General features: G+C 39.5%; 6 protein-coding genes and 1 pseudogene across 14 annotated transcripts; 4 read left to right on the top strand and 3 right to left on the bottom strand.

Moving 5' to 3' along the window:
- The first annotated feature begins 34,759 nt into the window (after window positions 1-34,759).
- si:dkey-233k19.3 (dynein axonemal heavy chain 11) lies at window positions 34,760-76,437 on the top strand. Its single transcript, XM_063485364.1, is given in 82 exon segments — window positions 34,760-34,975; window positions 35,354-35,497; window positions 35,610-35,803; window positions 35,888-36,077; window positions 36,176-36,275; window positions 36,414-36,625; window positions 36,775-36,996; window positions 37,078-37,245; window positions 37,378-37,494; window positions 37,582-37,719; window positions 37,816-37,931; window positions 38,037-38,232; window positions 40,764-40,868; window positions 41,003-41,398; window positions 41,991-42,323; window positions 42,788-43,042; window positions 43,153-43,322; window positions 43,402-43,624; window positions 43,752-43,868; window positions 43,949-44,035; window positions 44,122-44,280; window positions 44,510-44,593; window positions 44,722-44,880; window positions 44,985-45,107; window positions 45,426-45,548; window positions 46,051-46,275; window positions 46,360-46,451; window positions 46,531-46,657; window positions 47,222-47,374; window positions 47,467-47,700; window positions 48,343-48,474; window positions 48,751-48,911; window positions 49,120-49,276; window positions 49,396-49,541; window positions 49,627-49,743; window positions 49,843-49,981; window positions 50,171-50,263; window positions 50,347-50,541; window positions 50,620-50,697; window positions 50,799-50,931; window positions 51,037-51,164; window positions 51,423-51,571; window positions 51,672-51,822; window positions 51,923-52,054; window positions 52,438-52,611; window positions 53,210-53,414; window positions 53,789-53,954; window positions 54,185-54,287; window positions 54,992-55,231; window positions 55,313-55,474; window positions 55,578-55,771; window positions 55,889-56,051; window positions 56,462-56,656; window positions 56,761-56,934; window positions 60,534-60,695; window positions 62,186-62,419; window positions 62,581-62,727; window positions 62,841-62,954; window positions 63,038-63,181; window positions 63,646-63,828; window positions 63,952-64,053; window positions 64,153-64,287; window positions 65,558-65,731; window positions 65,840-66,075; window positions 66,210-66,332; window positions 69,926-70,130; window positions 70,250-70,414; window positions 70,598-70,738; window positions 70,925-71,095; window positions 71,515-71,637; window positions 71,733-71,926; window positions 72,004-72,152; window positions 72,233-72,360; window positions 72,648-72,875; window positions 72,957-73,148; window positions 74,157-74,276; window positions 74,794-75,036; window positions 75,135-75,317; window positions 75,397-75,512; window positions 75,640-75,752; window positions 75,839-75,979; window positions 76,131-76,437. Coding segments are annotated over 82 exon segments (13,479 nt in total). The 3' UTR covers window positions 76,379-76,437.
- Window positions 76,438-80,002: 3,565 nt separating this feature from the next.
- si:ch211-254p10.2 (rap guanine nucleotide exchange factor 5) lies at window positions 80,003-107,942 on the bottom strand. Of its 3 annotated transcripts, XM_063486304.1 has the most exons (24): window positions 107,639-107,718; window positions 107,363-107,522; window positions 106,908-107,023; window positions 106,587-106,713; window positions 106,171-106,425; window positions 105,444-105,556; window positions 97,925-98,050; window positions 93,152-93,285; window positions 92,371-92,471; window positions 88,498-88,576; window positions 88,113-88,257; window positions 87,925-88,022; window positions 85,953-85,983; window positions 85,682-85,760; window positions 84,795-84,944; window positions 83,937-84,034; window positions 83,566-83,688; window positions 83,280-83,458; window positions 82,963-83,053; window positions 82,797-82,847; window positions 82,491-82,578; window positions 82,279-82,343; window positions 82,132-82,186; window positions 80,003-81,874 (listed from the first exon to the last, which is right to left on the bottom strand). In XM_063486304.1, exons 2-24 carry the CDS (start codon window positions 107,511-107,513, stop codon window positions 81,756-81,758), a joined length of 2,574 nt encoding a protein of 857 aa, XP_063342374.1. In that variant the 5' UTR covers window positions 107,514-107,522; window positions 107,639-107,718; the 3' UTR covers window positions 80,003-81,755. The 3 variants fall into 3 exon arrangements, with proteins under 3 accessions (XP_063342374.1, XP_063342376.1, XP_063342375.1); XM_063486306.1 differs by lacking the exons at window positions 80,003-81,874; window positions 82,132-82,186; window positions 82,279-82,343; ... (13 more) ...; window positions 93,152-93,285; window positions 97,925-98,050 and adding exons at window positions 102,917-104,404; window positions 107,840-107,942 and having other exon boundaries at window positions 104,876-105,556; window positions 107,679-107,746; XM_063486305.1 differs by lacking the exons at window positions 80,003-81,874; window positions 82,132-82,186; window positions 82,279-82,343; ... (13 more) ...; window positions 93,152-93,285; window positions 97,925-98,050 and adding an exon at window positions 102,917-104,404 and having other exon boundaries at window positions 104,876-105,556.
- A 1,591-nt stretch (window positions 107,943-109,533) lies between these two features.
- On the bottom strand, window positions 109,534-113,366 carry LOC134635456 (sodium-dependent neutral amino acid transporter B(0)AT3-like; annotated as a pseudogene).
- Window positions 113,367-119,427: 6,061 nt separating this feature from the next.
- Window positions 119,428-211,525, top strand: fhod3b (formin homology 2 domain containing 3b). Of its 5 annotated transcripts, XM_063485812.1 has the most exons (28): window positions 119,428-119,936; window positions 126,594-126,700; window positions 132,049-132,113; window positions 170,808-170,875; window positions 173,382-173,487; window positions 190,657-190,751; window positions 191,553-191,664; window positions 192,612-192,706; window positions 193,342-193,485; window positions 193,624-193,868; window positions 195,209-195,331; window positions 195,462-195,632; window positions 196,462-196,521; window positions 197,184-197,306; window positions 197,464-197,598; window positions 198,559-198,609; window positions 199,251-199,441; window positions 200,421-200,951; window positions 201,049-201,962; window positions 202,482-202,640; window positions 202,931-203,113; window positions 203,612-203,731; window positions 204,525-204,686; window positions 204,789-204,979; window positions 205,138-205,330; window positions 207,097-207,283; window positions 208,704-208,865; window positions 209,036-211,525. In XM_063485812.1, exons 1-28 carry the CDS (start codon window positions 119,772-119,774, stop codon window positions 209,116-209,118), a joined length of 4,941 nt encoding a protein of 1,646 aa, XP_063341882.1. In that variant the 5' UTR covers window positions 119,428-119,771; the 3' UTR covers window positions 209,119-211,525. The 5 variants fall into 5 exon arrangements, with proteins under 5 accessions (XP_063341882.1, XP_063341884.1, XP_063341883.1 ...); XM_063485814.1 differs by lacking the exon at window positions 195,462-195,632; XM_063485813.1 differs by lacking the exon at window positions 198,559-198,609.
- A 67-nt stretch (window positions 211,526-211,592) lies between these two features.
- On the bottom strand, window positions 211,593-220,378 carry LOC134636071 (retinoic acid receptor RXR-beta-A-like). 3 transcript variants are annotated; one of them, XM_063485851.1, is made up of 12 exons: window positions 220,243-220,378; window positions 218,984-219,177; window positions 217,894-218,047; window positions 217,499-217,678; window positions 217,134-217,187; window positions 214,944-215,104; window positions 214,680-214,809; window positions 213,852-213,978; window positions 213,696-213,737; window positions 213,489-213,580; window positions 213,295-213,400; window positions 211,593-213,184 (listed from the first exon to the last, which is right to left on the bottom strand). In XM_063485851.1, the coding sequence occupies exons 2-12, from the start codon at window positions 219,122-219,124 to the stop codon at window positions 213,037-213,039; spliced, it is 1,335 nt and encodes a 444-aa protein (XP_063341921.1). In that variant the 5' UTR covers window positions 219,125-219,177; window positions 220,243-220,378; the 3' UTR covers window positions 211,593-213,036. The 3 variants fall into 3 exon arrangements, with proteins under 3 accessions (XP_063341921.1, XP_063341922.1, XP_063341923.1); XM_063485852.1 differs by having other exon boundaries at window positions 220,252-220,378; XM_063485853.1 differs by lacking the exon at window positions 217,134-217,187.
- Window positions 220,379-229,953: 9,575 nt separating this feature from the next.
- Window positions 229,954-249,423, top strand: LOC134636444 (complement C4-like). The gene is made up of 41 exons (XM_063486427.2): window positions 229,954-230,031; window positions 230,296-230,473; window positions 230,626-230,797; window positions 230,910-230,980; window positions 231,111-231,199; window positions 231,278-231,360; window positions 231,463-231,550; window positions 232,451-232,568; window positions 232,681-232,822; window positions 233,725-233,837; window positions 233,924-234,076; window positions 234,160-234,327; window positions 234,422-234,613; window positions 235,212-235,355; window positions 235,452-235,575; window positions 235,920-235,991; window positions 236,080-236,292; window positions 236,403-236,514; window positions 236,767-236,837; window positions 236,921-237,060; window positions 237,167-237,382; window positions 237,468-237,522; window positions 237,600-237,689; window positions 237,775-237,981; window positions 238,921-239,005; window positions 239,179-239,374; window positions 239,506-239,601; window positions 239,989-240,151; window positions 242,895-243,076; window positions 243,206-243,364; window positions 243,460-243,519; window positions 243,592-243,682; window positions 243,759-243,927; window positions 244,057-244,141; window positions 245,837-245,911; window positions 245,984-246,086; window positions 246,174-246,263; window positions 248,472-248,570; window positions 248,675-248,758; window positions 248,900-249,032; window positions 249,110-249,423. The coding sequence occupies exons 1-41, from the start codon at window positions 229,967-229,969 to the stop codon at window positions 249,246-249,248; spliced, it is 5,085 nt and encodes a 1,694-aa protein (XP_063342497.1). The 5' UTR covers window positions 229,954-229,966; the 3' UTR covers window positions 249,249-249,423.
- A 1,687-nt stretch (window positions 249,424-251,110) lies between these two features.
- On the top strand, window positions 251,111-268,025 carry LOC134636566 (complement C4-like). Its single transcript, XM_063486600.1, has 41 exons — window positions 251,111-251,214; window positions 251,508-251,697; window positions 251,793-251,964; window positions 252,074-252,144; window positions 252,274-252,362; window positions 252,438-252,520; window positions 252,623-252,710; window positions 253,488-253,605; window positions 253,711-253,852; window positions 254,129-254,241; window positions 254,320-254,472; window positions 254,556-254,723; window positions 254,818-255,009; window positions 255,294-255,437; window positions 255,522-255,645; window positions 256,940-257,011; window positions 257,101-257,313; window positions 257,435-257,546; window positions 260,282-260,352; window positions 260,442-260,581; window positions 260,688-260,903; window positions 260,995-261,046; window positions 261,132-261,221; window positions 261,305-261,511; window positions 261,761-261,836; window positions 261,977-262,154; window positions 262,557-262,652; window positions 263,060-263,222; window positions 263,369-263,550; window positions 263,682-263,840; window positions 263,935-263,994; window positions 264,068-264,158; window positions 264,234-264,401; window positions 264,544-264,635; window positions 265,815-265,889; window positions 265,964-266,066; window positions 266,165-266,254; window positions 267,041-267,139; window positions 267,267-267,350; window positions 267,430-267,562; window positions 267,636-268,025. Exons 1-41 carry the CDS (start codon window positions 251,150-251,152, stop codon window positions 267,772-267,774), a joined length of 5,073 nt encoding a protein of 1,690 aa, XP_063342670.1. The 5' UTR covers window positions 251,111-251,149; the 3' UTR covers window positions 267,775-268,025.
- The last annotated feature ends 11,136 nt before the right edge of the window (window positions 268,026-279,161 follow it).

The following is a 279,161-nucleotide window of genomic DNA, read 5'->3' as shown; positions in this document are numbered from 1 at the left end:
CACACACACACACACACACACACACACATGTCTGGTTTGCTATCCTCGTGGGGACATCCCATTGACATAATGCTTTCCCTAGCCCCTTACCCTAACCCTAACCATTAAAAATGAATGCCTAACCCTAACCCTTACCCTAAACCTAACCATAACCTAATTGTAACCCTGACAGTAAAACTGCATTTTGAGTGTGAAAATTGCTTTCAACCCCGAGGGGACCTGGATTTTGGTCCCCACGGTGCAGAAAGTCCCCACCAGGATAGTAAAAGTCAGATTTTGGTCCCCACCAGGATAGTACGAACCCGTACACACACACACACACACACACACACACACACACACACACACACACACTGTCAGAGCCATAAAAGCATTAGGACACTTGGCTTCGAGTCCCACCTCCTTCCTTAACATCCCACCATAAAGCTTTAACCCAGGTGCAAAAGTAAAAGCAAGTATGATGGCACCTCCTAAAAGTGCTTATTAGTTTAAATAATCAAATGTCTTTTTTTAAAAACGCTGTATACAAATTAAAGATTTTTTTTGGTGTTTTCCCTTCACACTTTGTTTTTTTTTCATATTGATTTTGTGTCATTTCCCCTCCATTTTAAACCTATTTTTTTAATCCTTAATATGAGACACTGTGGTTGAATAGGTTAAATTTTTTAACTGAAGGATACCACCATGAAACTTTCCCAGATGATTACTAGAATGCAGAGTTTACTGAAGTTTTACGCATATATTTATAAAAGACTTATAATGTCATTTTTCCAGAAACCTAGAAGACAATAGAAAAAGTTCAGTAAAATAAATTAAAATATATAATGAAGAAAAGACATGAAAAATTAAAATAGACCAAAATTAGAAAATTAACTACCACATGATAAAACATGCCTTAAAACACAGCAGCTTTATTTTGTCTGTGAAATGCTATTATCTCTGAGTCTTGATCTGAACATATTAGGAACAAAAAAAGTCACTTTGAACACATTTTGAGTACTTTCTTTCTTTCTTTCTTTCTTCCTTTCTTTCTTTCTTTCTTTCTTTCTTTCTTTCTTTCTTTCTTTCTTTCTTTCTTTCTTTTAAACAATATGAAGAAATCGTGCAGGGGTAAGCTCACATGCAATTAAAGGGTGACCTGCCACTAACGTGTCATATAAACACAAGCGCCTCATTTTCGCCAATTTATTCATCACGTAGAATTCACACTTTCTCACGTGAACACATTTAAAAAAACAACAACAAAAAAAAAAACAAGCTGTGCACGTCATCGGCACACAGACTCACACACAAAACAAGCTTGTGTCTTTGTTTGCTCACTGTGTCACTCCACTCAGCCGTGTGTGGCCGTTGAGGGACTCCCCTATCTCCACGGGTTTTTGAGGGAAAGTCATTTGAGTTCGAAATCTTCTTCGGCAAGTGCAACACTTCATCAAGGGTGAAGACTCCCTGGCTATCAGAGATGTATCAGTTGGTCTGATAAAGCCCTTGCCCTGCTCCCCGCACACAGCAACATCCCATCATAAATAAAAGCAGCAGAAAAGAGGCCTTTGTCACTGTTTATCTGGACTGCTTTTCTTCCTCGCCCTTGATTTCCTCTTCAGAAAATTGATGCACCCTTAAATTGAAGCGGAGAGCTTGACAGGTAATGGTTAGTGTGATAACTGCTCAGATTTCATCAGCCAGGGCTTTTTTTTTTCTCTGTGTGCAATTGTTGGAACTTTCAGATAGATTACTAGATTACCTGTCATCCAGTGCATCAGATAAAAATGCAGAGTTGAGGAGATGTAGCCAACACTGGAACAGATAGGAAGAAAAAGATTTGGATAGAGAATGTTAGATGTGAAAGGAACGGTGAGGACACAGATTTACATTTATCTGATAGGGTGGCAAATAGAACATATTATTACCATCACAATAACAGGCGCTTTTCTCCTGGCATGGAGAATTGTGATTTATATTATGCGGTTTAAATGGTGAGCATGCTATATATGCATATAATTAGCGGTTTCCAGAAAAATAAATAAATAAATGTCGGTTCTTTGCCTGAATTAGCCTGGTTCAAAGCCTGATATTTTGTTTTGTGCTGTATTTTAAAGATGTATGTGTGAGGTGTATTAGTGCAATAGTTCTAGAAATGCAGATAGGAGGGAAAAAGTCTTATTCTGTTGTAGGAAAGTTTATTGATTATTTGTCAGAGATGGAGAGAAAAGCTATTACAGAAAAAGAAGAAAAAGAAAGAAAGAATTCAAATCTGCATTTAGTCTTTGCTCCATCAATGTTATGGTAACCAATAGAGCTGAAATCTTTGGCAGATGTGTGGCAGCAATTTTTCTCAGCTATTATAGCATTATAAACACTCGGCTAGAGTTACATAAAACATGCATATTTTTGACTGGGAAATTTTCAGACGAGAGAAACAGCTGTGCTGGCCTTACAATGCATTAAGTATTTCATCCCTTTTAGATGGTTAAATTGTGCATGAAATGTTGCTGGCGCAGGGTTCTCCCGAGCTGGACTGATTAGGCAACATCTGTTACATTGGGAGAAATCCGTGTCGTTTCTAATTAGCTGTCAGGCTGCGGATACGTTGTGCCTGATGGTGCCGAGGATCTGCCACAGGTTCCTCTCCTCGTCCTGTCACCTGCTTGTGTGTTCCCTCCTCCCCACGTCCCCCACTCCAGTTCCCCTCTCCCTTCCTCTCTCCCCCACTCACTCTCCCTCACACACACACACACACACACACACACACACACACACACACACACACACATACACACACACTCATCAGCTGTAATTAGAGAGCAGAGTCCATACAAAGGAGCGAGCCGGGAGCCAGGCTTGAGCCCATCTGTGCAGCCCCATCATCAGTGAGCTCACAAACTCCTCCAACACTGGGGGCCGCTCCTGGGCTCCCAAGCTCCCGAGCCAGACCCCTGCACGCCGATCATCTGAGCTTGCAAACTTTCTTCCTCTGCCTGCCTCACGCCCATCTTTATCTTTCTTCTCTGCTTTGCTCTCTTTCATTCCCCGCTGAAAGGAAATCTATCGGCTCGGAGCTGATTCATCTTGCTTTAATAAGGCCCAGATGCTGGTAAATATTAAATGCACTACAGTGAGGAACAGACAACACTGTGACCAGCTATTGACAAAACACAGCATTAGAGGGATGGAATGAGCTGAAATCCATATGGACAAATTAACAAACACAGGAAGGTGTCAAAGAGACACCCACAACTAATGCTGTTTTCATTCGCACACTTGCACAGTTGTTTTACTCTCACATTTCTTTTTTTTGTGTCCGATTTAATTTCCCTAAATCTGTTATCATTCATTTTTAGCTGAATGTAAAAAAAAAAAGGACATAAAAAATACGCCTGACCTTCTAGATAATATGAGTTTTATTTCATTCATTACTGAACTTGTTCACAGTATGCTATTGCTACAGGTCATCTTCAGCAACAGTCAACACAATATCTGTCTGGCAATTAATTTCAGCTGCTAATCGATGATTGTTTGTGTGTTTCAGTGGAAAAAGACTTCCCTCCCCCTTTTCTTTCAGCATTTTATGCATCGTCACATTTTAAATCTTTAAGACAAAGCACCCCAAAAACAACATTAAAACATTATAAAAATAATAAATAAATATAACGTTAATAGCTTAAGATAACTAGCATCTGCTGTAAAATGATATTGAGAGTATCAGCTGGAGATGTGTAAGGAGTTAACTCAAAAACTCTGTAAAGTCATTAACCGAATTTCAAAGCAAATTGTCTAAGGAGCTGGGAACTTCCACAGACATTTCAAGGCAAATGTAATAAATTGTGTAACTTTGCAAAACATTTATTGCATTAAAAATTGTAACGTTTGTCTATTATAAATCAAAATGTTGAATTTGTTTGATGTTGGAAAAAATAATCTTATGTTAACTTCCACCAATATAAGAGCCAGGAATATATTTCTTGATAACTAATACACACTTCAAATCTGTGACAGCATGGTTTTGGAAAACTTAGACTCATTTAGAGGTTTTTTTTCAGGCAAATACACGAAAAGGAGGAATCTCCATCATTTAGCTACGTCTATAAACGTGTGCGCCCTTCCTTCGTTAAAGCAATAAAACAAGCTAATACTTCCTCTTTCCATCCTTGAACCTCTCAGTCTCCCTCTTGTTCAATCATGACATAGTCAGACAGCATACACATCTGTCCCCTTTGGCTATTCCTGACAAGTTCAACTGGAGAGCCTTTGAGACAAGGGGAGGGGCTGCAGGGAAAAGCCAAAAAGTCCTGCCTGAGTGGTGCCTTAAGGCAGCAGATGAGACACAAAGATAATGCTGGGTGGTTCTCATAGACCACAACTGAGAGATCCCACCTTAAAATCAGGTGGTTAATTTGAAAGTTGACAAGCAGGACTTGTCATGTACAGTGGAGTATTAGTAAGTCATGTTCATTCAGATGTCTGAAACATCAGATGGGCCCTTAAAACAGGCACTCAAACACTCCACTGTCCATCAGTAAGGAGACAATGTGCTGACTGACTAATACAATTTGGATCATCTTGTGTCTGTTGTATTAATTTGTAGGTGCAAAAGATTAAATATGCAATAGATGTGACACTTTCCTTGTATTTTAATATCTACAAAGAATATAAATGTGTTTGTATACATCAAAAGCATCAATAATGCTCTCCTGTGTTTTAATTTATCTCAGATAATTTAAAATATGGGTTAATAAAAAGTCTGCATGCGTCTTTTTTCTGAAAATATCTTGCAAGACATGAATTCTACATAAGCACAACTAAAATTACTGTTTTTATTTATTTATATTTTGCTTTGAAAGAAAGCTTCTTCACTTCTTTAATGTAAATTCGCATCATCTTATGTGAGAAATCAGTCGACCTACGTGGAAAGAAAAACCAAGTCCTGACCCTGAGATATGTAATTGTCTTTCACTGAGTATAAAATGATGATGAAGAAAAAAGTAAAAAGAAAAAAACAACTAGTCTTTGAAGTAGAAGCAAGGCTGTTGCAATTCTGCTGCAAGCAAATCAAAGCAGAGAGGAAAAAACAGTCTGTGACCAAGAATGACAGGCCTGAGAGAATGTCACAGCAATTGTGGGGCCATCACTGGCAAGAGATGATGGGTGATTGCTTTGCGTTCCACGGCAAGTCCATCCTGGAGGACATTGCGCACCCTTGCTCATCTGTGGCCCAACCTTTGGCGCTGACATTTAAAGTGTTGATTTTGGAGCACTTATGCTAATTGTTGTAATTTTCCTGATGAAGCGCCATTCTGATACCTTGATGTGGCCAAGATAGTTTTACATTTTCTATGTGGTCCTCTTTGCCATTTGCACTGTGTAGTGTCAGCGCAGAGTGCTACTGAAAGCAGACAAAATTGCAAGCAAATTGCATCAGATTGCCAACATTGTGAAAAGGTAAATTGCTTGCAAATCTATTTAAACCACTGGCCTATTTTCATCAGCTATGGTACTTGGTATTCATGATTGCTTAATTGGCGACCTTTTCTATTGTGTAGTGCTTTATGGTGCGATGGAAAACGATCTTTACCAAACCAATTACCCTTTTTTTTCCTCTGCACTACTACATTAGAGCTGTGATTGCAACAGCTAGTCCTTTGTAAATGAACTTTCTGGTTTCAGAGAACAGGCTAAAGTGTCATTTGTTTGATATGATGTTGTTGAGCCTTTTTTTTTTTTTTAAATAAAAAGCAGCGCTAAAAAGATGGACTGTTTTAGTTATACCCTGTACACGTGTGACAGTAATAAGCCCATAATAACCTCGTCCATGTGAGAGACTTGTTAAATATAAAAATATTTTGTCACACTATCAATCATGTGCATTTACCTACCGCTTAGGCTTTATGAAGCTTCAGATATGGCCATTTGAACATTTCCTGCAGTTTTAGGCAAGACCTCAGTGGGCTGTTAAGTTGCATTTGCTGGCAGTTGATATTAAATATGCTGGGATTTAAATCTGTCCTCTTTCTTATTTACAGCAATTTTTTTTTAATGTGTGGTGGTTTACAGAACTCTGCAAACCGATTCACTATCACAGAAAGCCAGTGCCGTTCTAGCAACTTTAATATTATCCTAAATGCTGAGAAATTAATTTGAATCCCTCTAGTTTTGGTTAACTGGTCAATACATTTTTCACCAGCCTGGCCGTCCACGACAAAGTTCCATTTTCATTCATTATTGTCTCAAAAGCATGATAATGAGAAAGTCCCCCCCTCTCTTTCCTAGACAGACTTTTTGCAGTATTGAATTTAGTGAAGTGCTGTCAGTCTGCTCACTTCTCCTCTGCCAGACAGGCCAATAGAATTAACCCTGGATTAACCCACCAGGCCCAAGTGCAAGGTAATGGCCTTGGCTAATGGCTGTGGCTGCTCGGTGCCAGGTACTATTGACTCTCGTTGGCACAATTTGTTCCATCTGAGGGGCAGCGTGACAGCATGGTCATCTCTGTACAGCTGGCGTCCATTGCCACTGCCAGGCAGAGATAATGTTCGACCACGCCATCGAGCCAGGATCATAAGGAGCAGTGTTCTCTGGCCTCATCTCCGTCTTGACAAACATGGGAAAGGATCCTTTAGGAGAACATGCTTTAGGAGAGCTTAATTTATGTATTTTTGAATCTTTGTATTTGGTCCAAGAGAAACAGTAATACTCTTCAAATGGTGATGCAGTATAAACCACCGAAACAGCTGGTCATTGATTTAGCAGCTTCCAAGCACTTAAAAGACTTTGAGATGTTATAGTCACTCATATAAAACTGGCAAGCTTGAGGCTACAGCAGGCTTTATTTCAGTCCACTCATTTTCTGGCAGCTTTCTTCATGTAGTCACTCCTGTGTATAAACAGCTCTCATCCTTAGTTTTTTTGTGCTCATGTCTTTGCCTGGGGTGTGGGAGTGTAATGCAGGCGGGGGGATGAGAAAGAGGGCTTAAATCTGTCTGAACAAGGAAGCAGTCTCCTCCTCTTCAGTAGATTAGCTTATTTTAACTTCGGTCAGGCTTTTACAGAGGCAGAGGACGGGGTTCAGTGTGTGTTTATGTGGATGTGAGCGAGGGGTGCTTATAACCCCTCCTGCCATTTTAACAGACCTGAGCTCTGAATGGGAATGTGGAGGTGAGGGAGGGGGCTGTAAATTTTCTCTGAGTCAGGCCAAAGCTGATTGATCTCTGAGTGTAAAATCGATAAGTAGACACTGTCATTTTTGTAAAGGATGACTTGGAAAGAGAAAATAAATTAAGACTCCCCAGATCGGACTGGATGTGCACACACTGATGGTTTGGTCTAATTAATTCAGTGCACTCCGTATTTTGGTAACGTTGCGTTCGCAGCTTCAATCTCACAGGTGCCTAGCCATGGCAGGCAGTGCTGGCAGCAGCAGACCCTTTATTACACTATGTATATTTCATCGCAAACATGCAGAGAAATCAGACACTTGCCCTTGCACTCCCTCCATGTCTTGATTCCTGATTAATCTCTGTTGTTATTTTCAGACGTACATCACGTCAGGGGTTGATTAAATCAGGAATTGAAAGCCATTGTCTTTCTTGCATGTCCCTTATCAGAACTAATGTACCTGCTGTGGTCATTTGTCTTGAGTTGTTATAAGAAATAAAGACTGGTGCACTTTTCTCGTCCACAAGATATTGCACGAAGATTAATTTACTACTTCTCATCTCTTTGCTCCTCAGTTTACTGTCTGCAGTGTCTCCTGTAATATTTTTCATGCTTAGATATGCTGTTTTCACTTATTCATTCCTGTTTCACCTTGATCCTCTCATCTATTATATTACGCTTCTTCCGAGCACCGGGAGAATATAGTCCTCATGCCTTATTGGATTGATGGTTACAGAAACCATTGCATAATATCAACTTTCAGTGGGCCATTTTTCACTGCGTTTCCCCCGATGTTTCATTTGATCAGAACTCGTGATTTGCTCTGTGTTCACATCTCCAGCTAGAGTCTTTGTTTATACCCTTGTGCTCTGTGTCATGTAGGACATCCTTGCCTGAAGTGGCGTATGCAAGAGCAGCGTGTGTGCGTGCGCGTGTGTGTGTCTACTCAGTGGCTTTTATCACTTGGTCTCTAATGTGTCAGATGTTACTGAGGATCCACTCATCATGCTGCTGTCTCCACTGTTCAGCGGGACCATTAAGGACACATCAGGCTATCAGGAGGCAGCTCTCGGGGACTGGCAGGCATTAAATACTCCCTTTGGCCTCACTCTGAATGATCTACAGGTCAGAAGGGTTTTGCACATGGCTTGGGGCTTTAGAACAATCACTGTGGGATAGAAACCTGACAGATTTGCGCATTATACATGTGGGTCAACCTTGCAAGTTTATAGTCTTTTGAGATATTTGAAGGGTCTGCCGTATGGAGCGGCTAATGCTGAAGGCTCATATCTCTCTTGACTACGCTCGAGAGAGAGCCAAGACTAACTAGACCAGATTTATCTTGGTGTGTAAAACAAAGGGGTTCTGAGACATGTGTCTCGCGAAGTAAAAGAGTAATTCTTTAAACCATCGACGTGAAAGAAGATAATTTGTATGTGAAATACTCATTTAATTCACATTCACTAAGCAGGTTATCAAATTAAATCAGGGCTCTGTTAGGCCTGCCACTTGGGCTTTTGGGCCCAGCTTCATGTGTAAAATTGGCCAACAAGAGATTTGGGAGAGCGCTTTGCACACTCCTGTCACGTCATCTCTTGGCTCCCCTCAGGAGGCCGATCCTGGGGTCAGTGCTTGTGGAGAGATGCCTCTATGGACTGCCACAGGGCGACAGGGCCACAACACCATCTCCAGCTGGGCAACTTATTACAGCCCCGGTCTTTCTCAGCCCCTCCTCACCTGCCCCAGCCATTCACAACATCATCAAGCCATCACATATTCATGAAGCTGGGGGCTGGTGGAGTGTGTGTGTGTGTGAGCAATTGGTGTGTGTGTGGGGTGGGGGGGTACCAGTGCGGTGACACTGTGCAGCGGTTGCGGCAATGGTGCAGTGTTTGGGAGAGTGCAGTTGGAGCTGTAGGGGGGTGAATCTGCAGGTGGCTGTCACATCCGTAATTGCCTCATACTTCCCTCTGCAGCGTAAAATTGTTTTCATTATGTGTCATGCACACAGTGCCAGGCAAGGGCCCCTTGAGAGCATTCCCAAGAGCCAGAGGGAGGAGGCACTCCACTTAAACAGCCGCTTAGCTTCAAATAAGAAAGGAGAAAAGGAGCAGAGAGAGGAGGTGGAGGAGGAGGAGGACAGGAGAGAGGGAAGGGGTGTGGAAAAAACAGAGGAAGCTCATCATTAACTGTGTTCGAACAACAGCAGACAAGTGTGAGCTCATGCACAAAAACCAGGCAGAGCTTATCCTAAACATCTCAGTTACCAGGGGGGAGTTGTGTGGCTTCGACCATACTGTGAGCTCCTGGAGGGCTTCCGTGGTCAGAGGGGGGAGAAAAACAAGGAGCGGGAAAAGAAAAGGAGAAAAAGTTTCCACCTGACTGGAGTTCCCATGGTTTACCATGCAGGAGGGTAAGCAGGTTTCAGCAATAAACTCAGGCATTGTCAGGCAATAATGCTCAGTCAGGTCCCTCCATTGGGATTCAAGGGTGTCTTTTTCTCTGCTCCCTGCGCTGCACTAATCACAGGCCTACTTTGTTTAATTGCAGCAAAAGGGAGAAAATGTGTTCAAGAAGTCATCCTAATCCCTCCCCTTTACCCCCTGCTCCCTCACAGCAACCCCCAGCCAGATTTGGCTTCTCCGTGCTCCGTCCCTCTCTTCTGCTCCACAACGCCTCCCCCCCCCCTTTTTTTAATGAATTGTGGGACTTTAAAGAGACAACAAACAGCAGAACTGTGATAAATAAAGGATAGAGCAGAGGGGGATTGTGATAGGTAGGGGCCTGAGGTGTTGGCTGCTTATGTATGAAAAATCACTTCCGCTGGATTTAAATGCTTGCAACAAGTGCCATTACAGTAGGTTTTTCCCCCACTCCCTCTCTCTCTCTCATTTTTTTTTTTTTTTGTTGATGTTGCTGATGCACAGGTGGTGGCGGGGTAGAAGGATCAGATGAAAAAGTCCCGCATGCAGCCAGCTGCTGTTAGCAGCCTCGAAATAATCACTGCTGCAAAAAGCACGTCAAAGCTCCCTCATTTGACACAAATTCACTTCTTCTATTTTTCAATCACAGATTTAGAAACTTAAGGTGCTGTGCATTGTACTTGATGACTCTGGGGTCACAGGCCCCCAGGGGGGCAAAAGAGGGGATTTATCAATCAGGACTCCTCGTCTTTCTAAAGCTGAATAAAAAGCGACCCATGAAGAGACAAACCAGTCCCCTTTTAACTAAAGGCTTTTCTTATTCATTAGATCCGGATTCTGGCTTCTCCCTTTACCTCCTTTTCTAGAGAACGAGGCATCTCAAGCATAGAAAACCACTGAGTGGAAGGAGACAAATATCAAAAAGATCCTTAAACTAAGGTTTTGGATAACATCATAGACACTGTGCCTGCTATGATTGACTAACAGAAAATTGTTATTGTGTTTTGGTTTTTTTTTTTTTTGGTTTTTTTTTTTAAATCACTAACAATAAATTGCAAATGTGCAGCCATCATTTAAAGGTAGCTGATACTCAAGGACTCACAGAAAAGAAAAATTTTGATTAAATTCAATTTTCAAAAATAATCATCAGCTGCTCTGTGTCAATCATTTTTCTTTGTCTGACATAACAAACAGTAATTTCCATTTTTCTAACAAAGAGAAAAAGTAAAAAAACAAACAAAACCCAATATAAATATGGTAACATTTGAAAAAAAAAACCACTACTTATTCCACCAAAATGCCAACAACTGTAATCACGATTCTCCATCATCAAAATCTCTGCCAGAATAAAGATTACTTTAATTTGCTTTAAATAAGCTCACAATCTGTATTTTGTTATCCAAAATGAAATCTTCTAGTGTTTTGTTATTATTTCAACAGTCTGTTACGGGTGTTTATGCCTGTTTTAGGCAAATCAATTCAAAGTTTTCCCAAACTGATGTGAACTGATGCACAAGAAAAAAAAAAACACAAAACACTCGTGATAATTACACAAAAGATCCAGTTTTGTAAACACGTCAAAACATCGCGAGTCTCTAACAGACTCTCCACACTTGTGTCGAGAATGGCGACAATAAGAAGAGGACACAGTTAAAAAGAAATAACTTCATAAAAAAAAGCCCACACTGAGTATGTACTTGTAGAAACCCTTCTGGTCTAAGTGGCTGAGGGTTTAGATGAGAAAATCCACCCTAAGTAAACGACTTCCCATGTGACCTGGGGCAAGTCACTTAACCTTTGTCTTCATGCCCACCGCCCAAGTTTAAACAAGAGGATTGCTCAGTTCCATCCCCATACACTCCTCGAGTCCCCTCTGACCGAATCATTTTGCTCAGGATGAAAAGCCTGGTGAAAAGCAGAGCTGTCAAAACAAACAAATATACATTTTTTTTATTACAATGCCAACCACAGGCAACACTTACAAAGGCTGCTAAACATTAATATTTCCTATTCCAATCAATTTGCTCAAAAACGCAGTAAAACAAATCAATTTCTTATTAATATCCACCCTGTGAGGCCACATGGAAGTGATACTAACAAAAAATACCAGCTCAGAAGTGGCAGTTGCATAATGACTGTTGTTACCATCTAACCGTTTGCACAAAAACTGCCCATTTGAATCACTCGGCCATCTTTGTGGCTAAATTTGGATCTTTTCTAACCTTGTTGTCATTTTATGATATCCACATTGTCTCACAGTTTTATGATTCTTTTCCTGCTTTTTCGCTTAACTTTAGTGAGTCTAACTAGAGACTGTTGCAAGCCAGTGAGAGCTACTGGTGCCTGTGAATGTAGTATTATATGGCCCAATCTCTTTCTCACTCCCTGAAAGACTGTTTAAATGGTTTGGTTTATTATTGCCCAAGGAAGGCTAAAGGCTTCTGTCAGCATTTGGGAGAGGGAATCACTGCCTCTTTACTGGACAGCTGTTCCGGCCTTACCCCACTTTTCATATGGATATGTATGTTAATGACAGGCAATGGACTGGAGATGAAGAGGCCTGAGCGCTAGGCCCTCTCTTCAGCGCACTTCTAAAGCTTCCACAAAAGGAGCAGTAAAAGAGGCTGCAATGGTGAAGCTCCCACTTTTGTGCCCTGAATTAGTTCTGCAAGCAATGAAAGTGATCTTTTCTGGACGACAGGGGAAGTCTGCCGATGGCTGGACCAACTCATTAGCACAAAAGTCTGTTGGGACATATAATTGACTGACGCAGATCCCCCGCCTGTCACAACACAGCACAGACTGTGGGATAGCACACATACTAGAAAAAATACCTATCCTCTTCAAAACTCACCTCACAGTTTACATTAGACCTGCCCTCCCCCTTTCTTTAGGTGCTATTGTGTTTACTTCCTTCTTGAAAATATCACATCCTACAGCCTGCTGACGGCTGTGAAGCGCTGCTTCCTGTTGATGTCTTTAAGAAATATCGCACCATTTTGACATTTGTTGACTTTGACTTCACTGGAAGACAAAAGTAAATGTTGTTTGGGTGTGTTTACTGTTTTAGTTTCAATATCTTACATTTAGGAAACCTTTTGAAGATTGACCGAAAAAGAATTAGAGTAGATGAAAAGACTATTCATCTTCCATTTGTCATTATAACGTTTGTAACAAATTGCCTTAAGCATTTGAGTTTTTGTGGGTGTTTACTTTACACCATTTTAAAAAATAATAAATGAACTAATATGTGCGCTGACTGGAATATCAAAATCGCTTTCGGGATATGCAGCAGGAATCTTTTTCTCTCTCTTTCTCTTTTTTTTATAGACTGGAGTAGCAAACGTGCTCTGCACACCAGAAGCCCCTAATGGCTGCATCATGGTTAAATTGACTGGAAAATGCTGTTTTAATTTCCATGTTAATTGAAATGGACTAATTGTTAATATATTCTGAGAGCAAAGTACTAAAATGGAATAATTTTCCCAAAATTTAATCTCTGCAGAAATGGCTTTGGAAGCGATCGCTGTTTTTGAACGCTTCTCTGACCACGCATTAAAAATGAATCACAGATAACCAAATAATTCAAATCTTATAAAGTTTTTTTTAACTTTTTGCAAACCAGACAGGAATATCATTTTTCCCCTTTCTTCTTAAATCCAGATAGTGTAAAGGAGTTTACTTGAAAACAATTGCGATTGTTTTTCCATTTTTAGGCAGAAGAATTTTGTCAAGCAGCTAAATAGGGTATTCTTCATGGTCTCCCTTCTTCACAGGCAACTATAGAAATTAGCCCTACGTTTCTCGGCTCTCACACATGGATACACACGCTTGCATGGACACAAGAAAAATTTCTTTTCTTCTGTCAGCATTCCTGGCCAACAATGGCTAGATTAGTGGACGTGAGGGCCCCCTCGGGGGCACGTATTGTGGCACAGAATACCCTCGGCAGGAACAGCTGGTAGGGGTTAATGGCTACTGAACCTCTCAGCCGGAGCCCTTTCTCTATTGTGTGTTCCGCTCATGGGAAGGAAGGAGGCCACTGACAGCTTCTGGGGTGTGAGGAACCCTCAGAACAGCACCCGGGTCACACCAAATGGGGAGCAGGGCAGAAGGTGGGGAAAGAAGTAAGGGGGAGGGGGATGTTGATGCTAAGGGTGGTAGGATGGTGGTAAAAGGGAAGTCTCTGTGGACCAGTGACCAAAAGCTGCACAGCTACACAGCCAGCAGTAGAATTAGCATCAGTGTATATTCAGCAGAAAACAAAAAAAAAGGCTGGACAATGGGAGTGGCAAACTGTACACAAGGAGGGATGGGACTGAAGATGACAGCGGGGAGGAGGGGGCAGCTCAGCGGAGGCTGAGTGACATCAGCTTATCATGTGACTTGATGTTTACATGAAATAAAAGCACAACCAGTATTGTAAGATTAATTAGTGGCCAGAGTCTCTGTAGCATCTTAATGATCCCGTTGCCTCGTTTCATTGAGGCAGCAGGATCAGCTTGTTGTGAGCTGAGGGCTGGGGTCGCTCTGCTGGGGCTTCTATCCTCTGCAATAGCCCCACGCATTAGTATTCAAAGCTGAGAATACACAGGAGTAAGCAGTCCTCAGATGCTGCCCCACGGTTGTCTGTGTGCTTGAGCTGTGAGAGAAGCTCTCCCATCCAGTCCTCCTGAAGTGTGCGTGTTTGTGTGTGGCCTGTGTCGCCTTGTCTTGTCAGCATCACAGGGCTCTAGCCCCGCCACCCCGAGGAGCCCCTCTGTCAGAGCCGGAGGGACCGCATCCCCGATTTAATCCCCCAGTTCCTCACCCCCCGCTGGGCAGCGTGGAGAAGCCGTTCTCCCTGATCCACCCAAGCCTCTCACACCAGCGGCCACACTCATTAGAGGGCTGATTATGATAGTGTGCGGGTGTAATGTTTAATCGAGTCTGACACCTGATTTGCCATGTTACAAATCCTGTCATGCAAATTGAGCCATTTGTGTTGTTTGATATGGAGAGATAGGCTATGAAATGAAAGATTAGCCCTGAAATGAGGCACAGGGGATGTGTGCCCTCTGCTCCTGCCGCTGTGATTACATAGATGAGAACAAGCATCTTTTTTTGGCGCCGGTGTATCGCATCGGGACAGGACGCATTAAATTAACATGGTGTTTTTCCTCCCCGCAGGAATCAGAAGAGGAGCCTATCAGTGAGAAAATGTCTCATCTCGTCCCCGACAAACAAGGGCAGGGTAATGGGCCTCTGGGAGCATGCTCTTTGAAATCACACCAGCCTGTGACAACTGATGTAAATAATTCAAATGTCCTGAGCCTCTCAGGTTTGGAGTCTGCATAATAAAGGCAGTGCAGCATCTTATGTGGCTGCGGCCAAATCAATGCATGGACGAAATTGTTCTATAGCAAAGCAAATGTAATTTCAACCTTTTAGTAGTCGGGGAAAAGAATCATTGACATGCTGTCGGAAAGTATTTCAATTTCACTGTAAAGACAAAACAAATCGCTGATATCGGTGCAGCGTTGAACTGAAATTGCTGGGGGGTGTCTTGACACACAGATGGCTTAAATTAAATGGGGGGAGCGCACCACTTGGCATTTTTCACATGCCCTGACACCTGTTTTAAGAACGACCACTCCTCATCTGTAGCAACACACAGGGCAGTCCAAACAAGTGCTCTCGAATGTCTTATGTGGCCTCTCTTATCAGTCCACTTACTGTAAACATTTCATTTCCTCACCCTGTCAGAAATGTCTTTGTTGCTCGGGCTTTAATCTGAAAGACAAAGTCATCCACATGGCTTCCCCCCGCTTGCTATTTGTCTTTTGCTTCCTCCTCTCTCATCTCTTGTGACAACCTTGTCTTTAGAGGGCTTTAAGTTCATGTTCCAGTTTTTCTTGGCCTTTATTGCAAGTGCAGAGGTCCTCTAAAGTATGCTCTTCTGAGTGGCTGACTGTTTGTTTCTTTGTCAGTCTGAGGTTACAGTGCTGATGTTTATCTCCCGATCGGCCGAGGATGACATTACCGCAAACGCTGTCAGATGCCATCAGTCGCTCTGGGACTTTTTTATTTTTTATATTTCACCCCTGTGAGGTTATTTGTGCAAATTAAACACCGCTATGATTTCAGTGTCTCTGGGCAGACGGCCAGGACTCGGTTGTGAGTTATTGCAGCAGCAGAAGCCTTTTATGTGAGTCAATTCACGTCTCAGAGGAAATCTACCTGTTTTTACAAGTCATCTCCTCCGAGAAACACCTGTACTGAGAAACAGACTCATTGTTTTTCTCTAAGCTACATCGTAAAAGATTGAAAGAGCGGACAGACAACACCAGGCAGGTTTGCTGAATCACTCATCCTTTCTGGCGCCACTCGGCTGACTGAAGAGTTCCTGTCAGATGAGTGAGTGATGTCGGATTAGAGATCCTGTAACTTGTTACTACGATTATATTGGCCTGTTTTGCTTTACAGGAAAAATAGGCTCATCTTTGGAAGCCATTACAATATAAGACACATTGATTAATGATCACTAAATGACCCTTTTTTCATATTTGAATTGGATTTCTGGCACAAAAAAAGCCCAAATGATTAACCGATTGATTTGATATTTTTGATTAATGTGAATTTAACAGGTTTTGTGGACATTCGAATGCAAACAGAAATAAAGAATAGATAGTATCTGTCATTAGTTTCAAGGCAGCTTTAATCAGCTGTTGTGAAGGACAGCGATTTCTCTCCAGCTAGCATTGCAAACACAGCCTGACTTATTTTCAGCTCAAGTTACAGTCTTATCCATAGATCGCCCCATATAGAACTAGTGACTTGCTCTTTCCTGTTAAATATAAATGTTACTGTTTTCCCAAACTGCCCAGAATATTGTAAAGTTATTGATTAGTCGTCATGTTTGGCCGCTTTTATTGATGGCACAAGAATGTGAAAGTAGCTAGCAACCCTGATGTAAAGAACAGGATTTATTGCCCAGAATCTCTTGAACAATTTTATCAAAAGCCTATTCCACTGTGACATTTTTTTTTCTCCCATAAATCAGTGAGGGGAAATCTATCAGTGGACAGTAGTGAGAGATAGATGAGCAGAGGGATGAGAGGGTCAGCAGAGATTTTTCACTGGTCCTCCCCATCACAGCCGCAGCCTCACTTTTTCACCTTTATGAATTGGTCTTTTACTGACTGGCCGGGCTTTTAATTTGTTCCACACACTTGGAAAAAAAACTCTCAACATTTCGACTTTGCACATAAGATAATGTATTGATTGTTAAAGCACTGGTGCATTGGGTTCCTCGCTCATATTTATATAGCAGAAACTTTTAGATGAATGGTTCTCAGGAGCTGGATCAACCCCCACAATATTAATATCCTGGATATATTCAGTTTTGGCAGTAAAGATATTAAGAATCGGGGGCCTCGACACATTTCACTTTAAAACCATCTAACTGCAAATTCAGACAGGTTGTATTAAAGAGGAATAAGAAAAGGAGTGAGCATTTTGCAATAATAACAAGCTTGTAAAGCATGCCATTGTTGGTCATGGATGCATCCTGGTCCTCAGGCATGCATTCATTTGCAGCAATTTGTTTAATTAAGGATCACAAGTGTTGAGCTTGTATTGTTTTACTTCACTGTGAGTCTATATTAGGACGTGTTATTCACCAGCCTCACTGCAGAAATGCTCAGGCATATAAAACGGGAACAACTGAGCATAAAAGCATTCTTTCACCCTATTTGTTTCATCGGAATTAGTCAAAAAGAGTATTATTGGTGTGACCCTGATTTTTTTTCGTGTCCTCTTTTTTTCTTTATTTGATGGATTTATGCCTTTGTCATTACTCTCGCTGTAGGGTGTTGGTGTACCTATAGTCCATCCACCCAATCTGAGTTGATTGAAGGCCTTCATTTGCTATGCGGCCATGTAAAGTAGAAGCCTGGAAATATCACACTGACCTTGATGCTTCTTTCTAATTCATTTTCCCTGACACCCTGTCCTCTGATGGGATTTCTCAGGAGTTAGACATCCAGCTGATATTTGTAAAGTGACTCTTCCCTTAATTTCCTTCAACGATGAAATATTGGCATGTTTGTTTGAATAAATATTGGGAAATTTATAATGTGGATGCTAAATGTGGGGTTTCAATCACACTTATTGTATTTATCATGGAAAAATGCAAGTATGTGTATAGAATCATCTTAGTTTGGGAAAAAAATGTTTTAAGCAGGGAGACTTACTTGGAACTTTATCAGCTTAATGTAATTTTACAGGATATAATCAATATTTTACAAAGGACACAAATTCTCTCTTACTGCCCAAATAAAATTCTTTTTCAGTCTTTTGATGCTTGACAGACTTTGGTGAAATTCGTTGATGTGAGAGCTGATAGTAAAATGTTTTTAAGGATGCTTTGTTTGTTTGTTTAAGCGCTCAATTTCTTTTTATTAAAACGACCTTGTACCAGGAAACTAAAAGACAGTCAAAAGAGATCATAACCAACATTTACAGTTAGACATTCATATAATATATAATCATTCTAATAAACTTTAATTATTAAATATATTAAATATTCTTGCTGTTTTGTGACAGAAATCAACTGAACATCTGCAAAAAAAAAAAAGATTTTCAAGATGTGACCTTCCTATTTGCAGTGGCACATATCTTCACAGGCGGCTCTGCGAAATGTTTCTTCTGCAAAGTGGCTCCATAATGTTGTCAGGTGACATTGTTGGCATACTTGTTAGCTTTGCCTCGGAGCGGGGACGAGGAAGCGGTGAAGACAAGTGAGAGGTGTTGTCTACCTGTCTGATTTACTGTCCTGCTGCGTTTGAAGTAGGACAGGCGGAATTTGCCTTCACTCTTCTTCTTTGTGATCAGGTGTCCCAGATTATAGCCCAGGTGAGGCCTCTCGCTGTCGAGCACAGGATATAGGAAGTACCTGTCTCTCATAGCCTCTGGACATTGTCCCACAACTAGTTTTCCACATTGCATGTGCAACCCTACACCAATATTTTAGCCTGCTTCGCCTTCAGCTTTTACATTATGACTTGCGTGCACTGACTAACTTGACTAACAGAGATTACAACACAATAATTTCACAATCGCGAGGTTAAAATATGCATGTAGCATGAGAATACCCTGGAGCTGTGGCACTGAGGTGTTTTAACCGGTTGTGGACCCAGACGGCACAGCTTGAGCTTGGCGTCAGCAGTGTTTTCTTTGCCAGACCTGTTCAGCAAATGGAAATACAAGCCAATACATGCGATGTGTTTGACTCTAGCTCTTTTTGACAACAGGCATTTCAACAACATCAACAGGCACTGCTGCTGGTGCCAAAATCTCCTTTGTTTAAATATTATAGCGTACTGTTTACTTTAAAAAGCTGTCTGCTGGCGAGGGAATGGTTCTTTCGCTAAGGGACTCTTCAGACTATGTGTATGTTTTTATCATCATCAAGGCATGATAAATATTTATGTATTCCTCAAATTTTCAGTCTTCCCACCTAATCAGTCACCAGAATGTGCTTCAAGACAGAGTGATGCTGGCACAGTGTGGCTGATTAGAGTCAATCAGCAGGGGGTGAAACCAGTGTTTCCCTCAAAACAACCACACAGACAGAGGACTGGAATTTCTCCTCTCTAGCACATCAGCTAATGGCGCAGCCAGATTTTCATAGACCGAATGGCAGCTTGATTGTGAGCCGCATGTTCGTGCGGACACTGATTTCGTGCTGTTAGGGCATCCAGAGGGGGAAAAGGCAGAATATAATCAGCACCTTCAAAAGTTAAACAGAGCACAGGCGTCAAGTAAATTGATTGGAGGAGACCTTGTAAGGGAGCTGATCTATCCCAAGAACAAAAGCAGCCTTAAATGGAATATTTCAAAGTGCAGGAGTCCAATCAGACAGTGGAATCAACAGCATCTGCAATCGTCATCGTATAAACGTGAAGCATCGGTGCAAGTTGAGATGCAGAGTGTTACTTAATGCTGTCAGTGCCAAGGATAACTAAAAATATCAGTATAAGGTAATTGTTCAAAAAAGAAAACTGTCAAACTTTGTGTTTTTATTTTTTGTTGTTGTTGGGTTTGTTTGTTTTTAGATAAAACCACATTTTTTAATAGCAACACAAAGTTTTCACTATGACTATTTTGAGAGTGCTGAGGTCAGAGGTTAAAGTTCATAAGGGAAACATTAAAAAGGCTCGTATTTGACAGCAAAGGGGATGACTGCTGTGAAATAAACATTATTATTGTGACTTGCATTACTGTGTGTCAGATAAGAGACTTTCAAGTGTCTTTAGAGAACTAAATTACTGCCACTGATATTTTAGCATTTCAATGGCAGCCTTAACTCTCAAGGCTGTCTTTGTTTTTATTTAAGGCTCAGGCCTTTGCTGTTGGTATCAGTTAAGTTTCCCATTGAGGAGGAAATCACAAGAAACCAACATTCAAATGATGGATAAAAGGCCTCTGTGTGTTTTTGTTTTTCATCATTGTATGGCTATTTCAATGTATTACCTCAAGGGAAAACAAAGTAACAGTGATCGCCTTCACACTGTGTAGCTGATGAATATTACATTTTCATAAAAAGGGATTGAGCCATTTCATTTCAGCACAGCTGCTATCTGTCTCTTGTTGTTTGACAGTAAAATATGAAATTTGCCTCTTTTTTTTACATTTGAGGAATTTTAATACAATAAACATTACCGGACTTTGACTGTGATGCACCTTTGTTTGACCTTTGAAAATAAAATTGTACCTTGTGTGAGCATGTCCCACTTCACTCCATCTTTGTTTTGGAATTTTGATTTTAAAAAAAATAATAAAAATAGAGCGGTTCAGACACTTTGAGAGGAAAGAAAATCATCTACAAGAGGTAAAGCGTTTACTTTTTATCAGTAGTGAGTAAAATAGTCATTTGGTATTTATGCTAACAGGATTGTTTTGTGTCAGTTTTGTTTCATTTGTTTCACGAGCCAGTATTACGAAAATGTTTTTTTGAAAATCAGGACACAACACCATATTTTGTGTATGTACCCATAACGGCCTTCAGTGTGGTCTGTTTTGTCCGCATCGAGCATTTCACCTGCGCGTGTGAACTCCAAGTGGCTTAGAAAATCTCTGTGTGGGGTTCTGGAGGCAGCAGTGGGTCCCAAATTGAATTACATGCACATTTCTCAGCCACAAAGGGGAGCTATCGCTAATTAAAACCATGTGATTGATGACACTGGCGCTCCATGTCAAGGGAGGATAATTCACTCACAGTCACTCTGCTGCATTGGTTCCTGTCTCCACGCCATAAGCTACTGTAAGTCCAACACTTCCTTTGCAGAGAGGAATAAACACCTGAAAGAACCATTTTTTTAATGTTTGAAGACTGTGGCTTGTTTGCCACATATGTGAAATTATTTAAGTGAGTTAAAGTCACTTGTTAAGGGCAGCATCAGCATATGAATCTGTGTAATGTATATACATTTACCCTTGTATGCGCATACAGTACATGCTCCTAATTATCTTAAGCCGAGTGAAACTTTGACCTGCTAAAAGGGAAGCTGTCAACCTATCCATCCAAGAACAGCACTTTGTGAGTAATCACTGTGTAATGGGTTTCATACTTGTTCACTGTATTATACACAAACCCTATATGCAGCTACTCACACACAAACACACATAAAGACTCTGGTACAATCCAGCTTGTTGCTTTATTTACTGGTAAGAGTGTGGTTTCTTGTTAGGAAATAGAAAGCAAGCTTAGCATGGGTTCAGCTGGGAGAACTGAGAGTAGGCACACCATACATGACCACACATACATATTACCACCTAAAGACAACACAGATAAACAGAAAAAACATAAACAGGAAGGTGAAGTGAGGATTCAAATGTACTGATGCTTGATTTTTAAAGTAGAAGATAAAACCATAGCGATAATGTAACTAAGGATTAAGAGGAATGTATTTATTCATGAAACACAGAAACCTGCTGATTGTAGCAGGCACTTTGGCTATTGGCACCGCACACAGTGCACTCAGTCAATAGATAGCGTAGTATTTTGTTTGTGTTCTTTGTTATTTTAAAGGTTTTTGCTCTGACATGCTTTCCTAGGGAGTGACTTTTAAGTTTGACTTGAGTAAAAGGGTCATTTTAAATGTTAGAAAAGAAAAGTAAACCTGAAAGCAGATGAGCAGAAGAGAATGGATGGATCGAGAAATGGATGTATATGAAAGTAAAACCCAATGACAATCAAACTTTCTAGTGTACCTGAAATTTAAAATCACTGTGAGTCAGTGTGTGCAATTTTAACAACACCTTCAAACTAGGAAAAACAAAGTCTCCCCTCCTTTTATATAGCAAATCCTACTAAACATTATAACATGTTGCCACCTAAGCAGAACAAGTCCATGTTAATGCTCTCTCTATAGGCAGACTATTACAGTGGTTCAGAGCTGCTGCTGTCGTCGGCCAGGAACAATTTTGCACTCTTAAGCTTCATACAAGTCAGATCCTGTCAGTGGGTTAGTTTTGTTCAAAGGACCAATTAGTGGGTCCTACCTTAGCCTGCAGCTAAAAGGCCTAATGGGGGCATCCACCTGAGAGGTGCAGAGCTCTCCCCACTGGGCTTTAATTTGAGAGAGGAGTGGGTGGCAGTTTCTGAGGCTTTTACCATTACACAGGACTTCATTGTGGCTGCTGACCGTTTGATCTTAAAATAATTTACTTAATGATCTCACCACGGGAGCAATTGGTGCTGCTCGATTAGTCTGCAAGGTCTAATGGACATGGGAAAGAAAGAGGAGGAGGAAGGGAAGGAGGGTGAGGGAGAAATGGGGGGTGCCACAGTAAGGATTAAATGAATCTGCTATGCAACCTTGGGGAGGTACATTTTTAGGCATAGGTAAATTCAGAGGTGAAATTCTCTCAGTTTTACAGAAATTCAGAGTGTGTAACAGTGTGAGGAGCTGCAGCAGTTAAACAAGCCATTAGGCATTTCTTTAAAATGTTTTATCATATAAAGGCTTACTAAAGACTTTGCCACATGCCGATTATGGGGGATCTTTTTTTCTTAGAGTAATTTGGGATAAACAAGAAAATATTCTTGAACCTATGAAGTGATTTTTATGTTAAATGAGGCGACCTAAAATTGAGGATAACTGATATATCCAGCCTCTAAAACATGGGCAGTCATTACCACAATTTTCATTAACATTTTAAATTGTGTGATATTTAGAGAAACACTTATTCCAGTTGAATTAATAAATCAATTTACAAGCAATTTCAAAGCATCAGCGTCTTGTGAAAAACCATGTAAGGGATCACCAAAACCAGCAGTTTTTCATGAAAAACAACCATGTTTGCAACTTTTTGAGAAAAGTGCATTGTTTCGTTTAAATAATTGTTTCAAAATGAGTTTATTTGCTTAAAAGGGGCTGTGTAACTAACAGAGGAATATCAAATGATTTTTGAAAACTAAAAACAATCAAAAGGTGAAATTCAGTATTTCAGTTTAAGCTGAATCCCTTTTATTACTATTACTTCTTTTAAACCCTTTTATGTAAAAAATTACAAAATGCAATTAAAAATATTTTGGGTTTCTTAAAAGGTTCTGCATGGCTTGAAAACCAAATGCTGTATTAAGGTAACAAGTGGGAAAGTTGCTGTTGAGCCACTGATGCTGCAGCATACTGTGATAACGTCACGAGGCTCGTGCCTGTGTGTGAATGTGAAAGCAAGTGATTGGTTAATGCTTCACCATGTCACTGTAACAATAAAAGACTCTCAGCTGTGTACATTTGTTGTACATCATACCCTTCAGGCAGTGGCAGGCACCGGTTTTTAGCTTGATATTATTAGATAGTCCAAATACTGCAGTGCTAGTTTAGCTTCCTAATCCAGCTTCCCAATGTTAGCCATCGTTGTGTTCCTTGTTTCATTTTCCACTGCTTATTATTCAACATGATGCCAAGTCAGATTTATAGAATGTATTAAAAGAAAGAAAGAAAGAAAGAAAGAAAGAAAGAAAGAAAGAAAGAAAGAAAGAAAGAAAGAAAGAAAGAAAGAGCTAGTTTCTCGTCCTCATGTTAAACTGCTTTCCTATCTTTACACCAAGTGTATTGGCCGGGGTTAGCTGGTTAATATGCCAGTACATGGACGTCTTTGACCTAAGGTCGTAGATGTTAATGCTTTACATGCTCTTGGTAATTGATAAACTGATAAATACTTTATTGTCATTGCATCCAAGAAAAACACATACAATGACATTTACTAAGCCGTCTTTGCAGCAAAGCATGCCATAAAACCCATAAAACAACAATAATAAACACCATCAAAAAACAAAACAAACAAACAAACAAAAAACAATAAATTGTACGCACAGTCCAATCATAAAAGAAAAACAATACAAAAGCAGTATACAAGACCATTCAGTAATTTATTAATGTTAGTAATGTTTCTCTGTTTGTTGGTTTGTTTTGTTAGTAAACTAACAATCTGGCTAATTGTACCATTAAGGAGGATAAAATTGTTAAAAATAAACATTGTTTGCATACATTTAAGTTTGTGAGAGGTACTTAATTCAACTTTATTTATACATAACACCTTTCATGAAAAACATGCACTTCAAATGCTTGAGCTGACTTAAAAAGCAACAATATTTTTTGAAATTGAATAAATTAGTCAATAAAATGAAATAGTAAAAGTATTTGATACGATAAGTACCAGGACTCTCACAGCACATAAAAAGCAACAATAATTTTTGAAATTGGATAAATTAGTCAATAAAATGAAATAGTAAAAGTATTTGATACGATAAATACCAGGACTCTCACAGCACATAAAAAGCAACAATAAAACATCAGTTGTGAAGATAAATAAAACTCAGTAGAATACAATTAATATCAGGGATAGAAGGTATATAAAAACTATGACCGTTGTGTTATATTACAGTGTTAGATGTCATCATCTGTGACTTAAAGAACATAAAAATGTATGAAAACTAGTGACAGTGAAAAACAGTCCCAACCAAAACAGCTTCAGGGATTCACAGGAGAGTTGAAAAGGTCACTGTACTTCTAGGACACACTCCGGTACATGACTGAAAGGCTCTCCTGACCTCTGCGCATTGAAAACGAGCCAAAGAAAGCTGGGGGTTGGGGGTCTGAGGCAGCCATTAGCAGATAAGGCACTTCAGGTAAGTTGGTGCAGTTTATTTTCCCCGCGGCAAAGTATGAAAAGCGGAAAAAGGGAGGTGGGTGATTAACACAGATCACTATTATTAAATCATGCAGGAAGGTTGTTAGTGCACATGAAGTTGTCTGTAACATGTCATGACAAACTCTGGATCACTGGCAGGAAGAACCCAAATAAATCTCTGAATGGAATTTTTGATGGGAAGGTACGCCATAATTAGTATCTTCACTTTTAATGATGAACTGCATCTGTTTCTCTTGTCAGCATTATAACCTTATTCAGAAAAATGCAAATATGTAACAAAAATGCAATAGTAAAAAAAAAAGAGTGCGGGCGGCAACATTAAAATAAGCAATTTAAATTATTTTGTAAGATTGTAATTTAAGCCATAACTGTTCCTATCAGGTAAAGCTACTTTACTTGTTTCTTTAAAGTGATTTTTGGGCTTTCTTTTCTAAGGAAAAAAAAGTCATCCTTATGAAGCTACAGAAATTGCATGTGGTCATGTAAATTGATGAATGTTGATTTTTTACTAGAAATTAAGTGACTTGCTGTGTTTCTCAGGTAATGTTGCAGAATATCATAAAAGCTATGCAAGAAATAGTGAAGCAGTTAACTTTTTACAGGGTTAATGTCAGTAATCTGTTCTTTACAAAAAGTAATGAAAAATGGCTACAACACTGCAAATAGTAGCTCCCTGACCTTATGGAGATTGGCATTGATTCTAAGTTTATTTTCATAACACATGCCAAAACTCTCAAAGACAAATTTGAATGAAATGTAGCATAACTGGGCCACTGCAGTGCAAATTGTCACACATTCATTCATTAATCTGACAGCAACACCGGTAGGGAGTAAACCACTTTTTTTTTTTTGAACTCTTTATTTCCCCAGCAGAGAATTCTAACTTAAAATAAAGTCATGATTTCCCTCTGAATTATGATGTTTGTTAAACTAAGTATAATAGTATGATACCTGCAGAGAGGACAAACACTGAAGCATTCGGTGGTTGCCAGTTCAGTTTGCGCTCTTGATTTTATGCCGACACGTTTACTGTGGCATGTGCAGAGGTCAGCCTCTTCACTTTAAAGTGGGCAGTAACTGCATCATCAACAGTGTAGTAATTAAGAACCAATTTTGTTCATGCCCAATGCTTTTTGTGTTCTGTATGTGGGTTGGTGGGACAAATGAGGATGTAAGGGATAGGGCAAGATGGAAGCAGATGATCCACTGTGGGGACTCCTAAAAGGACCTACCAAAAGAAGAGGAAGAAGATATAAGTATTCTAAAAATGTGCTATTTGTCCCTAATTTGTTATATATGATCATATTTGATATATTTAACTTGTTGTCTTTTAGTCAGACTGACCATACTGAAATAAACCAGGCACTGTGTCCTGATAATGATCTTGTGCGTACATGGTCGTGTGTCTGAAGCGGCCATCAGACTGTAAGGTCTTGGATGAATTTTAAACATTTATTGACCCATCCCCCCCACTGAATGGCAGTAATCCTTGTGCCGGGCCCAGCCAGAGACCACGAGGTGTGCATATTAAAAGTTTTTACTGAGGCTCCACAACACCTGTGAGCCCCTCACCATTGAGCCTTGCACCACAAGAACATAAATCACAGCTTGTGAGTGGAATATCTCATAGAGAGCCAGCATTCCACAGCTCGTGCTGGGATTAGGAAATCAAAAGGGCACACGCTCTGCAAATGCTGCACAAGGCCCCAAGGAAACCAGGGTGTTGAGAAACAGCCAAGGAGGCTCACTCAGCTCTGTCATTTATAATGGTGCCGGACTGACAGAAGCCCCTGGGATATTACTGCTACAAACCCCAAACCACTGACTGTATGTGCCATCCAAGCAAGTACAAATTATGGTCTAAACGAAGCAGAAGAGCTACTGCAAATTGCAGGAAGGGTTCTCCTGTGTCTTCATTATCTTGTTAGTTTTTTCGATAAATATATTTTCCACAGCATGTGGCTGAGATTACCAGAGTAAAATGAGCTTTCTTCATACAGTGACATCCTGAATTGGCCATTTTACTAAATATATGCAAAATAAAATGCGGATGTTTTGCCTGTCAAATGCTATATTCTCACTGCAACAGGTGTATGCATGATTAAAACTACACAGAGGACATCCATGATTTGCCCTTCTTTATAGCCCATTATGCAGTCCCGAGGAAAAGGAAACTGTACTGTGAGAAATGCAAGCATTTGATATGCAAAAATGCTCTTCATGTATCCTTGCCCTGTGTTAGTCAAAACATTGATGAGATTAATTTGCATTTATGGAGTGAATGATTACACAAGTACACTATATGAGGAATAAAGGGCCCAGCTCAGGTTAAGGCTGATTGACAGCAGCATTGTCTGGTGGGGCTTCACTTCATTTTGAGAAGCCCAAAGTGACCCCATGCATTATGGCTATGGGGGCAGTGCCAGTCTCTCAGGATGCTGATTAAGTGGGATAAGCCAGCCCCTCAGACACAAGTGGCCTGACCATGCTGGGGGAGTCCTACCTAACTGCTTACACCCAGCTCCACCCCATACTGCCTTGCACATACAACTGACACAAGCATAGGCATACACACATCAAAAAGTGACATTTATTGCTAAACCATTTTATTAAACAGCTGTACCAGCTAGATCAACTAAACCTGGGGTCTTAGTTCGGATTTATCAACTTTGGATTTTTAGTTTATTTCATCCATGTAAGCTACTTAAACCACTTGGTTTTAAACCCAAGCCTAAGCATATGCTCTAATAGGTATGTGTGTGAACCTAACTGAACAATGGTGATTCTACAACTATTGTAAGGTAATGGCTGCCCTTAAAGCTTTTGTTTCCCAGCTGAGGGACACTTAAAACGAGCCTTTCAAGATAAACGGCTGTTGTAGGCCACCGGCTTCCCCAGTCCCCCCCGGGACAACGTATCCATCACCAGATGCCCTCGGGTGTGAGCTAACAAATTTGTTCATTCCGGGGGCTTACATAACACACGAAGAGTTTATTTTGCAGGATTTAGCGTGAACTGCCAGCAGAGATCCCACTTACAGGTTGCGCGCACAGCAGTCCCGGTTTTTAACATGCATTAGGCGTTAATTCACTAAAGGGCAAAATCCCCCACATGTAGGCTATTATTTGCCACCAACACATCGAAACTGGTTTGTCATGTCTGTAGGTAGACAGGTGGAGCAATAACTTATGACGGGGTGACTGACGAGATATTATTATTTAGTCAATGCGATCAATTACTATGTGGACGGGAGGTCACCACGTGTCTGTGTTTTTAAATATGGGTTGCAAAACGGATTTTTGCCAACCAGCTGGTCCACTTGCTACTCTTTTGTCCTTTAGGTCAAAAATAACAAAATGGGAGAAAAGAAAGAAAAAAGAAAATTCTATCTATCTATCTATCTATCTATCTATCTATCTATCTATCTATCTATCTATCTATCTATCTATCTATCTAAAATAAACGTTTAAGCTGACAAACTGTCTGAAACTGTGTTTTGCTGCACTGTGTGCATGGGTCTCTTGGCTCTGCACGAAGATTCGTCAAAAGAGAAAAGCCAGTGCCCTCTACAGGACGCCACTGACGGTGCCAGAGCGCACACTTACAAACACATCTCTCACTTTGTAAAACTACTGTTTTACAAACATCTTTGTCACACCTATGTTAACAACTACATAATTTCTGACTTATCTCGCACAATCAGTGCAATTCATTTTTATATTTCATAAGCAGGAGTAAAATATGAGAGGAGAAAATATTTCGTGCTTTGTGTGTCAGCTCATGAAAAGGTCAGACCGTCCGTGTGATGTTCATATTATGATGCCCTTTTAAATCTATGATATAATACTTCTTTTTTTTTTTAAAGAGGACTCCAGCTGTAGTACTGCTGTAAGTAGTCATACACTGTGGTGGCATAGCTCACGATTAACCCGGCCCTGTAGAGGGCGATCTTGTTGTGTGGACGATCAAAATTGGGGTCAGCATGTATCTACTATTATATAGAATTCCAGTTTCTTACAGCATAATCGATCTTACAGCATAATTTAAGCACATCAGTATGTTAAATAAAACCGTGAACTCATATAAACATCCACAATTACATGAAAGGAAAGCAGTACTTTGAATCTTAAAAACACTTTATGAATATTTTTATGGCAGTCTAAGCTTTTATTTACCAATTGCATCTCCTTTGAAGAAAAATGCACTTTTGGAAACTAAACTGACTGCACTTTGAACTCAATAAAAAATGTGTACATTTTTTGCTACACATACAAATGTACTTTTCATCCAGATTCTTTTCTTCCTTTCTGTGATTTACTGGCAAATTAATTTGTATAATAACTAATGTAAGGATGAATGAAATTAAAATACGTATGATTAATAAAAACAATAAAGTTTATCCATTGATACAAATTCCTACAAAAATATAGCCATTACTAGTTCTAGAGATATTTTTCAATGTTATAGCAGTGGTATGGAAACCTAATTGATTGCCAGAAAAGACATAACTAGTAATTTCCTTAACAAAGACATAATCTTCTCTCTATCATAATAAGAAGCAACATGTGTGGTTGTAGCGTGAACCTTTGCAAGGATAACTCAGCCTGTAATGCACTGTTATTTACACTTGGAAGAAACTGTGAACCCTGGAATTACCAGGATTGCCAACGTCATTGCTTATAAAACATGGTTTTATCATCATCTAAGAAACAAACACAGTCTGATTAAATTAGTGAAACACAGTTGTATTTTTTGTGTCTTTGTGGGACATATTGGGAAATAACTCACAGTTCAAAGTGGAAATAATAAGTGAATCATTGCTACCTGTATTTTTCTTACTCCCGATGTTCTTTGGATTTAAATATTCAAACTGAAAAAACAAAATTGTAGCTGTACCATCCATCAATTTATGAATAAAGTTCTGTGCAAGAGTCTTGAGCCACCACTCATTTTAAAATATTTTGCTTCCAAGGAGCCAGACTGTAATTTTTCAAGTAGTCTTAATTGAAAAGTTCTCCAGGCTTTCTCAAGGTCTTTCAAAGTTTCTCTTTGGTGCTTTTTCAATCATTTTCAGCCCAGTCCTTGTATCTGACCTATGAATCATTCAAGGGGAAAAAGGACTCTAGCTCTAAGGCTTGTTGTTTCTATACATAGACAATTTGGAGGGAAAAAAACACAAAAAAAACCCCAACAAAAACAATATTAAATTGTATCTTTGAGCATTTTTTACTGTCACTCTGTTCTAAAAACACATCATTTGTTTCCCTTACTTTAAACAAATCTAGGCAAAATGCCAAAGATAACACAGTTTGACTGGTGTAAAATAGTATTTGTGACCAAAAAGGTGATTCTCAAAGTTCCATTATTAAAAAAAACTTGGCATATCTCAGCACTGTGTGTCTTTAAGAAGAAGAAGAAGAAATGATAGGCCTAAAAAGCTATCTGCAACAGTTTCTGAAAGTCATATCCTTAAAAAATAGGAAAAAAGCCAAGACTGGACACAGGACCTGAGAGATGGATGTGGAAAATCATTCAAGTCATTATCAGTACACAGTAAAAGCATCCCAGAGCCCAGACATCAACATTAAAGGAGTGTGAGATCATCTTGAGAGAAAACAGAACAAAAGGCAGCCAACAGCCAAAGAAGAGCTTTGAATGTCCTTCAAGAAGCCTGGAGAACTATTCCTGAAGACTACTTAAAGCAGGGGTGTCCAGATTTTTTCTTTTTACAAGAGTGCCATATTTGTCGATGGAAAATCACCCAGGGGCCAAAAAAGTAATAATACATTTTAAGGTAGGAGTGAGAGGCCATATAAAGCCCCTGGGCTAGACTTTGGACAAGCCTGACTTAAGAAATTACAAGAAAGCTTGCCTAATTCAGTGTTCTGTAGACAAACAAAACAAAAACTGAGCTTTCTGGCAAAAATACACAATGCTATAATTAGAGGAGAAAAGATGCAGCACCTAAACCCAACCTCAGCTATGAAGCATGGCGGTGGAGGAGACATAATATGGTGTAGAAAACCTGAATGCCCTGCAATAACTAAATTAATTCAAAATTGCTCTACTGGGGAATGTCAAGGCACAAGTCCATGATTAGTCCAGCACAGATAAGGAGAGGCAGGGTTACGCAATGAGACGATGACATGTACACAAACAGCAACAAGATAACATTTTTATAGAGATGAATGATGTGTTTTTAGAATCAGGGATAGCGTGGGATAGGCTTTAATTCTGTTGCGACCATGACTCAACAGAAATTAATGGATGGATGGATGTAAAAAAGTTGTATATAATGGAAGTTGTGTTTCAGTACAGAGACAGCTATTAGAACTGATTTTAGACTCAGACATAACATTTGCTTTGTCACTAGTGCTTCCCAGATTGACCAGACTGTTTTGATGAAGGGCCATTTTGTGATTTATCTTAGGAATCAATGCAGCGTCGTCAACAAAACTCTCGACACCGTCAATCATTGATAAGATGCTTCACACTACAAATAGTCCTTGTCCTATTTTAGAGTACAGATGAGAAAATGCACATGAGTATAGAAAATTATAAATACATAGTTTTAACATTCACGATTTAAATAATTCAAAATAGTAGAGTTATTATAGTTTTGAATTTTCTAGTTATTTTTCATCATTTTAATTCATTTTGACATTTTGTTTTGAATTCACTTTAGTTTTTATTGTATGAAAGTATTTAGTTTCAGTGTTAGTTTTTTTTGTCTTTTTAATTATTATTTTAATATTATATTTTATTTTTGCATGGAGAGCATTTGTCAGCATAAAATCAGTGTAGGCATTACAATAAAAAAACAGAACTTCTTGAAAGCAGTTGACTCACACTGTTGCAGACATCCAACGTCTCCATAAACACGTCCATCAATGCCTCATCACGCAAATAATTTTTTTTAACCAAACTTACAAATACTAAAACTAAAAGTTTTTAGTCTCTATTGTTTTTATTTTGTTTTAGCTTTTCAAGTTCACAAAATTGTTTTAGTTTTGTTTGTTTGTTTTTTTAGTCTAGTTTTTATTTAACATTTTAACTAAAAGGTTTCGTCACATTCTTTATTACCTTAGTTAACTATAATAAGGTTGATGAATAGTTGCATAAACAGTCAGTTTGCACCTTTGTGGTGGCAGACTCAACAACTCCATAGAAATTTTTGGAAGGCTAGCCCAGCAGTGCAACAAGCCTTGGCAAGAAAAATATTGAGGTGGCAGGTACGGTGCCAGGTTTGAACATCACTGTTTTTTATAAGAAATCATTTTTGGTTTTTTAGAGGGTAAAAGTGACGCAGTCTGTCCCGAGCATCTCCTGGATCAGAAACCGTTAACAGAATGTAAAATTAAAAAATTTGTTTTTATATTGACAACGAAGCTATGTTGTTGGAGTTGAAGGAATCATTTATACAGCGCTGTAATTGTACTTGGAAAGGGTTCCAAGATATTTATCTTTCTCTCCCTCTATCTGTGATGATTGTGATGAAAGTTTTATGATCCTGCTCCACTTTAGGCTAATAGGGTTTCTGATTCCTTGGCAAAGTGAATGACTCATGTTGTCAACCACGTTAACATCTGTGCTGGATTTCAGAGTAAAATGAGTGTGTGGATTACATCAGAAGCCATCTCCATCTTAACTGCTTGAATGCATTGCTTTCAAACTTGTTATTATCACCATAGCAACAGGCAATCCCCTTCCCGTAGGTGGTCTTGTCATTGTTAGTGATGAGGGCCAAAATGGTAGTGCCACCTGCATATCTGAGGAGTTTGTCTCACTCTTCTCTTCCTTTTCCCAAGGAACCTTCTCTTATAGTGAGAAAAATAAGAAAACAATGTCACTCACAGAAAGAAGGCATATACACATACACACATACATATATATACCACTCAGTTAATTTAATTTCCCAGGCACCCCAGACATTACAATTTGCATGTTATTTATTTAGTTATATCAAAGCAGTCAGACCCCTAGGTTGCTCTGAAATAAGGTGTTGTAAAGTCACTTGTGAGCGTCCGTATCAGTCTGTGGGTGAAACACATGTACTCACTGGTTGCTTTTTTAAGCACACCTTGCTAGTACTGAGTGTGTTGAATCCCTTTTTTGTCTTCAGAACTGCTTCTCTTCATGGCATAGATTCAGCAAGGTACTGGAAACATATTCATAGATTTTGGTCCATATTGATGTAATACATCATCACACATGATAGTTGCTGCAGATTGGTCGCCTGCACCTCCATGATGTGAATCTTCTACATCCCAAAGCTGCTCTGTTGGACTGAGATCTGGTTGTAAAAACAGATTGAGATGATTTAAGCTTTGCAACATGGTGTGTTATCCTTCTGGAAGCAACAATACCCCGGTCAGCTGTGTATTAAACAATGCTTAGTTGGTACTAACAGGCCCAAAGTGAGCCAAGAAAATGTGCTGCAACAGTCTGAATGGTTGATAATAGGCAGGATGGATCCATGCTTCCATGTTGTTTATGTTTATTTTTTGATTGTATCGTCCAAATGTTGCTGCAGTTATTAGAAAAGATTTACCAGAGCAGGCAACATTTTTTTTTCAATCTTCTATTGTGGAATTTTGGTGAGTCCATGCAAATTGTAGCCTCAGTTTCCTGTTCTTAGCTGGCAAAAGTGGTGAAAATACAAGAGAACTGGTCTGGTCTTCTGCTGCCATAGCTCAGCTGCTTCAAGGTTTAACATGCTGTATGTTCTGAGATGCTCTTCTGCATACCTTGGTAATTTGATTTACTGCTCCTTTCAGCCCAAAGCTTTATGGCAACTCTCCTCTGAACTCTGACACCAACAAGGCAGAGAACTGTGACTCACTGGATATTTCTCTTTTTTGGACTGTTCTCTGTATACCCCAGAGATGGTTGCGAGGTAAATTCCCAGTAGAATCACAGTTTCTGAAATACTCAGACCAGGTTAATGAACGATTAGATCAGCTTTCTTCCCCAGTCTGATGCTTGAACTTCAGCAGGTCATGTTGATAATGTCAACATGCATGCACTGAGCTGCTGGCATAGACTGATTAGATATTTGGTTGAGGTAGTGAGCAGTTGAACTGGTGTACCTAAAAAGTGGCCTGTGTGAGCCTACTCTGTAAAGTAACGAGTGCACATTATCTTTCCGGGCCCATCAGATTTGAATGTTTATTTAAGCCAAGAATCTTTGGAATGCTGCACATTGTATAGAGTAATGATGAGTAAAGTGAGTATTAATAGACCATGCCAGACATAAATGCAATAATATTTAGGCAAACTTCTCATTTAAGGCTAAACCCAGAGGGTATAAGTGTGTTGAGCTCAACTAATTGGAACAAAATTCAAAAAGTAGAGCTTAAATAAAGAATTGCCTGGAGTATGTTTACTGGACAAATGGTTGCAATAATAGTCCAGTAGTTATAGCAAAATGGCTCTGACTCTTTGCTGACTACAAATAGTGATAGAAGAGCAAACGAGACAGCTGAAAGTGGTTTCATTTTAACATGAGAGGTATCTTTGATAAAGGGGAAAACCAGGTAATTAACATTCACTCCTGGAAGGATGTCAGGCTCACAGTATAAAAACAATAAAAACACCAAAACCAGATCAGGGTACAAACTGTTCAAGCCACCATGGATTGGTGTGGAATACAAATTACAGTATAGTCTGGAATTATATCGACATTATAGGGGCTTTTCAGTAATCATTACACCTCCAGTCATTTTAAACAAGCTAAAATAGGGTCCTGTCTTTACTGAAGCTAGCCGGCTGACATTTACGTATCCGGCAGTGATTGAAGGTCGTTGCTAAGCAACGGAACGCTGAACCGCCCTACTATGCGGCGCTCTTAGAAAAGCATATAAAGCGAAGTTAACACTAACCCTGAGCGAATTTAATGGACAATGTATAACTGCTGCAAGTAAGTTGATTTTTTTCGAACGTAGTGCGGAGCTAAAGCATGCCATCTTGGCAGAGTAGTCATGGACGAGGGAAAAAATATTCCGTCTTTTCTTGAGGACCACAGAGTTAAGTTTGTCGAGGAAAAAGTTTGCGGGCTAATGCGGGTGCACAGCCAGACATGGCAAAGAAATGCTGTCAGTGAAGAGTTTCAAGCCCCTCTGAAGAATTTCTTTGAAAAGCAGTCGCTTATATTTTTCTCTTCCTCTAAAAAGGGCTGTCTGGTTGCTTCTAATGAGGTATGTCTGTTACAGATGTTGCAGAGTCTGCTGCGTGTGTTCTTACAGCAGACATTTTGACATGTCATAGCAGGAAACTCGCAGGTATAATGATGGCAATTTTCACTTAGGGGAGATTCTTCTTTTTATGTATGTTGGTTCGCTGTTACTGGGGCACTTCATCATTAAAATGATTGATTTCACCTGCAATTTTCCTACTACACAGGTAAAATGTCTGCTTTGAAAATGCAGTGCCAAAGCGCATTCAGTATAATACTGGCTTAGAGTATTTATTATGGACTTATCAACTAGCAAAGATCTTTTAAAATTAAACGAATAAATCGTTTTATCATGACATATTTAAAAGTCTTGCAAAATCTCACATTATTTCAAACGCAGGTTCCACCAGATGCGAAAAATGAACAAATCTATATTCTCAAGAAGAGAGTTGTTCCAGTCACCTCTGAAAACTGCAGGGAACTGCTGCTCTTTGGCCTTTTGACTCCACCAGTTCTCCTGCAGCTGTCATGTGCAGTTAAGCAGGTGACTGTGCCACCCATTTTCATACACATAAGCCATAAAGAAGCTTTTCTTTCCATTTCTAACCTGCCTGTGTGGGTTCTGGGTGAATTGGTTATGGTTTTGTCTTCGCAAGATATGTGTTCCACTGCTGTCCGACAACAAAAACCATCAGACTTGGCCACTTCTGATATCTGAAGACATCCTTCGACATGTGGAAATCATGTGCAGTCAGACCTCAGTTGTGCAGGGATGGGTTATGGGGAAAACTGTCCTCCCTGTTCCAATAGCAGCTGACTGGATGGAAAAGTCACACGGCATCTTTGAAAAGTAAGAAAACAACCATGCATACAGTGTAATCTTTGGCACTATATATTTTAAGTAAAGCACTCACCTTCTACTTTCCTCCTTCAGGCATGAAAACTATGACAGGGCAGTAGCCCATACCATAGAGACCCAGGTCATCAACTGGACAAATCTGATCCAGAAAATTTTAAAGGAGGATTCATCAGACAAACTAATAACAGGCTGTAATCCAGGGCCCAGTGCAGAACTGAAGTTTTGGGCATCCAGGAAGAACAACATAGAGTGCATTTATCATCAGGTATACTTCCTAACCACATTGGTATTCACCAAATCATGTTTTAATATCTTTCCATCTCCTTCTACGTCACTATTTGCTAAAGTTGTAGCTTGCTGTAGCTTCAGAGTCCAGTTATTCAAATGATGGTGAAGATGTTAGAGACGATGGATAGCAGCTATCATCCAGCAATCAAGATGCTAATTGGAAAAGTGTGTGATGGTAAGATTACTGTGTCACTTTTTAAAAGACAATGGGTAGTGTCTGCCTTGTACAGCATAATATCACCTCCATCTCTGTTATACAGTTAGAGGTTAACATATGATTATGATATATATTTTTCGTCCTCAAAAAATAAAGCTCTTCGAGAAGCCGAGGACATTGACCTCCATCTACAGCCACTACATGCACAGCTGTCTCATTTGGAAAACGGAGAGCTTCTACTCATGGAAACATACATGCCGGCACTTTTTCACACGCTTTACCTCATTTGGACCAACTGCCGGTCTTACCAAAGACCAGCACGCATCGTGGTATTACTGCAGGAACTCTGCAATCTGCTCATTGAACAGGTATAAGTTCTCATTTGAAACACCTGTATTTATAGATGTGCATAGGGGGGCCCAGAGAAAGAGCAAGCTACTACTGACAGCTGACGTTACTCTGACTGTTAGCTGCTAGCATGAACAAATTCACAGATATAAAAACTTATTCCCTGTAGGCTTCTACATACCTCTCTGCAGATCTGCTTCTCAGAGAGGATCCAGAGGAAAGTCTACAAATGGTAAAGAGAGTCATAAAAGTTTGTAGGTGTTTCAAAGACAGTTACCAGACCCAGAGGGAAAGACTCGCCAGCCAAGTGAAACATGCACCCTGGGATTTTCCATCTGCTATGATTTTCTCACGTTTCAACCAGTTCTTTAATCGTATGCAACAGCTTGAGGTGAGATAATATTTTTGCTTTATTGGTTGTCATAGTAATGTTGTGTGTGATTTTGTTTCCTGATCATTTTTTTCCTGACAGGAATTCTTTGAAATCATGCTACACTATAAGAGAATGGAAAAGTTGGAATTTGGTGGAACTAAAGGGAAACTCTACAGTGAGCATGCTGCTAAGATGCACAAAGAGTTCAGTGACCTCTGCCAAGCACTGATCCACAGTAAAAACTGCCCGCTTGACTTGAACTCTCAGGTGATACTATTAATAAAGATTTTTTGGCATTTATAATAATAATCATAAGGATTCTTTTAATATTATTATATTACACATGTCTGCACTAGTGTTCATGATTAAATACTGTTGAACTGTTGTTTCTCTCATTAGGGTTTTGAAAGTGAGTATAAGAATTTCAAGATTAAGATTGCGGACATTGAATGCCGCCTTGCTCGCTTTCTGTGTTTGGTTTTCAAGGATTGTTCAGGCCTCGAATCAGCAATGAAAGTAAGTAAGACTGCATGCTAGTGTGGTAATGCATTATTTACCAAGTGAATGGTGAACAACAAAGACTCAAAGTGTTTCGGCCCGTAGATGCTAACTATTGCTGGACCCTTCCTGGAGAAAAGACAGATTAGACAGATATTTGGTCCCAACTTCCTTCTGCTACAGCAACATTTCAGAGAAGAGCTGGAGACGTGTAAACATCTATTGAAATTACAGCTTAATCAGGTACTCCAAGCTAAAACTGGATACTAGCAGTATGCATTCACTGCACAATAGATATTGTTCATTTTATTTTTTTCTATAATCTCACTTTGTTTACAGATGGAAACTAGTCTGATGAAGAACATGGCACACACATCTGGAGCTTTCAAGTGGGCAAAAATGCTCAGAGAACGCATTCAAAGACCGTGGGAAAAATTCAGATTGCTTTTTGGCAAGTCAGTAAAAACAAAAATTAGAATATGTTCTAAGCATAAGTTACACTTCTTGTCTTTATTGATTATATTATTGAACAGAAAGAGATTTATTTTTCATATTTCTAGGCCTGCAGAAGGAGTAGACATGGTTACTGAGTACAGCATGTACACGGAGATCTTGAATCTACTAGACCAGTTTGAGAAGGACATTTACTCAGACTGGTGCTGTGGCTTAAAACAGACGTGCCTGATTAACCTGAACGAGCCACTTATCTCCAGAAATCCCTCTTCTGGCCTGATTTCAGTCAACTTTAATCCAAAGGTAACCAATACCATGGAAATATGAAAGTGTACACCTTTCAATGCTCAACTTACTCTTTGACTGAGAGCATGCAGTGGCCCACTGCTAAGGCACCCTCAAGATCCCTAAAAACTTCTCAAAGAATACAATTCAAATGATCCAAGAATCATTATTCCTTACCTCAAGCTTCTAAAAGTACAAAAATAGTAGCAGCGTTTCAGTGGAAGGAGCACATTTCCATATTTAGTTATTTTATTCTTTAATTTTTTCTGTAAGTTGATACAAAGTTTTCCCTGATAGGTGCCAACACCATCACAACAAACCACACCGTTGCCCTGGCAACCTGGTCTTGATAGTACTATTAATGCTGCACCAGTACCCATTACCTACTCACAGCTCATCAATGTTTATGCTTTCACATACCTGCTTTATCAGTAGCAGAGTATTACTTATGCATCATCAATGACAGGAATATAGATTTTTTATGTTCAAGTTAGACATGACCAGGCTTTTTGTAGATATAGAAGCCTCACTCTTCTATGTTCGAACAAGATCTAGAGTGTGATTAAAGTGGTGAGTGGGTTGTCTAATATATGGCATAGAAACTGAACATTTAAGTAAGCACAAGTGTTTCCTGAAAGCCCTCTCTTGTCTCATCATTTTCTAATAACATGTACATTTACAATAATTGATTACACAGCAGTGAGGAATAGATTTCATCACAGTTGATGTCTTTCTGAAAGTGCTGTAACTAGGTTTAATTATATAATTCACCGACTTTTACTCCTGAACGTTACTCCAACAGAAGTCTTGTTAATAATTTTACTTCTTCAATATGTATGGCTCTGTATACTGTAGCTCCTGTGAAAAAGGAATATAATTCTCAAATGCATTAATGCACCTTGTAAGCTGGAGAGGAAATGGTGTATCACAAATTTAGAAGATCATCATTTAGCCTAAAAAATAGTTTGCTGCTTTGTAAAAAAAAGCCCTCTGTAGAGCTGGAACATCTTACTATTCATCATTGATTGAAGAAAATAAAGAATAACCCTAGATTTCTCCTCAGCACTGTAGTCTGGCTGACAAAAAGTCAGGGCTCTGTTAACATTAACTAGTAATGATTCCTTGAATTTCTTCACAAATAAAATTTTAAAACTTACTCAAAATCATCTCACAGATGTAACATTATCTACATTTATTTAGTATCTTTTACTCCAATTGATCTTTCTGAGTTAACTTCAGTAATTACTTCCTCCAAACCATCAACGTGTCTTTTAGACCTCATTCCTACAAGACTGCTCAAAGAATTCTTACCATGATGTTATGCTTCAATCTTAAATATGATCAACCTATCTATAATAATTGGCTATGTACCACAGGCCTTCAAGCTGGCTGTAGTTAAACCGTTACTTAAAAAGCCATCTCTTGACCCAGCTGTGTTAGTTAATTAGAATCATATCTATCTAATACGCTCCAGTTTGTTCATGTAAATGGAGTGCCCTCTTCACTAAGGTTAATTATGGAGTTCTGCAGGCTTACATGTTGTTCCTGGAGTATTTAAAATTAAAATGGGAGGGAGAGCCTTCAGTTTTCAGGCATCGCTTCTGTGGAATCAGCTTCTAGGTTTGGATTTGGCAGACAGACACTCCCTCTACTTTTAAGATTAGACTTAAAACTCTTCTTTTTGCTAAAGCATATAGTTTGGGCTGGATGAGGTGACCCTGAATCCTCCCTTAGTTATGCTGCAGTAGTTTTAGGCTGCTGGGGAATTCCCATGATGCACTGAGTATTTCTTCTTCAGGCACCTTACTGTGTTTATACACGCATTGAATCATTATTCATTATTAATCTCTGGGTCTCTTCCACAGCAAGTGTTTTGTCCTGTCTTCCTCCCTCACCCCAACCACATGGACGCCCCTCCCTGAGCCTGATTCTGTTGGAGGTTTCTTCCTGTTAAAAGGGAGCTTTTCCTTCCCACTGTCACCAGAGCACTTGCTCATAGGGGGTCATATGACTGTTGGGTTTCTCTCTGTTGTGTTATTGTTGGGTCTACCTTACAATATGAAACTTCTTGAGACGAGTCTTGTTGCTATTTGGCGCTGTGTAAATAAAATTGATTTGAACTGAACTGACAAGGCTTTTAGGGCTGCTGCCCCTCTGCAGTACCTTATTTCTGGATGTTTTCAGCTAAAATGCCACTTACTGATGCCTTTGACTTTTGTGTGTAAAATAAATGAATCCGAATTTTTATTATTATTACAAGCTATTACTAGTTATTACCTGCATTAGTGGCAGTTTCTGCCAGGCCTGGGGTGCATTTTAAATAATATTTTATGTATTTAGTGGTCAAACTAAATTTTGTTGTGAATATCAATTTTGATGACCCTTAAGCTGTATGTGTGATGATGTTCGTGCAAAGTTTTCTTCAGATCGGTCCACTCATTAAGGAGGAGATACATAAAGGCATATATACATAAAAATGCTACAGTCATTATAGTTTTACATTTAAATTAATTAAATTAAATTAATCAGTATTTTCTTTTACTTCTCAGCTGACTGAGGCCTTAAAGGATGTGAAGTATTTTCAGACTGTCAGTGAGATCAACATACCTCCAGATGCACTGGCTGTTTTTGAGAAGCGTGAAATGTTCACAAAGGTTCGAAAAAACATTTAAGAACTGGGCCACACAAGGTCACCCATCTAAGTTAAATAGCAGTTTTGTTTTGTTTTTTAATTTTTTTTAATTTATTTGCCCTAAATGTATCATTTGCTCACATTTGTATTTTTCAGTATGTGAACGGTTTGCAGCTGTTAGTACAGTGGTACAACAAGCTTAAGCAGACAGTGTTAGAGGTGGAACTTCCTCTCATCAGAGCTGAGCTGGAGTCAGTAGACCTGCAGCTGTCGAGAGCAGAGACCAGCTTGACATGGCAGGACGAGGACTGCTGGAGCTTCATCAGCAACACCAAACACCTTGTACAAGACCTTGTCTGTCGAGTTAATAGAGTGAGGGAAAACTGTGATGCCATTCAGTCTGTGATGAAGAGATGGAGCAAACAGGCCATGTTTTGCAGAAAGGACAACAAAAAAGGTTCACTCATACAACTGGATGAGAGAGGAGACTCTTTCAGGAAGAAGTACACCTCCATGAAGAATGATGGAGACTATATACATGTGCTGGTGCAGGTGTGTGTGGCTGGATCGGGGAAGAGTAACTGAGCCATTATAGATTTTCTGTGAATACCTAAGTAAGCACTGAAACATGTATGTTTCTGTTGGTATGGTTAAAAAACAGCATTCACCTTGATTAGATTAAAGCACATTATTGGTTCTGTTCACTGACAGTTTAAAACCTTGTTTAGTTACTTTTTGTTCATTTTATTTAAACCTTGAATTTATGTGCAGCTTAATTAAACATCACATTAGTTTCATTATGAAGATGACTTGCATATGATACCATAGATCCAAATTTAAGTTCTTTGGTGTATGTCCTATATTGTTTAACATTAATTTTTATGCAACATGGAGTTGTTAATGCTCTTAGCTTAAAAAACATTTAATTATAATCACAATCATCTTTTTCCTCTGACATCCTGGAAGTATTTTTCTTGATATATAGTATTAACATATTTAAGCACTTAAGAAGCTATTAAAATAAAATTACTCCAGTTGTTGTGGAATAGATAAATCCCCCCAAGTAGAGCTTCAAAAATCATATGAAATAGAAAATATTACAAGCAGAAGCTAAATATTATTCTAATATTCTACTTCTACTCAGGAGAACATGGTTCTTTTCCATGCTGATCCGGATTCAGAAGAGTGGCAGTGCTACCTGGAATATTTGGATGACATGGTTGTTGAAGGGCTCTTCAGCTACATCAGTCGCTCTCTTCATTTCCTCGTGGAAAACATGGAGACAGGCCTGAACCAGACTCCACTGTTTGAGGCGAAGCTAATCCTCAATGGCTCAAAGATGACTTTCTGTCCCTCAATGGAGAAAGATGCAGGAGACAGCCTCTATGAACTGATAGAGGGGCTGGTTGCAGATGTATTCAAGACTTCAGTGAATATCAGGAGAGTGGCTGCTCATCTTAGCATGGAGACTTATCAGGTACGCTTCTTTTATGTTTGAATTAGCACAGGTTTCTTATACACTGACAAAAACTAGGAGATGTCTTCTCTGCTTTACTGCAAAAGTCACACTTTTAGAATTGCACAATTTGAATGACTTGCTAGTTATTATTTGTCATTGTACTTTTATATGTGCTAAAATGTTCCCAGATTACATCGTAAATATGTTCTTACTAGAGCGAAGAGTACAGCCTCCCTGTCAAAAGGAGAATAGTGGTAGACTGTGTTGCTGTGTTATAAATGAAGTACTGTTACATCCAGGGTGTTATCAGTCGCAGTCTAATTTCACAATGTCATATTTGCACATTGCTAAATTTAAAATATGTGAAAAATGGAAACATGTATTTTCTTGGTGTATTAAACTTGCCAAACTCATTATTGTGTTTTCTTCTACAAATGGTAGCTATTCCTGATGTTTTGTTTGATGTAATATAACTCTTACAGGATGTAATGGATGACATGCTAGACTTGCTGGACCTGAGACAGGAAATAATGGAGCGAGTGGAGAACGTCCAGAAGAAAGCAATAAATTACCAGACAAAGTTTGATTGTTATACTCATCTGTGGCAAGATGACAGGGCAGAGTTTCTCAGGCAGTTTCTCCTTTATGGACGTGCACTCACATCAGAGGAGATGGAAGCCTGTACAGGAGATGCACTCCCTGACAATCCTCCTACAATCAATAACTTCAAAGAACAAGTAAAAAATGTTTAAACTCTGGGCTAAATTCTTGCAATTCACGGGAGTTTGAGTTTTGTTTTTGTTTTTTATTTTTAATTTCAATGCCTGTTGTGGTTTTAATTTTATAGATCGATTATTATGAGGATCTGCATGATGAAATTTCCCACTTTGAAGACTTCAGAGTTTTTGATGGATGGTTTCGGGTGGACATCAAGCACTTTAAAGTCAGCCTTCTTAACACACTAAAAAGGTGGAGCTGGCTCTTCAAAGAGCATCTCTTGACCAATGTCACCCACAGGTAAAATTTATTGGCATAGATTTTAAAATCTGACAAATTTGTAGGATCAGTTGTTCTTACTCTAACTTTTCCCACTCAGTCTTGATGAGCTGCAGAAGTTTATCCAAGCTACTGTTGAAGGGCTAAAACAACCTATAGCTAAAGATGACAACCATGGCTTTGTGGAAGTGATGAGTCACCTGTTAGCTGTAAAGGACAGACAGAATGCCACAGACAAGATGTTTGAGCCTCTTAGAGAAACAGTTATCCTCTTGGAACAATATGGTGTGACCATACCAGACCATATCTACTTGCAAATGGAGGTAGGAAAAGAGTGAGCCAACTACAGCAATGTAATCATAAACAGTAATTTATCCACAAAGAATCAGATTACTGTATTCATTATGTGTACTTTCATGCTCCGAGTGATAACTGTAGTTTTGTCTACAGGAACTTCCAGAGAAATGGAGTGGGGCTAAAAAACTGGCCCTAAGAGTGAGGCATGAGGTGGCACCCATGAAGAATGCAGAAGTGATGGTTTTACGAAGACGGTGCATGGATTTTGAGGTGATCATATGAGAAAACTAAAATTGTACAGTGTAGAAACTATTGTAACATACGTTAAGCAACATGAACATATTTTTCAGGTGAAACAAACCCAGTTCAGAGAGATGTTCAGAGCAATGGCACCCTTCAGTTACAAGGCAGTAAATCCTTACAGTAGTCTGGAGAAAGTAGGTTTTTAATCATTGCTTGACTATCGGATTAAAACAGCATTTTATTTTACCTTTTTGGATGACAACTGCCATTTGTTTTCTAGTCAGAAAAAGCAATCCGGGATATGGAGAGAGAAGTAGCAGAGCTGCAAGAGTCTGCCAGCCTACTTGATGTTTCCATTTCTGACTACAGAGACATCAAGCTCTGCAGACGAGAGATTGCGATTCTCAAAGAACTGTGGGACATTGTTGTATATGTGCAAGTAGGTTGATTTATCGGTGATTTTTGAATGTCATTTTTTCATGGGGAAATTGAAAAAACAAAAACAAAAAAACAACTCTAGGTTTCATCACCCTACCACAATACCCCAATACATAAATGACTTGACCTGGCTGTCCTCTTTGAGACTTTGAATACCCTGTAGCCTCTAAATGTCCCTATTAAATAGCCTTAGCCCACTGACCCTTCTCCATGTGTCTTTATCTATACAGAGCAGTGTGGAAAACTGGACAATGACCAAATGGAGGCAGATAAACGTGGACCAGATGGATGCAGAATTGAGGAGGCTTGCCAAGGTAAGGTCACCAACAGTGCTACATCACACCAGCTCATCTCTCCTGCTGTCTTGCTGTCACGCACCATTGCTGTTTGTAACAGATGCCCCTAATACCTAATTATGTTTACCTACCTTCTGTTTGTGTAGGACATACAAAAGCTTGACAAAGAAGCTCGCTTGTGGGATGTGTATTCTGGATTAGACCTTTATGTAAAGAACTTGTTGACGTCACTGCAGGCTGTGAGTCAACTGCAGAACCCGGCAATACGAGAGCGTCACTGGGTCCAGCTAATTAGATCAACACAGGTGCATAAATTCATAAAGCAGAGGCCTTGTTGTAGGAGATCTCGTTGTATATTTTGCTTTGCTTAATAAACATGTTACACTTTTTTACTATTTTTTTTAAATAGATGGATTGCACTGTGACAGATGGTACCACTTTGGAGGACCTGTTGGCTTTACAGCTCCATTTGTTTGAAGACGAAGTCCGCAACATAGTGGAAAAGGCGGTCAAAGAGATGGCCATAGAGAAGGTTTTTCTTCAGCTATGAACACAAACATGCTGACATCTTTTCAATTCAGTTCAGTTCAGTTCATTTTTATTTCAAACATGTGCCTTCACAATCATTACAAAATATCATTCCATTCTTTTGTTTGAAAAGGAGTATGCAGAAGTATACACTTATTAGTCCCTACCCCCCCTTGGAAGTTATTAGAAACAGAATTTCACATTGAAGAGATGTGCTAAACAAATAAATAAGGCTTGCAGCTGTACTAATAGCACTTTTTGTGAAGTTAGTTCATTGGTAAACTTCTATTTGCTATCACACTATTCACTGTTTATATTTCAGGTTGTTACAGAAATAAGTCAGACGTGGATGTCAATGGAGCTTTCATATGAAGAGCATTACCAGACCTCTGTGCCACTGCTTAAATGTGATGAACAACTCATTGAAACTCTTGAGGATCATCAGGTAGATGTCTTAAGTTATTTTACAAAAGAACAAGAGCTTGTTCTCAAGATCAGCTGTCTGTGAGAATCTCTGATAGTTAAGTGCTGAATAGAGATGAGATCACAGACGTGCCTTCCCCATTTGAGTGTCTAATAGCATGGCTGAGAGCAGAAAGGTCCCTATTGAGTCCCAAGATTTATAGCTTCTGGACAACACAGGGCATTGTTGCACCGTGGCGCTCTTTGAACATGTACACCAGATGCGTTGAGGGGGTTACAGCCAGCAATTAGAATTCCTGACACTTTAGTGCCTCCATCTTTGTTTAAATAGTTTCCCTGCCCCCCCATTTGACTTGGCTTGGCATGAGGTAGAAGATGTTTACAAATGCAGCTGATACGTGTAATGGTGTCCAATTCTGAAAATATGTTTTTTCTTTAGGATAGGTTTGATTCTATCTGCTGCACTTTAATTTTACATTAGAGCACATCCTTTATGCTTATTCTTCTTTTCCCTTATTCTCAAGGTTCAGCTCCAGAGTGTCTTTCAGAATAAGCACATAGATCACTTCCTGCACCAGGTAGTGGAACTACAAAAACAGTTGACGGTGGCTGACTCTGTGTTGATGGTCTGGATGGAGGTCCAAAGGACATGGGCCTACCTTGAAAGCATTTTCAAAGGCTGTGATGACATTTGCCAGCAACTGCCTGCAGATACACACAGATTCAAAACAATAGATGCAGAATTTCAGGTCTGCATGTATACACAGTTTGTGTAGAGCTGCAAATTATGTTGTTGTCACCATTTGTAACAATGGGAATTTTTGATCTTTCAGGAGCTAATGTTGGGCAGTGCCATCATTAAAAATGTAATTGAGGCCACTAACAAACCTCATCTACTGGAGACGTTAGAGGATCTACAAAAAAGGTTCATGCTGTTTTCATCAAACTTGTGTTATACTCTTAAAGGTTTCCTGCCTACTGATCCTATTCAATCTTTCCGACAGGCTGGCATTATGTGAAAAAGCTCTTGCTGAATACCTGGAAACGAAAAGACTCGCATTTCCACGATTCTACTTTATTTCATCCGCAGACTTGTTGGACATCCTCTCTAAAGGAAGTCGCCCCAGAGAAGTAAATTCAGTAAACTTTCCCTTCTTTGGGGCAGCTGTGGCTCAGGATATAGAGCAGGTCATTCAATTATCAGAAGGCAGCGTTGGCGTTATGCACAGGTCCTTTGGGGTGTAGGCCTGTCCAATAGGGACTTGCAAAACGCTTGAGCGCACTGTGCATTTATAGTACTTATGCATGCATATGCATTTGGTCTAAAATAGGTTGTTTATTTTTGAATTTGTTGTGCAGGGATTTTTTTTAAACAAAATTAGTTGGTTGCCCATCAAGTCAGAAGGTCTGTGCTTTGGTCTCCAGATCCTCACATGTTCAGGTTTCTGTGGGGAGGATACTGTACCCCAAATTGCTCCTGATGCATCCATCAGAGTGTGTGCATGACAGAAAAAAACTTGAAGGGTGAATGTGTGTCTTAATGGGCAAATGTAGCTTGTAGTAAAAAGTGCTTGAGCACCCATTTAGAGTTGAAATAGACAAATCCTTTTATTTTATTTTAGTGTCTAGGCTGCGTAGTAATTGCTGTGCTTAATGTGTCTATCATGCGCAAATATGACTGACTATCTTTTGTAGGTGACTGTCCATCTCTCAAAAATATTTGACAACTTGACCGATCTTGAGTTCAGCAAAAATGAGCAGCTGAGTAATCCTAAAGTTGCTGTGGGCATGTATAGCAAAGAGAGGGAATTTGTCCCATTCCAGACTGAATGTTTGTGTCGCGGGCCGGTAAGATCATATTCATCATCAATGAATGTAAATTATCAATCACACATCACAAAGTAGCTGAATCGTTTGTTAAAAAAAATACTTCCCGTTAGGTTGAGGCATGGCTCAGTCGTCTCGAAGAGTCTATGAAGGAATGTGTCATGGGTCACCTATCCGAGGCTGTGTCTGTGTACGAGGACAGACCCAGAGAGCAGTGGATTCTCGATTTCCCTGCCCAAGTTGCTCTCGCTGGATCACAGATCTGGTGGACTAATGATATGGAACTTGTGTTCAAAAGGCTGGAAGAAGGATTTGAGTCAGCGCTAAAAGACTACAATAAAAAACAGGTATGGTAGCTTAACTGACATTTTACACTTTAGTTTTAAATAGTGGCAAAATAGTTTTGCCATTAAAAGCTGTTTGTCATATATTAATGCTTTTTAAGGTTAATGTGATATTTTCAAAGAAAAGAAAGTTTGATTTGATGTCATGCTATCGACATGCTGTGTTCAATGATCTGTATTATACATAGTGTCTGCATATACTGTGCATATGATCTGACCTGACTTGGGCTTCTGGAGCCTCACCGTCGACTCTGATCAGAGTTGTTTTATCACTCTTGTCAGTTTCATCCGTACCATTAAAGGTTAACATGTCCTTGGCTGCTGTTTGAATAATCTCCCACTCCCCCATCAACCCACGGCATTGCATTGATTGGATCTGCTGTCACACAGGAACAGGAACAAATGATTTCCAATTATCTTTTAGTAAAAACAAGAACACTAGACTGCTTTTGATCATATGTAAAGTAGACATTTGTGTAATGCTGGTAAGTGATCTGCAAGGTTTTATGATTTTGAATGATCAGTGATGACAAGTGATAGGAAAAAAGGAAATGTTAATATCAGTTTGAGGGAAATGATCTCCTGCGTGAATTTGTGTTACTCTCTTCTCCTCTTTGCTTTGAAGTTGTTGTTTCCCACCTATAGGTTTCTCAACTCAACATGCTGATTGGCATGCTACTTGGAGAGCTAAGCTCAGGAGACAGGCAAAAGATCATGACTGTATGCACCATTGATGTCCATGCCAGAGACATTGTTGCCAGCCTCATTGCTAAAAAGGTTAAAACAAATGAATAACTTTTTGCATGAGATCTCATTTTAGTCTGATTGAGCTAACTTTGGCATTATGGCAAGCTTTACTCTTACTGTATGTGTACAGAACAAATTACGTTTTTTTATTAATTTAAAACAGCTTGAGTTGGAATTTGAGTAACTGATATCATAACGTGGCACACTCCAAGGTATAATTCTTTTAAAGAAAATAGTCATAGCATCTCAATATTTGTGTGGCATTTTTCACTGATGACGTTTAATATGAGCCATATGTGTTTACAGGTCACCACCTCACAGGCCTTCCCATGGCTTTCACAGCTTCGACATTACTGGAGTGAGCAGCTTCGCCACTGCTACATCAACATCTGCGATGCTCAGTTCATTTACTCTTATGAGTATCTTGGAAATACACCACGTTTGGTCATCACTCCTCTGACAGACCGGTAACTCTTCTTGTCTTTCCTTCGGCTGCTCTCTTAAGTGAGATTATCTGCCTCCATCTCACCCTCTTCTGTCACTTAGACCATCTGCATGTCCTCCCTCTCTGACTCTTTTCTGTGGTCTCTACTTATGCTTATCAGCTTTTACTCTTTGCAGACAATACACAACATTAATTGTGTAAAAAAATTATGTTCACCTTTCACACTGTAGGTGTTACATCACCTTGACTCAGTCACTCCACCTGAACATGAGTGGGGCCCCGTCAGGCCCTGCTGGAACAGGGAAGACTGAGACCACAAAGGATCTTGGCAGAGCCATGGGTGTCATGGTATACGTCTTCAATTGTTCTGAACAGATGGACTACAAGGTGTGAAATTCAGCACATCAGAGTTATTGCCATTGGTCAGTTTATGTTTTCATTTAGAGGTTTCAGTAAAGAAATATATTTTAATGCAACATTTCTGTGATGTTTATGTTTATGTTTAGTCCATTGGAAATATTTACAAGGGTCTGGCACAGACTGGAGCATGGGGCTGCTTTGATGAATTCAATCGTATCCCTGTGGATGTTCTGTCGGTTGTAGCGGTGCAGGTTAAAACCATTCAGGACGCCATTCGATCTAAAAAGGAAAGGTGGGTAATTGAAGAAGAATACATGAAGTTTACATCATGTTAACTTTACTTAAAAAATAAGTTAACAGTGTGTGCCACCTCACAGGTTTCTGTTCCTCGACAAGGACATTGCCTTAAAACACTCGGTTGGGATTTTCGTCACTATGAATCCTGGCTATGCAGGGAGGACGGAGCTACCTGAGAACCTCAAGTCTCTTTTCAGGTGGGAATGATGCGCCCACCTTTTTTTAATATATATAAGATATGTATTTTTCATTTTTCAGCAGAGAGTTCACCGTGTGCTTTGTCTGTCTTCCTGTAGACCCTGTGCCATGGTGGTGCCAGACACTGAACTCATTTGTGAGATCATGCTTGTGGCAGAAGGCTTCCGTGATGCTAAGCTTTTAGCCAAGAAGTTCATCACTCTGTACACTCTCTGCAAGGAACTGCTCTCCAAGCAGGTATGAGTAAGACACTTAGTAGCTCTGTAACATTTCACATTGTTGAATTAGAACAGAGGGCACCAGTAATAAATCTTTCTAGATTTACCTCAGGAGCACAGCAAAGCATTAGGAGTTTGTTTGGATTTATGGTTAGTGTAAACGTGGGAATGCACATTTTCACTTTCTTTTGTCATTTTTGTTTATTAGGACCACTATGATTGGGGTTTGCGTGCTGTCAAGTCTGTTCTGGTTCTGGCAGGGGCATTGAGAAGAAGAGACAAAACAAGAGCAGAGGATCAGGTGAACTGATATGTGCATTTTATCTCATATTTTATCTAATGTCTCACACTGATATTTGATCTCATACTCATTTTAATACCTAGGTGCTGATGCGTGCACTGCGGGACTTCAACATGTCTAAAATTGTGACAGAGGATGTGCCTATCTTCATGGGACTGCTGGGAGACCTGTTCCCAGACATGGAAGTAGAACGAGAAAGAGACCTAGAATTTGAAAAGGCCATTCGAAAGACTACACTTGATCTTCGGCTGCAGCCAGAGGAGACATTTATCCTCAAGGTTTGAGATGAATCTGTTCATACCTACTCTAAAAAAAGGATTAAAGAACCCTCTTTTAAGCACCTTTATTTTTGTTAGGTGGTGCAGCTGGAGGAGCTCATGGCTGTACGTCACTCTGTCTTTGTTGTTGGAAATGCAGGGACTGGAAAAAGTCAGGTTAGATTTTTTTTTTCTGTGTCACATGCTGTGTAAATAAATGTTCAGCTGAATTTGTAACATAAATATGAATTGTAAAGTGCTGGTATTTTTATTAACAGATATTGAGAGTTCTCTATAAAACTTATGTAAACCTGAAAAGGAAGCCTGTATGGAATGATCTCAACCCAAAAGCAATAGACAGAGATGAGCTGTTTGGCTTCATCCATCCTGCAACTCGAGAATGGAAAGATGGTAAAAAAACAAACAAACAAGTGCATTAAAAACAAGATACCAAAACTTAAACAAAAAGACCAAATCTCACTCTTGTTCTATGCACCCCAAATTCCTGTTTGCTAGGTTTGCTTTCATCACTGATGCGAGAGCAGGCAAACATCTCCCACAGTGGGCCTAAGTGGATTGTGTTGGATGGAGACATTGATCCGATGTGGATTGAATCACTCAACACAGTGATGGATGATAACAAGGTACCTCCCTCCTTTTCACTCATACACTATTGTAGACACATAGCAACCAAGGTGGTATAGATAGAAAAAGATGTTTCTCTCCCCTTCCTTCAGCAATCAGCTCCTGAAGTGTGAGTACTTGGAGGTTCTTTTCCACAGCAATGAATCATGTCATACTTGATGAGATATGGGGGTGTTTTCTTGTCGTTTGGGTAGAGTCTTGTCCATCATATTGGCCATTCAGATGTCGTAGTATTAATGTTTCACAATGTCTCTCAGGTACTGACTCTAGCCAGTAATGAACGTGTGGCGCTTACTTCATCTATGAGACTGATTTTTGAAATCAGTCACCTAAGAATGGCGACTCCTGCCACTGTGTCTAGAGCAGGTATCCTCTGTGTTAACCAGCAGGACCTGGGCTGGAACCCGTGAGTTACACAGACTTCAATTTAATCACATAGTATCTAATATCGGATACTTTTTCTGTGGTAATTTTGTGTAATCTTCTGGATTTGGGTTGCTGCTCAGGTACGTTGCCACCTGGATTGACCAAAGAGAACGGCAGACTGAAAAGGCCCATCTCACCATACTGTTTGAGAAATACGTTCCACGTTGTCTAGAACAGATGAAAAACACTTTCAAGACAATCACTTCCATTCCGGAGATCTCTATGGTGCAGGTGCATATGACACAGAAACATGCGCAATGCATTTATTTCTTCCCTTGTATACCTCTACTGGCAGAAAACTGAAATATAATAAGCCTTTCTTTTCATTCAGACACTCTGCACTTTGCTCGACTGCCTTCTGACACCAGAAAATGTTCCTTCTGAATCCCCTCGTGAAATCTATGAGACCTACTTCACCTTTGCCTGCATCTGGGCTTTCGGTGGGGCCTTGTATCAAGATCAGGTATTCAAATAGTTTAATTTAGGTAAATTTTACATCATGCTGTGTACATTATAGCAGCTGTAAAGATAAGCTTTGACATTTCAGTGACATACTCTTTAGAAGTCTCTCATTCTGTGATATTTCAAACAGAAATTAATTTTTTTTCACAGAACTAAACATCAAGCGCAGTTAGACATTGGTTGGTTTACTTAGTTATAGGATTATTTTTTATTAGCTTTTTCTAGCACTATTATTGTAAAATAAAATAATTCATTAAAAATGTCAGGTAAACAAGACAGTTTTTTCAAGAATAAGCTTAACAAATTTTGACTGATTGTAGATGGCTGTCTAAATGATATGATGTGAATTAATCCATAACATTGTATGCTTCATTGCTTCATAAGCTCTGTGATTATCGAGCGGAGTTCAGTCAGTGGTGGACCAAAGAGATGAAGACTGTAAAACTGCCAGCACAGGGAACAGTGTTCGACTTTTACCTTGACCATCAAACCAGGCGGTTTTTGCCCTGGAGTGATACCGTGCCACACTTTGACATGGACACTTGTACACCATTACAGGTAAGAGCATACGTATAAGCTGCTAGAACTCAGAGTAGATCCCTCAAGAGAGAAAGGGAAACTTTTCAAAGTGGTTTCATAAATAATTACCTTTACAATCAAAAGAAGCAACCTCCTTACAGCAAAATAACCAAAAATGAACAATGCAGTCATATTAAAAATGTATGTATGCCTCAGTGAACATAATAAGAGAGGGTAAAGTCACATCCTGAGGTTATGGCAGGGGTGCTAGAATGGATGATAGGCTTGCCACTGTGTCTGATTACCATCCAGTACTCCCTATACCAGACTGTGTGGGGGTGAAGGCATGAGCAACAAGGCTTGAGCTATCACCCACGCTCTTTTGTCTTTCTTTATGCTCCTGTGTACAGCTGTGAATGCTCCAAAGGCTCTTGCTGAGCCATAATTAGTGGGGTTTTGTTCTGAGCAAATGATGCTATTATGACAGAATAGTTGTGGCGTTCAGGGGAAATACAAGAAATTATAAATCACGCACAATTCACTGAACACATGTCTGTCAATAAATCACACTCAAAGAAAGCCATAATAAGCATGTATGTTTCTGTTCTGTGTCTTCCTGCTGTTTCTATGATTGCAGGCTGTTCTTGTACACACAGCAGAGACCGTGTGTCTTCGCTACTTCATGGACTTGTTGCTGGAGAGGAGACAGCCAGTGATGCTTGTGGGGAATGCCGGAGTGGGAAAGACTGCACTCGTCAGGAACAAGTTAGACTGTCTGCCAGAAAGTTACATGACCACAAAAGTACCTTTGAACTACTACACCTCCTCCCTCATGTTGCAGGGTGAGTGGCGTTTTTGATTGTCATGTGGAACAGAGTAGCACATGCAGTGAACTGTAGCACCACCTACTGGCAATGACTGTTAATGTCCGTGCACGACTCACACACTGCTTTATTTATTTATTTTATTTATATCTCTCAAAACTGCACTGTTGTACGTAGGTGTGACTTTATATTTTTCCCTAGAATGTCCTCTATCTTTCTTAACTCTAAATTCTTATTTACACCAAGTTGAGAGAGAAGCAGTATTTCGATTCTCCTGTGTGTCCAATACACGTAGTGAATTGCCAGTAAAAATCTTTGATCTTTAAAAATCTTAGTTGAATTTGGTTCAGTCAATGTTTTTATTGCTGTTGATTTGTTTATTTCTGTTGCAGCGATCTTAGAGCGACCATTAGAGAAAAGAGCAGGCAGAAGCTACTCCCCTGTAGGCAACAGAAGGCTGATCTACTTTATAGATGACATGAACATGCCAGCTATGGACAGTTATGGCACAGTACAGCCTCACACACTTATACGCCAACATCTGGATTATGGGCACTGGTAAGACGACTCTGCACACACCAAGCCAAAACAAGTCAAGTCAGAGATTCTGTATAGTTTCTCTAAGGAGCACAGACAGACATAGCATAACAGCATAGGCAAGAATAAAAAAAAACATGCAAACAATATGAACAAACAGTACCTGTTTTTCAGCTGTAGTTTTGAGTCTCGTGACAGTTTTTTTTTTTGATTAGCTGTTGAAACCTTCTTCGATTTCCTTCTCTCTGCAGTTATGACAGACAGAAACTGACCCTGAAAGAAATACATAATACCCAATATGTTGCCTGTATGAATCCAACTGCTGGGACTTTCATTATCAACCCCAGATTACAGGTATGATAGCAGGTAAAACTGTTGTATATACCAACATAATCTATTTTTCAAAAAATATAGTTTTGCAGAGCAGTGCTGATGGTTTGAGTTGTAGTTTAAATTCATCTAAATTAAAGTGGATGTGCAATAATGCACAAATCCTGCATTATCATGCTTTTCTCATTGCTTTCTAATCTCCAGAAACTGTTTTGAACCTAATCTTAAATATTGATAAATTTAATCTCCTGAGACTCTACATGCTCGTATGGAGACATTACATCTGCACCTTTTACTTTATTCTGACCTACAGTGTTTTATATTTGTTACTTACTTTTATACTTTGTTAAGCAATGGCAATTTTATGTTTTATTCTGTAAAATTAGCCCATTGTCACCACATTACAAACTTTAAAAAAAAGTATGTAACAATGTTCGTTTGTTTACTCAAATAAGAGCTCGATTTCAACAGTGCTTTATACTGTGAAGACATTATGGAGGTTGTATTTTATTGGTGTGGGACTTGATACCACTACTTAATTACTTAATACATATTGCTACTACATAGAAAACACAATAAAAATGTGTCAAGAATGACTGCTACTTCTACATTTATACATTTGTCACAGTGTTTGGTGTTTAACAGAGCCCATTTCTAAGCAAGATATTATCTATACACATATATATTAAACATATTTTGCAATTTTTGTGTGCCTTTGCTCTCTACAGAGGCATTTCTCTGTGTTTGCAGTGAACTTTCCTTCATGTGATGCTCAGAGGTCGATCTTCAGTCAGATCCTGTGTAGTCATCTGAAGCAGCAGCTCTTCAGTCCCCTTGTTCAGAGTAGTGCTGCAGCTGTCATTCAGGCAGCCATAACTCTTCACCACAAGATGGTTCATAACTTTCTGCCCACAGCCATCAAGTTTCACTACACGTTTAATCTTCGAGATCTGTCAAATGTCTTTCAGGTATTGCCCATAGTAAACACTCAAATAACGTGACTTGTATATTAAAAGTAAAATATTAATATGATTCTCTGTGAAATTAAGGGCATCCTCTTCTCTGGACCTGAGAATGTGAAAGACAGCGCTGACCTGGCACAGTTGTGGCTCCACGAGTCCTGCAGAGTATACTCAGACAGACTGGTAGATCTAAAGGACCTGCAGCTTTTTCAGAAGCTCCAGTTGGAGACTATGCAAGAATGTTTTGAGGTGCAAAGCAGCTTTTGATAAACAGAATAAACTGCTGCTTTTCATCATCACATAAAAACTTTACCCATTATTATTTCTATGCCTGTTTCCTGATTTCTTCTAGGGACTGGAGGATATAAAGGTGAAAAAGCAGCCCCTCGTTTATTGCCACTTTGCCCAGATGGGTGAGAAACCCTCCTATGCTCCTGTCACAGACTGGTCTGCACTCAGCACCATCCTCACAGATGCCCTGGAAAGCTACAATGAGATTCATCCAGCCATGAACCTAGTGTTGTTTGAAGATGCCATGCAACATGTGTAAGTGGAGCTGGTTTCCATATAAATATTATAGTTATAATAAAACTATGTCATACTGGAAAAATAATATGATGTAAATATAATTAGAGCTATAACGAAGAGATGTGTTATTGCCAGCTGCCGCATCAGTCGTATCTTGGAAACTCCAAGAGGTCATGGCTTACTGGTCGGAGTTGGGGGCAGTGGGAAGCAAAGCCTGACTCGTCTGGCTGCCTACCTATCCTCTGTGGAAGTCTTCCAAATTATTTTGAGTAAAGGTTACACAGTCCAGGACTTCAAGGTAAATACTGATCTTGGTGACAGAGCCAAGAACATGAACCACTGTTTGACTTTCACAGGTTATGAAAATGTAGAGGAAAAAACGTTATTTAAATGAAGGTGCCTTTAAAGAATCCCCAGATGAGCTTTCCTTCTCGCCGAATGCAGCATATTGATATAATTCAGTTTTGCCCAGATCCTCCAGTGATGCATAAAATAATTGTCAGATACTATTAAAAGACACTGGGCAATATTTTAATACATTATTGATGAGGCAAGCCTATCAATTTATCATTTAAAAGCCTCTTAAAAAAATCAAAGTGTTAATCATGGGATTTTAGATATCCAATTGATGAATTTATTGAACAGTTTGATCTTCATGGCACTCAATATGAATATTGTCCATTCATGGCCTGTGTGGTTTTTGTGTAGATGGATTTGGCCGGTTTGTTCCTGAAGGCTGGAGTGCAGAACAAGCGTGTGGCTTTGCTCCTGAGTGACGCACAAATATCCGATGACCGGTTTCTGGTCATTATTAATGACTTTCTGGCATCAGGTCAGACCCAAACTCCAAATTAATTTACACTGTGTTGTTTCATCTGTTCACCTGACTCATATACCTGTTCGGTATATGTAGCATTTTTGTCTTTATGATTGTGAATTACTAAACATCAAATGCATTCAGCCTCTAAGATTGTTCTGTGTGAATATCCATCATTAGCATTTGCTAGTCTATAATAATGACTGTGTTTTGCTGTACAGGGGAAGTTCCTGAGGTTTTCAGTGAGGAGGAGATTGAAAGTATTGTGTCTGGGGTGAGAGCTGACGTGCGAGGCGTTGGTCTTCTGGACAACAGGGAAAACTGTTGGAAATTTTTCACAGATCGAGTGGGACTACAGCTCAAGGTTTAGTCTTTCAGATTTCGTATGTTTTTTTAAAATCCACCAATGCATTTAAATTTAACATGTTCTGTTAGAGTTTTATTGGTAATCTGTCTTCTACAACAACTACCCCCTGATCCTTTAAAAGGTTCCAGTTATGCACTGAAGGCTGACATTAAAAAGTGAGATTATTAGCTCTGGATGAATTCAGGGCTGAAAATACACTGCATGAATTGAGTGCCCGGATCCCGAAGAACATCTGGAATAACCTCTCTCTTTTCTCATTTCAATCCCCCAAACCGGCTACTCTTAATAAATCTGCAACTTATGTCAAGTCTTTTCTTGAAGATTATAGTCTTACGGATCCCTGGCGGTTTCTGTTTCCTACTGGTAGAGACTATTCTTTCTTCTCACATGTACATCACACCTACACTAGAATAGATTATTTTTTCATTGACAATTTGCTAATTAATAGTATAAGATCCTGCAGCTATGAAAGTATTACTGTCTCGGATCATGCCCCCCTTGTGCTCAAAATAGCTTTTCAAGGTTGCGACTCTGTGAGAAAGCTCTGGAGATTGGATCCATTGCTGCTCACGGATGAACAATTTGTTTCTAACATCTCTTCTAAAGTTAAAATTTTTCTTAACGAGAATAGAACACCTGGTATGCCAAACAGGACGGTGTGGGAGGCTCTGAAGGCATTTCTGAGAGGAGAAATCATCTCAGTGGCAGCATTTAAAAGACAGTGTGCACAGCGGGAACAGAGGCTTATTTCAGCCCAGATTTTAAACATCGACAGGCAGTACGCTCAGTCACCATCACTGGCACTATATAAAAAACGCTTAAGTTTACAAACCAAATTCAATCTGCTTTCCACTCGACAAGTGGAAGGATGTCTGATTAGGAATAAGAGCGATTTTTACGAGCATGGTGGAAAGACCGGTAAGCTTTTGGCCACTCAACTGCGTGGTATTAGGGCTAAACAAATTATAACTGGCGTAAAGGCGGACAATGGAGTGGTGACTAGGGATCAGAAGGCGATTAATGACATTTTTTCTTCATTTTACTCTAAGTTATATACATCAGAGTCTACTGTTAATGTAAAAGATTTACATGGTTTCTTTGACTCCATTGATATGCCTTTGCTCTCCCCAGAGCTTAGACAGACTCTGGAAGCCCCCATCTCAACGGCGGAAATTCAGGCGGCAATAACATCTATGCAATCTGGGAAATCTCCTGGTCCTGATGGATTTTCTGCAGACTTTTATAAAAAATTCTCGGACGATTTGGCTCCTTTCCTTTGCGAAGTTTTTACAGAGTCGCTAGACTCTGGGGCACTTCCTTCATCATGCTACCAGGCCTGTATCACAGTGTTACTTAAGAAGGGCAAGGACCCGACTGACTGTGCTTCTTATAGGCCTATATCTCTGTTAAACACGGATGTTAAAATTCTGTCTAAGCTACTGGCGCACAGACTGGAAAAAATTCTACCTGCTATAATCTCTCCCGACCAAACTGGCTTTATTAAAAATCGGCATGCCTTTTTTAACATACGGCGACTTTTTAATATTATCTATGCCCCTGGCCACGTCGTGCCTGAATGCCTTATTGCTATGGACGCAGAAAAAGCATTTGACAGGGTGGAGTGGGAATATTTGTTTTTTACTTTAGAAAGGTTTGGAATGGGCCCCTTATTTTGCTCATGGATTAAACTTCTTTACGCAAGCCCCACGGCTTCAGTGGTAACTAACTGTCGCTACTCTGACTATTTTAAGCTCCACCGCCGAACGAGACAGGGCTGCCCTTTAAGCCCATTGCTTTTTGCTCTTGCAATTGAGCCATTAGCAATTGCAGTCCGTGGCAGTGGGGATATAAAAGGCATATGGAGGGGGGGGATTGAGCATAGAGTTTCACTGTATGCTGATGACCTTCTCTTATTTCTTTCCAACCCGCTTACCTCTTTACCTGCTGTACTTAATATATTGAACGGTTTTAGTCAGCTCTCTGGATACAAAATCAATATGAATAAGAGTGAACTGTTTTTGATTAATGAGAGGGCTCGAAATTTGGATTTGGTAAATGTTCCCTTTAAAATAGTCACAGATCACTTTGATTACCTTGGAATAAGTGTCACAGAGCAATTTAATTGTTTGTTTAAGAAGAATCTCCTCCCCCTGCTGGAACAGTGCAAGTATATGTTGTCTAGATGGTCCCCATTATCCTTATCTTTAATAGGTAGGATTAATTCAGTGAAAATGATGCTACTTCCAAAATTCTTATATGTCTTTCAATGCCTCCCTATCCTGATTCCAAAATCCTTTTTTAAATCTTTAGATTCACTAATCACTTCATATATTTGGAATGGCAAAGCTCCCAAATTGAAGAAATCTATTCTTCAAAGGCCCAAGTCGGTTGGAGGTTTAGGCCTACCCAATTTCCAGTACTATTATTGGGCCGCCAATATTAGGTGTTTGTTATATTGGAGATACTATCATCTCGAACCGTCACCACCAGTTTGGGTTGCCATGGAGTCATTTTCAAGTGGGAAAATTTCTCTACCTGCAACTTTAGGTTCATCACTCCCTTTGGCATCGCCTCTACCCAGTAACAATAGAGTTGTCCAGCAGTCTCTTAGGATTTGGTCTCAGTTCAGGCAGAGTCTGGGTCTTCGGGCTTTCTCACTTCAAAGCCCAGTTGCAGCAAACCACTTATTTGTTCCCTCAATGGCAGATAATGCTTTTCATATCTGGCATAGAAAGGGCCTAAAATCCTTTGCAGACTTATATGAAGACAGTCAATTTGTAAGTTTCTCTCAAATATCCACCAAATTTGGCATAGCTGCAGCTCAGTTTTTTCGCTTTTTACAGGTCAGACATTACGTGCAGAGTGTGACAACAGAATTCCCCCAAATGCCTCCGCACAACCCAGTAGATGATTTTTTAACGGTTAACCCAACCTCAAGGGGTATAATATCAACTTTATAAGAAGCTCTTAAAAAGTAAGAATTGAAATGTTTCATTTTTGCCCTGTCTTCGTCCCCAAAACACCCGGATCCCAATCTGGATCAGGATTGACTCCAAAAGTTAATCACCTCCAGGCTGGGTCAAATCCTACCTCTGGTAAATTTATCATGCAAATCCATTCATAACTTTTAGAGAAATCCTGCTACCAAACAAACAAACTAAAATAAAGAGAAATTCTTACACATACATTAGATTTGAGCTAGGGAAATTAAAAGCACAGCTGCTGTTTAATATTACTAAATATGTTTAACAAGCTGAATTAACCAAGCCTGACAAAGTGTGGGGGGGGGTTAAAAGGAAGGAAATTCTTTTCTCAGTCACTACACATGTATGCCATCCAGCTAGTGTTTGCGCCAGGGCCTCTGGTAGCGTCACCGTCTGCTCCAGCCAACTGGGAATGTAGCTCCTGTCTGTGTGCCAAGGTGTTGAAAGTGGGGGCCCAGGCTGCTGCCAATTATGACTTTCCCTTTGGAGATGCATCATTTTGATGTCTGTGACCTGTGTTGATTTTCCTATGTGTACTCTTTGATGAGGTGTGTTTCTACCAATCTTTTAGTGCACATGGTAGACTTTCTCTCTTTGCTTTCTTCTTTGCAGGTAGTCCTGTGTTTCTCTCCTGTGGGCAGTGTTCTGCAGGTTAGGGCTCGTCACTTTCCAGCCCTCATCAACTCCACAATCATCGACTGGTTTTATTCTTGGACCCCTGAAGCTCTGCAGTCAGTCAGCTACAGGTTCATCCAAAAAGTTGAAGGCATTGAGGTCAGGCTTTCGAACCCAAGAACAATATCTCATAATCTCTTATAACTTAACAGTCATATTCTGTACAACACAACATGTGCCAAATTACTAAAAAAACAATATCAGCTGTCAGATATGTATGCAGGTGGTACTGTATCTTGCCTAGGTTTGTCATGTACCCTGATATTCGGGACTCAGTTGGACTTTAATGAACACCTTGTAATTATTGCTGTGCAGCTGGATTAAGTTTTCCATGGATCCTTCATCATTAGTTCTCTTCTGAGGTTCTGACAAATTGCCGAACACATGCCTGGGGACTCTCAGTGAGTGCAGCATATCATTGTTTTCCATCATGGCAGTGGAACGATCACAACCCAGACTCATTTATGTTAATGAGAGAAGAGTGATTAAGCACATAACGACCCTCTAAGGTGGCACAGCTGTCACAACCAGGAAGCGTCATCACATATGTGAACATGTGCCAGACCATTACTTTCCACTCTTGAGTGTTGTGCATGTTCATGTGCAGGCGTGTCTTGTTGTAATAGTAGCTGTAGTGCTTAGAAGTTGTGTGATGATGATGACGATGATGATGATGATGATTAGGGGATGTAACATCAGGTGGAGTGTAGTAATGGTTGCAGCTGTAGTAGATTAGTGCACAAGGGTGGAGGTAGGACTAAAGTTCTCCTGTAACCAAAATATATGTATGAGAGCTTAAATAGTATAATCAAATCAAATGAAAAGTATATCTTTATAGGTGCAGAGGAGAAGAAACCAAAAACAATGTGAAACTGTACATGTAAAGTAATTTATTAAACCATTGTTAATGATTGTTTATCTTCTTAAAGAGGCAGGACCGCAAGAAATGAAATGATCATTCATTTAAAGTTAGAAATGCACAACCTGCTAATAGTTGTTACACAAGGCCAATCAGAGAGTTTCTGTCGCATCTCAACAGAGCACAGCACGCTTTGTCAAGTGTATTGTGTCAGATCTTAATTAATAATGATTTTTTTCCCTGTGGCTCTGTGATCATTAACAATGGCTTTTTGTGAGTTATGGTCAGGTTTGATCCTTGTATTCTCTGATCATTTGTTTTTGCTTTAATTGATCACTAACTGTGTGATTAATGCAGGCTGTGTGTCATTGTGCGCCGTATGATGAATACCAAGTCAGGATGTAGTATTACAGTCACAGTAGACGGTGTTTATAAAGTTGGAGGCCACCAGATATAATGTAAGCAGTGTGCATGTTTTACAAGCTTGCACGTCAGTGGTCTAAACACATTATTTTCACAGAGGTTTCAAAGCATAATCATTTCTGCTAGCTGCACCTAAATTTCAGATTGAGTAAGTCAGGGCCGGCCAAGTAAGATGGCAAAACTTGTAGATGAATTCAAAATTTATGAAGATAATATTTCAGTTCCCATCAGGCCTGGGATGTTAAACTCCACTCAATCCAGCTCACCCTGTTCGCCCCTCTCCCCCCTTGTCTGCTTATTTTTACAGCCTGCCGTCCAGGAATCCATCAGTCTTTTCATGGCCTATGTTCACACTAGTGTCAACCAGGCAAGTGAAAAATACCAGCGCAATGAGAAGAGGTACAATTACACCACCCCCAAGAGCTTTCTCCAGCAAATCACCCTGTACAGAAACCTTCTGGAGAAAAGCCGGGCTCAGCTTCAGCACAAGATGAACCGACTCGACAGCGGCCTTCAGAAACTCCAAACCACTGCTGCTCAGGTAAATCTTTAATCTGCACTGTAGGCGACTGATTTCTGGGCAAGAGATGTTAGGCTAAGGTAAACAACAGACATTAGTACTTCATTTTTTATGCTTTTCTATGACATTAAGTATTTCACATATTGAAGTATTGTGAGTATGTTTCTTTCTTATATATACAGGTTGAAGATCTAAAAGCTAAACTTGCATCCCAAGACGCTGAACTGACCCTTAAAAATGAGAACATTGAAGCTCTGATTACTAAGATTGGACAGCAAACTGAGAGGGTGAGCAGCAAGAGAGAGGCTGCAGATGTTGAAGCACAAAAGGTGACTAGTCCTGTCACATATTATATAACACAGATTCTTTGGCATTGCACTCTACATACCACATCGTTAAATAGACGTGTGGAATCCAATTTGTTATGGTTGCTTTTGTGCAGGTTGCTGTGATCCAGGCAGAAATTGCTGTCAAACAGAAGGAGTGTGAAAACGACCTAGCCAAGGCAGAGCCGTTACTGGCAGCCGCCACAGCAGCACTAAATACCCTCAACAAGGTACTAGATTTTATCAGACTAGACAGAATTACGTAAAATTTGCAGTCTTTCTCAATATAAGATGTTATATAATATTCTTTCAGGTGAATCTTACTGAGCTGAAGGCCTTTCCAAACCCCCCGGCAGCAGTAATCAACGTAGCAGCAGCTGTGATGGTCCTGCTGGCCCCCCGTGGTCGAGTGCCTAAGGATCGGAGCTGGAAGGCAGCACGGGCCTTCATGGGCAAGGTTAAGCCATCATCATGTCAATTGCATCTGCCTGATTAATGTCAATCTAATTTGTGAGTGGGCCTTGACCCTGGCCCTGCCCAACTCCAGTGCTCACATTACAGCTGGATGGCTCTATGAATATGCTCACTCACTGGTGGAGCAAGTGTGCAAACCTCCCTCCTCTGCTTCTTGCTTCTGTTAATGCAAGCGTGACTGGAAAACGTTTGGTTTTAATTGCATTTGATTATTTATTTTAGATGCCAGCTTCGGGTATCACTTTTAAAATTTTTCACCACAGGACTTAATCCTATGAATTGTTGATGAGAGGAATCAAATATAACCCTCATTTTGTGGGACTTTCTCTTTTGTAAGCAAAGAATTAAGTTGTTTGAAGTGGTTATGATTCGCAACATGCTCTATATGTGTTCCATTTTCAGCCTTCATCAAATGCTGTCTCATTTGTTTTGGTTTTTGTGTGTCAGGTGGATGATTTCCTGCAGGCCTTGATGTCGTATGATAAGGAGCACATCCCTGAGTCATGCCTGACTGTGGTGAAACAAGAATATCTGAGAAACCCAGACTTTCACCCTGATCTAGTTTGGACCAAATCTACAGCTGCAGCTGGTCTTTGTGCCTGGACCATTAATATTGTGAGATACTACGAGGTCAGCCATTGCATTCAAATAAACTCTAAGGCAGTTTCTTATGTTTCCTATGAGAAATCTTATTCTTCATTTTAAAGTTTTTTTTTCACACATGCTGTATTTATTTTTTATTTATTTTTGCAGATCTATTGTGAGGTGATTCCAAAAAGGCAGGCCTTGTCACAAGCTAATGCAGAGCTAGAAACAGCAACAGCCAAACTGTTGGCACTTCAAAAGAAGTTGGCAGTGAGTACAATGTTATTCTTACCTAAGTCACTCAGTCTAAATGCTGCATTTTCTTTATCATTTTTAATTTGCATGGCTTCCTTCCTTTTGTTTCTATAGGATCTTGATGCCAGCCTCCAGAGCATAACAGCTCAGTATGAAATGGCTACAGCTGAGAAAATCAGTTGTCAGGAGGAGGTGATGCGTACCACCCAGACCATAGAGCTGGCCAACCGACTAGTCAAGGGCTTAATGGTAAACAAGGGGAGATAGAGGAGTTTGGTCGTGTCATTGGGGCTGACCTGGCATACAGTTAACTGTCAATTTGCTGGAGATATGCATGGAGAGGTGCTGGTAATAGAATTGCATCAGTAATCTGGACTGGAAGTTGTTATGTCCTGGCAGGATGGCCTGACAGTTGTGTGAGCAGATCAGGCAAAGGGAGATTTTACAGCCCAGCCCAGCAGCATACCGGGGACTTGTGAGACAGGTAGAGAGGGCTGGACCACTGAAAACGCATGGCTGAACTGGGCAACTGGCTGGCTGAGCAGTTTCCAAATTGAGGAGTGAAGAGAAATGGCAAGAGGTCTACACTAACACTACCCTGTGTCTGTGTGGTAGATGTGTGAGCACTTCTGAGCTCGTCCAAGGAGTAAAAAATTATTTCTTCAGAGGTTTTTTAAAATTATTTGAAAAAGTGCAGATGGGAAATTATGGAATGTGGATATGTGGAGAATATAAATGTCGATAGCTGCATATTTATGTAGCTGGTTTAATATATTCAACTTTGCTGCATTCCTTTGCAAGTCTTTTTTAGTCAGCCAAATCTTTATCTTTATGGATGCTAATATGAAATAAAATATGGTCATTTCAGTGGCCATTTTGCAAGTTCGACTTCCTTATTCCAGAAAATAAATGTGGTTTGCATGGAACAGCTTGGCTTTTAAGCATATCAAGATAAATGTTTTGTCTTTATGGCATTGACCTGGAAGCAATAGTGTACAGACTAATAAATCAGGCCGTCTATATTTAATCATTAACTTACCTCAAAGCCTCAACAGCTGTTGGAAATTAACAATGTCTCACCCCAGACTGAGTGATATTACAGGCAATCCATAATACATTAGAGTAAAATTATAGTGATTTTTAACTGTCTGAGAATTTATTATGTGACATATTCTAGATCCACAGCCCCTTGTAAGAAAATGCCATGCGTGATTTATTGTTGTAGGCTGTCACAGTCACAGTATTGAAGGTTTAAATGAATGCTAAATTGATGCCGAGTGAATCTACAGCCAAACACCCAGAGTTATTGTAAGGGAATTGCAGTTGTATGCTTTACTGCTTACATCTTCTTAGTTTGCATGATAAATGTGAGCAGTGGGAAGCTGCCTAGGGTGCACATAATTCAGAAGCACAGATTGTTTACTTCTTGATGTAAATGGTCATGAGATGGACTGCTCTCTTTGGTATTTTGTGTGTATTTTTTAAAGATAATATTGAAACTTGCTGTTGTGTCTTATAGTCAGAGAAGGAGCGCTGGTCCCTGAAAATTGTCCAGTTTGAAAAGCAAAAGAAAACCCTGTGTGGTGATGTGCTCCTCACGTCAGCATTTGTCTCCTACATGGGTTACTTTACCAGCCAGTATCGTGTGGAGCTTTTTAACAACAAGTGGATTCCTTTCCTTAGATCTCTGAAGGTAAGCAACATACTTTCACTACCATCCTTCTTTCTCTGAGTCTGAACTGGAGTGCACAGCCACCAGTGCTTGAACCAAAATGACATCATTCCTGCGTTTCTGTTCCAGGTCTCTGTACCCCTGACAGACGGCCTGGATCCAGTCCTCATGCTTACAGATGATGCCACCGTGGCCGCTTGGCATAACCAGGGTCTGCCAAATGATAGGATGTCTATTGAGAACGCGGCCATCCTGACCACCAGTGAGCGTTGGCCACTCATCATCGACCCACAGCAGCAGGGTATCAAGTGGATCAGAAATCAGCTAGCGTCAGAGCTGAGGGTGGTGCAGCTTGGACAGAAAGGGTGAGAAGCAGTAAATTATTGTCAGTTTTGCTGTCACAGTGTGATTGTATTACTCGTGCCAGTGAGTGCTTGTGAAACTTATAAATTTGCAGCTCCAGTCATGTTTCTTTTTCTTGTTTTTTCTTTCTATACAGTTGTTTAGATGTCATTGAACAAGCTCTTGTCTTTGGGGAAACTGTCGTGATAGAGAACCTGCCAGAAAAGGTAGACCCGGTTCTGGAGCCTCTACTAAGCAGGAAAACTATTAAACGAGGAAGGTTGGTACTAAAACATGAACAGTACACGTTTAAGCATTTTTTAGCTTGCAAAGATCATTAAAAAAAACCCCACTACTGCTCTGTTACGTAGCATTGGTGTTGTTTCACGCCAAATAATGCTTTAAATCAATATGGGGTTTTTGCGTCACCGTTCCTTCATAAGTCGATATACCCACAACTTGTCCCAATGCATCTGTCGTGTGAGACAATAAGAGCACATTTGCCAGATGGTTGAATCTCACTGAGCTTTGAAGCACCAGTAAGACATGTCTGAATGCATTATTATTGCCTGCTCTTTAGATTATAAATGAATTTTGCGGCACATCGTCTGAATCCCTGAGGCCAACGTATTGATTGGCCCCTCAAGACTGGTGATGGATGTATATTTGTGCGTTCATATTCTTTAGGTGCAATGAATATTGAACAGCTTAGCCTAAGCGTAAAGGCTGAATTCAGGACAGTCATGGTTATGTAAAAAGACTCCTGTCTCCTACAGAAAAATGGCATCTAACACAATAAATTCATAAGTCGTCCATCATCATGAAAGACTCAAGTCAGCTTCAGTAACTTAACTAAACACTGTTACTGTAGGTGGTTTGCTCGTATTTGTCTCCATACTGTACCTTTAGAGCAATTATGGACTAATTTATACATTTACACTACATTTGGATTTCTTTTAACCAGAGTGGGGTCATATTTGTGAATTATATCATTAAGTTTGTCAAATAGTGCTGCTATTTAAATTTATTTACTGAAAATGAAAAATTAATATCATATAAAGAAAATGTATATAATAGTGTCCTAAACAATCCAGTGTCTTTATAGTCATGGTTAGAGTTACTTTCAAGTCTCTCTTGGCAGTCTTGCCTTTCAGTTACTGCAGTATTTTATTGCAATCTCAGCTTATCTACATTTTCTACACTATCGTTGACTAAAGTGAAGTAAGCACCATTTAGTACTATAACAACTCTCACACACAAACAGGACTCACATCCAACAATAAATCCACTAAGTTAGACCCTCGATTCCAGCCCAATTGGTGATGGCAGATGGCTGCCCCTCTGTGAACCTGGTTCTGAATCTGATTCAGAATCAGAATACTTTATTAATCCCTAAGGAAATTATGTGGGTTCTGCAGGAGGTGTCTTCCTGTTAAAGGGGAGTTTTTCTTTTCCACTGTTGCCAAAATCCTTGCTCATAAGGGTTTTTGTGATTGTTGCATTTTTCTCTGTTTTCTTTCTATTCTTGTAGGGTCACTGCCTACATTACAATATAAAGCATCTTGAGGCAACTGATGTTGTGATTTGGTGCTATATAAATAAAACTGAATTGAATATAATAAGTATAATAGGTATTGCTTTATTGTGTGTGAAGCACTGGAGACAAGTGAACTGTTTAGTTCTTCATTTAATTACTGATTTGTTGTCTGGTCTTGCTGCTCCTTAGTCCATCTCTGCATTCTAGCAGTCTTGGCTTAGTCAAGCTTTTCCTTGATGAACAGATGTGCCTTACTGGATGTAGTGTGAATCTGTTTTAAGCATACAAAGCAAGAAATGCATATTTCACTGAAATTTGTTAATTTTTGTGGGTTTTTTTTTGTTTGTTTGTTTGTTTTTTGTTAAACATTTGGATGTTTATATTTTTGGCTTGGTGTTGTTATAGTCCTTAGTTTGAAAGTGATGGATCTAGCTTCCAGGTCTGAAAAGTGAGCTTGTGTTGGAGTTTTTTCTAATGGTCAGCAGCAAGTGAACTTCTGGTTGGAAAATATCCACTTGTATAAAATTACCCTCTGGTTCCTTTGGTCTGTAACCTCAGTAAACACCTTCCTGATGAATTTACGAGCTGAACGTGACACAACATGAAGTAAATTTGGTAAATTATGGTCCCCATTAGAGTCAAAGAGGAGGATAAAGCAGGATATTATAATAGGTCGCTACAATATGTGTGTGCACTATGTTCAGTTTCTCATTTAGTTCCACCTCTCCTCTCCGTCTTGTGTAGTTTCAGAACACCAATATGCAGAGAGCAAAAATGTCAAGTCCAAGGCTTTACAATGGGATTTTACTAACTTGTGTGTCATCAAAGTTGTTACATCCATTTTTAAATATAGAATTTCTTTACTCAGTAATGATATTTTATATAAAACATTATAACTATAACTATATAATTTCTGGCATAAACATAATAATATACACAACCTCATAAAATAAATAAAATCATTATAAAATTAGTACTTATATTAGCAAATATTATTCGTAATCACCAGAGTTAATTAATTAACAATTTAATGTTTGTAAGCAATGGCTTTTCTAAACAGCCACCAATTAAGTTAATAACGATTTGAAGCGGTCAAGTCTTTTTGCAAAATCATCGCCCCTGTGAATTCTTTTGGCGGTGATACTCGTGCATTTGTAGTTCACTAATAATTAAAGCTTTGTTACGACGATATGGTGACTTTTATTATAAGGTGGTTATTATTATTATTATTATTATTATTATTATTATTATTATTATTATCATCATGATTAAAAAAAGACAAATCTCTCTGATTTCAAACTCGGTTTTTCAAACATGACCACTATTCTGGTGAAAATTTCCAAGCCACTGGTGTCACTAAAGTAGCTGCTCTGCAAATACCTCAGTTACCAAAGAAAAATACAGTAAATTCCATAAACTGGACAAGCAACAGCAGAATAAATAGAAAATACGACATATTGACGTCCTGCTTTGATCTCCTACTCAGAAATGTTTACATCTTTCTTGCTCTGATATTTGTAAGACCATGAATATTGAATATTCGGGCGAATGTTCATCGAGCGTCTTTTGAAGCCCTGTCTGTCCAGGCGTAACAATTCATCATAGTAAATCTGATTATAAGTTTATCCCTTGTAGATGACCCACACGCTTGTTTCTGTCGATGATTAATACAACCTGCTGGGGCGGCCATGATGGATCTCGTAGGTCTCCACAGCTGAAGTTCATTAATAATTGGAATGTTGTAGAGTGTGAAGTAATGAATACTAATTATTCCTTTCATGGCTGACGGAAGACTACAAGCCAATCCATCAGCAAGGACTTTAATTTGGTGGAGTAATGGTTCTATCAATAGTACATTAATTCTGGCTTGTGAAGATATAGAGTTGAACCAGACCCAGGCCATGAGGAACCTGTGCCATAAAAATTGGGGCCTTGCCTGACATCCAAGGGGTAATTAGAGATAAATGAAAAGCCACCAGGTTCGTCAAGCCACTGCTAATTTAATTGAAATGCAGGAACAGATAAATATTGGCTGGTGCCATGATAATCTTTCATATTTACTCAAGAATATTTGTCTATAGGGTAAGTGACATTTGGAGCCAAACTAAAGTTGTAGGGCAAAAACAGAAGTGCAGTTCAGACCATCTTCATCATAATCATGGCTTTCTTTTTTTAAGTACACTTCCTGCCAGGTAACAAGTCTAACAAATGGGTATGATACCAGGCTGTCTTCTTTTTATCACTTACTTCTAAAAATCTAAATAACCAACATGCTGTTGAGGCCTCATTGTCCTTCAGACTAAATAAATAAAAATATTTGTGGTCCTATTATCCAGGTACATTCTAATTGGAGGCAAGGAGTGCACGTACAACAGTAATTTTAAACTCATTCTTCACACCAAGTTGGCCAATCCACATTTCTCTCCTGAGCTCCAGGCCCAGACCACCCTGATCAACTTCACCGTGACTCCTAAGGGCCTGGAGGAGCAACTGCTGGGACAGGTAGTGTCTCGGGAGAGACCTGATTTGGAGGAACTAAAGGTAATCCACAGATGAAAGTTACATTCTTTTTGGAGTAAAGCATTTTGTCTACATGATAATCCTTAATACCTGATAGGAAAAATGTGCAGTTTTGAACTGTTCTGAGTACATTTTCCAAGACGAAGCTGACCACGCAGCAGAACCACTTCAAGATTGAGCTGAGAAGGTTTGAAGATGACCTGCTGAGTCGCCTCTCTGCAGCCCATGGTAATTTTTTAGGGGATATTTTTCTGGTGGAGCAACTTGAGAATACCAAGACTACAGCCGCTCACATTCAGTGCAAGGTAAGGTTATTTTTCTTTTTGTTGTTTTTTTGTCACTCGTTTTTTTTGAATGTCATAAACAGCAAGCACCTCATTTTATTGCATTAGCTGCAAATGATGTGTAGTTAGGAATAAGTGTAATGAGAGGGTTTTGGAGCATGACTGAGAGCCTAATAGCTCATTTTGTGCAATTGGAACTCACAGGTGGCGGAGGCCAGAGAGAACGAGAGAAAGATCAACGAGGCTCGAGAACTATACCGCCCAGCAGCTGAGAGAGCATCACTCCTCTTCTTTATCATCGACAACCTCAGCAAGATTAACCTGATGTACCAGTTTTCTCTCAAGGTGAAACCTTTACCCCTGAGGTGCTCTTAGAGGACAGATATCGCTTTGTGGTTTTTGCAATTATTATTTCTCTTCGAGGTACAATCTTTATGTAAAACGAGCTTAAACATGTCCCTCTATACCAGATGTCAGTCCAAAAAAACTTGTTTGCATACACATGGTGTCCTCTTTTTTGTTGCATTCCAGACCTTTAACTCGGTGTTTAATAAAGCAATGGAGCGTGCCGAATGGGATGAGGATGTGAGGACCAGAGTCCGCTCCCTCACTGAGGCCATCACCTATTCTGTATTCCTGTACACCAGCCAGGGCCTGTTTGAGAGAGACAAGTTAACCTTCTTGTCACACACTGCCTTCCAGGTGAGGGACTCAGGACCGCCTCAGAGGTGGGGCCTCCTGTCATCCTCATCAATCAAAGTACTTTTCTTCCCCCACATTAACTTCAATTAAAAGCAGTCAGGAATACCATACGCTGCTATTGATTACCTCTCACACCTTGCACCGTGGCTGCTGCTCACACAGTTGGTTCTGACAAGGGGGCTGGTTCTGATGGCATAATGCAATTATCTGTCATTGCACCAACTGTTTTCATCTTGGAAACTGTGCCACTCTGAAGGCTGTCCTTCATGTGGCTATTTCACATTCAGAGGCACTTTTTCAGCCTGTAAAAGTTTACCCAGCACCATTTCCTGAGTTTTCCCATTTTTATTTCAGTAGCCGTGGAAATTCTATCAATAACAGAGAGCTCATAATAAACTGCTTTTGGTACTTCTCCTCAGATTCAGCTCAAGGAGAAACTGATTGATATGCAGGAATTAGACTTCCTGCTGCGCTATCCTGTGGAGGCAAGCAAAGTTAGTCCAGTGCCATTCCTCTCTATGTCTGCCTGGGGGGCCATTAAGGTACAGTAAATATTAAGATGACACATTCGACAAATGAAAAGTTCATATTTTCACTCTTTTTAAGTGAAGTATCAATGTGTGTTCCTTTGTTGCAGACAATTTCTACAATTGAGGGCTTCAGTGGACTTGACAGAGACATAGAGAGCTCACCGAATCGCTGGAGGAAGATAGTTGAGTCCAGCTGTCCTGAAAATGAAAGGCTTCCTCAAGACTGGAAGAATACGAGTTCCCTCCAGAGGCTGATTATCCTGAGAGCTCTTCGCCCTGATCGGATGACCTACACACTAAGGTGAGTAAACTCACTAAAGCACATTTGTGTTTCTAGTTATTGTACACAGCTGAGCTTTTGATGATGTCTCCTGGCAGGAAATTTGTAGAGGAAAGCATGGGAGCTAAGTATGTGGACAGTGCCAGGCTGGAATTTGAGAGGCTGTTTGAAGACAGCGGTCCCTCAACACCTGTGTTCTTCATCCTCTCACCTGGAGTGGATCCACTCAGAGATGTAGAGAAACTTGGTATGATGTATATTCTTTGTTAGTTACAAATCCTGTATTGTTATTTATGCTCAGATTTTCAAAATTTTCTTTGTGTGCAGGTTTAAAACTGGGATTTTCCATTGACCAGGGAACTTTGCACAATGTGTCCCTGGGACAGGGGCAAGAGATAGTGGCTGAGAGGGTTCTCAGAAATGCCTCTAAACATGGACACTGGGTCATTTTGCAGGTAGGGAATCCTATTATTCAATGATTGCAGCAGTTCCAGCTGGCTTATAAAGCACCTAATGATATTATCTAACCCCCGGAGCAGGGGAAATAAATTTGGTTCAATAAAAACCATAATTGGCTAGATCAGCTCACTAAATGGCTCCTTTAAGGCGAAGTCTGTAGCCAAGTAAATCAGTGGTTTCAGATCAGAACACAGAGACAGGTTTCATGGCATTTACTATGAAATCAAATTTATGCACAAATTCTATCAACCTGTTACATATTCTACCTTATTTTGATGCTCAGAATGTACACCTGGTGGCTCAGTGGCTGCCCTCTTTGGATGCTCTTCTGGAGACAACAGCAGTGGACAGTCACCCCAGCTATCGGGTTTTCATCACCGGAGAACCCGCGCCATATCCTGAGCAGCATGTAATCCCCAGAGGCATATTGGAGAATGCCATCAAAATCACCAACGAGCCACCCACCGGCATGAATGCCAGCTTGCATGCAGCCCTCAGCAACTTCAGCCAGGTAAAATGGAAAATATGCTTTATTTCTAATATGCTTCGACTGTAGTAGTCACTGAAATCTTCACTTGTTTTCTTCTTTCAGGACAATCTGGATATGTGCTCCAGAGAACAAGAGTTCAACTCGATGCTCTTCTCCCTCTGCTTTTTTCATTCCTGTGTAACGGAGCGCCGTAAATTTGGCCCACAAGGGTGGAACAACAACTACCCCTTCAGCACGGGGGACCTAACAATCTCAGCTAATGTCTTGTACAACTACTTAGAGACCAACACAAAAGTATGTTTAGCACTATTTTCTGAAGCTAAACTGACATTTTAAGTTTTATTTATTTTAATTTAGCATTTCGATTACTGTAATACAACTTTTAATTTGTTTTTGCAGCTACCTTCTTTGCCGGGTAAATTTATAATGATAATGGTACTTAGCATTGGCATTTCTAACAGACAGTAATGTTGAATTACTGCAGTGTCTCCAATTACTTATTGAAATCTTTTGTCCCACTGTTATTTGTGAAAAATGTTCATTCCCATCTTTTTTTTATTCCACATTTCTTCTCTTATAACTATGAACGCGCAACCTGTAATTTAGCTTTATTTCACAAAGACAAAAAATCCATTCTTAAGGTGCTGCTCCCCTCACAACTGCTAATGCATTGCTCTTAGGACTCCTATTACTCTGGTCATAACCAATTATGTCTCCCAGGTATTCTGCCCTCCAAAAACGAATGTCCTTCATTATGTTAACCAAACAGTAACCTGTATGTGCGTATACAGAGAATTCATTAGGAGGGCAATGAAGCGTTATCCTAAATGTAATTACATGCAGCCAATGTGACAGTTCACAACGCTACATAAGTGATCACTGCAATTAGAGCTGATGAAGGAAGCAATTTGCAAAACAATACAGGTACAAATGATTGTGAACCTACAGCTTTTGTAATTTGTTATGAATCACAGCTTCTTTTCTTCCTCCTTCACCCTCACGGATCACAATCTCCCGCTGTGGAAAAGACTCTTCTGTCGCACTTCAGATCAGTGTGTATAAGAAACATAATTTTGCTATATTTCCCTACTGTTGTCATTATGAAAAGTAGCCTATCTCGGAGGTTGTTTGCTTGAAGTTTAAAAACAAAAAAACCTTATTTTATCAGGAAAATAGAAACATGTCTCTATAACAGAACAAAAATGAACCCTGGGAATAATTTTAATAAACCTACCACGATGCATTCGTGTCTTATATTTGCAATATGATTTTAGTCAATAACATCTATTGCAGTTCATGCAGGTGCCTTGGGAGGACTTGTGTTATCTGTTTGGAGAGATCATGTATGGAGGACACATTACTGATGTCTGGGATAGAAGACTGTGTAAAACTTACCTGCAGGAATTTATGCATCCTAAAATGGTAAGGCAGAGGTGATGTAGCTTAATTTGTTCACATCTCCTTCTTTATGTTTTTTTAAACAAAAGTGTCACTTTTGAAATGTATTTCACTTCATTTAATAACGTCTGCTCATTATTTAGATACAAACTTTTATCTGGAGTTGTGTTCAATTTTATGATGACAGGCTAATCCATAACTGTGTAGCTGTTTTGAGTTGTTGTCAAGGTAAAGGGTGCCCCCTGGGGGTGAAATACTAAACTGCAGTTTTGCATGTAATACCAGTCTAGGTTTTCTGTTTCTTTAGACATTGTGCTTTTTTGACAGACACTATTAAGGGTTTATTTCATATATTTTTTCTTTTGGAGATTTCTCTTCCAGTACTTTTTCCTGAAACTGCATTTTGAAGAATGTTTTGTTGTGGCTGCAAGAAAACGCTTGCACTTGTATATTGTCCATGATATTAAAATATAAAATACATGCTTAGCTTTTTTTAATTTTAATTTTTTTGGTCTTTGTGTTATGAATTTTCAATTCCTAGTTTGAAATGGATCTCTCTCTGTGTCCGGGGTTCCTGTCTCCTCCGTTCTTGGACTACACTGGTTACCACCGCTATATTGACGAACATCTCCCCTCCGAGAATCCCACTTTGTATGGTCTCCATCCAAATGCTGAGCTTGAGTGCCTCACTGTCACCTCAGACAACCTCTTAAAGGCTCTGTTGGAACTGCAGCCACAGAACTCTTCCAGAGGAGAGGGAGCAGCTCAGAGCACAGAGGAGAAGGTCTGCATGCAGAAAGAATCATTATGGGGGAGGGAAAAAAACTGCTGAGGGTGCAGGGACCTGTCTATATCACTAACCCAATGTATTGTATTTCTTAGGTCACGTCAATTATTGAAGACATCCTTGACAAGCTTCCTGAGGAGTATAACATGGCAGAGATTATGGCAAAGACAACAGAGCGAAACCCATACACCTTAGTTTGCTTTCAGGAGTGTGAGCGCATGAATCTCCTGTTAGCTGAGATAAAGAAGTCCCTTCATGAGCTGGATCTTGGTCTGAAGGTACCATAAACACAGTGACTGCCAGCAAGGTGCTTTACTGTTATTATTGTAGCATTAAAAAGCATTTCTCTGTCCACAGGGCGAACTCACTTTCTCCTCCAGGATGGAGAATCTGCAGTCTGCACTGTTCATGGAGCAGGTCCCAGACTCCTGGGCCAGATTGGCTTATTCCTCCACTAAAACACTGGCACAGTGGTAACTTATGAGTCAACCTATTATATGCTAATTTTTCTTAATTCTTAAATAATCCCTTATAGGCACACTCTAAAAGCTTCTATTAATGATCTTCCTAGTTTTTTATTAACAATTATTTATTCTTTAGGTTGAACGATCTAATGTGTAGCTGCCACGAGCTCGACAGCTGGACTCAAGATTTTGTCCTACCTGCAGTTGTTTGGCTTTCGGGGCTCTTTAACCCTCAGTCCTTTCTTACCGGTGAGGACTAAACGAAGACAACGATTAATATTACCATATGTGCACCGGTAGAACCAGAGATATTAACATAGAGTCATATTTTACAGCTGTGCTGCAGAGTATTGCTCGCAAAAACAAGTGGCCCCTGGACAAGATGACCCTGAGCGTGGATGTAACAAAGAAAATGAAGGACGACTTTGGGCATCCTCCACGGGAAGGAGCCTACATCCACGGACTCTTCATGGAAGGTCAGAATAATTAACCCAGCAGTAGATCCTGCTGTACTCACTTAAATTATATAGATTTTTCACAGTATTTTGCTGCCTGTGTCTTGGTAAAATTATTGTCTTGTAAGTATAATTGGTCAAACCCACAGTGCAACATGTGTCTTTGTGTTAGGAGCACGTTGGGACACTCAGGCTGGAGTCATCTCTGAGGCGGTTTTGAGAGAACTGACGCCAGCCATGCCTGTGCTGTATGTTAGAGCTGTGCCCGCAGAGGAGCGGGACATCAGTAATACTTTTGAGTGTCCAGTGTACCGCACCAAGCAGCGTGGACACACTTATGTGTGGACCCTCCGCCTCCGAACCAAACAGCCAGCTACCAAGTGGATTGTAGCTGGAGTGGCTTTGTTGCTGTCTGTGTGAAATTCAGTATTCAAGTATTACTGCAGTGTAAGAGCAGTATGTTTTTAAACAGTATTGGATTATGTGTCATTATAGTTTTACCATGTTTAGTTATTTTAACACATTTCTAATCTTGTATTTGTGTTGTCAGTATTTGAGTGTGTATATACTGCATGTTGTAGATAAAGTAAAGTAAACAAGTAAAAGCAGATAGCCGGTGTTAAACCTGTTGTGTTCGTGTCCTACACTGTTGAACATCTCCCTTGAGCCTGGGTGTGATTTGTTGGGAGCTTATGTCTCCATTTTAGACCATGTAATTCTGGATGGGGAGCATATTTTATTGGAAGGTCAAGATTAAAAAAGCTCTCTGGCTGCCCTCTACTAACTGAATGATACACAATGCTGTCTGGAGGGGATCCTGGACAGAATTCCCAGGAGATGATGTGCATGGTTGCTATTGACTTTTAAATGAGGTGCATTTGACATTGACCTTTTGTACGGCAGAGGCAGAATACTAACAGACTAGTGTAATTCATTCAGCCAAACTCGTTGGAAAAACCCATTGAAAGACACTAATAGCTTTGTATGAGAAAGCAACACATTAGATTACCCATCCTTTATCTGCCTCCACTCTCTGTTAACATCTGATGAACCTACTATGCGACAAACAAAGCTAAAGAAACAGTCGTTTTAAGTAGAAGGTTATTGTTTTAAATGGATTTAATCAGGATTAATTGAAAACCGAGAGGACGTTCAGACTAAAGTTTGTAGTTATGGATACATGTCTGAGGTGTTACTGTTTATATGCAGTGATTCATATGATTTAAAGTCTAATGTATGTCAGGGATATAATGAGGTGGAGTCAAGGTTAAGGCCATGTACTACACTGAGAAAAAACAGATGTGTTAAAGGAGATTTAAAAAAATAAGACAGGTGCCATATTATCTGCTAAAAATAAAATAACATTATGACGCTTAATTTACTGCAACTAAATCGCGGTTTTGTTTTTTTCTGAAGGGGTGGGGGGGCGTCAAACTCTTATCTACTCAAATAAGATTTTCTTCAACACTAATAACGGCTGTGCTGCTCCTAATTTCTCCCTGCAGCCAAAGTGGCTGTAGACAGACAAATGGAGGCTGGAGGATTGATTCTGTGTATTGTATTGCACGAGGGGGGGAAATGAAGAACCGTTCTTCCTGTAGTTTCTCTTCATCTGCCTTCTCTTCCTCCCATTAGCACAGCACAGCAACTAGCCAGTCATTTGGCGACAGGGAAATGATACAGTGCTCGTAATGTTTGGGAGGAAATGGCAGGGTACGGGGCCGGGCTCAGCAGGGGTCGTGCCTCAGATAAGGCATGTTAAAGGCCAAGCAGGACACCTGGTTAAAGTCAGAAAGGGCATCTGGGTCACCACTCTGCCTTACAGCACCAAAAGAAGACATTGCGTTTGGTATTTTTATTTTTTTTTGTTTTTGTCTTGAAAAAATCTAAAGGAAAATATGAAATCAAGTCTAGTTTCCTTGCAGTATTATGAACAGCTTTAAAAATGTTATAGTTTATGATGTTAAATGATGTCTCTGCTCTGTGGAGCCTTAAAATAAAAAGCTGCCTATGACCAAATATTTACTTTGACAAATTGTCAGTAGGTCACTATCTTTTTGTTATATTCATTTTTACCTAATGGCATGGGGTTGCAAAGCTGAGATAAAAATGTTATAATTTGTACTGTTTAGTCTGCTACAGAGCAGAAAATTACAAAAGCTTAAAGCCACATTTTAAGCTTTGAATGGTTCAACGTTTGCCTCCAGGACTTACACGTCACTTTCTTGTCCCTTATCAAACAATCCCATACTTTGTTGTCACGTTAGGTAATAAACACATAAAAATGAGAAATTTTAAGACCAATCTTTTCCTTTTTGTCCTTTTTCTATTTTACGTGTATGTTTTCACTGACTCTTGACGTATGATTCAGCTCTGATCCTTCATTCTTTGTTAAAAACCATTGGTTATGAGAACTTAGGGAAAAGTTTACTATAAGCACCTTTTCATAATGTGTTAAAGGTTCATTAAAAGCATAATATAGTGACTTATATGTGCTCTATGAAATCTGAAATCCTTAATTTTGTATGTTTGACAAAGTGCTTGAATATACAGAGTTTTCTTTTTATACTTTTACATGAACATGTCAAGTGTAATAACGTTTCACTTCAACCTGATATATTGTGTCTGTAACAGTTCATCCTGCTGTAAGTTTTGTCTTTGGTTAATTACAGCATTGTGGGCCAAAGTATGGCATTAAGGTACTTAAGTAGACTTTTCAGGTATCTGCACCTGACCGGACCGTTTATTTTACTGACAACTTTTTACTTTTACTCCCTGTGATTTAGCACAAGTACCTCTACTTTTTACTCCTGAAAAATTCAAAGACTTGTTACTTTACTTTTAATGCATTTGAGGGAGTTATTGATTATTTCGCATCACAGCGCACCTTTCCAACATTAAACCACTTTCAACCCAAATGGAGCGAACAGTAACACTTAAATGACAATCTTATTGGTCTTATGATCCATCATTGGCAGAGGTGCTTGGGGCTGCTTGGGGCCCTCAGCCAGTGAGGGGGAGACTTTGAGATTTAATGTTAAGGTAACACTTTATAATACAATCCACAACTAGTTAAATGGAACATCTGTGTGCTGTATTTGGATTTACAATGTAAATGTATTCGCCTACAAATATTTAAAGGTAGGTACACTAGAATAAAAGAAAAATTAAGTTAGACCTGGCTCCATTATTATAAGATCACATAGGCAATTCTTATAGTATTTTTTTTTCTTGTAAGTTGATAAGGGAGAACAGTCCTTATCAAAATTATATTGGTAACATAAAAAGGACAGTTGAATAACAGAACATTCAATATGTCATTAACATCATGTATACCAAACGAAGTAATAAAGGCTCCATTATTCCATCCTATAACACAGCGTAATATAAGGTAAGGAAATGGCCCATCACTGTTACACTCTTATTCTAGTGTGCCTGCCTCTAAGTATTTGTAGGTAAAATACAATTACGTTGTAATTTCAAATGAAATACATTTAATTACAGGGAGATTACACCTTTTTTCAAGGACTGTATTATATAAAGTTATTAATTAACTTGGCTAGCAGAACTAGTGTCAGCTCTGACATGACTTGAAGGTCCAGGTTTTAAATTTGCTGGTGTCAGATTATTAATAAGGGTGATGAACACTTGTTGGAGAGACCCAGTTTTGCCCAGGCAAACCCTTGATCTTGATCGGTACTTACTGCATGCGTTTACTGTAGAGAGAAAGAGGCAAAAAACATAAGCAGGAAATCCAAGTGCAAAGCAAACATTTGTGTCAGAGGGAAATGGAGTCAGTGACCCTATGAGAGAAAACAAAGACACTGATCAATTACTGTAGCTTAGTGCAAAAATTTCCTTCAGAGTGCTACTTTTCACTTTCATGTTTCATGTACATTTCAGAGCGTGTACATATTCACTTTTATAATCAGTACTTTAACTTTAAGGGTCTTTGTTAACACTGTACTTCTAACTGAAGTGATGTTTGCTTGCTGGTGTTAGAAAACAGACTTTACCTGTTATGAATTATCACCAAATGTTAGTCTAAAAATAATGAGCTCACGATGATGAAAAGTATTTTAATACATGCACAGTTGGCACTAATGGTCAGTCCATGGTTTGACATATCATGCAGACCCGCCAAAAACAGTGCGTACAATAAAAAAAACAAACAAACAAACCAAAACAATTAACGCAAGCATCCTAAATAGTATCTTGAAAGCAAATAAATAATTATGAGATAAATATCCATATCCAGAATTTCAACATATATACACTGTATAAATTGAATCAGCTGTACACTATTGATGACAAAAATGATATTCAAAATAAAATACTGCTAAAGCATGTTTTAAAATCCAAATATACAAATGTGAAGAATATAAAGCATAATTGTATGTACACACTTCACAACAACTACCTTAGTTTGCCTGACTCAACCTAGCAAAAGAGAGATTTCTCACGCATTTACAGAACAAATACTGCATGTTTAAAATCGTACAGTAGTGCTACGACACAATGCAAACAAGCAAATGGCTTCCAGTTTGTCTTCTTCTTCTCTCTTCTTATTCTTGCCCAGAAGGTGCTATTTTAATATTTGATTTTTGCTATAGCTAAATCTAACCACAAATGAATCAGGCTTCAAAGAAATCAGATTCTTTTCTGGTGCTAAATTCTTGAACTCTGTGTATCAGAAGTGAACAACTGCTGTCAGTCTTCAAATCTCAACAGACTGAAATTGTATGGATGTCTGCGAAATGCACCAATATTAATGAACTTTAAAGCCCAGTACAGAGAAGTACCAGTATGAGTCTGTGGCTTCATTTAACTGATTGTCCACAGCTAAACCACTTAAAGTTCCCCGTGCTAGTGATTTAAAAATGATTAGAAAATGATCATTATTTTAAACACCTATTTTTCATGGGATTTGGCACAAAGATAGACAATTATTACACATGCCAACAGAATACAGTAAACTGTACTACTCTGTAGTTCCCTGCCTTAATACAATCTGTACTGTGCAAAGACTCATCATATACACGTCACTTTGTGGTCAAATAAAACAAATAAAAAAATAAAAAATAAAAATAATATAAAAAACTGTTAAACATGTAGCAACAGTTTCAATCTTGTTGTGCATAACACTGTGCTGATTTGCTTTGGGGAAAGCATGTCTTACATCTGACCTGGCAACAAGAAAATCTGGATTGTGGCGAACTCTGAGAGCACAGAAGTGTGTGTAACAGTGCAGACTTTTATTAGCTGAAAGAATCTTTGGTTAAATCTGATGAGCTGACCACCACTGTTTTTAGTTGATGTAAAAAAACAAAAAACAAAACAAAACAAAAAACAGCAGCTCTCTGAAGAAAGTCAGAAACAGTTACCAACTAGTCTTCCTTCTGTGCTCACTGTTGCTTTGTGGTGTGCTAAAAGCTCAAAGAAAAGACCAGGACAGTGAATCTATGAGTCAGGACTCACACATTTGTTGCATTTGTTGTAAGTTTGTATTAGAAGGAAGCATTTTTCCTGCAAAGCAACAGTTTCTTTTTGTAAATTTTCATTGTTAAATGACGTCTAGACTTGCCTTAAACTGTGTGATTTTGCTTTAGGTGCTTAAAATGTCATGTTTTTATTAATCTGTTTTTGCCGCCTGCTCCTGTCTCTGGTAAATAATCTCCTGATCAAATAGCGCCCTCCTGTGGTTGGTTAGGGTCTTGTAGCCTTTGTCCTGAGAGTTAGATGAGACAGCAGTAAGGTTGTCTCTTGGCACAGTATGAAGGAGGGTCAGAGTTGTTTTCTAAGATCGAGGCTCCAGCCTTTGTGACAGTTCAAACAGAGTCTGCTGATTGTCGATGATGTGAAGATAGTCAATGTAGGCTCGCACCTCTGAGCTGCTCTTCTGTGTTATTCCATTTCCTGGAATGAATAGAAAATGTGTTACTTTGCTGAGTGAAATGGATTTTGTTGACTTTCTTAAAGCCATTGTATGAAATCATGTAAGGCAATGTGCTGGTGCAAGAGGATCATGAATGTAAGTGACTTTGCTCACTGATTTTGTTATTTGTCTTGCAAAAACTGATGATGACAACTTTAAAAAATGAGGTTTCATCATTGCTTTTAGTATGGAAGTTTGTAGAAAAGAAATAACAATAATAAACAATTTAAATACTTACCCATGTGATCTTTCTGGCACTGTCGAATTAGACGCACCATGTCTGCTATCATGTGCTAGAAGCAAAATGTGGAAACAGGCATCTTTAAACATACAATTTTGTATTCGGTGCTGAAGTGTGCGCTGCCATAAAAATGCACAAACCTACCAGCTTTTCAAAATTGACCAGGTTATCATGAAACGTCTTGTTGCCTTCATGAATGAATGTGATATCTGAAGGAAAAGAACATTTTGTTTAATATTCTCCAGCAGGTTTGTTCTTCCATGTCAGAACTGCTTGATAGAAATATCTCCCCAGCACTCAGCTCCTAGAGTTAGATTTTCTGCGGGGGAGCTGAAGTGACAGAATAATGAGCACACCTTTCAGCAGCAGAGGAAGAAAAGGAATCTTTGGAGCCTTCATCTTCTTGAAGGAGTCCCTGTAGGCCTTGTGATTCAGCGAGGGATCCTGTGAAGACATTTTTAAAATGAATGAGTTTTATCCAGCGGGAGTGACTGTGTGTTCCTGGATGCTTTTATTAGAGACTACTAACGATCTAATGCAGCCAGATGTTTCCCCTGATTTTACAAGTTCAAAACATCTGTTTGATTCAGCCAGTACACACCGACACAAGGGTTTATACTCTCTGTTACAGTGTGGATTCATACCATGCTCAGTACACTTACTGTAACTGTTTCCAGCTCTGAAAATAGCCGTTTGAATTTGCCAGGGACTTTCTGCAGAGAAAATAAAAGCTGATTTCAGATACTTCAGCTAGACATATAAAAATGGAAAAAGATGGAAATTATTAATTCCTTTTAGAAAAGGAAAAAAGTAAAGAAAACATCTGACCTCCCATGTCTGACTGAGGCGGCTCACGGCTGCTGTGTTGAGGCCCATTATGATCGCAAAGAAACAGTTGAGGTTCCTCTGTGCTTTACAGCTGCACATACAAGCACACAGTTCATTTACTTTCAGACTTGTAACCACAAATGTAGATGTAGTTCAATGATTTGCCACTGGAGGGTGCAGTATTCCCATATAAAACATCTCACCCTACAGGTTGAATGCTGTAATAAGTTTGAACTAACAGTACGAGAAGCCAATGTGAATACTCGGTAAGTGAATCTCTTATCACACTGCTGTGGCATGGGAGGAACAATACTAACTGGGCAGCAATCTTTATGAATTTCTTGATGAGCTGAACCCGTTTGCAGAGCGTTGGACACAGCAGCACCTCGGTCATCACCCACAGCTGGATGTCATTGCATCGCTGCAGCAGGAATTCTAAAGCTGTCGTGTGGTTGCTGCCGGCGTGGCGGTTGAAGGTGAAATAGACCAGCTCTTGCTGTAAAAAAAAAAAAAAAAAAAAAAGAACATTTACTGAACATTAACATCTTTGAAGGATTCAGTTTGAAGAGAAGAATTTTTGCAAGTTCAAGTTGTGAGACAAACCTCGTGCACTGCATCAAAAATTGCCCAGTCAAAATCAGTGAGTGCAACAGCGACATCCCAGGTGTTCAAACTCAGCATGTGAGCTGTCCTCTGCTGCAGCTCTGAGTTATCTGTTAAAGGGTTCTGCAAAGAAAAACAAGCAAAAAAGGTTCAGATTTTCCTTTAAAACCACAATGCCCTGAACACCGACATAAACATTTAGACATTTTTGCAGACACTGAATAAGAATTAGTTTTGCCTCAATTTAAATACTAAAAATTAACAGTCTCTTTGCGGGTTTTGAGGTATCATATATAAAAATGCATTTTTTTCCTACTCTCAAGAAAATGCATATTTAAAGTTAAAGTTAAACATAAAAATATTACTCCTACCAGGACTTCACCAAGGTCCTTCCTGCATGCATGCAGCCTCCCCACTGACCGTAAAGAATTGGAGAAAACTCGGTCCTGAGGCTGCAGGAGGAGTCTGCCTGCAGGGGAGAAAAGAGCATAAACAGCAGAATACCATTAGAAATCTGTCTGACAGCATCACTGGTTACAGATAAGACTCTGTGTGCCAAGCTCCACTTTGAGGTAGCCTGACACTTTAGTGACTGATAACAGATGCTGACTCCATATTACTTGACTCTCTGGGAGACATCGAAGTCAATTATGTTGATTGCAATCTCGCACATACCTATCTGGGCTCAGTATCAAAATGAATATAGAAAGAAACATCAAATATGACAAAATGTTAGAAAAAAAAACTATAAATGAGAATTTTTTGGTATGATATAAGTTGGATTCACTTGTCTCCTAAGAGGAAATGATCATTAAAATCAATACACAGTTGTTCTGAGAGATCACCATATCCTGATATGAGTGCTGTCTTTGATAGGGAAACAGACAGACTGAATGGTGTTGAAGAATATGAAAATGACTTTAGCTGTCATAGTCCTTAAACTCACATGACAGAATTTGGACCAATGCGTTAAACATAAAACACAAAAGAGAACAGAGACTTGTTCTAGTAGGAAGTGGTGGCCCAGCACCTCACTCAAACACTTGTGTAGCATTTTCCTTTAATTTGTCACACATTTGCATTTAGAGTAAGTAGTCTCATAGCTAGTTCTGGGTTACTCTAATATTCAATAGTAGTGCTACAGTGTTAAGTTGTGAGTTTCAACATTGAAAGTATTGTCATTATTGCTATGCAATGTTCTCCAACCAGTTAGAGAAAATACTATTTACCTCCAGGATAAGTGACACCCACGAGTACCAGCTCCTCCTGGGAGACATCCATCCTTTCTGCCACTGCCTGCACCAGCTCCTGTGCCACTACCCCGGACTGGACCCTCATACTTAGGTATGAGTCCATGGTTATATACACATGACACAGCACTGGCAAAGGGAAAAAAATAATTTCATTAAGTTGTCAGATCTGTTAAAAAGTGCAGCCCACTGCCCATATAGGAGGTTAACATGAAATCCATGCCTCTATTAGGCACAGCAGAAATCCATTGACCTGGGATCTTCTGGTCCCATTAGGTGGGTCTTGGGAATCTGCCCACTGACCAAGTTTGCACATTCTGGACACAGACTAAGAAATTCAAATCATCTGCTTCGGTGTATTTTTGGCCAACTGAATGACCAAATGAAAGACCCACTTTACGACCCACTGAAAGACCCACTGAACTGAATTTGGTGGTGAAAAATGTTTGTTATGCTAATTTAAGAGCTGTTAAAACAGACCGGTCAATTTTGACCAGAAACACTAAAGTAAGGGGGAGTGACGTGACCACAACTGGAGGCTTATTTGAATGAACTAACCCTTTAAAAGAAATATAATTTAAAAACAGGATTTTTTCCCCATACTGTCTGTCTCCTTTTACTACATGTTTTCATTACAAATCACCTTTTAACTTTGCTTTTGAGAGGTGCTATAAACATTTAATCTTATTAGGCTATTATATGTCATAAGTCAGGTATTTGCACTCCCAAATATCTCATTCATTCCCTGGAAAGATTCCCATTGTTGTACAGTTCAGACTAAAAGTCTCCTTTTTTCTTACTTTGGAAACAACGTATGATGGGAGGAATGTGTGAAGAATGAAGCTTTTTTTTTTTTTACGACTTACCATCCTTGGTCTCCCTCTGTGTTGCCCTGGACTGGAGCCCGTTCTCTTTCAGACTCAATTGGTGGAAAAGTGCTTTGCTCTGAAAGAGGGGAAATGCGTGGATTTTGACACACGCTCTTACTGCCTGAGAACATCATGCATTTCAGTGGAACAACGGAACAATGTTCTTAGGAGGAAATGTGACTACAATAACCCCGACACCCGAAATGTCAATCAGGAAAGCCAGCTCATGTTGTATAAAATCTTTCATTTCTTAGCGTTGTTCACTTACCTTTCTTTGAGGGGAATATTCATCCACAGTACTGAAAAAAGGAGAAGAAGAAACAAATCACTAAAGTGCACCACGGTGTAATTAAACATTTACAAAAACAATCGTTGTACTTTGTCTTAAAAACTGATGATGACGATGATCCGTGGACCGCAGGTAATATCCGTAGTACAACAACGTAACCACCCATGCAGTCTATATAATCAAGGTAAAAGGAATCCATGTATACTCCTCTGCTGTGTTGAGTCCATTATTTAAGCTTGGTGTCAAGGACAGATTAGCGTGCTTGGTAGATTTTAGATCTTCCAGTGTGATACCTTCATTTAATCACCCTATTCCCATGGGTTAGTCCTGGTTTGATGGATAGCCCCGTGTCTATTATCATCCCTCAGCTTTTACTGGGCTCTGCATCACAAAAGGCATGTTGGCACAAAGCCTGCCCGCAGGGATCTCCTCTCATAGGCCAGCAACGACTGTGCACTAATGAAAAACCTGACTCCCCCTGCCATGTCAAAGCACCGCTTGTGATCTAACTCGCTCTTTTACTCCTCAAAAAGCAGAATCACCAAAGAAGTCGATTAGCTCGGTGAATTATAATGGCACATGATTGGAGAGTGCAAGAAAACAAACAGTCTTTTTCCCCAGCTTAACCTTCCCTTTGCACAAAGGCCAGATGGAAGTTGATGGGAAGCTTCTTTATATGAAAAGAATGACACTTTTTTCCCTTTGCAGCAGATTTCCACAAGGCAGTCAACCTTGTCCTCCCCTAGGGTGGGACTGATTGTGAAAAGCTCATAAATAGAAGAGTATGTCAGCCAGTAACACCCACGCAAAATCGGCTGCTTTATAAGAGTGGGTGTTGTGGATTTCCCTCCGTGCATATAAACGGGAATGAGACGCGGTCAGATAACTGCAGGATCCTCGGGTTGAATCATCTGCACTGGTTTTAATGGGCATCAGGCAAGAGCAGCCCCAGGGGAAAAGATGTGACTGGAGGCTGACGAAGGGGAAGGGGCGCATGGGTGTGGCAATGTGTCTTGTGACTCAGGGTTGTACCATCAAAAGCAACATGATGTTTATTTTTATCAACGAAAACACTAAAGCTACTCACAGATTCCAGTTTCAGAGCAACAAAACTGTTGAAATTCATCTTTGATTGAATTTATGTATAAATTTAGCAGATCAAGCATGTTTTATTTCATGGAGAATAAATACTGGGTTATTCATAAATAAGGTGTTATGATCAATTCAAACCTGAAACATGCCTTAGTCTGCAATTATAAAAGGTTTTACATGATTTCATATTCTTTTATATATACTTATATTTATTTATTGGTATCTGTGCTTTGTAGCTTCCACAGCACTGTGAATATACACCGGCTTCATTTGATTGGACTGATACTGTGTATTGTGTTCTGAATATTGCATAATGACTTTATGACTCAACAAATCTGAAACCATACTGATGCGTATCACTGTGTTTGCAATTATTCTCATGTGTTTGGCCCCATTCACAGTCAGCTGGCTAGAAATAGAGTCTTGTAAACAAGTGGTGGAACAAAAAGTACGTGCGTGCTCTTCAAGCTTTTTTCTTTTTCTCACGGAAAACATTTGTGGCTTCTTATTTCTCAAACGTCTTATACATCCTCAGTTCTGGACATTTGAGATGAAGACTTCTGCGCCATTCATATGCATACCAACCCAGAACACTGCAATTACTTTTCAGTTTCTGAATGGATTCATTGATAAGAATCTAAAGAAAGACACCAAGGGGAGAAGAAGCCCTTTCTTCGTATTCAAAGAACAGTGTGTGTTCCAGTTTGAATCCTTCAGCAGTCACAGATCTTACTAGAAATTTTCCACACCCAGGCCTGATGAGGTTCGTTTCCATTTAATAGAATTTGAAAGTATGTCTGTATTAAACTATAGTTTTCTTTCTGTTTGCACCAAATGAGGAACAAATATATGAACTCACTGTCTGCGATGCAGGTGGTAGAGTTTCTGCAGCTCCCCCACATCCCTCTCCAGGGCTGGGTGCTCATAAAGATCATCCAGCACACAACGATACAGAGTCTGGAAGGAAATGTCAATTTTCATTTCTCCCATACAAAGTTCACCTCCCACCCAGTTTCCACCCTTTTCCGTTTGCACAGTGTGTCCTACCTTCATGAAGAGCTTGACATGCTCGTCTTCTCTCAGGAAGTCTTTGCAGAGCGACATCCATTGCGACACCAGGTGCAGGAGTTTCTGCTTCCTCTCCAGAGCCTCCTTCCGATCCTCTTTCCCTCTGTGTCGCTTGGTGCAATAGGTGGGACTCGGTTAAGGTTTCAGCGCAAAAAAGGAAGGGAGATTATTTTTCATGTCTGACGTCAAATGCACAGCACAGTGAAGCATGGTGCATGATGTCGATTTAGTAAAGGGGCCAAGAGAGTCAGTTATATGAATAAGATGAGTGAAGTGGAACAGCTTTAAGAAGGTAAAACATACTTTGTTTTTGAATAAAACATCTAATTCAGGATCCTATAAAAGCCTATGTGTTCAAGGATATTGTCCCAGTAGAGCTTGGCATAAATCACTTGTAGACATGAATACTGGGTAGGTTAGCAGGAAGTCATCTAGAAGTGTATCTGTAAAGAGAAATAAAGATCATTTCATGGAATCATTTCAGAAAAAGCAAAAAAGACTTTACACATCCCATTACATCAGTCGTAAGCCATGGACGCGTATTTCAGACATGAGATACACGGCCTTGTCACTGCTAAATCGGTGATATTCTGCCACCCAGACACGGTCCACTTTTGCCTTGTAGGAGTGCCACCTTCACCAAAAAAATGAGCAGAATTCCTCAATTAAGCACGAAGCTGACACACTCAGATACTGTTAGATTAATGGAAAGGAGTGCATGCTTGGAAGGGGCTTTATGGATATAGCCTTATGAGCTTCATTCAGTGCTACAAGATGCTGGAGGGCATGCACTCAAGTGACCTTGACAACTGTATGATTAATGTCTGCTGAGCGCTACGTACAGGAGAGCTTTACTAATTGCGATGGCTTCCGTTTTCCACTTTAATAATGTGAGAAGAAGAGCTCATTCTTTTCCGTAAAATATCAGTTAGCAAGAACTAAGAGCTACATTATAGAGGCAAACAATATGCTAGCGACCTTTCATTGCGCACCATTCTTCATGGTCAGACTGATATAATGACTAAATGAGAAATCTTCTTCCATTTCACTCCAACAAGTTCAAACAAGCTTTTACTTGCATTATCTGCAGCCTCACACATTTGCTACTGCAGGCTGTATCAGTAAAGATAAGCCAATAATGTTAATGTGTCAGGTGACTCTCTCTGACCTGTAATGAAGTCAATATTTTCATTGTTATTTTCTCGCTCACAGGCAGGAAATTTGATGTTTCTGCTGTGTAATCATGCAACTGTGTTTACAAGCAGTACTTTCTGCCACGGTACCCTTCTACAACCTCTTACCAAGGTTTAAAATGAAAAAGTGTTCCTGTAAATAGATGACACGAAATGGACGCACGCTCTGCATTTGCATACCTGCAGTTGCATTTTCAAGAAAGCTGATTTTGCTTAATGGGATTTCTTTAATAATCACAGATGAATCTTTCCCAAATTGTGGCCAGCGATTCGTCTGAATATCCTCAGGAACCACTACCCAGAAACTGTCATAAAAAGATACCCGCAAAAGAAAAAAAATTGTCTAAGGCATAATGTGAAAGAAAAGGACGCTAACTCTTAGACATAATGCCCAGCCACAACCAAAAAGCTTTACAAATCCTATTAGAACCAACCGCCTTCCAACCCCTCTGTAAGTGTGCCTCACACCCAGAATTGTAAATTCTTCTTTTTAATTTCACACTGGCTTCCCAAGGTCTTTGTGTACGTTCTGGTCCACAGGACTCCCTGACATCATTATGTTAATCCATGCAGAGCAGCTGTGGACACATCACTCACTGCTCATGAGCGGTTACATATGCATCTTCTAAAAAAACAAACCTTAACACAAAACCAGAAAACGACAGGAGAGATATCACAACCCACCCACATGTACTGTATCTACTTGCACACACACACACACACACACTGACTGACTGCATACTACTCACTCACACTGCTGCCTACTGCTGTGTTTTTTCAGAGCTAAACTGAAATGCTTTCTCATGAGTAAAAGCTCACATGCCGCTCCACAGACTGTACAGTCTGACGGTTTCTTTTTTGAAGTTGGAAAACAGAATAAATATTTAATTTTATGACCTAGAGGTCTGCAGTTTTCAATTGGAATAGAGGGAAAAAACAAAGCGGCTGACCTGCGGGATCAAGATTTAACCCAAACAAGTTAGCAGAAGATGTATTTGCTTCATAAAGGGAAAGACATTGTGTGTGAATTCTGCCGTTCGAATGAAGTTTAGCAAGCGGTTGGGTCATTTTCTGGCTCCAGTCAGTCATAAAAGTCAGTTAGTTTTTAATATTTCACAGTTATAACTTGTAGTTGACGTGTACTACCATGTATGATGTTGCTTTCAGACACACAAACCAAAACAAATTTTGTCTTCCTTTTAGCAGAATTACATAATTGATTCACTAAACTACCTTGTCAGTGCTGTGAAATCATCAATAGGCTTGTCAATCAATCTGCATGTCTCTTTTGCATTTCAATAAAGCTGATCAATGCAGTCTTTGAAATTTGCATGTTAATGTGTCACTTGCAAGCTTGGTAACCACCAGAAGGCATTAGTTTAGCATTTAGAAAGCTTTTACATGTTCTGTTCTTTCACTTTCAGTACAAATAAACATCTCTCCACATGGTGCATTGGCAAAAGAGATAGGACATCCTCTCATTAAGGGCACAAATGTTCTGTTGCATGATTTTCAATGCTACCAGCAAGCAGTATGATCTGTGCAGAGCAAGAATCAATAGCTGCACTCAGGGATTGGGTACAGGAAAGAAGGTAATGCTGAATACTTGTGAATGCTAACCACAGTGCTAAGGAAACACTTGCACATCAGACATCCACTGATTGCTGCAGTGGTTCACACTTGCTTTCCCTCAAACATGCCTGCGGTGGTTTCAGAAAAGTGCCATCTCTCGCAAAAGAAGACAGAAAGCTTTGCATTCCTAATGTTGTGTAAACATGGAAGTGAGTGCTACCATAATGAAATAAAAATGGCTTTCTAATGCGATGTACTGTATGTAAAATCATCAGCTTTTCTGAGCCATCCAAGAGAGATGAACCAAAACACAGCAGCTCGTTAAATGTTGGAATAAATCTTGTTTGGAGAAAAATTGGAAATCTGATTCTATGAGATGATCCTCAGCAGTAGCACAGAAAGACAAGGAACCAGCAGCAGTCAGACTATTAAACATCACTGAGTGCAGATCAATTGCTGCTCAGGACTCATCCTCCTGAGGTCTCTGGCTCTTTGACCCTGGGATACCACTCAGCATCATGCTCTGCCTCATAGCTCCCTATGGAGCATTAACTTCTATACACTCACTGCAAGTTGTACTAATGGTGAACGATGCATAAACAACACAAAGCCCTTCTGAGCCGATGGATTTATTATACTCTAAATGAACAAAGAATAGAATGGGTAAACTATTTGTCTTAGTGGCTGACTTTATGTTTAACTTCATACCAGAATAAAATATTCTAATAATGCGATAAAAATAAGACACTCAACATAGTCTATAACTCTTTTGCATCCCTGATAAGATATTTGATCTCCAGTTAGTCATGCCTCCATCCCAATGAGAGATCATCTGTTACCACCTCCATATCCCAAGCAAACTGCAGCTCCTCTCCTAATCTCCTTATGCCCACTTTCTTTCCTCTTCCCCGCTCTTTTCATCAATCTTTCGTCTCCTTGCCTCACAGCTCTCAATTGTCATTCCTCATCCAGTTATCTTTTCAGCTTCAGAAACAGAGGGTCTCCTCTGCCTTGGCAACAGAGCCAAATTATCAAGTACCTGCTTGGATGAGAGGAAATGTGTTGATTTTTTATTGCTGTGAGGCTGGACTGCATGTCGTGCAGACCATTTACAGCCTCACTGAAAAGATATGAGAGACATTTATCTCTGTCATGGCTTTTAAATGAATGCGCTTAAACTTAGCACCATTTCGGCAGTCACAGCACATGATTAACCCAGTAATAATGCCCAGAGGGGGAAGCTGTCCCAGCTTTATCGGTAAGAGAAAGGGTGGGGAGGGCAGAAAGTAAAACAGAAAGTGAAGGTAGCTCATTTACTCTTTCTCTTCTCAGTCACATAAAGATACATATGTGACTTCTACATAAAGATAAAAAGACTTTGTGTTTTTGCTTTCTAATATCAAAGAAACGCTTTATGTCAGACACAGGTAAAGCCAAAAGAGGGGGAAATGATATGAAAGCAGTATGCTGACCTGACTCTTTGCCCTGTGTCATCCCTCGGTCCTCGTCCAGCGTTAGGTCATTCAGCAAGTGCTCCAGAATCTTCTCGGGAGTCCCTGACACTACCATGTACCTGTCAGACACAACAGAGTCATTGGAAGAGTCCTCCTCAATAGAAGAGAGAGACCGGCTGCTGCTCCATTCCTCCTCTCCCTCTGTGCCCTCATCATCTATGTAGCGAAAGTAAGGGACATCAAACGTGGGCATTGTCACCGGCTCTGCCCGGCTGGTGCTGTCACTGCTGCTCTTTTCCGAGCCCTCCTCATCCTCCTCGTCCTCCTCCTGCTCCACCAAGGCAGCGTGTAGCAGCCTTACCTCCTCCTGCTGCAGGTTCGGGGGCTGTGGCCGAGATCCCATCCTAGCAGAGTCCCCTTGCCCTTATGCCGGCAATGTTGCCGTGGTTACTGCTGCATGACCCCTTTACCCATCCATCTATCCACCTGCACCTGCTAGAGCCCGTAGTCCACAGAGGTATCCCAGTATGCTCGCGACTACAAAAAAACCCCTCTCCAGTTACTTGAATGGGAAGGCTGACAGCGGAGCTGTGCCTCACAGTCCCATGCTGCCTACTTGTATGTATTTAATGTAGTCATTTATGTGCAGGGAACTGTGATGTAAGCATGCCTGAGTGAGTGAGTGTGTGATCCGCAGAGGGGCAGAAGGAGAGTGATTATAGGGAGAGCGCTGAGGGAGCGAAACATATAGTGAGAGAGGGAGGGAATCTAGGAGGGGAGGGGGAGTGGAGAGGCTTACCTCCTGATTCTCGCCTCCTCTCTCCCTCCTCCCCTCGCTGATGCAGAGAGCTGCTCTGACGACACTCTCTGGAGAACGAGCACATCGTGGCCCCTCTCTCTCAGACACAAGCGGACTGCCTCGTCACTCTGGGGCTGGGGAGAGAAAAGCGGGAGGGAGGGAGTGTGTTATCACCAAGGAGATTCCCCTGTATTTTCTCCCACTCGCACAAATCACCACTGATTTCCATCATAATACTGCACTGTAAGTGAAAGAGAATTTCCATATATCATTATTCAGCCCTTATCGCTGGAGCCCATTCAGGGATTAACATAAAAGACTATTTTAATTATTGATTTATGTGTAGCGCCTATTAAATCATGGTTGGCGACTGAAGGCAGTCTATTTTCAAGCTGTCACATGGTTCAACTTTGCATAGTAACAAAGGTTTTGTGGTTTGGAGTTTAGCATAGACCCCCGATTCCCTTGCCAGGTACTGGTCCTATTACCACCACGACATACAAGCAATGATAAATTCATCTCCTTTTTGTCAACAAACAAAACAAGTATTTTTTTTTTTTTTTATTCATGCTTTCACAGTATAGGGCAAAATCTCTGTTTCTATTGCTGGGCATACTGGACAGCCTAGACATTCTGTTAAAGTATCTAAAATCTAACTTAACTAAAGTCGACATCTTAAACCAAAAAGGATTACTAGAGTGTCTCTGAAGTATAAAGATGGCTGACAGCTGCTTGACAATGGAGTAGCCTGGATCAGTGATATTGGTCTTAATGAGATCTTCACTGTATGTTGCATACGCATGCATCCTGAATTAGGCCCCCTCCCCTCACTTTTCACCCATCCTCCCCTTCTCAGCCATCAGTCACTGCAACACAAGCCTCTGTTCATGCAATTAGCTGGGTAGACATGCTGGAAATGGTTGCAGTTTGTGGCCTTAATTGCCTTTTGCCAGAGAAGCATCCAGGGTCGTTCAGTTAAGCATGGCTTCCTGGCACTATTAACGCTTGTCAAGGGATCTGTGAACATAAAGACACACTATAGATGCACGATACATATGCAAATATATGCATTTAGATACAAAATATAACAAAACAAAGACACACAACCATAGTGTGTCTGTCATCATTATTATTGCATTATCCCACTACAGTAGTTTAGATTGGTGGTACTTTTCCAGTCCTGTGTTGACGTCTGACTCTAAGAAAACTTTAGATATCTGTTAAAACTGCAGTAGCAATTAAGTTTCCACTGTATTCCAATATTACATAGAAAGGTGCTCTCAAGCAGTTCCTACGTTTCTGAAGAAGCATCGAGACTTAATTGTATTACTGCTGGACTAAGGGGCATGGAGGATGACAAAAATGGGATGAAGAAAAAAATCCCATTGAATCCCATTCCTGTCTTCCTGTGGTTCTAGCTTTATCAACATGTGGCATACCGTGTCTGTTAAATTCCTTTAAAGTTAAAAAAGCACACTTTTTTGTCTCACCAAGCCTGGCAGTACAGCACAGTTGATTCTTGACTATGATTAACATAATATCTCAGTGTATGGTAATGGGTCAAACAGCAAATAAGACTCGCTTCACAATGAATTATTGATTGTTTCTTGACTGCTTCAGACTACTGCTTAGTGTGCACTGTGCTTTGTGGTTACCAGTGTTCCTATACAAAAAAAAAAACAGGCGTCTAGAGTGGATCATTGTAATGAGACAGCAGGGCACCGGGCCACTCAGTTTCAAACCTAGCCTTGATCTGACCTTGCTCAAAGTTACTGAAGTCTTCCTAACATGGACGCCATCAGCAGAAAAGCAAAAATGATTTTTCAGGCCTCTGCACAAAGTCCTCTAAAAGCTTCACTGTCCTGTTTTTGGCTCCAGATCCATCCTGGTGGCTAGAAACACTTAAAGTGACCTGGAAGGTCTCAGTCATGACAAAGTGCTGATTTGTCTTAATTCCTCCCAAGCACCAGTGTGGATTACACAGGATGGGAAGAAGAAGACAGGATCCTTATACGAGTGCTGTTTTCAAATAAACATAATCTCTAACAGACGCTTGATATCATTCATATTTCATGTGTGAGGTCTGAAAAATAAACAGTGAGCAAGGGAGGTGCACATTATGTAACATCAAGGTAATAAGAGTACGAGAAAATGTGTTCAACAGAAAAGATGAGAATGCGCTGCTATCTGTTCCCCATAAACTGAAATTAAAGCGGCTATAAAAGATAGAAAACTGTAAAAGATCTGTAACCTCGGGATCCGAAAAGCAAATAAATGCAGAACCTCTTTAAACATTGCATTTGAAACACCTCTGGTTGCAAAGAGAAGTCAAATTGTACAGAACTCCTGTTGACTTGAGGTATGATCTCAGTAAACATCGTCTTGAGTAATCTTTAGTCTCAATCACTATTTTTTTAGCTGTAATAAAGCATGGAGTCCTTTTATTGTCTCATTTAAAGCAAAATATGATGAGTGACTATAAACTATAACGCAATATGCTTTAGGTTAAAACAGAGTGCCTAACATTCACAGTCTTTCTGCATCAGAGACTCTGACATGCAGCACTCTGTATATTAAGCACCCCTTTTCCCACCAGCTGGGATTTAACTGATTCCTAAACACTTTGATGTCTGTGTTTAGATATCTGTATGAGTCACATGTTTTACAGCACTAGCAGCATCATTAGATTACTTATAAGAAGAGGAACACTAAAGAATAATCTCACATAATGTTAATATTTCCAGAAAATGTCAAGTGTTAAATGTACTGTGTCTTCTAGTGTTAAGTGTACTTTACCATACCTGGCTATTATTTCTGGCATTATAAATGACACATAGACATATATACTCAGCCTTTTTTACAGTCATAATTTGACAAACTTTGCATATGTACAATATTGTGCAAATCATTGCCAAGCTGAAAAATGAAGCCATTGCCAATCAGATATTTCCAGATGGTGGATCAAAATCTGACTGTACTCATTTTCATAATTCCATCAGGTTTGCTAAGATCCCCCAATGAGAACCAACAGCTTGTATTGCAGGAGGGCATATATAGATATAGGCCCAGAAGGGAACTGAATTAGGTGTGGTTCTATTCCTGAATTCAGGAATAAATTTTAATTAATTTAAAATTGCTTCTGTGGTAAGTTTTCTGTTGAGACACAAGCACTGATTCATTCTTTGAGTTCTTTATTTATTTATTTATTTATTTATAATATATAGGTCAGTGTTAGGGATTGTTCCTTCTAAAAATGGTCAGGAACAGGGACTGGACTGAAAAATGAAAATGAGTGAGAAAACAACCAATGTCCAAAGAAAGCCTGAAAAAATATTGCTCAAGACCACTTTAAAAATGACTAAAAAGTCTTGATCCTTGGAAACAAATATAAAGAAAAAAATGGTGGCTCGGTACTGTGCTCAGTACGTCACTAAAGCAACAAACGTAAAACACTGTTGTTATGTAGCTCTAACATTTGATCATCCACAGACTGGCAGCAGCTCAGTGCAGGCGACAGGTTGTTACTGAAAGTGCACGGCGATAAGGAGAGCTTGCTTCATGGTGGAGAAAAGGTCATGACGCTCGGGAATCCACCCTGAAAACATACAATGTCTTGGCATGGTGGTTCGGCCACTTGCGTCATTTCTTCCTGCAATTGTTCAGCAGGTCAACGCACAGACACAGCTGGCAGGAAGAGAGAAGCTGAACCCACCATAAAGCTAGCCAATCAGATTGCTCCCATACAGGTGATGTAATAGTTTTAAAAGTGTGGAGGCTGACGTGCAGATACAGCACTTCTTGTTGTATTTTCAGAAACGAAAGATGAAAGAAATGAAAGAGAGCCTGTGTAACCCGAGATTGATGCCTTAGTGAACAAAATAATTTATAAGCTGGGTCGCTAATAAAATGTTAATAAATACAGGATGCAATGATTTGTGAATAAACTGATATTCTACTCAAATTAGAACATAGAAGAAAAATCAAATGTTTCAAAAGAAACATTATGCTATTTGATCTTAGCAACACGCCTCAAAATGTTGGAACAGGCGTAACAAAAGTCTGGAAATGTAAGTGGAACTAAAAAGAAACAGCTGGAGTAACAACTAATTATAAATAGAGCATCTTAGACAGGAGGTTTCTCACAAGTTAAGATGAGAAAAGGTTCCCCAAACTGCTACAAACAGCTTCAACAAAATATAGACCAACTTTAGAATAAGGTCAGTTTCAACAGGTTTTTATTTGAATTTCTTTTTACCCATGTTTTGAACAGCATCCCAACTTTTTGAGAACTGGGGTTGTAAACACAGGCATAGTGATTCATCTTATAGATACAATCTATTTTGACATCTATTCTTGCATCTAAAATGGTCTTTTTTCTCATATTTAATGAGACACTTCTTGCAATCTGCACATAATTTAAGTGGCAAAGCTAATCTTTAGATAAGGTGGAGACACTATAGAACGTAAGGAGACCAATTAAAAAAAACAGACTGCAAATTCACTTCGGTTTGATTAATGGGATGCTACACAGACTGCAATGCTTGCATAAAACGCTGCAGTATAATCCTGAGTGAATGTAACTTAGGATGCAGACTCCACTTGCTTTCACTCATGGGGAAAGCTTGTTAAAAGAGTAGGATTTATAATTAAATAAAGTGGAGTATCAAATATGTTGAACTAAAGCTGTGTTTTTGTTTCGATGCATTTACATGCTGCAACAAACAAAAGTTGTAGAAATATCTGCTCTGTCTGCCGATGTGTCATGTATCTCACCTCACTTGTCCTTTCTGGGCTCTTGCTGTGGTTTTGCAGAAAGCGGCAGCCATCCTTGGCCAGTCTCTGGACCATCTCCAGTCTGGACAGGTCCTCCTTGTCATGCAGGATGCATTTGTTCCCGTGCTGCAGCCCAGGGGACACAGAGAACATGTATCTGAGGCCACAGTCCCACGACATTGTCGACTGATTACTAGCTGCTGGCTTTCCACCAGGAACAACAGCAGAAGTCCTGAACATGGGCTTACACAACTTGTAAAAAATGCCTAACAGAGGTGAGCAGCTCAAGAATGAGTGTAGGCTATATGTACAAGTTGTGAGTTTCTGTCATCGCAGCCTGAGTAGATTCCAGTTGCTGTACACCTCAGTCAAGTCTACAGACACAGCAGTTGAACTCCAGGTATTGCTCTGTGTGGTTGGCTGTACTGAGAGTGAATGACAGAGTTCTCCTCTCCGTCCTTCTGGTGCTTTTCAGCACCCGGGCAGGGAGGGAGTGAGTTAAGGACACGGTGGGTTCAGGAAACATCTGGTGAGCCAGACAGACCCAAAAAGGAAGTTTCAAAATCTCCCGAAAGCAGGAGAGAGTTAAGATTCAGGATAGGGCAGGGTACTTCACACTAGAAGGTCAAACTCTTGTTAGGGTGGAGATGTACTACGTGTGAGGCAAACAATACTTAACCGCTTTATTTTCAGTTAGAGTGAGGTAATGTAATGGCACCCATAAGAAGCTCGTAAAGTCAGAGCAAGCAAAAGCTACAGATCTGTTACAGAAAGTTACTGACATATTCAGGTGGATGTGTAAACTTCAGAGCATTTACCTGCTGTATATAAAGTGGAGCAAGCATTAGAATTTTGAGTAATCAAAACTCTTTATCACTGATCTGGATAGCTGCTGATTACAGTGAACAGTGAACAGAGTTTCCAGTTTTTTATGTGATATATTGCAAATTGAGGCTGGATCTCAGGGAGTTCATCAGACAAGAGATCAACTTATGCTGGGAACTTACAAACGGCTTATTCGGTATTCTGTAACATTTTTGAGTCTCTAATTAATCTCCAAATGATTTATTGAATTTCTCAGTCAATTGTTGGTGTGTAAAATATCAGTAGGCCTATACAGAGGATCTGAAACCCAGGCATGTTTGAAGCTTTTGTGGGAATAATTACATTTTTGATTTATTCATTTATGGCCAATGAAGCTGATTAATCAACTGTTTGTTTGGGACACTTCATTTGAAACTGTACGTTTCTCTAGAGGACGATAATGAAAAAAAAAAAGAGAAAAGAAACAAAGAAAAAAAGCCTTTTAATCACCCTGCAGACTAGTGTCCATTTTTATTACAGAGCTCTAAGTTGTCCAACTAAGATGTCCAACTGCAATTGCTGTCAGTGTGCTTAGTGAACTTGCAGAGGGATCAGTGTGACCCGACATGTATCGATCAAAGAAAAACGAGGACATTAAATCTCAGTATGGGCAACATTTTATCTATTATCATTATATCTTTTTTCCCCTCTGTCAGCGGTGTGATGCTTGACTGGGTCCTTGCAAAGCCATTCAGCTGTGCTGCCATCCCAAACTGCTGATACAGCAAACTGCAGAATGAGAAAAGGTCCCCATCTCTAGGTGGTGTTTCTCTTTCATGTGAGGACGAGTCCTATCGTTCCACTGCTGCCTTTTTGTTCTTTTAATGTAAGTGATTGGCACAACACCAATTGCACTCCTCCTGCAGAGTACATATTAGACTTATTACAATAGGTAAGTCTTCCTTTAAGTCCTCTTAAAATCTTTTTAAAATGAAAAGAAAAAAATTACCAAGTACTAAGTAAATGAACTAATATGACCACATCCTTGGTTTGTACCAGACTTAATTACATTACTGTATGTGGCTGTCTTTGAGCATTTGCTTTTGTGATACCACTGTAGGAAGAAAGTGAACGTGTTACATCGGGACAAAGCCAGGGGGACAAACCTAGTTTTAATGTGCTACCACTGACCCAGTTTTTCAAGTAAACGAATTGCAAAGTGAAGATGCCTAAAGCCAAAATTGTAAGGCAGCTCTCTGTGCTACTAGTGTCTTTAACCAGGGACTGCCATGACAACCATGGGAGGAACTTTACTGCAGGCACGCAGCGCTGCAATAGACTAAAAAAAATGATGAAACTTTTTTGGGTTCATTACAGAGATTTCCAAAACAACAGCCACTCACAAAAGGTCAAAAGTCAAGCCACAGTCTGCCACATATATTAAATATTTAGTAGCAGTTTTTTTTTTACAAGCACATTAAAATTGCACATTAGACAAATAGGTAATTTATGACAAATAGCATAGATCCTCTGCTGTTTATCAACTCTTTCCTGTCTTCTTTGAGCTCTTTATTACAATCTGGAATGAAAACCATTCATCTCCAAATAAAATATTATATCTGAGTTTGGGAGTTTAAAAATAATGTAGTGTAATGTAAGAGCTCTTCAGAATATTCTAGCAAAGGTCCATTTTTGTGTCTATCATGTGTTTATTTGCCCAGCCCTAAATTAGGTCATTGGCCTTAGCTGATATAATCTCAGCTTTGGCCTCTAATCATCTTACATGCTATCACAATCATAGCCAAAGCTTATAATATTATCATGAGCCACTGACAGCACATAAAACCCTGGTGTTGCAGTTCATTTGTATAATCCATTTTTCATCATAGACATTTTTGATTTTACCACAGCGCAGGCATAACAAGTAACCGTATGCTGGGTATGTAGCAGCATCACCCAGTGGTGGTTTGGCCTTTGTATTTTGATTGAAGAAATTAGGCTACCATAATTGGAAAAGAGGGTGTAGGGCTAAGTTAAGAGCAAGCAAAGTGACAGCAAGCACAGAGGCACAAACTGCTTCAATAGCTGGTGCCACAAAGGAGGCAACATTATTTATTATAAATTGCTCTGAAAGACACAGACGGGACAAACGGCCATCTATTATGGGGCTTTATTAGTAGTTTCCCTGTTCATAACAACTCTGAAGGAGATGATTATTTACTTATTTTAACCTAATTTATTTGGACACAAAAGGTGGGGGACTCACTTGTCTCCATAGTCTGCTAGACCTCACCTCTGCTATGTGGAGTATCCAAACTTTTTGTCCTGCTGGTGCTTTTTGGAGCATTTTTAATTGAACTGTCTTATAGAGGAGAGTTGCAGTAAGGTATAGCTCATCTAAGAAGTTTCTGTTTCAGTTTTGGTTAGTGAAATCTTAGCGTTTTATTAGTCTGTCGGTTTATTTAGCAGGTGTGTTTTTGTTTTTGGTCATTATATATATAAGGAAGAGGAGACATGGGTCTTTCCCCTAAATGGTTAGCCCATAAGCAGCCAGGCAGTGTCTCTAATTTGCCACCAGAAGACAAAGGAAACCTTATTAGCTGTAGTTTTAACAGCTAGCATTAGCCACTCATACTGTAGGTAAGACCAGACCATATGGCATGCTAGCTTGATAGTGCTACTTGGTATAACAGGCATAAATGAATGACTAATCTGTACTCATGAATACTTAATCTGCAGAGATACATTGTATGTATAGGGTAGATATATGTCAAAAGTCTAGTCCAGTCTTGCTTTATACAGATAAGAAATATAGCAAAGGTCAGACTGGACCTTTAAAACGATACTATATGTTCTTTTTCCATTCATGTTATGAACTATGAAATGTTTTATCAATCAACTACTTTTTGTAAATTTTGTAAAGTACCATGTTACTTACATGCTTTTAGAAAGGTGCTATAGAAATAAACTGTCGTTGCTTGGAAAACAACAACAGCTCTTCCTGGCTAGTTGTCTTAGGAAGCCTTTTCATAGGCTCTGTACATTACCAAGGTTTATCACTCCAATCTCTGATTCATACACTGTTAGTGATGGTGATAGAAACAGTACAACCTTAATTTAAAGGGTTGCAAAAGATACACATATAAATTTAAATATTCTATTTTGATGACACTCTTCGGGACCAGTGATAAATTTATTGTAAATGCCTTTTATTTACATGCTGGAAATTCTGCAGATAGCAGTTATTCATTAGCTTTCTGTGCATACTTGTGTACCAAAAATCTTAAAAGTACAACTGTAAAATGTGTATTTTGTGACACTTATTAGTTGGATATAAAAATCACGCAGCTTCTACTTTATGTCAGGAATCTTGTCTGTGGATGACTTGATATCAGTCATTTGAGATTGGTTTGACATATGTTTCACAGATTACAGGCAATCATTTTTGAAACAACATTGGCATGATGATGAGCACTTAATGGAACATTGACCTCTTCTGATGACCAAAAGCTATTACATTTGCATGTGGCTTCGTAACAGTAGCTTATTTTCCCAGATATTGATTATGCCTAATCCCTCACTAAATACTTTTTAAGGGGATTGGTTCATTAAATTTTTCATTTAGTGTAGGACAGTGCTTAATGTGTGACTGAGAAACTTTAAGTGCTGTTAATGTACAAGTTTATGCTAAATAATAATATTGTTAATCTTCTAGCAACTACATTTCACAATAAACAGTGCTCAACAAATGTATTAAACCACCACTCAATGTAAGAGTCATGCAGCTGCCCAAAATGATCAGCATTGTTAGTTATCAAAATATTTTTTGTGTGTTTCTGTGATGGTTAATCCACAAATATTTATAACCTCTTTCATTAAAATTTAAAAATAAGATGAAATAAGATGAATCAGATAAAATAAGATGACAAATTACACATTTTTAGTGTTTTAATGTTCTGACTGAGCATTAAAACTGATGTTTGCTGCTGTTTTCTAATTGTGTTTCTTATTTTATGAAAGGTCATGTACTATGTTTTTAATCAGTGTATTTAGATGACATTTTGGCACAATTCTGCAAATTTTTTTAACATGTATTTATTTTCCCTGAGCCCAAAGGTCTTCGTCAGTCATCTTTATTGTCATAAATAGTCTTAAAAATGACAATGTACAATACAGAAATGTCACAAGAAAATGTTACAAAAATACTGAGATGTGATGCATGTTTTATGACAAAAGATTCAACTTTGATATTGTCTCCACTGTACATGAATGAGATATGAAAACACGCAGTAGCTGAGGGTAATCCCCATGTTGGATTCAGTGGTCTTGCTCTTAGCTGAGGTAAGGAAATGTTTAGTTCTTCAGAACTACAAAAGAATGAAGCAAACTGTCAAACAATATTCCTAATGGCAGTTATCAACATGTAGTTATCACTGATTTCAAACATGTCCCAAAATGAAGATTGATGGTTTTGGATTTCTATAAAACTATTAATATCACTCTTTATATGAGATGACAAGAAAGTATGTTTTTATTTTAATTTTTCTAAATACACAAGCAATTAGAATAAAATATTTTTGTGTGTGTTTGTGTTGTAATTCATAATCCAGGATTGCATGCATGAAAGAAAGGCAAATGTTTGCTTGATTCATCCACAGAGAAACAAACCAGGGGAAGAAACACTTTTGTCCTTTCACCTTTGTCCAATAAAAAGGGTGGGGGTGGGGGGGGTGTTGCCTTTCAGGGGTTTTTTTTTCTTTCCTTTTAATTTAAACAATCTTTCAAACAATCTCACATCAAGTTCCCTTTATCTTCCTTTTTGGACATCCTGGAATATTTCCAAGTGGACGGATCAGTAACATCAATGCCACTTGAAAATGTACAGCTTTGTCTTGTCTTTATTTTCATGTGTCACGTTCAGGATTTTTTCACAGCAGCAGATCTGTACTGAGGTGATGGTTAGATTCATCTCTTTGTCCCTTCACCTTCCCATCCAAAAAAGCTATGAAGTTAACCGTCTTGTTTGAAAGTCTTGCAGTATACAAGTATTCTGCACAGTTGGCAAAAACATTTGTTGGTACCTTAAGTCGTAACCTTTGTGTCCTCTTAGGACATTTCCCCTGGAGGCAGCATTTATGGTAGCCACTTCGACTTATGTACATAAAGCGAGAGCTTGTCTCCCACTCTACTTCACCTGAGTTTTCGTTTGCTGCCATGGCACATGGCCCTGCAGTGTGAAAGCAGCTGAGGTGGGATTGGCACTTGCTGTGTTGTGCTGAAATGAATGGCTGAGATAGAAACAGTTGGAGTGTTGCAATTAGTTTGCTGAAGGATCAGGAGGGAGACATTCATTTCACTGGTGCAGAGTGGATTCAGTGCTAGTGAGCATCTCATGCCTGGATGTGTAAGCTGCTCCTTATGTGTCGAGGCGGCGTTTTCTCTTGGCTTTATGTGCATACAGGAAGTACATAGTGTGCCCCGTGGTGATGAAGAACACAGAAATTATAACTAGGATGCCAAAGTGTTGTGGCTGCGGAGCAGAGATCACCATAATGAAGTGAAGCAGGTCCATCAGGTAATTCATGGAGCTCTGCACCCCGTTAACCACTCCTCTCTCTGATTCACAGATGTTCTCCTGCAGAAGCTGAGTCACAGTCAGGTCAAAGGACCAGAGACCTGAAACACAGTAATAGATGAACTGACCTTTATAACAGATGGGCACTGATTCAGCTGCAAGTAAATTTCATTTGACCAGATTCCATTAAAAATTGTACTTGTATAAAAAAATTTCCCAGAAAAGTCACATTTTGGGCAGATTTATGTATTTTTTAAAATATATTTCATACTCTACACCAATATTTAAACTCTATGCATCAATAGTAATAAATATCCAAAAACCTTGTATGTAATGAGAAATACATTTTAGAGTTTACAATAGTGCTCTCTGGTGGACTGACTAGGTAATTTTTATTTTTTTGTTAAATTGCCTCAAAAAGATAATTATCACTATATATCAGTATATTCAAAATAAATTATTACTGGAATATCTGTCATGTGCCCACATGAGATAGACATTAAAAACGGCAATATCATTTGTATATAAGTTTTTCTCTGCACTGAAGAAGCTCTGAATTTGTGTCTACTCACCAATGCGCGCTGTAATGACACCCAAGAACAGCAGAATAATGGAGATGTAAGATTCTGGAGCTGTGCCAGAGGGAACATTGTCAAAAAGCACCGTGTTGTTGGTCCAGTGGATAGAAGAGCGGTCGGGCAGAAGTGGCTGATTGCTGCCTCCCATCATAGGGTATGTGTGTTTTTGCCTTTGCCCTGTCATCCCACCAAGCGCTGTAGAGGAATTGGAAGTAACGTCGGGCATCAGCAAGCTGAGATCCATGGGGCTGCCAGGGGCAAACACAGAGCACACGCACAGCAGCAAGCAGCCCAGGTGGAGGCAGCTTGAGATGATGCCTGTGTTGACCAGGCCATAGGCCTTCCTGAGCCTGGTGAACATTATAGTGCCCATCAAGCCTGTGATGGCTGACACGCCCATCAGCAGACTAAGAAGAGATCCGCTTATCCCCTGAGTATAGGCATAGCCAGTGGTGATGCAGTCAAACCCAAGCACTGTGGTGTAAAGGAAAGCCAGACCCATTCCTGCGAGGAAAACAGGCTGACGATAGTAGGCCATCCAGCCATCTTTACAGGTGCTCACCAGCCAGCGGAACCTCCGAAAACACAGCGGCAGATCGGCGATTTCCTTGAGGTGCAAGCTTGAGTTGCAGTTGCCCTCTGTCAGAGCCTGAGGTCGCGCAACATTGCCTTCTCCTAATGAAAAACAAGAATGGCATCCATCACTTGAGTTCATTAATTCTAAAGGCCTAATCCTCACTAGCTTTTCTGCATCCCCTCTATGCCATGTCACGTTAGCCTCTATATCATTTGTCAAACGCAGTTCATCTATGCTAATGTGTGTAAGTACAAACAGAAATCTATACCATGTGGACCCTTGCATTTGGATGCTGTACACTAACTCAAAACTGTGTTTTAAGATAATGTATGTCAAAAAGCTTTGGTGCTGGATCTTTTTTTTTTTTTTCGGAAAGAGGCAGCTCCCATGAAGATATGATTCCTCATCTTGATATTTTGAAAACAAACATAAGTAACTGAGAAACGGAGGCACACTGCACACCGTAGTACTGACTTCTCATTCACAGTGTAAGCCTGCCCTAAAGCACCTAAACACTTTTTTTAATCCCACACTGGAGAAATTCACTTTATCCTCCCTTTTGACACTAATGGGGATGTAAGGGCTGTTTTTAGACACCCCAAATCTTTTGCAAAAGTAGTTTTTCTTCTATTAGAAAGAATACAGGTTTAAGGCACTGCTAGATTGGATTCCCTTTTTGATCTATGAAAAAGACCCAATGAACAGTTCATACCTTGTAACCTTTTCCTCTCTATCCTCTGGAGATATGCTTGATCCACTGCAACCGATGGTGGTTTGGCTGACAGAGCAGGGACGATGCGATAAACCCGTGACAAGAAGAAGAACTCCACAATTAGAGACACCAGGTTCCAGCCCAGGATGAATCCACAGCCAACTACGTTGGAGGCAAGGGTCATGACCTGTCCCACTGCTAGTGGGGCCAGGATGTTAGTCACCTGATCTATCCGCCTCATGGTTGCATTCATTCCTTTTGTTAGGAACAAACACAGAGGTTAATGTGTGTCCAACATCGGAAGCTAAGCAGTAGTCAGTCAATACCTGATCTTTTCTATAATTCGAGGATCTATCTTCCACAAACAGGCCTCAAATACAAACCAGTATATTCATTAACAGACTGAATGTCCTCACCCGCTAGGTGACCTCGGTTGTAGCCTGTGATGACCACAATCCAGTCCCTCTGAATGGCAATGGTCAGTGCTGTGCTTGCAAGGTTTGCCACATCTGCCAGGACGATCACCACCGTATAACAAACCACCTTGTGTGAGTTTTGCGATGCAACATGTTACTATGACAGCACAGAGTAGCCACAAGCTCAGAGGCAGAGACAACAGGGACATGAGACAGAGGGGACAACAACAGCAATGACTTCTCTGTGTAGTACTCATATCAAGTGTATATATAACCGAAACACAGCGATTGTGTTGTAGCAAGTATGTAGTGTCTACTCACAGTAAGCCATCCATCCCATATCTGTTCAATCCTTTGCTTGTATGAGAACACCAACATGAGCACAATGCTACATATTGTCACCGAGATGTTCTGAACGAAAAGAGATGCATGTGCAACTAAAATAGAAGATGGAAAAAAACAGTTTCAGAATTTCAAATATACATTTTGGGGTTTTTTTTGGGGGGGGGGGGGGGGGGGGGTGTTGTAAAAACGAATGCTAGTCATAACAGATAGGAGTCAGTGGCTATGAACCTTGTGCCAGGAGTCCTGGTGGTTGAGTCTAGCTATCAAATCAGGGAGAGGTTTACACTTGAGACATCTGGCGAATAGCAATTCACCTCCTAGTGGGATAGGAAGCCAGCAAATTTCCTGGCCCAAGATTGAAATCCACTGAGCTCTTATCACTGTACCTCGCTATAATACATGTTAGAATTTTCAAATGGGTATGGGCATACCTTTATTCCTAGGATTGCGATCAACCCAGTCTCCAATCAAAGCCCCAAACATGAGAACTGACCCAGCCACCACCAATCCAAACACCGCAGTCAACAGCAAGTTACGGCCGTACAGTTCAATCAGGAACACAGAGATTGCGAAGTGCCACATGCGGTCGCCCTGTTTAACACATGAGAAAAGTCATCATCGTGTGTTGTGTTGCAATATTGTCGTCAGTGTGCTGTGACACAGTGTAAAGAGACTACCTTGCAGTCATTTAAGTTGCGAAGTCTTACCTATTGCCCCACGAATGTTTCTTCAGGAAATGATTCTTACCCACATTGATAATGCTCCACTGACATAGATGAGAAACTTGGGACCCCTGAGGTAGATAAGAGCTGAACCTTAAAAGGAGATACATCAAATCAAATAAGCAGATATTCCATTGGCTACAAAGACACTGCACAAATTCTAATTGGATTTTAATTCGAGTTCACCTGGTATACGCGTAGCTTTTTCAGCTCTTGCATCCCGGATGTTGTCAGACTCGAACTCAACCACAACCCCACCACACTGGGAGGCATCTGCCCGCTGCGACATGTCCTGGTGAAGTGTTATCGAACTTGTCACACCATTCTGCTGTTGCTGATAGCACAGTGTGTCGTATACATGATAACAGTAATATTTAGATGATCACAAATACAGCTGATTTGTTTATCCTAAAAGGTCGCTTTCCTCTTGACGACTACAAAATGCTCGCTTGGACGATTACTGTTTATTTACTTAGCGACAAGTCTAGAACAGCACAGAAATGAATATGTGACATTTTGTAAGCAGCTGGTCAAACACTGCATTTTTTTCTTACCTTGAACTTATTTCAACAGCAGTTGAAACGGCACGTCCTTTTGAACTCAATAAACTTCTGTAGTCAGTCACATCAGGTTTCTTTTTTTTTTCCCAAAACTAAAAGAGCCATAAATAATGACCAACATTGGTAGTGCCAGATTTTGAAGCAGAGAAGAAAGTAAGTAATTGTATACGGCAATAATTAAAATTAAAATAGAATTATTATATTATACCTTGCATAGCTCTATCCATATAGACATAAAGCAGCAATAATCAAAGTTACTGGAGGCTCAGTTGTTACCTTTTGTTTTCTCGTTGCAGTCAATCCTTGCTGTTGTTCCTCGACGATGAGTCTTGTGCCATGTATCCTACATTGGGATGCTAGTCTTTCCTGAGAGCTGGAATTCAAACTGTAGTAGTTTGAAAGGCTTAATAACATCAGGGTGTTCAAGTGCACCATTGTATGAAAGTGCCAGAAAAGCAGAACAGGCAGGGAGGCAACAAAGGCAGCCAGCATATTCCAAAGCACGTGACGCTGGAGGGACAATATCACCGTCCACCCACACCACAAAAAGGTAACTGCGTGTAACTCAAAACACACACATGCACGCACACATGAACATGACTAGTGAGCACATGCATGTACCTTCACTCATGCAAGCCCTGCTACCCTGCTAAACAGTCACATGCACTGTTGACATGCAGCATACCTAAAGGACACATCATGCAACACTACATCACTCTTTACATGTGCATGTAACCAAGAGTAGAAAGAAGATTATCATGTAGCAAAAGTTGGGTTGGGCAAATGTGAATGAAATCACAAAATCAGCTCATGTGCTTATGTACATTTTAACTGAAAATTGTTTATTTTATTAATATATATTGCTGATCACAAACTACACATGTTACAGTATCCATCATGCCCCATTTGTTCCTATCCAAACATCAGCACAGGAAATTAACTGTCATCTTCCTTTAATTGAATAATAACACAATCATGAGAGTCAGTTCCAGCCCTTGGTGATCTGTATTCACAGAGATATTGTCATGCATTGATTTGATCAGGCTGCATCTCTGTCTCTGGTACAAATGATGCATTTAGGTTAAAAAATATATATATGATTTTCAATATGTTAAGGATGTTAAGGATATTATTAGGTGTAATAAGCATGCAAAACCATACCTTAAAAAAAGATGGGAAAATGTAAAAATAAGAAGTGGAATCATTTTGCTTGCCTTTTTGTTTTTCAAATGAACATACAGAGTGCAAAGTTAATAATGAGTGGCAGGGGTTACTTGTAATCCTGACCACCAATCAAATAACATAGGTCAAGATATCTATTTACAATTCCCTATGATAATACTCATTTTCATATGGATTTTGATTGTGTCTGTTCATGGTGTAATTCTTCAGGAAGCACATGAATTTATAGAAAGCCACAAGGGGAATGGAGACTACAGGAAGGATCGATAAGAGCACACAGATAGCAAAAACCCATTCAGGATAGTGCAGGACATCAGCAAGGGGAAAGTGAACCTGCGGGGGTGATGCAGTGGAAAGTCAGTCTTTGTTCCAAATTTAATGAAGTGTCATAATGGTACATTAAAAAAAATCTTACATAATCTGGGTTCCATGCATTGTATGTTGGTTGTTTTTCAGCCTTGATCACAACATAAGCCACAAAAACCACCAGAAGCATGAACGGGCTGATAAAGCGCCACGTTGACTGCCAGTTAATGTTAGGTCTCCGCCCTGTCATCCATTCAATGTCGTCATTAAAGCTATTGGCAAATGGAAACATTTGTAACGTTTGTCCTTTTAAAAACACTGTTTAACATAAGTATAATCATGACATAAATTGACAATGACAATATCACCTGTTTATTCCAAAGATGAAAGCCACAGCGATGATCTCAAAGAAAGTTATGATGAGTAGCGGCAGGGATCCTACATAGCTGTTAAAAATTTCCAGCCAGTAGTTTCCAGAACCCAAAGTGAAGATTAGGGCCACAGCAAAGGAGATGAGACAGATTAACCCTGTAAGCAAAATATCAGAATTCATACGACATGTGACTATAAACTAAAATCACTAATATAAACACCTTCAGAGAGAACATAAAGGTTTCTTGCAAAAGTAATGCATGTGTTTTGAAATACCAGGTGGGATTTAGTCATAGTCACAATTCTATGTAGAAAGTAATAGATATCTTGCACCTAATTTTATCATCTTTATTTTTGTTTTAATAATATAACACAATACAAACCAGTTTTCTTAGTGCCGTCAGTGAAAATGCAACGTTAAGCATTTCAGTCTTTTTGGTATACCTGTGAAAGCTTCCTTAGGAATCCAGGGTGGAACTACCTGTAAATCCAGCAGAGGAGTAAGGACGCCCTCTAGATTTCCAAACATGGAGGACAGGCCGAGACAGAAGAGCATGACAAAAAAGAGGACTGCCCACACCTGCGAGGCCGACATTTCAATCACTGCCTCGGTAAACAAAATAAATGCCAGTCCAGTTCCTGAAGCGCTCTAAAAGTGGGAAATGATATATGATCACAAATACATAAATGCTAATTATTTTTTATATGAGTAGATGTACTACACCTCTTCGAGGAAGGTCTGTTGATTGCAAGCTTTGAGATTGAGACTTTTAACTTCCAAGGGATCGGTCTTATTGAGATAGTTTAACCACTCGCCATAGTTTTCAAGAGTTATGTTGCCAACCCCGATGTTAAATGCATTTGTCAGGGTTAATATGTTCCTGATATCAGCAAAAAACAAACAAACAAACAAAAACACTATTAGTATTAAAAGCATTAATATTAAATCAGAAATGTTTGCTTTAATATTGTATCTATGTAATGCTAAAGCTTAAGTTTCACATCATTTTTTTATTTAACTTACCAGTTTTGCAAGTTGTTGTTGTTTTAATTTGCCTTAAAGCCAAGAATGGCAAAAATAGGAACTGACACATATATTGATGTAAAACTGTTCACACATCCAACAATAAGGGCATCTCTCTCACAGTTATTCCTGCAAAAATAAAACAAAACAATGTATTGATCAGTATAATGTATGGCTTTTAAAAAAAATCATTTTCTTTTGGCTTTTCTTACTTCTGAGGATTATAACTGTGGCATAAATAGCCTGTTGGGGAAAAGTTTGGATGAACTCTTTTCATCAGTGTATCGTCAAAAGCATCAACTCAGAGAGATTTTTACAGCTTATAACACTTTTAGGTATTGTTACTTTTATAGGTAATAAAGAAAAATAAATGTTTAGTCTTCTGCTTATCCATCACTGTTACTGCTTTTAATGCAACCAGTAGAAGTTGAATTTTGACCTTTATTCCAATTTACGGAAGTTTAATCGAAAAATATTTCAAATGCATGATTAAGTGAAAGTAGCATGCTGCACATACGCAGCACAACTAACTTATTCAACCAACTGAATGGATGCCACAAACTGCAGTACAGTGAATATGCATGAAGACCAAGAAAAACAATGTAGTGGCTATTGAAGCCAATCACTAATGTTAATCAAGAAATCTATAAAAGTAAGCCTGTAGACTGTCTGCTTATCCAACCAGCTTACAAGTATGCACTGAAATCACCAAACAGTCACATTCCATTTGGTTAACAATTTGTGTTGATATATGTTTCGACAAATGGCCAACATATGCAGGGCAAAAGTATGCTATTCCCTCATGCAACTATCTTTTCAAGGTGGAAAAACCTTTATCCAACCTTATTTATCTACCATGCAGGTGCAATAAATGGAGCAAAAAGCTTAATATATCAACATTGGAGACCCAATGGTCTCAATTCCTCGTATGAAGCAGATGTACACGATGCACCAAGCAGATGCAAGACACAACACCAGCCACCACTGTAAGGACCCACTGGTCTCAATGTTTGGTGTTATGTTCAGGGTTTAGAAATTAGAGATATCATAAGTAATCTGTGGGCCTTTAGTTAATTTTGGCACATATTAATCTATAATATCGTGATGTCAATATTACCAGTATGATTCAGGTTTACTGGGCAGTCCCTCCAGGGAAGTGGACTCTGAAAGGAATGGAAGAAGTACCACAGGATCCAGAACAAGATCATGTTGTAGAACAGTCCAACCAGGAAGGACACCAGCATCGAAGCCACGCCTGTTTTTAAAAATTCACCATTAAAAGTTAATAGAAATTAACATAAATTATAGAGTCCAGTGGTGTTAAGTATGACACAAGTTTACTCATTTTTTTCGCATTTTTCGAACGTCTGGTATGCGACCATTTCGCATACCAGACGTTCTCACCTACACCTCCCAGATATGGGGAGATTGAACTCCACACTCCAACGCTTCCCATGCGTAGCCGCTGTCCAATGACCAGTTCCATGTGCAGCAGGGGAAGTCCCTCAAACACTAAGGCAATGACATAAGGAATCAGAAATGCCCCTGTAATTGATAAGTGGCAAAATCGCTGTAATTACTGAAAACTACAAACTTGCATTTTTTCAGTAAGAAGTAAAAAGAAAATAAAAAATAAGGTTGGTTTGATGGTTGAAGGACATTTAGTTTTTGACATTTTGTTATCAGCAGGCAGACCTTTATCATGCTCATCTGCACCAACTAACAGATCTTAACACCAGATACAGTTTGTTTAGAGTTTAGATTATACTGAGATTTATGTAACATTAAAATTTACGGTCATGTTGAAACAAAATGTCTTCAGAAACTTTAATCATTCTCTTCTGGAAATTTAGATCATAAAAATTATTTTAATATATCATCACTGCAACCAAGTCTTTGTGTGTATTCAATTGTTAACGCAGTGAGAGCATATGAAATAAGACCCACGTGGAAGCTGAAACCAGAAACCTGTCAGTATTAATTATTTTTAATACATGCATTGTTACTTTATTAATAATATTATTTAAAAGTGTAAAAGTAGTAACATTTAAGAGCATCTATTATCTATTTTTTTGTTTAATGTCAACATTAAACGACACTGTGTAACGGAGTTCTGCTTACCTCCACCATAGGTCTGACACAGATATGGGACTCTCCATACATTACCAAGCCCAACAGCAAATCCTATGCAGGTTAGCAAATATTGAATTTTATTGTCCCATTTTGGCCTTTGAGTGATCTCTTTCTGCTCATCACTTTCAGCTTCCATGTCGAACATTTGCTCCTTGTTATTTTGGTGTATTTCTAAGGTAAGCACAAATCCTCACATATAACTCATCTCTCTGTTAGGTCTGAAGAGAAGGGGAGAACGCGGTGACTGCTTTATCAGCTTCTTCTAATTTCTTATTGACTGTTAAAGCTCTGGGAACAGTGCGACTTGTTTGATAAAAGTGTTTGTATAAAATGACATGATAAGATGCTGATAACAGAAGCAATGACAGTTGACTGAGCACGAATACCATAAGGAACCCATGAAATAAAACTGTGATAGTGAGTTTTCAGTTTGTTACATGATACAGTTTATAAGATGGTTATTTGAACACTGTCTCTGTTATTCCAGTGAATGAACGTAATGACCAAACTATTACACACTGAAAAAATGTACTAGTGTATGAAATTTAGTCTTGTACTTATAGTTTGTTATATTCACACAAAATAATATCACTCACACATTTATTGCAGCCAAAAAGCACATGTAATATAGTTCACTTTATATTAGAGGCAAATAAATCAAAACTTGTAGATTACAGTACGTGTAAGACTAAATCCATATCTATTGTATTTAGCTTTGCAGACCATTGCTATATTGTTAAACTTACTCCAGTTGGACAGACACATGTACCGTAACATGTCAGAGTTTCTAAGTCAGCATCTCCTCCCATTCTTGGCATCTACATTAATTACTACATAACTACTGTTTAATCAAATGCTAGATTGTATCTGTCAGATTATACCTAACCCTACTTAAACATCAACTGCAATGAATAATGAAGGACTAAGAAAAAGTTGATCATAATAGAGGCATCTTATCTTAGGGCCGAGCTGTTCACCAAATTGATGAAATCAGATCGAGCAATTCTCTGTGGAGCAGAGCTGCAAACATATGCCAAAGTAATATCAGGGCATAAACAGCAACACAATGCAATCCACTGATTTTTTTTCTTTCTTTGTTCTTTTTAAAAAAGTTCTCATTGACAAAATATTTTTTCTATTTTTTGTGACTCTGAGAGAGGCATGCACTCCTTTTCTCTTTATATTAGTGCTAATTAGTATCATCTGGCTGCATTTTTTTTAACCTACATACAGCTGAAACATGCTCAAACACTTTTGGTCAGCAGAACTCAGATGATAAATGAACCACATTTTAGTGGCGTTTTTCTTTCGGTAGGGTTATTTCTGGGGCTGTCTGTCATGCTATTTATTTGTAGGAGTTTCCCTTTCAGAGAACATTATTTGTGACAGAGTATTTTGCCTTGATTTTTCGACTGATGTGAGCGTGTTAGCTGTCCTAAATTATTTTATGAAGTTGAAAGTTACAATAGAGGAAACAAAGAATTTAAGCATGATGATTTTAATGATTTCCCAAGTGGAGTGTGTGGTGAACTATTGTGAGGCTATTTTACATTACAAATCTATAATCTGCTTTTCCCCCAAACAAACAATCTTCAAGAGACTCGGACCTGTTTTTCATAAATCAGCAGGCATGTTTCTCTCTCTTTAGCGTCTCCAGTGTGAAGGCTCTTTAGCTGGAAGATCGGCACACTCGGAGAGTGAAGAGAGGGAGGAAATTAAATTAAATTCAAGATGACAAAATCCAGTTTCATTGTTAAAATAATTTTAAATATGCAACTTAGATTTGGTGAAACTTTACAGCATTGAAAGAACTCAAACCTCTTATCAGAAATAAGGTCAACACTGCATAGGGAAAGCATGAAGTCACACATGCAGCCTTGGGAAATTAAAATATTTACTCTGTGGAAAGCACTGAGCTGCACCTTCACAGCAGTCTCAATACCACAAACTTCACAGATACTGAGAACAAAACGTGTACAAACATGATACAACAGTATGCGGCACTGCTGCCCACCTTCCTCTTGTCGAGTTGCGTTCAGGGTTTCCCAGTACCAGAGGTAATCCACAGGGGAAGCTTCTCTCACACATTTTCACAGTATGTCGCTAAGGCTCATCTTGCAGGCAATTATGGTGGTGTAAAAGAAATCAGCCACCAAAAACACTTATGTGGATGTAGTACAGCCAGTGAATGTTTTAAAGGACACTCTGTAGTGTCTTATATTTGATCTAAACAGGACTATTATACAGTACTACAGTTTTTACAGCATGTTAACATTACATCAGTGATGTTGAACTAAACTTGGAGAAACATCTCCACTATTATAAAGCATTCTAATATATATTTATTTTACATTATAATCATGAGAAATGATGCGAAATTACAATATAACCTGTAAATATTATGTGTTCACAGCTATACATGAGTATTCCTGTTCCAATATTTTATTTTCAAGCAGCATGATTGTGAATAGTTAAACCATGAAAGTATTACCCGTGCCCTTGACTCTGAGTTAGATATTGGAAGCGCCAGATATTTCCGAGACACACACAGGTCAGCGTGTACCGGAACTTGTTGTACATTTTCAAGCCGGTCTCCAGCCTCTTCCACCTCCAGCTCACCCAGCTGCCGATGGGGACAATATCCTGTCCTTCAGGCCTGTGTCGGTTAGTTTTTGCTTCTTTATCGGTGAAACACTGTAGTATTGTGGTGATACAGTAGTTCACTGTTCAGTGCTGGAATGTAAATTGTGGCGCACACTGTGAGATAATATGAACTAGATGTTTGTGATGGATTGACTAGTCCGTGGTGTCATAGAGCATCAACTGGAGGTGTGCTGCCTTTGAAGCTCAAGCTCAGAACGAATATAACGTAGGATATAACGTGAGAGTTAACTGCGGCGTTCTATGATGGAGAAAGGTTGATCCACAGAAGCCACTGCTCGTGTGAGGCTCACTCTTTTGTAACATTGGTTGTGTGGGCCTCCCTTAAAGGGTTGATTCGTCCAACTAAAGAAAACAGTTTTTCTGACATAGATCAAAAAATTGTTGAAACTCTGATAACATATACACAAAAAAGTTTAAGCAAAGTTTAATCTGTCTACACAAAAATAACATTTTTTTTTAACTAGACAATGTGTAAAATATAAAATATAAAAAACATAAAACCAATGCTCACTTAAAAGACATTTTTCTATCATTTAATTGTTAATCTATTACTTAACAACTTAAATACTTAGTGTAGTATTTAAGCTGTGAGGGAGGTCTTTATCAGCAGGAAAAGCTGTAAAACTTGTGAAAATGCAGTTAAAAGTCCAAACATGTATGCCCTCCTTCATATTTTCCAAAGCCGTCCAGCGGGCTGGATTAGAGTCTTTGCCGGGCCGATTCTGCCCTCGGGCATTATGTTTGACATCCCTGCATTAATGACAGTGAATAAAACAGGGAATTTAGCGTTGAGTGGCGGTACTCCAGGTCGTTCAATGTTTGACTCAAAGTACAGTTATCATATGCCCGACTGATTTTAATTAAGACAACACTGATCCTGTGCATGAGCGCACACTCGCCCTCGGTTTCTTAGGCAAATTTACGCCTTGCATGTCACATCCAGTTTCAGAACACCAAGAACCCAACGATGAAAACAATCATTTTGAGGCTTTGCAACAGGACTTTACTAACCAACAGACAAGAGTCAGAGTGGCTACATCCCTGTTTATATATGTAGTCTGTGAATGGGACCAAGACCAAACAGATAGCGTGTCTTTGTCCTGTATTCTTCTCCTCACCCCAATCAGTCAGGGCAGATGGCCGCCCCTCCCTGAGCCTGGTTCTGCAGGAGGTTCCTTCCTGTTAAAAGGGAGTTTTTCCTTCCCACTGTCACCAAGTGCTTGTTCAAAGGTGGCTTGATTGTTGTGGTTTTGTCTCTATTATTGTAGGTAGGGTCTTTATCTTAACATTTAAAGTGCCTTGAATTGAACTGAATTGTGCTACATATAACTTTTGATCCAAAACAAGAAGGCAAGGTATGGGCTCTATAGAGTCTATATTAAGTTGACTTCTGTTGCTGTAGGCAGTGAGAGCCCCATTTCCTCATCTGCAAGCTCAGGTTGGTGAATTAGAGCACTCCTTAGCTGGCAACCTAGTTTAGCTCAGTGTTTCTCAAAGGTTTTTTGTTACAAGGCATCATCTGTGGAAACAAATATTTCTAGGGCACAGCTTTACATAGCTGTAGCTTCAGACAATAATTTCAAGGTATGTCAGTTTGTATTCAAAGAATTGCTTTTTTAAACTAAACTAAATGTAAGCTAATCTTTAAAGTTCTTTTTCCAGATTGGAGACTTTGTTGGCTGGATTGTTTTTATGGGCTTGAGTGAATAGAGGTTAAAGAAAACTGGAGGAGAGAGAAAAGCACCGTTAAGACACCAGAAGAGCTAATGGACAGGTGAAAAAAATAATTTAAAAAACAAACTAAAGCTTGTTGTAGTTTAAAGAGTTCTTTCAGCTTTTTATTTTGCCTATTGTTTACTGGACCTTGGTGCAGCCCCTCATTTCATCTACTGTATGAGACAATCTGTTTTAATCCTCCCCTTTTAAAGATCACCCTCCATTTCTCTGTATGTATTATTGTAGGGTCTACCTTACAATATAAAGTGCCTTGAGGTGACCGTTGTTGTGATTTGGTGCTGTATAAATAAAATCGACTTGAATTGAATTTAAGGCAACTTCTGATTGGCTGCCACTCGAAAACAGACGATTTATGAGCAGTTGGGTGATGCTGCATAGTTTTTAAATGACCATATTAACATCAAACAGACAACAATTTAATGTTTGTCTGGGAAGCCTTGGAGTCCTGGCATTTATGTGGATGGCACCTACTTGAACGAAAGCACTGCTCAGTAGCAGCAGCCTCCTCCACCACAAATCCACCACAAATGCTGCTTAGGAACAACTCGAGGAACGTTAAAAACCCAGTGCTTTGACCTGGCCTCGAAGCTTCCCAGATCCCTGTCTAAACAGGCATCATGGGAGTGCCCCGGAACAAGCCCAAACCACAGAGCTATAGTAGCAGAACTTTGCCTTCTTGTGTTTCTTGTAGAGAGCCTTGAAGGCTTGCTTCGTGTATCCCTGAAGGCCCCACCCAACAACCCATACCAGCCAAGGTTGTGCTGCCAACATGCCAGTGTGTAGAGACAGCCCCAGAGGCTCTGTGGCTATGCACTGACAGGTCAGAACTGTTCAAGGCTCAGGGTGGACCTATGCAACATTAGACAGCTGACTCTAGAGATGTTTGGAGATTTGTTTCATATTTTTCAATTGCTCTAACCACTCCCATGAAGCATCAGTAACCAGGGTATAAGCATAAAACTCAGTAATACAGAAATGTACCATAAGGCGTATTTGTAGACAGCTCATGAATTTACTTCTAAAACTAGATCATACATATTGCTGTTAGATGCATTTTTTTTTTCAAAATATATGCAGCATTGTGTTTTTTCAGGTAAAAAAAAAACAAGGTTATCATAGTTAACTAAAACTAAATGGGAAAAGAAATTGTTATCTAAAAGGAAAAAAACATAGACCTTTCGTGAACTTTTAAAACAGCAATTAAAATAAAATAACATTACAGAATAAATCCTTAGTTTAGGTGTTTCTAATTTGTTAAAATTTGTTATCACAAACTGCCTGATGAGGGTTTAAAGGATCCGTTTATTAAAGTTTGGATGTCTACAAGCCTGCCAGTCAACTGCTTTCAAAAAGCTCTGTTTATATTGTAATATCTAATTATTTTCCTAAATCTCATCTCTGGCATTTCCCATGAATGAAAAAAGTAATAAAGATTAAAACTGAACAACATTAAAACACTGAACCTAAATATTTTAAGCTGAAGCAAGAAAATCCACTCTGGAAACTAACTGAAACTAAACTGAATTAAAAAGTCAAAGCGAAACAAAAATAAAAACTAATAAGAAAACACAAATATGTTATAACTCTGGTGTCCACTATAGCTCTAGTGTGTGTTTGTCAACACCGAGTTGAAGGACTGTCAGCATCCGTTTTGGCTACTTTGCTTTTTTCCCACTGGAGGCCGCTATAGCGCGTGTAATCCGAGCTTGGCCGGGCTGACTGGGACCTGGCTTGCAGTGTCCCTTCTCAGGCTTTATGCATGAGGAGGGAGCCGCTTCCCATAGACCAGGCGCCAAGTGTAGCAGTGCCGTCCGCAGTCTGCCTCAGCACCTCAACCGCCCGCAATGCCCTTGGACACTGGCGCTCCGCTCGATTCCGCCACGCACTGACTAACCGTGACATCTCAGCGAGTTACTCCGGATCTCTACTTTGGGACTTTTTGCGCACACTGTCCTGACACATCTACGCTGGGTGAAACAAATGGGGAAGGTCCAAGGATAACAGGGTGCAGGATTTTGCTACTGCAGAAGACCTGCCGGTAATTCGCTGGCCGGAGGGGGGGCTGGCTGCGCCTCTGTCAGAGACCGTAGTACCGCATCCACTGTTTTGATCATCTAAACTCGCCTTGCATGGATACATCATGGCTACATTTATATGCAGGGTGCAGTTTTTAGATGATACTGATCCATTTAACAGCACCAATTTCCCCGAGCCCACCAGACCGCCTCTGTACACCTTCAGGGAAGATATCCCTCTGATAAATCAGATTGCTGGAGTCCACAGGCTGTTAAAAGCCCCACACAAGGTATGCAACGCACGATTAACCTCTTGATTTTGTTTTTGTGCACGTTTCGTTAAAAGCACGAGTTAAAATGTAACATCAACGCCTAAATTAATAATTACCTTGAACAGGTCGATTGTGTTACTACCAAACAAAACTAATTGACCAATGAGCAAGCGTCTTAGTAAGCACTTTGTTGATAGGGGATGCTGATGGGGCATAGACGTGCATTCAAATAGTTACTGATTCTCGGCGTGATAGTCCTGTGATAGATAGAATAACTCTAGGCGGTGTTGGCGTAGATTAGATACCCATTATTTGGGGTGGGGGAGGGGCTGCCATCGGTTAATATTTACATCAATTACCCACCTGTGCACTGCCAAGACTTTAGGTGCTCCTTCAAAGTTTGGAAAAAAGTATCCTGTTTGTGGTTGGCAAAGGAGGAGACGCAAACAAATAAGCAAAAAAGACATTTGTGGTTGCAGTCTTAATGATTGTTTGACTTGAAAATCTAACCTCCTCAAAGGAAAAAAAACAACTTATTTGTGGGAGAAGCCGACCTATTTGCAGTGTCATAAATGGACAGATTGGAAGCCCATGTGGAGAATTAAAGTAGGTTGGGTCAAATCATGCTCAGTTGGTCAGTTCTTGAAGGATGGAAAAGGGTAATTTCCCACTTGGCTTGATTAGATCTGTGGTTTTGAATTGGCAACATGTCTTCCTAATCAAACATGTTTTTTTCTAGACCCCTTTTTTTGTATTTTGACACTGTTAACCAGCTTTTCTTTAGTCTGAAATAGAAAGGTATTTGTGTTTGATCACCCTCAATTTTCAGGCTCCATTTACTGCTTGGTTTTTGAGGAGGTGAAGCAGTGCACGTTCTTTTTAGTTGCAAACAATGGCCTTCCCAAGACCCAAAATGTTAGAGACAGTAGTTGACAAAAGTAGACCTGAAACTCATTTTCTTTTTCTCCTTTTGGATGCCTCCAGAAGTTAAATGTCTTGGCATATTTCTGCCTCTTGATTAGATTTTGTGAAGCCCCATCTACTGACCTTTAAATTTAAACAAATCACAGAGACCATATCATCTGAGGCTGAGTCTTTTTACTGAGCATTCATCTCAGTCTGGGTGGAAAGTTGCATAAATGGGGAGTTAATTTGGGTCTTTATTCATTCTGTCAGATCAGTGGTACTCCATCTTGTTTGAGTCAAGCTGGTGAGATAAGTCATAGGAGCCTCAGGATGCTGTGGATCACCACAAGCCAGGCTCTCATTCTGCAGCCTACTCAGTCTGACCAGCAGCATGGGATGGGGACGCTTTCCACTGAAAAGGAAGTGGGCAAAATTAAAAACACAAACAAGGAGCTGATGTACTTTGCACCGTCTCAGTTTAGCTGCAGACCAGCTGGGCCGCAAAGCAGACAGAGAGGGAGTACCTGTGGTTGGCTGTGCAGGGCCTGGTTAGTGAGATTTGGTCACATGGGCATTGGTGGTTAGCCGTAAGTCGAGGGGGAAGTCCCTGTTCTTCTCGTAAACAAAAACAGTCAGGTGGGTGACGCAACTGAGTCGCCGCGTTTGACCAAGCAGCTCCCTGATTCACACCATCAGACGTTTGAAAACGAGACTTTAGTGCGACCTTGTGAATACAGCAAGGCTGTCTTATCCCTACAGTGCAGGCCATTCTGTTATAAATAGTACGTGGCCAACACATGGTGCAGGGGCAATCAAAACAGCTGACATATGCTGTTTTAGGGATTTTGCTGTCATTTTCTGTGGGCATTCTCCAGAGTGGAGATCAGTTGTGTGTGCTGGATTGGGTTATACATGGGATGACAACTTGGAAAAGTAGCTGTACAGAGTCGAACATCAGTTTGTAGAAACTGATTTTTATAGCTGCACAAGGTTTATTTTTAATAGTGAAAACTCTCAGTGAGGGTGGGAGACTCACTTGAAATGCCACCTATGTGTGATGGTATGTCTTATGTACAGTACATCATAGTGTAATATAGTTTGTAGTATCTTTTATTCTGCTTGAAGACCATTTTGTGTAATATAAATCTGGTATCTTTTGTGCTGCTTCGGTAAAAGGGAGTGATTCCCACCTCACCCAGACATTTGGTTTTCTAGTGAATAATGCATTGTCTTCAGCAGATGACAGAGCAGGCATGCTCTTCAAAATGTGCCAGAGTTATTCAAAATATTCAGTTTTTCAGGGCAAATCAATAGCTCATTACTCCTTCATTTACTTTCTTCCCTCTCTGTGTTTTGTATTTTGGGGTTTTGTGGCCCAGAGGCCTTGCATCAGTTTATAAAAACAGAATTTAAGCGAGGTCTTGAAGAATGGACTCTCACTTTACCAATTTCAGTTTGTGGGACAGTTGTTTTTCTGCATTTTTTTGTCCCATAATGAGAAGTTATGTTAAATGCTGCAAAATGTAGGTTCCTGCTTCAGGCCTGTCAGAGCTCCCTTTGAATTCTTTTACACATTGTCATGCAGATTTGAGGTTCTCTTAATTTGGAGTGTTGTCTCAGCTCCTTTCAGAGGAACACATCCACGGAAAAAGTTGCCTTGGACTGGACAGGAAAATTAAGGTTACTGTTGTGGTTTTGTGTTCATGCATCAGGTGTAATGTGTTTTAAATCACTTGCTCTCACAGAAATATCACAAATTGCATCTCCACCTTATCGAGCAAATGTGAAGCTTTTAAAGTGGCCAGATGTTAATCCTCTAAACTGATTTGTAGTCCACTGTGGTTGCTATATAGACGTCTTTACCGTTTTTTCTGCTCTGTCTTCTTCTGCTGGTCAAGTGAATGGCAGCCCCTGTGTGTGATTAAATTAAAAAAAAAAAGAAAAAGGGTTGTCCTGTCTACATGTTGAGTACTCCGCTGGTCAAAGTTGCAGCTCTGTTAACACACATTACTAGTGAACCATATTCCCTGTTTCCATTAGAGCTACCAAACAGGAAGTGAGTTCATATGTCAGCAACACTCTTGACCCATTTTTGGGTCAGAGTGCAGTTTACCATTTGGACAAATAGCAAGAACCAAAAAATGTCATTTGTTTCCAAACTGATGATCTGTTTGCTTTAAATCAGTAATTCTTGTGCTGGCAACACTTTTTGTTTGTATAAATAAATAATAATAGAGAACTTGTTTTTCCCTTCAGTGCTTACAGCCACACTTTTAACACAATGAGATCAAACTGCAGGCTATGACCCGCTGAACTGCTTGGCCCCCTGATCGCTGCTTACAGCTAGCTTTCCAAATGTCTTTCCCATCTGGAATATAAAGAAATTTGGAGTGAGATAGCAGTTTTAATTTTGAAATTGCATGGTGTTTATTTTTAGTTCTTTCTGCCTTAACTGCCTTCCTGGTCAGTGGACCACAGTATGGTGGTTGAAGGGAGAGGCCAGACCTCAGTGTGTGAGCAGAGGAGCTTGTGGTTGCTTCTCTGGACTTGGCCATCACAGGGCCACTGTGGGTTCAAGTCCTGGGCAGGAGACAGCTAAAGAAGTCTCTGCATCTGATAATCTGGTAGCACTTATTCCTGGATTAAGAGCTGTTTAAAGTGCATCAACCTGGCTTGGTTGTACATTGTAATTCCTGTGAAGTAATCCACACTGATTATATAAAGAGCGCCTAAAGTGACACTGGTTAGAGGATAGATTTGTGGCTATATGAAAGAAAAGATGGGTGTACAGATGGGGATTAGTTAATGGCAAACTTGTGTAATTTTTTTCCTGCAGTTTTTTTTCTTGCCTGTGTTGATTTTGGTCTGCAAGTCAAACCCATGTGTGGGGAATTGCATTTCTTGGTTCCACAGTTGGCTAATTACTGGTTACAGCTGCAGATTCAGCCCAGTGTTTTGTGCAGTTCAGGTTGTGATACAGAGTGAAGCCGAAAGAGTACAAATATTTTGTTTGGTCTTGTTATCTAATCCGTCTTTTTTAGTATGTAAAGTATAATTTAATGTATAATATATACAGTATAAAATAGCAAAATGATAAACCTACCTGTAATAATGTATTTGGTTTTTTTGGATTGTAATTTAGTGGCATTTGCACAGTCATAATTATAGGGCTTATACAATTCAATTCAGTTTAGTTTTATTTATATAACACCAAATCACAAGAATAGCCACCTTAAGAAGCTTTATATTGTAACGTAAAGACCCTATAATAATAGAGAGAAAACCCCAACAATTAGATGACCCCCCCTATGAGCAAGCACATGGCAACAGTGGGAAGGGAAAACTCCCTTTTAACAGGAAGAAACCTCAGGAAGAACCAGGCGGCTTGGGGGTGAGGGGTGGGAGACAGGACAAAAGACATGCTGTGGACGAGAGCCATTTAATTATTAATAATAACTAGTAGTTAAATGCAAAGTGGCATATACAGTAAATACAAAAGAGTGAAAAGAAGTGAGTGAAGGTGAAATGCTCAGTGCATCATGGGAAGTATTTCGCACGTGGGTTTACACTTGCAGAATACAAATTTCTAGTTTACCAGCGCACTAACTAATCGCTGTGGTTAGTTAAAGTGATCAGAAAACAGTGGCAGGTGCAATGCATCACCTCAGTGATTACCCAAACAAATGAAACCGGGTACACTGGTGCACTGTTGCTTCACAGTGAGAAGATCCAGGGTTTGAATCTCGGTGGAGTTTGCATTTTCTCCCTGTGCCTGTGTGAGTCCTCTCCAGGTGTGAATGTGAATGGTTGCCGGTCTCTCTGCGTTAGCCCTGTAACGGACTGCCAACATGTTCAAGGTGTGTTCCACTGACAGCTGGGATAGACTCCAGCCCCCCTGTAACTCTGAAATGGATAAGTGGAATAAAATAGATGGAGAAATAGATGGATGGACAAAAAGGCTAACCTCTACTGACTTATGGTCATGTAGTGCATATTTTTTTCAAACATTAAGGAAACCCCATTTGGAAACATAAAGTTGACATCCAACAAAAATACGTTGTTTCTGGGATTGTTGAGTGTCTTACAGGTTATTTAAGGCCCAGCTACTGGTCACTCCATACAGTATGATTTAAAGTGTCTTCTCTGTCATGCAACATTTCATATTACTATCCCACTTTTTATTTTCAAAGGCATGTCAGTCCATAGGCATAAAAAAAAGAAGGAAAAAAAAAGAAGAAATCATGGGCCTAACTTGGGCCCCTATGCCTGGTTTTCCTGTCAGGCCAGAATCTGTCTTGTAATCTGGAGAATCACTTGCTTCCCGCTACCGACTATGTGCAGAATAGATGTGCTTGTTTTCACTTGCAAGTCTTTTTCTATCACGGCCTGCCTCACCTGAAGAACATCGACAAATAAGACTTGCAGATGTCTTGGAAAGGGCACGATCTCCTCACCTGTCTCCTGCATCAACCCCGTGCTTTGCCTCATCCCCCGATGTCTCCTTTAAAAAAATGATATTCAGCTCCGCTTCTACATCTTTTTATATTCCCAATAATCGTTTGGTTTGGGCAGCAAACAAGACAGCTCCGAGCCAGAGAGTGAGTTGGAGAGAGACTGAAAGTTATCCCAACCAACCACATGTTTTGTTTCAGCTCTCAAATATGACACAGTCCTTGAGTGCTGTAGTGCAGTAATGCAGAGTGGCTGAACAGATCAAAGCTGTAATGTCTTTCCCAGGGTTGTTCTTTCACGTTTAATTAAGTTACTGTCATATGCGGAAGGAAATTGAACTGCATCGGACCAGGCAATAACTGGTCCGATTTAAAAAACACATGGTTTTGCATGTTAAACTTATGTTTACATGTGTTGTGCATTAAGAGAGAAATTCTTGCAGGCTGCCTATGTAAGTAGTATTTATGGAAGGGTATCATAGCCTTTGTTGCTTTACAAAGCCCAAGTGAGGGCTGACAAAAAAGACAGGTTACTGGAGTTCAACGTATTTGTACAAATCGTTATTGGTTTAGACACTCAGATTGTTGATGGTGCAGAGCAGTGCCACTCTCTGCACTCGCATCATATGTTCGCCCTCCCATAATGGTATTTGTTTTCCTTTCCTCTGCTTCGCTGTTGGAGCCGCTGTCCCGTGGAGCTGACAGACTCTGAATATAAATAGGTTAATATCTCCAATTTGGAGGTCAACCAGACAAGTGAACAGTCACTCTCATTCTTCATCTCTTTGACCACAGTCTGGTGATGACAACCATTCAAGACCAGACAAATCATACCTCCTCTGCAAAGTCATCATATGTGATGATAGTTTATCAGACAGGAGAGCAGCGAGATAAGAGGCAGCAGACTGTCAAGCTCATTCAAATCTGCATGACTTCTCTGCAACCTTGCACAGTTTTTCATTGTAGAGCACTGACAGGAGCTGATAAAAGAGCCTTCTGTGGTTCACGGCGAACAGACATAGACCTGAAATATGCTACGCATGTGTCTGTGGAGCCATCAAAACAGCAAAGTTTTTAAAATATTTACTTGTCTAACATTCTTACGAGTCATTTGTGTGTAGCTTTAAAGTTGTGTGCCTGCATGGGCGTGAAACACAAATAGTTATTCAAACCCCCTGGATGTCAGTGCCATTTGTTCAGGTGATGTGTGTCATTCAATTCAGAAGCCCCCAAAACATCTTTCCACTGTCAAATGCTCATAAATATCTCCTAACACAGCATTTTGAATACATGTTAACTGTGCCTTTTTCCTGTCTAGCCCGATGACTGTGCCCTTCAGCTGTCCCATAATGGAAGCTACTTGGACCTGGAATCTACGCTGGCAGAACAGCGAGATGAACTGGAGGGATTTCAGGAGGATGGAGGGTAAGATAATAATCGCCGCCATTTCTGTCTCCACTCTTGGTGAATGTGCACAGCCGCCGAAATGAAGAACATTCTCTACACTGTGCTGAATTTAAAAAGCTGAAATAAAACTAGATGCTGGCGTTAAAAAACTTGGCCATAATTTTCCTTGCACTTCAAAAGGTGCTGTTCAGACTGATGCCAAAGCCACTCAGGCTGAAAACTAAAGTGGGACTGGCACAGTCTAGCAGGTGGATACAGTAATGTACGATGCTTGCCAGATTTTGATTGTCCAGGAATAGATTGTTCCTGTTGCTGTGGTCAAATAGCGGTGCAAATACTTTTTTTTGGGGGGGGGGGGGGACTGAGTGATTTTAAAGCTTTTGATCACAACAGTCTGACTTAAAAAAAATCTTGACAGTCAGGCATATTTCAGTACAATATGAGTATTTTTTAGTGGAAGAGAGATTTGAGGCAAGACAAGAGGGAAAAGCTATAGTATTTAATCCTTGCCACTGGGAATGCATATTAATAAACTTCTTACTATATTCCTTTGCCTAATTTAATACTATTAAAGGGATTTGTCTAATGATACTTATTTGGATGTAGAATGAATGATCCATTTTCCGAATCTCAGCATTTTGAGCTGTGCCTGCCTCTATTAAAAGAGCAGAGGGGAAAGTCTTTACCCCACCTGAGAGTCTCCTAGGAAAAAGAGACTCTGATTTTCCTCACATAGGTTTTGTGAGTCTCTCAAGGGTATTTTATCTGCATGCAGGTCACTAGAATGATTGTGTATTTTTGTGTATGTTTGTTGTATTTTTAAAAGACATTGCAGTAGTAGCAGTTGCAGGATTTTATAACGTTGGTTCAGTGGTGATACTGGTGCCCTTTTTTTAGTAGACTGAAAAATCTTGGAATTTCCATCGAATTGATCTATTTGTGTCGAGTGGCACCAAGGTTGTAATCTTAACCACTTGTGTTCTAGTCATGTCTCATGAGTAATCACCCACATCTCTTTGTGACTTTACTTTGGTTCTCATCTAGACCACTGGGGCAGCTACACAGTATACACCCTCCTAATGCTCAGCTAACGATTTAGCTATATTGTTTCCGCGTAATGTGTAGGTAGATATTGCTTTGGCTTGACACAACTCCTGGAGCTGGATGAAGAAAAGGTTCACAGTTGTGTTAGGTTAACTTCTGGTTCATACATTTTCCTTGGCCATTTACTTTATTGGCTCCATACATTTTTTCATGTACTGTGCAGTATGTTGATACATCCTTCATGTACTGCCCACTTTAGATGATCACAAACCAAAGGTTGGCATGAAAGTTCCTGGTCAGCTGGACCACAAACATGTATGGATTTATTTGTCTAACTTGAAATTCATAAGCTGCTCTCTGGCTTGGTGTTTCTGTTGGAAGTTGGGAGCGCTAGCCTTTCCCAGTTCCAGCTGAAATTGTTAGGAGCTTATTGGAGGCTATTAAGAGCTGTGAGGTTAAAGTGGTCCACTTCTTCTCTCGTCAAAGACTGAGCCTGCATGGGCCGGTGTTGTGCCAGCTGGCACGAGCTGGTATGGATGTGTGTCATTAAACCCACACAGCGTTGTCTGAGGAGGCTGGGGGTGGGGGGGGGGGGGGGGGGGTGAAGGTGGTTAGCCAATTATTTAGTAAAAATAGGGCAGTGCTGCTCATTGGCTTTTTACGGTGCTGATGGGCCCAGAATTACGCCCCCCACTGCTCAGTGTTCTTGATTTGATGATTATTGAGCCAATAAAAGGTCTGATGAGGGATTTCACCCTTACTTGTTCCATTTTGTTTTGTTTTTGCTCTCATTTTTACTGCGTATGATCTGTCAGCAGCAGTCATAACACCCAAGCATTTAACCTAAAGAAGAAAAAAAAGCTGACTTGCAGACAAAACCAACGGGTTGCTTTTTACTTTCTGGGTTTTCCAAGTTTATCTCAAAATAAACCTCCTGCAATAACTTCAGCTGACAAGCGAAAATGATGCTTTCATCATGCTTTCACTATTTTAGCTTTAAGCTAAGTCACCTACCACTAGAAAAGGGAGTAGTGCAATAGTTCTGAGCTCCCCTGATCATTGGCAATTGAATCCATCTGTAATTGATATTAATGACAGGTTACATTCCTGAGGCGCCTGTGTCATACCTAGTGTCTTTACAATCAGATTAAAGTATGATCCTCTGACAGAACGCTGCGAGAGCCAGGAGATATCCATGTCACGGGAGCTTAAGGGCCATAATCACTTCCACGCCACGTTATGTAGCTCAGCTATACAAGATTGTGACTCGTAAATCCCCTTGTCCCCTCACTGATACCACCCCACTTCTGGTTACAAACTGACCATGTAGTCCAGACACGTGCTCAGGCATATCTGCACAGTTCCTGGCAGTCTGTGTGTGTATTCTAGCTGTGATAGATTGACACACACGCAGTTTTTTTGGCACTGTAGTTGGAGGTGGAGTATGCGGGACGTGTTCTCGTAGGACCAGGATGGATAGAAAAGTTGTAGCAAATTTGTTTTTGATCTTTTAGGGGAAAAACAGTGTTGTGCGATAGTGTTGAGTTATGTGTCGAGCTTGACACATTGTAAGACATATTCCCTGGCTTGTCTTTATAGGATAACATGAAATGCTGTTATTGACTGGATAATGGATTCAGCATGTGGATTTTTTAGCATTTTCTTTCACCTTTTCGCGTTTCACGCTGTAGTAGATGTAATTTCTGTTAGAAAGCCAGCAATTATATGCTGAAAATGCTCTTGCTGGTTTTATTGAGTGTTTCTGATGTGTTTGACAACTATTCAAAAGTCAGACATATTAAAATCTATCCGTTCTTGCTCTGAAGGCCTCAGAAATTCAGCGTTTCTCATCACATCCTTTCATGTCTCCGAGGGCAGCTCTGCTTTCTTTATTTTCGCTTTTTTTCTGACCCACTTGGACATTGTTTCGTAGATGCTCGAAGCACACAAGGTTTTCATTTGAAAAAGAAAAAGTTGACTTGAAAAGAACCAGAGGAATTGTCAGACTTAAAACTTTACCCCACCTGGCTTACTCGGGCACTGGAGGTCCCACTACAGACGCAGTGATGCAGGAGCCTTCTCGAACAGGGGTGTCCAAGAAGTGCTGAGTCAGTAGACCTCAGCGGGGCCTTCTTGTCTGGCATTAATTGGTCTTTGAGGGGAAGTACTGGCTTTACTGTATTCCAAGTATGTGTGTTCACTTTCTGTGGGTACACATTTTGTGATGTTTTATAAACAGGGCCAGTAATGCTCCCTTAGATAAAGCCAGAGAGCATTGAGCTGGCAGCCATCCACCGGTCCAGTTGCTGCTGCTCTGTGTGAGGATTAAGCCCGAGCTTTATGAGGGTGCTGTACAACGGGGCAGTAAAGGGGCAATCAAGATGGGGAAAAAAGAGAAAAGAACGTAAGGTTTTATTTTTTTAATTTTTATTTATTTATTTATTTTGTCAGGCACAGTTGTTAACTTTCTGCAGCTGCATTCCTGTTTGCTATGTTTGATAGAGAAATTGATGATGATGAGCATTTGGTTGGTGCCTTGAAATGCGCACTACTTTTTATAAATGTTCATACTAAATAACAATGTCCATATGTTTTCATTTAATCTATTATAAAGTGCTCTACTTTTGACCATTTGACTTGTGTAATGGTCAGGAAGTATGACATAAGTAGGAAGTAAGTGGTTTAGATTGCATTCAGTCCTTTTATGATATTATAAAAAGTATTAATTCAGTGATTCACCTATTTCAGAAGCTTCATGTATATTATGAATCAAGGTTAAATTTGGCTCACATGATTTTCATGGCTCACTATTATATACCAGCATGCCCCCAATTTGTTGACATTCTTTATAGTTCTCATTGTTTATGAAGGTTTGGGCTCCATCTTTTATAGGGCTGCAGCACTGTCTGCAGGAGTGTTCAATTTTCATGTTTAATTGGTGGGGGTGGGGGTTGGGGTCTGAAAACCTCACTTATATTCCATGCACGTTTGTTTAATTTGATAATGAGCACGTTGGCCTGTGTAGCTTCAGGTCTTGGTTAAGCACAGGGATATTGTTGCATCTAAGCGGAGAGAAAGCAGACATTCGTGACAAAATGGGTCCAGTTACCGATTTACCTCAACAGCATCACAGGGGATAAAGTTCCTGTTTGCCGTCTCATCTCGCAGCGAAGGGCCCTGTTGACAGATGTTGCTCCTGTGTCGCCTCTGCCTGTTGCTGGATATTATATTTGATAAACAGTGAGGATAAGCAGACTTCCCCTGTCATGTCATGCGCTTGTGCGCATATCAGCTCGGCCTCCCGCTGACTGGTTGGGGCAGGAAAAATGTCAGTGTGTCGGTCTGTCTGGGTCTGTGGAGCAGCTATGCAGTAACTCTGTTTGTATGTGGCGAAGCAGCAGTAGGAAGTGCCTTCTGCACCGATAGAGTTTTTTCTCTTTCTGTCAGAGCCGCTCACGCCCGACGGTTTGAAAGTGACAGTCTGCTGCTGGCACTGCGCCGGTCAGAACAATCACACAAACTCTATGCAGCCAGCATAAAAGCCCATTTGTCAGTGAGCCAAATTAGGAAGGGAGGAGAGGGGGGTGTTGCGCAACTCTACCTGCTGTGCTCTTGTCTACATTTGGCCTGCTAGGTTTGTTTGTGTGTTTCTTTAGGTAGTTGGGAGGTTAAAGGCCCAATGAAGGATCTAACCTCAAGCAAAAGGGTGATCAACCAACCCGCTTTATAATTTTTTTTTATTTTTAAAATGAAAGTAATTAAAAACTGTTCAATGATTAGGTCTGGGAGTACCACACACCGAGTATGGGAGCAGCAAAGTATTGAGAGTTGAATTTTTACAAACTTCAGTGTCTGTTCACAGACACTAGAGAATTAACTTTTGAGGGATCTAAACTGGTCTCACATTCACTATCAGGGCTGAATAGCATTCAGGGGCATTGTTGTCTTCTTTGTTTTTGATTTTCATTCGCACATTGTGAGCTCTTGACAGGATGCTGACAGGGTCTTGGCATATCTCCATTAACGCAGGGGGTGGAGCTGACCTCAGAGTTGCTCCCATACTTCATTTTCATTGATGAAGACCTTTTCCCTGATCTGCTTCCTGCTGTGTTCAAACTGCAAATGTTGCCTGAAACAGAACAGAATAACTTGTTGAAAAAGGCTCGAAGATCATTTTGCACCATTTAACAACAGCTTTTCAGCTCCATTATCCTGTCAACTGTGCACCTATGTCTGGCACGCACATGAAAATTGAAATGATCACAATGGTCCAATACCTTTTGACATGTTGCTTTATCTCCGTTTGTCTTTTTTCTTTGTAGACGAGGAAAGAAACACAGCATCATTCTTCGAACGCAGCTATCAGTCAGAGTTCACGCGTGCATCGGTGAGTAATAAAACTGTGCTCCAAACTCTGCATTTGTCACATTTCACTCTATAATTTGTCTCCTTCTGACTACATCAGCTTTAATTAGCTCTGTCACCAGTTGATTATTTTATGTAGATTCTTGTAAAAGTTGCACAGCAGCACTTGTGGAAAAAAGCCAAGTGACAGCAGCGTTTCAGCAACATTGCGAACACAGAGCACTGGCACGGAGCAAACCCTGAAAACATTTTATGTTTTCGGACTTACTGCGTTCTGTCACTTTGTTTAATTGGGCCTCCTGGTATCTTTGAGTAATGTGAGGGAACCAACATAGAGCTGAGTGAAAACATATGCAAACATGCATGCACATGGCATGTGTGCCGACTCATACGCTCACACACAAAAAGGCTTTTGATTAAACTGAGGATGGCTAATCTTTTACTAACTGCATTGTACTCTCTGATTTAGATTTAGCTACTTTATTTTTCCACATCTTTATGGGAAGATTAAACCAACAAGGTTTTACCTGTTTTGTTACCTTTTTTAATATTTTTAATACAATAAATTACTCCACGTGCTTTTAAGAAGTCATTTTCCAGTAGAGCATTAAGGCTGTCGGTAGTGTCATTCGGAGGAACACATGCCTCCTCTACAGGCATCAAGTGCAAAAATAACCCAAGGTCTGCAAAGGCTATTAGGCTGTAAATTGTCAGATTTTATATTTGGCTGCTTGCAGTACAAGTGAACCAAAAACACAGCCATTTTTCATTTGAATGAGGTCACTATGATGAGAGAACTATCTGAGGGTCCTTCGTGGTTGTTTATTGTACCTGCTGATGATAATGGAAAGGTTGGGAAAGTTGCTGTGCCGTGGCAGCTCATTCAGCGATTGATGAGACAACGGAGAAACACAGCTTTTCCTCCAACCTGATTCACTCAAGTTCGCACATGTTGATTGCAAAAAAAAAAAGGATTTCACTTTCATGTGTTTTACACTGTAATTATGTAATTGATACAGTAGACCTATCATATGTTATGCATTGTTAAATTCTTGTTGTTAACGATACTGATTTAATAACAGTGGATAACCAAAAGTCATTTCTAATCAGTGCTTGATGTAACATGTCACACGTTTAACGTGGCTGTACTTGTGAAGATTTGGCTGAACACAACTCACAACTGAACTGGCTTTCTTCTCTCCTCCTGCTGGTGCTTGGCTTAGCTTAGTGGAGCCTGGGGAGTGACCGACAGACTTGCTGCTCTTCTCTAAGTGGATGATGACCCTCTTTCTCTCTAAGTTGACAGCCACCTGTTGCCCCTCTCCAGTCTCCCTCGGTGAATGCCTGGGTGGTTAGCTGATTTATTTCCTCAAGCTGAGGTGGTCACTGTTACTGTAAATTGTCCAGACATTTGAGCCTAATTTTATCTGACTAGTGAGCTTACCTCGTAGCCCCATGAGTACAGAATTACTGGGTGATTTTCTTGCTATGTGTAGTACATAATTCATTAGTTTCCGAAGGACAAATGGCGTCCTATACTTCAGGCTTTGCCCTTGCTCTGTATTAACGGATGCAGTATTTCTCTAAAATGCCTATAAATTTCAGTGACTTTGTTCTTTAGCTGGCCACATTCTTTTGTCTGCATATAATCAATAATCACATGCAATAAAATAAAAAGAAAGCTGCACTCTGTTGTAATAAAATATGTTTGTACAAGAGCCAGTAATAGATGTACGGAGGCATTAAAGTAGCTTTAACACTAAGATTGTCTAAAGCTCTGGATTTTTTTTCTTTTTTGCACACTTAAGCACACTTAAGATTGTGTGCTAGAATAGCACACCCACATCGTTAAGATATTCTGTTTATCCTAGAGGCCCCCTTCATGAACATGAGTGATGAGTTGGTTACAGCAGTGTGTATTCTAATCGGTATCATTTAGCACTATTTTGTGGAAAACACATTGCGTGTATTTCAAGTTTGAATTAAGCCGTACATTGCCTTGTTTATGTTATCTGGGTTTTTTGGCTTTCTCCAAATGTACTCATCACAGGGGCAGCTTTCTATTTGTCTGTCTGTGTGTATGTGTCATGAACCACAGCGAGACCTAATCCGGGCTTCCTTAATCATAGTCATTAGCACTCACATGCATATGTCAAGACAGAAATCTGTGCAACAGAGGGGAGGAAGGAAATGCTTCACCCAAGGAGTTAATGGTTTATTAAACTGCTTTTTACTAATCCGCTGCTGTTGTAATCACAAAGTGAGATCATCTGGTTTCTTTGTGTACTAAAAGTACCTACCTGGCACTAAACTATGTTTTAGCTAAGTGTAATTTCATTATCTTGAGCTGTTTTATAATCACTAACATTTACGATAAATGAAGCCTAAATGACTTGTGTTCACTTTTATGGTGTTCAGGTGACTGTTTGACTAGATTGGCTTGTTAGTATGAGCCTTCCTGGAGCTTAGAGGCCATAAACAGTGCTCGGCAATGATGAATGTAATGAATAACACTGGAATGGATATCTCACTATAAAAGATCCAGAGCACTATGTGGAGGCAGTCTGAAGCTGTTTAGGTATTTGTATTTATGTCATAAGGTTTCATTTGATTCATTTTTTGTCTTTGGATAACCCGTAGAAGTTATAGTTTGAGCTTTGTTTGCATTTTGTAGGACCAGCATAGCAGCTCGGGATTTAGACAATAACCTCAGCTTGTCCCTCTCAGTGCGTTAGCGTCGGGCCCGGCCTGTTTAGATCTTTAGGCTGTTATTGTTGTTGGTGAACTAGATGTGGTATTGAGGGCCTGATTAAAGCAATCTCGTGATTATTTTCCTGTTGTCTGCCAGTCCTCTTTTTAAGTGCAGTTTTGTTTCTGAAGCTGCGGGAGTTGCTGTGTTGTCATGGCATGAAGAGGCTGAAGACAGACAGATGTATTAGTGTGAGCCGCAGAATGTTTTAATGGGGATACCAAGTTAAGAATTAACAAATGTCACATGTGCTTTGTAATCATTAGCAGTTCTCACAAAGTAAAAATTCCAAAATAGCTTTCCGTGGAATCATATATGGATATAGACTCAGTGGGCTGCGTTGGGCCCGCTTTTGCCTTCGAAGTTGCCTTAATTCTTCTTTACTGATTCAACAAGAGGCTGAAAACATTTCTCACAGAGAGATTTGTCTATCTTATTGTTATGATGGCATCACACACACAATTGCTGCAAATTTGTCGATTGCACATCCATAACGTGAATTGAAGTGAAAACTGGGAACTGTGGAGGTCATTTGTTCGAAGCAGCCATCAGAAGATGGGCACACTGTAGTCATAAAAGTATAACCGTGGTTAGCAATGATACTCGGGTAGACTGTGTGGTTTAATAATGCTCACTTGGTACAAAGGGGCCCAAAGTGTTCCAAGAAAATATCCCAAATGCCATTACACCACAACACCAACCTGAAACTTGATGGAAGGCAGGCTGAATCCCTGTTTTCATGCTCACACCAAACCCTGATCGCACTATCTGAATGTTACAGCAGAAGTTGATTTCTGTCTGGATCTGCTTCAAGGTTCAATGTCTCGTGCGCGGTTACAATGAGTTGTTAATTGACTTACTCTCTCCTTCCTATCAGCTATCAAAGTAGTCTAGGCCATTCCCCTCTAACTTCAGGGTAGCAACAAGGCATTTTCAAATGCCTTGTTTTTCCATTTTCCATTTTCTCTTTTTAGACCATTCTCTATAAACCCTACAGATTGTTATGTGGAAAATCCCAGTAGATCAGCAGTTTCTGAAATACTCATATCAACCCCTTTGGCATCAACAACCATCCCATCTTCAACGTCTCTCAGATCACCTTTCTTCCCCATTCTGATACTCTGTTTAAGCGTCAGCAGGTCAACTTTACGATGCCTACATCTATTGAAATGCTACAATGTGATTGGCTAATACGTGTGTTACTGAGGAGTTGAAGAGGTGTACCTAACAAACTGTCAGGTAAGTGTATATGATCAGAGCTTGCTCCTCTGCCAAATTGTGTGATTTATGCAAAGCTAAATATCTGATGTGGTAAATCTGTCAGCTGCAGTCTGCAAATTATGTTGTCACTGTAATACCCATAGAGAGGCATCACAAGTTAGGGTAGTGCAAAGCTTTTTCTTTCTTATTAGCAAATGCCTTCTATTGTCAGATGTAGAAATCATACATTTCAAAGCTCAAGTTTGTTGATTTTTCCCTTTGAGAGCAGGTTCATCTGTCAACACACTGATCCCAGCTGAAGAGTGGCAGCTGTAATCAGAGGCGACACATTCTCGCTGGATTATCTGCCTTGTCTTTTACAACCTCTTATAATCCGGGCTCAGGGCATGAATCATTGTGACCGCTCGTTGTTGACTTGTGTTTTCTCTTAAAGCTATAATTTTGTCAAATTGGTAGTTTTGATCTTCAGGTTCACAACTGAAAACTCTGTGGTCGTTAAAGTGGAAGACTATGAGCTGTAAATTTTCTTCAATTATCCCTCTGCACACCATGCTGGAAGATTAGTTCCTGGCAACTAACAGTGCACATTAAGAGCTTGGGCTCTTTACATGTTTGTTTGTCTAATTAATCTATTATTGTGTGTGTGAATGGGTGATGTCAGCACAATAGTTTAAGATGATAAGATCACCTGTGGGTTTTCGTGTTGCTCCCAGCCACAGTGTCTGTTTTTTCCAGACACCCTGCCAGATATGTACTTAGCGATCTGCACTTTTTGTCCACACACATAAAAGTAACTCCAGTAGTTAACTTGGTTATTAAAAACTTGGGATCTGCATGAAGTTTTTGCCAGAATTTTGTAAGGAAACAAGGGATTTATTTTCCAAGTTAAAAATGTTTATATTTGAATTTCCTATTTGATTGTTATCCGCACCATTTTAATCCTTTATCTCTGTCATGATGCATATTTAGATGGCTGTATGTACATAGAGAAAATCCCCAGGGTTGGAGTCACCACACTTTGGAGTCAAATCAAAGCAATAAAATCCAATAACAAGCCACATTTGAGGCAGGGGAGTGCCAGGCAAGAGGAGAATAATTAAAAACATGCATATCACATGGCACGTGGGAGACGTAAGATGATCAAATGGCCTGGACTACCATCGCTTTCACTGGCCTCAAAGAGACTCCAAAATGGGATCATGGTCTCGGAGTCTCCCCAGGAGGCCAACCTAAACAACGCTGTGCCAAAGAAGAGAAATCTGAGGCAGCAAACAAGAAAAGTGAGGGGAATGGGTCTTGCTGTTCAAATCATAGCTGATAGTAACACGAGATCACTGGAAGGCTCATCTCACACTTTGACTCATTCTGCTTTTTTAAATGTTCTTTCTGTTTGGCCGTGAGCCCAACAGCCACATGCAGTGAGATAACAACATGGCTTAGGTTAATGTGTCGTTTACGTGCAACAGTGCAGCTCAGTGTTTCCATTCATTTTGCGTTACGTCCCTCTGTCGTCGCCCCTAAAATACAAAAATGTTCCATATATATATATAAATATATTTAACGGGATTAGAGTTAATTGCTCTGCTGTAGATTTGCTTCACATATTGCACAAATACACTACAACGTCATTTCACATAAGCGCCCTCATCTGTTCGCATTCACTCGCACACACACTCATCCAAAGGTATGCACATATTAAGAAACCATCTGTTTCCAGTTGTAAGGCCCCTCAGCGCTGCTCCTCACCCATCCAGAAAAGAAGCTCGCTGTCTACATTTTCATCCACGAGGGGAGTATTTTTTTTCTTGCTGTGTTTACAGGACTGCCAGAGAAGGCTGAGTGTGCAGCCTGACCAGGGGACTAAACATTGTCCCTGTGGATAAGAAGGGATGTTTCAGTGCTGTAAATTCTCTGTTTTACTCTTCCCTCTTCACTTCTGACAGCTGCCCAGACTTTTGTAGCAAAATCAGATGACTGATAGGTGAAACTTTTGCAGGTTATAAGAGAATATAGTTTTTCCAAGATGCACATTATGGCGTGTATGTTGGAGAGCTAAGAGTGGATGCTATGCGAACCAGACCACCACTGCTGTGAGACTGTTGAAGTGGACAGGTGTATAACCTCGGTAACCACAGTTTTTTAAACAGCTGAAGCTGGTGGGAGGAGTCTTTTTTTGTTGTTTTTGTGCATAAACCCTGCATGTAATCACTGTATGCGCAGAACCGTTTATTGATATCTTTGCAGGAATCTATGGTGGGTTTAGAGTTGAGGTTGTAGGTGTCTGAACTGGCTGTGTTTACTCTCTCCATCTGTCCTCCTTGGATGGAGGACAAGGAAGAGCTGAGTGAAATGTTGCATTCTTTTGGTTGCTATGTTTCTTAACTATTTGTTTGGCGTCAAATTTCTGTCATAAGTCACAATCGCCATGAGTCTCAGTACCCACAGAGGTGTTTTTTCTAAAAATCTGGAGATAACATACACCAGCCTAATGGGACAGGAATTGAAAGAATTCTTCAGTATCACATTAATTTGGTGAAGGTCATCAGTACTTACTACTCCTGGAGAGCAAACATTGATTTCTAATAGTTGGGGAAGGGGGAACTTCACTTTGTAAAACAGTGTATAAAGAAGTGTAATCTAAGGTTTATGTTGTTTTCATGGTGTCACTAAATACCCATTCGCAAGAAGGCTAGTTCCTCCCTTGATGTAGATTCAAGAGAGATTTACATCAAGCGCAGTGTTAGCTGAAAGAGTGTCCATATCCTAGGCAGAAACCTGAAACGCCTGATAGCTGCTCACTTCTACATGTGCAGGTGCTGAAACTGTGCAAGTAATACTGAAGTAATATTGAACATCTGGGTGTTTAAAATGATCCGAGTTTGTTTTATCAGGCCGCTTTCGACAGAAATCTGATGCCTTAGATTAATTGTGGAATTCTGGTCGTTGTTTCCTTGATTATTTGGAATGACTGCTTGTTCTTTAAAAGGAGTTAGAAAAGCTAATTATTGAAAAATGTCCATAACAACTTTATGAAGGTTCTTCAGTTAATGTGTTTTTTTTTCTCAACAGAAATGGAAATAATATATTAAAGAAAGAACAGCAGTTACAGTTGTCATTTTTAGCATCTAGGCAGTGCATCGCTCATCCCAGAACTAACTTAAACCGTTAAGTGACAATTACAAAAAGTTGAAGTATTTTTGTCTCTTAGGTTAAACTCATTTGTTTTAAGCTGACAGGTGCAGATTTTAATCTGCTACTGATTTTTTTATTTGCTTTATGGTTTTGATATTCTAAATATGCCCCCATACACTGAACCGATGTATGCATCTTTGTATTTTATACCTCTGAACTTTCAGGTGGTGCTTCATTTATCATCTTTGTCATATTTGTGATCTAAGTTTGGGTTATGGTCACACTGTATAGGCAAGGAGAATCTGAGTGCCAGTCTTGACTAGAAAGGAAAAAAAAAGACCTGACCTTTAACTCAGTACCCCATTGGCCTTCAGCCAAATCCTAGTGGGCCATGCAATTCATCACACATCCTCCTTCTCATGTCATGCTGGCTCCTTTTGTTTCCCTCAGCTTTGATGTCCGTTTCTTTGTAAGGAAATGTCTCTTTCCCTCTGCATCTATCAGGAGAATATGAGAAATGCTTAAGAGCCTGTTTGTCATTACAGTAACTGTCACTCATTCAGTGTTGTTATTTCTTCTCTCACCTTGGATCAAGTACTGTTGCCACAGCTGGCTGGCTCTGAATTAGTTTACCATTGCTGTTTTGCTTTGAAGGGGGAATTATTGGATTTTCTAACATCCATGTGCTGAGATTGATTCGGTCTTAAGGCTGACATCAGCTGGAAAAATAAAGATTTATATGACCTCTTTAGGACTAAGCAGGAAGGGATGTGACGGTGATCTTTTCGCCACTCACAAAACTTGTGGAGATTTATTCTCCTGTTGTGGAGAAGTGCCGGACTGTCACCTAATCTGAATCCTTCCCCCCCACTTCAAATCTTTGCCATTGTATAGGGCTACTTTGTTCTGTGGGAAAGTTGTAGATTCTTCCACCTAATTCTGCCTTTGCATCTCTCTGACACATTTTGTATGAATTTGTAGCCAGAGAAAACTTTGTGGATTATCAGGTAAACAATAGCTATTTGATTTCCTAGTGTAAAACAGATTAGCAAATGCCATTTTTTTAATCTCTGCAGGACTCCTAACTGTTATCTAGCTCTGGAACACCTACAGCCTCCACCTTGTGCTGTGGTAACTGGCTGCTTTCCAAAAGAAACTCCAGGAATATTCACCGCAAGTTATTTGGCAAAGGCACAAAGTATGCTGCGTTTTGTGGTGATGTGTTAATGATTTGAAAGCTATCCGCTTGTGTTCGTGTTCTCCAAAGTATCGCCCTCCACCCAGAGTCCAGGCATGATACGCAGCTGTGGAATTATTGTGAATATTGTAGACCATATATCGATCCACTGTAAGTATTAGCTGTGCCTTCACAGCTAATAACGGGTATCTGTTTCTCTTTATCATCTTCAAACACGTCCAAGGCCGAGCAACAAGTGCAGTCGTTATTTTTAGAGCTGATGTAAGCTCAATCGCAGCCCATAACTGGGATAAGGAATATTTGTATTGTAGAATCTTTAATGAAACATAATATCTATATTTTCTGCTCACTTTAGTTTGAACAAAGCAGTGAGGGTGGCACTCAAGAGTTTTGTAAAATGTAAAAAAAATAAATGGGAGCTTTCAGCCTTCTCAACAATGTGTGAACAAATACATATAACGGGTATTACGGTTATCTAAGGAATGACAGTGGAGGACATTGTCGGTAATGTAGCAACTGTGTAATGTTTGCATCAATCACTGAAGCAACCACAGTGTTCTTACTTGGCTTTTGTTTAAGGCTGCATCTGAAGCAGAAAACTGTCCAGTGGAGAGCCCAGTTAGAAAAAAAAGAGCTCAAGCATCAGGAGAATCTCCTCTTGCAGCCCACCCATGGCTCTTAAGGGGAACACTCAGAGTGGCCTCAGCAAGAGAAGACTGGACAACCTTTGTTGCATTCTTCAGAGCAGAAGAAAAGAACCATAGATAGAGAAGCGAGAGAAAGGCCCCAATGTCTTGTGTGAATTTGAGCCAAAAGCCTACTTAGGCGGTTCAGGCATGTTCAGGATGGTTCCATCTGAACTGCAGGTTACAAGAGAGTTCGACGCTAAAATGCATGCTGCGTTCACTGGTCAGCGACAGGTATATAAAAATCCCTTTATCGTGAGGAAGCATGGTGGAACTGAGGTAATTTGGAAGCAGATAGTGTTCTTAAATTTAACAATAAATTTTTGTGTGAAAAAATAATAATAATAATTACACTTAAACAAACAACTTACCCAATCTTTCTCTGCGGTGAGAGCAAAAGAAACATTGTCTGCTTTTGCTTAGACTGCGTCGTAAAGAGGAGTGAAAATCTCAATTGGTGTAACCCATAAGTAATGTTTTCTGATGCTGTGAGGAAAGCGAGCCATGTTTACATCATTGTTGTGGTTAAAGCTGTGTAAAGTTGAGGCTCATCTTTCAGTGAGCATGTCAGACATTGTTGTGATCCATTTAGATCTACTCATATGTGTTGTATGGTGGTTTTGTCAGTGGTCACTTAAGGATCATTGAGCACACAAAGCACTTAAATATTTTGCATAGACTTCTTGTTTATAAGATAAAAGCCTGAATGTAAGCCTTTAATCTCTGTGTTTGGGAATATGAAAAATGTTTGAATCTCTCCCAGTGTCTGGACCTCAGAATTTAATGACATCAGTGGCTGCTCTCTGTGTCTGTTCTCTACTATTATGAATGCCTTTTGTATTAGCAAGGTTCAACACGAAAGCTAAATGAAGCCGTGTAGGGTTTCACTCTGAATTTTCTCTTCCGAGACACACACAAACACAGAGGGTGGACACATTATGCTAACATCTGTTTGTTAAATAAAAATCGATTGCATTATCATGATTCGCATGCGCCAGTTAAACACCATCACCAACTATAATCTCAATCAGCAGTTTTCTGATGCACGGTCATTTTGTGTACTTGTATGAATACATGCAGAGCAAAGGCTGAAAATAACACCTCCCAAGCAGCAAATGGGGGGAAATTTTCAGTCTGATCTTAGTAAATCTCAGAGGGCTATCCGTTACCTTGTTGGGTAGATACATTTACCAAAATATTCATGTGGGGGAAAAAACAAAAAACACTTTGCTTAGGTTGGCAAAGCATACTAACACATTTCTTCTGTCTTCTGCTTTCAGCCAGTGTTTGACACTTTGGCAACGTATATGTTTTTTGACCTACCTGTATTTTGCCTCTACTCTGATTGGCTCAGTAACTCTAACCAAGCAAAGAGCACTAGCCAATCAGACAAGTCAAACATGTCAGTAAAAACTGCAACTGACGAAAAGGAATGTGTTTTGATTCTATTTTGGTCTATTTTTAAGATAACGATAAAAGGACGGCATCAAATCCAGAGGGTCTGCTGGCAAACATCAACTGTGATTCTGCCACATGTTTATTGGCAGGTATAAATAACGTGTACTCTTAGCCACCTGTTTTGTGGACATGATGATATGCTAGCAGGATCTGGCACACATTTCACCGCTGCACCACAGATACTTGTGAGTCCATTAAAATGCAATCACTGCAGTCAACTTAAAAGAAAAGGATAGTCAGCCTCTCATCTATAATACAGGCTTTAATCACTTGTCTCGTGAGGCAGGAAGTATACCACCCATTAATGAACTTTATGTTGTAGACCACTGGTGACTCAGTGTGGCAAAAATGGCAAGTAATGCTTGGGAACTTTGTAATCCAAATCATTTGAGTTAAAGTTGAATATGACACGCAAAGAATGCTGCAGCTGCACGTCTAATGTGTCATCACGAACCACATATGAGTCCCAGACTCCCTTGTAAGTTTCCACTGCTCCAGCTGAGTGAAGCACACAGCAAAGCGACAGAAGCAGCACCTCCAAAACTGTTTCCTGCACTGAAAAGCACATCGGTCGATCGATTGCACGCCTCATAACTGATGGTTAAATTAATTTTGTCAACCAGTTACAGTCGGTGAACAGAGAAAACAGACACTGTAACACTGGATTGATACACTTCAGGTTTTTGAACTTTTTTTTTTTTTACATCGGTTACAACAAAACTGGTGAGGTTTGAGCCGACAATCACAAGAAAATGCAACTGCAGGTTTTCACCATGATACAAGACAAAGAGGTACTCATACTTGCCTATGCACGCTTAGAATCATCTATAATTAAGTGCCTGCACACAAATAACTGGTGGATTCATTTAGCATATAAAATATTTGATATGCCTGTTGTCTGTACGTAAAATTTACTAAAAAAGTTACTGTCTACATCTCTGCAAACCCTGCCAGTCTTATAAAAGCTGTCTGCTATGCTTTTCTACACATAAACACATTTATCTCGTTCTGATCAGACCAGCTAGATTCCAGCCACATGGGTGACTAGAAGAAATGCTGATTGTGATTGGTAGCTTTTTCGTCCCAATCCCACATTTACTGGAAGTGGTCACATGTGAAGCCCTCACATAAAAGCAGGGAGCAAAACAAAATCAAAACAAAATCTCAGACAGGGCAGACTATACATGTAGTGCAATAGATCTGAAACAGTGATATGGAGAAACATAAACTTCAATAATCTTTATTTGCAATGTTGTTTAGGTCTGTTTTAAACAAAAAAGGCATGAAAAATGATGGCATTATTGTTTTTTTTTTAATCTAGTATATTTGAAGGGCCATAATTTTATTCATACACTAAATTATTATTTTATAAAATACAACAACACATCCACCAAAAATGATACTAATCATTTATTATTGATAATTTATTATGATAGAGTAAAACTTGGCCTGGATATCTAAACCTAACAATATATTACCATACTGTAGTGTTGAGAGTTTTCAGTTGTGACAAAGTCAGCAGTTTGAGGCTGGAGAAAAACCTACAATACCTAAAATGACATTAAAAGCTACCCTCACTCCAGCCATATGTTGTCATCTGAAACCTTTGTGTCTGAGCTTTTAGAGGAAGTGTTTAACCCTAACCTGCCACCCAGCCATGTTTTCCTTGCCTTGGCTTGCCCTGAGATAGACTCTCGTGTCACTTTGAACAAATTCAACTGGTTTGTTTTTCAGACTTGGCGTGCAGTCACTGGGGCTTCATTGAAAATCATATGAGCCCATACTGCTATTATGAGATTAATGCACAGATAGTGGATGAAAGGGTGTTGTTGAAACACAGTTTTGAATAGGCAAAGAAAGCAAAAACGACAAAGAGAAATAGCAGTGTCTTCCATGGTCAAGAGGTTTCTTTTAAACAATTTTCCAAGAGAAAAAATAAACTTTATAGACCCTTTAGTGGATGTTTTACAACAAGGATACGCCACAGTGTTCAGCTTTCTTTGACAAGCTAAGCATAGATCCGCTTCTGACAGCGGTGTCAGGATCAAATGGGGTCAATCCTGTTTAACCCTAAGGGCCACCTGGTGACCCCCCCCCCTGCATGGCTCATCAGGAGTGCCCTGCACCCTCCTCTGGATGAGCTACACATATGTTAAGGGTCAGAGAGGTCCTTTCTCAACCTCTGTCACACACACTCACACACTCCCTCACTCTCTTTCTCTTTACATTTGCCTGTATTCTAGGATGCTGATTGTGTAGCTGCTATAGGATGAAAGGACTGGTTTGGCGGAGGCCTTTATGGCTTCATCTTGCCATACCCTCTTTTTTGTTTGGGTTCATGCTCGAGGGAAGCTGTCCCTCTTGAGGTCACCCTGCAGGGGTTGGCTGACTGACTAGAGCACCACCTCCTGTCACTGTGAAGTGATTTATGGAAGAAAGACACAATCCCATCTCCTGTAAGCTATGCTGAATACTGAAGCCATAACATCATTTCACTCCACTTTCCCTTGTGGTGTTTAGTAGTGCATAGTTGGAAAGAAAGTACTATAAAGACACTGTTTTGATTGAATTTTGCCCAACTTCCTTCCAAGACCTTACCTTGTGGACATACTTTAGATACCTGTCTCCTATCCCCCTCAGAGAGATTTCGTAATGGTAATGTTTTGGCGAAGGTAAATCTTTCAACCATTTCTTCCTTTTTTGTTCTTTGGCACATGGGAGAATGAGGCTAAGTGGAATTCAGGCTCGTGTATTTCTTCCTGTGGAAAGTTCCTGAATAGGAGAAATGATTTTTCATTCCCAGTCTGGGACATTTCACATATGTCAGGTTTTTATGGCTTAATTTTGCATTAATCTGCTGCCCCATATTTTTGCACTAAACCACTTTTTGTGCCCCCCGTTTCTAAATCGAGAAAAATGGTTTTAGAGGGAGAGAAAAAGACATGGAGGAATGTTCCCCTACTAAGATGCCATGTGGTGTATGACTGTGCACACAGCCAGGCTGGGCTTTTTAGGCCCTCTTAGAGGGATTGTTCATTTCTGGAAATCTCAGTTTACCTCTGGATATTAGAATAGGACAATATATCACAGACATATCTACGGGCAACAGAGAGTTAATGGGACACAGGAGCTATTTGCGAAGAGTTATACATAGTAGACAAAGAAATGCACTTATAAAGCACTTGATTTGTTTGCCTTTTTGTACTTAGTGACATTCTTATTATTCTGTCTAAGGTATCATTTTCTAAAGCCACTTGCGCCTCTTTATCCCGAGTGCACAGTCTTCTGACACTGTTGGTCCCTGTTTTTGTCATCTGAAGTAACTAACTGCAAACCTTGAAGGCATATCACATAGTACAGTGCTATGCATCTTGGGAGATGTGGCTGCTCTTTTTGGTCTGTTCCCCATCAGGCAGTCTGCCTCAGCAGGGCCTCAGCCTGCCCGTGAGTGGAAATCTGTGGCCCGTGTTATCTTTGGAAAGTGTTGAGTCCACAGAAACCCAGGATCACCGAGTCCAGTGTAAGCTAGATGTGTCGGGCTTACTATTACTAAGGAAAGATGGAGACATTGTGCTCCACCACAATGAAGATGAGCAGAGGAGGATGGCAGCAATAGGACTTCTTTTGCATTTTCAAAGCAGTATCTAGTCCTGTTGGGAGTGGGTCATATGTTATGTTTAGTGATATTTTTTTAAGCAACCCAAATAAGCAGAAGATAGATATATGATAAATATATGATACAATAAAATGGTTCAAAATTGGACATTGCTTTTAGGGTTTTGTTGTCGTGAATAGGGAATGAGGGGGAATGTGGGACAAAGAAGTCCATATGTGCAGTAGACTGTACTGTAACCCAAGTCCTGTTATGAAGAGGACCTCATCCACTTAATGCAGGAATCCGTCTCATTCTGTCTGTCTATATTGCTGTGATTTTTTTTTTTCTCCCCCTCAGAATGGCCCACATGAGCCAGCGGGACATTGAATGGCCTTGTATACATTCTGCATGTTGTGGTGGGGCATGACAAATTAGCACCCTGCTGAAATGCTGGATTTCTATGGATGTTTGTCTCATCAAAACAGCAAGAGATTTCCTGACTTGGCAAACAGAAGTTTCTAGTATAATGGGACATTCATACGGCTTTTGAGAAGAGACAGTTTCTCATCTGATCTAGAGTGTTCTTGGGAGTGTATTTCATTAGTCTTATAGAATTTTAGACTTTTTGAAGCTAGCTGCCAATGTATCCTATTTGGACTAAAATCAAAGTCACTGCATAATTAAGTGAACTAAATGCAATACTTTCCATGTTTAAATCTCAAGTCACTGCTATCAATTTCTCCCTGAGGCAGTCAAGTGTGCCTAAATATTTTATTGTGGTGTTAAGTTAATCTTATCCATCTTCTTTGCGGCATGTTCGCGTTTTCTTGAAATGAAAGAGATTAGATGTCTTTTCAAGTTATACATGATCATAGACACGAATCTGTAAAGAAATACAGCTTCTTTCAGAGGATATGAAATCATATGTAGCAAAATTATGTGCCTTTCCTTGGTTCACATTGGTAAAGCAATCAATGTTGTTATTATTTTTAATTAGCTTAGGTTAGCTGAGTCTGTTGTGAAGCCAAAATATGTTACTGTGATTAAAACCTAGGGAATTACTTTGGTGTACTACTGCCTTATTACATTTATTTACACCGGGACATGCCCCATGCAGTGGTTTTTTTTGTTTTGTTTTGTTTTTGTTCTGTTTGGTTAAGGTACTGATATCCTTAATCACATGGAGAAATGTTCAAAAGTAGGGGTGACAGAATTTCCAAAATGGGTCATTTTAGCCTGTTGCAAGGTGGTTGCTAGTCAACATGATTGCATTATATTATCACATCATTGCTAATGTGAAATTCAAAAAATAAAATGTAAAATCATTTTCTAAGATGTCATAGATTGGTAAATGCTGCAGTTTTAGCCATTGCCAGCAGGTAGCTGGACAACATGATGACATCACAAGGTCTGATATAGATAAGAGCCTTCAGGGGCCTAAGATGTACCTGTCTGCCAAGTTGGGATGCTAAACTGTCTAGGAAGAGGTGCTGGACAAAGAAGCAAACACACATACAGAGATGTTATGTATTATCGTAATATGCTTAATGGCTAATTAAAAAAATAACATCAGAATATCTCCAAAAGTTGAATCTGTTCATCTGGACGTAGCGTTTTGTGGGAGAAACGTTTCGTCACTCATCCAAGTGACTTCTTCAGTCTCAGCTGACTGCAGGTTTCCCCAAACCTTATAACCAGTACATTTGCATAAGAATACTTCACCAACCTGTAGTTACGCAAGATCTTCTTTTCCCGGAGGAATTATTCAAAATGTTAGATGCACCCAATTAAATGTGGCTATTATTCTTATCATCACCAGACCCAACACCATGTGTCACTTGATCTGTTTGCAAGACTAAAATATCACATCAGCTGTGCTCATAATACATAATATATTCCGAGTTAGATAAGGAGTGCTACTGAAAGAGTGACCTGAATATTAACAGAGGCGCTTTGTCATGTGTTATTTGCCTTTTAAAAAGGATCTGAGAAAATTAGGGTAAATTTTTCTTTACAGACTTCACCACATGCCCAGCACCATATCTAATGTAATGGACTGTATTTTTATCTTAGGGTTTTACATGAGCTCGTGTGTATATTTAGTGTAACCCCTATCTATTTTAGCTGCTCAGCTGGTGACTCATTAAGAGTTTTTTTGCAATGGTGCTAATCTATTTTTTGATCTATCCCGCATACATTACCTATACTCAATGTAACAGCTCTCTCGAACTGATTAAATCGGTAGCATGCTTGCTTAGTGAGTAAAATAACTAATAATAGGTCATGTCCTATTCAGTCATGACCTACCCAGCTGAAACCTGTTGAAAAGGAATTTAAAAGACATATTTTCGACATGTCTGAACAATGTTGAGATTTGGTTAAGGAAAAGTTGAAAAATTGGTATTTTATAAAGATTTCCTTTCTAGCAATTTTCAATTCATTAGAGGTTTATAGCCTTTTAAAAGGGTATCTATGTTAAAGTCAGGTTGAAGTCAAATTATGTTATAGCCATCACTTTAACATAATTTCACCCGTTGAATCGAATGAAAAAATACAGTATTCTAAACTGCTACCCTGCTTTCTCATCATTTTATAAGCTAATCAGATGGTTCTATACTTTAATGCTATTAATATATATATGTGTGTGTGTGTGTGTGTGTGTATATATGTATATATATATATATATATATATATATATATATATATATATATATATATGTGTATGTGTATATGTGTATGTGTATATGTATATGTATATGTGTATATGTATATGTGTATATGTATATGTATATGTGTATATGTATATGTATGTATGTATATGTATATGTATATATATGTATATGTATGTATGTATATGTATGTATGTATATGTATATGTATGTATATGTATATGTATATATATATGTATGTATATGTATATATATGTATATGTGTATGTATATGTATATGTGTATGTATGTATATGTATATATATATATATATATATATGTAATTTGCAAAGTTTTTATCACCCTGTGTCCTTGGCTAGCTTAGCATTAGCATGCTGTCTGTGCAGGTGCTAGAATCAGAGTTGTGTTAGCAGCTTAATGCAGCTGTTTTGTCTGGTCTGGATGCAGTGATTTCATCATTTTGTGCAATAAAAAAATAATGCCTGTGCAGACTGTGTAAATATTTTCCTCCTCTGGCACACAAACTGAAATCAGCTGATTATAGCACATGTGAAAATGAAACCGATAAGAAGGATTGATATTCAAGCAGACTAACAAGTCCAAGGAATTAAATTACTGGGAACAATATTGTTTTCTGCAGTATTGTATGGGTGCAGGTCATTGCCCATGGATTGTGTTTTCTTCTTCTGAATTACTAGGTAGCTTTGTTAAGCTAAGTGTGTCCAGTGTTGGTTGGTTCTTTAGCTGAATTGACTTTAGCTTTGTTATCTTTGGCTAACGCCGTCTCAGGATGGTAGCGAGAAGAGAATGTTTGTCATATTCCTAGAGTATTTTTACTTTCATGCAACACAAACCACATGTGTCATATTAATTTCCTGTTTTCCACCATTGTTAAAAAACCCAAAATAAGTACTTATGTTTGGTTTAAACAGGGATGCTGTTTTTCTGATTTCATTCTGGAATTTCTCTCCATCTTTGTTTTGCTTCTTCCCACTGGGCATCACCTCAGCTGACCTCACTACATAAAAAAGTCAGCAGGACCATCTGCTGGACTGAAAAAGTGATTAAATTTGTTATTCTAGTACTGAAAAGTTCAATTTTTATTTGAGTTTTTATAATAAGATACAATATTGACATGCAAAATATTGCAATACTAGTGATATCCTAGCATCAGGTAAGCCTTTGACTGACTTTGTCAATGCATTGGTCTCATCTAGTCCAAAATCTCCCTGGCTAACTATAGCCCAGTCCTTCATGCTGTTCATTGCTTTACTGAACATTTATGGATGTTTTGCAGATTCGAAGATGTAGCAATTTTTGCGTTAAAAACAGGCAGCTAAAACAACTGTGATACTAGAAATAGCAACTCATAATACAGAATAAACTGTTTGGGCTATAACTGGTTTACCTTTAGCCATAAATCTTATAAGATATATAAGAACTATGCTTAGGGGGATTACCACAAGTAAAAGATCTCTCTCTTCTAGTCACTATTACTGAAACCTAAGTTTGATACAGACTTACTTATGTTCAGGCCATGAGCAAGGTGGTGTTTTTGTAGTATCTGAATCTGCTATGTTACAATAGTTGACCACCCATTAAATTGTGACATGAGGGGGAATAAGGCTGATGGCTTTACAGGATGTCTGAGGAATTTCTGTCATGTTCAGGAAGGCACAAAAAAGAGAAAAGCAGGCGAGAGCATTTTAGACACAAATTAATTTAGCATTATTTCTTTATATATGGTCATTTGGTAATCAGCATATTTTAATTTGCTTTGACTCTTCCCTTTACTAAAACCTTCCAATTACCTAAGAAGGGGTAGAACTGTTTTCATATTTTCTTGCAGCTTCATTTTCCCAAAGAATGCAGTAATACAAGGATTTAGTCATGTATATGAGGAGATTTAACCGCAAAGGTGCTAGAATTCACTCTGCTGTTTGTGAAACTGCACTTTAATTTGTTTTAACTGTGTCAGTGAGGGGGGATTTACCATTTCTTAACTTACTGAGTGAACAATGCATCAAAAGGTGCACCTGGTCCTGTAAAAACGGTTCATATTTCTTGGCCGTTACACTGTTATGGAGAGCTAACATTAGACCTAATGCCTGGCATGAGAAGTCTCCAGATCCACAATGTAAGGAAAGGGGTAAAAACTTCTCACACTGGATTACTTTTTCCAGTATTGTGCCATTGCATGTTAACTTTGGATACAGGCCTAGAGTACATGTTTTTTTTTTTAATAGCGTTACATCTGTAAATGACATTTTTTGAAGTTGATGACATTCTGGAACTGCAAATTGTAGGTCACTGTAAGTTTTTAAGCAACTATAATTTTCATCTTTCTCACTTAAGGTGTTGTGAGTCATGATGTCAGCGTGTTTGTTTCAAACCATTCGTGCCACATTAAATAACTTGACAGGTTTTGTTATTGATATACATTGTAATTTGAGCATGTTTGTATGTTTTCTAAGTTTTTAGAAAAACACAAGTATTATAACCAGGCCATCACTTAGGCACGAAGGCTGGCCAGGTACAAAATTAACCTGCAGTTTTACCACTGCTGTGATGGACGTATGCACAGATGTGGATGTTTTAAGAGAAGGAAACTAATTACGCCCACCCCTGATTTTCACTTCAGGGACCAAACAATGTAACAACAGAAAAATGTGGGTCAGCAGAATCAGGTGGTTATGTCCCAAGGCTCACAGTATTATAAGAGACCTTTATCCTGCCTCAGTCACATGAACTAATACAGATGTTTGGAAAAGTTATTGATGTCCACAGGGGAGATGGTCAGGCACAAGCTCTAATTCCACACCCTGCATTGCTACTAAGACTACAAGTTACTGATGTGTTTAAAAGAGTAATAGCCACACTGTAGATGTAAACTTTGTGTGGCAAACATGCCCGTCACTCTAAGGCTAAAGACTAAGGCTGTTTTTGGCAACTAACACAATCGCCAACCATTAAATTCACACAGAGTGAATTTACTTTGCTTCACAGGAGTTTATTGCCCTTCTTCGGCTTTCAAACATGTCAGTAAGATGTAATGAATAAGATGTTAGTTGTTTTGTTGTGTGTATTTTTTTTAACTCATTTTATTGTGCTGTTGTGGTCACAAAATGCTGTGGTGGACATATTTGGTATGTTTCCACCCACTGAAGAAGATGGTAATTTTCTCTTGATCTCTGTTGGATATCCCTTTAAACAATATAATCTTGTCAAACAAAAATAAATCTATATTGTAAAATAATTATATTCATTTTTTTGAATCTGCCAGTGTCTAATTCTCTGATGTGTTGCCACACTGGGCATTCACAGGAGTGTGACATGACTGGACTGACTGACCCCAGTACATTGTATAATCATGTCATGATATCGTTTTTAATTAAATTTTTTGTTTCTGAGTTTTTATGCTGCACTGCAGTGGCTGTGTTTTTATGACATCCTAGATCCAGCAGTGTCGAGCTGGTGTGATCAGATTTAAGGAATTCAGTTTACATATGTCAGCAGTAGAGTTTCATGAATTTTACAGGCATTTTTTTGTGCAAGTATAGTAGAACTTTTTGTCACCTAACACTCCAAATTGTTATTAGCATTTATCTTAATAATACTGACTGTAATATCAGCTGTGTGGACATACAGCACATTTGATCCCAAATAAGTTAATTTGATGAAGGTTTACAGATTTCTTTTTTTTTTTTTTTTTTTTTGTAGGCTACTGAAAGTTGGTGGTAATCAACAGCAATTATGTGACGCATTATATGAAAGACTAGGGGATTGCTGCTTTTCACTATATTTAGAAGTTAAAAAGTTACTTAAGGAGAAAGTAAGAAGCACGCACAAACAGTGTAAGAAATGGACATACAGTAGCTGCTGTGATGTCACCCGCTGGTTTCAGAGTCTTGAGAGGAGCATTTTGACTGTTGCCATCTTGGTTTCATCTGACTGTAAAACTGCACACTCAGTCATTAGCCAGCGAGCATGCAGCTTCACTTTTTTTATTATCAAATTTAATACGACCCACACGGAGTAACTGAACTTAGCAGACAAGTGACAGAGATCAAGATTGAAAGCCATTTTCCCATAGACTTCTGTATGACCAGAAGTCTTTTTGGAACCACAGCTATCGCCATCTGGTGTAACTTGCACATTGGTTTAATTTTTCTGACCTGGAAGCTACAGCCGTGTTTTATACTTTCTATGGGATCAACCTGAAAATTACTAGCTACCTGGAGGAAAAAAACTGTTGCTAAATCTTTTTACAAAGACCTCAAATCAGCAAAAAAAGGTGAACTGAAGCATGATGATCACCACTGTCATTGAAACCAGTGAGAGAGATGTCAGTTTTGTTTGGGATACATGAATACCTACTCAACACAAAAAATATTTATCTTCCATTATCAGGCAAGTAAAGAGTACAAGTTCCAGGAATTAGGCATTCACCTGTACCAGCTTTCTGCTTGACAACTTTAGAGTACCTCACTATCAAAAAGACTGAATGGATCACCTCAGATTCTGAGTGAGCATTTCCAGCTTCTTCATCAACATCTCATTCCCTCCTTTGTATTTCTTTTTTTATGTTTATGTTAATATTTATGTAACTTAAATACATATACAAGATTAAGGAGCAAACGCAGACCAGCTGAAACAAAAATCTCACCCTGCATATGCTAATTACAGTTGAGGCTTTATTGGGTGGTGTGACAGAGTGGGCCACAGTGGCTATGTGAACCAGGCCTGCAGCTGTCACACACATCACACACATGCAGACTTCGCTTTTCTCCTCTGTGTTCCCCACTGATGTGGCCCAGTCAGCCCAGAGACAAATGGGCCCGGACATGGAAGACATTAAGACTAGCTAAAAACAACATGCTAAGTACAGGCTTGCTCTCCCGCAATGCAAACACAAAGTGTTCACTCTGCTGCAATTGCACACATTTTGACATAGACAGCAGGGGAGACAGCTTGCTTTATATTTATGCAAACGCTTCTTCTAGGGAAAGTCTGAGATGTAGAGAGGGACTGGGATACAAGTGCAAAAAAATACAGCAGCTAATTATCCAAGTCAAGGGTTAACTTTAGAGATACAGGAGAGCATTCACTGCACACAATGCCAGAATTAAATGTTTAACTCAGTAGATTTGGTTCACACTCTTTGTGTTAATTGAATTCAGGCTATATTATAAGGTGAAAATAAGTCCTACAACTTAAGTAGCAACTTAAGAGCCATTGATATGAGTTAGTTTTAGAAGCAGAATATTCATTTTATGGCACCTACTGTTCGTGCCTTTGCCACTATAGTTGAAGAAAAGTTTTAGAAAAACATTGCAACATTTATATAAAGTGCATGGATGCAAACATATTGGCAGTAAGCAACATGTTAGGAAAAGTCTGGTGTGCGTAGTGATATAATCATTTTGCCTTTGCTAATAACAACTCGAGACACTCTTGTAAATGAGAATTCCTAATCTCAAGAGTGTCGCCTCCTGGTTAAATAAAGATTAATAAAGATTTTCTAAAATGCTTCCTATTCAGAATTTGGCGTATTGGATTAAGACATGCCTCTATTTGAGTGGTAGGAGCATTCATTGGACATGTGGACAACACATGTCCAATATGGCTCTTAGCTAAACAGCTGGTGTTCTTCAGACACCTCCCCTTAGTGAGAAATTTTCCTATTCAGATCTCATTGCAAATTGGCCATTCATTGTTTAAGGTGCAGGGGGTAAAGTCTGTCAACCCTTGAGTGCACACCTCCTCGAGCTGTGGCCTTGAGGACCGCTTCATAAGCTGCAAGACCAAGTCCTTGACAAACTTTAAAAATGAAAGTACTAAAAATGTTTACTTCTCCCTCTTACTGTAAGAAAATCAACCAGAGATTTTGTTTTGTTTTGTTTTTTTGCACCACACATCGATCCATCCATCTATCCATATTCTGCTGGATCTTGCTAACAGTTAAATAAAAACATAAACATGGGGAACTATCTAAAACATTGCCCCAAAAATTATTATGTTATTCTGTTGTTCTGTTCATCCCCTTTCTCAAATTTAGCCTCTACCATATTTCTGTTTAGAATAACAGTAGTACTCTCGGAATATTTGATTTCAGCTCGTTTCTATTTTTATCTAATGAGGGCAAAGTTTGGGACGTACCAATTGCATGTGGTTATAAGCATAAAGGTTGTAAGCACACACTAATATTGAAATTGTAAAATGTTACTAAGGTGAGCTTTCATTACAAAGAAATTGGCAACTTTATGCAGGTCCATCATAGAACAGATCAACAAGAATAAAACTGGGATGGTTATAAAGTTGTAACAGCACACCAGTGATCTCATCAGATATCACCAAGAACAGCAGACAAAATTAGATCTGAAAATGTAAAACTAAACCACTAAATTAGGTAGTATGGATCTTGTGCTGGACACTATTTATGGAGCACAGCTGTCGTTGTTTGTCCAATCAATAGAAAACCAATAAAAAGGGAAAAAAATAATTATCCCCACCCACTGATCAAACATTACAGCATTTCAAACTGTTCAATAATAGGTGAATGAGACTAAATGAAACCGTGCCTTTACGCTGACTTTGTAAACACACGTCTGTTTTTTTCCCCCTGGATGCTGTTCGGACTGTTTCACTTTTCGCTTTAGTCATTTAACAAAATGCGTTTTCTTCCTCCTTATATGGAAACGGTATGCAAATCTTAGCGATGCGCACCCATTTTCTAGCGGCCATTGTTCTCAGTCCAAACACAGCTTTTGTTTGTAGGTCTGTAATTATGTTGTATATTCTGCTCCGCTTATCTAACCTCTTCTCCTTTTAATCATGTGATATTTAGAATGTATAGAAATTATGTTGTCTGCTAGCTAAATTCTGTGGCTTTTACCGAGTGCAAAGGCCGTTTTAATGTCTTTATGGAATCCAGCTGGGGTGGTCGAGCATTTCCAAAGTTTCACATTTATCTGAACAAGATCAGTGCGTAGGCCAGTCCGATACCTGCTTCATCTTTGGAACAGCAAGTTTTTTTTGTTTTTTTTTTAAAGAATATGAACACAATTTGTAGAGATACAATACTGGGAACACAAAGTTGTTTTCATTTGAGTATCTAATATACTACAGATTTAGTCCTTACAGAGTCAGGGGGTTTCCTGGAAGAAAAACTCGTTTTAACTCTCCTGAACTGTGAAATTTGATCTAAATCAGTGAAATTACGCCTTCCGTAAAGCCTGTGACACAGCAGCTGGTGAATGTGAAAATGGATCCACCGGCTCCACCTATGGAAAAGTGCTTTAACTTTCCTCAGCAGGTGTGGTAAAACACTGGAACCTCGCCCCTGCACCGTAATGAGCTGGCCCTGTTCATTGTTGTTACAAAATATGCTCACTGTGGATCAGTGTGGTTGTGTTAAAAAAAAAAAGAAAAGAAAAGAAAAGAAAAAAGTACATAACACTTTCATACTTGTTCCTACAATTATCTTTGGTCCAGATGCACTATCCAGTAACACAAGCGGCTCAATAAAAGGTTTCATATTTACAAAAGAATTGTTTGTCACATTGTAAATCCACTATGAAGTACAGTAGATAGTCTTGTTAGCACATCTTTACTGTCTTTACTGTTGAGTTCTTCCTGTATTTTTTTTCCTCTTTTTTTTTCTCCAGCAGCACTCAGGAGCTTTTGTGCTGTGATTGAGCCTAACCACTACCAGGTGTGCTTGAAAAGGTTTTGGCGAAACTGGCACAGGGTCAAGACAGGGTGGGAGATGTGATAGAGGGGGGGGAAGTACCTGAGGAATGGAGGAGGTTAATGTGCAAACATCAAAAGGCCTGATTCTTGTACCAGTCTTGGGCTAAGGTGTCTGAACTTGTTACAGTGTGATCGTGCAGGGCTGCTGCCTGCTAAAATATTGCCTTATGCAGACCCAGAAACCCCCCACCCGAACACGGTATTACTGCATGCTTTCTTCACCTTTTTTTAGGAGCTGCAGGGTAGGTGGAACAGGAGTATATGTAGGTCAAGTGGAATATTTTTTTTTCTTTTTGGGATTTGGCTTTTAAATCTAGTTGATTTTATGGGTACATCATGGTTGATCAAGATGAAAAACATTTGAAGTGAGTTTTAAGATTTATAATCTGTCATGGCCGCTGTACGAAAAGCACACCGGGGCTTCCAACTGTGAAGCCCTACCCTGTACCTTAAAGTACACCCGTACCTTTATGCAAACCATACCCCAAAGGTATGTGTGGTCATGCATTGTTTGCACTGTCCAAATCAGTTGTTTTTTGTTTGTTTTTTTCATTTTTGGCTATTGTGTCCAAATCATCTCCTGGAATACAACACAGCCAGATTGGAGAATTATGCAGAATTAGCTCAGAAGGTATCAAAGTATTATAAAAGTCATTATCCTGAAATTTACAGAACTTAAGTTTGATGAAGAAAAATACATTTTAGTTATACTATAAAGCAGACATACTGGATCATGGTGCAGACATAAGTATACGTCATCTATGACAAACTAATATTAGTCATTTTTTGCCCTCACTTTGGTAGAAAGGGGATAAAATGCTAAAATCTGAGTGTTATCTCAAGTGACCCAAATTATGCAAGAGTTTTTCTTCATCTTTGTGTCTCCATGGATTTAAATTCAGCCATGCGTAAATCTCACCCCCTACTGCGCACAGAGCAAGCCCCCCCACCCACCCCCCCGTCTTTATTACACTGGCCTCCCGTCTTGTTGGGATAGTTAAACCTGTTAACTCTACTTGTCATGCAAACATAGTAAAGCTAGGAGAAAAAAAAAACATTGGAGAGAGACCTCTAGGGGTTAGGGTGGTGAAAGCACCCACTCTACACTGAACCAGTTGAAGAATATCAGTAAAATGCTCATGCTTAAAAGGTGGAACACGTCTTATTTGCCATTTCTGTTGAAACTTTCCTTGAACAGCTTTGTTTTTTTTATTCATTTTGTTTACTGTCACATGTTTAGTCGTTACTCCCATGCTTTTCCTTTTAAAGGCTGCTGGGAATGTCTTATCTCTCTGTCTTATCCAGGAAGAAACACACACACAAACACCCAGTTGTCACATGGAAGCACAAGCAGACAAACACTCACACACAGGAAAAATAAAGATCCTGTCTTGATAACAGAAGTTTAGCATCACTGGACAAGATGGAGGAAAAAGGTGAAAGGAGGACACTAGACTGTGCCAGTAGTAGCTTTCTGTAGCCATTAATATAGAAATCTAATCTAATGTATTATTAGCTGGAATATAAAAGAGAGTGGGCGAGCTAAAATTTTCATTACATATCTTGTTATGTTTGGCAAACTTAGCAGAGGAGGCTGCTCTGGATTAAGTCTTTGAATAGCTCCTCCACTTAATGAATATCTGGCCCATCGTTTTCGATGTTATCACGTCTCTTATCCCCCTGTGCACACTTTTTGTCATCCTCATACCACAAATATTTTTATGTTACTTCAAGGTATGTGTTGTTGACGTTGTTTTTTTATTGCTTTGGAACATAATCTTGGCTGCACCTCTCGCCCCCCCTCTGCACGCTCTGTGATATGATGGCTGGCTTTGGCTAAATAAGGCAAGAGAACACTTCACATTCTTTCTTGCCAAAAGATGGTTGATCCTCAGTAGTTCTGTGAGCCAGAATTCCTTTTCATCCTATCAGAAATTGAGGGCACTTTATGTGTGCCAGCCAATCCCTTTGCACCTCGACACTGTCATGCTATAGCGATGCATGACTGGCTCTTAATGGTGGTTTTCCAAAAATCTCTTGAGCGCCATTTATATTGCTGGGGCATGTTTGCTGAAAGCCAGGTATGTCTCTCATCAAAGCGGACAGCAGTTGCCGGTACAACAGACATTCGCTATCTCACTTTCATTGAGGCAGTAATTTTTCCTCGTGTCTTTTGTTTTGAATGTGGGCATTATCTGAAATAGCAGATGTTTTTGGGGTTGTTTTCAGTAAAACTTTTCCCTTTTGAAATACATGTGAAAAGTGTAAAAACAAACAATGGTTTAATAATGGATTTTTGGGGCTGGTGCTGATTAAAATAAAAAATTCCAATGTTTATGTATTGGCAAATATTCTTTATGCATGCATACACATAAAGCTATGTAAACAGTGGAATTGGCTGTTCACCATTTCCACATCATACAAAGCATTTTATCTGCATTGCACAACTTAAAATTTTCACATGCACATACGATAATATATAGTCATGTGAAAAAGAAAGTTTATCGCAGGATTCTTTGCAGTCTTCGGATAAACTAAGTGCACCCCATAATTCAGTAGCTTGTAGAAGTACTTTGAGCAGTGATAACTCGAAGTAATCGTTTTCTGTATGACTTTATCAGTCTCTCACATCGCTGGGGAGGAATTTTGGCATGCTCTTCTTTACAAGAGTGCTTCAGGTCATTGAGGTTTGCAGGCATTCATTTATGCATAGCTCTCTTAAGGTCCCGCCACAGCATTTCAATCCGGTTGAGGTCTGGACTTTTGTAACACCTCGGATCTTGTCTGTATTTGGGATCACTGTCCCGGTGCGTCACCTGATTCAGCTTTAGCTGTTGAACAGCTGTCTCTATGTTTGACTCTAGAATACTTTGATTTATAGAGGAGTTCAATCTTAAAGGTGGTCTTTTTTCTGTAATGAACTTTGATATTTAACATACTAACTGAGGCCTGGAGAGTCTGAGATGTAGCTCCTGAGTGATTTGCAGTTTCTCTGAGCATTGCTTAGTCTGAGCTTGTGGGACGTTTGCCAGGATGTCCACTCCTGGGAAGATTGTCGCATTATGTTAACACACACCTGAATGCTCCAGACCAGCGAACTGCCCAAACTTCTTTTAAAGAGGTACTCACTCTTGCTTATGGTTAACTAATTATTAAGTGCAGAACCTGGTTGCTAATTACCTTCATAATTTCTATGGAAGCAGTAAGAGCTGCACTTAATTTTTTTCACAGGACTGCATAGAATCCAGTGAAAACTTTCTTTTTCCTATCTGTAAAAGTGGCAATATTGGAAAAACTGATATACAAGTTTGGCTGCATGAATTTCTTGTGTGTGTTTGAGTGTGTCAAAGTATGATTCATTTGGGCTGTAGTTACTTTCTCACTGGGAGACAAGCCCACTGTGGTACAGTGATCCAGAGTGCTGTATCACTGTATTTATTCAAACTAGTCCAAACATGTCAGGGGTACTGTGAGGCCCAGTGACACTTGGAGAAAAATGACACTTGACCCTCCTCGGTGAGGTGACCGGGAGGATGACATGCTTGAATATCTGAGATTTTTCTTCGTAGCGCGGTGCAACAAAGAGAAACTGGGATTTGGTAACTGAAATGTGCCTCTGTTTGCATTGGTGTTTTAAAAAAAGCCAAGCAGCTGCATTGCTTTGCTACACCGTTCACATGTCATGACACGGGCTCATGTACAGAAAATGTGTAGAAGACAGCCGGCAGAAAGACGTTCAATCGAGGCCCACACGAAAAACAAAAACCAGGGAAAAACATTTACCATGCCAATAGGCAGGTCATCGACCATACCTATTTGGCTTGCCAAGCAAATATTTGATCCTTATCTGCCAGCTGCTAACATGAGTGGAACATTTCTGATATGATCCATGAGGAATTGAAAAGTGAACACATTAGTCATTTGGCATTGTTAAGTAGGATTTTGACGAGAAAGCAGTCAGTCATGTTTATGGTGAATTTGTTCCAGTTGGGCAAACAGGTTGGCCCCAGAGGACAAAACAGGTCTTTGAGTCCTTTGATTGCCTGTGCCAAGCATGGATTATATTCATTTCAGTGACACTTGGGAATAAAGCGGTATTAGTCCAAACAAAACACTTTCTTGACAAAACAGATAATTACCTCCTCAGGATGAAAGTGCCTCGTGTTAGGTTTCATTGCATTTGCTGTCTGTTAAAGTATTTAGATTTGACTCTGTTATGCATCTTATATTTAAAGCTTTTCATTGTCAGTCTGCCTCATGCATGGCTATCATGCCTCTTTAATCAGAGAATGGCTTTCATTGCCCACTGTATCTTTACACTTTGGTTGTCAATAATAGTGCTTACTTCACCCTTTTCCAAAGCTTCAGCACCTGTCAGCAGTCAGATCACGCTTTACACCCAGGTCAGCATCACAAAGCCGCTGCCAAGATGCAACAATCTGACACGACGGGGCGCTCATGAAATGCCCGACATAGTCATGGTAGCTATTTGTGATCGCTGCAGAACATCAGTGGTGCCTCGTTTTATGTCGACCAACAAGCTGGACAGGATTTTTGATAAAGTTCTTTCCTCATTACAAATCCTTTAGAGATTCTTTTACTCTGGAGACTTCAAGGGGTAAATCCAAAAGGGAAAGATTACACACAGCCTAAGAGCAAACTCGTGCACTACACTGTAGCTCGTTTGATGATTTTATTTGCCAGTCTGATTGTTGTATCGGGATCAAAGACTTCACGCAGCCAATAAATGAGTAGTATTTGGAGCTTGGTGTTTCTGGCTTGATGGGAGTGTCTTTACTGGTGCTTTGCTTCATTTACTGTACAGTTTTTCTCATTAAGCTGAGCCCTGCTGTTTTCAGTCAGGGCTATTTTGTTCAGTAGCTAAGTAGTGATGTTTGTGATTAAAAGGAGAGAAGATACATTCTCTTTGCGATAACCAGCGCAAAACATTTGAACAACTTGTTGGCTGGTGGTAGTAATTATGTGGAGGCATTAAGGGCTATGAAAGAGTGTATCCTTATTTCAAACTCTCCCTCACAGGTGCTACAGAGGACAGCAGCAGGCAGCAGAGGATCCAGTCTGTGTAGAAATCAGGTGCTTCGACATCTCCTTTCCATTAAGCGTAGTCGGTCACAGGGTGGCCAGTATGAAAATGAGATGGTGTACTGTGACTCATGTGTTCACTTCCTATTCCTAGAGCAGAGTCTGAAATAGATGTGGTCTCAGCACAACTGTGTTTATTGGACACAGTTTGCACTGGTGTTTTTCCCCACATGTCAGGTTGTTAAGAATAGGAGGGAGCAGAGAAAGTCGGGGGCAGAGAGGCCGAGAGGGCTGAGAGAGGAAGGGAGGTAAAGTTGGCTAGGGGGGAGTCACCGAGGGTATTGCTGATAATTGGCTATTTTCCAATTCAACTTTAGAAAGGAAGAAAAACTTTTAACTTCTCCTTCTATTGCAGTACATAAAATACAGCATTTTTTGATTTTAAGGATCATAAAGTCTGAATTGAGTAAAGCACTTGGCTTTGTGGATCTGTCTTTTATGGATAAAAAGATTTTTTTTTTAAAAAAACCCAGAACTATAGCATCTGCGCACATGTGACAGAATTGGAATATATGAAGTGAGATTTTAAACTTTTCTCTTTAGACATCTGGCCTTGCATCTATATGCACATTTTTACTGCAGTAAGAAAAACTGTTTGCCTGAAGCAGCTGCCAAGCAACACATGGGGAATAGCCTAGACTCAAACTCCTTCCAATTTTATATACACAGTTTATTAGAGAAGCATATAGATGCAAAAATAATAATGCTGCACCCCAGCAGTTACCACAGGTTTGCAGTAACTTGGTTGAACCTTGCTGCAGCTGGCCTTGCAGCACGGTCCACCTACACCAGATGGACTTAAAATGTTGATCCCCTCGTTTATATCTGTGTCAGGCTTTTGTCTGGTATGTTGAATGGATGCGTTCTTTAACTTCTCTCCTCGCTCCACTACCTATCTGTGTCAGTGCTGGTGAGTATGGGGGAAACCCTGCTGAGCAGGTGAAAGGGTGGACTACACAAAAAGTGGAGGGAAGAAAAGGGGGGGGGAGGGGTATTTATGTTGTGAGGGTCACCCCACCTGGTAGCTAAGGAATGACTCATTAAGCAGGCGGGCACTAATGAAAGATTTGTCTGTCCTCACACTGGCCTTGCTGTCATGTCTATCTCCTTGTCTGGAATTCTGCAGATTCCACCATCACTTTCCACTTCTGTTTCTTTTTGACAGTGTCAGATAGTATCTTGATGGATAATTAGCATGCAGTTTATTGAAGAGACTTAACCAGAGATAAGTAGCCCACAGCGCCCTGTAAGAGGTCTGCAGAGGAGCGTCTAAAGAATAATGAACGGCTGTATGAATCTAAACAGTAAGCTAAAAGACAAATGCTACTGCTACCTTTTGGAAGAATTATCGCAACTGACAAAAGCATTAACTCCGTTCCAAGCCTTATGTAAACACATCAATAAACACAACAATTCAGTATCTCCGCTTCCATCGTGGGACAATGAGCGCTGTTGAGCTCTGAGCCGACTTTTGTGTTTATTGGAACTTGGCTGTGGTATGCCTTGGTATCAAATGCCTCTGCCAGGATAGTGTTGCAGACCAGAAACCCGATCCCCTTACCGCTCCCATGAGAATGTAGATAATGTTCATTCTGCGCAGTGTGTAGAGGAAGTCCAGGTAGGTGCAACATCTGTGGAGGAAATCACATCAAAATAAATTAGCATGGTTTATTTGCATGTTTCTAACACTGTCATTAAAATTCTTCAAAGAACATGTGCTGGGACTTTTGTGCTGGGACTCCAGACATAATTTATTACCGACCTCGTAAGATCTCTGCTGAACGTCGTTCATGTAGCAGTGATCTGTATTAATGACAGCAAACCAGGCGCAGAGACGCACATTTGACTTTTGGTCTTGCACTGTATGTCAGCTCTTTTTTCCCCAGTAGATTAAGCCCATATTTACTAGTTATTTTGATGATTTTGATCTTGTTCCAGGCCTCAGCAGTTTGCCTTTGCTCTGAGACTTTCACGCCCCGTAGGTCCATGTACGGCTTGCTGCCAGTGACAGAGTCTTCTCCAGTCTGTGTGGCCCTGAGTCAGTTTCCTCTAATCTAAACCATCAACTCCATATGTCTTCTATCACAACTTCCAAAGCATTTGAATAAACTCCAGGCAACAGGAACAAATTAATTAATGTCTTTATTCCTCTGTGCACTTTGTAAACTGCCTGGGTGAGTGTGCGCATATTCCCACATGTGCGCAACATGTGTAGTGCACTTTAGTGCCCACACACTCCCACACATATACAGATATTTTCCGTAAAATTGTCTTGATCCTGCACTTAAAATCCAAACATGTTGGAATTGATCTTATTTATACCTGCATTCCTGCTTAATGATTTCCACCTGAGTGCTATAATCTGCTTTTATTGAACCATCATTCACCTTATGTTTTCCCTCAGAGAGTAGGGGATAAAAACAGTAGAGAGAAACCCCAGTCCACAAAATGTTGCAATCCATTGCACGTGTTGGGAGGTCTTCCACCTTAATTACTTGTGTTTTCTCTTCATAAATTTTGGAATACAAGGTTTCCGTTACCGAGTGAGAAAGGAGAAAAGGAAGGGGAAAAAATGAAAAGGAAGCAGTGTTGATGTTGTTGTTCTGTTATGTTTCGTGACTGCAGAGGGCCATTATGGATACTGTAAACTCAAAAGTTTCTCATGAAAATACCAAAAGAGGAAAATGAAAGAGGGTTTCCTTCATCCTTAGACATGGTAGCTAGTGATGTGGCAATTCTGGCTCATGTGAGACTGTGCTCTCCCAGATGGCTACAGTTTGTCTGACCTCAGCTTTCACCTCTTGCAGAGTCTGTGGCCTTTACTGACCAGTGGAACAGCTCCTGGCTCCCTGGGACAGGGCTAAATTCAGACGTGGGCAGGCAGTGGCTTGTGACTGAAGGTCTAGCTTTGACCTGAACAGAACTTTGAGGCGCTAAGTGAACTTTAATGTTGTGAAGCTATGGTACATCTTGATTCATGTAGTTTGTAGGTTATTAGTTGGTTGATTTAACCAGGATCACGAGAACTGATGCTTTTTTTTTTTTTTTTAAGTAAATATTGTGGGAAGTGCCTGAAGTGTAATAAGTGATCAAAGCAGCTCGTGCACCACATGGCAGACAGCTTGAATTGCACACTGTTGCTACACTAACAGATGTCAATTTTTGCTGTCCTTCTATTTAACCTGGCAATGCTTTACACACAGTGTTTGCTGCTTAGAAACACTGCTACTACATTGCTGCTTCTGCGACTATACTGTAATATACTATAACAGTGGTCATTTGATGATCTGATGTTAGATATGGACAAAGTTTCAAACAAAGAGTTAAGGTGATATACAAGTAAACCTTGTGAGGCAAAAACTTCAGACTGCCGGTTATGTTTAGGACAGTTTTTTTCCTAATCTTTGCTCTCACTGACATCAAGCCGACAGGAGGTCAAAAAATTCAATACGCAGATTCTAATTGGTACTAACAATTACTTTGGTACAGCATAAATATCAACAGTGCTTGCCTTAGCCTCCTCTTTCTCACACCTTGACACGGCAGAAGTGCAGACAGACAGGAAAGCAGCCTCTGCCCTCACCAGCAGCTGAACACATGAACAGCATTTAAATTTAGTGAACTTGGTCTTTACGAAGAAATTTGGGAGGTTGGTAAAGCTCCTGGTTCAGTAACAGTGAAGTAAACAGGCACATATTAACCATGTTAGCCATTTAACTATTACCAATTGCCTAATAACCACATTAGCCATTTGTTAAGTTAGCATTTACACAACGGCTAACGGCTATTAAAAAACCAATAGGCTAATGTTAACGTGGGAGCTAGGCAGCCAATGTTACCAGTATCGACCATCTGTAGCATTAATAGACTGTGTCAATTTAACAATAAAAAGTGTAATGTTTCTCTTAATAACATCTCAGATTGAAGCAGAGAAAAGGCTAAAAGCAACAAGACAAAAATAGTAGCTGCCTAGATTACCAACTATATTTGAGGAGGTAAGTTAGAAAATATGCTGCCAATTTGCACATACTAGTATTGCACTAGTCTTCATTTTAAAAATTAAATACACTTTCTAATTTTCACTCCTGTGGTTTTGAAAATGATATCAAGTCTTGAGTATTTTCCTGGGTATTGCTATTGAGATTGAAATTCCACTATGATAACAACCCAAGTACCTAATTTGGTAATCTTAGTCCCAGAACTCTGACTCTAATGCAGAAGCCCCACACACCTGCTGTTTAATCCTTGTGTTTTGCCAAGATAGCCAATCAGAAGAAAGTTTATTTAAAGTGAGAGTGACCTTAAAACCAGGGGAGCTAAAACAACTTTGTTCAAATAGAGAGTAAATTAAAGGGCAGCACCAAGGCCCCAAAAAAAAAAAAAGATTTTTTTTTTTAAACTGTGCTATTTAAAAGAAGTAGAGTCCAATAATAAATATAAGTCTCTTTAAGTTTACTCCAGGTAGGGAAATGGGAAAAGTCTCCACCATGTTAACAGGAGTAACAACATATGAAAAAAACATTTTTCCTTTCTATCTCTTTCTTTTTTTTTTTGATGTTATGAGGACTTTCGGTAAACTTGGCGCTCTAACCAGGTCACATGTTCGAGTATTGTATAACATCTTAACTTTTCTTACGTCGTCACTCAAACTCCATGTTTTTGTTTTTAACTTGTATAAACTTGCTAATTAGCAGCACAGCACACACAGATGGAATGGTTAAGTGGGCGATGAAAGACTAAAGACCTTGCATGGTGATTTGCTTTTAGCTAAAAATACTCATCCAGTCATTGTTAGTCTGACAGACAGTGATGAGGTCAGATGTCTAGATAGTCCAGAGTAAAATTCAAAGCATTTAACATATAAACACAAGAGTTTTGTCTGCCCCCCAGCCTGCTGGAAAATTGTCTGAGGCCTCACACCATACTTCATGCTTCTCAACCTTCTCCCATCTCTGCATCCCACATGAAAGCTTCTGATGCAATTGTGCAACATGTATAAAAGGAAAAAGATTTATTTACATGGCAGTACAATATGTTAAGGATCTTTTTCTTCAACATCCACTCTGACACATCCACTCCAAAAAGCAAACAGAGTTTAATTTACACCAGTGTATGCGGGGTTGTCCTGCCCAGTGGGGTCTTTGTGGGTTTCCTGGCTGTGCTTTGGATGTGGTTTATGCGTTCCGCCTGCTGCGCAATGCATAAGCAGCAGTAGTCATCCTTTTCATTTTACAGTGCGTTCTGGAAGTAAAGGCATGTGAACAGTGTTTGCAAGGTTAATGACTTTGTTGGCAAATTAGTTTCACTATTTATCGTTTCATTTGTTAGCTGGACCACAGTGGGTGGTGGGTTTTAGGGTAAGGTTGAGATGGAGATTTCAATAAAAAAGTGACTCATACAAACCTGAAACGTGAAGCTGGAATTTGCTGGCAATGACACATTGAATCATAAGGTATTTAAGCAGCAAAGGACAGATTTACTTTTTAAAGTTATTTTCTCGGCAGCAGCGTGACCATCCCTGAAGTCCTGGCCTGTCTGAATGTATCAGCCCACCACAGCAGTTTTTTTTTCTTAACTCTTCCGCTCTGAGCACATTCCTGACAATTATGAAAATCCTGCTCTTACTTTTATGATTGTTATAATTATGAATGCATTACATCCCTGTAGCTATTTGAACTGAGAAAAATGCAACGGTGTGTTGCCGTTTAAGAGAGGAAAACAGCTGCTTTCTCTGGTGCATCAGCAAGAACCATCAAAGAAACACTTTCACTGCATTGAGTCATTCTGGAGTCTTCGGTTGGCTTGTCAGTAAAAGCCTAAGGTGAAGTTGAAGATGACAGGAAAGATGAGCAACCAGACCTCAGATGCACCCTCAGACCCATTGTTTTAACGTTGAGGGCGTCTTGTTTTAGGGTGTGAAGAGTAATGAGCAACATGACTCGACACGACATTAAAAAAAATGTACATTAAAGTAATCGTAAGGTTAGACTGCAGAGAGCTGCTTTGCTTCTATCTGCAGCTGAACTTCAGTCAAAACTGAACGATGCCCAGAAAGTTTTTATGTGAGCAAACTATGTGCTATCCCTCATGTCTTCCTTTGTTCATATAACATTTGGTTTGCGAAAGCCCACAATACAAATCCATGGCCAATGTAGTAAACTGTCGAGTTTGAATAGTCAGGTGGTTTCAGGGTTTCATGTGAACATGACTCACAAACATTTCTTGTAAATAAACGAGGTCCCACTCCAAAAGTTCTTTCCTAAATAAAGAAGCGCAGAGGGCCCATACGTTTGGGTGCATATCTGTGCCAAATGGTATGGAACTAATCTCCACTGAGTTATTTCTCATTAGAGATGGGCCTCTGAGAGGTGCATCGGTGTGTGGACCGTAGACGGGGACAGGGAAGGAACTGTCTGTTCCTGCAGTTGGGCTTCATTTAATGTTGCACAGGAATAACTTTATGACAAATTTAATGCTGTACAAACTACATGGTTAAGTAGAGAAGCACAAGCCCTTTGTGCAAAGCTGCAGTAGAGCTGTACGTGGAAGAATTTTCTCAGTCTTACCGCTGCTGACAGACATACACGCACGCACAGACAGACACCGACACACGCCATGCTACTGGGATTTAGTCAAACTCAGTGGAAACCCATGTGCTGATGCATCACTGTTATAGCACTCTGTTGACTGATTAACGTGGAAGTGCAGTAAAGACTTTTGGAAGAAAAAGGGCACACTGATTCAGGGCTTGAGGTTAAGTAGAACCACAAATCAGGCTTGATTTGTATGTTGAAGGTGTGATGAGTAACTCAGAGTTATCTCGCTCTGTTTTTCCACCCCAGTGATCAGAGAGTTTGTCTGTTTAGAGATCGCTAATCTGAACTCTTAGTCATCTTCCTGCCGGGCATAAGGTACGACCCTACCTTGACCTCGAGGGGAGAAAGAGTTGTTAATATGCTTTGGCACGTTTTTACATGATATTCAATCAGTGCAGATATAATGGCACAGTCACGGTAGTAGTCATAATACAAAGACTCAGAATACGTGGCATTATTTTATCTTTATTTGTTTTAGAGCCATAAAACTCAATGCAATTTATACCATTATTAGTGTTGTGCTATTAAAATTTACATTTCTTTTCCTTTTATCAATAGAATTACAATGTGCTTAACCACGATAATGACAGTGATTAAAAGGAGCGTATAAAACAAAATAAAACCGATCCAATTACAAAAATGTGTCAGCTTTGAGAAGACAAAGCGGAGACTTGGCAATGGTGATTCGCTAAGGCTGGAGTCACACACTGTTCGGGGGGGGGGGGGGGGGTAAAGTGAAAAGGCCCAGTCTCACTTCCTTCCTGTTATTTTTAAAGACATAAATTACCAACATCACACAGCTTCCCTTCTTAATACCTCTGGACTTGTAGAGATTTATTCCTTCTGGATGTTGTTGCCAGTGACTTGCTAGGACTCTTCCGTAGAAGGCCAACGCTTATCAGGCATTTGAGTCATGTACGGCACCGAATGTGCAAAGCATTTAAGGCCCGGGTCTGGTCATACTGAATACCACGAAAGTCACGAATTACTGTGCAAATAAGACATCCTTTAAAGATAATGAACTCTGCTAGAACTGAATAGTGAGATGTATGATTTCAACAACGTCGTCAAACGTGAGCCTCTCAACCGCATGTGGCCCTGTCCCAGGAAGTCTGCATCTCCAGTTACTTGTCTGTCTGTAGAGCGAGTGGATCACGTTATTAAAAGTGTGTAGGGTTACTGTGGACAACCTTTTCTTGCGATGACACGTCCTGGAACATGGCAGCAGGTTTTAACCTAGGAATGCAATTTAGAGCCAAGTTTATATTAAACAATATTAAGACAGATGTAAGCATGGCGATATATTAAACTGTAAGGTATTTATTTGTGTTAATAACTACAGTGTTGTTCTGGCTGAATTTTTTCCTTCCTCAGATGTTTGTTGTCCTAGTGGACCTCCCTGTGCTAGCTCTTGCTGCGTGTGAGGTTTTATGTATGCTGTGAAAATGCTGTGTGACATCGAAAAGGCACCAGACCGCGAGTGCTCACTCTGTCTGGTCTATTCTCTAGAAGGTCTAGAAGCAGCCTTTGTTTGTCCACAGAACTGGCAGAAAACAAACCCACTCCTTCCTCTTGCTCTCTTTCTTTCTCTGTCAGCTGAAGGGATTTGCTCTACAGCTGAGGAGGCAAGCAACAATAATGAATAGGAGCCTCTTGCTCTGTATCCCATGTGTATATGCTCGTCAGTGTGTGTTTCTCACAGTTCATTTAATGGCAGCTCTCTCAGAGTTTGTGTGTGCAGGGTGTGTTCAGAGCAATATGTTGTTTCTCCTGTTTGTGTGTTCTAAGTATTGCTGGTCATGTTTTTGTGGTGTGGTTGTGTGCGAGAGTGAGCCTTATTGATGATGCCTTTTTCTTTTTTTGTACATAGTAATGTTTTTACACCTATCCCTTCAAGTGAAACTGTGTATACAGCTATAAGATGCCAACAGAGAGTAGCTCTGCATTGGACTGTGTTGCTGTATCTGCAGCAGTAGCAGGCAGGTTTTGCTGAGTCAGAGCGAGTTCACACAGCAGTGATGATTGAGCGTTTAAATCTGCGCTCAACGGTGCCACTCGCTGGCAAGCTTTGCAAACTGCATGCAGGGAGAAGGATGGCCAATAGCAGTTGCAGGAAATGTATGCTTTTATTGCTGTCAGTCACAACTCTCCTTTACTGCTCTGTAGAGTTTCCATAACTGATTAAAGCATGTATTGTTTCTTAGCCTTTGCGGTGGCTATTTCCAGCATGACTTTGTATGATGTTAGCAGGAAACATCCTCTGTTCTCTAACTCACTGCAGATGTTCTCTGAGTTGCTCCTACTGTTTTGCTCTCACTATTTCTCTTTTTGGATAGCTTTCATATTTAACCACTGGGGATAATTGCTTCCAATGAGTGCACGATGAAGGGGTTTTCTCTACATTTTCAGTCCATGGAAACGTCAAGTTTGATGCAGTTAAAACACATTACTTTAAAGCAAAGTCAGAATCATCCTGCAAGTCTAGTAACATTACATACCACATGTGTGACTGTCAGCTGATTTTTTTTCCACTCACCCCTGATTTCTTTCCATACAGAAAAACTCTACAACTCAACGGGACGGGAGCTGCGGAGAGCCCTCTTTTCCCTCAAGCAGATTTTTCAGGTAATTATTTATTCATTCTAGCTGATCTCTAGTAAGAGCATCTTAAAACTGCACCTCATTCAACCCCCACAGTGCTTCGTGTTTCTCATAATCATTTTTTCAAAATCTTGTGAATTCTTTGGTCAATTTAAACGCATTAACATACAAGAAGTCAGTGCACACATTCACGCTCGCACTTGGACACATTACTGTTTTCTTGAGGCAGAGTTGTGCTGCTGAGAGTCTGCCTTCGTGGCAGCTGTGGAGTGTTCAGGTCTGGTCATACTTCACACTCTGGGCTGGGCTAGCGGGCAGTCGGTCGCAGAGGGGGAGGGATAACTGACAGTTAAATGGAAAAGAGAGCAACAGGCATTGATATATGCTCAGGATATATTAATATACCTTACTTTTTACACTCTGAGTGTCCCTGTGAGTTATCAGCTGTAGAGAACAGTGACAATTCTTGTAAAATATCTCTGATCGATGTCTTTCTTCCCTACATTCCAGTTCTGTAACACACATGTATGAGTTTAGTAACTGCTGGTCATTCTGTTTCTTTAGTGCACGCCTGTATGTTTAGGCTGTGCCAAATGACTGGAGTCTCCATCACAGATATATGGTAAATATGTTCTGGAAGCACTTAGACTTCCTCCTGGGGGAGAAGTAGCCCTGACCACCCCACTGTGTTTATTGCTGCTTTCCTCTCGATCCCATCTGAACAGTAGAGCGCATCAGAAAATGTTAAATCCTGCGGAAAACCTAATGCTTGGCCTTAAATTATGGAGTCATCGACAGGTGTGAGAGGTGCAGGTGGTTTTGTCATCAAGGACAAAATGTGGGATGAAGTGGAGGGGCCGAAGCAACAGGAATCCATTTGAACAAGCTGCAAACAGATTGCACTTCTCACTGCATCTGCAGCCACTTTTTACTGAATTTGAGAAACTTCTGCTGAGTTTTAACCAGCTGATGATTTGGAATGATTAAGCGTGTCAGTAGCTGTTCTCTTACAAGAAATAGTTTTTTTGCCTGCAGTAAAACAAATATTACAAGTGCTGTTTAGTAAATCTTCCTTTTTTTTTGCAGGAGGATTAACCAGTGGTTTTACCCACTGTGCGCAGATGAAATTACTATAATTTGCTCACATTAAGTCACCAGCTCCCTTGTTTTTGTGGCATTCATTTAGTTATAATATGATCAAGATAAGATGGACCTTTCTGTAGTGACTATCTGCACTAAACCAAGCGCTGCAGGCCAAAGAGAAAATACATTTTCTTGGGTAAATCGTGCCTTTAAAGATCAGCATAAATTATCTCACTAGATTCTTGAGCTGATTTTATCACATTAGTGTGCTTCTTAAGCTTACTCTTTATTAGCCTTATAGCTAAGTATATAATGCCCAGAATAACTCTATCAATATAATAGTATAAAGTAAAAAATACAGATAAACTGTATATTAAAATGGATGTAGCCACCGTGACATTCATTGTGCTTCAATCACATCATTTCATTTACTTTATTTATCCATCATTTTATTTAAACTTATATAAAAATGTGTATGTATCACCCAGACACAGAGTTTAGTTAGTTAGTGCTGTTTGACATACAAATAAAATGCTAGAGTTTCACTCACCAAAACTGAAGAAGACATTGTTTGGATAGGTTGTTAGTACAGTTACCCACAAGAACGCCACGGTACCTGCCAGATATTTGCATTTAAAATACTTCAAAAGGCACCAACATGAAAAACGAGGTAGAGATGTTGAGTTTGTTAGACATGAAGTCTAGCAGAAAGCTAGTAGCCATACAGTGGAGCCTGTGTTTGTACCCACATTGCTCAGTATAGGTACCTCTAATTATTCCTAACTGTTAAAGTTAATGCAATTAAAACAATGAGTTATTTAAAAATGGCTCCCCATACAGTTGATAGGAAAGGGTGTTAGCTTTTGAGACCAAAACTGTTTTCAGCAAAAGGCTGTAAGTATGGTTGTTTTTGCTATAAATTTGGCCATTTTCACAAAGGCATCTATGAAATCTGAGTTTCATTTGGAGCCATCCTTCAGTGACCATAGAAGCAACAGTCGGGTTTTTAAGTTTATGTTTCAAACTTTCCTTTTTGATGAGGCTCATAGTTGGGGCTGGATCAGGTGAACCTGAACAATTCTTTAGTTATGCTGCTAAATGCTCAGGCTGCTGGGTGATTTCCCATAGTGCACTGAGTCCCATGCATTTATATGCTGCTACATTTTCTTTTCTCTCCTATAGTTTGTGGGGGTTTTTGTCTTTTCTTTTCTAATGTTGGCTCTCTCTGGCTGCTGGAGGTTTATTCCTGTTAAGAGAGAGTTCTTCCTTCCCACTGTCACCAAATGCTTGCTCATATAAGATGCTCTCATTGTTTCATTTCTTTCTGGCTTTTTTACCTTGCAATATGAAGTGCCCTCTCGAGGCAACTGCTGTTATGAATGGGCACAAAATAAATAAAATGTTTGAGTTTACAATCTTGGATATTTTCCTTTTTCTCTGTTGCCAGGATGACAAAGACCTTGTGCATGAGTTTGTGGTGGCCGAAGGACTCACGTGTTTGATAAAAGTTGGAGCCGAAGCCGACCAGAATTACCAGAATTACATCCTCAGGGGTATGTACACTGCAGAACGGCACAGCTTTGCACCAGTGAAGCTGACAGCCCCCCCCCCCCGACCTCAATTTTACAACACAAGGATGTTATTAATCAATCCAGTAACACTTTTCTTTCCATAAACCTATCTACAGCCACATGTGTTTATATAAACTATGTAAATTGATGATTCTGCATGATGACCTTCTCACACTCACACATTTTACCCGTATAAACAAACTCAAATGTGTGCCACAGATAATGTGGATGCTAGGCCAAGTTTAGCAGCTGTTTAATTTATGTCTCCCGTGTTGGTGATGTCAGAGATCATGTGCGTTGAGGTTAAAAGGGGGCAGGGACAGCATGTTTTGGGGATACTAGAGGTCCACAGCTCTCTCTCTCTCTCCAAGGTCACTACCATTTAACAGCCTGCTGTGAGGAGGTGGGTCACACACGCTTAAGTGTCTAATAAAAGTTCTGGCAGGATATTGCAGATCATAAAACTAATTTTCCTCTCCTCCCTCTCATTTTTATTTTCCCTGCTCCCTATTCAGATTGGTTGCACTTCTGTTGATTAAGTTGGACTCTTGACGTCAGTGCTTTATTAGATGTTTGATTTTATATGTAGAACACATAATAAACATGAACTTGTTAGCTTGGATCGAGTCATTGCGGTTAGAAAAAAAACAAAACAAAAACAAAAAACCAATTGTGTAGCTCAGTCATCTCTTCTGTGGTTTCTTCATTAAGCCTCCCTAATAAAAGGTCACAGTGCAGCTGACCCCTGTAATTTGGTTGCACATTTCCAACAGATGTAACCTCCCTTGTGTTTACAAACTAAGCTACAGCATGAGCCCAAATGCTTCCTCTCTAATTTTCTAACAGGTCAATGTTGATTTTTTTTTTTTTTTTTTTTTGTTACTAAAGAAAAAAAGTGACAAAGTACTGATGGTGCCCCCCCCGGCAGGTTATAAACATGAACATGACCCCTGCCTAGACCGCCTCTGCAGGCGTGCTGATCTTAAATGCTGGAGGCTTCATCTGAACTTGGCCCCGTCTCTGATTCAGACAGATAAATCACACGGGTTAAATGGCCAAAACATGACACGGGCGGATAACAACTGGTTTTTGGAAACTTCAGAGTTTACCACATGCAAGAGATGTTAGTGTCATACAGCTGTGAATGATGAGACCACTTCTCATATCTGTTCACTCCTCCTTATTGTGACATCCATTTTTTTTCTTTAATGTTTGGCAAAGCATGTGGGACTCTTTCCTTTCCTTCGTGTGCTAGTTTATCGCCTCATCTCTGCGGATTGGAGTCCTGCCCCTTTCCCCGTATCTTTACATCAACATGAGAACCTAAACCAAACTAGCACTCTCCCTGAAGCCCTTCTAACCCATTTCAATTTTTGACCTAATTTCTCCTGACCAGCTGAGGAAATGTGGAGTGTAGTAGATCACCCTCCCTCGTGAGCCATGTGTTGGCGAATGCAAGTCGAGCATGTGCTGGAACCCAGATGTACAGGTCAGAAATGAATATAGATCTGGCGGCTTTACTGCTGATGACTTCCAAGAGGAGCTATGTCATAAGGATTCCCAAGAGGGGAGTGAATTATTTGCCTGAAATTTTCACACGTGCACACACAGAGAGGGGAACAGAGGCAGATAGCAAACCAAGAGCAGTAATTGCTTTGGTATCAAACACTGATCACTTCTAATGCTTTTTGCTGTAATGTCTTTCAAGTTGAGCCCAGTAAAGGAAAAAAAAAAGAAAAGAAAAAAAAGGAAAAAGTTGAGAGGAATGTGGCCTTGAACCCTGGTCTGTCTGGTGTGCATTAAAAACCTCCCGACAAAACAATCTTGCTCTCTTTCAAGAATAAATATCAATCTTATGGGTCTTTTGTAGTTGAAAAAGGCACAGTCACACGTGCACACCAGTCTGCTTGCATTTTAGAACAACAGGTCTCCAGCCTTAGCTCTGTGGAACATTGCCTTCATTGTAAATGCTTGTTCCTGCAGCATTCTTAGCAATCTACACCATCTCACTTTGCTCTTTTTCTTCGTTTTTTTTTCTCTTTCCATCTTCTTAAACCCCTGGAGGTGTCTGTGGCGGGTTAGTGCTCCCTCAGTGATATGAGTGGTTTCTGTGTCTGCCTGGTTGGGGTCTGGCCCCTTTCACGGCCCCTCACACCTGGCTCGGAGGGCTTCCAGACCTGGGCTTAACTCCTTGGAGACCTGCGATTTTTTTTTTTTTTTTTTTTTTTGGACCCAGGGGAAAGCTTGTATGCCCTTATCACCCCATCAGAGGAAAGGGTGTGAGGTCACTGTTTCAGAGGTGCTCGTGCCATCTGGTCTTCCTGTAAATCTTAAAATCAGCTGCAAACACAAGAGAGCCAAAAGGGCAATGAAGGCCTCATTAGGCTCGGTCGTGCTTCTTTCATGCTCATTTATTATCTTTCGAAAGCAGCTCTTGAAATCATAAATCTTTTGTTAATGAAATGAAAATCAGAGCAAATGTTTCATAGTGTATGTTTCTTTAGTTAAGAATGTAGTTTCTCAAACCACAAAGGTCTCGTGGGTTTGTCAAATGTTCTTTCTCTGCAGCAGACTTGTTGCAGGTTGAAGAAGTTTGACTTGTAACTCGTGGTTAACATGCGAAAGAATGTATTTTAAACCATATCATTTTTTTCAAAACCTATCACAGAGTTAACATGATACATATCACTAATATATGACAAGAAGGAGTTCCCAACCAAGCATCAGTATGTGACTAGTTGTTAGTGAGAATGCATTGATTAGAGATGTAGTTGTCAAAAGTGATGCGGCTCAGGAGGTAGCGCGGGTCGTCTACTAATCAGAAGGCTGGTGGTTTGATCCCTTGCCGTCAAAGTGTCCTTGGGCAAGATGCTGAACCCCAGGTTGCTCCTGATGTGTTTATTGGAGCGTGAATGTTAGATAGAAAGCACATAGGTGTAGGAAAAAGTGCTTGTGAATGGATGAATGAGGCCTGTTGTCTAAGGCACTTTGAGTACTCGAGTAGAAAAGTGCTACATAAGAACGAGTCCATTTACCGTTTAGATTAGTTAGTGTTGTCTGGTTAGAAGCTGGTGGGTTTTACTTGTAACTGTAACTTTTGTAGGCCTGCGCTTGACATATGACATTGACTGTAATAAAAAACTGTTACTTAGGAAGCAAAGGGTCCCTGATTCGATGTCAGGAAGAGACACAAATCCCTTTGGGGCTGTGCGTGTTTAATTTGACACAAAACATCTGCCAAATAAAACAGGTGGAGCTATCACTTGTGAATAAGGGAGCAGCTGAAAGTAGATTTGTCTTCTTCCTCTTCTGTAATTGCTTATTCCTCCTTTGTGGCACTCACAGACTGCAGTATATTATGTTACCACACTTTGAGAAGCATGGGTTTCATGAAGACCAGATTTATAGTAAAGTCCGAAATTCTAATAAATCAGATGGTGGTTTAGGTCCACCCTAATATGTGCCTTTGTGCCATTCTGACAAAAAACTTTCTATTCTGTCTTAAAAAGTGCCAAATAAAATACTGAAAGTTGGCACAGTAACTCATCGTTGTTAGTGCTTCTTCAGCCCCAAAATAAAAGCAGCTTTTGCAAAAAGGTCAAATAAGTTTCATCAGTAAGCTAGGACTTTTTTTTTCTTCACTGTGGTTAAAAAAAGATCCCTATGGTACTAATTACCATGAGCAAAACAGGCAGAGGAGTTGGAAGAACAAATGACAAGGTTTTTCCATTTGTAGAATTTATAGTAAGAACGCTAACAAAAGCAACAACCGTGTTTAATTGGTAACTGTAAAAATGGGAGCGACAGACAGAGAGGGCAGATTAAAGACAAACCAATTACAGTCAACATGAAGTAATTATTCCCTGCTTTGAAAGGTTCACTGTTGACATTCCTCGCCATAAGCTTTGTTTTTAGCTACACTTTCTCTGCGTGCACTTCTTAAAGGCCGTGCTATTTCAGCCTGCATGCTGCTGTTGACAAAACATTTGCCATCTGTAAGCGCCGGTGGAAACAAATTGGAAGTGAAGCGTTAGTTTTTGATGTATGGGAATTTGGAGAAACAGACTTTTTTTTTCTTTTTTTTTTGTTTCAACTTCCAGAGCAAGCGAGGATATATATTTGATGGAAAACACATTTGTAAACAGGGCATAACTTATCTCCATACCCAAAAGGCCATCACACGCTGAATTATACTGTATATACCTGGGCTTGCATGTTATAACTTAGTCTTGAAAATTTATAGCTCTCAAAGATATGAGTCTAGAAGTATTACCTTATGCTATAAGTCATGCCCATATTTCATTTCATACTTTTATCTCATTCGCTCTTCCTTGGCTTCTATCTCTTGCTACCACTTTAAGATCTCCTGGTTTTAATGACACGGCTGTTATAATCCCACAATGCTGAAGCACCTTGACTTCCTGGTTTCCAGAAGGAAGTGCTCAAAAGGGCTGTGTGGGAAAGATAGATGTGTTCTAGTCAAGTGTTTCATTACCTCTTAAACTGTCTAGGACCTAACCCCCCCCCCCCAAATACAGCACACAGTTCAGCTTTTAGAGCCACACAGCAGGAACTTTAGTGGCCCGCCGTTTCCACAAAGTGCACCTGAAACACAAGAGCCTTTTGTTCAAATTTTAAGTGTCTGTAGTAGCAATGGCTTTAAATTTTATATGTGACACACTAGCAAGACAGCGCATTAAGCAACGTGTATGTGCAACAGTTTTCATCTGTGTGTCACAATCCAAAACGCTTCACCATAAACAAAGGTAAGAGCAGCCAGCTTCATTTATGTACTCTGCACTTTGTAGCCGAACGGGCGGCTGTGGTGTCGAGCTGGAATGGAAACCTGTAGTTAAGAAAAATCACCATAGGAATAATCTAAGTTTTATATACAGTATTTGACTGGGCTATGATTTTAAGTTGGCCATATTAGGGATATTGGCTGCCACTGACATCAATGAGAGCCAAGAGTAGAAAAAATCAGTTGGAAACCGAGGGTTAGAGCAGCCTTTAACCAGACAGATCGATAGATTGATATGTTAAGAGAAAGTTCTTATGTATCTTAAGTGCAAAACAAAACAACAGCAGTTTTTAATACTGATCCACAGTAAGGAGACTTTCAGTAGTCCTAAATTTAGATTCTGTTTTGATTGTTATGAGTGAAAACCCAGGCATAGCGGCAGTGTTGGAAGCTCTTCTTGGAAACAGTGCGTATTGTGTTGTCTGGATTGTTGTGCTGGAGGGAGACCTTTATGATGGCCCGTTGTCTGGATAAATATTTCCATTTTGTCTGTACCAAGCTGTGTGGATTTGTGCGAATGTATCAATATACTGCATATGCTGGTTATTACAGGTGTAATCGTTTCCTTGTTAGTGTGATCGTGCAAGAATGACGTTTAAAAGAAGATAAAGTCATGCTTTGTTAATTTTTCTCTAGGATAAAGGGAATTCGAGAGGGCCGTGCGGGAACTGCTGACACACATATGTAGACAAGAGCGAGAAGGGGATCTCACGGAATGCCCTTGTTGTACCAATAGAAACTTGAACTCCTGGTTTGTAATGAGATCCCATGGGAACACGTGCATGTTTTCCACCCAATCTCATGCAGCTTTTTGAAAAGCCACTGCTCCCGCTGCCCCCTCAGTGCAAATCTTTTCAATCTGAAAAGCACTCACTCACTGAAACACACATTGACATTGTGGTGACGTGGATGTTCATTCATGCACACTTAGAGCTTAAGTCTGCAGGTTATGGTCGTAATTCAATTTAGTTCAGTTCATTGTTATTTTTATAGCACCAGTTCACAACAACTGTAACCTCAAGGCATGTTATATTGTTAACTAAAGATGACACCCTTTGGCCAAGCACTTAGTGACAGTGGGAAGGAAAAACTCCCTTTTAACAGGAATAAACCTCTTGCGGAATGATCCTCGGGGAGGGGCAGGCATCTGTTATCACTGGTTAGGGGATGAGGGGAGGGAGACAAGATAAGATACACACTGTGGAAAAGAGCCAGAGATTATTAATAACTAATGATTAAATGTAATTATGGTTTATGAAAACAAGGAGAGGGAAAATAGGTGAGTGGAAAAGAAATCCTAATTGCATCATTTGAAGGCCCCAGGGTAACAAAGGGATGGTTCAGGCCACTGAGACACACCCAATGAAGTCCCACCTACAAAGAATATTAAACATTATGGCTGTCCATTGAATTTGTATTAGGTGAATGTCCCTCTTTGTCAGTCCCCTTGGCAAGCAAAAAGAAAAACATTTTAAAGCTGCTGTTTCGTGGGATAGAACAACCTCATTTTTAAATGCTGCCAAAATTGGAAAAACTGAGCCTTTAATAAGATGTGCAAAATCAGGCACCATCAACAGGAAGAATAGGAAACGTTTTGTCACTGATAGGTCAAATATCTAAATGTCAGTTTTAAGTTCCTGCAAGTTAAGCTAAGGCATTTACACAACATCCAACTTGCATTACTGTAGTGGAATGTGGTTAATTTAGGAAATCGAGTAATGTTATGTTTGCAAGTGCCTTATTCAGCTACAACAGCTTGCTAAGACACATATTACAGTTGGTTTCAACCAGCTAGCTAAACATTGATATGAAATCTAATATTCTGTGGTGGCTGCAAGCATTTTGTTATTGTTTGAGCTCTCACTTGCATCTTAGTTTACGTTTTCCCCTCAGCTGAATGTAGTTTTCAGATATTTGGCATATCCTGAATCAATAAAAGTGTCTGATCATGAACTGAAAGACCAAAGCCCCACAAAAAAATCAAAATAGTTGTAGTTGGTAGTAACAGGGTTTAGTAGTCTAGAAAAAGCTATTAATATTTTTATGCCTTGGTGCTGGTGATAAAATGTCGGTGGTCAAAGGCCAAGAACACTGTGACCTTTCATGTATCCAATCCTAGTTAATGTGAGATGTCAGGTACAGCTGGAGGAAATTTTATTACATCTGGGACAAATTTCCAGTAAGACAAGAACTGATTGGGGTTCGGTGGCTCAAGGTCGGTGTCGCTCTGACCTCACAAACCAGTTTTTATCCATAACTCAAGAAATCATATGCTAATTATAACAATATTGTACACAAATGTCTTATAAAGTAAAGTGATAAAACATATTTTTATCCAAAGGTTGAAAGCTCGAGTCTGGATCGACGCCGACGTAAACAGCAAGTCGACTGGTTGGCAGAGGCATACAACCCTGAGGCCGTAATTCTAGTCATGTGTTATATAGCTTCTGTACCTGCCTAAAAATTGGGTCCTTTGAGATGCTGGGAATAACTTCATGTGGTCAGAGGAAATTTAGGAAATGAGTGTTACGCATGATTTCATCCCACAACCTCTCAACTCTTTCTGCTCCACTGGCATCATTTGGGTTTTTTGCTTCCAGCATGTTCTCTATAAATTAAATCACCAGTGTTTAAACTGACATACTGAGTCACGTACTCAAATATACACAAGCAAATACTCCATAGACTGCTTGACACTGTGTTGAAAATACTAACACTACCTACATTTACTATTTACCTACACAAACACAGCAGCATGTCATCACGTGTTGGGGTTAAACTCGAAACCTTCTTCCGACCGGATGTGTCCCACTCTGTCCTTCCTCTGTGTCAGACCCCTCCGGCCCTCACGTGAGCAGACGGCTTACATCTGAACCCAATTCACCCCACCTGCTTGACCTATATTCTGCCTCCCCTTATTCTTCTTACCTACATCTGTAGAAGTTTTTAGCCTGAACAGACCCACTGGCAGCAGAGTTACAATCCCATCCCAGAGCCTGTTTTACGGTAACAGAATTCAGTATACAAGCCAATTATATTATAAGAATGTTTGATTTAGTTCATTTCTCAAGCTCTCATTTTATCATCTCTGACCTTGCTGTCTAAGATACATAAACTCTAATTTGGAAAAAAAAATAAATCCTTTGCAGTTATGCAGCACGCAGGCACATAGATTGAAATCGTCAGTGTTTCACGGCTTTACGGCTGATTTTTGTAAGCTGACTGTTTTTTGGGACTGAGTTCAGTATGTGACTGGCCAGAACCAGACTCAATCACACTACTATGCTCTGAGGAGCAGTAAGAATTTACCACAGCTCATCTTTCAGTTCACTTTACAAGAGGGTGGATGTAACGCAGCAGCTTGTTGCCAAAGTCTTTCCCATTTGGATGCGGTGCAGAAATCATCTGTTGGACTTCTTCCAGTTGTTCATTGTCTTGAAATCATTTGATAAAATTTATGTGGTGCAGTAGCCCTTCTACTCTCTCAGCTGTTCAAGTACAAAGAGGTGAGCAGTAGAACAGAAAGTGATACCACATTTAGCTTGTTTATTCTCCTCATAATGTTGTAGGAGATTTTGCCCTGCTCAGCACTGCAGTGGGTCTGCGGTGCCTGTGGAGCTTGCTCAGCCAAATACTGGGGAGGCGCTCTGCGTTACTTCATGCTATTGTTCCATTAGGCCTGTTTGTTTGTCTTCAGGGAATTTGTTTGGGTTTAGGCCCACAGTAAATTTTGTCAAATGCTGGCAGACATTTATTCAGGTCTGAAAATGGAAGCGTCCCCCTGTTGTTTTACTGTATGGGGTTCAAATAAGTAAGTCTGGCAGTTCAGGTAAGTCTGGCAGTTGGCTCAGTGATTGGAATTAGTCTGGCTTTAATAGTCTGGGTTATTAGCTGACTAACAAATGTCTTTATCCAGTACAGTAGAGCTGAGTAATAAACTTGACTTTTTATGGCAGACAGACGGAGCTAGCGATATGGATGCAGAAATGAGAAATAATAAGAGTAATCAATCAGACTGTAACTTAATCAGTAACTGAAATTCATTCTTTTTCTTCTTTATAATATACTTTGCAAAATTTATTAAAAAGAACTGTGTATTAACAAATTTTACTGAAACTATCAAAGATAAAAGTGTTTATTCGACAGAAAAGTTGAATTCATATTGTATACGTTGTATATAGAAGGGCTGTGTGAAGAGCAATTATTACTTTTTTCTAATGAGAAAAGAAAAACAAGAACACATCTTGTGAATATGTACAGATGGAGTTTAAAAAAACTTGTTTCAAGCTAAACCTGAGCCTACACCTCTTTAATTTTTTTATGAAAGTTTTATTTTGATGTGACACTTCTCTTCTTCATTACAGATGTAGGTGGTTCACAACAACAAAAAAAAGTTATTTAAGATGATTAATCACTAATTAATTTGGTTAAACAGGTTTTTACTGCTACGTTTGTTTTATACCCATCTGTCTTATCACAACTGATCACAGAGTGGTGAAAGCAGAGTCGAGGACAGCTTGATGAGCTTGCTGGTCTGCTGTCATCAGTATCGCGTCAAAGAGCAGAGGGTTATCCAAAATACACATCCACAAACAACCAGTTAATGCTGTTTACCTTTCAGCTCCCAGTGTCATCCTAGCTTCCAGAGAAACTGGGTAAGCATTGCTTTGCTTGCCCTAATGAAACATTTATGGTATAGAAAAAGTAAGATTTTTTTTTGCCATGCTAGCTATAGAAGATTACCTTCATGGATGGATATCCTCTTAACTTTTTAAAAAAAAATCTGCATTCACTGGTGCCAGTGAACTGTATGTTAAGAATTGATGCAACTAAATCGATATGGCAGATATGTGTATATATTTTCAATCAGAAAATCCTGTTGGTTCCCATGAACTGACTATGAACTCATTTAACCAGTCTGTTCTGGTATCTGAGAAAGGATGTCTCAACTGCTAGTTTAAAGAATTATTGGATACAACTTGATGCTAATATTGTATATTATCTTTTCCATTAGAGTTTGAAGGAACAATAAATCACTGTATTAGTGTGCAGTATCCCTCGTTCTCTCAGTCAGATATCCTTTCGTTTGTGACATCTACATTCATAACAACATAGTGATGTTCAAATAACTCAGATCAAGGCTGCAAGGTAAAATCTCACTAACCAACTTTATTGATCCATCCATTTTCTCACCCCCCTTGTCCAATTCAGGTTACGCTTAGGGCAGAAAAAACAGGTTTTGATTGTTTTAAAGACTTGGGAAAGTGGAAACAAGCCATAAACAAAATACTTGCATGATACCAGTTTCTTAAAATGAGCAGATAAGCAAACTCATTTTCCCGTGGGTGAAAACAGAGCTGTAAAATAAATTGTATATTTGCATTCCATAAAGTTTAGAGCCGAGTTCTATAGATTCATTGCTACTAGACCTTTTCAATGAGTCATGTGATCCACTGTTGATAAACTGTTGATTGTTGCTGCTTTTAATATGCACTTAGATCTTTTATTTTAACTGATCATCCAATAAATATGTAAAACCATCTTAGGTTGCTCCAAATAAACCTTTTATACAAATTTGCTGGAAATACTCCTGATTTGTTTATGAGTCACTGTCAATAAAGATAACAGGAAAAATAGTGGCTTTGCAAGTCTGTATTCAGTAATAATCTCCATAACTCTTTGAATACTAAAGTCTGACATAGTAGAAAATCAATTTAGATTAAAAAAAACCTTTGTCAGGCCTTGCAGTATACAGCGATCCAGGTCCAGTGGGTACAGGGAAGTACACCTCAGAAATCTAAGCGCAGCATCTGGCTAATGCACAGAATGCAAGATAAGAGTCTCCATGTTGCACTGTAGGGGCTAAAGATTTGGCCCCATTCCCAAAGTCCTGGTAAAATAAATGTTGCACACTGACAGACAGTTTGGCTGACCCAGTTTAGATAAATTCCAAAATGTAAATGAAACCAACGGGGCAGAGTGGTAAGTGGGAGAGAAGTGGACAGTTTTTTACTGTGAACAGAAAGTTGTTCATTTGATTTCTTGCATCCTTATAGATAAAGTTGTCTTTTTAAAAAAAACATATACGTCAGCTGGCTTGCATTGGTGCTGACTTCACAGACCTCAGACTGCTTCTCACCTCGGCAGTGGTCACGGAGCAGCCCTTCCTGCACATTCCTGGGGCTGTGGAAGATAATTGCTGTGGTTTATGAGAGGGAGAGGCCCTGAAGAAACACTTCCACCAGACTTCAGTTGTTTGATTTTGTACTTCTCTCAGAATTTGAGACACGGGAGCAGGGTCTGTCTCCTCCAGTCTCCTAGTCTGTGGTTCCCTGCTGCAACTCTGTGTCGTCCAAATGTTCTACTCACTCTTAAGGCAGTTGCATGTTGAAATAAATTGAGTGTAAGAGTGCTACACCGATGACAGGCTGCTCACTCGACACTTCAAAGTTTCTTTAAAGCTGTCCTTTTTACCCTGGCTGTCCTTTTCCCCAGTGGCATGCATCTTAACTCTAATCACTGTGCTTTGAAGGGAGCTCATTGTCTGCAAGCATCTTATTACGTGACATACAGTACATACAAAGGGAGTTAGCAGTGTTATTGTTGCGCTTTGTGTGAGGTATGGTAAAGCTGCTCATGATTATATGAATGGAGGCCCACATTGTTGGCCCCAAATCAATGCTTGAAGTGGAGAGAGTCCTTTACAGACTCTGGACTCACATGTTCCTCTTATTAACCCTCTTCTAAAGTTATAGATGACTGTCTGTTGTACAGTTTAAAAACAACCCTGGGTTTTGGGCCAACACTTAGGGAAGTATGGCAAACGTTCATCACAGTTTCAAAGCTTAAAACTGTAAGAAGCAGGCAGCCTAATTCTTAAAGGGCCGTTAAATGACTAGTTAAAGCAAAGTGTGTGTAAATCGCTTTCATTTGCAGTCCGCATACGTGATTGTTTGGAGAGTAATTAAATGTCTCCTTTTAACTGTTTTGACCAGAATATGAAGGTTTCCCATAATGACAGGTAATTTAATTTTTTTTCTAAACAGTTACAGTATCATTTTACCTAACCATTCAGTCTTTGCGGTTTTTGGATTTGTAGTCAAATCGTACATCAAGAGGCCGCTGGCAATGAATAATTTCATGAAGCAGCAGTTTTAATGAATGTGAGAAAAAAGGTAATGGCTGTGTGTTTTCTGGCGCCGCATAACGGTTCAAGTAACATATCATTTTCATATCTTAACTGTTCGCTAAATTAAATTCAAATATGATATTTATTCTGATTGTTTTTTGCGCGGTTGACTGCTTGAGTGACTGGCTCTCAATAGCAGAGATGTCAGACTCGTTTTGCACAGTGGGCCACATACAGCCCACTTTGATGTTAAGTGGGCCGGACCAATTAAATTGAACTTTATTTATATAGCGCCAAATCACAACAACTGTCACCTCAAGGTGTAACCAATGAAACACCTCCATCTATCAAATCAAAGATTTTTACCTACACATTTAAAACCTGAGATATCGTAACATACAGTGGCTTGCAAAAGTATTCGGCCCCCTTGAACTTTTTGTCACATTACATTACATTACAGCCACAAACATGAATCAATTTTATTGGAATTCCACGTGAAAGACCAATACAAAGTGGTGTACACGTGAGAAGTGGAACGAAAATCATACATGATTCCAAACATTTTTTTACAAATAAATAACTGCAAAGTGGGGTGTGCGTAATTATTCAGCCCCCTTTGGTCTGAGTGCAGTCAGTTGCCCATAGACATTGCCTGATGAGTGCTAATGACTAAATAGAGTGCACCTGTGTGTAATCTAATGTCAGTACAAATACAGCTGCACTGTGACGGCCTCAGAGGTTGTCTAAGAGAATATTGGGAGCAACAACACCATGAAGTCCAAAGAACACACCAGACAGGTCAGGGATAAAGTTATTGAGAAATTTAAAGCAGGCTTAGGCTACAAAAAGATTTCCCAAGCCTTGAACATCCCACGGAGCGCTGTTCAAGCAATCATTCAGAAATGGAAGGAGTATGGCACAACTGTAAACCTACCAAGACAAGGCCGTCCACCTAAACTCACAGGCCGAACAAGGAGAGCACTGATCAGAAATGCAGCCAAGAGGCCCATGGTGACTCTGGACGAGCTGCAGAGATCTACAGCTCAGGTGGGGGAATCTGTCCATAGGACAACTATTATTCGTGCACTGCACAAAGTTGGCCTTTATGGAAGAGTGGCAAGAAGAAAGCCATTGTTAACAGAAAACTATAAGAAGTCCCGTTTGCAGTTTGCCACAAGCCATGTGGGGGACACAGCAAACATGTGGAAGAAGGTGCTCTGGTCAGATGAGACCAAAATGGAACTTTTTGGCCAAAATGCAAAACGCTATGTGTGACGGAAAACTAACACTGCACATCACTCTGAACACACCATCCCCACTGTCAAATATGGTGGTGGCAGCATCATGCTCTGGGGGTGCTTCTCTTCAGCAGGGACAGGGAAGCTGGTCAGAGTTGATGGGAAGATGGATGGAGCCAAATACAGGGCAATCTTGGAAGAAAACCTCTTGGAGTCTGCAAAAGACTTGAGACTGGGGCGGAGGTTCACCTTCCAGCAGGACAACGACCCTAAACATAAAGCCAGGGCAACAATGGAATGGTTTAAAACAAAACATATCCATGTTTTAGAATGGCCCAGTCAAAGTCCAGATCTAAATCCAATCGAGAATCTGTGGCAAGATCTGAAAACTGCTGTTCACAAACGTTGTCCATCTAATCTGACTGAGCTGGAGCTGTTTTGCAAAGAAGAATGGGCAAGAATTTCAGTCTCTAGATGTGCAAAGCTGGTAGAGACATACCCTAAAAGACTGGCAGCTGTAATTGCAGCAAAAGGTGGTTCTACAAAGTGTTGACTCAGGGGGCTGAATAATTACACACACCCCACTTTTCAGTTATGTATTTGTAAAAAATGTTTGGAATCATGTATGATTTTCGTTCCACTTCTCACGTGTACACCACTTTGTATTGGTCTTTCATGTGGAATTCCAATAAAATTGATTCATGTTTGTGGCTGTAATGTGACAAAATGTGGAAAAGTTCAAGGGGGCCGAATACTTTTGCAAGCCACTGTAAGAAAAAGAAGTGTAATTTCAACCACACCAGTCACTCAATCACAAATTTCTAAGGTAGATAGTGGGGAAAAAATGGTAACTTTTCTCTCATTCAATTGTTTTCTTTTTTCTCTTAATCACGTCAATGTAGTATGAATGTCGTAAAAGCTGTAAAACATAGCAAAATACAGTTAAAAGTGCAAAATATATGCCTTCCTTCACATTTTCCACAGCCATGCAGTGAGGCTGGTTTGGAGTTTTTGCCGGGCCGATTCTGGCCTTATGTTTGGCACCTCTGTTCTATAGGCTAAAACCTTTAAATGTTGCCTTATGATAACATGTCAGCGTGATCTAAAAGCCAGCTCGCTTTGTGGTGGATAGATAAAGTCTCATCTGTCAGCAACCGAACATTCATGTTGCGTAATGACACTTAAAAGTCTCATTAAAGACGCGTGTTTTCAGTGGAATTCCTTAAAAGCACATTGCACTAAGGCAGATACCGTACACAGGTGCACGCGAGAGATAAGTCTGTGCAGTGATGATATTGCAGGTCTGCTAATGCCACACAGCTCTTTAAAGTTGAGGCTGTTTTGTGTTTGTATAAAAATTGACTGTGCATCATTATTTTGTACTCTGTGCTCACAGTGTGCTGCAAATGATCTCTTTAAAGCTGTCTGGTGGGATAGTTACAGAGGGTTTCTCTCTGGCCTGCACTGACCGATAGAGTCAATCGCTTTTTTAAAAACACATTCTATTGTGGTCTGCAGTGACACAACGCCCAGAGCTCGCAGTGGGAAAGGACCGTTTCTCTGTTCTGACATGTTGCGAGTACTTAACCCCGATTGATAAAAGATGCACTGTCGCCACCGCTGCTTGCTGCCGCTGCAGTACGCCGACAGCAAGCACATACACACAGACACACACAGGGCCTGTCCACCCACGCGCTCTCACACATCATGTACACACAGCAGCTGCACCTGGGAATTTTGGCCTATCAGCTGCATATTCGCGATTTTCATGCTGCTCTAGAGGACTGCATGATGAAATTTATACATACATAACAGAAAGTGCAGCCTGTCATCATAACATGTTATAAGAAAGTGATGTAAACGTACAAAGAAGAGATTAGATCTAAATCTGTGAATGTATACAGTTTCAAAGCACCTGTTTCTCTGCTTTTTTGTCACAGCTGCTAATATATCTGATCACTTTTATATATATGATCCTTCTGAATAAAAAACACCAATGGCTTGACTTATTGAGAATATTCTCCTATGTATTATTACCTCCCAACACTCTAACTTCTGCCAAGAAACAGTCAAACAGGCTCTCCAAAAATGTTCCACTTTTAATGCGTCACATGCTCTTCCCCCCGTGTCAGCTAATGTATCATGTAAAGTTTCTGTGGGTTCAAACTGAACTCATCTTGTTGTGGTCTTCTGTATGAAACCATTACTTCTACATGTGTGGACTTCCTCTGAGATGCTGCTTTAAAAAAAAAAAAAAACACCACATTTTAAATGGTGCTTTTGTCTGTCCCACTCCTGTCCTGCATGTTTATCTCCCTTCCCCCATCTCCTTAAACAGAAGCCCTACACTTTTACTGCCCCCCACTGAGATCCCTTGGCTCTGATTATGTTCTTATTTATGTATCCTGTTACAGATAGAAGTCATGTCAGCTTCCATTGAGGCACTCTGCTCAGTTATACTGCCCCCAGTTGTGTCCACTAACTTGAGAGTTGAATGTGGACAAGTGATGTTTGGTTTTTTTTTAAGATCTTCACCTAATTGTTGAGATTTTAAATTTTCACAGCAACTCCAGTTTGCATGTACAGCTCATATATAATTACTACAATTACTACATATATAATACTAGAGTGTTGGAAGATCATTGTCTTATTTCACCAAAATAAAAAAAAATTAGAGAATGTGTGAATAATACAGGGGGAAATGATCTGATAGTGTACATTTTTGGTCTTATATACAGTGCTGTGCACAAGTCTGGAGCCACCCCTCATTTCTTGATAGCTTGCTTGCAAGGAGGCAGATTTTCTTGTATTTTTTTTGTCGTCTTGAACAAGTTTTCCAGGTTTTCTGAATGTTTTCAAAGCTTTTCTTCAACCATTTTCAAACCAGTCCTCATACACGACCAGAGCAATGATTTTTGTTTGTTAAGCCACTTAATATCAACATATGAATCATTCAAGCATAAGGAAGGCAACCAGCTCAAGAGGTGAAACAGTGTTTTGCCTATGCATGAAATTTTTAAATGGTATCTTCAGCAGACGTGAATGGTTTCAGTGGAAGGATGGCTGTCAAGAAGTCATTCTTAATGGAGGAAAGCAGGTAGAAAAGCCTGAGGTATGCCAAATTACACAAGAACTCAACTGAAGGTCAGTGTCAGAGGTCTTATAGAGTTGTCAACAGTATTTACAGAGGAGGAATTATGAATGCAGAAAACTGCCATCATATTTTAGTCCACTATGAAATACCATCTGGTAAGATCCTGATTGGCAGAAGCTTCATTCTTGTCGCAACAATGATCCCAAACACACTGCCAATGCAGTAAAAGCAGAGTCATGGTTTGGCCTCCCCAGCCCCCCTCCACATTATTGAAGCAGGCTGGGATCATCTTGACAGAGAACAGACCGAAAAGCAGCCAAAACCCAAAGAAGAGCTTTGAATGTCCTTCAAGAAGCCTGGAGAGCAATTCCTGAAGACTCCTTAAAGAAATGACAAGAAAGCTTGCCTAAGAGAGTTCAGGCTCTGATAAAGTAAATCAAATATTGATTTCCAATCTCATTAGAATCAATTGTACAAACTCTGGTTTCGCCATATAAATTTCCATGTATACTTGCACGTATCAGTAAACCACTGCACCTCATTTATCTAGCAAAATAAAAAGAAATAAGGGGTGGCTCGAGATTTTTGCACAGTATTGTACCACAAGGTCATGTCTCCTGTCATATATTGGGGCTGAAATCTCTCAAAAAGCACCAAAAGTAAACTATGAGGTTTCTCATGAATACAGTCTGTTATCCCTTAATCGTTGGTGAAACTTAAGTTTCACCTGCTTTGCATAGTCAGGATTCCACTGAGAGCAAAGACAGGTTTGATGGACAATTATGAAACGATGAAAACATCAACTGTAATACCATAAGATTGACCATCCCTGTGCTCTTTCCTCCCATGTCTTTCTTTTGTCTGCCTTTCCCACTCTCCTTTTCTCCAGCTCTTGGTCAAATAATGCTGTACGTGGACGGGATGAACGGCCTCATATCTCACAATGAAACGATCCAGTGGCTTTACACGCTGGTTGGATCCAAGGTAAAAAAAAAAAAATGTAAAAATGACTCCAGACTGTAGATATCCTATAAGATCAACTCAACGACACCACCTGGCCACTGATGAGAAGGATAAAATCCTATACTTGCTGCCCTGCTGTCAGTGTGGTCACCTCAGCCCTCTACTGGCCAGACTGCATTATGTGCAGCAAATGTGCAGCAGATGAGGGAGCTGCACTGGCTCTCTTTTCACACAGTTTTGATGTTCTTACAAATTACTCTCCTGCCTTTCCGTGTAAATACTGACAAAATATTTGGTGTCTGGTTTATTTTTCTTTTAATCTGAACCCTGTCTTTGTAATCACTTCACCAGGAAAGAAAACTTGGTTTGCACCACCCCTCCCATTGTGTTGATTTTAACCTCAGCTTTGCAGCATATCATAACCATAACACTCCTCTCAACTACTTTTTTTTCTTAAATCTCTTTTTCCATATTTTACAGTGGTGTAAATCACTGGAAACATTTACTAAACCTTAGATATCTCGCTATATTTTGAGGCTCATCTGTGGTTCAGCATTTTGATTTTTATGGCATTTTTATACCGTCTGACTGCTGTACAGTGTGTTCCCATGAACACACTGTACAGTGACACACAGCACTCTTATCAAAACCTTGCAAGACTGTCCATACAGGAAAGGGCTTTTACCATTTGATGCCATTAAGCATCTGGAATTTAAAGGGCTTGCACATGCTCATCATAGTTGTTTGCAGAAACATTAAGTTCACAGTTGAATTTGTGCGCTCTGTGTTTGTTGCTTTAACAGATTGTTTTTCTTTCCACAGTTTCGTCTGGTGGTGAAGACATCCCTAAAGCTGCTGCTGGTGTTTGTCGAGTACACCGAGTCCAATGCTGCCCTTCTCATAAAGGCTGTGAACGCTGTGGATACCAAAAGGGGTACGATGCTTGCATAACTGAGAAACAAACATAAATGCACAACACTACTGTTAAGGAGGGACTGACTCGTTCTCTATTCCCACACTCACATAGTATAGATATTAATAAAGGAGAAAACATTGGAAACCTGCTGCATTAACCAGAGTGTCAGTGAATTCAGTGTGTAATATGTTGGAGCTAATGGAGTTATATGCATATGCTAGTCTTTAAGCCAATCATAAATTCCACTTACTTCCCCATAAAATTACAGTGTGTGCTACTATTTAATCATTGAATATGTTCACCTTATATTTAGTCTCTCTGGGATTTGTTGCTACATAGCATCATCATTAAGTTTTAATTCTCGGCTGCTCAGTGAAACCTGAGCAGTAAAACACAGAAAGCGCGGTCCGATCAGTTGTTCTCAGCCGCACCACAGCCACGCATGGAATGAGGCTTATTGAGAAGGAGTCTATCTCCTGCCTGCAGTGGGGTTCAGTTACCTGCCATCCTAAAAGCTCAGCATTGTGCTGTGGCATACAGCAGGGGGTTGGTCATCCATGTGCAGGGCTCAGGTATCCCTCTGTCACTTCTGCTGTTGCGTAAGAGGACTGAACATGATCCCCCATCTCCCAATGAGAGGAGTTGGACTTGACTTCATGGCTGAGACGGTGCTCCTTGCTTATTGCCACATTCAGACGCCTCCGTTTTTTGTTTTTCATTTTTACTGCTGTGTTTCTAGAGGAAGATGAAAGCCATACTGCAAAGTCTGCTAGTGCAATAATATGACTTAAAAGGTTTTATTTTTTATATTGCTACACAGCGATGGAGCCAAATCGGTTTTTATGACAAACTGTGAGATGATCAAATGGATGATTTCAGATTTTGTAGTTGTTCAGCATCTTTGTAAACCTTGAATAACTTTTCTTTTTATACACACTTGTGTTGCATATGTTTTGATGATGCAGGTACAAAACTGTGGTCAAATGTCATGGAGATCCTTGATGAGAAGGATGGAGTGGATACAGAGCTGCTGGTGTTCGCAATGACGCTTATCAATAAGGTCAGCAAATACTATTTAGATACTATTTAACCAACTATTTCTGCATTACCTTGGAGTATAGCATTTACCTGCCTGTCTCTAGTTTTTTTCTTCCCAATCTGCTACATTTAAGGCTCCCTTTATATATTGTATATAGATTGTTTTATCAGCACCTGAATAACGTAGAGATAACAAAGAAAGTCTTTTGAGGTGAGAGGTCATTTGTATTTGTGTGTTTGTGGGATTGCAAGTGTTGCTTATATGAAAATGCAGTAACTGTGGTAATGAAGAAGCAACTGCAGGAGTGTAAAATGATTTAAGTGTGGATACAGGACTGCTGGTGTTCAGTGTTTATTATCCTTGTGGATATAGAAAAATGTGTTTACATACTACTAATAAGTTTAGGTATACGGCCTGGCTACAGATCGTATTTAAATATATTACTTGAATACATTATTTATTACTAAGATTAGCTTCAGTCCTGCAGGTGAATTATCAGTTTAGTTTTGTTATTGTTTCATTATCATGTGTTAGCCCTGGCAAGTATCGAGGGTGTACCCTTCCTGTTGCCCTGTGACAGCTTGAATGATTGGATAAGCAGCTAAGAAAATGGATGGATGGAAAATCGCATGTGTTTGCTTCTGTGTGTGTCTCAGACGTTGGCAGGACTACCAGACCAGGACTCCTACTATGACATGGTGGATTGTCTGGAGGAGCAAGGCATCGAAGCCACAGCTCAGAGACACCTAAGCAGAAAAGGCACTGATCTCGACCTCGTGGAACAGTTCAACATCTATGAGGTCAGGAAGCCTACAGTACAAACCTTTATCTCTGTACAAACAAGCTCAGTGTGTCTAATAAGTCAAATATCAGCCGGGAATGCAGTCTGCGTAAAGATCCCTGTTATACTTTATTCACTCACTGTCTCTTTGACCTAGATGACTCTCCGTCATGAGGACGGTGACGATGACACCCAGTTGCCCCCGAGTGGGCGAAAGGACCGCCGGCGGGCCAGTGTCGGGGGCACTAATGAGAGGCGAGGCCTGGAGAGAAGACGCAGCCGGAGACATTCGCTTCAGAATAGCAGAGGCCATGCTTCTGCCCCAGCATCACCCAGCACCAGTCACGCTCGTGCAAGTGGCTTCCTCCGCTTTGGTAGCCAACATGAAGATATCAGTGAAAGGTAAAGTTTGCAAAAGAAGCAAAGGAGAGGAGAGGTGGAAGAGAATTAGGACACTAAAATAAAGATTTAGTTTTGGGTTTACTAAGTAATGACCTAGAGCAGAGGACATGCACAGGCAGGTCGACCATGAACTCGTTACTAAATGTTTCATCCAGCTGGGTGATCTAAAGCCTGAAAGATAGTTGCAAGTAAAAAGGAATCATAAATGATTCCCATTGAGTTATTTTACAGGAAGGCTGCCCGACTACAAGTGTGTATTATATTTCATTTGTGGAGCTCTACCCTGTCCAGAGCTGAGGAAAAGAATTTCATTATATAGTAATTTAAAGAATGGCAAAGAGAAGACTGCTGCAGCAAAGTGACGTTTAAATTAATTTTCTGTCACAGACATTCTCCTGCCGCTCGAGGAAAAAGGAAGCCTTTGCAAACACGAGATATGAGCTATCTGCTCTCACTCTGAAGTCAGGCTTCCTTCAGCGGGCGTGCACTGAACTTAAACTCCACCACGCCACATGTTTTATATATGACAGACCTTGGTGACTGCACAGACTGCATCTAGTGACTCCGGCAAGAAGCAAATTGCAGCCTTGTTTAAATGCTTAAAGGGATTATGCCTGATAAAAGCACAGATCCTTTTGATGAACATTACTTTAACCTCTTTATTCTAGATCATGCTCCAGGAGGCAAACTGGAAATTATTTGTAGTCTTCTTTTTTGTCTTTCTCTCCCCAATCATTATTAACAAGCTTTTTACAAGAAGCATACCCCTTACCCCTGGTAGCACTCAGATCTTCAGGTTAACTTAAATTCAATCCAGCAGGTCATATGATACCATGCTAGCTAGCTTCTTCCAGTCCACCACAGGAAATTCAAGCCGCCTTTGAAGATCACAATTTTCCATATTGTTAATGAAATCCAGACAACTGAGAGAGATCCAAACAGTAAACCGGCCCAGACTCGTGTATGGCGACCCCCAAACTATCAGCTCAAACACACAACATATCTCCTACAGGCTTAACACTGCCTATTAAATCAAATACTCTTCTTCTCTTTTGTATTAGTGCTATTATTAAAGTTGTCCTTTAACTGTTTTATCATGTCATAAAACCAGGATTACTAAAATTCTACTAACCTTCTCAGGCATGTCTCTCTTCTACACTAATAATTTTAATGCTTTCTTGAAAAGCATGTCTGTAGATTTTTGTCATTTCTGTGTGCTCTCTCTTTCATCTTCTGCTGTGTGGTTTCATGTTGTCTTTGTCCAATTTCTCTTCTCTCTCGCCTCCCCTGCATCCTCCCGTTCCTCCTTTCAACCCTCAACCCCTCCTCGCCCACCACAGGGAAGAGGAAGAGGAAGACGATGAGGCTGATAAGGAGGAGGGTGAGGAGGAGGATGAGGATGAGGATGAGGCAGATGATGAAAGTCATCCAGTCTCTGATTCCTCTAGTCAGGGCACTCACAGGTATTTTAGGCCAACTACCGTGATACAGTTTCTCTATTTTTATTCACACAGTACCTCCCTACTTTCTCTTCCATTTTGGATTATTTTCACTCTCTCTCGACTCCTACTCTCTTGTATTTTGTCATCCTAGTGCGGTTCCAGATGTAGCAGACACTCCTAACATGTGTTTGAACATAAAGTGTATGGCCAACATCCTCCCTAAAGCCAGTGACCCTGAAGGGCAGAGAGAGTATCTCAGCGTCAAGACCAGGGCATCTTCTCCTGTGTCCGTTCCACCTAAAAAGAGGACCTTTAGTCCTTGGTGTGTTCCTCACAGCCACCTGACTCTTTCTTCCCATTTGCTCTGAATAGAGCGCCAAGCTCTGCACACCCTCTGTATCAGTCCACCCCAGCCTCTCCACCCCTTTTCCATCCCTTTGTCCCCTGACTTAAACCAGAGGCAGGTGTCGTTTGGGGTTGAGAAAGCACTACTTTACATGCACACCTCTCAATGTGGAACCACTCCATCACTGGTGTCTGTGTATATCTCACTATACCTTTACCCAGCATTTTAATCATAAAAATACAAATAATTGTACAAAAATGTAATGCCATCACTGAAGACTTGCACTACACGATGAAGTTATTAAGCCCCGTCCTTTTCCATGATGTTGGAAAGCATTATTTTGCATTTAGTCCTCATCTGTCTTTCATTGTGGCTCTGTGCCACAGTTAATCCAAGACAAGGCGATAAATAACGTCAGAGCAATAATGAGTTTCAATTGTTACTGTGGGTTACAGTTACTGTGTAGTTTTGCTCATGTTTAAGCTGAAGTCTGTAGGTCTGTAGCAACAGAAACCACATTGCTCTGCATGTAGCAAATGGTGTTCACTGGACAATAAAAAATGAACACTTAATAGCTTTAAAAAGTTTTTTTAAAATCAGGAATTATGGTAGATTTTGCTTTCTAAAATGCACACTTAATCAGTGAGACAGAGGGAGATGTTGTATCGTCCCTGTCTGCTCTGTCGTCTTGTGGTCTTGCAGCCCTCCTTCCTCAAACTGTCTTCTTTATGTGACTAACAGCTAGATATTTAATCTTTGGAGTCTTTCAAATCTGACTTGACTTTTCTCTCACTTACATCTTCAGTCTGACAGATAATACATCTCCTTCATCTTGCCCTGCTAGAAAGCCCTGCTGGGCTGAAAGGTAAGACAAGGAGTCAACAGGCCAATGTTAAACAAGATATATAAAAGCTTTAGAGTTGAACAGTAGTATAAAACAACAGTGACTGGGTCTGCTTAAGTTACTGAAAATGTAATGATACCATTTTTACTGTTGTGCAAGTTAGTCAAAAAAATAATAATTACAGCTGAGCTGTTTTCACACACAAACATGGATGAGCAATAACTGATGGATGGATTTTCTCACAGTGATGCTGCTGAACTGCCTTAGTGGGACAGTCGCCGTAGTTTAAGTTATACAGTTATAAGTCATACAGTGCTTAAGAAATGTATTACACCACCACCCAGTGCAAGAGCACAAGCTATAGCTGCACAGAATTAAGAGTACTGGTAATTACCAAAATCATTTTTGATGTTCTTGTAATGGCTAGTCCACTAGTATGTGCAAGCTCTTTATTAAATATTATATTTTTCTTGCTAAAATATATTTAATAATATATCAAATTTATAGTTTTACGAAATAAATCTGAAAAAACGTCACTTTTCAGGTTTTTTAATCTTTTTGTTTTTATTAAGAAGCCACATTGAAGTTATTTACTTAAATTGTTTTAGTGGTGATGATGTGCATCCACCTCTGTGTCTTCGTCTGTCTTCAGCAAAACACATATTTTCCTTTTCTTTTGACAGAATCAGTGGCAATGGCACTCCACATCCTGGCGTCAAATCCATATCCCAGAACCAAACTCCTACATCACCCGTCCATCGTTTTAATAGTTCAGCAACCTCCACACCAGAATCCAAACCTGACAGGTTAGCAACACGGCTAATGCAAAAGATTTTTAATGTTAACTATAACTCTGTCAAGCTTTTATTTTGAAGAAACTTGCAAATGCATAAATCAAAGTATATGTCATTCACTTAATTAGCAATAATTTAGTCTTATTTGCTCTTTTTCTCTGATTCACAGACCTGCTATAGGGGGGCTGCTAACATTATCATACAGACAGCATCAGGAGTCTCTGGCTGCAGAGAGAGAGAGGCGACGCCAGGAAAGAGAGGAGCGACTGCAGAGGATTGAAAGAGAGGAGAGGAACCGCTTTAGGTTAGCCTCCCTTATGTGACTTCTTAGCATTAAAAAAAATGATGTATAGCTTCTGTACAGTGGAACCTATTAAAGACGGGTTAACAACAGGCCATCTTCACTCACTAAAGATGACCACATATCTCTCCAGTGTGAGGAAAAACTGCTTTGTGAGGATAATCAGATAAACTAAATGGTCAAAATTATTGGGCCACACCTCTTAAACTTTGAAATCAGCTAATTTCACTCCGTTGCCACTGGTGTTTAAAACCATTCAGTCTATCTTTGCAAACATTTGTGAAATAATGGCTCATTTTAAAGGTCATTCTTGTCAGAGAAGCTCAGGAGAATTTTCACTGAGCATGACATCCCAGTGGACTTAAGACGCAGCCACACCCTCAGATGAACACTGGTTCAGAACTCCCAAACACAAGCTAAGCAGCACAGTGTATTGCTGTGCAGTGCGGCGAGCAAAGCTCAGATCTCTACATTGGAGAAACCAAACTGCCACATCATAAATCGCACAACATACAAGAGCCACCTCAACAGGACAAATTTGGCTGTGGATCTGCATCTAAAAGATAAAGGCCACTCTTTCGAGGATACCAGTGTTCACGTTTTGGACTGACAAAAGTAAAAAAGGCCATCTATGTCCACTCTGAACATCCAGCATTGAACAGAGGGGGTGGCAAGAGATCCCATGTAAGTCCAACGCTCTGCTGATTCAGTAACTGCACAGTTCCTCCTCTGACATCAACATCAGCAGCTCCTGTAAGTTTAATGTGTACACTGCCCAGTACTTTTGTCCATACAGTGGTGTACACTGTAAAGAGAATAACGGCAGATGGAGCATCATACGGCGATCTCTTTGTACATATCAGATGTAAATAAAAATCTTATGTAGTATGAATGCAGGTTTAAACTGTCTTTTGCCCATGCGCTCCCTGCTCTCCATGATCCGTATCTGTCTTTCTGTCTCAGTCGAGATTATGTTGAAAAGAGGGAAGAAGCAAGACAAGCCAGAGAAGAAAGGTGAGGTTACTTTGTTTCAGGGTTTCACATGCATGCACATTATTGCTGCAGCTGTGAAGCTAGGTTAAAAACTAAAAAGCATTTTAATATCTGATCAGATATAAGATGTACAATTTGCAGATGTACAATTTGCCTCGGCCGTAAGATGTTCCAACGTTTAACAGGAATAGTGTGTAGTTGTCTTTTGGCATGCATGTTTTTTGAAAATGCAACTTACACAATTTTGAGGGACATGTGAAGTGTTACCTCGTGCCAAAAATCTTATAGAGAACTTTGGCAACTTTATCAAAATGGATATCATTTGTCATCATTTCAGTGAGTAATGGGACTATGGCTCCATTTTCCGTAATTACCCTGGAATGAGACAACGTAAATGGCTTCTATTCATTGACATAACTTTTTGATCATTGTTATATGAGGTCATCATACCTCTAAAGTCTAAACTGTCATGTATATTTCAATAGTTAGAGTTGCTGGAAATTTATGCTTATATAGATGTCACTACCCCAAAAAACATCATCCTCATCACCATAACAAATTTATTGTGCATCCTGTATTTTATTCAGTTATCCATTACCGCTTTTCATGTAACTACAGCGCAGTGTCCACATAAAAGTAAAAGCAGCTGTTTGTCACTGCAGGTACAAGGCTGTGGAACGGGTAGCTGCGGAGGAGTTTGAGCGGGAGCGCCCCAAAATGCCAACAAGAGGGCGGACGGAGATAACTCTGTGTTTGAGTCCAAACCCCGCCAGCCGCTCAGCATCCCGCTGTGCTACACCTTCATCCGTGATTTCACAGGAAGACACCTCCACCATCACACACCAGAGTTTGGGTAAACCTTGTTTGTCAAACATGTATTCTTCATTAGGACTTGAGAAATATGTGCATGAATGAATGAATGAATGCTTGATGACACAGCTGAAGGACACAATACTGGCTGTTTGTGCTCCTGTCTCACTCACTTGGCCTGTCATTAAAACTTGATAAAAATAATTCTGTTTCCATCTGCTGTGATTTAATGGCTCCATAGTGTTGTGGTTAACACATTTGCCTTATACGCAAATAATATAGGGTTCTAGTGCACTCCTTGTGCCAGTTCCAAGCCTGTGTAAGAGGGAGGGTTGCATCCAGTACAAAAACCTGTGCCGAACAAATTGTGCTTATTCATCTGTTGTTGTGACCACTTAGTAAATAAGGGAAACCATCTATATTTACCTCACAATATAAAGCGCCTTGAAGCAAGTGTTGTTGTGATTTGGCGCTATATAAATGATAAAGTCAGACAAAGCAACAAAAGGAGAAGCTGGGCTGAAGCTGCACTGCAATGTAGATGTGCAGAGGTGCTTACGCTCGGCCTTCAGCTCCTATGGATTGATATCAGAGGTTAACAGCTGATCAACTCTCAGTGAATGACTCTCAGTAATTTCAAGATACTTCAATGTAAGATTGTAATCAGAAATTTCTTGTTTTTTTCTTCAGTTTATCTTTGTAAAGCATGCTTCTTTGGTGACTTTAAACTGAAGATAAAGGCTGAAGCTGAAGGATTTTTCTCAGACTTTTTGTAAAGCATTGCAGTGTTTCAGCCAGTCGTATAAAGGGATTAGGTGATTGATTTATGTATTTCAGTCTGAGAATGTCAGTATCAGCACACTTAATGATATGCCGGGAAGCAATTTTAAATATATTTTTAGATTTTCCTTTAACTTTTTTTTGTTCTTGAACACTATCAGAGTTATACGTTGGCACATAACTCTGTACAGAAACATTTAAAGTAACATTTTTCTTTAATATTGCCGTAATTTCTCTTCCAGGAACAGAACACATCCCACATGCTGAACCACAGACCAGAATAAAAAGCGCAGCACCAGAGTTACCAGTATTAGAACCTTCCCCTGCACCTCCCCCTGAACCAGACAAACAGCAAACTGAGGCGGCGTCGCAGGCAGAGACAGAGGATGTTGCTGCTGAAGAGAAGGTAGCGGTAGAGGTGGCTTCAGTTGAACAGTCAGGCAAGAGTAAGGAAGAGACACGAGAGCAGGTGAAGCTTGAGGAGCGGAGACAGCGTATGGATGAGGCAGCAGAAGAAGAAGCAGATGTAACTGATAAGGTAAAGGAGGGAGAGCCGGATGTAGAAGCAGAAGCAGTAGAGTTGGAGGAGGAGTCTGAGAAGGAGCAGGTGACAGAAAGGGATGTAGATGACAGTGTGCTGTTGAGTGAAAAAGAGAGGCAGAATGAAGAGGTGAATGAAAAGGACAACTGCTCTGCGTCCAGCATCTCCTCCACAAGTAGCACTCTGGAGAGAGAGGAGCGGGAGGTGAAACTCAACCGTGAAATCGAAGCAGGTAGAGTTAAAAAATTTAGCAGATTTTATTTGCTTACTTTGATGATCAACTATTCATATTACCTTCTATTTGATCTAAATTGTTTCTATACCTTCAGGCCAATGGACTCAGTGCATTAAAGAGGCAGATGTGAATGACCACTGCAACAAAATTCTCAACGGGAAACGCTTCATGCTGGACATGCTCTATGCTCAGAAGACGGCCGCTGAGGATGATGGGAAAGTGGGAGAATCTGAAAAGGAGAAGTGTAAATGTGAGAAGGAGGAGGTGAATGACTCCGTGGCGAGTTTGGCTAGCAGGATCTCCACACTGGAGGCTCACAGACAGGCCAGAGAAGAAAATGTGAAAAAGATGGAGGTGGGAAATCTGGACAATCAGGGCAGCGTCCGGGCAGTGGCAGGGAAGTTTGGAAATTTGGTCAAAGGCCTGACATCTCCACCTGAAGCAGAGACCTCAAAAGAGCAGCAACAGGCTGAAAAATCATCGCCCGCTGCCTCGTCAACGTTAGCCCCAAAGAAAGAGTCGGACTATATCTGGGACCAGTTGATGGCCAAACCAAGAGAGCTGTGGATCAAAGATATGGACTTCACCGACCTGAAGGATGAGGATGACATGGACATTTTAGATATGGACAGCACGACAGGGTCAGGTGACCTAATACCACCTCTTCCTCCCCTGCCGTGCAATACCGCCCTGCCACCACCACCACCACTGTTTGGATGCCCCCCACCTCCTCCCATCCTTGGCAAAATGATGCCTCCACCTCCGCCATTTATGGCCCCTATCCCTCCGCCATCCCCTCAGCTGAGCCGAGGGGATATTCCTCTCTTCCAGAAGAAGAAGAAGACCATCCGTCTCTTCTGGAATGAGGTTCGTCCTGTGGACTGGCAGTGTAAGAGTCATAAATTCTGTAAGGATTCTCTCTGGTCCAAACTGGAGCCAATTACACTGGACACATCCAAGTTGGAGCAGCTGTTTGAGTCCAAATCCAAGGAGCTCTCTGTCACGAAGGTAATTACTGTCTAGACTGCTGTTAGAGCAACTCTCCTCCCTAGCTTGTTATTTGAAAGGATCATTTTGTGATTTAGTTTGGTGCTAATTGTGCTTGTTGTCTCATATAAATCAGGAAGCACACGGTACAAGATGGACTTTAGATTAAGTCATCCCTACCTCTATGTTAAAGTAAACTATGGGACCAGAGCACATCAACACATTCTTAAATCTTCAGAGTTAGTACAGGATCCACTGATTCAAAAATCTGTAGGTTCAGGGGCCAACCCTGCTCCGGAAACTAAAATATGTTCTAAAATAATGCCTTCAAGTGCAGAAAGTTGTGACATTTTCAGGAACATGTGCAGTAACACCAAGAAACACTGCCATGTAGACCTCCAAGTCTTTTAAGCACAGACCACACAGGGAATCAGGAAAAAGAAAAAATAATTATAACTGAGTTTTTTCTACTAAGGTTGATAATGTTGGATACATTTTTTGCACACTTCTTACACACTCATAATATTCTGTATCTTGTAGAAAGCAGCTGTTGATGGCAAACGGCAAGAGATCATAGTCCTGGACTCAAAGCGCAGCAATGCTATAAACATCGGTTTGACTGTCTTACCTCCTCCCCGCACAATCAAGACTGCCATTCTCAACTTTGATGAGTACGCACTAAACAAAGAAGGCATCGAGGTAAGTCTTTTTAATAAGGTTCTCCCTGATGACGCACACCTTATGGACTCTTCCTCTCTCTCTCTCCCACTCATCTTAACACCCCAGCTTATCAGAATACAGAGATGTTAAGATATATTGTGATCATCAGCTTGATTTTGGGTTGTTTTCATGCAATTTTGAATTGAATCTTCTCTTTTATTTACTCTGATTTACAGTAACAAAACAAAACAAAAAAAATCAATGTGTTTAAATGGTATTATACGCCTGTTTTCCCACCTTCTCCCCAACTTTTCTCTTCCTGCCACTAGAAAATACTCACAATGATCCCCACAGAGGAGGAGAAGCAAAAGATCCAGGAAGCTCAGCTGGTCAACCCTGCCATCCCCCTGGGCAGCGCTGAGCAGTTCCTTCTCACCCTCTCCTCCATCACAGAGCTGTCTGCTCGCCTGCAGCTGTGGGCATTCAAGATGGACTACGAAATTATTGAGAAGGTCAGCATCAATCATGCTTGTAGCAGTTGCACAAGTGCATTATATCTCATTTTTGCTTCTAATTTCCTTATAATAAAATTACATTTTGTGAATTAAAAAAGGATATATTAAGAAATATGCTTGCGATTAGTTAGTGAAATATGAGCAATTATCGCACGAAATCTGTAAATATGAAACTACAGCCAGTTGGTGATTATCTTGGCTTAGCAACAGCTTTCCAATAGACTTCAGTACAACTGTACTTCCTTTTGCACCCAGTGGTCTCCCCCTGCTGGCCACTAGAAAGAATGCAGGTTTGAGGCACTTTCAAACTATCTTCACTTTTGATGTCCAGAAACTTCATCCGCCTTTTATATACAGTGAATAGTTTAAACAAGATTTGTTTTTCCTATATGGGGTACATCTGTATGATGAGAGAAGAACAGACTTCACTGGAAAAAAAATAGGCATGCAAGGATGTGTCATGTGCTTCATGACTGTATTTTCCTGCTCTTTTAGGAAGTGGCAGAGCCTTTGCAGGACTTGAAGGAAGGAATGGATCAGCTGGAAAAAAATAAGACACTCAGATACATTTTGACCACGTTACTTGCCATTGGCAACTTTCTCAATGGCTCCAATGTGAGTAAACCTCCAAGTCATTTGTAGCGTTTACTCGCTTTGTACATTTTCTGCAGTGCTCCTCACCCCCCACCTCCCCTGACAGCCTATTGATTTGGCAAGAGTTCTGCGTGCCTGACTGCACCAGACACTGTCCTGCTACAGTAAAAACACTTGTCAAGGCCTCTGCTAAACCTGGCCCTGTCTGTCTGTCTGTCTGTGTGTGTGTGTGTGTGTGTGTGTGTGTGTGTGTGTGTGTGTGTGTGTGTGTACCTGTGTGTGTCTCTGTTTTTTTTTTTCCTCATTTGTTTTGTTTTTGTCTCACTTTGTCATCTGTGTTTCTTTGCCTTTGCGTGTGCCTCGGTGTGTATGCAGCTGTGAGTAAGTGTATTTATGAATGAACCTCTGGGATATGCGAGCCAAACATGCAAAGGGGAAACATAAGTCATCAACATCAAAACAGGCAGTTCCCGTAAATAATGGCCGCATTTATATTTTGCAGTAAGCCATTTAAAACTGGCAGGAGAACAAGGGGAGATCCCGTTAGGATTAGGATTATGTCTTTCATTCTGGCTTTTTAGCTTCGCTGTGGTGAGCAGAATAATCAGTCAGCCCTGAAACAGAGTGTAGTTTCAGTCTAATGAATCTACGTATCTACTCTTAGCTCTTTTCAACTCCCTTTTTTTCCCTGACTCTGCCAAAAAGGAAGTTCACTGCAATTTTGGTCCTAGAGTAGCAGCATTTGATTTTAATTTTAGACCATTGTTTCCATCCCACACTCTGAGTGTGCTCCTGTGTTTGCATATATCTCTAGGCTAAAGGCTTTGAGCTGAACTATTTGGAGAAGGTCCCTGAGGTGAAGGATACAGTTCATAAGCAATCTCTGCTGCACCACGCCTGCTCCATCGTGGTTGAGAAGTTTCCAGACAGTACTGATCTCTACTCTGAGATTGGCGCTGTTACCCGCTTGACCAAGGTTCCCTTTAAAATTTCACTTTAAAAACTAATCTAAAATAGTTTGTTGTTAGTCGACATAAATGCCAATGCCACATCACCTCAAGTCTGTCTTGGCTGTTAGGTGGACTTTGACCAGCTTCAAGACAATCTGGCCCAGATGGAGAGAAGGTGCAAAGCATCATGGGATCACCTGAAAGTCATTGCAAAACACGAGATGAAACCAGCGTTGAAACAAAAAATGTCCGACTTCCTCAAAGACTGTGCAGAGAGGATCATCATACTCAAGATTGTACATCGAAGAATTATCAACAGGTGCGTTCACATGTAGATAATCCTTTACACATTAAAGCTTTCCTTTAGCATTTTCCAGAATTTTCATATCTTAGAAATATAACTGTGGAATCCGATTTTGAATTCTCGTTAACGATAAAGCATGTGTAATGATGCATTGTCGCTCTACTCTTCTCCAGGTTTCATGCTTTTCTGCTGTTCTTGGGCCATCCGGTGTATGCAGTACGTGACGTCAGCATACACCGCTTTAGCAAGATACTGAGCGAATTTGCTCTAGAATATCGCACGACAAGAGAGCGCGTGCTGCAGCAGAAACAGAAGAGGGCCAACCACCGAGAGAGGAACAAGACCAGGGGAAAAATGATAACAGATGTAAGTCGTCTTCAGCCGACCTACACGCACATTTTTCCATTTCATAATCCTCGTCTTTGTTTAGTTTGAGCTTTCTGATTTCTGAGAAACAATACGGCCCATCCCTAGATGCTGCTTATATCCTTAATCTGGTTAAAGCGCCAAATGCGGCATTTGTAAGGACATCGGTATAGCTCCTTGGTATTCACATGTATAGGTTTCTGTAACAACAATCAGTGAATTGTTTTTAGTGTATCCTATTCTGTAGCTGGAGCCAGCTAAGAAAAGCCAGAGCAAACACCTCACCGCATGATTAAAATCCCCCGGACTGTCAGAGCAGACTCAACAGCGGGCTCTGGCAAGAACACCCGCTCTTCAAAAGGTCCCTAATTCAATCACTGTGTGAGAATTCAAACTCTGGATTTCTGGATGGCCCACTCCTCAGCCCACACTCCTACAAAGAAATTCAGTCAAATATGCTCCTCTGGGCTCCACAGCTTGAATCTGCAGTGATGATTTCATGGTGTAGGACAGGGGTGTGAAACATAAGGCCCGGGGCCCAGAATCAGCCCGGCAGACAATCCAATCCGATCCATTGGCCATATTTGGAAAATGTAAAGGATGGAATAAGTTTTTAGACTTTTAACTGTATTTTTAGGACTTGTACAGCTTTTCCTACTGATAAACACCTCCACCAAAGCCATTCATGCTGCAGTAAGAAAGTAATTGATAAAAAGTTGACAGGAAACCATGACAGGGAAGTCTATAGTAATTTTATCTACTATAGACATTTCTATTTTATTTCACAATGTGTCAGCAGTAGAATAAATAAGTAAAACAGGGCATTTTCTGCTACCAGAATTGTCTGTAATTTTATATATTTATTCTGTACAATTTCACATTGCATTTCTTTTTCTTATATTGACATATCTCAGCAATTAAATGCACAGTTAAACTACTTTACACTGAGAGAAAGGGTATTTCCACCAGTCTGGCTCACTTAAGATAAAAGTGGGCTTACTTATGGCCCATGATGTAAAATGAGTTTGGCATTCCTGTTGTAGGAGATAAAAGTCTCACAAAAATGCAGGTATTAAAAAGAACGTGTTTAAATATTTAAGGACTTCTGGTATTTGCTTTCTTCCTAAAAAATTAGGTGACAAGACTGTACCACTGTCTTATCTTAAAACCCATATATAAAAACTTTTAAAATACTATTATTTTAAAGTCTGCAAAAATATAATTTTTACAATTTTTTTTTTCTATAGAGTGAAGATGACAATGATAGCGAGGTAATCGTGTTTGCAGACAAGTGCATGGGTGTTTGCATTTAACCCTGTTTTTTTTAGACACGCTGTTGTAACTTTGGAAAACACCGAGTGTTGTAACAGAGTCGGTTGTGACACTGACAGGCTGTGTGTGTGTAAGAGAGACCGAGCGTGAATGAGGAAACTGGAGGGACAGAAAGAAGTGCCTGCATGATATTTGCTGTTGATTGAATCTAACTTGAACAACTCACAGATACTCAGGTGAAATATAATGAAATTCTTGAACCCGGCATGTCAGCATTGTTTCAAGAACCAGTCTTGAGGGAGAAAAAAGACTGTATCTCAGAGTTGTGGGTGGCGTGTTTGGAATGCCTAACCGCTCCTGTTTTAGGTTAGAAAGTACTGTCACCTGTAAAGGTTTACTTGTGTGACGACTTTAATATGTAAAAGGTCTCAGAGCATGGAGTTGAGTCACATTATACTGCTAACACAATCTCATGTGCCCGTCTGTTGCTGTAGAGTGGTAAATTTGGTGGAGCCCCTTCAGACAAACCGGAGAGTCAGCCTCAGAGTATCCAGAGTGCCGAAGATGCAGCAGAACACGAGAACATGAAGGCCGTCCTAAAAAGTAGCCTGCAGGGTGGAGAGAGTGGAACATCCACAGTGCCAGGCCTTCGAACACGCACCAGAGCCAGTAGCACCAGAGGTTCTTCTCCTTTACGTGTTATGCTTTTACACTCTTACATATTTCCTTATTTTTACCACTGCCATCCAGAAAACTAGATTTGCATTATTCAAGTCAAACACAGTAACAGTTTCATCAACGGTTTATCTTTACTGAAGGAATTCTACTTAAAACCTAAGTTTAATTAGGACTATTTAGCAATGTAGCAGCAAATCTCTGCAATCTCTATGTTTATACAGCACTTTGGTGCCTCTGCTCACCCCCAACCAGTCAAGGCAGATGGCTGTTCCCCCCCCCCCCTCCCTCCCCCCCTCCCAGCCTGGTTCTGCTGGAAGTTTTCTTTCTGTTAAAAGGGAGTTTTTCCCTCCCACTGTCGCCAAGTGCTTAGTCGTAGTCGGTCATCTAATTCTTGGGGTTTTCTCCAGTCTTTACCTTACAACATATAAAGCACCTTGAGGCAACTCTTGTTGAACTTAAAAGCTATTAAATTTATATTTAGAGATAGCGTGCATTCATTGTTCACACATCATTAATAAGACTTTGAGCTGCTAACCTTTATTCTCACATCAGCAGGTGTAGTTTTCACTCAAAGCTCAGCATTCACTTGATGTAAACATTTTGTGAAGCCGTTCATAAGGCCAGCTAATGTATTCTAATATCCTATCATCAATAATGAGTAATTATTATTTTTCAGTTCATTTGTAATCAGTCATTTCAAGGCAGTAAGCATAAATTCAGTTATAGGGGGGAGAAGTTAGAGTAGGGAATGGTCATCCATTAATTTTTAGTTAAGTTTTGGATTTTACAAATCAATTTTATTTACATAAGATCAATTCACAATAGTGAAGGGGCTTTATATTACATGGCACAGACTACAAAATTAAGGAGAGGAATACAAATTATTTGGTGATCCTCAGTGACAAAGCATATAAAGGACGAAGACTTTTTTTTAACACAAATAAACTGGTAAAACCAGGCTGAGGGAGGGTTGTGGGAGGAAAGTGAGTGTGACAAGAGGAGCAGAACATCTTCCTGTTTTACGTTTACTTCAGCTGATCCAAAATGCCAGCTGAAGGCTTTTCAAGGGCCTATTATGACATCCTGTTTACAAGATGTTGCTAAATGTTGTAGCAACATTTGCTGAAAGTAAGCATGCAAACTAAAAGTAGTATCAAAAATGATTTGCATTAGTACTACAGGCCAAGGTAATGCTACTGAGTTCATATATCTGCTCAAACATGCTATTTCTGAGATTTACAGAGCCAGATGTCTCAAGTTTAGTTCATTGAATTCAGAAACTACAATTACAGGTTATCAAGTCTGTCGTTAAGCCTGCTTGTAGTTTAACTAAATGACTTAGCTCTTTAAAGAATATTATGAGATGCTATTACCTTGGTACCATCAGACTTTTCGCTTACCCATTCTGACTGTGTTGTTTTAGGTCGTTTTGCCCCATGGTGCTCTGCCAACGACGACCCAGTAAACTGCACAGATGACACAGCAGACGAGATCATGGAGAGGATTGTCAGGTCAGCCACTCAGGGGCCCAGCCAGCGGACGCAGCCGCGAGAGAGGAGACGATCCCGAGCCAATCGAAAATCATGTGAGTGGTGTCAAATATTGGACGAGTGGCCTCATTTCTTATCATACACAGAGCAGAAAGCTCCAATCAGCTCCATATGTAAACTAATATAATGCAAAAAAACAAAACACTTTTTCCATGATAGGCGATTACGTTTCCACTCTTTCTGAATTTTCCTCTTGTGTGCACAGTGAGGAGGACGCTGAGGAACGGTTTGACAACAGAGGAGGCAAATGCTCTTGGCTTGTCTAATGGTTCGGAGATGCAAGTGTGAGCTGGAGCCCCACGGGACATCAAGCTACATTTCACTGCCCCAAACTCCCCATAAGGACATAAAGACCCAACCCGTCAACCTACTCTGCTCTGGCTTGGCACTAAAATCCCCCTCCTCGACCCCAGCTTTGATGAGTTGATCTCATCTTTGTATGTCTGGACTTGACCAAGTGCTTCCTAACGAAAGAGAATCGTGAACAGGATTTTATTCCTGAACTGATGGGCAGAGGGAGCAGAAACGGCGTGCTGCATTAAAACCACTAAGCTTTGCCCTTGCTGGTTAAACACAGTTTACACATGATTTGCTTTCATAAGGCTTCATCACAGTTACGCTTTGAATGTGATATTGCATACAAACACCTGCAGAAGTGTTTTGGGTTTTTTTTTAAGGCCGTGGGAGTCAAAACAGTTGGCAGTTTAATCCCCGTGGCCTTCAGTGAATTGAGAGGGCTAGAAAATCGGTTCAAATAAATGTGTTTGGGTTTAGTTTCAGCCCAGGAGCTTTTGTGACAAAAAAAGACATTTCATCTATTGAATAGATGGCCTTGTGCAGAGGGTTATTTTGTTATATACTACTGTGGTAGTTTTGTGTTTCGTTTTGCTCAAGAAGGTGCTCAAATAAGGAACAATTGCACTGGATGTAAAAGTTGGGTCTCAAAGGAAAGTGAGATCCTTGACACTGATTAACCATTCAGACATCTGAATCTGAGAACATACTCAGCAGTTAACCAGCAATTCAGCAGTAGCACAGTTTTTAAATGTTTAATCAAAGTCAACATATCCAAGGCAAGCGTGCATTAGTTTACTAGATAAGAAGGAATTTGTGAGAGAAATGGCGCAGATATTTTTTAAAGTTGAAATGAAGAGAGAAAGGCGATTGCCAACAGCTCCGTTACAGGTTTGACTGGCGATCCCACTGGTTTCAGACTAATGCTCACGATGCAAACGTTTATAGTTTGAACTGAAGTCGCATCGTCACCATCGTGATCGATTCTCACTGATGAACAGTTGGAAACACTTGGAGTGAGGTGAAGTACAAGTGAGCAGTCTTCACAGAGTTTATTTCGTTTTATTTTGTAGAGACTATGAGCTGCACATTTCAGAGTGCCTTTCAGAGACAGCTATTTATTAAGACGTTTTCAGGGACATATAATAACGAAAATGTTGCTACAGATGTGCGGTCTGTGGGGCAGGGAGGGAGCAGAGGTTAATATTGCAGTGTAGATCATTCTTGAGCTGTGATTTATTTTTAACCAGTGTTTTTAAACTTGTCATGGCAGAATTACTTTTTTTGGTTCCATGCTATGTCTTGGATCAAGTAGTTTATGAAGATAGCTTTAACATATTTATGACAACTTAAGGATTGGCTATGCACATTAGCTGTTATCCTGTTGCCTTATTGTAAGATTCACTTAGGTTCACTCCATTCATAGTGTAGGTAAAACTATATAGAGAGATCAGGCCATTTTTGCCATTTTCAGGGCATGTGGGGTTTATTTTTTCATTCTCAATGAATGCAAACCATCAGGGGGCACATTTATAATTATTAGTTAGGAAGCACATAAAATGTTTTAATTTATAGACTTTTTAAAACATCAAAATCTGTACTGAACTGAATATTTTAGAGGTCCACATGCTGTTAATCAATTTGGAATGGCCTTGACTGAATTCATAATATGATCTCTAATCACTTTTTAATTTTCACTGTGATGGAAACATAGCCATTGAGAAAATAATTTAGCGCATTGTGATAAATCTGCATAAAAAAAAATCAAATGAGCACTCCATTTTTATTTTGTTTTGAATTGACTGGAACCTTTTCAGCACCTTAGACTCGATGTGTAGCATGCCACTTAGTAAAACTGAAGTTACAGGAGGAGCTGGGAGCTCAGTGCGTTTCCCGGGTTGTACTGACTTTTCAAGAGCAAAAATGTTTGAAGCAATACAGGGGAATGCTGTAAACAGATGTACATGTCATGACTGTCTTTTTTTTTTTTTGCTCCATGTGTAGAATAGTGTATTATAGACTAAAAGCAGTGTTATTCAAAATATAATTTAAGAAAACCAAGCCATGCATGGTTTTAAAAGAAAGTGTCACTTCTGCTTAATCCGGGAGGTGGTTTCACTTTGGTTCTCAGAGCTGTAGGATTTTCACTTCAGACTGTAACGTGAACACCCAGCGATCGGCTTTACCAGTTACTCCAGTAGAATCCAGTTGGAAGCCTTTGATTTCATTGCACTTATATTTTTATCATTAGCCCATCACACACTGCTGCCTGTGCCATAACATCACTGTGGAACTTGGACTAAAGTGCTTTACTACCAAGGCTTCAATTGCATCTATACCCACAGCAAAAACTATGTAACAACTACAATAAAAAGGCAAAATGCAATTTTTTTTGTCATCTCAACTTCTTTCTGCCACCTTTTCTTCTATGAATAAAAAAAATAAATAAGTCACGTTTAGACCAGACAAAGCATGCGAAAGAAAAACTTAAGCCTGTTTATTTTTAGTCCACACAACCCATGTTTCAAGTCACTTTTATGTTCAAGAGCATACAGATGTCAGTGACACGTTTACCATTACAGCTGGTGTTTACATACGGCCAACTCATCTGGACTTAAAATTCATGTCTGTTCACAGGTGGTATGGAGCTAAATGCGATTATTGTTTGCTTGCAATAAAATGCAGAGACATCACGATGATGAAGACAGCTACCTAAAAAGAGGATAGGTAGGAAAAACAACTAAGCATTCAAAAAAGAAAAAAAAAAGAAGCCGAAACTGTCTCAGCAAATCCAGTGCAACCCAAGACACGTTCTGCTTTATACTAGCTGAAAACAGAAAAAAGGGTAAATAAGAATTATAGAATTTGTATTTCCTGATCATAGTTCAAATTTATCAATATACACTGTCCCTGAACAATTACTTTTGCACAGTACCTTAGATTTGTGAAGATAAATTACAAAATGGAGTCTTCCCTTTCCACAGGACATAATTTTCTTTGTAAAACCCCTGAAAAACTGACAGGCTTACCTAGTTTAACATTTTGTATTGCTACATTTTAAACAAAGATTGACAAAAGAATTTTTAGCTTTGCATATATTCATAGGTTTGTGGTTTGGTGTGCATCTGCGCCAATAATCATCTCTGAAATAGCACCAAAAGACAAACACTTGACCATTCAGAGGCCAGGCATTTGTTAAATGTATGGTTTAGAAACAGCACGTTGCAAATGTGCAGAAAAGTCTTATCATTAACCTCGACATAATTATTCTTTTAAATGGCAAAGTAAACAACACTCTGCATATATATGTATATGAGACACATAAAGCTAACCCTGATGAGCAGTACGAGTCTGGCCTGACGGTTTCAACTGCTCACTTGTCTTCTGTCTCAGGGTCACTGCTGGATTTTATCATGTGCAATGGATACAAGTAAACTCAAAGCTGTTGTTTGGTACAATAATGCACTTTTAGATCTGAGTTGAGTGTAAATTTATAAAAAGGGTGCGTCGTTAACGCGTTAAGAAAAGAATCTGGTTGCTGTCCTCTCATGTATCCCATCAGTTGGAGAAACAACAATCTTAAAATCTGAGGTGTCTAAAAAGTTTATACAAAAATGTATATCCAAATTATAGTTTATCCTGTGAGGGAAATATGTAAATGTTTATATTTTCAAAAGATACTTGTGTTTACCCATAGTTACACATGAAGTTAATTAAACATATAGCACCAGCTTGTAGATCATGCCAAGCCTTGGGTTTGGTCTAAAGCGCAAATCTGTGCCGCACTAAAAGAAGTGTAACGCAGACAGCAGTGAGACAAATCGACAAATCTTCAAAGAACTTAAAGTGCCACTCCAGTCCCACGCCCGCTGCCCAGGCTTCAGCTATCTAACCACAGTACACGCTTCTTATCTAAGACAACTGATGGGGAGCTTCAAGCATTTCCATTAGGAAAGTGTCAATAGGCGTGTCACCGATCAGCTTGAAGAAGAAAAGATGCTCCAAGCACTTCAAGCCAATAGATCGCAGTGCTGGCAGTCGAAGGAGGAGCTTAGCAAACCTGCAGGGAACAGAGAGGATATCATCTCACTTAACAAAATCAAAATGTACGAGACAGGACTACAACCAAGACTGTTACAGCAGAGGACTGTTACAGCAGAGGACCATTACCTTCCCTGCTGCTCTGGATATTTCTGTTTGCAGTAAGCTTCCAATGATGCATAGACCTTTTCTCTAAGGAGCTCCACCTCACCGGTGTTGGAGAGCCCTTTAGCATCTACATGAAAAATGCAGAAAATTAAAAAAGCCCAAAACATTTTTTGAAGAAATAGTTAAATGTTTCTAATTTCTTCCATGTTAAGTACCTGGGTTAAACAGGACAATGGCTCGAAGGCAGCCCAGCTCTATTTTATCCATTTGCATATCTCTCATCTTATTGACGAGCTCAGTGAGAACTCTGAAAAAGAATGCAAGGTTTCAAAGCATTAAACAAAAACAGCAGCTAAAGGCTAAAACTCCACTGAGCCTACACTGTGTAAGACACTCGGAATGTTAAACAAGAGGAAATTTACCTATCGAATATGGCGCCGACCTCTGCGCTCTGCACACTTTCTCTGTATCAAAAACAAAAGTCAAATTAGACAATACATTTTTATAACACAAATCATTGCAGTCAAGTGCAGCTTATATGTTTGTATCCTGGCAATTCTTTACTTCCATCAATGTACCTGTCAAAAATGGCTCCAACTCCCGCACTGTGTGCATTATCGCGCTGTAGCTCAGAGGCAAGAAGAACTCCATCCTTCAAAGGAATGGAACGATGGGAGAACGAGGCGATCAGAAGCTCATTCCACCCTGAGAAATTAAGTCCATTTACACACAGATATGTAGAAAGCAATAAGATTTTAATTCATCATGACATTTAAAACAAAGACTCCTGTGTCTCAGAGTCCTTTCTCCCTTAAGTTGTAGGCAATAATACAAAGACAGTTTAGTGCAACTGTATACACCATCCCCGCTGCTGTGAGATTTATGTCCTCAGGGTTCTGAACCACTGTGGCATGGGAAAAAAAAAAAGTTGTTATTGCCACTTTCCTTTCTGGGCAAAAAAACCCTTCTGGGGAATCACCAGACACATAACAACCGGAGTTAAGAACAGTCACTACTTCAAAAATATTTTCTAAAACATTTCAGCAAAATTGGGCAGAAATGTGGTCATTAACTCATAGCCTTTTAAAAGTTTCCTCTACACTTTGTTTTTACTAGACATTCTCGTACACTAATTCTTAGCACTGCTTAGTTTTATAGGGTATGCAATTTATTGCGATTTTGCAATTTTTTGCAAGGTATGCAATTTATAGAGTATTCAAATACACAAATATAATTCAACAGCTCCAAACAACAATAACTTAGATAGCAATGTAACTGTATGTTAAGAATTACAATAACCAGCATAAAAGGACATCTTTGGCCATTTCAGAAGAATACTGTAAGGTGCCTTTGATAAACTGGTAACATCAAAGCTGATCAGATCACTTGTGTGTGCTTGTTCATACCTGCACGCAGAAGGATGACCTGATCATCAAGGGGCAGTTCAGAGAAATGAGGGATTCTCTTTGCCCACTCCACCAGGGCAAACAGCTGTTTGTCTGCAGTCTGACAGATGTTGCTAACAGCATCATGTGGCTGAAACAAACAAAAAAAAAAAAAAAGACAATCAATGTTTCCAGTAATTTTAGTAAGCTTTCATCTTAATAAACATAGCTATCACTCTGCTTATAGTGCTGCCATGTAAATGCATTTACGTTCCAACCACTCACCGAGTTTCCTGCAGAGCCTCCGTCTGAGTGAAGCTCAGTCTTTTGCTCCACAGCCGTCTCTGCCTCCAAGATCTTCTCCACAGGCATCTCGTCATTCACTCCAACACTGAATTCCAGCTCGCCTTCCCGCTCTCGGTTCCTCTGTCGTTCCTCTTGTACCGCTGCATCACACAAAACACACAAACAGACCATCAATGATGCTTGTAAGAGTTAATATGCAAAGTGTTCTGACTATGTGCAATCATTTTCTGATGCACTGAGAAAGTCTGCTATACAGACAAAACTTAGTAAGAGCAATATAGATGTATATGACTATTAATGTAGTGAATTGTTATCAATTTTAACTGAGTGGTAGGACCCAAAATTCAACTGAATTTTACTTTCTTATTTATGTAGTACTAAATCAAAACAACAGTCGCATCAAGGCTCTTTATACTGTAGGGTAAAGACCCTACAGTATTACAAAGGAAACCCAAAGAACCAGCCGACGCCCTATGAGCAAGCCCTTGGTGACACTGGGAAGGAAAAACTCCTTTTTAAAAGGAAGTAATCCTTTGGCACAACCAGCTTCATGGAGGGGCAGTCACCTGCTGCGACTGGTTGGGGGTGAGCGGAGCCACCAAAGTTCGGGTTGAGGACAAAGAAAAGGGAGCAGAGGGAGAAAGCAAAGAAGCCACACTGTGGGAGGGAGCCACAGTTTAATAATTACTGCTGCTGGTTGAAACCTCTAAATGCAACAGTGATGTATAAACACACAAAGTGAAAAGGTTCAGGGCCCAAATTCCCCAGCAGTCTAAGCCTACTGCAGCATAACTAAGAGAGGGTTCTAGCCCCAGCTATAAACTTGATCAAAAAGGAAAGTTTTAAATCTAATCTTAAAAGAATAGGCATTTGTCTCCCCAGTACAAACTGAGAGCTGGTTTTACAGTAGAGGGGCCTGATAGCTGAAGCTCTGTCTCCCATTTTACTTTCAGAAACTCCAGGGTGGGGCGGTATATGATGGGAAATGATCATTCAAAACTTTGTATATGAGAAGGATTTTAAATTCAATTCTGGATTCAACAAGGAGCCAATGAAGAAATCTAATATGAGAGAAATATTTTTAGTCCCAGTTAGCACTCACACTGCTGTGTTTTGGAATTACTAGAGGCCTTTCTGGGAGTATTTAGTGTGAGATGAGGATAATGAATAACAATGGCCCAGCCTACATATAATAAATGCATGAACTAGTTTTTCAGCATCAGTCTGAGACATGCTTAATTTTCTTTTAGTGACATTGCAAAAATTAAAGAACGCGGTGCTACATATTTGTTTTTAGTGCATGCTGACAGTGCTCACAGTGTTCAAAGCCAAAGTAATACCATCCAGAGTAAAGAATCTGGTTAGACAGCATGTTTTAAAGATGAAGACAAGTTCACTGGATCTAATTTACAGTGGAAATGAAACACAATTATCTACTGTTGTGTATTAATGTGTACAACCAGATGTTCATTCAAGTTCAAACTATAAATAAATTAGGGTTTTCTGCTCAGAACCTTAGGGTCAAATCAGAAGTCGACTCTATATAATATCTGTGTGGATGTTCACCAGTGGAAGCTCAGTAGAGAGTGGTTTATGTAGCACAAGAATGAAGCTAAGCATAAACATACAAATACAAGCCTTTGAACCCAAAAACAAAAAAAAATGTTTTGGACCAACTTAAAATAATTTTTCTCTATTTAAAGCAGTCAAGCAGCCGTGCAAGTTAATTTGAAGGTTTTCACACATGCTCTTCCTCCCGCCCCTTTTTTTCAGAATTTTCAAAACTGACTATGAATTGTTGTATTGGTATTATATTACTTAAAACTTAATTAATTTTGAAGCGGTATAAGCAACACAAGCCAGGACTCTTCTTAAAATGCTGACACTGAGGGATAATCTGCCATTATCACTAGGCAATCAGACACTGAAAACTGCAGCTATACGAATCCGATCTGTGCCCTTAACAGCAACCAAAATTAGAACTCCTTGGATTACTGTTTATTAGACAAGTACCACATACTACATTTGGCAGTACACCACAGCAGTCATCACTCTCCATCATTCCCAGGTCAAATTCACACACAAATGTCATGAACTTTGCATTTCTAACAATTTCTAATTCTCCATGTGACATTAAAATACAGTATCCTCAAGAATTCAATGTCATACTCATCCATCCTTCAACTTTTCCATCTTCTGTTATGTCCTTTACAAGTTTGATTGCTAGTGAAAGATGGAGAAAGATTTGAATTGGAGACAGGTTAGTTGCACCAGCCCCAACAAACCTGTCTGTCCTAATGTATGTTATCAATAGTCCACATTTACTTAAACTGTTTTATTTAGGCTTAACTCTGTATAATTAATAACTTCATGAAATTTTAATTCACAGCTAGTTTTTTTATCGCTAACATACAACATTTTGACTTATCACTGTGGGTACAGTTACATGTAAGACAAGTCAGAACAAAACGCGTTGCTAAACCGTCTGACTGCCAAACAAGCTCTCTATGGTAATACTCTAATACTTTGCATACCTTCCCTCTTCATTCCCATGGCCAGGCACTTCTGGTAGCGGCAGTACTGGCAGCGATTGCGCTGGCGTTTGTCGACCAGGCACTCTTTGTTATCCCTGCAGGTGTAGCTCAGGTCTTTTCGCACAGTTCGTTTAAAGAAACCTTTGCAACCCTCACAGCTGTACACTCCATAGTGCTTGCCTGTAACATAATGGGGGGAAAAAAACTAACGTTACGGCCCAATGAGAAGACTGGAAGGAAGACAACATCAACCTGCATGTATGAGTGGGGGAAACTTTTTGCTATCATTCGTAATAAGTAAGATCCACTACATGAAAATGTTATCATGGGTTGAAATATTCGTCGGCTGGTGTTTCACTTCTGTCCTTTACCTTATGCTGATTAAGTTCACTCACCAGAAGAGCGGTCCCCACAGATGACACACAGTCGTTTCTGAGACAACATTATTCCCGGGCTGTGAGCCTGCATGGGCCTCAGGCCAAACGGAGGCTTGATGTCTTCTGAGCTGCTGACTGAGTGCATCCCTGATATAGGCGCTGAAGATGAAATCTGGATACGATTGCAACCAAATAAAACAAGGGAAACAATGTAACAATGTCATTATTTGTATGTAATGGCCAGACAGCATTTTCCATCAATTTGAATAACTGGAAGCCAGGGCTGTCAAAATTAGGCAAAAAAAAACAACAACCCAAAAACAAAACAAAAACACTGTTTATTCCTTCAAAAATATCTTCAGATATCTAAATTATATCCACAAGAAGGCAAATTGATACGAGACTCATTATTACTTTTGTGAGTGCATTTAAACTGGGATAATTAGTGTGGATATTTAGCTCTGGTCACTGGGGAAAAAACGCGTATACCCCAAATGGATGACAAAAGCCTGATGGCTGTTTCTAGGTGAAATTGATCGTGTGCTACACTAAAAACCTCCAAATTTTGAGTTCACACTATAACTTTGAGTTTCTCACCATCACCTATTCATGTATATCTACTAATTAAGGTATCTTATGTTGTTCTGATTTTTCCACATAATATGGCATAATCCATGTGAACAGCGAAATACTAAGAGTCACAGCTACTGGATTTAACAACTTTTACTCTGCAATATCCAGCGGTGCATCCTACACAGCTTATGACAGACACTATTTCTTAGTTATTTTCATTTTTACACATAAATACAGAAATATTTTCATAATCAAATGCCCTTTTGTTATTAGCACTAACTGTGACAATTTTTGCTTACAACGCCTTCTGTTAAGAGCCATTATCCAAAAATGCCTGCCTCTATAAGTGGAGTAATGTAAATAGTCAGTAAAGTGTTTTTTTCCACTGCAGTGTACCTTAAGTGGCTGTGTATATTCGGCCCAGTTTAAACAAGCATCATGGCTCTCAGGCTACAGAGGATGCATGTTTTAAAAATAAGAGTTAAGTGCACTGTGACATCAGTACAATACATACACCCTAATGCATATGAATTACCTGACTGTTGCTGATGGGTCCAAATCCCAGAGAGTGTGGCACCACTGGGGAGTTAAGTGAGGGACTGATGACTGAAAACGGAGATCCTAAGATGCTGGTGGGGCTGTTGGAGGCTGAGCTGTTAGGCTGCTGTGAGGACATGGCTTGTAAGCTGCCCGCTGAAAAGAAAAACGTCCCGTTCGAAGGATATCAATCTGAAAGTGATAAAAAAAAAGGGATATAATAAGCTATGCAAACCTTTCTGATCTATCTTGATTAAAAGATAACAGAGACTGACTTTGACGATTATTATTTTGAGCTAAAGTTGCCAAACATGATTTGGTTGCAGCTTCTCAAAAACAGAAAAAAAAGAAAAAGAAAAAGGAAAAAACGAGGGGGGGGGGGGGGGGTATTTTGTTAATCATTACAAATTTGGTGTCTTTCAGTTCTCAAATGTTGAGAGTTTGCCAAGATTATATCATTATTTCTCCCATTTCAGAAATAAAGTAGTGGCAGTCTTATAGCTGCGATTACATTAAGTGGCAGAGAAACCAATTTTCCATAAGTGAGTTAGCTGGCCACGTACAAATCTATAACCATAAATCACTGAACATAAAAAGGTCCGTTTATTTAGCTAAGTTGAACTCAAAAATCACCCCCTCCTCAAAAAACTGGACAAATAAAAGGGAAAGAATTCTCGTGGCAGGTAATGTTTGTACGTACAAATATTTGCTTACATTAATCAGTGTGCGTTAGCGTTTCATGTTTGCCAAAATGTTGCTAAAGGTACGCAGTAGCGCTACCGCCGAGTCACTATTAAGTACATACTAGACCTTACTAGAACAAAAAGCAAATTCATTGTCCGTATTCTGTAAAAAACTACAACGCATACTAATTACGACAAAGAGACAATGTCGGAGTTTGCCTTTATCGATAGCTCGTTAGCTGCAACTCTATTGAGGCTTCAAAGATCCATGCTATACAACAACATTAGCAAACATTAGCTTTGGTTTTTACACGTCTAAGTGATACTACCTTCTGTAGTTTTTTGTAAAACTGGGATATAGCAAACAGACCTTGTTTCGCATCTAAAAATGTTGCATAATAATCGACAGTCCGCAAATGAATCCGCTCGACAAGCATTTGCTAAGATTAGCTTGTTAGCTTAATTTACGGCTAATATAGCCAACATTAGCTCGATGCTAGATTCAGGGGTAATACCCCAAGGAAGCGACTGTTCACAACTACCTCATGGTCGTTGGAAGGTTGGAATTACATACCAGACACACCTTCGAAGCATTGTTGAAAATCACTTCACTATATCTAGATAAAGGCCGAGTCTCAGACACAGTTTGCTTCGGTCAGAAGCTGTTGTTGTTTACAGGCCATGATGGCTCAGTGCCACAATCGACTTGAGCCAAAATGTCCCACGGGACCACCCATAACAGCACCGTCATATGACACCCCTGCTGCAGAGGTTCAGATTGATTTAGTATTTAATCACAGCTAATTTGGTTGGCGGTTATCGCGTCACAATTGTGTGCAGTATTTGAGTTTAAATAATATCTATCTTCTCAATATATACTGTTATCAAATTCAGCACACTACGCTCCAAAAATACACAACATCAAAGGGTATATAAACGAGCCATCCGTGATGCATTCAAGAAACACTGAACATTTCATACCTGCACAAATACAAGCGAGTGATTGTTTTGGGTATGATAGGGGGAGTGGTAAACAAAAATGTAAGTAAACAGTAGTAAATTCAGCCAGAAACTGTGTGTGGTTTTTGAGTAGCCCAATTATGGCATGCTATTATTTAAGAATCTGAGCAAGCTGTTTTAAACAGCCACACCTACAAGAAGAGTTGGAATGTTTTCCCTTTGACAGAAGGAAGGGGTATATACAGTATTGCACAACTTGTTCTTGCACCAGTGATTTATTTGTGCAGTAATATTTTCCACTATTCAAAATATTGAACACAGTGTTCTGTTCTTCTAAAGACCATTTTTGTCCAACGTTTTTTCTCCTGGGCTGGAGAATGACTTGCACTTTTGTTCTTGTGAATTAGTTGCACTGCCTCCTAAACCCTCATAAGCTGAGGTTCAGTTTATTTTGTACCATTTGCAGGACATTTTACAAACAAAACAAATTTGTTTTATTTCAGTTAGAACAACTAGACATTGACACCTGCATTCTAGGCCTACCTGGTGAATATTCTCATATAAATTCATCTCAACAAACAAGAAAACTCATATGGCATACAGTATACAGGCAATCAAAATAAACTTGAAAAACTGCTTTGCTCTTTGTTAGTTTGTGAGAAGGTGGCTCTTAACAAGCCAGGTGGCATTCCTCCTGCAAACACTGTGCTGCCTGAAACTGCTTGCACCTTATAGGAGCAGCAGCTGATCAGAACAGAGCAATATGGTGAGCAGTATTATATGTGTAACATCTTTTGGCTTGTTGCTTTGCAGTTTGTCATCATGACTGAAAACAATAGACTAACCACGATGAAAAGGACCTCTGCTGCTTATTTGACTTTTTTGTCAGGTTAGTATGATACATTTGTATTTACAATTTATATAAATTTAGCTATATAAAGTTTGATTAAACATAACATGATGAAAAAGAAATATTTTTTCTGTACTTCCACAGTTTTTTGCTTTTTCACACTGGGATCTTCAGACTTTCACCTTATTACTCTCACTGAGAACTACACACAAGCCAAGAGTTATTGCAGAGATATGTACACTGATTTAGCAACAATTTACAACTTAGCAGATATGAATAATCTGGTTTCTTTAGCTTCAAATATAACTGAAAACACTTGGATAGGACTGGAGATCGGAGCTGTGTGGATGTGGCATTGGTCTTTGCCTGGTCAAGTAACAGATTTTCTTAAGTGGAAATCAGGAGAAGTAATAACAAATAATCAAGAAGAATGTGCAGCAATGGATCAATTTGGTGGATGGTTTGTCAGTGCCTGTGGAGTTCAAAGAAAGTTTGTTTGTCAAGGTAAGTAAAATTACAATAATTTATTTCAGAGATCAATAATAATAATAATAATAATAATAATAATAATAATAATAATAATACATTTAATTACATTACAGGGACACATACTGGGGATTTCATTTTTGTTAATGAGTCCAAATCGTGGTGGGATGCTCAGAGTCATTGCAGGGGCTTGCCATCTGATCTAGTTAGCATACACTCTGAAGCAGAGAATATGGCAGTGCTCAACGTGTCTGCATCACAAACTGTCTGGATTGGGCTGTTCAAAGACCCCTGGAAATGGTCGGATGGAAGTAACTCATCTTTTCGTTTCTGGAGAGCTTCTCAGCCCAGCTATCTTCCAAATCAGGATTGTGTTGCTGCAGTATTTCAAGATAATGGGAAGTGGAATGAGCAAAACTGCAGTAACCAACTCAATTTTGTTTGCCGTGGGGGTAAGTTTGTGTTATTTATTTATAAATTGTATGTATTTACTATGTCAGCAAAGTTATATTATAACTTTTTGTTTTCTATTACACAAGACACAACAATCTATATCTGTCCACTCATTACTCACTTTTACATCAAGGAAATAATTTTCAACACTGCCATTCACAATAGACAGTGGCCTGTAATTCAGACAAATGTACTTCAAATTAATTTGATTGCAGCTGCTGCTACCAAACAGTCAAGCACCATTACCACAACAGAAGGAACAGCTGCAGGTGGAGTGAGAACACCAAATACCACAGAGTTTATGTCACCTACATCAAGTACTCATCTCCAAAGTACAACTACAGAAATGTCATCTTTGACACAGCCACCTCCTGCAACTACTGTGAATTTAACTACAGCTGGTGACTCTATATTAACAACCCCAGGAGGAATTTCAGCCCAGATCCCAACAACACAGACAGGGATTTCAGTCCCAAACACTACAGCACATATAGAGATTTCACCCCAGAACACTACAATACAGAAAGAGACTTCAGCCCAGAACACTACAACCTACATAGGAATTTCAACCCAGAACACTACAGCATTCATGGGGATTTCAGCCCAGATCGCTACAGCACATACAGGGACTTCAACCCCAAACACTACAACACATACAGGGACATCAGTCCATAGCACTACAGCATACATAGGGACTTCAGGCCAGAACACTACAGCATACATAGGGACATCAGTCCAAAAAACTACAGCAAACGTAGGGATTTCAGCCCAGAACACTACAGCATACATTGGGACTTCGGTTCAAAACACTACTGAACACATAGGGACTTCAGTCCAGAACACTACAGCATACATGGGGACTTCAGTCCAAATCACGACTGAACACATAGGGACTTCAGTCCAGAATACTACAGCATACATAGGGACTTCAGTACAGAACACTACAGCATACATAGAGACTTCAACCCCAAACACTACAGCATACATAGGGACTTCAGTCCAGAACACTACAGCATACATAGGGACTTCAGGCCAGAACACTACAGCATACATAGGGACTTCAACCCCAAACACTACAGCATACATAGGGACTTCACTCCAGAACACTACAGCATACATAGAGACTTCAGGCCAGAACACTACAGCATACATAGGGACTTCAACCCCAATCACTACAGCATACATAGAGACTTCAACCTCAAACACTACAGCATACATAGAGACTTCAGCCCCAAACACTACAGCATACATAGAGACTTCACTCCAGAACACTACAGCATACATAGGGACTTCACTCCAGAACACTACAGCATACATAGGGACTTCAACCCCAAACACTACAGCATACATAGGGACTTCACTCCAGAACACTACAGCATACATAGGGACTTCACTCCAGAACACTACAGCATACATAGGGACTTCAGCCCCAAACACTACAGCATACATAGGGACTTCACTCCAGAACACTACAGCATACATAGGGACTTCCACCCCAAACACTACAGCATACATAGGGACTTCATTTCAGAACACTACAGCATACATAGAGACTTCAACCTCAAACACTACAACATACATAAGGACTTCACTCCAGAACACTACAGCATACATAGGGACTTCCACCCCAAACACTACAGCATACATAGGGACTTCACTCCAGAACACTACAGCATACATAGAGACTTCAACCCCAAACACTACAGCATACATAGAGACTTCAACCCCAAACACTACAGCATACATAGAGACTTCAACCCCAAACACTACAGCATACATAGGGACTTCAACCCCAAACACTACAGCAATCATAGAGACTTCAAGCCCAAACACTACAGCATATATAGGGACTTCAACCCCAAACACTACAGCATACATAGGGACTTCAACCCCAAACACTACAGCATACATAGGGACTTCAACCCCAAACACTACAGCATACATAGGGACTTCAAGCCCAAACACTACAGCATACATAGAGACTTCAACCCCAAACACTACAGCATACATAGGGACTTCAGTACAGAACACTACAGCATACATAGGGACTTCAGTACAGAACACTACAGCATACATAGAGACTTCAACCCCAAACACTACAGCATACATAGGGACTTCAAGCCCAAACACTACAGCATACATAGGGACTTCAACCACGAACACTACAGCATACATAGAGACTTCAGTACAGAACACTACAGCATACATAGAGACTTCAACCCCAAACACTACAGCATACATAGGGACTTCACTCCAGAACAGTACTGTACACATAGGGACTTCAGTACAGAACACTACAGCATACATGGGGACTTCACTCCCGAACAGTACTGTACACATAGGGACTTCAGTCCAGAACACTACAGCATACATAGGGACTTCAGTCCAGAACACTACAGCATACATAGGGACTTCAACCCTGAACACTACAGCATACATAGGGACTTCGACCCTGAACACTACAGCATACATAGGGACTTCAGCCCAGAACACCACACATTCGTCAACCGTAACGGCCAGTGTAATCAGTCAAAATTTGCACCAAGGTATGTTTAAAATATCACATCTTTGATTTTGTTTTGCATTACAAATTATGCAATTAAGTAATTCTCTTCACGTTTTCTTCCAGAAGGAAACATGATATTAATTCAAGAAAACATGACATGGACTGAAGCTCTGAGTTACTGCAGGAAACATTATTTTGATCTTGTTGACATTAAGACCAAAAACATACAGGACCAGGTTGCTCAAAAGGCAAAGAATGCTACATCATCGTATGTGTGGCTAGGTCTACGCTACACTGTTCAATTTAATTTTTGGTTCTGGATTAGGTCAACGTCTAGCTGTTACCAGAACTGGTTACCAGGAGAAGGACCTCAAAGGGATTATGGCAGTGCTGTTAGTGGTGCCATGGAGGCCACTGGGGGGCAGCAGTGGGTAGGTTTGCCCGAGACAGAAAAACTGAATTTTATCTGCAGCACATGTGCTGGATGAATGAGGGCCAGTGCCCCTTAATGTAATAAAAATGTTAACATTTTCATTGTGCTGTATGAAAAAAATAACACATTTTCCTATACTGACATGTGCACCCCTTGGTTTAAAATTCATGCTGTGTTCAGTTATACCATCAATCCAGTGAACCTTGGGGGCCGTGATCCTGATTGTTTTAATGCTAAGTTATGACATCATATCTCTTTTGAAATACAGCTGCCTCCTCTGTTGTTAATATTGAATTTAATTAGATATGAAAACGTTTTTTAATCTTTGCATTTAATGAATATGACATGTTAATTTTCTACATGTGTCATTTACAAGAGCAGGCACCGTTTAATCCCTCACCCTCACCCAGCCGGCCGAACAAGAGGAAAAAAAAGTAAATGGTCTGTATTTGTCTAGCGCTTTACTAGTCCCTAAGGACCCCAAAGCACTTTACACATCCAGTCATCCACCCATTCACACACTGGTGATGGCAAGCTACATTGTAGCCAAAGCCACCCTGGGGCGCACTGACAGAGGCAAGGCTGCCGGACACTGGCGCCACCAGGCCCTCTGACTACCACCAGTAGGCAACGGGTGAAGTGTCTTGCCCAAGGACACAACGACCGAGACTGTCCAAGCCGGGGCTGAACCGGTAACCTTCCGATTACAAGGCGAACTCCCAACTCTTGAGCCACGATCGCCCACTCGCCCAAAAGAAAAAATGTTTCTGTTTTGTAGGCGTGCACATTCACATTTATGGGCAGCAGGAAAAATGTGGGACAATTGATCATCTATGTGCCTTTCAACTTGGGGTTACTATTTGCATGTTGACCCCCTTGGCTGGGGCCTCGAGTTTGTCAGCCCAGTATGGCCCTGATCCATACTGCCTGCAGCACTCACTGACCTGACATTCGCTGGCCACTCAGAAGATCTGCAATACAGACGTTCACCCTCCTTCCTTTACCCTTGAGGTACACAGAGAATTGATAAACCATGGAAGCAGGACATGATGAAGCCTTATTTAATATGATAAACTGTATATAAATTTTATCTATTGCAGAATTGCATATGTCAAAGAAGTTGTTACAAAATAGTATGTTTTGTATGTTTATCTGTTTTTATATACATAACAAAATGTCTTATTTTTTTAAGTAAATAAATAATCCCTCCAAATACCTGTGTTATTCTTTATCAATTTATAAATGATTGTATCTCCTTATATAGCTCCTTGATATAACAAATGAAACCATACAACACAGGAAATATCTTGTGCTTGATACTATAATTTATTATATCTGCTGTCAATTAAAAAACATTAAAAATCAAATAGTGATATTAGGCATGCACCACGATGAGCAGCTAATCTACTAAATTATAGAAAACATACATTCATTTGCAAATATTACATTTTCTAATACCTTACTAGAATGTTAGCACTGGTTTATGTTTTATTGGTATCTAAGAACATTTGCAGTGTGGATTTCAATAGCTCCATAAAGTCAGTAAATAGCAGCTTGAAATTCACTGCTAAATCTTTTTTAACTGCTTTTGCATCCAAGATGAAAATCATGTCCCTTCTCAATTCTACGGATCATTACACGAGTGTGTCACAGCTTTTCCCCGAACAGCCATTGGTCAGTGAGTCTCCCATCAGTTCAATGTTAATGTTCCAATTGGGTGCAGTCAGTCAATCAGTCTGTGGACTACTCCCTCCCCTCCTTTTCTCACCCTCATCTCCTCTTGTGTGCTGTCCAGCTGGCTCTGACCCCTGACCTTTCACCCTCACTCCTGACCCTTGCCAACATTCCCACGCCACACCCTTTTGTGCACATCTCTCCATCCTAAACCACTGGTCACTCCCTCTGAATTTTAAGAGATTATGGTGAAACATGATGCATTTCCACTGCGATCAGTGCAATGCAACCTAATTTGGCCTAATCCCAATGCAAGTGTGAGATGTGAAACTTACAAAGCAATCTGAGTGTGTGGAAAGTAACACAACAAAAAAATATACCTAGGGATTTAGTCTAAAAACTATACATATAATGTTCAATAAATCTAAAATAGCAACTAAACATTGCAATTAATCAATGCAACCTCTGCAAAGTAGTGCAAGGTTTATCCAAAATTCATCCATAGATGTGGTCAGCAAACACACTTCAATTTGGGCAATATTTTTGATATTCAAATTTAAGAAAGATTTTTAACTTCATGTCTTACTACCTGCCTTTGACTGTCCTATCTTTCCTCTCTCTCCATACCTTCTCTTAGTGTGGAACCCTCTGCAGATCACGCCCTTCTGTCACTTTCACAGTTAATTGTAGAAAAGGAGATTTTCTTCATTGAAGCCCAGTCTCTTAGGTAACCTCACTCCTGCATGAAATGAGATGGATATTGGTGAAGTGACAGAGAGGGGGACAAGGGACAGGCAAAATGAACGAGAAGTAGTGGAAGATGGATGCAGAGGAGAGCGGACTTAGAAATATTTATTAAAAACACCTTCAAAAAGTAAGAAAAAATAGCTTAATGTTCCATGTGCATATGGATACATGATTAATAACAACTTCTCTGGGACTATAATTACTATATTGTTGATGGTGCATTATGTAAGTATTGGAATAATTTATTTTTTCACTTTAACTTATTAATAAGCTGGTTCACAGATTTAAAAAATTGAATATTTAAACATTTTTGAAGCATTTGAGAGTTCAATACCAAATTTCTACTCATGGCTTATATTTTAATTATCAGTCTGCTGACAGGCTACAAATGTTTGAAAGAACTCTGCACATTTTATCATAGCTATTTTTCTATGTGTTTCAATTAATCTTCCAAGGTATTTTTTCAAACCATCCACTGCAGGACTGAATCCCAAGCCTAAAAGTTGCTGTGACTGTTCAACCAAAACTTGACAGGGAGTCTGGTGTTGATTGTCCAAACGCAATTCTTGTATTTAATCTCCATCCAGGAGTTGTGGCTGGACATCATGCTCCCAACTCTCATTCTCTACCTCCTGCAATAGCGCAGAAGTCAACAGAGGAATTAACTGACTGTCCTAAGACTTGACTTCATGGTAACTGTTCTCCAGCGATACAGGGCCTGTTCTGGATGACTGTCCATCTAACGAAGTTAACCAGTCATGACATGTATAGTTAGAGCAAGTGAAAACAAATAATGAACTCTAAAGGCCAAAAAATGCCCAAAAGATTTACTTTTTCAAGTGGACCATTATGGCATTTGCTATAATGGTTCAAGTGATAGTCATGTTATATTTGAACTTTATTAGCATTTTTTATTTAGAGTTATAACAACCACAAGAACTTGGTTCTCAAATTAAAGTCACTTTTGGTAATTTCAGTTAAGTGTCCAGAGGCAGGACTGTGGCGTATCATGTAATTATTGTGGGGTTTACTTTTTCTTTTCTTTTACAATTCTGTATAGAAGTCGATAAGCTCTGTAACTATTTAATTTGTTTTAGGAGAACATTATACTAACCTGACAAATTTAGAGGGAATAGGGACTCAATATTTACATGGATGTTTGTATTTATATTTCCACAAGAGTCATTTGTGTGAGTAAATATAATACTGCATTAATGTTTAGTTGAACTTTTAATTTAATTCCATTGTTTGTATGTTTAAAGCTTAAATTGATCTAATAACTATAATAATGATGTTTAACATAGAATGTCACGATGTGCTTTGCTGATTTAGAAAATATATAATGAATGAAATATTTTCTTTTATCAAGCTGTTTGTGTAGAAAAATAAAGTTTTAGATATCATCTCTGTCTTTGTCATTATTACCAGAGCCACTCAATTTGCAAAAGATTGGCTGTTTAAAGGGGAACGATCAATACACAAATATGGATCATGTACAGTGTTAAATGGGACACTTTAGTTATTATTAATAAGAGATTAAAAATACTCTGATTTGCTGAAAGAAAAAAAGCTGCTGTTACCAAGAATAATGATGAGCATAACTGATTATTTGTAAATCATTTATAAACCATTTGTTTAGTGTGACAGGTATGGGAGGGGGAACTTGATTTCTTGCAAATCACATGCGGGAAATCTGGCTTGAACTGAGATGGTTACACATTGTGAAAGAAAGGAATAAACACTTTCCAGGCAGCAAGCCAAGCAGTGATATAAAAAGGATTTTTTAAAAATTAAACATCTTGCGCTCAGAAATGTTGGCCTGAGGGTCTATTGTAATATGCAAAATTAAAATCTATGTTTTATGTAAATCTGTACAGATTAAGTATATTTTTAACACCAAAATGTTCACACTATGGAAATCACATGTATGTTACACATCTGCGCACATTAGGACACATGCTACATCTAGTAGTATTAAACTGTTATCATATTATGTCTTGAGTGTCTACATGTGTATTTTTATCACTTTAAGATGCAATAGATGTTTTTTCAGCTGAAGCTGGAAAAACAAAGCAGGGGGAGGGCACTGAAAAGATCCAAATGTTGTGAAATACAGGGGTGGATGACTAACAAAACCTCAGTTAATCTAAAGTCTGTGTCAAAGCAGGCAAAGAAATCAAAGCTGCGCGATGAAATGCCACATTTTTGTGATACAGCTCCTAATATGGATCGTGGAGTGTTCAGCACAAAACAGGTAAATTTAGGAAGAACTAAATGTGATGTTTTAATGCGATGTTGACTCATTTATGATTGTTATATAGAAGATTGACATTATAGATTAAATAAATTACATGTATTAGTATTCCCATATATCTTTCCTAAGACTCAATTTGAGTTCATGTTATAGATAATACTGGACATGCAGAACTGCAGATTGCATAGTTATCGAAAAAATCATTTAATGGGAAGTAGATTAATGAACGATACAGCAAACACTATCTTTCATTTTTGTGTGCAGATTCATCATCTCAGCCCCAAATGTGTTTCATGTGGGTGTTAATGAGAAAGTATTTGTCCAGATGGAAACTTGTAACAGACCTGTTAGTCTCTACCTGGAGGATGAGATTTCTAATACCATTTTGTCTGAGAAGAGAAAGGCTTCATGCAGAGAGAAGACAGAACTAGTTGAGCTCAAGGTATGCAAACTTCACCAGAAAGTAAACAATACAGACAATTCAATTTTATTTATATAGCACCAAATCACAACAACAGTTGCCTCAAGTTGCTTAGACAGAACAGAGTAGCAACTACCCACTTTGCCCTAACTTTATAATTTACATCTTTACAGCTAAACATGGATTCTTTGTTAAGATTGCCTCAAATTCCTTCTTACGTTATGCTCGTGGCAGAGAGCCAATCCTTCACACCCAACAGGAAGTTAACAAGGGTTCTGGTGTCAAAACACAGGGGCTACATCTTCATTCAGACAGCTCAGCCAATTTATAACCCAGCAGACAGAGGTAAAAACAAAGTAAAAAAAACAATGAAGCAATTCTACAGACTTTACCTAACGGTGAACCTTTTTTTAAAAAAAAGACATTTTATATTCCTTTTATGTTATCATTCTTTTAGTGAAGTACAGAATCTTCACTCTTGACCATATGATGAGGCCTCATGAGGAACCTGTCCACATATCAGTAATTGTGAGTTATAATTATTAATATTATATATTTTCTTTATAAATATATCTTTGGTAATATAACTTTGAAAGACAGAGAAATACAGTTTTCATGCCTTCTTGTCTTGGTCTGTGTTTTGGTCACTCTATGACAGAATGCTGGTGGAAAAAAAATACTGAAAATCATGAAGATTGCAAAGGGAGGAATACATCAAGACTCATTCCCCATACCCGAAATCTCTCGGTAGGTTACAACAAATTTCGAATAAAAGTGAAGATGTCAAGCAACTTTGATGCTTACTATACTTTGTTGTTCGTAAAGAACGGGTACGTGGAAGATTACTGCACACTATGAGGGTGATGAAGCAAATGCTGCCTTCAGAGAGTTCAAAGTCCAGAAATTTAGTAAGTTTACTATAAACTGATTCACACAGTTTATATTGTTCTTAAAATTCACAGAAAGTATATGTTGTCTCGGAAAAATTGTTTATTGTTAAAAAACTCTAGTTTTACCAAGCTTTGATGTGAACATCGCAATGGATCAGAGATACATTTTGTTGACTGATGAAGAGCTTCAATTCACCATCTCAGCAATGTAAGTACTTATTTTCTTTCCGTTAAAATAACTCTGCTGATAAGCTTTCTTTACAAATTAATATCAAGAAAACCTTGAAAATAATCAGATCCCATATCCTGTCATTAAACATAGGATGTTCAACGAAATTAGAAACACCTCCCTTGTTGTAGCATGTATGAATAAATACAATAAAAACAAATCTAAAAAAGCAAAATATGAACATTTTAAGAGTTAGTTCTTTAATATTGCACATTGTCTTGTGTGTGCGTGTGTGTTACTGTGTGTGTGTTGTATGCTTGTGACAGTTATTGATGTTTGAGTTTGGGTTGTGTGTGTGTGTATGTGGTCAGTATGGAGATGGCTTGTGGATAGAAACCATTCCTGAGTCTGTTGGTACTGGTTTGGATTGACCTGTAGCGCCTCTCAGAGGACAGTAGGTCAAACAGGTGAGATGCAGGATGGGTGGAGTCTCTTGTGATTGAGAATAGGGAGCTGCAAGTAATCCCAGTGGAAGGAGTTACATGAAGAGGATGTGGGGCCTGTGGATTCTCTGAGACCCAACAGGATATTAGAACATGCCGTTCTAAAGCAACTTCTATCACAAATAGAAATTGATGAGGTACAACACAAAGGCGGAGCCAGGATGTCAGGTCAGGGAGGAGATATCGTCCCCACCCTTCAAGACTGAGTACCAAGCCCCAAGAATAACTACTGCGCTGAATGTGCTGAAGGTGACAGCAGCTGACCTGAACAAGGCTCAGCTGGAAATCTGTACCCTGTGTGACCAATTACCCAGACCCAAGACCTCTGCTTGATTGATAATCAGTTAAAATTGTAACAATGCTAGTTGTAGGAATGCTTCAAGTGTACATGTTACTATCATATTTCCTTCTTTCTTTCTTTGCTTTTCTTCTTTAGGTACACACATGGTGAAAAAGTTAAAGGAGCTTATCACTGCCAAATTGGAGTTGTAAAAAAAGATGGCTCCGGTGATCAGAAAATCACTTTTATCAAGGGTCCAGAGCTGACTGGTTCGGTGAGGATGTAGACAGTCCATCCAAAATTCAAAAATTCTGCTAATTTTAAAATCAGTAACATACTGCAAATGATCATTGTTGGATTTCTTAAAGCTTTACTGTTTGTTGCAGGTCAAAGATGGAAATGCAAAGGTTTCTCTTTGGTTAAATGAGACAAATGCAAAACTTCAGAACCAGCTGGGCACAACTGTCTCTAAGATTCGGGGAAATGGAGATCAACTCTATTTGAGAGCGTTTGTTACCAACATACAAAGTAAAGGAGATATTTACATTCATCAGTTTGTAATTATTCAAATGTAGTTGTATTGTTGTTACTTGATCAGTAATGTTCTTTGTAGGCATACATACATAGGTAAATAGGTAAGTACACCCTACACATACAATATATTAGAGTTAAAGATTCAAATATTTTTTATTGTCAATTTATACACAGGATACATACACAGGACATACGAGCCAATCTAAATACTGCTTCTCTTTTACTTTAGTATACTGTAGTTCAGGAATTACAATGTACAATAGTCACAGTAAAGCAAGATGTAATTAAATAAATAAAGCATCTTGAAAAACGTACAAGGACAGTAGTAGACCAACAGCTGCAGATATGACAGTGTTGAAATCATTCAAACATTGTCCTTTTAGAAGTCAGTCTCACCATGTGGGTAACCCTCTGGAAATGTATTTGAGCAGTTATGTTTTGAGAAAACAATAGTTGCAGACTGATGTAAACAAGATTTTAAAAACTTTCTACCCTCTAGAAGTTACCACCAGATTTTTCCCGCTGTCTCACCTATATGTCAGCTAGGACTGGTACAGTCTCTGCATAATCCTAGTTCCACCCATCCATTTTCATAACAACTGCAAAAACAGTTATAAAAATGGATAGATGGAATATAATCTCATGAAACTATTAAATTACTGAAACTTAGTGGAAGTAGACTGTCCTACTGTGCAAACACTATATATTACTTTATACGAAAATTTTAATTTAAATGACAGAACTTACACTACAATATGACTAGAATGATAATTCAGTTAATATTAATACAACTAAAACCTAAAGAGAAACCCACTGCAATGTGCCAAAGACATGGAGAAATATTAATGTGACCTTTTATTTCTTCTTGATAATACTGTGTGCATTTTTTGGCCTAGGTGGTGAAATACAAGAGGCAGAAGTTTACCTGCGAATCTTCGCCCACAAATACACGATAGACCTCTCTCGAACTCGATCTCATTTTATTCCTGGATATCCACTGGACGTGGTGGTATGTCTGAAACTAACACATGGGAATAGTTACACAAATTACTGTAATGATCTTTAATAAAACACATTTCTTTGTTGTTTATATAGGTTCTCATGAGACTGCCAGATGGCTCTCCAGCAGCTGGTGTGCCAGTAAATATTAATCTACCACCATCAGAGTCTTGGGAAGGCACCACTGATCAAGAGGGGGCACTGTTCAATACTTTTAATGTTCCTAATAAAGCTGATATTACAGTTGAAGTTAGTATCCCCAACCTTATTCAAAGGTGTTGTTTAACAGATTTGATTCCAGTTTTAACTGTTTGTTCATCTGCCTCCAACAGGTTTCTACAAATGGATTACGAGAGAGAAAAATAATACGACGTGCTTCCTCTCAACATGGCAGCCACCTTTACATGACTTTTACCAGCAGGATCTACTCTGTGAATGAATTCCTTACCATAACATTCAACACCATCAACAGCCCACGCAGTGGATATATACACTACATGGTCAGAAATATCTGACTAAATGCAATATTATGTATTCTCATAAAGGAGCAGCATTTTGTCTTGATTAAACACTTTTTAATTGTCTTTGTTTCAGGTCGTAAGCCGGGGAATTGTAGTAAACACTGGCTCACTCCCACTTGGTATATCAGCTAAACACCAACTGCAGATAACACATAATATGGTTCCATCTTTCCGTGTGATTGGCTACTATCACAACACTAACGGTCACGTCATAGCTGATTCAGTGTGGGTAGATGTCAGGGATGAATGTGAGCTAAATGTCAAGGTAAGTAAACAGAACAGATAAAAGTGCAGCACGAGCAGAGAAAACAAAACTATTTCAAGTGTGTGCACTTAAACTTGTTCATTCTTATTAATTTGGATCATTTTTTATTGTTTGTTAACCTATAACTTCCATAAGTATTTGGACAAGGACATTACAGGACAGTGTAATATGTCCTATGAATATTAGTGTTATGTATGTAATTTCCTCTTATTTTTTAAGGGGTTAATAAATTGTTCCAATGATCATTTAGATCATTTATATTTTTATATATAACACCCCCCACTCCAACACATACACACACACACACACACACACACACACACACACACACACACACACACACACACACACACACACACACACACACACACACACACACACACAGGAAGTGACATTACATACAAATATTTAACTAATGGAAGTCTACAAACATAGCATATATTTAAATAATTTAGATTTACCCCTGTCTACATGTATTTATATTGATATATTTATTTGATTTTGGTTTTAGAAGTACTATTTGAATTTTCCTTGACTGAACATAAAATAATGAAAATATAAAAATTGATCCTTGTATATCTTAAATGTCTTAATTTAGGTACAACCCAAAGGTCCATTTGCACCTAACACACAATCAAATATAGACTTTGATCTACATGGGAACAGAGCAAAAGTGGCTTTGCTGGCTGTGGATAAGGCCTTCTACGCTCTCAATGCTGACAATAAACTCACACCCAAACAGGTTACAGTCTTACACACTACATTCATACTTGTGGTATTTTTTGTAATTTATAGGTAATCATAGTAGTAAGTCTAAGCTTTTCTTCTTATTTGTCAGGTATTTTCTACTATGAAGTCATATGATCTGGGTTGTTCCTATGGTGGAGGACCTGACTCAGCATCAGTTCTACTAGACGCTGGCTTGGCTGCTGTATCTAACGATCTGTCTGTATGGAGAAGGCGTAAGAGAAAAATCAACATTGAAATGAAAATACTAAATGAAAAGAGTTTGTGTTTTATATTTGGTGTCAAATAAATGTCAGGGAATGGTTGTCTGCTGGAATAGACAGTTATCCAAAATATGGGTTCAAAAAAGTCTTAGGAAGTGCTGATTACACACCACTATTGTGTTATTCTTGTAATATGGGCCCAGTTGACCTTAAAAAGGAACAAGGATTTTTTAAATAGACAAAAGCTGAAAGTTAAAATAAAGCTACTGTTGAGCAAATGTATAAGGTATGCTCACTGTTACTGTTAATTTTATATAGACACATATATATATATATATATTTTCTGTTACATTCAGACTTTGGCTGTGTTTCACCATCTGTGCGACAAAGACGCTCAGTGGACCTTGAACAGGAAATGATGGCCTTAAGTAAGAAGATTCTGGTATTGAAAATGTTATTCTTATAACAAAAATACCTCCTGAAAGTGCATAATTTGTCTTTTCTCGTTCCTTTTAGAATTGAACTACACAGAGGAAAGCCTGCAAGAGTGTTGTGTTCATGGATTTTCTCGAATCCCGATGGAACGAACATGTCGGGAAAGAGCAGATCGGGTCCTTCTAGTGAAAAAAAATCCAACTTGTGCTGAAGTCTTTTTAAAGTGCTGCCTTGAAGCCGAGCGTCTAAGACAAAAAATGATCCAGGAAGAGCTCCAAAAAGGATTTGGCAGGAGTGAGATGAAAATGACACTTTAAAGATCAACTTCAGTAGCTTTTAATGGGATATCAGAGTTTGACTATGAACTTTTGTTTGTTTGTCTTTTTGTTTTGTTTTGTTTTCAGCTGCAACCGCTGATGATATCGAAGAGTTCTTCTTGGACACGTCTCAATACGTTCGAAGATATTTTCCCCCAAGCTTTGAATTTGTAGAATTTGAAGTCACCAACAAAAGAACGTAAGCATTTTTAATGTAGCTTTAATAAGTATATTTCATTTTTTTTCATTTCCACTCAAATACAGTGGCTAGATACATAATTACACTATGCAGTAGCTTTGTCTATGTACTCATCTTTATTGGTGTTGCTTGAATCCTGTGAGTGTGATTATTTCACTTAAGCAGCTTATCTTTGAAACCCCAGTATAAACTGTGTCATTTGTCTGATTGATTTTATGTAATCTGATTTCTCTTCATCAAAAATTCTTGTAGCTACTCTTTGCGCCTTCCTGATTCCATCACCACATGGGAGATTCAGGTTGTCACATTATCTCCATCCACCGGTAATCATAACTCTGTGCTTTATAAACACATCACAGATATTTGACTAGAGCTCCTTAACTGCAACTTACTTCTATTCACTCAGGTTTCTGTGTCGTTAAGCCAGAGGAGATCAGAGCCTTTAAGAGGTCATTTGTGTCTCTGAGACTGCCTTCATTTGTGAAAAAATTTGAGCAGCTGTCGGTTTCACCTGTTATCTACAACTATGATGACTCCGAACTGCAGGTAGATTAACCTCAACATCAGCGCTGAGTGTCACTGGAAACAGTAACTACTTTGTGTGGAATAAGTAAAGATGTTTTTGTCTTCTTGGACACCTGCATGTTCACAGGTGGCAGTGCACATGGAACAAACTGAAGGACTTTGCTCTCCTGGTTCAGCCACCACCTCATCTTATGTTAACATTACTCTTGAACCACAATCCTCTCAATTTGTCTCCTTCTCTGCTGTGCCCATGGTCGCTGGTTCAATACCCATCAAAATACGTCTCTATGATATGGAGAATAGCTTTGGAATAGATGCAATAGAAAAAACTTTGAATGTGCAGGTGAGTGAAATGCATTAGTTTATCGTTCTATGAAATGTTTTTTTATAGTAATTAACAATCCAAAACAAGGCATCTTATGTTATAGATGGAAGGATTTGAAAAGAGAGAAGAAGAAGAAACCATAGTCCTTAACTTAGATGGTGAGTGATTTAGTATTTCTCAGTAAAACCTTCATGTCAGATGTTATCTTTATATCAGCTTACTTTTGTTATGATAGGGAGAAGCACAAAGACCTTGATCATTGATGGATCCTTACCAGATGACACAGTCCCTGACTCCAGCTCCAATATATTTGTTTCAGTGGAAGGTAGACACTGAGAGACACAGACATACAACTCACAGACGTTCGTAAATAGCTGGACTCTTACCTTTCCAGTGTTCTCATCTAACAGGGAAGGGATTTGGCAGTTCATTTGCACGAAAACTTCTTTCTCCTGAAAAAATTGCTAAGATGATCGTTTTGCCAACTGGATGTTTGGAGCAGACAATGTCAAGACTGGCTCCCACAGTTCTAGCCGTCCGGTACCTTGACTTGAGCAATCAGTGGCTTGAGCTGCCTCCTGGAAGCAGAGATGATGCTCTTAATAAAATTGAGCATGGTAGGTACACACCAGAACAGTTAATTCCTTGTATAACTACATCTTTATTATTTATTGAGGATGTTTGTAATTGTAATTTCTAATATTTTTGGCTTATCTCTTGAATCCATTCTATGTCTTTAAAAAATACTTTTTTTTAAAAAAAAAAAAAGAAAAAGAAAGAAAGGAACTCAATTTCAATTTTATTTATTTATAAAGCACCTCATCTCATGCACCTCACATCTCAAGATGCTTTATATTGTAAGGTAGACCCTACAATAATACATGCAGATAAAACATCATGAGGCTGTACTAGTGGCCATTCACCAAATGTGAATGAGTACTTTTTAGCTGGATTAAGTTTTTCTTCATTATGTTATTGGTTTCTCTGTTGTCACAGCAACATATTCGTAAAGTCAAACCCCCAGCGTAAACAAGACTCAATGAGAGACTACACATCTCCCTATTATAGGTGTTCCTCTCTAAAGTAGGCTTATAAAGTAGAACGAATTTTACTTTTATAGATGCACCATGAGGAAAAAATCCACTACATATACTCTTGTTAGCACCCCGTATTGTGAAGCAATTGGATGACATTTCCTACCACAACCCCTGAAACATTTATTAACTGAATAAATCAATTACGTAACAAGACTTATGATGTGACACAAACACAATTAATATTGTGCTGCATTCTTTCACTGGATCAGGCGAAGAACTGTCTTTTAAACCCTATAAATCAACTACTTTGGTGTAACTGGTTCTCAACCAGTTCTTTTTTTTTTTTTCAAATGTTCTCTTCTTCAATTTCCATTAAAAATAACAAATAATATATATAATATTGATCTGTGGCACTGAAAATTAGGTTGGGCTGGTTGATTGGTTATGTTGTCTGATGTAACTGAAAAAGCAGTTATGTTGTAAATATTATATACATACATTGTATATATATTTAATCAGGCTATACGCGGGTTATGACAAACTGGGGAACCAAAGCTGATGGATCTTATGGCTCATTCTATACAATGCCACACAGCAGTAATTGGTGAGTATTTGTTATTACCACTATTATTATTACTTCTTCAATTTCTGTTGTTTTTTGGTTGTTACTGTCACAGTGTCACATAAAAACAAATTTTCTTCATTTTTACTCTGTACGACTATTAAACAAACTTTTCCATATGCTCTTTTCACTTGTTTATCTTCTTTTGTCCTCAGGGTGACTGCCCTTGTAGTGAAAATATTTTCATTGGTGGCACAACGCCAAACAGCAGTTTTTGGACTACAGGGCCGAATTAATAAAGTTGTGCCAGAAGAAAACATCAGGAAACCAGTCAAATACCTGCTCAAAATACAGAATACTCAGGATGGGTCGTTCAGTGATCCAAATCCTGTGATACACAGAGGAGTCCTGGTAACTTCTCTCAAAAGTTAAAACCTGGTCTGCATGTTGGCCTATATGTAAACCCAGTATCAGATTTTTATAGATAAATCTGAAGTACATACATTTGAATGCACACTACTGTTTCTGTGTGTTTAATGTAGAAAGGCAAAAACCAAGATGCATCCATGACTGCGTTTATGACTATTGCATTGTACCGGTCCCTTGAATTCCTCCAGCTTGAAGTGCGAAATGATGTGGTAAGTTGATATTTGAACCTACTGTCTGTGCTAACTGTTATTAGCAGTGACAGTGGGACAACGTAGTCAATCATCTCAAAAGCTAATTAAAATATCAAGAGTCAAGTTGCACTGAGGATGAATCCTGATAACTCTGATGACTCATCAAATACAAAAATACGCTTAACAGAAGTTTATTTTATGATCAAATTTCAAACACTATTGATCAGAAAAATGAAGAAAGCAGAACGTCATCAAAAGTTGGAATGATAAAATTTTATTTAAACAGTAATATCTCCCAGTACGACATGTTTGTGTCATTATGATGTTTCTCTTAGAAATGGCAATTAATAATTTGCATTGGAACTTTTAATTTTTTTCCCCACTTATTCTTTATTCTACCGCTAGGAAGCAAGTATTTTGAGATCGACATCATATCTCCTATCACACCTAGTGGAGCTTCAGCATCCTTATGCCATTGCCATTACAGCCTATTGCCTCTCAGTGTGCCTGCCAGAAGGAACAGATCATTCACGTACATGGGCAAAACTTCAAGCAGGGGCTGTTAAAAGTAGGTGTATCTGATATTCTTATGTTAGGGCTGTTTCTGCATCACCATAATAATGTTAGTCTGTGATCAAAATTGCAACTACCCAGCTATATTGTTGTGATGTCATTGCTTTGAAATATGGGTTAAAAGAAAAACAAATGCCCTTCGTTATGTAGAACTCTTTTCTGGAACAAATGGTAAGCATTTCAAGTGATTTATTTAATAGGTTATATAGTATAATAAATAAATGATCAAGTTAGGTTTGGTGTTAGCCAACTTTAGGCTGCTAAGGTAACCCCTGACTCATGCTAAGTAGTCTAGCCAAAAGTAGCCAAAAGTATAGACCAGTTACTAGGCTCGACAGGATTACAACAGGAACTGATGTGAATGCAAGTGAAAATAAAATAAGATACAATTTACAATTTCAACAATACCAAGTAATAAGCTGTCATAACAAAGCAAACAAACGGAAAAAAACCCCCAAAACAAAGTCCTATTGAGCTCAATATTTCAGTTTGTCCTTTTGGTCATTAGTCAAGTCAAGATTGCTTTTTATTTCAGTTCTGTTATTGTTTTGTTGCCACTTTGGCGTTTCTCGGTAGAAAAGAATGAAGTTCTTTAACAAGGGTTCAGTTCAGTCTGGGCACCAGCTCACCATCTCCATCCGGAGAAAATCCAGCAATCGGTTCCAGTTGCTTTTTAGACACCAAAATAAATCCAAGATGAGGTATCAGGGCAAACATAGCAAGGCACACAGCCACACGGCCTCTCTAGCTCATGCTCCTATCAACAAGAAGACCCCTATAGTTCAGAATGGACTGTCTGCAGCCTGTCTTGTTTACTTCTCAAAGTGCAAAAGACCTAGCTAATACGTGATGGTGATCCTCTGCTTGGAAGGCGGGACGAGCATTGCTTCTAAACAAATGAGACTAGTATTACCCATCGTGATCTGTGAAGCAGGAAAATAAAATTAGAGAGAGGATCACACTTGCTGTTTTCAAAAAAAATATTTTTTCAAGTAAAAGTGTGAAAATGCATTGATACAAATAAAAGGGAGAAAGAAAGAAAATTGAAAAATAAAAGAAATTTTCTCAACTAGGTTACACTAACTTCTTGGCTAAATGCTTAACCTCTTAAGCCCCAAGGGGGTTTCTGAGCTTCCTGCTCGAAAATGTAATGCCCAAATTTAATTGATTATTTCTCTGCAATTACAAACTCTGTCCTTACAATCTTGGTATCAAAATAAAGCTAACATTTGTGAAATTTCATCAGAGGTGTAAATATTGAAGCAGATATTACTGTGTCAAAGTTACTGAGACTGGAACACAGAAAAAGTAAGTAGATTTTATCTTCGCCTAATTTTTTTCTTTAATTTTTAGCATATAACCCTTTTAAAAATATGCCTCAGATCACATTTCATTCCAGAAATTCAGTAACCAACATATAAACATCATCTGTGCAAAGATTTGTGTTTCTAAAGTGAAACAGTGAAAAATTACAGCACTGTCAATACATGAATATCCAGACGTTGTACAAAAATGTATAATTTTGGCACACAATTGGACACCATGCCAGTTGAATTTTAGGAGCAGAAATTAATTAAATTTATTAACAGGCCTAAAAATGCTTTTTTTAAAATACATTTTTGAAGAATTAACCACATATTTACATGGTAATGGGCCTTTTCTACCGTGCGCATGGAGCGTTTAATTGGTCTCTGGCCCTTTAAACTCCGAGGGGCTGTAACTTTGGTTTCTTTTGGTCAATTTGCATGATTGACACCTCTTTTTAATCGTTTGAGCCAATAGAATCGCAGTAATGATGCCACGTTCATGTCACTTCAACCAATCAGTCGTTGCAATGCCAAAACCCACGTGGGCCCAAATTTACTGCATTGGGCGTCTGTCGTCAGTCACGTGTCTGTAGGTGGGTCTAAAATGGAGGTTGTTGACGGAAAACGGCTCTGAAGCGGCTAGGTAGGCCTGGCAACTACTGTTAATCACGTGGCTACCGGCTACCGGCGAAAATAACGGAGGAAATCGGGACAGTTAGCCAATTTCTGTCTTAGCGCATTTGCGCCGCTGTGTGTTTTTGTGGTCTTCTTTTGAATTTTGGTCTGATCGTGATGAAACTTGGTGTTTGGAGTCAGTAATAGCTCTGGAAGCTAACCAGCCTTTCTTTAGCCGGTTACATGAAGTCTGAAGAATTTCTTGTTCGGTTTTGTTTGTTTAGCAGTCTTTTGCGCATTTATGGAACTGCTCGTTTAATCATGGCCTGTTTTCGGTGTGTTTGGTGGTTGTACAAATGGTTTATATGACATTTTAGCTGAGATTCAGAGGTTTCTGTGGATACCACACATGTCTGGACTTAAAATTCTCACCCCGTGTTCTAACTGATTAAATGTGATCTCCTCCTCTTGCCCCCTCCTCTTAATAAGCGTTGGGGCTTATTAAACAATGTCAATGGTCAGTTCCAATGTTTACTCTGGAACAAAATTATTATGATGATGTAGGAACAACACCAACACTAAGAACTCGATTGGACTGGACTTACCTTCAATGCACAAAGCCTGGGTGATCGGTGTAGAATCCACTGTTGCTATCTGTAATTTAAATTGGATTTCTTGATATTGCTAATAATGGATGATCAACTGAGAAAAGTTGGAATATCTGGAAAGAAGGATCACTTAGCATTATATTGTTTAATAATTACATTACTCTTTGCTGTTATTTGATTTATTTGTTTATGCATCTTTAATTATCAGGGAAAGATGGCTGTTCTTTCTGGCCATCTGATGATAACCAAAAGGTGGATGCTATCACAGTAGAGACAACAGCCTATGCTCTCCTAACTGCAGTTCAGCTTGGGCATGTGAAAGAGGCTGATGAAATAGCCTGCTGGTTAAACTCCCAAGAAAACTATTATGGAGGCTTCAAGTCAACACAGGTGATTAGGCTAGAGCCAAAGAGTACATCTTTGAATGGAGCTCCTGTTTCCCTTTTTGTCTGACATCATATATTCACCATCAGAGTAGAGATATTAAATATTATATTAATAAGTTCTTACCATTCCCAGGATACCCTTGTGGCACTGGAAGCCCTCGCGGAGTATGAGCTAAAGAAATCTGCCAGTTCTGAAACAAGAATGAAAGCAGAGTTCACATCCCCAATAAGGAATGAAATTGTAACACTTCAACTGGAAAATAAGAAGGAAAGAGTGGAAACTGACTTGAAGGTATCATAAAACAATGCACTCAGACATATCTATATAAGATTAAATCCCATTCTGAATTTTTTTCTAAATACATTTTTTTGTGTCTGTTGTTCTAGAAATTTACAGGGAACAAAATCACTGCAAATCTGACTGGAAAAGGAGAAATTAAGTTTAAAGTATGTTGGATTCACTTCTTTGTTTGTATATTATGAATCAGATCTATAATTGACTCTAAATGTCCCTTGTAGATTGTTAAGGCTTACCATTTATTGGAACCCAAGGATGAATGTGACCATCTGTCAATCAGTGTCAGAGTGGAAGGGAAAGTGAAGTACACTGGTGAGCTTTTGTAACTTCTAACAAATCACAACTACTGCTAAAAGGCACACACTTACATTAATCTTTGTCTATCTAGCTCCGATATTAGAAAACTATGAATACTATGACTACGATGATGAGAAACAAGACCAGGAAGGCCTGGGACGAACAGCCATTGAGGGGTCTGATGCTCACACCCGATACAGGAGAACTGTTGATAACAACCTAAGTACAAAAGAGGCTGTTACCTACACTGTCTGTGTCAGGTTAGTTAAAAAAAAATCCACATCACATTTATTATTTATTAATATACACAAAAGAAAGAACTCTGCAATAAAAAGTCCACAACTCCTGAGCCGTGATCTGAACATCCCTTTTCCTTTCCATGGCCATAGGCAGAAGAGCAATCTTACAGGAATGGCCATTGCTGACATCACATTACTGAGTGGATTTAAGGCTGAAACTAAAACTTTGGAGAGGGTTAGTGGGTGTCTTTTCTTACTCTTTTCTTATTCTTCATCACTGTCTCCCTTGCTTGCTCAGCGGGAGCAAGGAAGGAGACATCTGTTTTAGTCACCTGTGGTCCTGGATGTCACATCTGGATGCTGATATCAAAGGAAATAAAGGGCACATAATAAAACAAGCCATTATTATTGGGGCACAAATCAGTCCTGCAGTCAATGAATACTTAAAGTCCAATAATTATAAACAGCAAAAGTTCAGACAAGTAATGTCATATTTTGGAGGAGTGAGGGCCCAAAAGCAGACTCTACGGGTAAACAGATGTAATCAAAAAGTTAACCTTTTTGGTTGATAGCAAACTCCAAATAAACTAAAACTAGAATAGAACATGTAGTGAACACAACAGTAAAACACAAACAACAGTAAAGCACTTTAAATACACTCAGACACAAAAGGGCAATTAGGGAGGAGTGGAAACATGAGTGTACCACAGCTAATCAGCAACAAGAAAACTTGGAAAGTAAAACTAAATACAAAGCAGAAGAGACAAAGGACTATCAAACTAAAGCAGGAAGTAAAAACTGTAGCTCAGTAGAGAATGCAAAGATATGCATGAACTTAACGAAAGTTCAAATAGAGGGTGACTGGGGTGTGACGTATAACAAGCTATGATCATCATGCCATCATGTTCACATGAAAGAGGCATCATGTGTTTGCATCATGTGATATATTTCTTGTGTCATTTTTTATCAGTACCACTTGCACTTTAGGAACAAATGGTAACACCTGGATATGTTTAATATTCTGTGCTTCTGTGAATCAAGGTGTTTAAATCATTTTGTCTGGCATGTAGTAACATTTTAGCCTTTTTAGCTGCATTTGGACACAGGCAGTATAAACACAGATTTCAAAACTCCAAATACACTTATTTTTAAACTGACAATCAACAAGGACAAAGCTTCTTTAGGCCTATAGCCATGAAATTGCTTTGAAATATCTTACAGCTAGCAGAAAAAAGAAGCAAGGAATGAAGTTCCATTCTGTAAGAATCAAGGTTTCTCATTGATGCTTGTCAGAGAAGGAGAAAAGCTTCGTATGATCAAACAAAAGACCATATATTAGCTGTGTCCCAATTCATAGGCCACATCCTTTGGAGGCCACATTTGAAGGCCAATTACATCACAGCCAGGCGATGAATGCCATCCCAATTCGAAGGATGCACCAAATGGGGCAGACAAATGCGTCCTTTATTTTCCCTGATTTGAAAGATGGGTTGGGTGTATCCTTTATGGCCCAACCTATCCCAGAATTCATAGCGCGCCCAACCAATTCCAGTTTCTAACAATGGCGGCAGCTACTTAGTTTTAATATTACTCTTTCTGGTTCACAAAATAAACCTTTAAGATATTTTCAGGCGAGAATGTAGCTGTGTAAACTTCAAATATCTGCTCGATTAATCAAGACATCACATATTTGCAAAAGTCTGTCACCCCACTGGGAGGTCGAGGCTCACTAGAACCGGCGAGAACACTGGACTCCCGGCACATCATTTTCAGCTGGGGAGGGAAAAAGGAAGGGAAATAACTAAATGGAAAGATAACACACATGGACATGAATAGATAAAATACAAAGGAATAAAAGGAAATCAAAGGTAAACTTCAGAAACTTCCCTTTTGCTATAACGTAGAATCAATTAATTCTTGTCTTCTCCAGCTAATGGAGCCATCTGAGCAATACATTTCCCATTTTGAGGAGTCTTTTGGAAAAGTTCTGCTCTACTTCAATGAGGTACTGCTGAATTCAAATTATATACAATAATTGTACTTGGCCAACACTGAAACATTTTTTTAATCTCTCTAGCTTTTTAAACCTGAGGAATGTATTAGTTTTGAAGCTACACAGCAGGTACCGGTTGGTCTTCTACAGCCTGCTCCAGCCTCGTTCTATGATTATTATGAACCAAGTAAGATTTTCATTTCAGAAATTTCTCTATGTATTTGTTAGGAAAGAAGGGATTTTATTATCAGGACTATTTGTGTTTTTCCTGCAGACCGAAAGTGTACTGTGTTCTATTCTGCACCGCAAAGAAGCAAGATGGTCTCCACATTGTGTTCGGAGGACGTGTGCCAATGCGCAGAAAGTAGGAAAATACTTTTACTGTTCAGTCTTTATTAGGGCTTCTGTCTAAACTGAAACAGTCAAATTAATTTATCATCTAGTAGGAACAATTCAGCTAAAATGATCTTTATTTTATTATCAGTGCTGTTTGTAAAGCATAACTCAAAATTAGATGAAATTTTCTTTAAATCGTTTTTGCCACAGACCACTAGCCCACATTTGTGATTGGGCTGCACAGACTCTGTTGAAACTCCTTTTTCATTTGTCTATAATGATGTAAGAAAGAAAAATTTCACAGGGCTCACTAAGGGTGCACCTAAATACACCCATGTCGGATGAGCGAGACATAAATAAAGCCATAGTGGCTCGGATGTCTCCTGGATTAACAAGGTGTGCGTCAGGTGTTGAGGTACCAGGGCATACTGATGAGAATTAGGCTACTAGGACAAGGCATAAGTTGACAAGGGATGATAATAGAGAACTGCTGTAACGCTACAGTGAAAGAGGATGTGGGACCGATGAATTCTTCATCTAGACTAACATTCAAAACACTGGTAGCTCAGTGTTCCAACATTTGCAAGAAGCAACTGCTATTGCAACTAGAGATTGATGAGATACAACACAAATGCTATAGCAAGGGGGAATCAGGATATCAGGTTAGGAGGGAGATATCATCATCCCCACACTCCGAGATCAGGTATCAAGAAAAAACAGGTACATTAAAAGCCAGAGCAACTGACCTGAAAGAGAAGATCCTGGCTAAGTTGGACCCTCCATGAATGAGTACCAAAACTCTGAATGTCTACCATAAGATTTAATCCAGCGTTACAGAGTATCCCTACTGCGACCATCACTGAAATCAACCAGGTGATCTATACCACAGCAACAGTTATCCTTCAGATACTTGGCTGCAAGATGAAGGGCTGTATGGATAAGGAGACTAGAGGTCAAGATAAAGGTCAGTTAGCCAACTGCAGAACAGTGCTAACTGACAAAGGGCCTAAGAAGTAATCTGAGGCCTGCCAAAAAAAGGATCCCAGCCTTGGCTAACCCCTTGATGAGGTAGAACACAGAGATAGAAAGCAGGAGAATAAACCAGCTATACTCCACTGAACCATTCAAGGAGTACTCCCAGTGGTGGGGGAACAATATGAGAACAGCCCCACTCAGCCTGGAAATGGAGGAAAACTAGAAGAACATATGGGAGAAGGATGCAACACATAACAACGATGCTCAGTGGTTAGTGGGTCTAAAAGCAGACTGCAGCAACCTCCCTGAACAGGATTACCATAACCAAAGTGTCTGTACTGGAACATCTGTGCTGAGTATAACCCGTAAGATCTGAGGTCAAAATGTGATATGCCCCCTAGGGCAGCTGAGAATAACCAAGCTAAGATCCTATGGAACTAACAAACTGGTGATGGCTAAGCAGCCGGACAAAGTAGTAGTGGAGAAGCAGAGGAAGATGGCTGCAGCAATAGATCTAGCTATACCAAGTGATAGCTACATCAGGAAGAAAGAACACGAGAAGCTTGAGAAATGCCAACCTGAAGGCCACATGAAGTTTGTAGGTCTGTAGATACTGACTCTGCAGAAATCTGGCGACCTCTGTGTGCTCGTGCCTCAAAATCTGCCAACCCCACACTGTGATTTGACTGCCCTACCAGTTTGTGGCTGAATTGCTGTCTTTTTCAATCGCTTCCACTTAATTATAATACCAACACTTGACTCTGGAATATTTAGCTGCGAGGGCAGGTGCATCTTATCATGGTACCACGCTGGAATTCACTGAGCTCCTGAGAGCGAACCATTTGTTCACAAATTGTTTGTAGAAGCATGCTTAGGTACTTGATTTTAGATACCTGTGAACATGGTAGAACACCTAAATTTAATAATTTGGATGGGTAAATGAATACTTACTATACTTGTAATATAGTGTATACAGTAATATATACTGACCGTCTGTGAATGTTATTGTTGTCCATGAGTAAGAAATATTGATTTAAACCCAAAATGCATGGGTCAATGCATCATGAAAAGTCACACTGCTGTGTATTTGTATTTGAACAATGGATGAATGACATCTACCAATGAATATTAGAAAGTGTTTGAAAGCAATTAACTTAATATGTACACATTCTGACAAGTATTTGGGAATAAAAGCATTCCAGTGCCTTATTAGTTTGATGTAAAATTGAAAATTCACTCATGTTCATTCATCTTTTTATAGGACCTTGTCATAAACTACAAGATACATTCAATCGAAGAAGAAGAATTAGGAAGATTAACCGTGTCCAACATGCTTGCTTCTTCCCTATCGTAGATTATGGTGGGTGTTCTAAACAAAACATTTATTTGCATCAAATAATAACTGTCTGCTATTATGATTTTTAAATATTAATCATATTAAGCATTTTTTGTTTTGTTTTCCAGCATACATTGTTGAGGTCTCCAGCATTTCTGTGAAGAGTAACTTTGAGCTGTACACTACTTCTGTAATTGACGTTCTCAGATCAAGTAAGTGAACTAACTACACGCCTTATAAGATGCTGTAAAACTGACTGTTGTATTGTATGTTTCATTATGTTTATTAAAAAGCTTTCTTTAAATATTGTGATTATAATGAATATAATTTATTGAGTCTAATCCTTCTGCTAGATAATGATGTGTCAGTGAGTGAGAACTCTGTCCGAGTGTTTGCTAAGAGGGTTCACTGCAAAGGAAAATTACACTTGGAAAAACAGTATCTCATCATGGGCAAAGATGGCACCACAAAAGATTCAAGTGGAATGTGAGTATGTCAGTGATATTAAGGAAAGTGTGTTTTCGTAAAATGATTCTCTGGTCAACCATTTTTTCTTTTTATAGGATGCAGTATCTGCTGGAATCAAACACGTGGGTTGAAAAGAAGCCTTCAGAAGAATGCAGAAAAAGTGTCAATAAATATGTTTGCAAGGAGTTTGATGAGTTCGCAGATGAGTACAAGGTGGATGGCTGCAGACAGTGAAGCAACCTGCTCTCATTTTCATTTTCATGCAAGTCAGTTAAATGAATTTCCCATCAGATACACAGTTAACATGGATGTTAAGAGTTTCTGTTGTTGCTTTTACTTTTTGGCTTATTCGACTACCACATCACATAGTTGCACATGTATGTTCTGCATATATCTAGTGATTTGGCTTTTGCTTTGCTCCTTCTAATTGCTTTAATAAAATATCCTGCATTCAAAAAGTCTAAATTCTGGACATTCCCTTTTTAACCTTTTGTGAAACAGCAAAGGTAAAAACCTATGTATTATCATGACATCGCTCAAAGGCTTCTTACAGGTTACTGTACCATTAAAAATTAACAGATCCTTGAGGTCTACTAAAGGTCACTAAATTTCATCCAGTTAGTTACCAAGCGCACAGATTTAGAGGAGAGCTGCTGCTGCCCTGGCAAGCACGCAATCAGAGGGAGCAGGATCAACATCAGGAGGGCAGTTAGAGCTGGGCGAGTATCCTCCCTGCCTCCATCTGAGCTCAGTTTGCGTACTGGGTGATAATCATAGCATCAGGCGTGAAAACGTTGGCTGATGTGATTAGGTAGAGGATCATCAGGGGGTCCTTTGTCCCTCTTTGGGGGGATACTCCCACAGGGTTTAAATCTGGGACTCTCCACCATTTGACCCTAGAACTGAGGAAGTTTCTCGGATGAGAGGTGAAACGTCTTCAAGCAACTTAAAGAAGTCCAGACGCTTTTCTTTCCAAGCTCCTTAGACTATTAGCAAAATCACATACAGATAAACTCTGTTTTAGCACTCTGTAACACTTTTAACATAAAAGGCTGGTTGTTAAGTCCAGCTACCAATGAGTCAAAAATGATATAAGCTTCTGACTATGTCACATTGCGATTTAACCTGTCATTTCTTTATATGCAAAACAATGTTCTGTGTTTCATTTAAATTGTCTGATATTATTGAACAAATGACGTTGTGTGTGTATTACTACTCCAAAGGAGCAGTAATACACACACAAAGTAGCAGGAAACAGAAGCAACAGGAAAAATGATTTACATTTATAGTTTAAAACAATCTAATTACCATAATGATTTTTAATTTTGAATATCATGAAGTGCTTTGCTATATTTTGGAAAAATATATGAATGAACTACTCTTTTTTTGGTCTTCATCTTATTATTCAATTCACTAATTAATACACACATAAGGAGCATGTGCAGCAAGTGTGAAATAAACAGCATTTCTAACTATTACAAAGAGATGACAAATACTCTGTGACTGCTAAAGAAAAAGAGAACAATTAATCTGAATTCTTCAAATAATTTGTAAACCATTTATTTAGTTTCAAAGGTAGCTAGGGGGGGAGGAAAACAGAAAAAACAAACATGATTTCTTGTAAACCACATGACTTGAGGGAAATCTGGCTTCAACTGACCAATGAGGAGATGGTTACACATTGTGAAACAGGAACACTTTCCAGGCTGCAAGCCAAGTAGCAATGTAAAACTGACTTTAATGAAATCAAACAGCTTGTTGTCAGAAATGTTGGTCTGGTGGTCTATTGAAACCTAATGTGTAAAGTTAAAAAAAATATAGATTTACCTAAATCTATATTTTTAATCATTGAGAAAAAAAACATGTTGTATGTTAGAGGACTGCACACATCGAGCAACATGCTATATCTAGCAATATTAAACTGTTATCATATTATGCCTTGACTGTTTATGCATGCATTTTTTTAAAGTTTTGTAATTGGTTTTAAGTTTTATAAGTCTGTTCATCTGCAGCAGAAAAAACAGAGGGAGGGCATTATTGAGATCCAAATATTGTGAAACAGGGGTGGGTGACTTACAAAACAGCAGTTAATCTAAAGTCTGTGTCAAAGCAGGCAAAGTAATCAAAGCGGCGCGATGAAGTGCCACATTTTTGTGATACTGCTCCTGATATGGATCGCGGAGTGTTCAGCACAAAACAGGTAAATTTAGGAAGAATTAAGTGTAATGCTTTAATGGCTGATGTCTACTCATTTTAACTGATATATATAAATATATATAGAATTAACTAAAGTTTTTGTCTTCAAACAATTTCATAGCCTTACAAATGAAAAAAAAATCATATGTTAGTATTCCCATATTTATTTCCTAATAATCAACTTGACTTAATGTAAGATAAGATCAAATATGCAGCACTGCCGATCGCATAGTTATCTAAAAATCAGATTATGTGAAACGGATACAGCATTCACTATCTTTCTTTTTTTTCGTGCAGATTCTTCATCTCAGGCCCGAAAGTCTTTCATGTGGGCGTTAATGAGAAAGTGTTTGTCCAGATGGGACCGGGTCACCTTAACAAACCTGTTACTCTCTACCTGAAGGATGAGATCTCTAGTACTGTTGTGTCTGGGATGAAAACGGTTACGTGCACTAAAGAAGGCAAGATTGAAATAGCTGAGCTCAAGGTATGCAGACTTTACACTCAAACAAAAAGCAAACAATACAGACAGGACTGAGATGTTGCCACTTTACCCTAACTTTATAATTTACATCTTTACAGCTAAACATGGATTCTTTGTTAGGATTGCCTCAATTTCCTTCTTACGTTATGCTCGTGGCAGAGAGCCAATCCTTCACATCCAACAGGCAGGCAACAAGGGTTCTGGTGTCAAAACACAGGGGCTACATCTTCATTCAGACAGCTCAGCCAATTTATAACCCAGCAGACAGAGGTAAAAACAAAGTAAAAGAAAATGAAGTAATTCTACAGACTTTACCTAACAGTGATTATTTTGTAAAAAAAATACATTTTGCATTCCTTTTACGTTATCATTCTTTTAGTGAAGTACAGAATCTTCACTCTTGACCATACGATGAGGCCTCATGAGGAACCTGTCCACATATCAGTAATTGTGAGTTATAATTGTTAATATTATATATTTTCTTTATAAATATATCTTTGGTAATATAACTTTGAAAGACAGAGAAATACAGTTTTCATGCCTTCTTGTCTTGGTCTGTGTTTGGTCACTGTATGACAGAATGCTGCTGGAAATAGAATAATGAAAATCATGAAGATTGCAAAGGGAGGAGTACTTCAAGACTCATTCCTCATACCTGACGTTTCTGAGTAGGTTACAAATTTCCAATGAAAGTGAAGATGTCAAGGAATTTTGACACTTACTATACTTTGTTGTTCGTAAAGAACGGGTACGTGGAAGATTACTGCACACTATGAGGGTGATGAAGCAGATGCTGCCTTCAGAGAGTTCAAAGTTCAGAAATTTAGTAAGTTTACTATAAACTGATTCATGCGATTGAGATCTTTTTTTTAAATTCACAGAAAGTATCTGTTGACTCTGATAACTTATTTACTGTTACCAACTGTAGTTTTACCAAGCTTTGATGTGAACATCGTAATGGATCAGAAATATATTTTGCTGACCAACAAAGACCTTCAATTCACCATCTCAGCAATGTAAGTGCTAATTTTACTTCCATTAAACTAACTTTGCAAATTCATGTCAAGAAAATGTTAAAAACTAAGGCTTTGGCATTGGGGTGATTTTGATAACATCTTATCAGCAGGATGACTTTTAACAAATAGAACAGTTTAACAGTTTAACCAAGTCATCACCTGACCAAGGGCTGCCAGTATTCAAATAAGCACACTCATGGAATGGAAAAACAAAAAAGTAAGGGAATCTGCAAGTCTGCTATATTGTAGCACGGTTTGTTCCAATGCTAAATGCAGTTTTTGGGGTTCTGATGGACTCCACCACCCGCAGTACCTCCTGATCAACGTTTCACTAGTTGAGAAAAAAAAAGTTACTCTGAGCTAAGCTTTTAGGGTTTGGTGTAATATTTGAAAGTTACCTCACGGCTACTCTACAAGGCACTAGATAGCGTTCATATCAAACAGCAAAATGTCCCTAAAATACCTACAGTACATTGTTTTGTGTGAAAAATGAAATTAATGTCACACGATGACTCATAATGTCACATGATGGTCCTTGCAGCCTCTGATCACTTACCAGGTGAAAACATGGAGTTTGAGATTGGGCATTTTCTCTTCCATAATTATTTCCTATGCAGTGAAAATAATAATAAAACTTTTTATTAACTTGGATTCAGCAGCAAAGAATATTCACTGCTTGAGTCAGACCGTTTAATCCTTGGATTGACTGTCTCAAATGTAAATATACTATTGCATTTTTAGACTATCTTTGCTCCAGTTAACAGTTGTTTTCTTTAGGTACACACATGGTGAAAAAGTTAAAGGTGCTTATCACTGCCAGTTTGGATTTGTAAAAAAAGATGGCTCTGGCGGTCAGGAAATGACTTTTATCAAGGGACTGGAGCAGACCGGTTCGGTGAGGAAATCCATCCAAAATTCACAATGCAGCAGATTTTAAAATGAGTAACAAACTGCATGTCATTATTGTTTCATTTTATCAAAACTTCTCCTTTTCTTGCAGGTCAAAGATGGAAATGCAAAGGTTTCTCTTTTGTTAAATGAGACAAATGCAAAACTTCAGAGCCAGCTGAAAACAACCCTCTCGAAGATGCAGGAAAATGGAGATCGATTGTTTTTGAGAGTGTTTGTCACAAACATACAAAGTAAAGGAGATATTTACATTCATCAATATATCTGAGTTTGTTTTTGGTTATTTTATTTGAAATTATAGATATTAGAGAGTATTTAATTGTTGTAAACAATGTGGTTTCATATAGCAGTGCATAATACAGAATTTCTGGAGCTGCATTTAATTATTGCGTTTAATAAGTAAAAGTTCCAATATGATAAATCTATTGATAAACTCATTAAGACATGGAGAAATATTAATGTGACCTTTTATTTCTTCTTGATAATACTGTGTGCATTTTTTGGCCTAGGTGGTGAAATACAAGAGGCAGAAGTTTACCTGCGAATCTTCGCCCACAAATACACGATAGACCTCTCTCGAACTCGATCTCATTTTATTCCTGGATATCCACTGGACGTGGTGGTATGTCTGAAACTAACACATGGGAATAGTTACACAAATTACTGTAATGATCTTTAATATTCTTTGTTTTTCATATAGGTGCTCGTGCGTCTGCCAGATGGCTCTCCAGCAGCTGGTGTGCCAGTAAATATTAATCTACCACCATCAGAGTCTTGGGAAGGCACCACTGATCAAGAGGGGGCACTGTTCAATACTTTTAATGTTCCTAATAAAGCTGATATTACAGTTGAAGTTAGTATCCCCAACCTTATTCAAAGGTGTTGTTTAACAGATTTGATTCCAGTTTTAACTGTTTGTTCATCTGCCTCTAACAGGTTTCTACAAATGGATTACGAGAGAGAAAAATAATACGACGTGCTTCCTCTCAACATGGCAGCCACCTTTACATGACTTTTACCAGCAGGATCTACTCTGTGAATGAATTCCTTACCATAACATTCAACACCATCAACAGCCCACGCAGTGGATATATACACTACATGGTCAGAAATATCTGACTAAATGCAATATTATGTATTCTCATAAAGGAGCAGCATTTTGTCTTGATTAAACACTTTTTAATTGTCTTTGTTTCAGGTCGTAAGCCGGGGTATTGTGGTAAACACCGGCTCACTCCCACTTGGTATATCAGCTAAACACCAACTGCAGATAACACATAATATGGTTCCATCTTTCCGTGTGATTGGCTACTATCACAACACTAACGGTCACGTCATAGCTGATTCAGTGTGGGTAGATGTCAGGGATGAATGTGAGCTAAATGTCAAGGTAAGTAAACAGAACAGATAAAAGTGCAGCACGAGCAGAGAAAACAAAACTAACTATTTCAAATGTGCGCGCTTAAACTAATTTTTACTAACATTTAACTAATGGAGGTGTACAAACATTGCATATATTTAAATAATTTAGATTTTTAAATTGCGTACATCTACATGTATTTATATTGATATATTTATTTGATTTTGGTTTTAGAAGTCTATTTGTATTATTTGAATTTTCCTTCACTAAACAAAAAAAATAAATCCTGGTATATCTTAAATGTCTTAATTTAGGTACAACGAGAAGGTACCCTTGCACCTAACACACATTTAAAGATAAACTTCGATCTACATGGGAACAGAGCAAAAGTGGCTTTGCTGGCTGTGGATAAGGCCTTCTACGCTCTCAATGCTGACAATAAACTCACACCCAAACAGGTTACAGTCTCACACACTACTTTCATACTTGTAATTTATAGGTAATCATAGTAGTAAGTCTAAGCTTTTCTTCTCAATTGTCAGGTATTTTCTACTATGAACTCATATGATCTGGGTTGTTCCTATGGTGGAGGACCTGACTCAGCATCAGTTCTATTAGACAATGGCTTGGCTGCTGTATCTAATGACCAGTTTCTGTGGAGAAAGGGTAAGAAAAAAAAACAGTTTTTCTTCATTTAGTTAAAGGAAGATTAGGTAATTTTTTGAGGTTATTTAATTGATTAGTGTGTAATTATATCTTCCACCAAATTGATGACTCCTTGAAACTTTTTTAATACATTATTGAAATAATCCAATAAAATATACATAGGAGCGGGCACAGCTCTGTGGAAGCCACCATGTCGTCCCACCATCCTGAATACAGTAGCTGAGATGGACAGGGCCTTTCTACTTGGTTTCATTTTATGTATGTGATTAGAGACTAGCCATTTACGTAGTATTGCCTATTGCTTATAAATTTTATCAAGATCACAAAAAGCTCTTTCAAACTTTATATGACTATTCAACATTTGTACTTTTATATCTATATCATGTCCTTTTCATAATGACTTTCTACTCCTACTTATCTGCTTCCTCCACAATTGCCCCGTCCTTTTTCATTTCCACCTCATTATCTTCCTCGCACCAATCCCCGTTTCCTGAACTGAAGTCAGGACCCTAACACACGAAAATGTGAAGAAACATGCTTATTTCCTCTCGACATTGTTGTAGAGCTCTGTTATGCTATGTTAATGTAGTAAAAGATCCTGTTTTTAGAAAGAAAACTAACAACCTCTGTTAAATAGTACCAAGGTGTTCTGAATGCCATAGCAGTTGTTACTTCACATTATTATGATATCTTTAGGTTAGTTTCCTTTTTAAAATACAATGAGTGTCTTTTAAGGAATTGTATTTTATGTAGACTTCACTGTTTAAATTAAAAATTGTATTGTCTGACTTTGAGAATAAAGCTTCAGAGTTTTCAATCCAACCATAAACACAACACTTTCCTATCCATCCATCCATCCATCCATCCATCCATACATACATACATACATACATACATACATACATAGATACATACATCCATCCATCCATACATACATACATACATACATACATCCACTCTCTTCCGCTTATCCTTTTCAGGGTCATGGGGGGGCGGGGGCTGCTGGAGCCTATCCCAGCTGTCTTAGAGCAAGAGGCAGGCTACTCCCTGGGCAGGTCGCCAGTCAATCACAGGGCTAACACATGAAAACAACCATTCACACTCACATTCATACCTGCATTCACATCTATGGGCAATTTAGTTTCCAATTAACCTATCCCCACTAACTGCATATCTTTGGACAGTGGGAGGAAGCACTATTTCCTGCAACCACAGCTAATAAATACGTATTACATTTTTTTTATTCCATTCTGATCATTTTTCTGTTGCTTTCCTACTTCTCTCCTACTACTAGATTTTGGTTGTAATTCTTCATTAACACGACAAAGACGCTCAGCGGACCTTCAACCCGAAATGATGGCCATGAGTAAGAAGATTCTAGTGTTAAAACTTTGGTCTGATGGTATAAAATATTTTTTGCAAGAACATGCTAAATGTGTCTTTTATTTTCTTTAGAATTGAACTACACAGAGAAAGAGCTGCAAAACTGTTGTGTTTATGGATTTTCTCGAATCCCGATGGAACGAACATGTCGGGAAAGAGCAGATCGGGTCCTTCTAGTGAAAAAAAATCCAACTTGTGCTGAAGTGTTTTTAAAGTGCTGCCTTGAAGCGGAGCGTCTAAGACAAAAAAGGATCCAGGAAGAACTCCAAAAAGGATTTGGCAGGAGTGAGATGAAACTGACACTTTATGCTGACACTTTAACAAATCATCTTGAGTAGCATTTAATAGCTGTAGCTGAATTATCAAAGTTTGACTTTGACTGACTTTGACTTTTTCTGGCTTTCAGCTGCATCTGTTGCTGATATAGAGGAGTTCTTCTCAGAAACCTCTCAGTATATCCGAAGATATTTTCCTCCAAGCTTTGGTTTTGTGGAATTTGACGTCTCCAACAAAAAAACGTAAGCATTTTTAATGTACCTTTAATATATATATATATATATATATATATATATATATATATATATATATATATATATATATATATATATATATGTGTGTGTGTGTAGACTACATGCCTTTGGAGCGGAGGATCGCATGTTCGATTCCCGCCTGGGGTGTCTGTATCCAGTAAGGGTCCTAAGGCTAGACCTCCCATGCTAAGCGAGCCTACCGCAGACATGAGCGAGACAGATAAATATGAAGGCATGCCGGCTCGGACATTGCCCGGATCAACAAGGTCCGTGTCAGGTGTTGAGGAACCAGGGCACCCTGACGAGAAGTGGGCTACTGGAACAAGAAGGCATCGGTGGGCAAGAGACAAAAATAGGGCATTGTTGGAATGCTACTACACAAGTAACCCTTGTGGAAGGGGATACATGAATAGGATGACGGACCTATGGAATCTTCGATACCCAACATCCACAATGACGGCGAAACAACTAGTAGCTCAGTGTTCCAACATTCGAAAGAAGGGACGGCTCTCACAGCTAGAGATTGACGAGGTACAACACAAATGCTAAGGCAAGGGGGAGCCAGAATGCCAGGTCAGGAGGGTGATATGATCAACCCCAACCGAGATTGGGTACCAAGCACCAAGGGCGATAGAAGAAGGATCGTTGAGTGCGAGAGGAAGTGACCTGAAAGATAGGATATGGCCAAGCTTGAAACCTGGATCCCCCGTAGCCGGTTACCAAGTCTACATGAAGTACCCTCAGAAGGTCTGTTAGATGATGTTAATGCAGCACTATGGACGATACCTACAGCCACCATTACCGAGACTAACAAGCTGATCTACACCACGGCAGCAGTGATCAGTGAGATGCTTGGCTACAGCCACAAGGGGCAGTACCCTCCATGGAGAAGGAGGCAAGAGGCTAAGATCAAGGTAGCACGGAGGGATGTTAGCTAACTATCGGAGCTATACAAGATCAACAGGAGTCTAAGAGCCTTCATCGGGTAACAGTGGTCCCAGTGGTAATCGGAGCACTAGGTGTGGTGACTCCCAAACTAGACGAGTGGCTCTAGCAGATCCCAGGAACAACATCGGAGATCTCTGTCCAGAAGCGCACAGTCCTAGGAACAGCTAAGATACTGCGCACGACCCTCAAGCTCCCAGGCCTCTGGTTAGAGGACCCGAGCTTGAAGGATAGACCGCCCGCAGGGGCTAGCAGGGAATAGAAATATATATTAGGGGTGGGACTCTATAAAGAAAAATAATCTAATTTGTAATTAATTAATCTCAATTAATCACATTTAATCGCAAAAGAAAATTTGTCTTTGCTGGCTCCTTTGTGGTGGCATCTTTGCACTGTTCCTGTAGCAGGGCCTCAAGGCTGGTCCAAACCTCTTCTCGCTCTCCCCTTGCAAGACACTTTAAATCTTTAAAGCGTGGGTCAAGCACAGTAACTATCTTGAGCCACTGATGGTTGAGTGTAGCTACAGGTTGGGATAGGTCCTTTGTGAAGGCAGTCTTAAATTTCACCATGTAGTTTGTCATCATTGGAGACCTCCATGTTGTGATGCAGGTTTCAGAAAGCAGGTAAAACCACGGAACATGAGACATGTCTCACCACCTAGAAGCTCAGTCACAAACTTGTATCAGACAGTTCAAGAAAGTAATTATTAATCTACACAATAACTGTCACTTATAGAGCTTTTTGAAGAAACAGTAACAATAAGTTAAAAAATAGTTTTATCTACCTCCATGGCTCAAGGACAGTCACCAGCTTTGGGAGTTTTACCAGCTCTGATGGAGGTAAAATGACTAGCGTGAGCTTTTTTTTTTATGTCTAAAGCAGCAAAACCAGCCTCTTGATTCTTTAGTAGATGCGAAACCATATCCATCATTGAATTCCACTGTGTGGAAACATCCTGTATGAGTGGCTCTTTCTGTTCTGTAACCCCCTATCTTCTACCACTGATAGTGGTCTACAGTCCAGAGCAATCCATTTTGCGAGAGAAGTTTTTGTCCTGAAGCCAGTCATTTCATCAAGTTTGGGCTGCCGACACCTTTTGTTGGTACGTGAATTGCTAGCGCTAACAGCTCCCACAGTTTCTGTGTTTTGCATTTAGATGGTACCATAAATTTGAAGTGCTTCAATGGTATGCAAACTCCTTTGTGCACAAAACCATGCTTTTAACAAGACTTCTGTCGGGTAGTCTTTTGAAATGAAATTTGCCTCCAATCAGTCCTAGCAATGTGCTTTCTTCTGATTCTTTGTAGCTCTGATGTGCATCAGTGTAATCGCTATACCAGGAAATCGTGCATTGACATATGTTCCCCTTTGCTTTGAATGCAAAGTGCGATCAAAAGCATTGCTTTTTTTTACGCGTTTTTTTTCTCAAATCAATTAATCACAATTAACACATTAAATATATATATATATACACACACACACACACACACACACACACACACATATATATATATATATATATATATATATATATATATATATATATATATATATATATATATATATATATATATACACATCCATTTCCAGTCAAATACAGTTGTTCGATGCATAATGACACCATGCAGTTGCTTTGTTTATGTACTCATCTTAATTGTTGTTGCTTGAATAATGTGTGATTATTTCACTTAAGCAACTTATCTTTGAAACCCTAGTATAAACTTTATCATTTGTCTGATTGATTTGATTTGATTTCTCTTTATCAAAAACTCTTGTAGCTACTCATTGCACCTTCCTGATTCCATCACCACATGGGAGATTCAGGTTGTCACATTATCTCCATCCACAGGTAATCATAAATGTCCTTTATAAACACATCACAGATATTTGACTGGATTTCATTAACTGCAACTTACTTCAATTCTGTGTTTCACTCAGGTTTCTGTGTCGATAAGCCACTTGAGATCAGAGCCTTTAAGAGGTCATTTGTGTCTCTGAGACTGCCTTCATTTGTGAAAAAATTTGAGCAGCTGTCGGTTTCACCTGTTATCTACAACTATGATGACTCCGAACTGCAGGTAGATTAACCTCAACATCAGCGCTGAGTGTCACTGGAAACAGTAACTACTTTGTGTGGAATAAGTAAAGATGTTTTTGTCTTCTTGGACACCTGCATGTTCACAGGTGGCAGTGCACATGGAACAAACTGAAGGACTTTGCTCTCCTGGTTCAGCCACTAAATCATCTTATGTTAACATTACTCTTGAACCACAATCCTCTCAATTTGTCTCCTTCTCTGCTGTGCCCATGGTCGCTGGTTCAATACCCATCAAAATACGTCTCTATGATATGGAGAATAGCTTTGGAATAGATGCAATAGAAAAAACTTTGAATGTGCAGGTGAGTGAAATGTATAAGATACTTTTATGGCAGTCTGAGTTCCAAAAACAAGGCATACTATAAACTGGTTGTCTTCTATCTTATGTTGTAGAAAGAAGGATTAGAAAAGAGAGATCAAGAAACCAGAGTCCTTAACTTAGATGGTGAGTGGGTTAGTATTTCTGATGGATAGTTTAATGTCAGTCATAGTTATTCTTATCCTTTTTATACTTATCTCTGTTATGATAGGAAGAAGCACAAAGACTATGACTATTGACGGATCCTTACCAGATGACACAGTCCCTGACTCCAGCTCCAATATATTTGTTTCAGTGGAAGGTAGACACTGAGACACAGACATAAAACTCATTGACTTTTAGAAATAACTGACATCTTATCATTTAATTTCTCTCATTCAACAGGGAATGGCTTTGGTGATTCATATGCAAGAAAGCTTCTTTCTACCGAAAGGGTTGCTGAAATGATTGCGTTGCCAAGTGGATGTTTAGAGCAGACAATGTCAACACTGGGCCCTACAGTCTTAGCTTTCCGGTACCTTGACTTGAGCAATCAGTGGTTTGAGCTGCCTCCTGGCAGCAGAGATGATGCTCTTAAAAAACTTGAGCAAGGTAGGAACACATCAAAAAAATATCTTTATTACAAGTCATCACTATGCTTCTATATCTTCTTTGTGTTTCATTTTACATATACATATATATATCTGTGTGTGTGTGTGTGTGTGTGTGTGTGTGTGTGTGTGTGTGTGTGTGTGTGTGTGTGTGTGTGTGTGTGTGTGCGTGTGTGTGTGTGTAGGTGTAGGTGTGTTTATTTTTGGTAATGAACTGACACATTTTAAGCACAGTGCACTTTTTTGATAGGCAGTAAACACATCACAAACCATAGAAGGCATGATGGAGCCTATGGTACATTGCATTATGTACAATCTAGTAATTGGTGAGTACAGGTTTTATATACCTCTTGCTTATTTTTGATGTAAAGTAGTAATTTGAATCTCACTTTATATTTAGATTTTTAAATCTCCATTATGAATAATAATGAATCAACCTTTTCACTTTGTTTTTTCATGTCCTCAGGGTGACTGCCCTTATAGTAAAAATCTTTTCATTTGTGACTCAGCGTCAGACTAATGAAGAACGGAAGAACGTCAGATTAGGAGAAGACATCAGAAGATCAGTCAATTACTTGCTCTCAGTCCAGAAACATGATGGGTCATTCAGTGACCCAAATCCTGTGTTACACAAAGGAACCCTGGTAAATTCTCGCAAAATAAATGTATTGTGCATATTAGAACATATATAGACAGATGACAAATTCAAGGAAAAGTTATAAACCCTTGGTTGGCCCATTTCTATCCTGATAGCAGTGGTTTCTTTGCAATAGTCATCATAGTCACCATCTTTAAACCTAACTAAAACACAAAATGAAGGAATATTCTTGGAAGAAGAACATACCATTTAACCATCAGAGCTCCAGACACTTGTCGAGTCAATGCCAAGTTACATTAAAGCTGTAATGGCAGCATGTGGTGGACCAGTGCACTATATTTTACAATGTTCATTCTTTTCCTTAAATTGGTCTGCCATTTAGATCCAAATACAACAAACCAAAATACAGTGATCTGAGTGCGACTTTGTATCTGTGTGTTTAATCTAGATAGACAAAGACCAAGATGCATCAGTGACTGCTTTCATAACTATTGCACTGTACCGGTCCGTCGAATTTCTCCAGCCTGATATGCAAAATAAAGTGGTGAGTGGTGATATTAAAAACCAACTGTAGTGTTTTTACTAGTTTTGAGAGAAAAATAACCAAAGCATATGCCAAATTTCCTGCTTTTGTAGTGTTGAGCACGCTTACAAATAATCAGTTATTCAGGTGCATTTAATTAGAAGCACTAGGTTGCTACTTACCTTCCTAATTCCTATGAAAGGCGTCAGGATGTACTCCATTTTTCACCGGGAGTCCTGCAAAAAACGTTCTATATATTAGCATTACTGTTGCTATTTAGATAAAAACAGGACATTCATCAGGTTCAGGGACACAAAATAATTGATGCTACATTGAGAATTGCTAATTTTTATTTGCCACAGTTAGCCCATAATTCACAACAAATATGAGCAAAAAATAATCACCACCTTTATGTTATTCTCTTCCAGAGACCAAGTATTTCCTCTTCAACATCATATCTCCAGTCACTCATAGAGGAGCTGCAGCATCCCTATGCTGTCGCCATTACAGCTTATTGCCTCTCAGTGTGCATGCCAAATACAACAGATCATTCACATATATGGAAAAAGGTGGAAGCAGCGGCTATTAAAGGCATGTCCAGTACAAGCAAATGAGTGTGGGCACTATACGTACAATAATCTATTACTATGACCAAATTATATGTGCTGTCTCTTCCTATATTATCATATAATTTCTAATTTTTGTATAATTATTCTGGGGTTTTTTTTTATTATTAGGAACAAATGACTGTTATTTTTGGGCAGTTAATGACAACCCAAAGCTGGATGCTATCACAATAGAGACGACAGCCTATGTCCTTCTAACTGCTGTTCAGCTTGGGCATATAAACTGGGCAGAGAGAGCAGCCTGTTGGTTAAACTCCAGAGAAAACTATTATGGAGGCTTCAAGTCAACACAGGTGATTAGGCTACAGCCGGAGAATCCATCTTTGTGTGGAACTCCTGTTTCCCCTGTTGTTTAACACCATTTATTCACTGTCAGGGAAGGCACGTCAAACATTATATTAATAAGAATTCTTACCATTCCCAGGATACCCTCATGGCCCTGGAAGCCCTCGCAGAGTATGAGTTAAAAAAACCTCCCAGTCCAGAACCAAAACTGAAAGCAGATTTCACATCTGCTGGAAGGAATGAAATTGTAACACTTCAACTATTAAATAAGAAGGAAAAAGTGGAGACCAGCCTGAAGGTATCATAAAGCAATGCGCTCAGACATATCTATATGATATTAAACCTCATTCTAATTTTATTTTATTTTATTTTATTTTTTTGCGTTGTCCTAGAAATTTACAGGGAACAACATCATCGTGCATCTGACTGGAAAAGGAGAAATTAAGTTTAAAGTATGTTGGATTCACATCTTTGTTTTATATATTATCAATCAGATCTATAATTGACTCTAAATGTCCCCTGTAGATTGTTAAGGCTTACCATTTATTGGAACCCAAGGATGATTGTGACCAGGTGTCTATCAGTGTCAGAGTGGAAGGGAAAGTGAAGTACACTGGTGAGATTTGTAAATGCTAACAAATCACAACTGTGTATAAAAGCTACACTCTTACATTAATCTTTGTCTATCTAGCTACAATAACAGAAAATTATGAATACTATGACTACGATGACGAGAAACAAGACCAGGAAGACCTGGGACGAACAGCCATTGAGGGGTCTGATGCTTTCACCCGATACAGGAGAGAGATTGATAATAACTTCAGTTCAAATGAGGCTGTTACCTACACTGTCTGTGTCAGGTTAGTTAAATGAGATCCAGTAAATTCATATTTACTTTTCATGAATATGAATTCAGAGTATGAGCTGTGCAGTTCAAAAAACAAACAAAAAAAACCATTTCCTGATCAGTGTCTTTGTCAATGTCCTTTTTTGTCTGCATGGTCATAGTAAGAAGAGGAATCTTACAGGAATGGCCATTGCTGATATCACATTATTGAGTGGATTTGAGGCTAAAACGGAGGACCTGGATAAGGTTAGTATTCTTCACCATCACTCCCATTACAAAGTAAGAGAAGATTTTCCAGACATGTACAAATCTGGATGCCACAGTAATTATTTTAAGCTGAAGGGTGTGCATGTGGTGTGCTTCATTTTAACATTCTTTGAGGCGATATTTGTCAGAGTTGCATTGTGACATAAATACAAGTGCTGGGGTGTCATTCTGATCATTAGAAATAACAAAAATTAAAAAAATAAACACAAAATAAGACAAGAAGCCTTTATGGAAGGTTCGATCCTGTATAAACAGCATTATACTACTTCCAAGTAAGTTCATCATACTCAGGAAACTAACATTAGTAATCAGACTTAGTGGTTACACAAAAGGTGGTTAGCAGCTGGTGTTTTCAGTGTGAGACAATGAAACCATCCCACAGCAGTGTGTAACCAGGCTGCTGACCAACATGAGGACGAGGTGCCAGGCTCTTATAGCTGTGTATGGTTCTTCCACATGCTGCTGAAGCCCATATTTGTGAAACAATTTAATTTAGTTAAGATGCAAACATGTCTTGTTGCTTCACACTTCAATCACCCAGTCCAATAAACAACACCAAACAAGAGTCAACAGGAGAATAAGCTGTTTGGCATTGCCAGAGAAACCCACATACTCAACTGTGATGCTTAACCCAGAAAGGCATTTTCCTTACAAATGTGACATCATTTTAGGGTAAAACACTGGCTTTCCAGCAGTATAAGATTTCTTGCCAAGAAGTATTGTTACAACAAAGAAAAAACTGACCAAACACAAATGATCTTACTTTTTGTGCTGAGTTTAAAAACACAAGTGATAACCTTAATAACACTTGTTTGCAAATTTACAGTAAACAAATACAAGCCTTTAGTTTTCTCTATTAAAGAGTTATATCTATTAAAAAAACAAAACTTATGAAAAAATGTATTTAGTCTTTAGATCTTTTTATTATCTATGTGTGAAAGTTCTTTTAAGTTAGCTATATTTAACAAACAGAAAAAAGAGTGGTACCAGCCTTCTTATTTAACTGAAGAAAAAAATATTTTGGGATTCATAGAGCACATTAAAAATATTATAATAAAAAGTTACATGTGAAACTGGAATGACCTGTACTCCCACTGAAACTTCAGAAGATTCTTTTTTTCCGCTAAAATGCAAAATTGTTTGTTTTTTTCCCCCCAGTTAAAAGATTCACCTGAACATTACATTGACCATTATGAGACGTATTTTGGAAGACTTCTGATTTACTTCAATGAGGTATGAATGAATTCAGGTTATGGAAAATAAATGTACATGTCAAATGTTAGATTTACTTTTTTATCACTGTGAAGGTGAAAGAGGATGAGGAATGTATTAGTTTTGAAGCTAAACAACTGGTACCAGTGGGCCTTCTACAGCCTGCTCCAGCCACATTCTATGATTATTATGAACCAGGTAAGACTGCCGTTCTTTCTTTCTCTCTTTATACAAACACATATGCGAACTCTTTTATTGAATAGGACTTTCTCAGTAGTACTGTGTTTTTCTTACAGACAGAAAGTGTACTGTGTTCTACTCCGCACCACAAAGAAGCAAGATGGTATCCAAACTGTGTTCAGAGGACGTGTGCGAATGCGCAGAAAGTAAAAAAAATAAATATATTTATTACACTACAATGACACCCCCAAATCTAAAATGGCCATCTAAAATCTAAATAAAAACTGAATGCAGTGATTTGCAGATTTCATAAAGTCATATTTTATTCAAAATAAATCTGAAAAGATATTACATGTTTAAACTGCTTAAAATGTTTTAAAAAAAATAGCCCATTTTTAATTGAATGGCAGCAACGCATCTCAAAAGACAACCACAGTCTGTAAATGTCTGTATATGTCTGAAATAGTGCTGGACTTTTGGGAGATGAATGTTGTCCAATTCTTGTTTGATACAGGATTCGAGATGCTCGACACCTGTGGGTCTTCTTTGTCATATTTAACATTTTGTAAAGCACCAAATGTTTTCACTTGGGCAGAGGTCTGGACTACAGGCAGACTAGTTGAGCACCCAGGCTCGTTATTAAAATATCATGTTGCTTAAGCTGATGCTTTGTATGGTTTTTCATTGTCTTGCTGAAATATCCAAGACCTTCCCTGATATATATTGTCTGGATGGAAGCATATGTTGCTCTGCAATGCATACAGACCTTTCAGAGTTGAGGGTGCCTTCAAGATGTGCTAATATATGACTTTGATGAGGCCAATAGCTGTATTCACAGAAAATGATTAGAAGTGTTCCTGAGTCCATGCTGGGATTTCCATAAAAGAAACATGTCTGTTTTTAATTTTATGTAATTTTGTGTAAAAAAACAACAAAAAAAACAATCAAAATAATATAAGTGTCTTGATTTTTTTTTACAAATCTTTTTATAGGACCCTGCCATACCCTACAAAAAACATTTGATCGAAGACAAAAAATTAGGAAGATTACCCGTGTCCAACACGCTTGCTTCTTCCCTATCGTAGATTACGGTCAGTATTCTAAAAAGACATTTACGTGAAAAGCATCAAATATTAACTGTTTGCTAGTTAGCTTGTTAGCATTTTTTTGTGTGTGTCTTAATCATTGCATTATTTCTTTATTTGTTTTGTATTCCAGCATACATCATTGAGGTCTCCAGTATTTCTGTGAAGAGTAACTTTGAGTTGTACACCACTCTTATAATTGAGGTTCTCAAATCGAGTAAGTAAACTATTGTTGCCTTTCATTGTGTTTATTTGAAGACTTTCTTTAAATATAATAATTATAATCCATCTACTAGATAACGATGTGTCGGTGAGTAAGAACTCTGTCCGAGTGTTTGCTAAGAGGGTTCACTGCAAAGGAAAACTAGACATGGGGAAACAGTATCTCATCATGGGCAAAGATGGCACCACAAAAGATTCAAGTGGAATGTAAGTATATCAGTGATATTAACGAAAGATTTCAGAGAACGATTCTCTCTTCACTACCTTCTTCCTTTTATAGGATGCAGTATCTGCTGGAATCAAACACGTGGGTAGAAAAAAAGCCTTCAGAAGAATGTAGTAAAAGTGCTAATAGAATTCCTTGTAGGGATTTTAATGACTTTGTACAAGAGTATATGATAGATGGCTGCAGACAGTGAAACAAACTGCTTTCACTGTCATTTTAATGGAGCTTGATTAAATGACTTTCCCATCAGCTACACAATTAGCATGAGTGTTTAGAGCTTTTGTTGTTTTTCTTATACTTATTGGCTTATTCTACTACCACATCACAGTACATAGCTATACATGTAGGCTGTGCGTCTATCTAGCTACCTATAAATCAAAATGACAAAACCTTACTTGAAACATATATAGTAAGTACAGTAAGACATTGGCAGACTGAGTGTGACTCCATCACTTTGTAATGTAATCTTTCATATGCAAAACAACGGTCTGTGTTTCATGTAAAATAAAAAAAATCTTCTTACTATAGATCATATGTCATTGTTTGCATAATATTCATTTTTTTTTAACTTAAAATGAAACAGAAGCAACTGGGTAAAAAAAAAACAACCAAAAACAGAGTGGGCCCAAACATGTATGTTTGTACTGTTTTTTTCCCAGTGGTGTGATTCAGTGTGGTTTGATTTAGGTTTCTGTCAAATATATTTGTTTTTATGGGGTTTTTTTTCTTCTTTTTACTGCAGCAAAGGCTCTGAGAGGGGTCTCTGTACTCAGTGTAATTCCAGTCAACCCCTCTCTATAACGTGCAGATGTTACTGCAGGTTGAGGAAAAAAGGGGAGGAGGGGGTGGCTTTTAGTGCACAAGTCCATTGCTGCTCATGGATTTGCACACTAAAAAGATATGGTTCAATCATCTCTTCAGAGGCATTAAATTTGATATGTATTCCCTAAAATGTGGTCATATTACACAAATGCAACATGAGGTACTCTGTGCAGTTATATAACTTGCAGGTAATGCAGAGGGGCGGGGAGAAAACGAGAGGTGCCGGGGTGCACGGGTGAAGTGGCTGAGAACAAGCAAAGGCTTATGTGCTTATATTATTCTAATCTCTGAGTCCAGGTCCAATGTAAGCAACACAGCGCACTGACCATAACTTCAATCACAGCCAGATCAATGTGCGCACTGTTTCAGCCTCACCATTAGACATTTCATTAAATCTGAACCAATAAAAGTTAAATAAATAGTCTGACTTCAGCATCACATATTTTCATCTCGAGATTGCTTTGGTGTGCTGTGAGCTGCCAACAACACATTTTAAAAAGATGGTGTTTTTTTCTCGTTGAAGTAATCAGTGGCTTGTCGTGACCGAACAGTTTTGACATGAGTTTTCGTATAATAACGTAAACCAAAGAACAGTTGATTTACTGATTACAGTAAGGACATTTGAATTATAATTACTAATCAAGTTTACGCAACGCAATAAGTTATTCTCACAACAAAAACTGAGGTGCAGTTGAAAAATAAAGTGTTTATTTTTGGTAGATTTGTGTATTGCCCAAAGGGATTTACTGTAAATACACATTTTCCATTCCAAGTACAATCTGACCTGCTCTGGCCTACGAAATGTGCTTGAGCAACATCTGGGAACAGCTCTGGGGGAAATTTGAAGTGTGCTCATATAATCAGGTGTATTTTCTCAGGTGTGCAGTTGCCATAGGTGTTGATGGTACGTCTACAACCATTTTTTTCCAAAGGCCAAGAGAGGGTCAGCAGTTTGAGGGTGGTCTACAATCTCGAGCGGAGTAAAAGGCACAGGTGTTTCAGGATGCTGCCGTAAGATAAAGCGGACCCCCCACTTAGCAGTCCATGCTGCGCTGACTTTTTGTTTTTCACTTCGTTTAGCATGATTTGATCTGTTAACAGGATAAAACTTTGCCACAGAAGGTGGATAGGGGAATACCACTCAGCTTCTTCAGTTTCAGTTTTCATATCAACATATGCATCTGAAAAAGAATATACCTGACTTTCCCATTATTTTGTTACTGGTTTATTTGACTTCTGTGACTCAGAGATTAAGTTATAAACAGACAGGAAAGTGTGTATGCACGTTCAAGACCTATCTGTAAAATGGCTCATAGAAACCAGTTAATTAGGTAAATGTGTACATGCATGTGTAGCCTTGCTTGTATACTTATACATGCAGTGTAACCATTCCTGGTTCTCCCACACTACATGTTAATTGTGTTGATTGTATCCTTGCCCTTTAGGTTATGTGATTAAATTTTTGTAATCTAACAAAAGAAGCTGCAATTTAACAATTACAGCTGTAAAAACACACAGTGGTGTTAATATAACTAAATACCATAGATCCGAATGCCTCAGAAGACTGCTACTGTTCAGTCTTATAGCTTTCTCCTCCCAAAGGCAGGGCGCAAGTATGCGGTTCTGTTTGTTCGTCTGTCTGTTTATATTGAGTATCGAGTAATAATAATGTGTTATTGAGTAATATATCATATGAAAGGGCATTAAAAGAACAGACTTCAAAGTTTTTCAGGGATGCCCCACGGCGCTACAATCACACCATAAAGTGTTACAAAATCAAACACTACATGAATATAGCTTATCTTGGTTTTTTACAGCTTATAGAAGCCAAAGATTTCAGCCATGTCTGCTCCAATCATGCGGGTAAAGGAAATAATTAAATACACAGTTTTAGTATCTAAGGTCATAGGTCAAAGGTCAGACATGAGAGTGCTGTTATAAAAGCAGCTGATGTCAACATGTTGTAAAAAAAAAAAAATCATTAAACATTGAACTTTACGTATAGTCCTTGGCCTTTGGGGGGAGTTGCGCTCTCTTGTTTAGACTTGAGTCTCACTCTATAAAGTCTCAAAAGCAACTCTGAGCCACATCATTTTTTTATCAAGTCAAGTCTCAGTTTACACTAAAGTTACTAAAATAAAAATAAAAACAAGACTTTTGAAAAAAAAAAAAAAAGTTTAATCATTTTGTTAACTTGGAAAACGAACTAAAATAAATTGAAAATATAGAGGGAGTATCTCAACTGAGTTACTTAAATGTTTCCTCTGGCATATTATCTAAATATAATGCTACTCAAAAACACTAAAACTAAAACTGAAACTCATAAAAACTAAACTACAACTAAACATTTCCAACCAAAAGGAAAACTACACTAAAACAAGCAAACCCACCCTGAGAGCTTTAGAGCTTAAACTAACAACCAGTTATCATTGCTGAAATGCCTGCTCTACACAGCGTCTATCTTCAGGGCAGTTGTTTGAATTGCTATAAGCTGTTTTTGTCTCAAGGGTCAAGAAAGACAGGAAAATCAATGTACTGAAGGCTATACAACTTTATACCGTTTTTTAAGATGAGGAATTATGTTATGTTGCGTGTGGATACAAAATTGTGTATAGGGATTGAACCAGTGTTACCGAGAAAGAGAAAACACACAATAGAGCTCTATCAGTGATGGGCTGGCCTCTCCAGAGTCTGGACTGCAACACTGTACTGACAAGTATTGACTTTCAAGCTTGTTAGAATTATGCAAACTCTGTTTTTGCCTCATATACTTTATTTCTGCGTACTTTTGCACATTTAGCAAGAAATCCATCTCACATTTTTAAAGTTAATATAAAGAACTGATGATACAAAACAGTTTATGTAGAATACAGTGGGTACTCTAATATGAAGGTACAATGAAAGCCAAGCAGCAGACACTGGTATAGTGTAAAACCTATATAATATACTGTTATATTTTTTTTTAAAAGAAACTATTGCTACAGTTTACATTACATTAGGTACACTGTAAAAATAACTGCACAATAACCTTTTTGTTGCCAGCAGTTTTCCGTAATTTAACAGGAGTACTTGTTACACTGTATGTCACTTTTAAGAAAGCAAGTGACGCCAGCAACTTTGCTGTGCAGCTGTGTTAATGTTGCACTCCCGCCAGCCTGGAATCCCCATAATGCAATATGCAATTATTGTCGATTTTTATACATTTACTATCTGCTTGTCATTGACATTCCAATACTGCAACAGTGTATTGTAAGTTGTTTGTTGTGTCTACCAAGAAAAAACCTAGCTACGTCAAGATATTTGCAACAAAAGTATGAAATAACAAAAGCTGAATAACTGACGTTTTACACACACAGACACACACACTGTAACATATATGGATTGAGCAGACGTAAAAGTAAAAGAAAACATGCTTCTTCTGTATCACCCATAGTTTCTTACCTCTTACCTCCCTTTTGTGAGTGTGGACGCTTCCTCTCTTTGCTCTTCAAATGCTTTGCTTCTTTTATTGATTTTTATGCTGATTTTTATGCTGATTTTTTCCCTTTTTTCTGTATGAGCTTACCTGCGAGAGCTTCTGGACACTTATAGATCATTAGGACTAAAGTGTTCTTAACAGAAACAGCAACATTTTTAGTTACCTTATCCTCAGCGCTCCGTGTGTCTGTGGCCTAGACACAGCTGAAGCCTGATTACAGCGTCTGGACACCGAACAGCCTCAATAGCCTGGAAAGGTGCTAACCGCTAGGCTAACTAGCAACAAGATGCCTTCCCTCTCCACAGATGACTACCACAGCCTCCTGCAGAAGATTGCAGTACTGGAGACAAAAATTCATCGCTTAGAAGTAAACGTGGAGGTAAATGGACTGTGTGGAAATGAAACAACCTTGCCTTTGATTCAAAGCAATGGCGATGAGCAAGCTAGTACACAGCTAAGGAGCACAGATAACATGACCAAGAAAGTAGACTCTGTGCATTATTATAAATCCTCAAGCGATAATCCCCCCTTGGACTGTCTTGGTGCAAAACCAAGACATAAATCATGTCTCCTAGAAGGGGGAGGACGTATCACAGGCAGAGCACAGCCAGCTGGAATCTCTGAAACCGACTGGCCTTCACTTCCCACGAGACAGAGAAGCTCTTCTACCCCTGTATACGGGAGGAAACAGGACTGGACAACCGTGAATAGGAAGGTTAACAACAAACCTCCAAAACAACTGAATGTGAAACTGCAGAACTGTTGGCTGTCCGATTGGCCTCCCTGCTGCCGCGGAGCCTGGGGTGGTCTGCTTGCCTCCACCCCGGGGGAAAGGGTCACATCTCTTGGGTCTGGGTGCCTTTTCCCCCTCTGGGGGCGAGGGTACCTGGACCCGGGGTATAGAGTATGTTTGGGGAGTATGATTGTGTGTACATGTCCATGTATGTCTATCCTTGCGTTGGGTGAGTGCTGAGTGTTTGTATATGTGTGCATGAGGGTGGGAAAGCATGTTTGTGTCTGTGTGTGCCTGTTTGTCTGTGTCTATATGTCAGGTCGGGTCTTAGACTCCACCTCTCTGGGAACACCCAGGCCCTCCAAAGTGTGGAGGCCTATCTCCCGTCACCACACTCCCTGCCGGTAACTGATGCCCTCAGGGGTTGGTGCATTGGTGGTTCTTGGTGTCCGGGGCTGGGCGCTCAGGTATACACCAGCTCACTCCCAGTGGCTACTTGGCGGGGCCTGGTGCCTGTCGCTCGGTCAGGCCTCTTCCGTGGCAAAGGGGGCCCTCGGGCCTCCGGCCTCGGGGCCTGCGACTCTGTTCACTCTGGCACAGCTGGCTGCCGGCAGAGCCGGCGGGCACGCCAGTGCAGCCCCCTCTGGCTTCTGCTCCGTGGCTACTGGGTGACCCCTCGTCTGGGGATCTCCTCAGCCCTTCCCAGGAGGGTGGCACGGATGCCCCTCCGGTGGTACTCCTTGGGCTCTCGCACTCTGGGGCCTCTGGATGTCTGGAGCCTGGATCTCCTCCATGCCTGCTTCATGCCCTGGGGGGCAGGGCTATGGCCCTCCACACCCTCTAGCAGACTGTTACATGGGGAAACCTTTTGTATACAAGCGCGCTGATCCACACAGGTGTGCACACGGGTGTTCACTGTTCGTAGACATAAACTACACCTTTCTTAGCTGCTACTTCAAAGCACATTGTGCGCTGTCTGTCCTGCGTGCTGCACAACCACATTCAATATTTAGTATTTACTGCTGTTCACACTTAGCTAGATTAACGTGATGGTGTTGTGTTTAGTATGTTGCTTTGTTTGGTTGTTTTTTTGCTTGTTTTCTCTTTTTCTCTCAACAGGTGATCCAGGAGATTTTTTTTTCTCTTTGTCTTTGTAAGTGCCCTTTCTCACTGTCCCTTTTCCCTTCTGTTTTTCTTTTCCTTCCTCTCTTTCTTTCTCCCTTTCCTATCCCCCAGTCATGTCTGTCCCATCTGTAACAACTGAAAATAAAATAAATAATAACAACAAAGTTTGATCAAATGGACCAATACGGCAATGCCATGATGATCCATTTGGCAAAATAAATCCATTTGGTATCCTTGTTGGTCTTCAGACAACAATTCTGACGGCTAAAGAACCAAATGGGACAGACAAAAAAAAACAAAAAAAAAAGAAACTGCAGAACAGATTTGCTCCACTATCAAAGGACCCTGGATCTATATCGGACAACCATCCATCTAAAAGTAGCGAAGTAAGGTCTGAAAATCTGTTGAAAAGTAAAAGGCCACAGGGAAAGCTACAGGCTAGGCCTGAAACTCTGATTGTGGGTGACTCTGTTCTGCATACAGGGTCAAACGATGTGTCCAAACAACAGTCGGAGGTTCTTCTTTACTGGATTATTAAATACTGTAAACTCTCTGAATGCAGCTGTATTCATCAGTGGGCCTGTACCGCCCGTCAGAGGAGGAGACGAGAGATTCAGCAGATTGTTTGCACTGAATAAATGGCTTATATCAACATGTACTGACCACTCAGTGCATTTTATCAACAACTTTAATATTTTTTGGGAACGCAGGCATCTGTTTAAAGCAAATGGATTTAATTTTAACAAGTCAGGGGTGAAACTGTTCACCTCCAACTTGTTTTATTCCATACATCATCCATCTGTGCTTGGCACCAGGGCTGAGATAAACGAGGAGTTATCTCATAAAGAGGAACAAACAGTACTCCAAGAACAGATAAAGCCCAGCAGAAACCTTGAGGAGGAGCTCCATCTGCCCACACCCGGGAAGAGCCTCAGAAAGGAGAGACATCTGAGGCAAGAAGAGGGGTCCCTATTTGCCTCCAACTCTCTCAACAACACCAACGACCAGGACCAGGGACCACAACCTTCCCCAGTCCCCCAAACCCCTGACAGGCCATCACCCCCCTCCCCCTCCCTTTCTCCCTCCTCCCCACACCTGAAATTCACTGAGGAGATGATGGAGCGGGTCAATGCTGGGCTCAGATCTACCCCCCGGCCCAATCCCTTTTTGTCCCCCATAAACCCCCCACCAGAGCAGCCAAAGGTTCGCCATCGAGCCCCGCCCTCAACAGAGCAATCGAAGTCACATTGCCCAGCCTCGCCCCCCTTAGTTCCACCTTACCACCTTCATTGTCTGTCTCCGCAGTCTGATGTGTGATGTGTGGAGGGTCCAGGCTGTGAGGATTATGGCAGTGGTGACTTTTCCCAGAAGAAGCTGGGACCCTGTTTACTAGAAGGTTTTAAAATTTCTGTACTTTTAGGTGACAGAAGGAGACATGTGGCCTGGTCAAAACACAGAGAGCTGCACTCTGCACACAGATCTTTAAATATAGTAAACATACCTCGTGTGCCACAGACTGCTCCCAAACACGAGGGGGCAAATAATACCTCTAAAACACTTAAGTTGGCTTTATTAAACGTTAGATCTTTAGCTGGGAAAACATTTTTAATTAATGATTTAATCACTGAGCACAGCCTTGATTTTATGTTTTTAACTGAAACTTGGTTGGACCAAAGTAACAGTGGAGCTGTTCTCATTGAGACGACCCCTCCTAACTACAGTTTTATCAGTGAGGCCAGGGTGAGCAGGAGAGGAGGAGGGGTTGCTGTCTTATTTAATGAATCATTTCAATGTAAGCAGCTATCTCCTGGAAGTTTTCAGTCTTTTGAATATGTGGCTTTACAGCTGAAGGCTCCATCCAAAGTTGTGTTTCTTAATGTTTACAGGCCTCCCAAATACTGCACAGACTTTTTTAATGACCTCAGTGAACTGCTGTCTGTGATCTGTGTTGATTTCGACTGTGTAATTATTGTTGGGGATTTTAACATCCATGTGGACAACCCTCAGGACAAAGGGACTAAAGACCTGAGTAACACTCTGGGCAACTTTGGGCTGACTCAGCATGTAACAGAAGCCACACATAATAGAGGACACACTCTTGACCTACTGATCTCCAAGGGCCTGAGCATTTCAAAGGTTACTGTGTCTGATGTGGGCCTGTCTGATCATTACTGTGTTTTCTTTGAAAGTAAAATCTCAGCCCACACAAATATATCAACAGCAGTGATCACAAAACGGTGTATAACTGAACACAGTAGTGAGATCTTTAACCAGGTCTTCCCATTAACACCTGACCTGTCCAGAGGTTCAGTCAATGAGCTCGTCACTAGCTTCAATGCTAAAATGTTAAATGTAATGGACACCATTGCTCCCATTAAGGTGAAGGTTATCTCTGGAAGGAAAAAGTCTCCATGGAGAAACTCCACACTGGTGAAAAATGAAAAAAGAGAGTGTAGGAAAGCTGAGCGCAGATGGAGAAAAACAAACCTCCAGGTTCATTATGACATCTATAAAGAGAAACTTCACAATTATAATTTACAACTGAGGAGTGCAAGGAGGTCCTACTTCTCTGACATCATCACCAAAAACAGTCATAATGCTCGGGTCTTATTTTCTACAGTTGACAGGCTAACAAACCCTCCTGTGTCAGTGGCAGCTGAACTTCATTCGACCATGGCCTGCAATGACTTTGCCAAATTCTTCACAGAAAAAATCCAAAAGATTAGACAAGCAATTGGTACATCAACAGCAGATTCAGGATATGTACTGTGTCCACCAAAAAACTGTTTAAACACCATCAAACAGTTTCACCCTATTAACAGCAAAGACCTGGAGGACATCTTAGGCCAACTGAACTCCTCCTCTTGCTGTTTAGATGTCCTGCCAACAAGTTTTTTCAAAAAGGTCTCAAAGACTTTGGAGTCAGACCTGTTACAGATCGTCAACTTTTCTTTAATGTCAGGTGTGTTTCCAGAATCACTAAAAACTGCTGAAAAAGGACAATCTTGACAAGACACAAATGAATAACTACAGGCCGATCTCAAATCTCCCATTTTTAAGTAAGATCATTGAAAAAGCAGTTTCTCAACAGCTCAATTACTTCTTAACACAGAATAACTGCTATGATGCCTTCCAGTCAGGTTTCAGACAGAACCACAGCACTGAAACTGCTCTGACCAAAGTGTTTAATGACATATGTCTGAATACAGACAGTGGAAAAATGTCAGTCTTAGTTTTACTGGATCTCAGTGCAGCATTTGATACAGTTGACCACAACATATTACTCAAACGACTGGAGAACTGGACAGGTCTTTCAGGAACTGTACTAAACTGGTTCAAAACATACTTAGAAAACAGGAAATACTTTGTATCAATAGGTAACTTCACATCTGAGCAGACAAGTATCACATGTGGAGTTCCCCAAGGTTCCATCTTGGGACCCCTTCTGTTTAACATTTACATGCTCCCACTGGCACAGATTATAAAGAACAACAAAATAAACTATCATAGCTATGCAGATGACACACAAATATATATCACAATGTCACCAGGAGACCGAGGCCCTGTACAGGCTCTTGGTAAATGCATTGAAGAAATTAATGACTGGTTGTGCCACAATTTTCTCCAGCTAAACAAAAACAAAACTAAAGTAATAGTCTTTGGAGCCAAAGAAAAACGATTACAGGTCACCAGAGAACTTCAATCTATACACCTAAAAACCACAAACCAGGCGAGAAATTTGGGTGTAGTGATGGATGCAGACCTAAACTTAGAAAAACACATTAAGACAATAACAAAATCAGCTTACTATCACCTCAAGAATATTTCAAGGATAAAAGATCTGATGTCTCAACAGGACCTGGAAAAACTAGTCCATGCATTCATCTTTAGTAGGCTTGATTACTGTAACAGCATCTTTACAGGTCTACCTAAAAAATCAGTCAGACAACTACAGCTCATTCAGAACTCTGCTGCTCGAGTCCTCACTAAGACCAAAAAAGTGGACCACATCAGTCCAGCTCTGAGGTCTTTACACTGGCTGCCTGTCCGTCAGAGGATAGACTTTAAAGTTCTGATGCTGGTCTATAAAGCTCTGAATGGTTTAGGACCAAAATACATCAGTGACCTCCTGACCCAGTATGAACCTTCCAGATCCCTCAGGTCATCTGGATCCGGTTTTTTATCAGTTCCCAGAGTCAGAACCAGACACGGAGAAGCTGCATTCAGCTTTTATGCTCCATATATCTGGAACAAACTCCCAGAAAGCCTCAGATCAGCTGAAACACTCAGTTTATTTAAATCCAGGTTGAAGACTCACCTATTCTCAGCTGCTTTTGAATAAAGCACCAAATCCACACTTTGAAGCTTAAATTTCAAAACTTACATTTTAACTACTGATCTTATCTACTGTTCTGATTTTATCTACTGTTTTGATTTTTGATTTTATATACTGTTTTGTTTGTTTGTTTGTTTGCTTGTCTTAATCAATTTCAAATCATGCTTTTTATTTGTTTTTGTTTTTAATGTCTCTGTAAAGCACTTTGAATCACCTTGTTGTTGAATTGTGCTATATAAATAAACTTGCCTTGCCTTGCCTTGCCTTATGTTTCTTATGTTAGCTCAGTGTCTTAACCTATATGCTCTCTTGTACATTTAGATGAATGTCACTTACATACCTCGTTTGCTCTGCACCCTTGATATAGCCTACTTGTCTTCATGTGGTTTACAAAAGGTGGGTTGGTGGGTGGCCATCTTGTCTGAGATGCAATGCATCCACAGAGGATTCTTTAAATCTGGTGGATATTTGGTCACTTACATAACTCCCACGTAGTTACATCTCATTACTTCCAACAAACAGCCAATTCATATAGAGAGAGGTTCCTGTCCCCCAGAGTCTGCTCTGAATGCCCACAGTGTTATGTATTCCAGATGAATCATGATTCTCACACCAGGGCTTTATTCAGCCAAAAACTGTGTGCTGTTAGCAGCAATCTTTGGTATAAGGCAAGTTACATGTGACAGACATTTGTGAAATAACTGCTATACAATCTGCAAAGCTGAGTTATAATAATTTTAAATTAAATAGATACGATTTAATTGATTGATTAAAACAATTCAGCAATTCAATTGCTGTGTTCAACAATTCAGTGTGTTGTTGAGAAAGAGTAAATGAAATCATCTTGAATCAACTCTATCGTTGGTTTTAACATGGAATTTATGCTATATGAAGCAAAATGTGCTTTCTTTATGCAAGCAAATAAAACAGAGTAACTTGTCATGTTAGATACAGAAACCAGTGTAAAATACCATGCCTTTTTGTAAGTCCAATACAAATATTTTTCATGGTGGTTGAGAGAGTGGGACCATAAGATTGGGTAAAGGGCGTGGGGGTGGGGGGATTTTCCTTAAGTAGGAGCAGACT

This window comes from Pelmatolapia mariae, linkage group LG10_11 (assembly GCF_036321145.2).
Source record: "Pelmatolapia mariae isolate MD_Pm_ZW linkage group LG10_11, Pm_UMD_F_2, whole genome shotgun sequence".
In the NCBI taxonomy this organism is placed as follows: Eukaryota; Metazoa; Chordata; class Actinopteri; order Cichliformes; family Cichlidae; genus Pelmatolapia; species Pelmatolapia mariae.
The sequence above is the reverse complement of the archived record's forward strand: the minus strand, read 5'-3'. Positions and strand labels throughout refer to the sequence as shown.

Excerpts from the sequence above, each read along its gene's own strand:
- si:ch211-254p10.2 (XM_063486304.1), bottom strand. The coding sequence starts at position 107,513 with ATGTGGCACTTCGCAATCTCTGTGTTCCTGATTGAACTGTACGGCCGT. Across the intron at positions 93,286-97,924 it reads GCCCAGAAAGGACAAGTGAG|CCCCAGAGTGACGAGGCAGT; the intron begins GTGAGATACATG and ends TTCTCTCCCCAG. Across the intron at positions 92,472-93,151 it reads GAGGAGGCGAGAATCAGGAG|GTACATGGTAGTGTCAGGGA; the intron begins GTAAGCCTCTCC and ends TGTGTCTGACAG.
- fhod3b (XM_063485812.1), top strand. The coding sequence starts at position 119,772 with ATGGCTACATTTATATGCAGGGTGCAGTTTTTAGATGATACTGATCCA. Across the intron at positions 198,610-199,250 it reads AGACAAGCCAGAGAAGAAAG|GTACAAGGCTGTGGAACGGG; the intron begins GTGAGGTTACTT and ends TTGTCACTGCAG. Across the intron at positions 207,284-208,703 it reads CAGAGCCAGTAGCACCAGAG|GTCGTTTTGCCCCATGGTGC; the intron begins GTTCTTCTCCTT and ends GTGTTGTTTTAG.
- LOC134636444 (XM_063486427.2), top strand. The coding sequence starts at position 229,967 with ATGAAATGCCACATTTTTGTGATACAGCTCCTAATATGGATCGTGGAG. Across the intron at positions 230,474-230,625 it reads CAGAACTAGTTGAGCTCAAG|CTAAACATGGATTCTTTGTT; the intron begins GTATGCAAACTT and ends ACATCTTTACAG. Across the intron at positions 246,087-246,173 it reads CTATGATTATTATGAACCAA|ACCGAAAGTGTACTGTGTTC; the intron begins GTAAGATTTTCA and ends TTTTTCCTGCAG.
- LOC134636566 (XM_063486600.1), top strand. The coding sequence starts at position 251,150 with ATGAAGTGCCACATTTTTGTGATACTGCTCCTGATATGGATCGCGGAG. Across the intron at positions 257,012-257,100 it reads ACCCGAAATGATGGCCATGA|AATTGAACTACACAGAGAAA; the intron begins GTAAGAAGATTC and ends TATTTTCTTTAG. Across the intron at positions 261,837-261,976 it reads TATGTACAATCTAGTAATTG|GGTGACTGCCCTTATAGTAA; the intron begins GTGAGTACAGGT and ends TCATGTCCTCAG.
- LOC134636071 (XM_063485851.1), bottom strand. The coding sequence starts at position 219,124 with ATGTCCTCACAGCAGCCTAACAGCTCAGCCTCCAACAGCCCCACCAGC. Across the intron at positions 217,679-217,893 it reads CTGTGGGGACCGCTCTTCTG|GCAAGCACTATGGAGTGTAC; the intron begins GTGAGTGAACTT and ends ATTATGTTACAG. Across the intron at positions 213,401-213,488 it reads CATTGTCCTGTTTAACCCAG|ATGCTAAAGGGCTCTCCAAC; the intron begins GTACTTAACATG and ends TTTTTCATGTAG.